Source organism: Eumetopias jubatus, unplaced genomic scaffold (assembly GCF_037043125.1).
Source record: "Eumetopias jubatus isolate StellerSeaLion01/CBP00866 unplaced genomic scaffold, mEumJub1_p1.0 scaffold_7, whole genome shotgun sequence".
NCBI classification, from domain to species: domain Eukaryota; kingdom Metazoa; phylum Chordata; class Mammalia; order Carnivora; family Otariidae; genus Eumetopias; species Eumetopias jubatus.
The window spans coordinates 84,169,577-84,413,369 of record NW_028274813.1 but is presented as its reverse complement, the minus strand read 5'-3'; the positions used below and the strand labels follow the sequence as shown (position 1 = coordinate 84,413,369).

Below are 243,793 nucleotides of genomic sequence, written 5' to 3'. Positions count from 1 at the left end.
ACCTAAGTGTCCGTCAGTGGGTGCGTGAATAAAGAAGCTATGGTGTATATGTATGGCATACTACTGAGCCATAAAAAAAGAATGAAATCTTGCTATTGGCAAGAACATAGGTGGACCTTGAGGGTATTAAGCAGTGAAATAACTCAGAAGGAGAAAAACAAATACTGTATGGTTTTGCTTGTACATGGAATCTAAAAAAACAAAGATACAGAAGACAGATCAGTGGTTACCAGAGGGGAAGAGGTTTGGGAGGGAGGTGGGTAGTAGGCACAAAAGGGGGTCGATGGTAGGGTGTTGGATAGCAAGCAGACTTTTGGGTGAGTATAGTGTCTACAGATGTCAAATCACAGTGTTGTATACCTGACACTCCTCAAAAACAAAAACCACAACTACATCTCTGTTCCATTACACTCAGGTAACTGGCCCCTCCAGTGACAGGGCTGCTCATTTATTCTTGATATTCTATACACCAACAGCTCTTCCCTTTCTTATCGATCTTGGAAAGTATCGGAGTGACTCCTGTGTTCAAGAAATACCAATAGGCACGGTTACCATGGGATCCAGGTTTTGGTTGTGTGTGCATATGTGTCTCTTGTTGTCTTCTGAAACTCGGGCTCTCTGCATGACAGTTGAGTGTAACATTGGAGGCTACTCAGCCCTGCTCTGGCTGATATTCTAAATGTGAGAAGACAAAACACAACTGAACCAGCCATACACATGCCTTTATTTAGATCAACTCTTTTTCAGAATGCAGCCAACCTTATGAGTCAGTATCCAGCCCTCTTCCACTGAGCTAGTTTATCCCAGAGCAGGCCCATCCTGAAACAATGAGAACCAAGTGCTAGTTTGGTTACCGTCCCATGGGTGACACGAAGGCGATGGAGGACACTAACACAGGAAGTGCTGAGTGCCATTGGCAAACGCTTCTGTGAACAGCCTAGGGCAAGCTAAGGAGAGCATTTACTTCAGAGCTGAGGCCGCTCAGATCCTGAGCAAACCGCTCAGCTGGACTACAACTTGCTGAGGCAGACAGACACGTGGCTCCATGTGGCGAAAGGACAAAATTATTCTCTCTCATTCCTTAACTGAAGGGTCAGTGTGGGTGTGACAGATGGACAGATGCCCTGAGGCCGAGTGGGGAGTGAAGCAGAGGAGGAACACGATGAGGTGCCTGGAGGCTTGCTGGGGGGCCGGGCGGGGCGCAGCTACAGTGTCCTTTGAGGTAAGTGGCTCTAGCTATATTGGATGAAATGGAAATCCTGAGTGATCTCTATGGCCTTGGATGAGGCCAGCTTGGTTCAGGCATACATGGTGAGCTGCAGCCACTGAAAGAGGAAGTCCCAAGATCAGAATGCAACCAAGAAAAGAGAGCCCAACCCTAAGGGTCTGATAAGGTGGGGGGAGAATGACAGCCCCAGCATGCCAGACCCTGGGAAGATTTTCTAAGAAGCAGTGGTTTAGGGCCTGCTTCTCCGATCTCTACTAGGAAGGTATGTTTTCCAGCAGAAAAGCCTTTTAGGATCTGAGTACCCTTTGGAGTCTTCCCCCAATATGCATTCCCTATGAAGTTGCCTTTCTATTCCTTTCCTAGGCCATCCCTCCCCCAGCATTTGGAAGCGAGGAGCACACAGTGCCTCCAATCACCCTCCACCTGGAATTTTAAGGTACAGGGTGAATATACTGCTTCTGTTAGGCTTTACCTCGAGAACGTTGAGTTTGATGATACCGTCTCCATCCTTGTCAAATGCATTAAAAGCTCCTGTGGGGAAGAACACACAGGCAGTTGCAGGCTCACTTCCCCTCCACTACTGTAACTTCTCTTCAGAGGACCGTCTGCTACGTACTGTCCTTCAGCACAAAAATGTGCCAGGCAGGGTAGGCACAATCACCCTCCCTTTACCAGCCCATTCTGAGCTTAAAGTGGGCCTTTGCCTTTGTTCAGCTTGGAGAGGGTAGACTGGAAGATGGTCAGGCCGAGATTCCTACCGGTGCGGCCATCCGGCCCCAGGGCGCGGAAGGGCGGCCCCCACACTTACGGAACATGCCCTCCAGCCTGACGAAGCAGCAGATGAAGCTGTCGAAGTCGATGTTCATGTGTTTGTCTGCATAGCGCATGGTAATGATGTCGTAGAGCTGGCTGTTGAGGTGAAAACCTGTGGAGGGCGGCGTGGGGAAGGAGGAAGTAGGCTGAGTCCTTGCCTGCATTATGTCCTGTTCCCTGCCTCTCAGCCACCCCGTGTCCCTCCTCTGTCCCCCCAACCCACCGACTCCGCTAGCCCTGTCCGTGTCCCCGCCCCCCACCGTCTTCCCCAGCACCTGCGTCATTGACTGCATTTCGCATCTCATAGCTGTTGATGGTACCAGATTGGTCTGTGTCATAGTGTTTGAAAATTCTCTGGCAACAGAAAATTTGCAGACAGAGGTTACACGGTAAACCCCTGAATTAGCCCCCCTCCTTCACTCGCATGCTTCCTTCTCTTCTCACCTGCCAGGCTTTAATCTTCTTCCAGAGGTGATGGAACTCTTGCAAGTTCAGCCTGCCAGAGCCATCTGTCTGGAGGAAGGAGGTCAGGGCTACAGGACACGCATAGCGAGATCCCCCTGGACCGGGAGGAGAGGGTTCTAGCGACTACAGGGAAGGTCACCTCACAGGAAGGCTCTGCCCCGGGTAGCCACCCACTGCCCTGTCCTGGTATTTAACCCTCCCTTCCACGCCTCCGCAGTCAGAGTTCGTGTCTGCTCTAAAACCCAGGGAGCCTGTCTCCTCAGGACCATGTTGGCTTAGACCAGGCCCTGGGCAGAATCCTAGGCCTGAGGTGAGGGCAGAGGTTAGGGGCTGGTTATAGCCCAATGTCCTGCCCAGCTGTGCCTCCTCCAACAGCCCCCTTCAGACCAGTAGCTCAGGACCTCAAGTCCTCCCTTAGGCACAAATTTGGGCCTCTCTTTCTGACTGGGCACCCCTTGTTGCCTTGGCCCCCGTGGGCTGCACAGGGGCTGATGACAGAGAAGTGTGGTGGGGAAGGGCAGCAGGAAGGATACATCCATGAGGGCGATCATGCTACGGCAGGACTCCAGCGTGAACCCTTGTGTCTTCAGGTCCTTATCTGGGGGGTAGGGAAGAGTGAGGAGCTTCTTTCAGGTACCTGGACACCCGCTCCTGCCTGCCCGTCCTCCACATACACTGTGAACCACTCACGTTTGTTCACAACCGTGTTAAGGATATTCTTGAGCTCATCTGCACAGACCTCCATGTCCTGAGGAGGAAGGAAGTAGAGAAGAACAGTCTGCAAAACAAGTCCCAGCTGTCCGTGCTTGTCAAGTCTCGGTCACTGCCGTGCTGTCCTGGGAAGCCGGGGCTTTTCCAAGGAAGACACGGCACCCTCCACGTCCAGACTGCAGTGGGCAGCTCAGGGCATAAAGGCCTCTGAGCCACCCAAGCGGATGATGGTCTAGGACCTGACTGGTGGGTTTTTTCTGTACTACACATACATAGCCCCTGCTTCCACCAAAAGCCTAATGACCTCTACTGAACAATAGTGAAATAACCGGTCATTTGAGCAGGAGAGGAGTCAGGGTTGGCGGTACTCACATCGCCTGCTATCTGCCTAAAAATGTTCCGGAATTGCAACTGCTCCTCACTCTCTTGGTCAGTGTTGCCAGGCCGTGGCTGTGGAAGCACAAAGGAAGACTGGTTCACAGGTCATCAGGGAGATGGGCAGACGCAGGAGGAAATTCTTTCAGGGCCGAAGGAGCCAGAGTGTCGAAACAGCCCTAGGTGGCAGCAGGAGCTGGGTACAGGACAAAAGCTTTTCTTTCTTAGTTGAGCCTAGTGAGCTGGAGTGAGACTCCTCTAGGCCCCAGTGACCCTTCATGCCAGACATCCTAGCCAGAGAGCTTACATCAGCCATGCAGACATGTGGACAGCCCCCTTGGCCCTCTCTCCCCACCCACCAGCTAGAGCCTTCCCCACTGTTTTCAACTTGACCTTCTCAACCAGATGAGAAGGACAGAGGGGGCCAGAGCATTCTGACACCTCCAGCCACCTGTGTCCACCTGTGTCTTCAAGGCTAAGTCCTCGGACGACCCCCCACTCCACTGCATGGACCCTGCAGCATAGAGGACGTGGCCCTGGCTTTGTCTGTGGGCTTTGGGTGAAAAGCCACTAAGTTTCTATGCCCCCCTCTCTCCACTTGAATAGAACACCCTTCCCTGGGCTCTGCGGGCCTCCATTTCTGAGGTCCACCCCCTTTTCTGCTACTATCCTCTATTCCTCTCACTGTCAAGAGCTCGAAGATACCAGGAAACAGGGGCTGCTCTGTCTTGGGCTCTCTCAAGCTGGTTGTGTCTCAGGCTTTGCCTCCCGTTTCCTTCACTGTCCGGGCTGGGGGCTCCAACGGGCAGGCTCAGCCCGTCCTTCCCAGGCCCAGCACTGGCGTGGTGTGGCTGCCAACCCCCAAGACATTCACCCAAGCAGCACCCCAAATTTTAGGAGAACTTGATGAGAGAAAAGGTCAGTGGGATACATCCAAACCTCCAGATGTTATAGGGACACCCCACCCTAGAGCCCCTCCAATCCAGAGGACTCCAGGGTACGCTGGCCACCCCATTCATGCCACATGCTCAAAAACCTGTGGGGATTTCTCTTGCTTATCAGGGCTTGTTTTGTCTTTGCCCTCCTCTGATTCCTGGTCCACACCCAGGTCCTTGTTGCTGTTTGCTCTGTCCGAAACGAAGATGATGGGCTGGAGAGAAGAGGGAAGTGGGGAAGGGGCAGGAAGGAAGCAGGGATTACAGGCTGAGCGGGCACGTGGATGCAGCCTCCCTCCTGGAGCAGCTTTGTCCAATGAAGAGAAGAGCAGAGTTGGGAGCTCTTGAACCTCAGTCCGAGCTCCATCCCTGCCACTAGCAAGCTGTCTGTGACTTGGGGAAAGATGCTAAGTCTTGATGGGCCTCCATTGCCCTGCCTTTCAAGCATGTTTCAAGTAAAAACATGGGCTTAGAGCAGATAGATATGGCTTCCAGTTTCCCCACTTATTAGTTGTGTGTGCTTGGGCAAGTTTCTTCACTTCTCTGAATATCTGTAAACTATAGAAACTATCTCAGTTCCTTATCTCCTGATGGTGGAGCTCTGAGGGTTAAGGTCGTCAGTACACGTGAAAATGCTAAGAGTGTTAAAAGCAGTGTGATTTATATTTTTCAAGTATTTTGGAGGCTTTTTCTTTTTAAACGGAAATACTGTTCAAATTAAATTTCCCCAGAAGCCCAGTGTATATGAAGTCATTGAAAACAAGCTTCTCTGCCCGATGAAGAGGATAGAGCTTTTTTCCCTCAGCACACCCATGTCACCCATGGTAGCTGGGAGGCACCAACAAGGAACCTCTACGACTCTGCAGAGGACAGACTGAAAAAAGGTCTCGGATTAGTGGCACAGTCAGTGGGGGAGAGGTCAGAACACAGAGCTGGAAGTCCAGCGCTGCCCTCACATACAAGCAATATCCTCTCTGGCCTCTGGTTACTCATCCATTAATGTGGATGACAAAACCTGCTTGACCTTTCCCATAGGACTCTTGGGTGGGGGTGCGCATGAGATACCAAGTATAAAATTGTACTGCAAAATATTTCAGACTCAAGACATGCTCATGCAAGTGAAGAGGACACAAAAAGAGTAGAGAGCAGTTGCCATGCTACGTGGATCCTAGGTGGAGCCATATGCCGCACAGGGAAAGTCAGAAGAAAGCTAACGCGTCAGGGTTTGTGGCTGCCGTGCAGAAAGCAATGGGGCAATCAGAGTCTCTCAGTGCAGAAAAGCAACCTGACTAGTTTCTGAATCTCTGCTTTTCCATGCTATTCATCTAGAACAGCACCAATGGGCAGACCTGTGGAAACAAGCTTCCAGAACTTTGGTTCCCAGCAGGCCCCAAAGGCCCTGGCTTGCCCTGCCTTTCAAGCAAAGGGTCTTGCTCAAGCAAGTGATTCTTGTGGGGATCCTAGAGCAGGTGTGGATCACAGTTGCAGGGGAAATGTGTGCCTATGGACATGGTGTGTCCATGGGTCACCCCTGCTAAGGCACACGTCTCTGGGCCTAAGTGTGGGTCTGGATAACACAGGTCTTGGAGTGTAAGGAGCCTGAACCAGATTGGTAAGGGCAAGAAACATGGGTTTAGAGCAGATAGATATGGCTTCCAGTTTCCCCACTCCTTAGTTGTGTGTCCTTGGGCAAGTTTCTTCACTTCTCTGAATATTTGTAAACTATCTACAGAAAGGGAATGATAATGGCACCTACGTCATAGATGCTGTTGTAACAGAAAGCAGTGTATGTTTTACCCCTAGCACAGTGCCTGATATGTGGTAGGTGCTTGATCAATGTCAGCTCTGGTCTGCACCAGCTTCAATACTCAGAGGACCTCTATGTTGGATCTTTCCAGGAACCACCATAAACACTAGCACCAAACTTTGTCTGATGGCCTATGGCAACTACCTCATGGGCTTGAAGATTCTCAAATGTCATTTCCGGATGGCACTCTGGTCAACCCAAAATTTGGAACGGGTTAGCCATCATGGTAGGCCCTGGAGACCATGGGAAGGTTATGGGGTAAACGGAACAAGGATGTAGGAGGGAGTTTGAATTGCTCAACAACTGTAATCTTGAATTCTAAAACTACACAAAGGGAACAGTGCCCCTGGTCCCAGATGAAAGCTTAGCTCGGAGGCCCCTGAGATGCTCTAAGCACACATGGTCGCCTTTAGCAATAGTGTCCTTACAGCCGAGTGGTTATAACCAGGACACATAGGAGGAGATCTTAGAGGCCCTGGTGAATCCATAGATCACCACAACCTACCAAGACCCCCAAGAGGGGAAGCTGCCCAGGTAGCTCTCATTCCCCATTAAACCAGTCAGGTTGATGAGCTCCTCTGGGGCTGTGAGATCTCTTCCCTCTTCCCCACTGCTAGCTGGACGCAGCATGCCGAGTCTGTTGGGTCCCATGGCTTAGCGGAGCCTGCGTTTGGAATGAGAGATCACTTGTCTAGAAGGGGATTTGGAACAAGAGCGTCTCCTGGAATAAGAGCCCCAGCAATGACTTAGCCTCTCTGGGCATCCTCTTTTGCCCCAACCCCAGCAGGCCAAGAAAAAAGGATGAGTGGGGAGCAGGCAGGGAAAAGAAAGGAGGGAGAAGGAGCAGTCCTGTCTACAGAGCAGGTGGCTGGTATCTTGAGACCACCTCCTTGGAAACCCTCACACACCTATCTCACTGTACCCTGAGAAACAACCAGCTGCCATTCCCTCCAAGAATCAAGCCTTGCTTAGCAGAGCCAAACCCACTTCTGAGAGAAAAGGGGTGCTCCTTCTGGTTTTTGCAAGAGGCCGTTTTCACTGGTTGGCAATCCCCTCCCTCCCTCATTGGAGAGGTGGGCATGGGGGTGCAGAGCAGACTCTGGGGCCAGACTGCCCGGCTCCCAGTGCGGGCTCTAACACTTACTGGCTCTGCAGCCTTGGACAAGTCAGTTCATCTGTCTGTACCTTGTCCTCTGAAAGTGCGGATACTAACAGTACCAGTTTCACAGGGTCGTTGTGAGGATTGAGCATATCCATGCAAAGCACCTGGAAGAGTGCCTGGCACGCAGCCTTCCCTTGGCCCGTGTAACATTGGTCCACACCCAGAGCTGCACCTCGGGCCCAGGAGGGTGGCGGGGGGGCGGGCAGTGAGGGAGGAGGCAAGTCTGGTACACATGCAGTCACACACACACATGCACAAACACCCTCTGCTGTCTACCCACTCACCCTGTTACACCCACCTTGGTTTTTTTCTTTTTCTGCATAAGGAAAGGAAACAATAAATGCAGAATGAGTGAAAGTCAAGTTTCCAGAAAACCCAGTGGCTTTTGGCTTCCCTGTGACTTGGTCCTCAGCTTGGGGTGAGGTTCCGGGGTCCAGGAATCTGGCCTACATAGAACCAAAAGAGGCCTGGAGGGTGAAGGGAGGTGAGAATTTTCTGGGCCCAGAGACCGGTGGCTGCCCTGGTGGCGGCTCTGGTTTATAATCCACTCCTATTCTGGACACCACCGAGGAAAGGGATCTTCTGGCTAATGTTTTGTATTTTTTTTTTAATTAATTTATTTGACAGAGAGACAGTGAGAGAAGGAACACAAGCAGGGGGAGTGGCAGAGGGAGAAGCAGGCTTCCCACGGAGCAGGGAGCTGATGCGGGGCTCGATCCCAGGACCCTGGGATCATGACCTATGCCGAAGGCAGACGCTTAATGACTGAGCCACCGAGGCGCCAATGTTTTGTATTTTTAATGGAAGTTAGTTACTAAAACACCAAAAGAAGTGGCTCACCCAAATTGGCCTAAAAATGAATTTTGTTTGATTTACAGAGTTTTGGGTTTTGTTTTCTTTTTTGTTTTTTTTCTGTTGTTTTTGCAAATATTTAACAGGGAGAGACTTAATATGGAAATCTAGGTTTGGGGCTTTAAAAAATAAATAAAACTAGAAGGTCTGGCAGGCTGCATGCGCCTGCGACCCACTGTGGCAAAAATGGGGAGCTGAGAGTAGCTGCTGTCGGCGCCCTCCAGATGCCACAGTCACCACCACTCCAGTTGTCCCTCCAACACTGAAGCTTAAGAGTCTGTTGAGAACTGCAGGCCATATGCCTGTGTCCAGGGACATCCAAACCCCCACACCTGCCTGCCCTGTTCAGGTGGCATGCCAGTTCCCATACTCTCCTGAGTTTGAAATTCCTGATAAATATACTACCCTGATGACTAATGTTTAAAAGATAAGAATAGAGGCGCCTGGGTGGCTCAGTGGGTTAAGCGTCTGACTTTGGCTCAGGTCGTGATCTTGGGGTCAAACCCTGCATTGGGTTCCACACTCAGCAGGGAGTCTGCTTGTCCCTCTGCCTCTGCCTCTGCCCCACCCCTTGCGTGTGCTCTCTCCTTCTCTCAAATAAATAAATAAAATCTTTAAAAATATATAAAATAAAAGATAAGAACAGAACCAAATGCACTTAATACTAAAACCAATGTCCCGTGATAATTCAGAAGGCACTTGGACAGGGTCAGGATTAGAACCGTGAGTGTGACTACCCAGAAGACAGTTCGGTGGGGCATTTGCTGTACTCTTATTGGCCAAAGTCACACAGCACAAGGGACTGGTTTACAAACCAGGGCCCCAAGGCCTAAGGCAGGCACAAGACTCCTTAATACAAGGAGACACCACATACGCCAACTCTGTGCTTGTAACTCTGGGATTCACATCCCTGGGAACAGGTCTTGGCATGTGACCAAGGAAAGAGCCTGAACCTGGGCTCCAGGAATCTAGATGTCAGTTCCAGCCCTGTCACTTATGAGCTCTGGGAACCCAAGGGAGCCATTTAACCCCACTGGGCCTCTCCTTCCTTACTTTAATGCCAGGGATAATAATAACCTTATTGCATCTCAGAAACTTTGCAAGGATCAAGTGAGGTAATGCACGGGAGAAGTACCTTGTAAGATATAAAGCCCATGACTAATAACCACCGTGTGGGAGCCCATGCTGTGCCAGACACTTCACATACATGATCTCACCAATTCCAACATCACAAAGCCTTGCAAGGCACCTCCTATTCTATTTTACAGAGGAGGAAAACTGAGGGGTTATGTAACTTGTCCAAATCACCCAGCTGGTAGGTGGAGGACCCAGGTTTTGACACTGACTCCAGAGCTAGTGTGTATATTATGTATCTGAGATTGGCCCTCATAATCCAAGCTAGTTGCTGCCCTTGGTGTCCCTTCCTATGGCTTTGACCCCTCCCTCTAGCGGTTCAAACCACTTCTCCCCTCTAGAACTCTCTTCTGCATGTCCTAGCCCCTAGGCTATGTGGCCCCAGCGCCATGAGGCCTGTTACTCTAGTCATGGCAAAGAAAAATTGCAAGAATGTGGAAGAATTGCTCTGCACGCCCCCAGACTCCCATCTTCCTCTGCCAGTACCCTCTCTCCCCTCCACCACCCTTCTCTCCCCTGCCTGGATTAGGGAAGGTGACCCTCGGGACCTTTTCACACATCAGAACCAAACCACTCACCACTGGCCGATCCACGGAGATTGTATTTTCAACTTCCCTGTGAGAAACACAAACGTGGGGGGGGGGGGGTCTCAGTGTCACCAGGAGCAAGCAGGAAGCACAGAGAGGATTTGCTCAGGTCATGCAGCTTCTCAGAGCCAGATCGGGACTGACCTCAAAGGAACGCCAGGACCTAATTCTCCCACCGCAGGAACCAGCCCCATGTTGGCACCAGCCCCAGCAGCCAAGGGCACACACATGGGTTCTTGCTGGCTTTGCCCAGAGCTCCCCAAAGTCAGGCCCAGCCACCTACCCATGGACCTTGTGTTTCTTTCAAGGGCAGAGTTCAGAGGAGTCGGGCTTATGAGCTCATCTTCAATGACCAAAAATGCAGGATATGGCCGTGCTGACTTCCCTGGCCACCTTACCTAAAAATTCCATCACCCCCAATGCCTCCTATTCCTGTTCCCTACTCTCTTTCTTTCTTCTTATCACTTATCTTCCTGTAACATATATGTGTGTGTTTTTCCCCATGCCTTGTCTCCTGTTAGAATGTTAAACTCCACGAGGGCAGGGATTTCTTTGTTTAATTCACTGCCTAGCCTCAGTGCCTATAAGAAGAGTGCTTGGAACACAGCAGGTGCTCAAGAAATATCTGTGGGATGACAGACTGACTGAATGGAGGAGGTGAGGCTAGTGGCTCAGGAGCAGGGGAAGAGGGACGACGGACAGCCTGGTCAGCCTATCCAGGACTCCTAGAGGGGACTGGTCCAGCTACCTCATGCCTCCAGTCTCTGGAATGGGCTGCATGGGCTTTTAGGGACAGGTGGGGAACAGGGGGCTGACTCACTCAGAGAGGTTCCTCTTTTCGGAGAAGACCCGGAGGATGAATTCTCCCTCCTGGTGGGGCTCATAGGTGGAGGGTACAATGACGTACTCGCTGGGAGGCAGGCGGAAGCGCTCGGACACCTCTCGCATATTGATGTAGGTTTTGCTCCTGGCCTTGGAAGCATTGTACAGGAAGAAGTCCTTCTGCAGGTGCTGTTTGTTCCCATGCATCTGATGGAGAGAAGAGCCAAGGAACTGAGCTCCTTGCGAAGGACACCCTGTCCTGCTCACAGCCCCCCGGGGGTCTCTTCCCGACTCCCTGGTCACCCAGTTCACAGTCATGACCTACCTACCTCCAACTCCCAAGGCCTCAAATAGCTCAATATCCCCGGAGCTCCCTACCCCATTTCCTCCTCCTTTTCTGTTGTGATTCAGAAGTGAAGGTCAAGTCTATCATTCCCCCACTTACCGGAACTGCTGCTGGTCAGCTCCAAATCACCTCCAGGCTGGGGAAGGACCCCAAGGAGGCAGGAGGGGCCTTGGCTGGGGTCTGAGGGAGGCGATTCCTCCATCCCAAAGAGGGCAGTCACCCTCAGAATGTGTCTGTGTGACTGTGTGTGTGTAATTGTGAGTGCAAATGTGTATGAGTATGAGCAAGTGTGTGCGCATGTGTGTGAGACATGAATATGAATGTGTGAGAGCATGTGTGTGACTGTCTCTGGTGGGAAGAAAGAAAGGGCACATCGTGACAGTGACAGTCGGGAGGCCACCCTGAGGCACCTCTCTGGAGTTCGTGACACAGGCAAGACCCTCCCCTGTCATAGTCCTGCCCTCAAACCCCACCAGGAAGCTTCCCGATGTGCCACTGACGGACACAGGACCCCCGGGCAATGCTGCACACAATTGCTGGTCACTGCCACTTCTATACCTCTTTGGGAACCTTGAGGAGAAACAGAAAAAAGAAGATGCTCAGATTCTGTGGATTTCACATCTGAATCGGGATGAAAATCACGCAGGAAGGGAATGCCAGCAACCATGCAGTGAGTGCAGAAGCCTGATTTCCCACCACCTATCGAGCCAGCCCCAGCCCCACTCCACTTCCCCCATCCCAGGTTTTTTTCCTCCTGTGACAAATATCTAAGAGCTTCTGACACAAGTGGGCCCGATACCAGGAGTTCTGGGGGTCACTGAGTACTGGGGAAGCCCCCGAAACCCTCCCCTCTGAGGAATGTAATGTGTGTCTAGGGCCGAAGCTGGTCAGGAGCTGCACACCTCGTAGATGGCAAAGCCAATGGTGAACAGGTTGGCCCCCAGCTTCCGGTCCTTCCGCCGGTTCTTCTGCATCAGGGCCACCAGGAAGCTGCAGATCACCTCGGAGTCGTCGGGGTCATCGTCCTCCTCCAGGAGCTTCAGACGGTACTGGGGGTTGGTCCAGAAAGTGTCTGTGCCCCCCAGGAAGGAAATGTACGTTCGGATCTGCCTCTCAGAGAACGGGCAGGGAGAGGAATAAGACAGAGGGGACCTGCTTATCTCCTGCCTCTAGGTGCTCAATAAATACAGAAGGAGTGATTCCGGCGTTTGTCAAATGACGTGGGGGGAGCAGTAGGTAGCCTGGACCTTTCTACAGATGGAGCCCCACTGCTTGGCTGTTTGGCTCCGCCTCCTTCTCTGAACTGTGATTCTCAGTCTCTGCTGATGGCTTCCCTTTCCTCGCCTGCCCTTGAAATGCTGTTGGTCCCTGGGATGTGGGCTCAGGCCTCTCTCCCACCCCACTGTTCTATGCCCCCAGGCCGTCTTATCCACTTTTTAACTGTCCCTGCATAATGACGATGCAGATCCCAGCCCCCATGTGCATTTGACTCCCTCCCTCCCTCCTTCCCTCCCTCCTTCTTCTCTTCTTTCCATCCTCTCTCCCACAAATATATGTTGAGTTCTAATCATACAACCAAGGACCATTCTAATCTGCGCATCCAATTCTCTGTGACACATCTTCACCTGGATATTCTACAGGGGCCTCAAACTTCCCACGTCCCCAGCTCAACTCCCCTCCCTACAAGCCCACGACCAACTCCACCAAAAAGCCAACAACACGCTGAGTTTTTTTCTCCTGTGTGTCTTATGTTGCGACACTGACACCATCCCCTCAGGCCCCCCCAAACTGGGAAACTTGAAGTCACTCTTCAGGGACTTCACCCAATATTCCGTCCCCTGAACCTGCCCCCTTCCCTCCATCTCCACTGCTTGGGACTTGCTCCGGCTCTCATCATCTCTGGCTTGCACCCTTGCCCTCGCTGCTAACTCTGGGTTCAGTCCCCATCCTCAGCATTAGGAATGCAGCATCGTTCTGACACAGTGTCCTGCTTAAAAGTTGTTACCAGCTCCCTACTGCACGCTCCTCAGCCTGGCCGTCTCCTTCTCGGTAAAATGGGGAGGGTTTCATAAGACAAGATACCCCTGGGACTCAGCTCCCCCTGGAACTGGTTCTGCGCGGCCCCTCCCCCATCCAGAGCCTCTCCCACCTGGGAAGTTGCGGCAGCCTCCGGCAGAGCAGCCCCTCACCCAGCGGCCCTCATTCACGGACACTGTCCACGTCTGCAGCTTGTCGGACTCCAGGGCATCGGCCGTGAGGTTGCAGATCTCCAGTTTTGTGAAATGGTAGATGAAATCGTCATATGACATCCTGAGGGGTTGGAAGAGAGAGACCCATGTGGGAGGCTGGGACAAGCTCTGCACGATCAGACAGTTCAGACGAACTTGGGGATGGGCCCGGAGACGACCCTGTCTCTCCTTTTTAGGGTACACACTGTTCTCATGTCTCCACCCCAAACTAGCATCTCTTCCAGGAATGACTCAAACTTCTATGTCCTTGATGGGAGAGCTTGGCAGCACTTCAGTTCTCCAATAGAACCGTGTCCCTCCGTACTGGACCCAGCCACTGTGCTGGGCTCAGCAGAAAGAGAGGCAGACAACTAAGCAAGCAATTTCGAGGGTGATGAGTCTCACTAATTAATCCCAGGCCTGGGCAAAACAGGGGGATCCTGAAGAAAGTTCCCTGGAAGCTGAGACTTGAGGGCTGAGTAGAAATGATCTGAGTGAAGGGTGAGCGTGGCATTGGGTGAGCAAAGTAGAGCTGCCTTGGCTCAGAAGACAGCTCTGCAAAGGCCAGGGAGCAAGTAGCTGGAGCCGCATGTGCCACAGAGGGGCACAGGTGAGGCAGGAGCCACATCATGCTGGCTTGGTCCCAGGCTCAGTCACCACTGTGACTTGGTCAGCTCCTCTCAGAACCCCATCCTTGCTGGGCCTTGGACTGGAGGAGGAGAACAGGGCCCAGATCTCCTGAGGGCTGGGGTCTGATGGCCTCTTTCTGGGGATTGAGGTTTGAGATTTCAGCTCCCCACCTCATCCTTTACCTTTCGGGGCCTCCTGGGTCTTGGACTCACCAGAACTCTCCATCCTCAGTGACCTGGTGCTGCAGACGAGCCTTCTCAGCTTTGTCCACAAAGCTCCAGTCCTTCCAACTGGAGGGAAAATGGAGGAATTAGGGAAGGAAGAAGAAGGGGAGGCCTGATGTAGGTTGGTGCAGGAGGTATCAAGAGAAATATGAAAAAGTTGAAAGACTAGCCCGCCTCCAAATTGCAGCAAGCATGAAGCATCAAAATGAAAATCTGATCTGACTCCCTCAGTGTAAAACCCAATAATAGCTTCTCACCATCCGCAGGAATAAGACCTTAAATGGGTTTGTAAGGGCTTGATCCCTCTCTGGCTCAGTTTGTTTGTTTGTTTGTTTGTTTTTATCCCTCCTCACACTTTAAAGGTTAAGAGCTGACCTCTGGAAATAGACTAACTGGATTCCATTTAGTTTTAGAATTTTTTTTTTTTTAAGTAGGCTTCATGCCCAGCAGGGAGCCCAACATGGGGCTTAAACTCACAACTCTGAGATTAAGACCAGAGCTGAGATCAAGAGTTGGACACTTAACAGACTGAGCTACCCGGGCGCCCCCCAGGATTCCATTTAATAATACCAGTACTAGCTGTGTAACCTTGAGCATGTCACTTAACCTCTCAGCGTCTGTTTCCCCAACTGCAAAAGGGGAATGAGTATTATCATCTACTTAGAGGGCTGCGACGAGCAATGAATGAAATGCATTCAAAATGCATGCAAAAGTTTTAGACCAGCGCCTGCCCTCTAATAAATAACTGTTTGAGTTCTAAGAAGACCAAGCATGTAAACATTTCCTTTCTCCTGCCACCTCAAGAAATAGCCTGGCTGCATGTTTCTAAAGGCTGGCTGGTTTTCTGTACTCTCCTCAGGAGGGAGGAAATGAAGCACATTTGTGTTTCAGGCACACTGAGGAGAAAAAAGCTAAACTGGGTTGTCCTTGGCAAGGGAAGGGACTGAGGAAGGGCTTGGGGTCAGGGAATGCTCGAGGGGAAACTGAGGTTCCAGAGAGCAGAAGGAGGGACCTAGAGCAGGGAGGGTGGTCTCTTTGAGTGACCCAGAGATGGGCCCCACTTGTCAGCACTCCCAGCCGGGAGGCATTGGCAGGATGTGGGTTAAGGCTGGATGCCAAACTATGGGGCTAGAGAACACAGCGAGGGTCCCGGTGGGTGACCTGGGCCAGCGAACCGCTGACGGGGCCCCGAGGGCCTTACCCAGAGCAGAGAGCCTAAGTCCTATGTGGCTCTCTCCGGCGACCTTCCTCTACTCTTCCTATCCCACCCAAACTAGGTGAGGGACTCCCTCTTTGGGACCTTCATCTTCCTTATTAGAGGTCGTTTTGTCCTTCCCACTGGAACTTAAAGTCCACAGGGGCAGGGCCTGTGTCTCCCTGTTCATTTCTAAGTCCCTAGGTAGTAGCACCTGGGCACAGAGGAAGTGACAATTTGTCTCACTGCTGAGGGAAGGAATGCCGCGAATGTCTGCAAGAGGCAGTAAAAAGACTAGAGTCAGCAGATTACCCCAGTCTCTCTGGGGAGGCTGCCTGTTCAGGGAATATCCTCAGTGCCCAGACCTGTGCCTGCTGTCCAGCAGGTGCTCAGTGATAACTAAGTGAAGGATAGAGCCGAATGAACCAGCAATGCTAGTGCCGTGGGTGGAGGTAAGCCCAGGGGCTGAAGAGTCCTCATGCAGCGACCCAGTCCTGCTATGTCCTCTCGGGAATGAAAGAGCCCGAGGGGCTACCCCCCACTTAGTGAGGCATTTGGGATCCAGTGACTGGGTGCACTCTGAAAGCTTTGTAAATATTTTCCAGCCATCATATAATTTGCCTGTGTTTGTTACTTTTGCAGCACCCAGTTCATTCCTCTGGGTGATAAGCAGCAAGATCTTTCAGGGGCAGCGAGAGAGAGGAAATCTTAGCACTGGCTAGGCACTCTCCAGCTCACCGCGTAAGTGGTAACATTGTTCCCATTTTACAAAGAAGGAAACAGAGAAGGGAAATCACTACTCTAGTCCAGACCCCTGCCTTCAAACTTTGCTTCTACCTGGACCTAGCCCATGCTTTCTAGAATCTTTCCTTTTCAGCCAATGGCCATCAGTGGGGTCTGTGGATCCCCAGCTCCCCTGGCTCCTCTGCAGGCCCTTCCCTGGAGCCCACATCCCCTCTTCCCCTCTGCGGATCATGGGTTTTGAGGGTAATTTTAGACGAGGCATTTGTAGGACTCTTATGGTGCAGTATCCAACACAGCCTGGCCCCGGGCTCTGCGGGCCCCCCTCACCTACCCATCACTCCAGGAGCCGTTCCACTCCACCTGGCCCCAGGGGTTCCGCAGCCGCACCAGCTTCACTTTCTCTCCCTTGAACAGGGCCTTGGACAAAGAGAAAAAGCTCTTTTGGTCTGGGCCTTCCTGGAAAGGGGGTTTTCGGTCTTGCCCTGAGGGCTAGGATGGGGCTAGGGAGAGAATCCTGTACTGCCTGGTCCTGGTCAAGGAGACTAATCAGAGGCTCTCTGTGGAATGGCAGAGGGAATGTCAGAACCCTAAGACTGAGTCTGCAGCGGTCCGGGCTTGACTATCTACTAAGAAGTGATTTTCCCGGCCATTATGAGCTTGAGGGGAGGAGGGAGGGTGTATTTTGTGGGGCCAGTCTAGCACACTAGGCGTCTCTGTTTGAATTAGAAAAAAAAAACCAACAACAACAAAACACCCCTGCCGGCTGAGGGACTACAGACAAATGGCCCCCATAGGTGGACCAATTAGAAAAAGGTGCCCCTTCCTCCAGTCTCTGCCCATCCCTGTGGATGGGGCCCAGCCTGCCCAGCTGTGCACAGTGGTCCTGACAAGTTTCCTGTCTCCAGCCAGACGTGCCAGGAGCAAAATATTGTAACTGTTCAACTCCCAGAGAACAGGAAACACGAGAACCCGTGAAATCAATTCCATAAAACCAAAGCGCTTTCTATCTGTTCCCTGGAAATGTTGGGGAAAACTGCCATCTTTAGCACTAAAAGCAAAGATGATCTGAGCGCCACCTTGTGGCAAGATCCACCTCTTACCCATCCCAGGGTGGGGGCGACGGGGCCCTCCAGCCACAGGCGCCGGACCCAGACCTTGAGCAGAACACCCGCCCCGCCCTCCCCCCCTGCCCCGCCCCAAGAGGAGGCAGGCTCTGCAGAGGTGAAGGGGCCCAGGAAGCTAAGTCCTGACTCCGGGAGGTGACCCAAGTGGCTCCCAAGCCCGCCCACCGCACCAGCCTCACCTCCTCCAGCCCAGTGACAGAGTAGGCATGGCCCTTGACTAGCCCGCAAGCCATTCTTGTTTCATACTGAACCGGAACAATTGTCTGTGGAGCAAAAACCAGACAGCCTGTCAGGGGTTGGGGGGGCAGAAGTTCTGTCTCCTCTGAGACAAAGTGCACATGAGGTAATTTTCCAGGTTCTGTGAGGACAAGGACTCCTCCGTGCTCTGAAAGGGGGCCTCCCGACCATGCGAGGACCACTGCCGGCCCTTTCAGAGAGGCAAGAAGGCACAGCCGAGACCAGTGGTTCCCCTCAAGCTGGTGGCCCTGAAAAGGTCTGTTCTGACCATTGGAGATCTACGTGAGGCTGGGACGATGTCGAGGTAGGCGAGAACACCCCCACCCCTCCTTTCTGGATCTCTTGCGGTCTTCAGAGGAGGAACAGGGACAGATGGCGGCTGCCCTGGGACTCAGGCTCCCCCCATCCCCTGAGCCCACCCAGAGCTGATTCCTCCCGGAAGAGAAAGGAAGTGAGAAAAGAGGTTAGATGAAATATATAGGTCTAACCTCCTTTCTGTATATCCCCTCATGTCCTCCAGACCCACCAAGAACATGATACTTGAGAAATCCAGAGTCACAGTGCCCAGGGAGGGGAATCTGGAGGAGGCCAGAGGCGAGTCCTGCTCAGACATGACTCAGCCTAAGAGGCAGGAGAAGCTTTTTCATTTGCAGAAATTCCCAAGTGGCAGCCCCAGGAGATGCTCGGCCGAGGGGTAGGATCTCCAACGCCCAGTGAGCCCTAGACCATATCTCTGTGGCTTCACGTTGCCTGGTAATGTGACAGCTTTAAGAAGAGCTTCCGGCAGCCATGCTGGGCTGTGCAGATCGTGAGCCTTTCCAAGCTCAGGGATGTGGGTGGAGCCGGGGCTTTTTGGCATCTTAGCCTCTTCCACATCTCAGTCCTTACATGACCCAGATCATGCTGAATAGAAAGGGATGGGGCAGGAGACCCACACATCCCTCAAGTCTAGACCTGGGAAACCACCTGCAACGACTCCTTTGGCATTACTTATGCACACCTAGCCAATCCTCCACTGGCAATCTGTCCCAAAGGATCATCACAACATGCACAAAGACGCATCTCTTAGGATGTTTTCATGATAGCATTTAAAAATAATAGCCAACACGAGAAAGAGAAAACAATCCAATTTTCCAATAATAGGGTATGGGGTTAATAAATTATACCTTATCTGTATGTCAGCATACTGTGCAGCCACCAAAAAAATGTTTTAGGAGACACATTAACAATATAATTCATATTGGCATATTAAGAACATAAAGCTGGCTGAGAAAAGCATAACTACAAAGAGTATGAGATTTTAAAAACAAACATTTAGATGAACTGTATGCAAAGAAAAATCCTAGATGGATGTATACTAGATCCTTAGAGTTAACTACCTTTAGATGGGAGAGAATGTAGGTTAATTTTTCCTCTGTGCTTTTCTGGATGGCTCAGGCAGTATTCTTCAGCGAACGTGCATTACTTCCGAAAGTACTAGAATATAGCTCCATGAGGGAAGAGACTATTCTAGTGAACAAAAACTATTTTGTTTGTTTACTAGAAGGAGTGTCTGGCACTCAGTAGGAGCTCAATAAATATGTGTTGAAGGAACAACTGAATGAATTAGAAGAGGAGAAGTATTTTAAAATAAGTGAAGTCTCTCTTGTATTTCCGCTTGTTAATTTGTTATCAGAGAAACTGCCAGGACCACGGGTATGAAGGAACTCCCACAGAGATTCCCTCCAGATCCGGTCTCTCCCACCTTCTTCAGGAGCCTTGGAGCGGGCAAGTTATTCCAACCCAGACCCTTGGGAGGCCCATGCAGAGGTCAGTGTGGGAGGCACTGGCTGCTAAGGGGAATCTAACACCAGGAGGCCCGGGTCATGCAGGCCAGAGGGGTAGTCAGTCCTGAAAGCTGGAGGTGTACACACCCGGGTCGGTCTGTCATCTGAGCCTCTGGGGACGAGGTCTGAGTCCCTGAGCTGCGAGTTATCCATATTCCTCACCATCCGCGCAATCAACTCCCCCATTTTCAGTCCAGAAGGTGAGGTTCCATAGGTCATGTTTGTGCCATCCTGACGCCCGATGGGAACAAGGACAGTCCAGGAGAGGGAGTGAGAGCAAACAAGGGAGGGTGATGGAAAGGGAAGGAGACAGAGAGAAGGACGGGGACAGACAAGGAAAAGAGAGAGAAACAGCATGAATGGAGACAAGATGGAGAAAAGTGATACAGAAAGAAAATGTTCATCTACGGGTGTTTAATGCTAACTGATCTTCCCATGCTTTTGGACCCATTTGGAGTACGGGCAAAGGAAGGAAATTCAGGAATTCAGCTTGGGCCCCTTCCTCAGTGATGGAAGGTGCCAAGACTGTTACACACCAAGCAGCCTCCAGGGCAGGTGTGTCTCCTGAAAGTCAGGAGGCCTGGCCAGCCTACCATCTCCTTCCCCTTGGCCCCCGTCTCGGTTCACACCACTCTGCCACACCGAGGCCGTGCCTGCTGGCCAAGCGTCTCTCAGATTACAACACAAAGTCCACGTCCTAAGAGAGACAAGACCAAAGCTCAGGGACTGGGAGGCTGTCTTGGGGAATGGCGGGCTCTGGTCCAGAACCAGATATGTGGCCAGCTTGATTGGGCCATGCTGAGGCCGAACCCCACTGACTACAGGAGGCCCGTGCTGACGCAGGCCTCTGGACCTATTTCTACCTAAAGTCCAGGGCTTGGAATGTCTTTGCCCCATCTCTTTGGTGAAAATCCCCAGGAACACTTCTTCCTTGAGAAATTTTCAAAGTTGAGAGCCAGTGCCTGCTTCCTAAAACAAAACATCCACCCTGTCCCGGAGGAAAGCCCTATGCTGCTTTTCATCACATGACAGGCTTCCTGACAGTCGGCAGCTCCCTGCCCTGCATCCCACACCCCAGACTTACATCGATGGAGCAGCCCATGAGGGAGCCTCTCTCGATGGCTTTCTTCATGATCTTGTACATGTCTCTGGGAGCATCCTTGATCTCAAAAAACTCGGTCACCCCTCCTGTGAAGTCCTCCATGGCCTCAGTAGTGTTCCCGCCTTTCAGAGCCTCGTAGGAACCATGGAGCCTTGGAGAGAGAATGAAGACCAGTCTGAGGTCACAGGGTTCCAGGAGACATGACCCGGGTGCCATGCCACCAGAATTTTACTCGCGGGTCCTGTGATGTTTTCTTATCTAATCCCCCAACAACCCTGCAAAGCTAACGGGATGGATACCATGACTCCCTTTCTTCACACTGGAAAAACTGAGCTCCAGAGGCCAACAAGTGGCTTGCCCAAGGCACCAGAGACCCAGAAGCACTGGGACTAGAACCCAGCTATTCCTACCTCCTGAGAGTTCTCTTTCCACCATACCCTAAACCCAACGGAAGGGTTCCATTAAAGCCATTAGTAGTAGCTGCGGTGAAGCTTCGAAGTTGAGAGATAACATGACCTTATTAATATACTGCAAGGTCAGGAGGTTGAGCCAAGCAAGACCCTGGGATGTGAGCTTCAGAGATAGAATGCTCAGACCCAAGACTTGCAACACCGACCTTTAATTCTAAAGGCAGAATTAGAGTGCTCACTATGGGAAACCACATCTAAAGATTTTCTACACATGTCTTCATTCTCCTCTTAAATATAGTGTTTTTAGTTTGAGCCATTGCTTCCTAGACCCGATTGTCTCTGACTTTGAGTCACAGTTGAACACACACACACACACACACACACACACACACACACACAATACCTCCTCTAGTGACAGGACTTTGACTGGATTTTGCAGCCCCCCCACCTCTAGCCCTGCCTCACAACCTAAAGTGTTGTCTTACTTAGCATAAGCCTTCTCCAGCAGAGCACTCCAGAATTCATTGCGGTGGTTGGATTTGGTGAAAACCAGTTGATTGTTGTAAGTCGGCAGGCAGTCATCAATAACCACATCCACCCAGTCTCCATAGCGCCAGAACTGCACAAAAGCAACAAGTCACATTGTCAGATCACCTTTGGGAAACGTGTCTCTACTCCACATTCCTTAGAGTCTCTTTGACAAACAGTCGCATTTCCTCCACTCTGCGCCTTGGTGCTTGCCCATGCTCTTATGGCTTGGGGGTGTGTGTATCTTTGTCTAACTGGACTGTGAGTTCCTCGGGGGCAGAAAGTGAGGTACCTACCACTTTATCTCTTCCACACAGTCCAGCCCCGTCCTGGGGATGGTAGGTGCTCCGTGCATATCTGAGGACTTGAGATTTTCATTCTCCTGATCAGTAGGTCTGGAGTGGGGTCTATGTATTGTATTTTAGGTATTTTAACTGACTCTAGTGTGCAGCCAGTGTTGAGAACTACTGGTCTAGGTGAAGGTGATGTATTGATTATAGATTTCTTGATGACAAACAAGGTAGAAATTGCTGCTGAAGAAGAAAGATTGACAGGGAAGAGGGAAGTGCCCCAGAATATACTCTGGCCATAACAGGATCATCGTCTACTAATTCCAGTTCTGGATGTTGTTCTCTCTCTCTCTCTCTCTCTCTCTCTCTCTCTCTCTTTTTAAGGTTTTATTTATTTATTTGAGCTAGAGCATGAGCTGGATGGAGAGGGAGAGAATCTGAAGCAGACTCCACACTGAGCAAAGAGACCGACATGGGGCTCAATCTCATGGCCCTGAGATCATGACCTGAGCCAAAATCAAGAGTCGGCCACTTAACCGACAGAACCACCCAGAAGCCCCTGGATGTTGTTCTTTCTTGAACAAATCAGTTTTAACTGAGGAAGGCCAAATATGGTTTAATCTCCTTCTAATGACATTTTTTCCTTTATTGAAAAGAGGGCAAAAATCTATCTGGTCTTTATATATGACCCTCGAGGCATAAGACCCTTGAAATATCAGAGGAATACTTAGCAGCTTGATGGCCCAGGAGAGAAACAAAAATGAGGACCTGGCTGCCTTACCCATGCTCAGAGGGCAGCAGGACTGTGAACCTGAACCTGATCAGGGACCTTTTCTGAGGCCTTCAGTGCTGAGGTACAAGATCAGCAGGTACACCAAGTGATGATTCAGGTCAGTTCCAGGACATTAGGAGCTTCCAGGGCTGGAAACAGATCGATGCCTCAGAACCCCAGCCTCTGCTGGATCCCCACATGTGGAACTCACTTCAGTGCTGGGCCAGCACCAGGATTTGGCTCTCTGACAGGACAATTTGGATCTAGAAAATTTCCAGTGGTTTAATTGAGTCTGGAAACCAAAGACTCATTTAGGGACCGAACCAGAAGCCTGGTCCCCAGATTGACCAGACTTTCCTTCCAGGGCCTAGAAAAGGGGAGTGCGAGAGGTCGTATAGACCCACCTTAAAGGGCAACAAGAAAAGCAGCCATAATCACGCAGGGCGCCTGTTGTTTCCTTCGTGAACCAAAGGGCCTTACGAATTCCCATTGCTAGTAGCTGGGGACCTACTTGAGAAGGGCTGTGGGTAATACCGTAGCAGCCAGCCAGCTGGAGAGGCAAAAATAGACCCACAGGCCAGCAAACAGGATGTCTTCCTGCCTTTCTGGGGCACAGCGGAAGGTGGGGGGTGGGGGGGCAGGGGAAGACAGGCTAAGGGGGCAGAGATAAACAACTGCTTCCTCGCAGGCCTGAGGCCTTAAGGGGGTCCCTGCCCACGGCCAAGGCAGGGAGGGTGTGGGTGGAACCTTTCCTGAAGCTGCTGGGAAGGCAAAGCCAGGAGACCGGGGCTGGGTGGACAGCAGCTGGGCCTCTTAACCACACTCCAGTTCCCTCACCTGGAAGTGGAAGATCCCCGCGTAGTTTTCGGTGAAACTCTGATCGTGGGGTATGACTCGGAAAAGCAGGCGCTCGTTCAGGGTCAGGCAAGCAATGGCTGCGAGAAACCAGCAGTCCCCTGCAGGCAAGTACAGGGCAGGGGTTACGTCCGGGGAGGAAAAAGGCCCCATCCCAGCTGACCCTTCTGCTGAACGAGTTCACTTAGTGTTCACTGTCCTATTTCCAGAGGTGTCGACCCAGAGCAGTTTGCTAGCGGTCCCTCGGCAATGCGGTCAGGGTAACCTACTCCCTTCTGACCGGTTTTCCTGAAGGCTGTAGGCAATTTTTCCATCTGTAATATAAGCTCACTTCCTTTTGGGGCCTCAAGGAAGACAGAGCAGTAGGTCAACACAGGTCAACATTGGGTCATTCTTCCTAACACCCGTATGAAATCTGCACTGCCCAGACCTTTGCAACGTGAGTGCATTTCTCCCCTTCGGGGGAGGCTGAGCATCTGAGAGCCATTGGCCAAGCCCATTGGTACTGGAAGGAAAGTCGGTTAGGCAGCTGCCCTGCAACCACTTTACAGGGGGCATGAAGACATTGCTCACAATGGAATGAGGTGGGGATATTTTCTTATTCCCTGAACTTCCTTTCTGGCAGAGCATGGTGTGTAGTCATTTTGCTGTGTGTGTGTGTGTGTGTGTGTGTGTGAGAGAGAGAGAGAGAGAGAGAGAGAGAGAGAGAGAATGCCTAGGGGGCATGCCTGGTACACTCGCAGTCACAGAGCTGCCCTCTAAGGAGGATGGGTTTGTTTGGATGTGCAGATGTGATGGCATCCTTGAGCCTGCATAGGGGAGACTAAGAGTGGCCAGCAGCCCTCCCCGCCGCCATCTCTCCCCGCCCCCGGAAGAAGCAAGCCTCTCCTTTGAAACAGTTTCTGTTAGAAGGTCCAGATTATGAGCTTGCCCAGGGCTCTGTAGGCAGCCTTCCCCCGGGTGCAGGAACCCAGATACTGAAAACCTCCTCAGCCTCTCTTTCTGGGGCCAAATAAGCCAAGTTCATTTCACTGGGTTTGGATGCTCTTTCCCCGCAAGTTTTAAACTATGCCTGTTGATGTTCTCTCGAACTTTGCTTCGCAGAGCTTTCCCGCAGTCCACACCGGAGAGAATACTTCCTGAGAGGAAGGTCTGGTGGAAGAGCCAAGCTGACCACCCAGACAGAACACTGGACGTGAATCCCATGGCAACTGCCATCTTTGTGGAAAGACTCCTTTCATGTGGAGTGACGCTGGGGCATTGTCAACAAGAGAGTGAGTTACAAGTGCACTTTCCATGTGCATACAGATTCCATATAGATTCCAGGGACGTGCTTGGTGCGCAGAGTTTCAGAGCTCTCTTTTAAGGGAGTGGGTACAGTTAAAAGCAAGGCTTTTATCTTGCGGAGTGGGGTGCGCAAGTGTCCTTGAGACTTTAGGGAGGATGCTGCAGAACGAGGCATAGCTCCCGTGACAGGAGGCAAAGAACTGATGAGAGATGTGGGAGGAACAGAAAGTAAATGAAGCCATCACCAGCACATACATACATGGGCATGAAGTAGTGTTAGAAAAGCCTCCTCCCCAAAACGCATTAAGACCAAAACCAGATTATTGACCCTTTACTTCCCGTAAAGGGACCACACCTTTTAATCACCCCTTGATTGTTTGGCTGGATATGATCTCAGGGGACTTGCCTACCTAGATCTCCTTGACAGATGTCCGTTCTGTTGGCTCCACCGATGATAAATCGGGGATTCTCACAAATTTCCTGTGAAACAGAAAGGAAATAATGACAGTAGTAGGAGCTATTGTTTATTGAGGCTCCTTATGTAATGTTGTGCTGACATCCCACATCAGGAGCGTTGTACACACCGCTCAGTTAAGCCCCCAAAACAGGCTGTGAATTGGATACTATCATTCTTATTTTTCAGACAAGGAAACCAGGGCTCAGAGAGGTTAAGGAATTTACCCAAGGACACACAGCTAATAAGTGGTGGAAGCCAGAAACATGCCTCCTTTTCCCATTGTTCTACATTGTTCCCACACACGGACATACTATCTATGTAAGGATATACCTTGAGAGTTAGGGCAATGTCATTACTGTCATATCTTTGGCAAGGGACAACGGCAAGCATGGCTGTTTTTTTTTTTCTATGCTGGGAAAATAAGTGCAGGAAGGAAAATAAAGATCTTTCTTGCCAAGATGTGGTAACATAGATATTTAGAGTCAGCAGGGTCTGTAGCACTTGAGAGCTGGGGAGAGCAGAGAGGAAATTTGATGTGGGCCCTGCAGGCCCCCTGGTCAGTTGAAGGTACATTTTTTTTTTTAAGTAGGCGCCACACCCAGTATGGCACCCAACTCGGGGCTTGAACTCACGACTCTAAGAGATCAAGACCTGAGCTGAGAGCTGAGATCAGGGAGCCCCAGGGCACATTTATTTCCTCAAGCTAACCCAGTACGCAACCGCCCCGGCCGGCAGTTTTCAGCTACTACAGATTATGTGCAGCCCAACAGCGGCCAACAGAGGGCGCTCTTGTTTTTTCTTTCTATGACTTACGCTTTGTTTTTTAACTCCGAAAATTTTGAAATAATTGTAGATTCTTTGTTTTGGTTTTAACACCATTCCTCAGAGCTTGAAGAAGGCTTGCTATCCCTGTGACCCAGCCCTCTCTCTCGCTCTGTATCTCCTTGTGCGTGTGCGCGTGTCTCTCTCCCCACACCAGCCCCCATGACAACTCCATATACCCGTGTGAGTAGGAGCTCCCTGCGCTCGGGGATCGCTCCCTCCTACTGGATGCAAAGTCTTGCTTAGGTCACACCGTATGCACCTCTTGTCTGAAACTCTTAATGCAATGGAAGGATAAACCCCAATCAAGAATTCATAAAAAGGTTACCTCTAGGGGGAGGGAGGGAATAACGTGGTGGGAATAGGGATGGAAGTAAAACTGAATATAAGTGAAAAGAGTTTTGACTTAGGAACCAAGTAAATTTGTACATAATTAAAAGCCAAGCGGTGCCTGGCTGGCTCAGTCCCTAGAGTGTTGCTCCTCTTGATTTCAGGGTCATGAGTTCAAGCCCCATGTTGGGCATGGAGCCCTACTTAAAAAAACTTTTTTCTTAAAGCCAAAATTAAAGGAAAGACAATTTTTTTAAAAAAAAGATTTTATTTATTTGACAGAGAGACACAGCGAGAGAGGGAACACAAGCAGGGGGAGTGGGGCGGGAGAAGCAGGCTTCCCGCTGAGCAGGGCGCCCGATGCGGGTCTCAGTTCCAGGACCCTGGGACCATGACCTGAGACGAAGGCAGACGCTTAACGACTGAGCCACCCAGGCGCCCCAAGAAAGACAATTTTTAAAAAAACAGTTTGTAAAAGCTGAAAGCAAATTGAAGCAAAGGAGCTTAACTGCGTATCAAGTTGGTGACATGACCACACACATAAAAAGAATTATTTCAAGTGACTTAAAATGTAATATTTTGACTCTTTATTCCTTTTGGGATATATCCTAAGGTCAAAAACCCAAATCATAAAGAAATATGAATCATAAATAATAATAATGTCACTATTTCAAAAGTTTGACCTGTATGCTATATGATAAATAAGAACTTATATTAATGTCATTAGGTACCAAGATTTTTTTTACCATAAGAGAAAATATGTAATATTATAAAATCAAATGATTTAAGTAACAACTCTGCAATGTTAGGGTTGAATTAGATATATAAACATAACTCATGATTTATTTTTTTCCTAAGAAAATATTTCCTATCTCTCTGCATTGAAAACAACTAAACAACCCCCACCAAAAAAATCCCCCCAAAAAACTAGAAGCACTAACAATCTGGTAATAAAGAGAACATCAACATCCAGATTGTGTTGTGTGTGGGTTTTTTTTTTAAGATTTTATTATTATTTTTTAAGTAGGCTCCTTGCCCAATATGGGGATAGAGCCCACAACCCCGAGATCAAGAGTCACATGCTCTACTGACTGAGCCAGCCAGGCGCCCCCAGATTGTGGTTTTTAAAAACCATTTCCCACAAAGGCAAGGTAAAACTCATTATTCCAGACCAAGACTCCTTCCTCTTTAATAAAATTTAAAAATTTTTTATTATTATTATTTTAGAGATTTTACTTATTTGAGTGAGAGAGAACAAGCAGTGAGGGAGGGGCCGAGGGAGAGGGAGGAGCAGACTCCCCGCTGAGCAGGGAGCCTGAGGCTGGGCTGGATCCCAGGACCCCAGGATCATGACCTGAGGCAGATACTTAACCAACTGACCCACCCAGGTGCTCCAAGACTCCTTCCTCTTAAAAAGAAGCCAAGTAAGGGATAGCGAACATGTTTTTTGGTCTCCCCAGTGTTTTGCTTCCTTGAAAAATCCCCTTCTCCCAGGGTTATACCTCACCTTTTCACTGGGGAACAGCTCCACTGTCAAATCACACCCTTCTGGTGAGCTTCCCCCTTCACCCAGCTCTAGACATATAGTAGGGGCAACTAGTGAGTGAGAGTGATTGGTTCAGGGATGGGCACATGACCAAATCTGGGTCAATGAGGTATCCACTAAGACTTTTGTTGTAACTATTGAGAAAAAATATATATAATTGGCCCTTGATCTACACTGGGATTGGAGGCATCGACCCCTGCACAATCAAAAATCCACATATCACTTTTGACTCCCTAAAAGCTTAATACCAGTAGCCTACTCTTGACTGGAAGGCTTATCGATGACCTAAACAGTCGCTTAACACATATTTTGTATGTTATATGTATCCTATGCTGTATTCTTACAATAACATTAGCTGGGGAGAAGAAAATATTATTAAGAAAATCATAAGGGAGGGCGCCTGGGTGGCTCAGTTGGTTAAGCGACTGCCTTCGGCTCAGGTCATGATCCTGGAGTCCCGGGATCGAGTCCCACATCGGGCTCCCTGCTCAGCGGGGAGTCTGCTTCTCCCTCTGACCCTCTTCCCTCTCGTGCTCTCTATCTCTCATTCTCTCTCTCAAATAAATAAATAAAATCTTTAAAAAAAAAAGAAAATCATAAGGGAGAGAAAATACATTTACAGTACTATACTGGATTTATAAAAAAAAAAAATCCACGTATAAGTGGACCCAGGCAGCTTACACGAGAGTCCACTGTACATTCTTCTGCTATGGTTGCTAAACTGGTAGAAGGTCAGCCTGAGGCTGCCAGTGACACCTTTGCCCCTTGCGAAGTTAGTCTGCTTGAGACTAAAGCCAACTCAGAGGAAACAGATGGGGCTGGGGGGAGGGAAAGGAGGTGGGGACAGATAGAGAAACAGATGATAGGTCTATAGATAGATGCTATTAGGGGCTGTGTCTTGATGACAAGGTTTGAGGGCTGGATTTAGGTGTGTCTGAATCCAACATCACCCTTGAACATTCAAATTCTATGAGGTTTTTTTTTTTTTTTTTTTTTTTGGTTTAAGCTAATTTGAGTTGGGCCTCTCCTACTTGCCCACTGAAACCCTTGACTACTGGATGTTCTGCCCCTGCTATAAGGAATATATTATATAGTGACTCAAATACCCAACTTGTAGCTACAGTTTTTAGTTGTTGCAGGTCTAGCTTCTCCTTGGGATATGCATTCAGAGGCACGCTTCATCATCCTCCTGCCCACCAGTTCCAGGCCTGGCTACGCGGAAAGGCAGCAGCAACTACTCTGATATCTCGTCCATCTATTTGGAGGTCCAGGTATTGGAATGGAGTTAGGTTTTTTGCAGTAGTAGATTCCCCAATATACCACATTTACCTTCAACACCACCTTAGCTACAGTTCACCAAACATTAATTGAGCCCCCAAGTATGTACAGAGCTGGGGGAATTAAGGGTACAATAAAAATGGGAAATCATCCCTGCCTGCCCTCCAGGAAACCCACAACCTAGAGGCTCTTAACTGTTTGTCCTCGTAAAAGATGTCTGTTTGGTGAGGATCAGTTACCAAGCTTATTGAAGGTTAATTCATAAACAAGCTCTGATTTGCCTAGATACCCCCGCCCTACCACCTACTTTTCCCTCTCTCCTTACTTAAAAACACTATGTAAATACCCCGTAGACGGTCTGAGACCTGTTTATGTTGGCTAATATGAACAAAGGGTAAATGGTCCCAGCTCTGTCATTTTAACTTGGGGACCTAAGATTTCTAGCTCTTCCTTTGGCTATAATTTAGCCTGGAGACTGGATCTGTCAATGATGGAGTCCCAGCAATGAGCAACAGATGACCATTTCCTCAGTTCTTGGGTACCATGGTTTGCACAGTGACTCCAAACTTTTATTGTTTACCTCCATCAGTAAAATATGTTGAACATGCAACCCTATGTAAATATTCTTATTGGTTTTAAATTGTATATGTGTATATTGATTGTCCTAACATATACTGTGCATTATAAAATCATAGAAACATACACTTAAAAGGATGGGCTAAAGTAGATATATGTGGAGGACTTCTGGTTCAGTTCCAACATGTGAAGAGCTTGCAAGTCATCACCCTTGTCCTTACCACAAGAAAAAGCTGAACAAACTGAAAATCAGCATCTTTGCTTGGACGCATTAGAGAACTGAGGTTGCAGGGCAATCCACCACCCTGAAATATGGACACAAGTGAAACTAGAGAGTTACAGCCGAGATGTGCTTATCTAGAACAGAAGCTGCCAAGGCCATGAAGTGGTGGGAACACTTAACTGGTAATTTTGATGAATTTCTGGAGGTTGAGTGTAGACTAGCATGAGAGTAAGAAACTTCTGGAGGCCACAGTCTTGGGATGATCCTCCCCCACTCCCACATATACTGTCATGGATTTTACCTCCAAAAATCCCACCAAGTTCTCATGGTGAAGGTCTAAGAGAGATCCCCCTCTTTTCCAGTACCTAAGTTGGGGGAAGGGCACTGTGCCCCTTCCAGCCCCCTCCAACCTTCCTTTCTCACCTAAGAAGGGGAAAAAACGCTATACCAATGGGGAAATGTGTATGAAGGTCACATAGGCCCATTAAAAGATGGAGATTTAGTCATTAGGTTATGGAACACTTCCCTTCCCACCTTAACACCCCATCAACAGGGCTTCAGTGTAATAACAGCCACTTAGAGCCAAAGAGCTTCTAGGTGCAAACCCTGAGAAGGAGTACTTAGGAAAGTCCAAAGGCAAGAGGAGGGTGGGGTGAGGGGCAAAACAAAAATACTAGAAGAATTTGAAGGCTCTGGCCCCTGCAGCTACAAGAGATATTAAACACTGCACAACTCCCAGTCAGCCTAACATAAATCCTCATGGCAAAGGCTTATCCATCTCACTTCTTATTACTGAAAACAACATGTCTGGCTTTCAGCAAAAACTACAAAGGATGCCAAAAGGCAAACAAAAATAGTGTGAAGAGAGAAAGCAGAACTAGTTTCAGATATGACACAGATGTCAAAATTATCAGGCAGGAATCGTTATTATTATAATAACCATGATGAGTACGTCAAGGAGTCTAATGGAAAAAGTAGATAATGTGCAAGAAAAGATGGGTAATATAAGCAGGGAGATGGAAACACTAAGAACGAATCAAAAGGAAATGATGTAAATAAAAAACACTATAACATATATTTGATGGGCTCATCCACAAACTGGATAAAGACAAGGGGAAAAAGCAATGAGACTGAAGGTGAGACAAGAGGAACTTCCCAAAGTGAAATGCAAAGGGAAAAATAATGAAAAAACAAAACAAACCCAAAGCCAAAAAAACCAGAGCAGAACATCCAAAAACTGTGGGATAATTTCAAAAGGTGAAACACAGGCATAACCAGAATACCAGAGGAAAAGAAAGAGCAAACAGAGGAGAAGAAATACCTGAAGTAACAATGGTCAAGAACTTTGCAAAATTCATGACAGATACCAAACCACAGATCCAGGAAGCTCAAAGAACACCAAATGGCGTAAGTACCAGCAAAATACAATGACACAAAACCATACTTAGGCATATCGTGTTCAAACTGCAGATAACCAGAGACAAAAAAAATGTTGAAAGAAGCCAAGAGGGAACAAATACCTTTCCTCTAGAGAAACAAAGATAATAATTACAGCAGACTTCTCTTCAGAAGCCATGTAAGCGAGAAAGACTGGATTGAAATTAATTAATTATTAAAAACTAATAAATAATTATTAAGTAGGCTCCATGCTGGGGCTTGAACTCATGACCCTGAGATTAAGACCTGAGTTGAGATCAAGAGTAGGATGCTTAGCTGACTGAGCCACCCAGGTGCCCCTGGATTGAAATATTTAAATTGATGAAAGAAAAACCCACCAAACTCGAATTCTATCTGCAAGAAATTATCTTTCAAAACTGAACGAGAGGGGCACCTGGGTGGCTCAATCATTAAGTGTCTGCCTTCGGCTCAGGTCATGATCCCAGGGTCCTGGGATCGAGCCCCACATTGGGCTCCCTGCTCCGTGAGAAGCCTGCTTCTCCCTCTCCCACTCCCCCTGCTTGTGCTCCCTCTCTCGCTGTGTCTCTCTCTGTCAAATAAATAAACAAAATCTTAAACAAAACAAAACAAAACAAAACTGAATGAGAAATAAAGACTTTCTCAGGCAAGTAAAACCACAGAGAATTTATTGCCCGCAGACTTGCCTTGCAAGACACGTTAAGAGAAGTGCTTCAGGGAGAGGGAAAATGGTAAGAGGTCAGAAACCTGGACCTACATAAAGAAAGGAAGAGCTTCAGAGAAGGAATAAAGGAAGGTAGAATAAAACTTGGATTTTTCTTATTCTTAATCTAAAGATAACTTTATTTAAAGTAATAATAATAACAAATGTGTTGAGTAATGCGCTTATGCACAGGTGAAATGAATGAAGGGAAGCCAGGGAGGAACTGGGCATTTCCTATTATAAAGTGTTAGACTGCATATATAATGGCATAGTGTTATTTGAAGGTGGAATTAGATTAGTTGTAAATGTATATTGGAAACTGTAGCATAACCATTAACATTAAAACAAGTATAATTGGTACACACTTAAGAGAGGAGATAAAATGGAATCATAAAGAATATTAAATTACTAGAAAAGGCAGAAGGGGGGAGAGGAGAAGCAAAGAACAATTGTTAACAAGCAGAAAACAGTTATAAACAGGGTGGATAGGAATCTAGCCGCATCATAATAACTTAAACGGGAATGGTCTAAATACGCCAATGAAAAGATAGAGATTGTGAGCGTGGATAAAAAAGGAGACCCGTCTTTATGTTGTCTACAAGAAACTCCCTTTAAACATAAAGACTCGGGTAGCTAGAGAAGGATATGCCATGCTAGCACTAATCAGAGGGAAGCTGAAGTAGTTGTATTAATTTCAGACGAAGCCGACTTCATAACAAAGAATATTAGGGATAAAGAGTTGCATCACATAATGATAAAGGAGGCAGTTCTCCGAGAAAACACATAATCCTAAATGTGGATGCACCATATTGCATTGTAAGAAGCCTGGCTGGTCAGCACGGACCTTTCTGTTTAAACAGAAGCGGCGCATCCCTAATGAGCCAGCCTTAGGCGCAAGGTTCCCAAGGCGTCTCCAGCCTCCCACAGCCGCTGTTTCTTAACTGTTCACCACCTTTCGTGGAATTCTCCTTGCAACTGTGAGCCTCAGGGCTCTTAGCCACTCCACTTTCCCATCCCCAGAATACCTGCCCTCAAGAAGACTTGATCATCAATTATGCCTTACTATTTTACTACGAATTGAAGCCAGCGCATTAGCTCTCTTAAAAACATTTACAGGCTCAGAGACCTCTAAAGGGTTATAATAACCTCTAGTTCAGGAATAGAAAATAACATATCCAGTTTCTGGGGGCACATGGGTCAGAGAACCTTGATAAGCCACTTGCTCAGGTCGTGGATTCTCAGCTTCAAGGCTCTGGACCACCTGACATCCTGTCCCCAAGAACTGAGTCCTGAAGCCCCGTCCGTCCCTCCCATCCCTACCTTCGGCCTTTTCCATGTGATGGCCTTCATCTTGGTTTTCTGGCTCAGCTCATGGGAGCCCAGGGCCTGAACACCTGCTGGGAACACACGGTCTTCAAAGAGGCACTTCTGAGCTAGGCACCGTCGTCTGAGAACAACAAAATCCTGCCCCTCAAACTTGAGGGGCTGTGTGACGGTGCCCTCTCCATTTCTCCTGTTCCGCTCCCTGATCACGCGGTCACAGAAGAATCCTGGCAGCAGGTAGGGCATGGTGACCGCTCAGGGAGAGGAGCTGGGCCTTCACTGCGGCCTCTCTCCCCCTGCGCCCTCAGTCCAGGCCTAATCCTCCCGTGAATGGGCCGGAGCCTATATAGCTCCTCCACCCTCAGCAGCGCGATGCAAATGAACACAGCCCAGAGAAAGGCCGTGGTCAGAGTCAGCAGCTTTGGCTGGAGGCCCCTGAGCCCACGGTCAAGGGGCAGCACCATGCCAGCCAGAGAGCGAGCCAGCAAGGGGAGCGAGAGAGCCAGGGACAGCTCCAGGACAGGCCACGATGGCTTGGAGACCCTTAGGGTACTTCCATCGGCCTTGCTGGGATTCTTTCTTTAAAAAGAAAAAATATAGTTACTGAGAGGCTTACCCTGCCTCAGCAAAAGGCATTCATGCCTTTGACACTGGCGGCCAGTGGGATACAGCATGGGGCCTTCGAAACATGCTGTATACACTAATCCTATACAGGCTGCTGAATGCATAGAAGGAATCTGCTCCAAGCCATTGTCTGAGGTTAATGAAGCCTTCATTCTCCTGATGTCCCTGCCCCATCCCCCCAAAGACCCTGACTGGCCATTCAGGGACTCTAATCTGTGGAGGGTGGGTAACGCAACCTCAAACGCAAGTCCCGGTTAGAGTAGGCCCTGTGGCAACAGACAGACTTCCACGGTTACAAATTCAGGAACTTTGAGGCAGAGAACGTGGGTGGGGAAGGAAGGATACATGTGTGTCAGAATTACATCCACAAGAAAGCTCAGCTTTTTCAAAGTTTCACCATGCTTCGATGGACAACTCGAATTCGAGAGCTGGGAGCCGATGCAGGTGGAGCCCGGGGCCTGGCAGCCTGCCCCCTCGGGGGATGCTGCCCCTGTCCAGTCACTGACTCCTGCCGGCCTGCACCTACTCTGGGCTCCTCCGAGTGTGCCCTTTGGACGACCCGCATCAGAATCACCTGGGATGCCAGTTTAAAAAGCAGATTCCCAGGATTCACCCTAGACCTAAGAATTCACATATTCTTGGTAGGGGTCTGGGACTCTTCAGTTTAAAGAAGCATACCAGGAGATTCTTATGTCCACTGGGGTTTGAATCCATGACATTAGCATTGCAGAGTACCGTAATAGCTCAATATAATTTTTGAGGCCAGTTCTTTTAAGAAATAAGTATATTTTTATTACATTTATACATGAGCAAAGTTTTAAAAAAATCAAACAATACAAAAGGTACATAGAGGAATAGCAGTCTCTTGCCCAGCAAATCCCTCTCCTCAGACACAGCTACTTTTAATTCTTTTTTCTTAAAGATTTTATGTATTTATTTGTTTATTTATTTAGAGAGTGAGTGGGGGGAGGGGCAGAGGGAGAGGGAGTGAGAGAATCTTAAGCAGACTCTGTGCTGAGTGTGGAGCCCGACTTGGGCCTTGATCTCATGACCCAGAGCCGAAATCAAGCGTCAGACGCTTAACCGACTGAGCCACCCAGGCGCCCCTAAATAATATCTTTCTATTATTAGTTTTTGATTTATTATTATTATTTTTTAAGAGTCCAGTCTTTTATCATGGATCTCTCTTTACTTTTTTTTGTTAAGATTTATTCATTTATTTGAGAGAGAGAGCACAGTGGGGAGGGGCTGAGGGAGACGGAAAGAGAGTCCCAAGCAGAATCCATGCTGAGTGCAGAGCCCGACATGGGGCTGGATCTCAGGACCGTGAAATCACAGCCTGAGCTGAAACCAAGAGTTGGAGACTCAACTGACTGAGCCACCCAGGTGGCCCTAATTTATTATTTTTATTATTTTTTAAAGATTTATTTATTTGACAGAGAGAGACACAGCGAGAGAGGGAACACAAGCAGGGGGAGTGGGAGAGGGAGAAGCAGGCCTCCCGCCGAGCAGGGAGCCCGATGTGGGGCTCGATCCCAGGACCCTGGGATCATGACCTAAGCCGAAGGCAGACACTCAACGAATGAGCCACCCAGGCGCCCCTTTAATTTATTATTTTTAGAAAGTATCAGCAGAGTTCCTGTTTTGACAAATGAGATTTAGACTTCTCACATTATGCTTTGCCCACCATCTTCCCCAAATAGTTATGTCACAAATTTTGGTAAAATTAAAATTCTGAATTTACTTGAGTATGATTAGGTGAATATTGTTCACTTCTTAGCTAAGTGTTATGCTGTAGAGTCCTTTCTGTAGAAATGTCTCTTTTCTCTTATTCTTTATAATTTTCTGATTTTCTATGTATCTATCAATACTTTTCCTCAGTAGCAGTTTCTCCAAATACTTAAACTCATCAGATAACCTAGTGGTTCCTTTGCTCTCCCCACAAGGCCTTCCTTTGCAGCCTCATTCTCCTTACAGACTGGACTGGCTGCCCTCCAGGTTAGAAGCTGTGGCCTGGGACTGAGTGTGCCTTTCTGGGTGGAATTCCATTTCCCAGATCTTAATTCTTCTTTCGTTTACTCCTTGACTGGACTGGCAAACAACTTGCAGCTTTGTAAGAAAGGGTGCGTGGGAGGTCAGTCCCCCTGAGTCCTTGCCCAGCTAACTCTGTTTTCTACTTTTGCCCATGATTGAGAATTTGGCTAGGTATTTTAAGTTGAAAAGCATTTTCCTTCAGAAATTTTAAGTCATGGTTTCATTGCTTCTAGCATCTGGTATTGTTGAGAAGTATGGTATAACTTGATGAACATTCCTTTGTGTGTGACCTCTTGTTTCCCTCTGAAAGCTTTTCGGGTTTTCTATCCTTCCCTCCTATTCCTCCCGTCCTCAATTCCAAAAGCCACATTTGTGTGCCTTGGTATGAGTTTATTTTTTTTAATTCTTTGCTGAGCACTTAGTGACTCCTTTCAATATAGAGATTTTGCCCTCAGTTCTGGGATATTCTTATATTATTTCTTTGACATCTCTCTCCCTTTCAATTATTTCCTTCCTTCCTCCCTTCCTTCCTTTTTCCTTTCTTTTTCTGAAACTTCTAAAAATCAGATGTTAAACCTCCTCTAGTTTTATTGTATTTTCCTATTTTTGTTTGTTCTACGTACTAGATTTCCTTGATTTTATATTTAACCCAGCTATTAAAAATTTAAATTTCTACTCTCATAGTTTTCTACTTTATATTATTTATATATTTATATTATGAAAAATTTCTGACTTACAGAAAAGTTTAAAGAATGGACATCCATAGAGCTTATGTCTTGATTCAACTATTGTTAACATTTTGCCATCTTTGTTTTACCTGTCTATATAGGTATATATAGATTTTATTTTTTTTGCTGAACCATTTGAATGAATGTTGACAGTATCATGACACTGCACACCTACATACTTAGAAGTATACTTGGGATACAGCAGGCATCTCCTAAGGACAAGGGCACTTTCCTACCTACTGTAATGCCCTTATCACTAAGAAAATTAACTATTATTCTTTAATGTTATCCAAGATCTATATCCATATGCTAATTTCTTCGGTTGTTCTCCAAATGTTTTTTATAGATGCTTTTTTAAAAAAAATTATTTATTTATTTCAGAGAGAGCAAGAGCACAGCGGGGGTGGGGGGAGGGGCAGAGGGAGAAGCAGGCTTCCTGCTGAGCAGGGAGCCCCACACAGGGCTCGATCCCAGGACCCTGGGATCATGACCTGAGCCGAAGGCAGACGCTTCACTGACTGAGCCACCCAGGCGCCCCATAGCTGCTTTTTTTGAACCAGAATCCAATTAAGTTTCACACATTGAAATTTAATAATTTAATAATTGGATTAGGTGATGTTGAAGTGAGCATTAGTTGATTAGAAGGGAGAGCAGAAGAAATCACCTAGAATATCACACAGAAAATCAAAGATATGGGAAATTTTTTAAAAAGAAAGAGAAAAACGGTTAAGAGATACTTGGGATAGAGCCAAGTAAGTTCAGCATATATCTAATTGGAGTTTCAGAAGAAGATAATAGAAAATATGAAAAGAATTAATATTCTAAGGCAATTTTTAGGATTGAGCAATGACTCCAATCCTCATATTCAGGAATTCCAGTGAATACTAAACAGGAAAGATATATAGAAATATATGTTGAGACAAATCATAGAGATATTGCAAATACCATAGAGAGGAGATCTTAAAAGCAGTCAGAGAGAAAAGGCAGATGGCCTATTAAGGGACACCAATTAGAATGACTCATTTTGGCAATAATGTAAGCCAGAAGATATTAATGAGGATCAACCTATTACTGATTACCCAGGAAAACTATGTCATGAGAGGAAATTTTATACAAATAAAAATTAAGAATGCTTACTACAAATAGACACTCACTAAAGAAACTTCTAAACAAGGTCCTTTAGGAAAAAGCAAAATTATTTTAGGAGGAAAAGTCTAAGACTCAAGAAGGAACAGTGAAAAAAGAAATTGGCGAATGTGTAAATCTGACCGAATATTGACTGTTTTAAAAACTGTAGTATTTTCTATTTTTTAAGGTTGTAAAATCAATATAGAACTAAAATTATGAGTACTTGGAGTCAAAGTGCCTTACGGTCCTCATACTGTTTATGAGGAAAATAAAGCTATTGATCAATTTCAGGCTTTGTCAAGATGAAATGTATGTTAATCATTTAGGGCAACCACTGAAAAAACAGAAATAGTCAATAACTTCCGAAATAGTGGAAAGAAAAAAAAATAAAACACTTTTTAAATTTTTTTTATGTGGGAGAGGGGCAGAGGGAGCAGGAGAGGGAGAATCTTAAGTGGGCTCCATGCCCAGCACAGAGCCTGATGTGGGGCTTGATCTCACGACCCTGAGATCATGACCTGAGCCGAAATCAAGAGTTGGACACTTAACCAACTGAGCCACCCAGACGCCCTGAGAAAACAGTTTGATTACATTTTTGAAAAGGCAGAATGAGGAAAAAAGGAACATTTAAAAAGCAATATCAACAGAAAGGTTGTGGTTAATATGATAGAAATAAATCCAATATATTTTCATAAAATATATATATAATGTTATGTATATAATAAATGTTCATAATCAGTGTAAATTGACTAAAACCTTCAGTTAAAAGACAATGGTTTTCAGAATGGGTTTTTTTTTTTTTTAAACTCTAAGCAGTTTATAAGAAACATACCCCAGACATGAGGACATAGAAATCTATAGCTAGTCTACCCAACAACGAAACACTAAGATTGAGTTCCCTTTAAAATTGGGAGCTGGACAGATTCTGTTATCTCCTTTATTATTAACATGATGCTGGAGGTTTTAGTGCAGTAAAACAGGAATTAGGTTGCTGAATACGGTTGTGCATAATGTACTGGGTGGTCCTGTCATTATTTACAAATGACCTTACTATCTATATAGAAACAGAACCTAAGACAAATAACTTGGGATCTACAGTTAAATTGTTAGAATTACTAAGTTTAGCAAATATATTGGATATAAAAGTCAAATGCATGCTTATGCCTGAGAAATTGAGTACAATTTTAAGAAAGGTGCCCTTCCTAAAAACAACAAAAACAAAAGGTGCCTAGGAAGAAATCTGACAAAGGATGTTCAAGACCTTTATGGAGAAAATTATCAAAGAACTTGATTAAAAGATACTAAAGGAGGGGTTCACGGGTGGCTCAGTCAGTTGAATGTCTATCTTCGGCTCGGGTCATGAACTTGGGGTCCTAGGATGGAGCCCTGCATCGGGCTCCCTGCTCAGTGGGGAGCCTGCTTCTCCCTCTCCCTCTGTCACTGCCCACCACTCATGCTCTGTCAAATAAATAAATAAAATCTTAAAAAAAAAAAGATACTAAAGGAGACTCGATTAAATGGAGAGATATCCCTTCTTCATGGATAGGAAGACTCAATATTGTCAAGACAGGCATTCTTCCCAGATTGATTCAATGCAATCTCAGTGAAAATCCCAAAAGGATTTTTTGGTGGAAATCAACATCCTGATTCTAAAATTTAAATGGAAAAGCAAAGAGCCAGATATAGTTAAAACAATACTGAAGAAGAAAAACAAGTTGGGAGTACTTGCTCTGCTGAATGTCAGGACTTGTCCTCACAAGGTGTGGAGTTGGCACAAAGATAGATCAATAAACACAAGTGGAACATGGTAGAGACTGCGGAAACAGAACCACACATTGGTAGACATTTGATCTGTTTAAAAAGTTACATTACAAAATAGTTGGAAAAACAACAAAATGTGATCCCAATCTTATATAAGAAAAATCATTTCTAGATGGATTATAGACCCAAATATAAAGGCAGAAAAATTAAGTTTCTAAATGATAATAAAGAAGAATGACTTTGGTTTGGGAAAAACTTTTTTTTTAATTTTAATTTTAATTTTTTTGAGAGAGAGAGAGCATGCATGAGAGCAGGGGTGGGAGGTGGAGGGTGGAGGGGGAGAGGCAGAGGGAGAGAGAGAATCTTAAGCAGGCTCCACACCCAGAGCGGAGCCCAATGTGGGGCTCGATCTCACGAACCTGAGATCATGACCTGAGCCAAAATTAAGAGTTGGAGGTTAACTGATGGAGCGACCCAGGTGCCCCTAAGGAAAACTTTCTTAACAGAACATAAAAAGCACTAACTATAAAGGAAAAAACTAGTAAATTAAGAATTAATTTAGAACTTTTAATTAAGAGATTTTAATTAAGAATTTTTAAATTTTTAAACTAAGAAAACCCTTAAGAGAGTGAAAAGGCAAGTCACAAAGTGGGAGAAAATATATTTTTTAAAGATTTTATTTATTTATTTGACAAAGAGAGCAAGGGAGAAGGAGGCTCCCCGCTGCTCAAGGAGCCCGATGTGGGGCTCGATCCCAGGACCCTGGGATCATGACCTGAGCTGAAGTAAGATACTTAAGCGACTGAGCCACCCAGGCGCCCCGAGAAGATATTTATAACACATCTAACCAAGAAAAAATCAGTATCCAAAGATGCCTACAATTCAAGTTGAACAAGACAAACTCAACAGAAAAACTAGCAAAGACAGGTATTTAATGGACAGCGAGGTAACAAATGGTCAAGAAATACATGAATGTATGAAAAGATGCTCTGCCTCATTCATAATCAGGGAAACGCATCTTTTCATACATTTCTTGGCTGTTTCTGTCCCTGCCCCTCCCATTTTCAGCATTTTACTGATGAGCTATTTCAGCTTCTTTGCTATGATGTCTAGATCTCTGTTCCTGTCAGTAGGAACTACTGTCTTGTGGAATATAAGGGGAGGCAGTCCTAATTATTTATTTATTTATCTATTTATTTTTTTTTAAAGATTTTATTCATTTATTCATGAGAGACAGAGGGAGAGAGAGGGAGAAGCAGGCTACCCGCAAAGCGGGGAGCCCGATGCGGGGCTCGATCCCAGGACCCTGGGATCATGACCTGAGCTGAAGGCAGCCGCTTAACCGACGGAGCCACCCAGGCACCCCTGAATTTAGTTTTCTTAACCACTCTGCAGGATGCCCTCAGGTCTTCCTCTTTGTAGCCAGCCCAGTGATCCCACTTCTCTCTAAAACGTCTGACAGAAGGGGACACCCTCAAACAGATTGCAAGCAGCCCTCCTCCTGAGCTGGGTTCAGGAAAGATAAGTAATATCCCTGGGAGAAGAAGCTACGTAGCCAGCGACTGGGCTCCTAGCCCTGGGAACAGAGGGTTCACTGCACACAGCCCGGGTTTTCCTATAGTCTTCTCTTTTTTTTTTTTTTAAGATTTTATTTATTTATTTGACAGACAGAGACACAGCAAGAGCAGGAACACAAGCAGGGGGAGTGGGAGAGGGAGAAGCAGGCTTCCCGCGGAGCTGGGAACCCGATGCGGGGCTCGATCCCAGGACCCTGGGATCATGACCTGAGCCGAAGGCAGATGCTTAATGACTGAGCCACCCAGGCGTCCTATAAGGAATTTTTGAGAGCAGTTTTAATACTATCTTCCTGGTGTTCTGGGGAATATAATAAAATTCTAAGAGTTGTGATGGTGATTATTTAGACTTGAAGTTGGGGTGAAAATGGTAAAGCAAGTGTCAGCTTCTCTTTTTTTTGTTTTGGCTTTTTAAATTTTTATCTTAATTCCAGTTAACATCCAATGTAATATTAGTTTCAGGTGTACAGTATAATGATTCAACAATTCCATACATCACCTGCTGCTCACCTCACAAGTGCCCCCCCTAATCCCCATCACCTATTTAACCCATCCCCCCACCCCCCTCCCCTCTGGTAACCACCAGTTTGTTTTCGATAATTAAGAATCTGTTTTTTAATTCGTCTTTCTCTTTTCCCCCATTTGCTGATTTGTTTCTCAAATTCCACATATGAGTGAAAACATGGTATTTGTCTTTCTCTGACTTATTTCGCTTAGCATCATACCCTCTGGCTCTATCCATGTCGTTGCAAATTGCAAGCTTTCTTTTTTTATGGCTGAATAAGTCATATATATATATATCTCCCACCCCTTCTTTATCCATTCATCTATGGATGGACACTTGGGCTGCTTCCATTTCTTGGCTATTGTAAATAATGCTGCTATAAACATAGGGGTGCATGTATCCCTTTGAATGAGTGTTTTTGTATTCTTTGGGTAAATATTCAGTAGTGCGATTGTTGGATCATAGGGCAGTTCTATTTTTAACTTTTTGAGTAAGTGCCATACTGTTTTGCACAGCGGCTGCACCATGTGTCAGCTTCTCTTAAGCAGGGCACTCTCCAGGTGTTGGCTGGGGCTTCACAGTTCCTCAGAGATCTGGAACTCCCCCCTCATAGCCTCTGAGAGGAGAAGCCTCCCCCCACCAGCATTCAGGGGGTTCCTGGCAGTTGCTTCTGTATGCCTCTCTCTTTCCCCACTACCATGCTTTCCACACTCTGGCCTCTGGGTGTGCTGGCTCATCCTGTCTGTGTAACTGAAGGCACTAACTTCCTCCTTTTACCAACAAGTTACTTTTTACTCACCCCAGGCATTTCACAAGTTTGTGAGTAAAGATGTTTTTGGGTGTTGGGGCGCCTGGGTGGCTCAGTAGGTTAAGCGTCTGCCTTCGGCTCAGGTCATGATCCCAGGGTCCCGGGGTCGAGCCCCGCATCGGGCTCCCTGCTCCGCGGGAAGCCTGCTGCTCCCTCTCCACCTACCCCCGTTTGTGCTTTCTCACTTGCTCTCTTTCAAATAAATAAATAAAATCTTAAAAAAGATGCTTTGGGTGTGAGGTCAAGCGGAGGGATGTCACTGGGGTGTGTGGTCTCTTGCCCTGTGGCTTTTCCCCCACCCCACTTGGGTTTCTGTTCTGGCTCCTTCCCTCTTGTAAATAAACTAGCATTTCCCCCCCACTAAACAACAATCATGTCCACCCCAGAGAGAAATTATTCTTTCTGTAATTATAAGAATCTTCCTAATTTTTCCTTACGAATTCTCCTCATGAAGAGAAAAGCTGGAGTCGGCCATACTAAGGATTCACATTTTGTTAAGCACATTTGGCTAAGTGTCTGTAAAAAAATCAAAGATAATTTTGTAGTGGTAACAAGACCTGACCTGAAAAATGTAATGATTTATTATTATCACTATTTTAAAATTTTTATTTAAGTAATCTCTACACCTAACATGACCTGGGCCTCATGACCCCGAGATCAAGAGTCGCACACTCGTCCGATGGAGCCAGCCAGGTGCCCCTATTTATGACTATTATTTTTTATTGAAGTATAATTATCATACAGGGTTATATTAGTTTCAGGTGTACAACATTCAGGTGATTCAACAATTCTATACATTACTCAGTGCTCACCTCATTAAGTAGTCACCATCTGTCACCGAACAACATTATTACAATCTTATTGACTATATTCCCTAGGTTGTACTTTTCAGTTCCATGACTTATTTTATAACTGGAAGGTTTTACCTCTTAATCCCTTTTACCTATTTCACCCATCCCACAACCCACTTCCCTCCTGGTAACCACCAGTTTGTTCAATGTATTTAAGAGCCTTTTTGTTTGTGTGTTTCCTTTGTTTCTTTATTTGTTCATTTGTTTTGTTTCTTAGATTCCACATTTGAGGGAAATCATTTGGTATTTGTCTTTCTCTGTCTGACTTATTTCACTTAGCATTATATTCTCTAGGTCCATCCATGTTGTTGCAAACGGCAAGATCTCATTCTTTTTTATGGCTGAGTAATATTCGAGTGTGTGTGTGTGTGTGTGTGTGTGTGTGTGTGTGGGCACTTGGGTTGCTTCCATATCTTGACTATTGTAAATAATACTGCAGTAAGCATAGGGGTGCATATGCTTTTTTGAATTAGTGTTTTTGTTTTCTTTGGGTAAATACCCAGGAGTGGAATTACTGGATCATAATGTATTTCTATTTTTAATTTTTTGAGGAACCTGTTTTCCACAGTGGCTGTACCAATTTACATTCTCACCAACAGTGCACAACTGTTCCTTTTTCTCCACATCCTCACCACATTTTTACTTCTATGTCTTTTGGATTCTAGCCGTTCTAACAAAGTGCTATTTCATTGCTTCTGATTTGCATTTCCCTGATGAAATTGGGCAAGAGTAATCAGTTTCTCAGAGGCCCTGTTTCTCTTCTGTTTAGGGGTTTGTTATCAAGAAAATTTGGCTCAACAATTGGGAAGTGTTGTATGGTTTGTTTGCTTTCTGATTCTAGAAATAGATCACAGAAGGAAGGGCAAAAGGAATCAGTTTGGCCTGGAGACTCAATGCATGAAACTCCCTAGTAGAGGAGGAAAAGAATGAGGTAGCACTGGTGAGTGAGTGGGAAGAGATTATGGGTGTGCCTAGACAGGGGGCCTGGCTGTCCCTTCTTTGAGGAGGGACAGGCTGAAAGTACAGCATCATCTTAACTAGAATTATAGGTGGCTTGAATAATTCTCCCCTTATCATCATCACCATCACCACCACCACCATCCAATTGAAATATGTACTACTTGATCATGAAGAAATACTCAGATTGGCTTTCAATGATTCTGTGCCTCACATAGTAAAAGCAGGAAGGGCCTCTCCTAGGACACAGTCTCCATTTCAGACTGCTCAAACCTGGTAAAGGTTACGATGTCTATGGAATGCATGGGAAACTGAGGTCTCCAAGAAGTGCTTTACACTTCAGAAAGTTCTGGAATCATTTCACTGTTCCAATGTCAATCAACTTGTGTGATTGCCCTTTCTGGACCTTTATCACTTCACCTGTACGTGAAGGGGTGTTGGTTGTGGGGGCACAGTTTGAAAGAGGTCTTCTGGTGCCCCCAATGTCACACTGAAAATGACAGTATACATTTTAGGACTGATGTAGTGCCTAGAGCATAATAGACCCTTACATTGTTCTTATTAATACGCAAGTGTAGCTTTTAAGACTAAAATCCACCAATGATTTCACTAAAAACGGCATTTGTAAGATTTTTTTTTTCACTGCAGTAGTATTAGAAAAGTCTTTTAGGGGGTGCCTGGGCGGCTCAGTCGTTTAAGTGTCTAACTCTTGATCTCAAGCTCAGGTAGTGAGTTCAAGCCCTGAGTTGGTTTCCACGCTGGGCATGGAGCCTACTTAAAAAATAAATAAATAAATAAAAAGGCTTTTAGGAACACCCCTACCTCCTTGGAGTGCTGGGCTGCCCTTAGCTCTTAATGCTCAATGCCTTCAGCTGTGGGTTTTCATTCACCACCAGCAGCTGAGTACCCACTGTGGGCCTGGTTCTTCCCTGGCTAAGAGGGTCCAGAGATGACCAGGAATGGTTCCAGTTCTCAGCAGATGGGGAACAGACGTGTGAAAGCTTGAAGGAAGTGATACCTGAGCAGTGTAGAGAGGGTGAGGGGGAGCAGATCAGATAAAAACAAGGTCATTCCAAACAGAGAGCATGAGCAAAGGCCTTGAGATACAGGATCTGGAGCAACAGAGCAGCTGAATGTGTCGGGGTCCAATGGGGGAGGGTGAAGATGAGATGGACAGGTAGGCAGGGGCCTGTGTGGGAGGGCCTGTAGCTCAGCTAAGGAGTCTGATGGCATGTGGGGAGGGGAGAACCATGTCATCGAAGATACTTCAACAGGGATGTGACATGTCCCAGTCCTCTAGCAGCAGGGCAGGGACTGGGCTGCGGAATGAAGTTCTTGCCAGTCCTTTCTTCTAAACTGAGGGTCCTCAGGGCAGTCACAGGCCTTACCACAGAACTATCAGGAGAGGAAAGGAGCCTTGGACATTGCATCTCAGGTTAGAAAGAAAAACATGGCTCATCAATGGCACTAGGTCCCAGAGTAACTTGATTAAGCTAATGAATAGCACTGGGCCTCAGGTTCAATGATCTCCTGTGTGTGTGTGTATGGGGGGGGTTCTCTCCCTGGATGGGGTTAGCTCCCCTTGCCTTGTGATCCCATAACATTTGAACGTTCTATCTTGACAGCCTTCCCTTCAGGATTCTAGATTCCAGGAGAGCAGGAAATTTTATTTTTCTTTCTTAAAAGATTTATTTACTTGGGGTGGGGAGTGAGCAGGGGGAGGGGCAGAGGGAGATTGAGAATTTCAAGCAGACTCCCTGCTGAGCGCGGAGCCCGACGACGACAATGTGGGGCTCCATCCCAGGACCCTGAGATCATGACCTGAGCTGAAATCAAGATCTGGTTGTTTAACCGACTGAGCCACCCAGGTGCCCCAATTTTTGTCTTTCTTGTTCACTGTTGTCTCCTCAATCAATTGCCCAATTTCTGGCTCTAGCAGATGACCAATAAATTCCTTGAATTAAGAATAAGAGTTATATGGGAAGTCTGATCAGAGAGGGGAGTAGGGGGTAGGATTTTTGATCTGATAGACCACTGTAAATGAAACCTGGAGGCTGGAAGAGTTACCTAAAGAGAAGGGGTTTTAATCTGGGCTGTCATGCCCTCTCTGGATGTACTTTCTCTGTGTGCCCTTCTCATTTGCGGGGTGAGGTATGTGGACAAAAATGATTGCTAGGATTTCTCCTTCTCATCCTAACATTTAATGCTAGAAAAAGTGGTCTTTGCTGGCTACTCTCCTCTTTCCAGGGCTTCTGTGTTGCAGAAAGTCATGGCTACTGACAAGCTAAGGAACAATATCATGATTTTTAGCCTGAGAAATGGAAGCACTCTTACAAAGACTTATTCTGGGAAAGGGATACTTACTTTTATAGGATGAATTAAGCTGAGTTCCCATTACTTTTATGCAAAGCAAGATGTTTTTCAGAAAAAGAGAGCAAGAGAGTGAGAATGGGCCCGGGCTCCGCTGAGGACAGAGCCCGCGGGGCTGCCAGGATCCTTCCCCCGCCTGCCCATGTACACTGTGGAGCTGCGGGGAGGTGCTGAGGGGGAGGACTTCTCGGAGGGAAAAAAAAACCCCAAGCCTGCGAGCTACTCACCGGAGGTCTCTTCCAGATGAACTGGATGGGGAACTTCTGGCTGTAAAAGAGAGAGGTCTCATCTGGTGGGAACTCCGGATCCAGATAAAGGACCTTCTTTTCTAGACATTTCTTACGAAGCTGCTCGAATGTCTTCTCTTTCACTCCAATAATGGGGAAATTGCGGCTGATGATGGCCGAATAGATGCCACTTGGGTTTGCGCCCCCAGCCTCGGTGGTCTTGCCTTCGCCCAGCTGGGGAATCGGCCCCGGGGACCTGGGCTCCGCCCCCGTCCGTGGGGCCACAGATGCGCTAATGACAGTTGGCATGGCAGGCGAATTTGGAAGGAAAAGATTTTTTAAGGAAAACAAGATCCAGCTACCTGCAAGGGAAGGAAGCAACAGCCAAGGGGAAGTTGGAGTGATTCTGTCATCTGAGAGAAAAACGTCCACATCCACACCCGAAGCTAAAGCCCATCAGAAGGTCATCCAGCTTCTGTCCATCCTAAAAGCCGAGCTGTGATCCCGAAGTCAGAGGTTTTCCTGAGGCAGGAGCCCTAGAGGGTTTCAGCGGCGGTGTTTACCTGGGGGCTCCCGCCGGCAGCTCGCACGCCAGAGCGAGAGGCAGAGGGGAGAGGGAGGATTGTGTTTCCCTGGCCTGGAGAAGCTTGAGCCAGGAAAACTAAAAATAGACATGAAGGAAGATTGTGAGTATGAGAGCCAGGGAGGCTAGTGTGGCAGCCAGACGGCATGGTGGAGCGAGAAGGACCCGGCTAGGGACGTTCCCGCGTTGTCTTGAGTGCTGGTGTCGTCAGGAGACGAAAGGGGATTATTTGAGGAGATTGGACGCTGAACATTAGCCAAGAACTGCTGATGCGTTATTGAGTCGGCACGTAGGCGGATCGTCCCCCCATTGGCCACCATGTGAATGCAGAACAATACTGAGAAAAAAGGTAGCCAGGGTGAATGTGAGATCCTGAATTCTAGGAGGGTATTCTAGACATCGTTGAGAACATACTCTTTACTTTCTAAAACTCTAGGTTATCAGAACATTATTCAGTTGGGTTTGGCATCTCTTCTAGAATGTTATGGTGTCAGCGTCCCGTGGAACTGTCTGGGTGGAAAATGCCATTCCGCAGAGTCCGCAGTTGAGAAAAATGCCTGTCTCTTTCTTGCCCACTTGACCTAGACCCCTCTTGTCTCTCCTCACCCCCCAAATAAATACTGGACCAAATTTGCTACAAAAAGTGCCCCTGAGTGACTGTGCAGGCACGCCACATTAGGCGTCTGAGTCAGAAGGTGAAATTGGTTACTGAATCGCGTTGCCTCTTGAGTCCCCAGGGGGATGTCATTCCAAAAGAGTTGGTTTCAGGGCTCTCAGATAAGAACACAAGTGGCTCTGGGGAAGGGAACTGCGTGCCTGGTGTCCACCGCCTTGCGTTGTGCCCATGGTAGCTACTACCCAGGCCGTCAGGAGGTGGCTACATTCCACGTGTGGCTCAGTGGGGGCTTGTCCTAGACTGTAGCTCTGCCGGCTCCCATGTGACCAGTCTCACCAGCCCAAGGCTAGAGGCTATGAGAGAAGGTGGGAAGTGACAGCTCAAACAGGGAGGACTACCAGGCTCATGGTCGCTGGGGCTGCAGCTTTGAGGAGCCCTGTGTCTGGAGCTGCTGCTTGTAGGGACCCTCAGCCTGTCCTCCTGTCTCCTAAGGAAATGCCCAAGGACCTTTACTCCTACTCCTAAAGGCTGACCACCTGGGTTCAAAGTCTGGGCTTGTTGCTTGCTGGCTGTGCCTGTAGAACTTTAGGTGAGTTACTTTTTCCTTTTTTCCTATGTCTCAGTTTTCTCACCTATAGAGTGGGTATGTGGATAGTCCTTCTGTTATTGAGTTATCACAAAAATTAAACAACTTAATTTATGTAAGATACTTAAAATAATGCCAGGATTGTCTTAAGCACTCAAATGTTGTTGTTAGAGGTGACCTAAATTTAACATTATTTTGGGGTTAGATCAGGTTGCATTAGAGTCACTCATTGGTGCAGATCAGCATTCGGTCTACGAGCATTTACTGAATATTTCCCATGTGTCCAACACTAGGATAGGTGTAATCTGCTCAGGATCACATGGTCACAGTGTCTCCAATCAGAGCATGCCTATCTGCCTACACTAAAAAAGCCTCTAAAAAGACTGACTTCCAGTCTCAAACTCACCAATGACAAGGAAAGCAGAGTGGGAGAAGTTTCCTTTCTCCACCCTCAAACGTTTGAATCCCAGCCCACTGCTCCATACCATCTTGAAATTTCACGGCACCCACCCACATTTTATTGTTTCTCCTCATTGAGCTTCCTGTTTGCCCTATAAGAGTGTAAGCTCTGTGAAGCTGGGCCCTGGGTCCCCATTCCACTGTCAGGGTTAAGCACATAGAAAGCTTTTAATAAATATATATTGTCTATCTGTTGAATGAAATGTCCCTATGTGAGGAGAAATTTCTTACCCTTCTTACTGCTTTGCTAATGTAATCAAAGTATCTTGGCTTATTTAACCCCGGGGGGAAGGAGCTGTCTCTGGGCCACACACCCCTTGACCTTGCTTTCCTTGGCTGTCTCACCAAGTAACTTAGTAACTAACATGAGCGTGTGTTAAAATGAGCCTATTGTCCTAGCAGGATGGGAATATCAAACACACGGAGTGCAAGGTGCTATTCATTTTGCTTTGATTGTTGTGGATAAAACCCCCTCTCAGATTAGCAGGTCTAAAAAACAAGGTTTATTCAGCTGTGTAGCTGTAGAAACTCCTGCTATCTGGGAGAAATCCAATCTGGGCCCAAGGACAAAGGGCAGGGAGCGAGCATGTGAAGAGCTGTACATTTCAATTCCCAGAAGTCTCTTCAAGGATAGAGAACTAGTTTTTATAACACATTTCAGCCAACATCATGCAATATCTGGGATTGGAATGGTTCCTCCAGCACCAAAACGGCCCGCTAATGGCTTCGTATCACTGTCTCTTCCAACAATAAATATTTCTTTGATTTAACTCTATTGGAAGCAATGCATTTGCTTATAACACCCATCATTCATTAAGTGCCTACTGTGAGTTAGCCACTGCACATAGCTTTCAAAACTTTTAATTTTAAAATCATTTTAGGGGCGCCTGGGTGGCTCAGTCGTTAAGCATCTGCCTTCGGCTCAGGTCATGATCCCAGGGTCCTGGGATCGAGCCCCACATCGGGCTCCCTGCTCGGCGGGAAGCCTGCTTCTCCCTCTCCCACTCCCCCTGCTTGTGTTCCCTCTCTTGCTGTCTCTCTCTGTCAAATAAATAAATTTAAAAATCTTAAAAAAATAAAAAAAATAAAGTCATTTTAGATTTACAAAAGAGTTGCAAGATGGTAAGAGTTTCCGTATGCCTTTCACCCAGCTTCCCCTAATGTTTACACCTTACATAACCATGGTACAATGATTCAAACTAAGAAATTAATGCTGGTAAAATACTATTAACTAAACTACAAAAGACATTATTTTGATTTCTTTAGTGTTTCCACTAATGGTTTTGTTTTTTCCTCTTCTGTTACAGGATCCAGTTCGGGGTCCTACCACTGCATTTAACTGTTATGTCTCCCCAGGATCTTCCCATCTCTAATGGTTCCACAGTCTTTGTCTCATGACTTGGGACTGGTGAAGAGTACTTGGCAGGCATGCTATACGATGTTCCTCAACTTCAGTTTGATGTTTTTCATTTGATTAGACAGGTTATGGATTTGGGGAAAGAATATCACAGTGGTCATATGCCCTTCTCATTTGGGGATACATGATAGAGATGTGTTTTATCACAGGTGATAGCAATCTTTTTTTATTTATTTATTTATTTAATTAATTAATTTATTTATTTGACAGAGAGAGAGAGAGAGAGAGAGCACAAGTAGGCAGGCAGGCAGGCAGAGGCAGAGGGAGAAGCAGGCTCCCCGCCGAGCAGGGAGCCCGACGTGGGGCTCGATCCCAGGACCCTGGGATCATGACCTGAGCCGAAGGCAGACGCTTAACCGACTGAGCCACCCAGGCGCCCCCACAGGTGACAGCAATCTTGATCAACTGGCTAAGGTGGAATCTACCAGGTTTCTGCAAAGTAAAGTTACTGTTTTTTTCCTTTCCATACACATAGCGTTACCCGATTGCAGGGTTCTTGTCTCACGGAGTCGAAGAATGAATCTCACGGACACAAGAGGGTGAAATGAAGTGAAGTGAGTTTATTAAGTGAAGGGGGGAACAGAAAGGAAAGAAAAAAGCTTTCTAGAGTGAGAGGGGTCCCGAATGGGTTGCCACTGTGAGCTTTCACTGGTAGTCTTTTATTGAGAACTGACTAAGGAACTTAAATCTTGATGTCTCTACCACTAAGACCATGATGTTTACTTTTTCTTTGAAGTTTGGTAATTTTCAGTGGTCCAGCTGTAGCTGTTACAGAGATATCTTGTCTCTGACATTTAAGACAAACAAGGTAGTCTTGTTAGTCTCATTATATTCCCTTATCTCTGGTTTTGTACGCCTTAGCATTTTCCACATCTAGGATTTCTATGAACCTGAACACATAGCCCCCTGCATGAGCCTAGTCATGTAGCCCCCTACCTATCTCTCCCTACCTAGCCCCACCTGTCCCTTACTCAATAGGATACATATTTGTTTTTCTTAAGTAGGCACCACGTCCAGTGTGGAGCCCAACATGGGGGTTGAACTCATGGTCCTGAGATCTAGACCTAAGCTGAGATCAAGAGTCGGACACTTAACCGACTGAGCCACCCAGGTCCCCCCACATAGAATATTTTAAATCTGTATGATCACCTTGTGGGTTTGATTAACCCTATTTTACATGAGGAGACTTGAGATATCTGCTGCAATTTTATAGTGAAGTCGTGGAAGGCTCACAGAATTTTAGAAATTACCTCTTTTCTTCAACAGATGAGGAAACCAAGACCTGGAAAGATTAAATGACATAGCCAAGATCACTCAGCTGCAGAACCAAAATAGACCCCAGGTTTTCAGATTTCCAGGGAGGGATTGAATGTGTAACTAGGACTCCAATAATGTGGGCTAGGTGTAAGATCGCTGGATCCTTGCATATAAATAGTGAGGGCTCCCCTTCCCTTAGCTCTGACTGGAGAGGAATTTAATACCACAGCCCTGCTAGAAACAACTGTCAAGAAGCAGCTGTCGAATTCTGGCCGGCCTTTCTGGGGCACTGCAGTCCTTTGCGAGGCTGGTCATAAGACAGGCATATCTGATATCAGATGCCATCCTTTCTTTCTCCTAGAATGCTCGTTATATGGCCTCCATTGTCTGTGGTTAATATGGTAATCTGTTTCCAGTGGAGTTGCTAGTGGCTTTCTATGTCCTGGGCCTAGAAGTTATTTTAGTCTAGGGTGATGCCCCTGGGATTTATGCAAGGCATTCAGGAGGTTTGGTAGGTGGAAATCTTAAAAGCAGAGTGGAAAGCTTGATGTTGTCATAGGAATTCCATTTCCCAGAAGGCTCTTGGGTAGGATGGTCAGTTAGATGAAAAACCATTAAGCTCCAGATATTTATGTGTTTTGACTGTGTTTCTGCTGCCTATCATTATGATACCCCGATACTGAAAGAGGTGTGAAAAATTGAAAGAACCCTGCCCACAGACTAAACTCCAGAATTGCGATTTTCTCTATGGCTATGGTGATTGGATTCACGTTTTTAAGGTTTTTATTTATTCATTTGAGAGAGAGAGAGAGAGAGGGAGAGCACATGTGCAGGAGCGAAGTGGGGAGGCAGAGAGAGAGAAGCAGACTCCTTGCTAATCAGGGAGTCTGATGCAGGCTGATCCCAGAACCGGGAGATCAGGACCTGAGCCGAAGGCAGACATTTAACAGACTGAGTCACCCAGGCACCCCCGCATTCACTGCTTTTAGTTAACCAGAATACAGGGCTCAGCACAACTTTAAGACAAACTCTTGGTGACAGACTGTGCTTTCTCCTCTAGGGAGCCTTTAGGAGAATGGCCTGATCTGGGATTGGCCCTGGTCGTGTTGACACATGGAGTTCACCTATTCTGAAGTGAGCTGTGCTCAGAACATAGTCCTATAGGTCAGTCTCAAGTGCAATCAGTCTCCTTGGACAGAGAATGTCTTGGTACCTAGTCAAACTGGAACCAAATCTTGGGATCACTTCTGTGAGGAACCAACAACCTCAGATTTCCCACAGCCAGGATCTTCTGGATAACTCAGATCTGAGAAGAGAAGGACGGTGACCAAGCTGGCCTTCCAAACGCATGAAGGACTTTCTCTGGTCCCTGCCCTAAAATAAATGCCCCCATCAACATGTAAACATGTATTCTATTTCTTTCTCTTTTTTTTTTAAAGATTTTATTTATTTGACAGAGAGAGACACAGCGAGAGAGGGAACACAAGCAGGGGGAGTGGGAGAGGGAGAAGCAGGCTTCCCGCCGAGCAGGGAGCCCGATGCGGGGCTCGATCCCAGGACCCTGGGATCATGACCTGAGCCGAAGGCAGACACTTAACGACTGAACCACCCAGGCGCCCCACATGTATTCTACTTCTTAGTGTGAGCCCTCCTGAAGGCTCTCCGGTCAGCTCCTGCCGTCAGGTTAAGACCTCTGTGGTGAAGCAACAACAAAGTGCTGCCACAGTGCGGGTGTGAAGGGACAGGGGCTGCTGGCCTGGTGCTCGGAGTATGACTGAACTCAAGGGCTTTGCCGTTTGGTGTGCATTAAATTGAACACAACCCAAGTACGTTGAAAACAAAGACCTTTTTATTACTTGTCACAAGTAAGGACGGGAAGATAGCTCTCAAAGTAGTCTTCCTGTGGGGTTAGTACAAGAAGCTTTAACTCAGTGTATTGGGGGGCAGGAGCAGGGAGCTTGTATATATATTAAGAAACTTAGAGATATTCTATGCTTAGGCACTTTGGTTCAACTGAGCATGCCTAGCATGTCAACATGCTAGTGCATATATTGTATGTTCAAAAATGGCAGAAAACTCAGCCCATGGGAGGAGATCTTAGTATTATAATGAGCTAAAGTTAACTTTAGGACAACTCTGGGGGGGCTTCTTTGGCAGGTCCTCAGCTCCAAACGAGCCTAAACTGGCTCACAGAAGAGGCTATCTGGTGAGCCGCCTGGCTGGGGAGTCTCCTCGGCTGGCTGCTGGTTCTGCAAGACGAAACACATTGCTTCCCAGCTCTTGTTCCTTCATTCCCTTCCCTTCTGCTCGTGGCTTTCAGCCCTCAGATCTGAGTAACTCCCCTTTGTGTCCTAGCCAACAAGAGGATGGGATTTGTGTCCCTGAAGTAGAGGACTTGACGTGGCCCCGTGCTTCTCAGGTGAAGAGCTGATCCGAGGAACATTCTGAAGTGGTCTGCAGCATTAGAATCGAGGTATGTTCTTGTATTAACTTGGTCTCATCCTATTTTATATGCCACAGCTTATAAGCTTTTACAATACTAGAAAGTAAACATTTTAAAGCTGTTAGATATTGTAGAGATATGGCTCAACTTTTTTTTTTAATAGTTTGAAACTTATAGGAAAGTGGAAAATACAGCATAAAGAGTTCCTATATACCCTTCACCCAGTTTCTTCAATTGTAACATTTAAACTCATTTTGCCTTTTTCTGTTTTGTCTCCTTCTCATACATACATACATTTTCTGAGCCATTTGAGAATACGTTAGAGATATGATGGCGCATTACCCTTTAATACCTTAGTATTTCCTAAAAGCAAGGAAATTCTTCTATATAATTATAGTATAACCCTCAAAATTAGGAAAATTACCATGTAATCAAAAGATCCCATTCAAATTTTGCCGGCTGTTCCAATCATTCCCTTTTAGGCCCAGATTCCAGCCCAGGATCACACACACATTTGTTTTCCTGTCTCTTTTGTACCCTCTTCAATCTAGAACATTTCCTCAGACCTGTTTTTCATGGCCTTTACATTTTGAAGAGTATAGGATGTCCCTCGATTTCAGTTTATAACTTTTACGTAAATGAAATCAAACATTTAACAAAAATGTTCCATGTTGATGTATATATTGTTATTTTAATAATTGTATAGTATTCTGCGTATGAAAGGGCTATATTTAACCAGCCCCCTGTTAAAGAACACAGCTTATTCCTAGTTTTCCACAGTGTAAATAAATCACACTGCAATTAGTAGCTCTGAGCAATTTATCTGATTTCTCTGAAGTGGAATTGCTGGGTTAGAGTATGCAGATTTAAAATTTTGACACTATTGCCAGATACTCATCCTGAGAGATTATACTTATTTATAACTCCACCAATGATGCACGAGAATGACTTCCCACATGCACGAGAATGTCCCCACACCAACATCAGCATTGGACATTTTCACTTTTTCATCTTGGCCAGTCAGGCAAAAAATAATAATAATAATGTCTTTGATTATTAATGAGGCTGAGCACCCTTCATGCTTGTTTTGTCTGTTTTACTTTATTTTACAAATGACTTTTGCCTGTTTTTCTGTTGGGCAGTTTCTGATTTTAAACTAATTTGTCAACTCATTCTTTGGCATTTAAGCCTTAAGTAGAGACACATCATGCATTTGAGAGCTTTGTTTCAATCTCTGTGGAAATTATTCTAATTATTACATGAAATCCAGTTTCCTGAGTAACATGTCAAGAATTAGCCACAACAGGGTAACCGAACACCTACAGGTCAACTCAGCCCCACACAGCGCTCTGGGGCACAGCTGCAGGAACAGGGGATGGGGGAGGGGGAGAAGCAGTAAAGGGCAGAGAACAATTAACACCCAGACTATACTTCTCTCCGCTCAATGTCTCTAGGTGAACGTTTCAGTATCATTCTGGGTCAAGGTAGAGCAGTTTCCCACAATTTACTAGTTTTTATTCATTCCTTCCCCCCAAAATACTTCACATGGAAGAATAAATGCAACAGATGTTCATCTAAAGATAGGTCTTAATTATTCAACTTCAAATGCTATTAAAAGCCATCACTTATATTAGGTAAAAGCACCCCATTTTCAGGTTCTTACTGTAGGTTGCTAAGGTAAGTCTGAAGCTGGGAAATACTGCTTCAGCTAATGTCACCTTCCTTTCTCCTGAATTTCACAACTTACAGAAATAGCAAAGAATCTGCAAATGTTTGTATGAGCCTACAAACGGTGCAAAGCCCAAATCTCAACTGATAAATGAAACGTGTCCACGAGGAAATGCACAATGTCTACTACGTCTAGAGGGAAGAGTCCTGTCAAAAAAGTAAATCAGAAACAAATACATTCAATTCTCATTTTTTTAATATTTTATTTATTTATTTGACAGAGAGAGAGAGAGCAGGAACACAAGCAGGGGGAGTGGGAGAGGGAGAAGCAGGCTTCCTGCCGAGCAGGGAGCCTGATGTGGGGCTCGATCCCAGGACCCTGGGATCATGACCTGAGCTGAAGGCAGACGCTCAACAGCTGAGCCACCCAGGCGCCCCAATTCTCATTTTTTAATCAACCAAATCCATCAGTTAACCACTTATAGCACAGTTGGTGAAAGCCAAGGATGACTGACGCTGCTCTGGCCAACAGAAGACAAATATAACGTGCTCTTAAGGAACATGCACTCTAGCCAGGGAACAAGACAGACAAGATTAAAACATTAAGGGACCATCCCTGAGAATGAGAAGTAGAACACACATTATAAGTGCAGCAACACTTCAGAGATGGGCAAAATCACTGCTCACGGGTACAGGGGCTTGGGGTCGTTAGGGTAGTTAGAAAGGCTTAATGGAACAGTGGCATTTGAGTCGGGCCTGAAGGGATGGTAAAATTTGCATTTGGGGGGGAAGGTGGTGGGTATGGCGGCCCAGGGACCACGAGGCACAGAAGTGGCAGTTGGCAAGTTGCTCGGTGAAGGACACGTGAAAATGTGCATTGGTTTAGGAGCGCTGGGGACACAAGGCTGCCCCCACAGATGCTGTGGCCGGCGGGGGGTCACTGGCGGCTCCTGAGGGACTGGTGTGTTGTAATGTTCTAGCCCATGCCAAGCCATATTGGAGCCTGAGGGAAAAGGAAACCTCAGTAATACCGATCCTGTCTTTATTTAAAATTTTGATATTTTGTGCATTATTTTTTGCATTAATTTTGATTTTTAAAAAATACTGCATTAAAATATTTATTTTGATGATTGCATTTTTTTCATAGCCCCTTAAATTTTTTGCTCAAGGCAAGTACGCTTACCTCACCCTCCTCCCAGCCCTGTGTTCTATTTCTGAAGATCAGGAGTGGGGAAATGGGTATTCATTTTATTATTATAAGCTACAGCTTACTCATGTTACAAATATTCTGTGGCTAGTAAACAGTATTTAATAAAAACAATTAAGATAAATTAGGATTTTAAGAAGATTAATTAGGAACTTTGAAGCCCAAAAAGTATGACAGGGAAAAGAATTCTCTTTTGCTTCTGAGCCAGTCTTTAGGGGTGAGTAACTCTCTGTTGTTGCGGTGTATGCAGTACAAGCAGAAAAGGGTTGTTTTGCCCACGTCTAAGTGGGTGAAAGGTAACTGGGGGGGTTACCAGAGGCTGCTGTCCACTTGGAGACAGGCCTCGAGTAACTCAGCTGCTGTAGCCGGCCTGACTCTGCTGCGTGGCCTGAGGCAAGCTTCCACAAATGGGCCACACAAGGTGCGTTTGGCCCATATCTCACATAAACAGACCCATCCAGGGGCGCCTGGCTGGCTCAGTTGGTAGAGCACGTGACTCTTAATCTCAAGGGTGTGGTTCAAGCCCCCATTGGGGGTAGAGTCTCCTAAAAACAACAACAAACAAACCAACCCATGCAGCTATGCTCAAAGAGAAGCTACTCACTGGGCTACGGGGTTTACCACAGCGCCTCTGTCCAAGAAGCAGTGGAAGATTAATGAACTCTATAAATGTCACAGGGCTACTTGCATCTAGGAGAAGTGGTGTTTGACAAAAAGAGTATGACTAGTACCTCTAAAAATGTAAAACCTGAAGTCTATTTTCATTAATAAGCTGGTGATCAATGAAGGATACTTTTTAGCCAGAGAAGTCAATTAGCATGCAGCACAGATCTCAGAAGAGGCCAAGGGCAAGGCTGAAAGGTGCAGGCTGCTTCCCGCACTCGCCCCGGGTGCACTGCACCATCATCGGACGTGGACCTCCCAGTCAGCGCTGATGTTCAGGGACAGCTTTTCTAGTCGCAGGGTGGACGTTTGGGCACAATATGTAAAAGCCACAGGCTCATCTTTACCATCTAAATATCAAGACAAGAACAGGAAAAATTTGATGAATATCTAGGAGAGAAAACTCTTTCCTTTGAATCTAAAATATTTCTGACTCGATCATAAAACCTGATACCCCACCCTGGGAGAATCCAATTTAATAGCACTTTTACCCATGGATGTCCATGAATTTTTTAAACATTAAACACTCCATCATTTTGAGTACAAGATTAGTTGAAAGGAAATTGTAAGGAATAAAGTGATTTATCCAAGAAATTCAGTAGATGAGAAAGGATATAGCTCTTTAAGAAACTCCATAAACATGGGCAGGATTCTCTGGGGCTTCAGCTATCTACAGTCAAAAATACATTCAGAGAAGCTACAGTATTATTTCAAGCCCCAAATAATTTTCCTTAGAAAAATATCAACAACTTACAGTTGGCAGAAAGCCCAGTTGATGAGGAAAAGCAGGATGGCCTTGCTCCCCCAGATACCAATATATTTGACCTCCATCAGAAAGTGCAGGGTCCACTTGGCTAAGCATGCTACATCAGTTTTAGGACTAATCATTTCTTTGCTGCAGATACTTCCATGTTTACAAAAACAAATGACCTGTTTCCTTACCAGATGAACGGGTGGTCACAGAAGATGGCTGCTTCTTGAGGCCTAGGACAAAGATCTGCTCCACCACACACTTGCTGGGATAATGACCTCTTTCGTCGGCACAACTAGAATAGATAAAAATGGTATTAGGAAAATGAGAGGAATAGGGGTTTGGGCTGGTTATTAGGTCAACATCCTAGCCTTGGGAGTTCCCCTCCCGTCTTTCCCTATGGAGGCATGAAGCATACGGTTGTCATGTTTACTAGGATGAAGAGATGGAAACGATGATTCCCTGTGCCAAGGACTGCCTAACCAGTAGACAAACCAGAATCCATTTAACAAGCCATTTGGAGAGAAATCACCTAAGGACACTGAAGTCTCAAATGTGACTTGGACACTGCAATCAGATTTTAAGAAATCAGATACTTAATGAATTGCTGAATGGGCAGATAAATGGGATTAATCAGAACTTAAGCTGAATTATTTTTTATTTTTTAGAGAGTAAAGAACAGGAAGGTGGAGACAGTAAGGAAGGAAGGTTCACAGAGTGATTGAAAAATACTTCAGAGAAACTCCAGACCAAGATGGCAACATAAGAGGCCCCTGAATTTCCTTCCTCCCACAGATGCACCAAATGTAAAGCTGTGGAGCAATTCCTTCTTAGTGATACAGAAACTAGCTGAGTGACTCTTATACGTCAGGTGACTGAGGAAACAGCCACATCAAATCAGGTAGGAAAGGCTGAAACACACTCACCGTGACCGCCACCCTGGGGACAGTGCCATACAATTAGGAGGGGAACTCCCAACTTCTCCCTGAAGAGTGAAAGGTTTGGACCACACTCCTACTGCCCCAGTGTTAAGGCCCCCACCTGAGGTATGGGCCCCCAAATCACCTATCAATAATTACTTTAAGTAATTTGAACTAAATCCTCCAATCAATAGAGACAGAGTTGCTGAATGGTTAAAAAGTCAAGACCCAACTATATGCTGCCTATAAGAGACCCACTTCAGCTTTAAGGATACATACAGACTGAAAGTGAAGGGATGGAAAATGATATTCCATGCAAATGGAGACCAAAAAAAAGCAGGGGTAGCTAATATTTATATCAGACAAAACAGACTTTATGCCAGAAACTGTAATGAGAGACAACAAAGATAGTTATATAATGGGTCAATTCACTAAGAGGTTATATAACATTTGTAAATATTTATGCACCCAATATCAGAGCACCTAAATATATAAAGCAAATATTAGCAGATCTGAAGTTTGAAATAGACGGCAACACAGTAATAGCAGGGGACTTACATACCCCATTTTCAACAATGGATAGATCATCCAAACAGAAAATCCGTAAGGAAAATGTGAACTTAAACTACATGTTAGACCAGATAAACTTAATAGATATATATAGAACATTCCATTCAACAGCAGAAAAATACATATCGTTCTCAAGCACACATGGAACTTTCTCTAGGACAGACCATACATTAGACTAAAAACAAGTCTTACCAAATTTAAAAAGACTGAAATTATATTAAGCATCTTTTATGACCATAATGGTAGGTGAGTAGATATCAATTACAAGAAGAAAACTGGAAAATTCACAAATATATGGAGATTAAATAACATGCCCCTAAATAACCAATGGGTCAAACAAAAAATTAAAAGGGAAATAAGATATCTTAGATTAAAATGGAAACATAATATACCAAAATTTACGGGATGCAGCGAAAGCAATTCTAAGAGGGGAGTTTATAGCAATAAGTACCTATATTAAGAAAAAGAAAAATCTTAAATAATCTACCTTTACACCTCGAGGAACTATAAAATGAAGAACAAACTAAGACCAAAGTTAGTAGGAGGAAGGAAATAACAAAGATCAGAGTGAAAATAAATGGAACAGAGGCTAAAAAGATCAGTAGGAAAGATCAATGAAACTAAGAGCTAGTTTAAAAAAAAAATAGACAAATCTTTAGCTAGACTCACCAACAAAAAAAGAGAGAGGACTCAAATGAAGTCAGAAACGTATCACTGTATGTTTACTATACTGGAATTTAAATAAATCAGAAATGAAAGAGGAGATGTTATATTTGATACCTCAGAAATACTAAGGATCATAGGAAACTACTATGAACAATTACACACTAATATATTGGATAAAATAGAAGAAATGGAAAAATTCCTAGAACATACAACCTACCAATGCTGAATCATGAAGAAACAGAAAATCTGAACAGACCAATTACTAGTAAGGATACTGAATCTGTAAACAAAAAACTGCCAACAAAGAAAAGTCCAGGACCAGATGGCTTCACTGTTGAATTCTATCAAACATTTAAAGAGTATCAATCCTTTTCAAATTCTTCCAAAAAATGGAAAACTTCCAAATTCATTTTATGAGGGCAGCATTATCCTGATACTAAAGCTAGCAAGGACAATACAAGAAAAGAAAATTACAGGCCAATATCCTTGAGGAACACAGATGTAGAATTCCTCAACAAAGGGCCACACACCATGATCAAGTGGGATTTATTTCTGGGATACAGAGATGTGTCAACATAGGCAAATCAATAAATGTGATACATTACATTAACAAAAAAGGATAAAAATAATACGATTATTTCAGTAGGTATAGGAAAAGCATTTGACAAAATTCAACATCCTTTCATGATAAAAACTCAAAAAACTGGGTATAGAAAGAATGTACCTCAGGGCGCCTGGATGGCTCAGTGGGTAAAGTGTCCAACTCTTGATTTTGGCTCAGGTCATGATCTCGGGGTCATGAGATGGAGCCCCATATCGGGCTCCATGCTGAGTGTGGAGCCCACTTAAGATTCTCTCTCTCCCTCTCCCTCTGCCCCTTCCCACTCCAATGCTCGTGCTCTCTCAAAAAAAAAAAAAGAAAGAAAGAATGTACCACAACTTAATAAAAGCTGTCTATGACAAGCCCACAGCTAACATACTCAATGGGGAAAAGCTGAATCAAGATCAGAAACAAGAAAAGGATGCATACTTCTCACCATTTTTGTTTAACATAGTACTGGACATCTTAGCCAGAGCAATTAGGCAAGAAAAAGAAATAAAAGGCATCTAAATTGGAAAGGAAGAAATAAAATTGTTTGTATTTGCAAATGGAAATAGGGAGAGGCTGGTAAAAGGGTACAAACTTTCTGTTATAAGATGAATACGGTCTGAGTATCTAATGTATAAGATGATGACCATAGTTGACAATACTATGTTGTATACCTGAGATTTGTCAACAGAGTAGAACTTTAATGTTCTCACACACACACAAAAGTAAATATGGAGGTGATGGATGAGTTAATTAACTTGATGGTGGGAATCCTTTTACAGTATATACATATAGTGACTCACCATGTTGTACACTTTAAATACATTAGAATTTTGCTTGTCAATTATTTAGTGAAGCTGAAAAAAATACTCCATAAATGACCATCAATAATTTCTTTAAGTAGTACCTTAAAATAATAGCTGTGTTTTTGAGGATCGCATATTTAAGAAAGCACACAGCTTTTTACCTGTTGATCAAAACATCTGACAAGAATGAAAACTTCCTGTGCAAGAACTGCTTCTGGTGGAGGTATCGGAATGAATGGCCGTCATCGAGATAGAATTCACCCATGGCAGAATCCTGGAGAGTGAAACATAGACAGAGAATGTGCTTATATAATAGCTTACTAGGAAAAGAATGTCACCCCCTAAAGGGACTAAAAAATTTGTGAAGGATTTTATTAAACAAAAACTTAATATTCAAGCTGTACAATGTAGTCATATAAATATATACATTCAATACCCATTAGTGAAATAATATGAATAAGGAAGTCACATAAGAGGAGCTCAAGAGTTAGATCTTGTTGAAAAAAATTTAAACTACAAAATATGGGCAGTGGCATAGGTGGCTTCTTTGAAAAAAGTTCACAAAATGAAACTAAAGCTAAAAAAATTTAGTATATAATGGATGAGATCAGCTATCTTTAGAAGCCGTCCACTTAAAGGATAGCATCTAGTTCCTATTTCCTTTCAGGAGGAGGACCCCTCTGGCATGTCAAACAAAGTCACAGCACTCCAATGGCCGTTTACTGTTCATTGACAATGCCTGATGTGCTATATGGATCTTGAGTCTCTTGTATTTATTCTGTGGTCTCAGGCTCGTAATTTGGCCCAATAAGAATGTCTAAGTGAAACAGATGGGAAAGCAAGCTTAATTATTTTATATTTGTCTAAGAGTATGAATTTGTGTTCAGTCCTGTAGAAGAGGAAGAGTTTGTGTTGGTACTATACGTGGGCAAATGGATAGGGAAGGAGTCTGCTATAGGTCTCATTTGGCTCAAAAGATCTTCTAAAAAGGACATACAAATTCTGGATCCTTCTGAGCTTTACCCCAGATCTTAGTTGTTTGAGCCATCTGATGAGAACAGAAGTCATTGTGTGGGGCTGGTGTTCCTGAAATGTTGCATAGATATAGGCACCTCTATATAGGAGACTGAGTTTTAGGGCTAATCCATGTGGCAGGCTGACTAGGCCCAATGGTCACTTAGTCCAGTGGTAATCAATGCCAAGCTGCAGAGCACCAAGGATCACAGTGCCCCGGAAGAAATTTTTATCATTTCTAGTTCTTAGAGTTCTCTTCAGAACAATTCCAGGAAAGGTAGGTAAGCTGGACAATGATTCAGAAACGATTCAAAACTTTGATTTCTAGAAAAACATCAGAAGCACCCATCCCATCACTGGGGCTTATCATTTTTACATAGTGTCACATACTCAAAAGGCCACTACTCCTGTAAAGAGATAAAGTAGTAACGAATGAGATGTGTAAAGGTAACATTTTCCAAATACCTTAGTGCTTAGAGCCACCCGGAGTCCATATGGGGAATCAGTCATGTAGCCTGTGGATTTTCCTACAGTCGTCTTTATTGGTACTATACTCCCACCTCGCTGAAATACTGGTATCTATAACAGAACAATACGCTCAGGGAAGGAGTATTCATAGAAAGCAATTTCAATGTAGAATCTAAAAATATTTCGTTGTACAAGACTCCCATTCTTTACAAGTAGACTCAAAGGTGAAAGAAATTTGTGAGCACACAGATGGAAAATATGGAAGCCATGGCATTAAAAGGAAAAGAGTCCCAAGACTAAAAAGTGGTCCATTTTTTAATTATCAGGGAAACTTCTCACCCTTCATCAATTTGTTATCTATTCTGCCTATCCTATCAGTAGTTCCTATTTTGTATTTTTAACTTTCTTGCCAACATAATACACGTGTTTATTTCTAGGGCCCTGCTAAGGAGTGAGTTTTTGTGCCTGTGTAAGTAGGCCCACATGTATGTATGTGTGCATATGAAATATTATAGTTTCTTGGTTTCAGGGAGATGATTCTGTCCTTACTACAGTCTACACTCTTCCTGCTCCCTGCTTCCCTGAAATACCAGGATGATGGACTCAATTCTGAGAGTAAGTTTGTGAAACTTCTGTTGTAGAGGCTGCCAAAGACACTTGAAGTGACTCTAACCACAGTGTTATAAGCATGGCCCATACCTATGGTTCTGGAATGGCATTCCCAGCAAAGAAAGCCCAGGAAATTTCCTGCGTCCCCATACAATCCTCTGTAAGGAAGCTCTTTGGATCATATGGGGGCTTGTATTTCGCTCTGAGTACAAGAGGGAAAAAAGTACAAGAATATAAGTGAAGTTGGGAGTGACGGTGGAGTAGTTAAGATGTCCACCCTCTGACTCACATTTGATAGCAAGAAGTAAAGCACATTTATCTCCCCCTCATCAACCAATCACTTCTTCTTTTCCTTTTTCCCCAAAGACCGAGGTAGTAAGTTAGTAAAGAATGGGCTCTGAAGTGGGAGTGCAGCTGACCTGGGGTCTTATCTCAGTTCTGCCACAATCTAGCCACAGCCCTAGACAAGTAATTTAACTTCTCTGAACTCAGTTTCTTCACCTGTAAGCACGAGGGATTGGAGTAGATGAATGTTAAGGTCTCTTTTAGATCTGAAAGTTGACATCTGAAATCGTTTCATTATGGAGTTCATACTACTGATAACAGCTTTTAAAAAATAACGTCAATATATCTGTATTAATCCTAACACTACTTAGGGTCTGAAGTAGTGGTTGTGATTTAGTGGCAAGAGCAAACTTCCCTTCACAAGTTCAGTCTGGATGGGTCCCCTTGACTCTACCATCGTAACTGACAGCCTTCCCTTGGGCCTAGAGGGCCAAGGTTACAACTGAAAACTCATGTTTTGTGACTTGGTCCTGTAGGAGGACATTCTGTATGGTGTGTGTGGTGACTGCCATTTTTACTCCATTTTCAGGGTTATTATTTTTCTTAGGCGTACAAATGGAAATATATGAGGAAGAGCTGTTTGTCCTTGATGTTTCATACTGTGAAATCAGGCTATATGTTGATACTTTTATCTCACGTTTTCACGGCTTTATTGGTATAATTCACATGCCATACAACTCACCCATTTAAGGTGTACAATTAAATGTTTTTAATTAGAACACTAATGTCCTTGGTTCCTTCTATGTAGGCATATGGTATGGACTGAATGTGTCCCCCTAAAATTCGTATGTTGAGCCCCAATCACCCACCAATGTGACTGTATTTGGAGACAGGGCCTTGAATGAGGTAATTAAGGTTAAATGAGGTCAGAAAGTGGGGCCTTAACTGATAGGATTAGTGTCTACAAGAAGAGACATTAAGAGAGCTCACTCTCTCCCTCTGCCACGTGAGGACACAGACAGAAGGTGGCTGCTTACATGTCAGGAAGAGAGTCCTCACTAGGAAGTAAATTGTTGGCACCTTCATCTGGGACATCTAGAACTGTGAGAAAATAAACTGGTTGGTTAAGCCACTGTGTCTGTGGTATTTTATGGTGGCAGCCCAAGCAGACAGATATAACACAACAGGTAAAAATAACAGCCTGAAAATGACTTACGGTGTCTAAGGCTACCGGGATCTTCACAGTACGTGCCCCTTCCCAATGAGCAAATGTTTTACAGTCATACCAGACCTGGAAAGGAACAGACCCTAATGAAGAAGAGTATATGAGCAAGTCTGCTCACGATCCCATTATTCAGTAAAGCATTCATTTATCTGGATTTCAAATAACCGGAAGGCTAAAATAAGTATAATTAAAAAAAAAAAAATCTTAAGTAGAAGTTAGCAAGAACATATGTTTTTAAGAAGACCCCAAAAGGACTAACCTAGTACTGTGATGGAAGTTCACTAAAAGGCCATTCATTTGTCCATCTGTCCATCCAAGTTATTTACCCAACAACCTACCACATGCCCAGCACTGCTAGGCACGCATGAGTGAACGGAAAGACAGAGTTCCTGCCCTCATGGATTTTATAGTCTGGTTGTCTTAGAAACTTAATGTGTTTATAGTAAAAAAGATGATGGAAGAAAGAAAAAGCAGTAACAAGGAAGAAAAGCACATTGTGAGCAAATCAATTACAAATGAGGCAGGAGAAAAGGGAAGTGTCAGAGAAGGACACAGATCCAGGAGAAAGACAAATGGAAACTGGGATCGCTACTATAGTATCATTTTTTAGCAGAGTACAATTCAGGGATGAGGTTCAAATTCTTAATCTGGGATCCTGGTCAAGGCGGTTTAGTTGCTGAAGTACCAAGAAGGTCCTACAGAGTAATTTGATAGGACAAATCCTTAAGGCATCACCAGCAGCAGCAGCAGCAGCATGGAAACAAAAACCTCTTTTTCTCTCTTTTAGCCCAGTATGATTTCTGGCAGCCACAGTCTATTTCACAAGGTCACCTCCTGGGATTACCACATCCTTTGTAGAGCTGCCCTGTCCTGTGGTGAAGGTGAGACGGCTGTGGCCTGACCATGGTCAGTTCCAGTAAACTCTCAATTCAACAGGATCAACCCCACATCGTCTCCATGTATTATCTTTGGCGGGATCCAATTTGCTAATGTTTTGTCAAGGATTTCTGTGTCTGTTTATGGGAGATATTGTCTTAGCTTTCTTTGACAAATTCCAGTAGCTTCAGCTAGAGTAGTGGGAGTGAAAGGTAAAAAAATAAAACAAAAAAATGGACTTAAATAAGATTTTGGGATTACCTGTCTACCATTTCCAGAACTAATTAGAATAAGAGGTATATGTATAGGGTGTGTACTCTGGTGCTATCCACAAAGGTCCCCAGCCTTGCAAGAGTAAAACTGGTATAAACTACTATGTAGATCAGACCTAGTGCTCAGTCACCAAGCTCCTCAGCAAGTACTCACTGAAGGCCTACTACCTGTCAGGTACCCTTCTAGATGCTAGGGATAGAGAGTGAACATAACAGAGGAAAATCACTGCCCTTAAGAAGCTAACATTCTAATGGGAGAGAAAGATCATCAACAAAACATATCAGTAAATATCTAGAATGTTAAAGGTGTCAGGTTCTGTGGGAAAAATGAAAGATGAAGGGGGGCTGGACAGTACCGGGGCAGTGGGAATGGTCTGTAATCTTAACTAGGTGGTCAGAGAAGGCCTCACTGAGAAAAAGCTATTTAAGCAAAGACTTCAAATAGAGGGAATGGGCCATCTAGAAATATGGGGAAGAGTGACAACAAGGGACTGTTGTCCCTTGCACAGTGTGATGTGGGACTAGCTAACTGGTGAGGTAAAAATCTGGCAAGAAATGGCTTGGCTCATCTACCTAGGGTTTTGAAGATGTAGTGAGAGAAACAATCACAGAACACTCAGGGGAATAGTGTTGAAGGAATATGTTATACAGTAATTGCAGTGTGCTTGCAATGATGATAGGTCATTAATAAAATGTTTTTATTAAACAATTAATTAAAAATTAATTTGTGGCTACGTCAGAAGGGGAGCTAGTTTCTCTTAATGGGAGCCTACTGCTTTGTTAAAATCGACTTGAGAAACTCTCAGGGAAGTGCTTGGCAGGACAATTTATTTAGCTGTTGTTGTATTTAACCTTTTTCTAGGTTTTTACTTGGCGGGGGAACCTTTATAAAGAGCCCACATCTTCAGAACTACAAATTACTGGAGAAACGAAGAGGAAAGAACATAATTGATGAACATTCTGGAGAAGAGCCTGGGTACTGTCATATCAATAAAGACAAGCGTAGTGGGCTGAAGTGGCCCCTCAAAAAGTTATATGCACATCCTAATACTGGGAAGGAGTGAATATTACTTTCTATGGTAACAAATTTGATTAAATGAAGGATCTTGAGATTAGAAGATTATCTGGGATCATCCAGGTGGGTCCTCAACGTCATTACATCACCCACAAGAGAAACAGAAGAGGAGACACAGATGCACAGAGAAGAAGATGCATGAAGACGGAGGCATACATTGGAGTGATGTGATGTGGCTGCAGAGCCAGGAACCACAAGGACCGTGGCAGCCACCAGGAGCCAGGAGAGAGGCATGGAAGAGATTCTCCTTCAGGACTGCCAGAAGGAACCAAGCCTGCCGACACCGTGATTTGGGGCTTTGAGCCTCCAGAACTGGGAAAGGATACATTTGTGTTGTTTTAAGCCACCCGGTTTGTCGTAAGTTGTGACAGTGGCCTCAGGAAACTAGCCCAACAAGCAAACACACAAAACTGGATGGACAGAGACCACTGGCACCGATGTACCACGGTATTGCCACGCCAGCACTTGACAGTCCTAAGCAGCGAGCATGGCCGGGCTCAGTGACCTCACCACCTGCCTAGACAGTCCAGGAATATATATATATATATATATATATATATATATATATATATATTTTTTTTTTTTTTTTTTTAATTTAAACTTTAGTTAACGTATAGTGTAATATTGGTTTCAGGGGTAGAATTTAGTGATTCTCCACTTACATACAACACCCAGTGCTCATCACAGCAAGTGCCCTCCTTAATGCCCATCCTCCATCTAGCCCATCCCCCACCCACGTCCCTCCATGACCCCTCAGTTTGTTCTCTGTAGTTAAGTCTCTCATGGTTTGCTTCCCTCTCCCTCTTTTCCCCATCCCATATGTTCTTCTGTTTTATTTCTTAAATTCCACATATGAGTGAAATCATTTGCTATTTGTCTTTCTCTGACTGCCTTATTTCGCTTAGCATAATACACTATAGTTCCATCCACGTCATTGAAAATGTCAAGATTTCAATTTTTTGATGGCTGAGTAATATTCCATTGTATATATATACCACATCTTCTTTATCTGTCCATCTGCCAATGGACACCTGGGCTCTTTCCATAGGGTGGCTATCATGGACATTGCTGCTATAAACATCGGGGTGCATGTGCCCCTTCAAATCACTACGTTTGTATCCTTTGGATAAATACCTAATAGTGCAGTAGGTGGGTCATAGGGTTGTTCTATTTTTAACTTTTTGAGGAGCCTCCATACTGTTTTCCAGAGTCAGTCCAGGAATATCTTGACATGGAGGTCTCACATCAGTTTGGTAACCTTCATGCCTCCTCCCCCTGCCTATAGAAGCCTGTGGTGATGCTCCAGTGCTCAAGGACTCTCTCTAGGATCTGTCTCCTCCTTGCTCCCCATTCCATACCCTCTTTTCCTGGTCTGGTGCCCCAAGTTTCTGCCCTGCCTCTTCTCCTGGCCCCTCTGCATATATCCTTGGTCTGTCCCTGGAGGCTATTGCTGTTATTCTCCATGGCCCTCTGCTCTGCAGCCCAGGGGCTAATCCTACCTCTTCCTTGGGCCCTGCCTGGGTTCAATGCCCTGGGCTCCAGCAGTGCAGGATGATATTTTATACTGTGATAATAATCAGTGACAATAACCAATAAAAGAGCTGGGAGGCTAGAGTTGCTTGAAGGAAAGTCACCACTGTTACTTTTTACCCACTTTGGTGAGTGTCTGGAGACCAGGTTTTGGTAACAAAAACTTAGAATTTAGATAGAGCCAGAAACAAAAAGCAAAGTCTTTTTTACTTATGGCTCCCCCCAGTGACTGATACTTCTTAGCAGACTAAAAATATCTTTCTGTATTTACGAGGAGTCACTTACACAAGTCCAAGTGTGAAGGTAAAGAACCATGCTGACCTTCCTTGGTGTTCTCACCTATTCATCAATTTCTCCCCACTCTTCCATTAAGGTCATGACCTACAAGAATCTTCAGTTGCTACAGGCATTTGGGCTGTCTTCACAACGGCATGATGCAGAAATCTATTTCCCAACAGGGGCTAATTCATCAGAATGAAGGGAGGAGATAGGAGACATGCAAGATACGTGGCTGTTTGTCATATATTCTTACCTCATTTGATCCTGGCAGAAACACATCAACTGTGCTGGCTTTTGGTTCTGTGACTGGATGAACCAATAAAGCACTTCCTGAAAAACAGAAAAGAAATAAAGCTATCATCCCAAGAGGTCTGAAAACATCCTTCTCCTTTCAGAGCTTCTGTGGTTTTAGAGACCACTCAACCATGAACTTGGTCAAAGTAGAGACCTTGGGTAGTTGAACCAGTGATTCATCAGAGAGACGCATTATTACAAAGAGGTCTGGTGCTCAAAACGGTGACTGTTTTATTACTTGTCATTCATCCACTTATGGCATATAAGGATAATAGGGAGGGACCCCGCCACAGTCTATCAGTTTCATTTGCACATAGCCGCTAGTGCGCTGGGAGTCTGAAAGAGCCATCGCATTTCTCCAGGTGCGTCATTGCCTGCTGTTAGTGATTTTGAAAACGGTGAGCCTACAACTCTTATCCAGAAGTGTGATCAGCATGGATAGGAGTATATCCACAGGCAGGTATCATTAGGAAGGCTGTAATTCTCTTAATTTTGACTGTGGCACCACATGTATGTAAATTTCATCCATTTATGAATTTACTCTTTAAAATTGTACAAATATTTACTGAGTTCCGGCTGAGTGCCAGGTATTATGCTAGGCTCTGGAGATAATAGTGGCAAATAAGACAGTGTGCCTGTCCTCATGGAGTTTGCAGTCAGTAAAGACAGATATTATAATTTAATTAGAGTTATGACAAATACCAAAAAGGCAAAAGCACAAAATGGAATGAGTTATGTAATAAGAGGGACTGACTTTGACTATAGTTGGGTGTAATTAGCTATTAGAAGCAATTCTGGTCAGGGAAATGTTCTCCAAGGGACTAGCTATTTAAACTGAGACCTAAGAATGAGTGGAGAGGTAGCACTAGGCTTTTTACATTTTAGGATTTCTGCTTTTAAATAGGATGCACCTTTTGGGCAACTCTCTGTTGAGCTTGGTTTCTTGAGTCCTATTCCCAAGATGATAAACCTCCATATCCTGGATTTGGTGGTCAACCCTTGTTAAAGAAGAGGCCGCCACCACCGCCGCCGCCGCCACCGCCGCCGCCACCGCCACCGCCACCGCCACCGCCACCGCCACCGCCACCACCACCACCACCACTAACTCTGTTTTGCCCATGAAGTAAGCTCTCTCAATCTTTACTGTAACCATCTGGTCTACTGTTTTCTACTTCCATTCCCTACAGGGGTATCATTAGGCTCAGGAGTGAACCTAGAACAAGAATCTCAAATTGTATCCACAAATAAGAATGGGTTTATGTGGGGCGCCTGGGTGGCTCAGTTGGTTAAGCGACTGCCTTCGGCTCAGGTCATGATCCTGGAGTCCCGGGATCGAGTTCCGCATCGGGCTCCCTGCTCAGCGGGGAGTCTGCCTCTCCCCTGACCTCTTTCCCTCTCATGCTCTGTCTCTACCATTCTCTCTCTTTCTCAATAAATAATTAAAAAAATAAATAAAATTAAAAAAAAAAAAAAAGAATGGGTTTATGTGAAGTTAACAATACGAGAAGTGCTACCTGATCACAGAAGAGAGCTATCAGTCCACTAATATACTAAAAATCTTAATGACAGAATTTTTTTTTTTGGGTTTTCTTGAGATTAGGGATTGATTTTTAGTGCTCTTACATTAGGAAATATAACAAAAACATAATTACAGTATTTATCATAATGATAATTAATCAAGAAATGCTCACCCAGCATGTATTCATCTTCTACACCAAAAGCGTCTAGTTCCTCTGGGAACTCTATCCACAGAGGTCTGGGAAAAGAAAAAAAAATTCTTATTTCAACATCATTAGATGTTTTATTACTATTAAATCACTTTTATTTTCAGTTTTATAACTATTCACAGGAAACTGGAAAAGCCAAAAAGCCAAGATTCTTTTCATGATTTAAGATTTTATAAGCAATTGCTAGGATTAGTATCTTTTTCTAATGTTTAAGAGCTATCTACTTGCTGAAATGTTCCAATGACAGATTGAGAATTCTGGTACCTACAATTTTTCCTTCTGATTGTTGAGTACTAAATACTCTGAAGGCAGAATCAGAGCTCTATACAAGTCCAAATGCCTAACACATTCAGTATGGAACAAATTAAATGCTTGTAAAACCATATTTTATAATGATATAAAATCTGTGCCATGTTTTCATGCTGTCACTGCCTTTCATTAAGGATGCATGCATCCTTAATCATTATCTATTTAAATGAAAAGAATTGGTTTTACTTGTTTTCAAGCAGGCAACATTTTTCGAGGGTTGAGAAACTGTTGTGTGGGTTTTTTCTATTATTGTTTTACACAACTATCTAGGAGGCATTTGGGTTTATGAAGATAGTAAAATCTCCATTATCTGTGCATCTGGATATCAACTTAATGGTTCTAATATTTTTTTCAACCTCATGAGTAAAGGATATTTTTAAGAGAAACTTATTTTTAGTTTATTCACTAGCCTCCGTAAAAATATATCACTTTCCTACTGAATAGTAACAAAGCAATCTGGCTGATGTCTAGAATCATCAGGGAAACTTATAACAAATCTAGATCCTGACACCTACCCAAGGAGATTCCCTAGTAGGTCTGGGCGTGTGGCCTTGGAATCTATAGTTTGAAAAAGCTCCCCAGGTGATTCTTATCTGAGCCAGGTTTAGGATCAGCTGATCTGGAAGCCTCAGTGTATTATGTGTCTCTGTATCATTCTCTAACCCAGAAAGTTGGTTTTTCACATTCTGCCTCTAAAATAGAATCAGAATATAATTTATACTATGGGAAAAATGTTCACCTCAAACTTGGAATGGTTTAGCTCTAAGGTAAGATACAGCCTAAGACTGGCAGAATAAATTGTTCTTCATGAGAGGACTCTTGTGGATTAAGTAGCGAATTCAGTTACAGTCACTTCCTTTTTCTTTGAAAAATCTGTCTCCTATCAAATATTGACACTTGAATCACAAAATAGCAGGGGATCTGGTTTTTCTGTGACCTCAACTCCTTGACCCTGCTCACAGTTGGTGCTCAGTAATCTGAGGGACATTTGACTAAAAACACATGGCTTTTCTCTTGAAATCACTATGTAATTGCTCCCTTCCCCAATGGCCGGGGATTTTCTGGTGTAGACTGGCTGCTGGGGCCTGCAACCGGTGAAGCCTGTTTACCTCATAACGGGCTGAGCAGCCACATGTGCGCGGTAGAACAGAGAATACCAATAGGGCAGGAGGGTGTAGCGCTGCCGGATGGCTTCTCGGATGAGCCGGGTGTATTCCTCCCCAAAGAGCCAGGGTTCCCGCCTCTTGGTGTTCATGGTAGCGTGGCCACGGAAGAAGGGCTGGTAGGCTCCAGCCTGGTACCATCGCACTAGCAGCTCCGCCTCTGGATTCCCAATGAAGCCGCCTACATCAGCTGATTAGAAAGACAGAGGCTGAGTGAGGTAACGGGGCTTCTAACAAATGTGGCACCCAGGTAAGATAAGGGCTTGAAGACTGTCAGGACAAACATGCTGTGTGTGCACTCAAAGTGCCAGGACAACACTGTGGCCTGAAACTAGGGAGCACATATTTCAAAACTCAGCCTGTTTGGGGATCTGACAATATTCTCTTTGAATCCTCTTTTTCTTATCAAAAGGTCCAAGGTTTTGGGGCGCCTGGGTGGCTCAGTCTGTTAAGCGTCTGCCTTTGGCTCAGGTCATGGTCCCAGGGTCCTGGGATTGAGCCCCACATCGGGCTCCCTGCTCAGCGGGAAGCCTGCTTCTCCTTCTCCCACTCCCCCTGCTTGTGTTCCCTCTCTTGCTGTGTCTTTCTGTGTCAAATAAATACAATATTCAAAAAAAAAAAAGTCACAGGCTTTACTACAAGATCAACATTTCTATATGTTCCCAAACCCAGAAATTGCAAAATGCTGACCTGATTTATTAAGTCTGTGTTTAGCCATGTGGTGGGGGTTGACAATTGATTTTTCTTTTCTTTTTTTTTTTAAGATTTTATTTACTTGACAGAGCACAAGTAGGGGGAGCGGCAGGCAGAGGGAGAGGGAGAAGCAGGCTCCCTGCTGAGCAGAGAGCTGGAGGTGGGACTCCATCCCAGGATCCCCGGACCGTGACCCGAGCCGAAGGCAGATGCTTAACGGACTGAGCCACCCAGGCGCCCCTTGATTTCTTTTCGAAAGCAGCAGCTCAAGCAAGATAAAAACTGTAGAACTAAAGAAAAACAATCAGAATTAGAGCTTTAGGTGTAATTTCATGCTTAGTCCTTAAGCAGGATACATATTCCTTGTATGTGGACCAATGCCATAAGAAACACATCTATCAAAAAGTGACATTAACTTGCTTTTTTTGACATTAACTTGCTTCTATTCCTACCGAAAACAAGGAACAGCTGGAACTAGTCATGTTGAGCAGCCTCCATATGGAGATTTCTCATCTGCAGAGAATTACTAGGATTTAGGGAAGGCAGCCCAACAGGAAATCGTATTTTAAATTTATCTTTCCCAAGAGCATATCTTTTTTTTTTTAAGTTAAAATATGTCATAGAATTTTAAACCTGCTGAGTAAAAAGCGTTTCTGTAAGGCTGATTTCTGATTTGCTAAATTCTTTGTACTCTTCATTTTTCTCACTTTGAAGAAGAAAAGGTATGTTTCAGGAAGAGAAACTCAGTTCTCAAGAGCATCTAAGGAGGAATCAGAGAAAGAGGGAAAGAAGCACTCGGGCTCTCTGATGACTTTATTTCAAGTCCGCATTTCAGACAAGACACAAACTGCTTGGAAGCGTCCCTTCACTTTCCTCATTTTCTTGTTCCCACAGTTATCCTTGCCTGAAACCGCAAATGAAAAGGCATTTATGACCAGGCTTGACGGGAAAACACCCTCGCTTTTTTTTTTCTCTCACTTCAAGCCTGTGGGTATCATCTTACCTCCGCAAAAAGAGATCCCAGTAATGCTGAGGGTGAGTAACATGGGGATAGAAATTTTCAGGTAGCTCCATTCTGCTGTGTTGTCGCCCGTCCACACAGCACCTTGGATCACCGGTAACAGTTATTAAAAAAAAATCACAAATCAGCCCATGCACTTGATTTCATAGATTCTTTATTTGAAATAGACAAGTTAATATAAAGGAAAGCATTTCTTTCTGACCTTAAAATATATGAATTCTGGTTTCAGCAATTAAAAATGTATTAATCTTTGTGAAAAAGTTCTTAAAAATCCACAAAACCTTTTGTGAAAATGTTCTGAAATGGCACTTATTTTTGAAGTATAACTCAAGCCTGATTTTAGGAGAAACATTAAAAAAATCAACTTTACTGAAATATTTACATATAATAAATACCTATTTTAAGTGAAGAGTCTGATGAGTTTTGAAACCTGTAACTGTCACCACAAGCAGGGTATAGAACCATTTCCGTAATTGTAAAAGATCACATGGGCTTTTTTTCCCCCAGAAATAATGGCTTTATTTATGCTTTGCTGATGTTGCTCAGACTAAAATTCTTTTTAAATGAATCCTCTTCATATGAATATTATTTAGTTAAAAAATCAATTTAGATTCAGAACATTCATAGGATTCTGCATGGGCTTCTTTGTAGTGAATAACCCTCCACTTTACCCAACCATTGATCTGATTATTCTTAAAGTCTTTTCTAGAATTTCATATAAACATAACATAAAACATACTATTTTGTGTTCTAGTTTTTTCACTCAGCATAATGTTGTAGCTTATTCCTTTTTATTTGATAAATAGTATTCCATAGTATGGATCGATCACAAGTTGTTTATCCACTCACCTACTGAGGGACATCTGAATTCTTTCCAAGTTTTGGCTATTTGAAGGAAGATGCTATAAACATTTCTGTACAAATATTTGCATGACATATGTTTTTCATTTCTCTTGGGTAACTACCTGGGAGTGGAACTGCGGGGTCTGTGTTCAGTGTATGTTGAACACTTTAAAAAACTCCAAACTGGGGGTGCCTGGGTGGTGCAGTCAAATAAGCATCTGGTTTTGGCTCAGATGGTGATCTCAGTATTATGAGATCAAACCCCATGTTGGGCTCCGAGCTCAATGTGGAGTCTGCTTAAGATTCTCTCTCCCCTTCTCCCACAGGCCCCCCTCCCCACCCCCCACTTGTGCTCTCTCTCAAATAAATCTTTTTTTTTTTTTAAAGAAAAATCCAAACTGTTTGGCATAGTGGCTATACTGCTTTTACAGTATCAGTACATGACAATTTCAGTCACTCTACATTCTTGGTAATACTTGGTAGTGTCAGTCTTTTTAATTCTAGCTACTGTAATGGATGTGTAGTAGTGTCTCTCTGTGGTTTTAATTTGTATTTGTATTTCCCTACAGACTAATGATGTTGAGCATCATTTCATGTATTTATTGATCATATGTCTTCTTTTGTAAGGTGTCTATTCAGATCTTTTGCTTATTTTTAAAAGTAGATGTCTATTATTTAACTGTAAAAGTTCTTCATATATTTTGGGTACAAGTCCTCTGACAGATAGATATGTATATTGAAGATATTTTCTCTCAATCTGAAGCTTGACTTTCATTTTCTTAATATCTTTGAAAGGGTAGAGATTTTTAATTTTGATGAAGTCCAAGTTAGCACTTTTTTTCCTTTTATGGTTCATGCTTTTTGTGTTCTCTCCAAGAAATCTTGTCTATCTCAAAGTCACAGAGATTTATGTTTCCTTTTAGAAGTTTTTGATTTTAGCTTTTATAGTTTAGGTCTATATTCCATTTTGAATGTTTGTGTAGTGAGAGGTAAGGTTCTTCCCCCCCCCCCCAGTCCATACTCAGGGTTCTGACACCATTTATTGAAAAACTCCTTTCTGCACTGAATTGCCTTGGTAACTCTGTTCCTAATTAATTGTTCGTATGTGTGTTGGACTCTTTCTGGGCTCTTAATTCTGTTCCATTGATTTATATGCCTATTCCTCCATCCCCTCAAAAAAAACCCCTCTATAATTTAAGAGGAGTGGTACAGACTACATAAAGGAGACATAATAATAGTAGCAAGAACAACAGTTAACATTTTTCAAGCCCTTACTGAGCCAGGTGATTCTACTTTGCTTGTAGTAGCCCACTTAATCATCACAACCCTACCAGGTAAACACTATTTTTTTTTAAGATTTTATTTATTTATTTGAGAGAGAGAATGAGATAGAGAGCGCGAGAGGGGAGAGGGTCAGAGGGAGAAGCACACTCCCCGCCGAGCAGGGAGCCCGATGTGGGACTCGATCCCGGGACTCCAGGATCATGACCTGAGCCGAAGGCAGTCGCTTAACCAACTGAGCCACCCAGCTGCCCAGGTAAACACTATTTAACTTCATTTTACAGATGACAGAAATATGGCAAACAGTGATTATTATAATATACCCTGAGTAACAGTTATTATGTGGTAGAGGCAGGACTGAGCTCAGGCAGTCTGATTCTAAAGCCACTGCTCTTGATCACTGTATAGTAGATAAGAATTTGTGAAGATAGATTATATACCACTAAAGAGATCCACAAAAGAAAAAAATCTTACTTTACTAAATCTAGATTAGTCTGGAAGCATTTTTGTCTATCTTCTACCAAAGTAGCTTTGGTAGCTATTTTTTGTATTAATCTTCCATAGAAATTTTTGGCTGTTGTATGGCCAGCAAAGAAAAATCTTTACAAGGGACTGTTTTTTGTTTTTTTTTTTTTTAAAGGTACTCTAATAATTTCGCCTTGACTTCAAATGAGATAAAATGGTTTTGAAATCGACATGGTGGCGTTTTCTTCAAGAAAGAAAGTTCTTGTAAAAGCATGCACATCTTTTCATGTCTCATATGGTTGTTCAGTCAGAAGCGCTCTTTGGTTATTGGTCTAAGCGTAAGACTTGACACAGTAGTGTTCTCTGCAATGAGTCACTTGCTACACTTTGCGGCAGGCTGATAGTTTCACACAGAGCACTGAAGGCTAGGCAGTAGGCCAATATTTAAGGGATCAGAGATTACTTAGTATGCACATCTTTTATCATCATTTTTAAACTACTTAGAAGTGTTTTTATTAAAAACACTTGACTTTTTTTAGTGATTAAAAATGACCCTTGTAGAGAATATGGAGAATAGAGATAGGTAAAAAGAAAAAAATTTTAAAAATCACTCATAATCACCGAGGTACTAAACTTACTGATTTAGATTGCCATCTATATTTTTTAAAATAAAATCGTGATAATATACTACAAAAACATTTAAGCATTCTGCTTTTTTTCCCCATTTATCATGATGTCACAAACATTTGCTCATGCAGTTAAGGCTACTATTTTAAACAGTCTTATAATTGTCATACGGATGTATCATGTTTTTATAAACCTTTATTTGGATTTTATTTCTTTTTTTGTTTCAGGAAGTAATGCTGTGATGAGCATCCCTGCACATGAATCTTTGCCTGAGATAACAATATTTTGGCCTTTTCCAGAGTGCCACAGGGGCTGGTTTTCAGGGCTGGAGGAAGAAGCCTAATAATGTCTATGATACAGGAAAGACTGGATTCTTCAAACTAGGACCTAAGCTCCCAGTTATTTAGCAAGGCCAGGGCACTTAAAATAGCCTTCCTGCTGGAAGGTGGTTAATCTGAATTAGATCTGCGTTAGCTAGTAAACTGAATCCAGTTATAGATGACCCTGACCATAAGCAACAGCCAGGCCTATTTTAAGCCATATTGCTAAGTGAAACAGGTGGTTGAAGGAATGTCTAAGAAGACATTTTTCCCTGGTTTAGATAAATCAAACAGACAGAATCAGAGATGACCATCCCAGCAAACAAACTGAGCTATTCTCCCAGCAACTAAGTGTCCATTTCTTCAATGGGAAACAAGTAACTAAACTTTATTAAAATAGATGTACTTGGGCGCCTGGGTGGCTCAGTTGGTTAAGCGTCTGCCTTCAGCTCAGGTCATGATCCTGGGGTCCTGGGATCGAGTCCCGCATCGGGCTCCCTGCTCCTTGGGAGCCTGCTTCCCCCTCTGCTTCTCTCTCTCTCTCTCTCCCCTCCTCTGTCTCTCATGAATAAATAAATAAATAAATCTTTAAAAAAAATAAAAAAAAATAAAATTGATGTACTCTGTCTCACAGGACAAAAGGCATACTTCAGGGCACATCACATGCTACAATCGAAGGCCTTCCCAACTGCCACTGAAAAGGAAGGCATCAAAACAGTAGCAACATATGCCACAAATGGTTAAAAAAAAAAAAGGCAGGTTGCTAACTTACATTTTTAATTCTGATCATGTGAGCCATTCCTTACCATACTTTTGTGATCCAGCAAAGAAAGAACGTGTAAGAACAAAGGGTCTCTCCTTCCCCTTAGATCGTTGTATCAGTCCTTCTGCGGTAGCCATTTGCTACAGAGGTAAAGGAGAAAAATTTCAAAGGGATGATTAGGGCATTGTGCAGATATCCCTAATAAGCTACTGAACATGCAAAAAGTAAATAGCTGGGAATATAAAATGGAAAATATGAAAATCCACCAAATAATTTTCATGATGTAATGAAACTAAATTCCCCTACCAAGAGTGGAAAATTTTCTTTTATTAAAAGAGAAATGAAGATACTAAATAAGCTAGCATATTCAATACTTACTATTGCTAAGCATTTTATGAGATTTTCTCTTAAAATCTATAGAACAACCTCTGAGATTGACCATTTTCATTGATGAAAAAAATTGACATTCAGAGAGGTTAAGTGACTGGCTCTGGCCTACATAAGAAAATTCTCTAAAGTAGTTTGCAGTTATAGCAAGAGGCTTTTAAGGAAGTAAAGCACAGTTAGATAGTATGTGTTTATGTAGGCAGCAACTCCCACTGGAATATATACCAGTTGGCGGGAGGGCCTTAGGAACACAGTTACAGGATGAAAATAACAAAGAACCATGGATATCAATCAGGGCAAATGACTGACAAATGTTTTGGATGTGACTGGCAAATGGAAGACAATTCTACCATCTTCTAATGAGAAGGCTAAGTAGCTTTTTTTTTAAATTTTATTTTATTATGTTAGTCACCATTCACTACATCATTAGTTTTTGATGTAGTGTTCCATGATTCATTGTTTGTGTATAACACCCTGCGCTCCATTCAGTACGTGCCCTCCTTAATACCTATTACTGGGTTAACGCATCCCCCCACCCCCTTCCCCTCTAAAACCCTCAGTTTGTTTCTCAGAGTCCATAGTCTCTCATGGTTCATCTCCCCCTCCGATTTGCCCCCCTTCATTTTTCGAGAAGGCTAAGTAGTTAATGAAGGCCTTCTAAAAAAAAAAAAAAACTTACTGAAATTCTGTATCTATGTTCTAAATCTTATCCCCCTGGTATGAATATAAGACTTGCTATATTTAGACATCTGTGAAATTTCATTTTTTTAAAAAGATTTTGAGAAAGAGTGAGAGCATGAGCAGGGGAAGGGGCAGGAGGAGAGAGAGAAACCGACTTCCTGCTGAGCAGGGAGCCTGACACGGAGCTCAATCCCAGGACCCTGGGATCATGACCTGAGCCAGAGGCAGACACTTAACCAACTGAGCCACCCAGGTGCCCCCGTTTGTGAAATTTCAAAAAATTTGTTTTAATTGCTTTTGTTTATGTATTTATACATTGCCTACTCCAATTTTGAGGTATTCAATGCCATTTATTAAAGACTCCTGTCAAGGAAGATGTTTCTATGTTACCATTAATCTCATAATATCTGTAATTCATCAAGTTCATTAGAGAAGGAAAAGGTGCAAAGAAATAGTATGTCCTTTATTGGCTACAACCTGTAACATCCATTGCAGTTGTTAGAAAAGTCACACAAAGAGAAATGAACAATATAGTATGGCTATTACAAATGACTTTCAACCCAAAAGGCAGGGCACATAAGTCCCAGTGGCTTCTTTATCGATGTCTTACCTGATAAAAACCATAGATATTGTGCAGTTCCCTGTGCTCCCAATTGCCATGATGAATGGCATTCTTCTGCATGGTTAGCTCTGGCCCTCTAAAGACAGAGGGCTCATTCATGTCGTTCCATATGTAGAGGATGTCAGTAGATCCCTAGGAAGTAAATTTCTTCTTTGGTCATGATAATACTCCTATAGTGATGATGTTAATATGATAGCCACCCTATTCCTCTTTCATAATCCATTTAATGTATTATTACTATGTTTATTATCTATGTTCTGTCTTCTGTTCCAATGCTATAATAAAAGGTCCACAGGGCAGGGAATTTTGTCCATTTTGTTCATTGATAAATCCCAAACACCTAAAACAGTAGCTGAACTACTGAAGGTTCCCAATAAGTGTTTGTCGATGAATGAAAGAATGCTGTGTGGTACTGTCTGTGAAATATACACTGCCCAGCAAGTCCACTCCAAGACCTACTCTGGAGAACCCCCATACAGGAAAGGTTGTGAATGTTCACAGTTAGATTTTATAACAACCATCATCTGCTACAACTCTTAACTAAGGGCAATTAAAGCTTTCCACGATAAGATTCTGCCTTCCCTCTAATACTCTGAAGACTTTTTATTAAAGATTTTTATTTTTACTTGTCAGACAGAGAGAGAGAGAGAGAGTGCACAAGCGGGGGATTGGCAGGGAGAGGGAGAAGCAGGCTCCCTGCTGAGCAAGGAGCCCAATGCAGGGCTGGATCCCAGGACCCTGAGATCATGACCTGAGCTGAAGGCAGATGCTTAATGGACTGAGCCACCCAAGTGTCCCTACTTTGAAAGACTTGGCAGCCAGTATACCTGTTTGTTAGCATGGTCTAGAGTTTGTATTTTACACAGGAATTGTTCAACTGAGAGTGGGAAGGGGCTGCTGAGTCAGTTAACATGGTATTGAAATCCCTTTTATAGAATCCCTGGTCTCTCAGCATTTGACTCTAGCTACAATGACAGGGAGTCCCTCAGGAAGCTCATTCCATTACTTTCTGAAAGTCCTGCCCCTTGTAACATCCTCTCAGTGGGTCTGGCTTGTCTTTTGGGATGCCACAGAATACATCTGCTGCCTCACCCACACGCCAGTCATTTAGATGCCTAGGGGAGACTTAAATGTATTCTTTTGACTCTACCTTCAACTATCTCTAAACATGTATACTTTTATGAACAAGGCTATATGGTTTCCAAATATTTAACTACCTTGACTGTCCTCCTGTAGCACTCTCCAAGCCAGGGGTTGGCAAATGTTTTCTAGAAAGGGCTGGATAATATTTCCAATTCTGCTGACCATAAGGCCTCTTTTTCAGAAACTCAACTCTGATATAGTGTGAAAACAGCCATAGACGGTAGGGAAGTGAATGAACACGGCCAGATTTCACCCGAGTGTTATTTATCCCTGCTCTAAGTTGTTTTCTGTGTCCTAATACATGATGCTCAGAAACTAGAGTTTAGTGGTTAAGACTTGGGCGTGAGAGACAAACAGACTGAGATCAAATCTTAGGTCCAGCACTTAGTAACATGGGTGAACTGAGCAGGGTTTTAAACTTGTCCATCCATCAGTTTCCTCATCTGTGGGATTAGAATTATAGTTCCAACTTCAGAGGTTTTTGTGAAGATGAAACGGTAAAATGCACATAAACTGCTTAGCACAGTGCTTGGCATACAGCAAAGAACTCAACGTGTATGAGGCATCACTATCATCCTCCTAATTGGTTGAAAACAGTTCTCTACAAGTGGCCTTTCTGGTTCTCTCTGGGATTCTTATAATATTTTAAGGATTATTTATCATTTCACTTTTTTTAATTTCAAGTTTTATTACACATTTTTTTTTAAGATTTTATTTTTTATTAGAGAGAGAGAGCAAAAGCAGGTGGAGGGGCAGAGGGAGAGGGAGAATCAGGCTCTCCACTGAGCAGGGAGCCTGATGTGGGGCTCGATCCCAGGACTCTGAGATTATGACCCCAGCCGAAGGTAGACACTTAGCTACCCAGGCACCCCTACACCTTATTTTTAATGTCACATTATACTTTGCAAGATATTCTCATATATGTCACTATCATCATTTTTAAGCTATAGAATATTTTGTGTAAAGTTTATGTAGTAATTTGAAAATATAAATCTCTATTATTAAGTACTTTGATATGTCACAGAGTCTATTATGATTGAGGTAGAAATCACAGCTTTTGTGCCTTTGATAATTTATATGGCACCTCTCCTGGCACCATTAAAGTCTGTAATGTGGTTGCTATCCTTGCATTTTCAACCAAGTAGTATTTATCAAGAGCTACTCAATGAAGCAGAGTAGTTATATCCTATCATGTTTTTCCTTCTTTCATCCTTCCAAGTAACTAGGAAAGAGCAAAAGAATAAAAACAAACCTGATAAGCAGAGAAAGTGAAAAGACCGGAATACCACTCTCTGACCTTGGGATTGGTGAAATCCAGGTAAGAGGAGAGACCTGTAGAGGCAGAAGAGTAGACTGTGAGAAACAGTGGTGTTTGTGGTAGGATATGTGGTAAAGATGTAAAAGCTGGCTGATCACTGGGCACCTTAGATGTAAGGTAGCTGAGGTAGAGGCACGGTCATGCAAGACGTGAAGGAAGGCAATGCTGGACTCCAGTGATAATCAGTAGATCTTCCAACCTGAGAAGCCCAGGGGAAGGCCAATGAAACAAGCATCCGGATGGAGCCTGTCCCTCACTGATGGCCCAAGATAGCCCAAGTAAGCATGGCAAATATCCTAGAGTGACCCTTCTGTCCTTAAAGAGAACAGAGAAGTGTTGATGAGTGGTGTAAGGGGGAAAAGGAATGCATGGGGTGTCTCTTCAGTACGTGGCTTTGTGATAGAGTGCCAGGATATGATAGAGTGGTGATTCCCCTTTGTCCTCAGGTTTCTACCATGGCTTTAAACTAATAATTTCTGAAATGAAGAATCCAGAGTTGCTGGAGGCAGCTGAGGTCACTCATGAAAGGCTGGGAAATCAAAACTATGGGCTAACAAGGCACAGAAGATTCACAGGGGAGAGACTGCAGGAACACTTTTGGCTTTTTATTTTTATTTGCTTAGAGAAATGGAGTGCTTGCTTATTTTTTATTCATTCATTGACTGATAAATGTATTCAAAGCACTCTGTACCAGGTGTTATGAAAGATACAAAAGAAGGTAATACCATCTCTTTCTTAAAGGTGCTTACACTATAGCAAGGGACATCTATAAGAAATGAGGGTGATGGCCATGCAACCTTCATTAATTGGGACTAAACAAGTGAATTAATAAGTGTATAAAGTGCTATCTTACCAGGCCAGCATACCCCTTCAAAGTCTCCTCCTTCATGATTCCTCACAAAGAAGTCCTGTTCTTTGGCCTTAACATACACTGAGTAGTTAGGATCGATCTTGATGTGGGGGTCACTGATGACCACAAGCTGTCCAGACATAAAGGTTTGAAGAGCTCATCAGTTTTATAGGAGTTATACGCTCATTTTTAGGCTTTCATCATAGTTTTGGGGTTCAAATTTTACTCAGAAATAACTACTAGTATTGAAATATTTAAGACATCAGTAAAACCCTAACACTTTTCATGCTTATGGAAATTGAACTGGTATCAAAACCAGGCCAGTGCTCTTTTATAATTACTGCTGCCTAACCAATACATGTTCTCAAAATAGCAGTTATTAAGCTTCTGTCTGAGGTGCTGGGTGCTATACATAAAGGATTAAGTCATCCTTACTCCTAGACATCTAGAAGTTAACACTGACAAAAGCAAACACTAAAGAAAATACAAAACAAACCTTCCCAACCCAATGGTACAGGTATATTTAGGAAGGAAGTTTGAGAAGAGCTGTAATCACAGCTCTGTGTCTCTACGGTCTCTACCTTTCTAATGCCATCACTTCCTAGTCCAAAGACACAAAACCCTTTATTTGGTTATAACAACCTTCTCATCATCCTTCCTCAGGTCTATTCAAATTTATTCTACATACTAAAGTTTAATTCACCATTGCTCAAAAACTTTAAAAAACTCTTAATTGTGGTAAAATATACGTAATATAAAATTTACCATCTAAACCAATTTTAAGTGTACAGTTGAGTGTTAAGCATATTCACAGTGTTGTACAATGTCCAGAACTCTTTCCATCTTGTAAAACTGAAACTCTATACCCATTAAAAGCAACTCCTCATTCCCTCCTCTGCCCATCCCTGGGCAACCACCATTGTTCTTTCTGTCTCTATGATTTTGACTACTCTAGGTATTACAGATTAGTGAAATCATATAGTATTCATCTTTTTGTGACTACCTTATTTCAATTAGCATAATGTCCTCAAGCTTCATCCATGTTGTAGCATGTATCAGAATTTCCTTCCTTTTTAAGGCTGAATAATACTCCATTGTATATATGTGTGTATTATATTTTATTTACCCAATCGTCTGCTGATGGGACACTTGGATTGCGTCTACCTTTTAGTTATTGTGACTAGTGTGGATATGAACATGGGCTTATCTGCATGGGCTTATCTGCATGAGCATATCTGCTCAAGTACCTGCTTTCAATTTCTTTGAGTATATTCCCGTAAGTGGGATTCCTGGATCATATGGTAATTTTATTTTTAATTTTTTAAGGAACCGGCATACTGTTTTCTGTAGTGGCTGCACCATTTTACATTCCCATGGTTAGTGTTCCCATTTCTCTACCTCCTCACTTGTTATTTTCTGGTTTTTCATAGTAGCCATCCTAATGGTATGAAATGGTATCTCATTATGATTTTGATTTGCATTTCCCCAAAGATTAGTGATGTTGAGCATCTTTTCATGTGCTTGTTGACTATTTGTATATCTTCTTTGAAGAAATGTCTATCAAGTCCTTTTCCCACTTTTTAATTGGGTTGTTTGCTTTTGGTTGTTGAGTTGTAGGTGTTCTTCATATATTCTGCATATTAACCCCTTATTCAAAAACTTCTAATGTCTCCAAATGTATACAAACCAGCCTATGATAAGGTCAGATTCCCTACTACTCAAACCTTGCACATGCCTTGTTTTCTTACCAAACCAACCTGTGCGCTGTTTTCCAAACACCACTGGCTGCTTCAGCCTCTGGCTACACTGTCTCCACCACCTCCCCACTTCTCAGCTAGAGACTCATCCTTCAGGGCTCATCTAAAATGCACAAAGCCCAGCGTGAGTCCAGCTGGATGCAATCTTCTTTCTCCTAGTCCACTCCTGACCCTGACCTTTCTTTGGTGTTATATTATTGCCCAGTATTGTGGTTGTTGTATACCTGCCTTTCCCGCACTCACTATAAGACCCCAAGGAGTTCATCTTTGCATTCCCTCATCTTTAGAACAGCATTTTGAACATCTGATTGATGGCTTCACTAAATAGTTGCTTATAAGAACATGGGTTCTGGAGTCAGGCAGATCAGAGTTCAGATTCTTATTCTACTACTTATTATATGCCTTTGTGCAAAATACAAAACTATTCTTAGCCTCAGTATCTTCATCTGAAAAATGGGCTAACAAGATCTACCTTTTAATTTTGTGATGACTGGCGAGAATAATGTGTTCTATCAAACTCTCTGGCCCATAGTAAGTACTTGCCAAATGGTAGCTATTAATTGAGAAATTAGGGGAATGGGAAATGAAGAATCTGTCTCCATTTCTGATTGACTGTTAAGAGCTTTCAAGCCATTCCATCCCCCCTTACCCTTCTGCCCACATGTGACGAAGAAAGCCCTAATGCTTCCTCCTTGGGTGCCAGCAGGAAGTTCAAACCACACAAGCCCCAGGAATACACAGGAATCCTCACCCCAGTGCAACCCTCTAACCACCATAAAAGCTGAGCTGTCTCCATTCCCAGATCTCTCAAGCCATCTTCAGACCAGCCTGAAAGCCAGCCCTGCTTCCCCTAGAATGCCTCACTATGTGACTAATTAACCTTTTCAGACCCTGTGGTGTCCACATGATGTCCTCAATCTCGAGACTGATGTTGACATCAGTACCACATTTTGCTTTTGGGGTATCCATCATAACCCTACAGGGTGGCCACAACAAACGGGACTGAATGCTAGGCCCCGTTATCCTGTGGGGACCCAGAGAGCTAAGGCAGGGGCGGATGGTGGGACCATCTTTCCACCACTGCTTTCCTATTATCACAGTTACGATTATATTTGATGGTATTATTTTCATGGCCATTTTTTATCAGGCGGCTCTCCTCACTAATGTGCCAAGGCAAGTTTTAAAAATTAAACAAGTGCTTTGTAATTAAGAGGTTTTGAAGGGTCGGCTTATTTTACCTTACGGTTTTTGCTTCTGAGCAGCTCTTGCATCCTTTTGGGGTTTGGGAATCTTTTCTTGTCCCAAGTGAAGTACCTTTTGCCCTCGGTATGCTCTATGTCAAGCCACATGACATCATAAGGAATGTCATGTTCATCAAATCCTGCATCCACCTCTTTTATGTCCTGCTCATCCTCATAGTTCCAGCGGCACTGATGGTACCCCAAGGAGAAGAGAGGGGGCATGGCTTGTGTGCCTGAAAGGGGAAGATGACAACTGAGCTGGCTACCATCACAATGATAATTACATACATGATAAACATTTCCTGAATGTCTACAGAGTCTAAGCACTGAGCTTGATACTTAGCATATCAAGGAGAAGAAAACATAGTCCTTACCCTGAAGAAAGTGACAATTCAGCTGGTGAGGCAGGCATGTAAATTAACTGCTCTGCTCTGAGGTATAACTGCTATGTTAAAGGTAGCAGCCTAGTGTTATGGGAATACAGAGGGGTTAATAAATTCTGCCTGCAGTAAAGTGTGGGGTCTTGGAAGGTTTCATAGAGGTAGTAACACTTGGTTTGGACCTTGAAGAATAGGAGGAATCTACCAGAGAGAATGGATAGAACACTGAGGCACAGGGCATAGAAAAGACACAGAGGCAAAGAAGTACATGATAAATTTAGGGAAAAATAAATATTCTAGGGTGGTTACATTGTGAGAGAGACCAGTAGAAGATGAAATTGGAGAGGGTCACTTTGTACGGGGCACTGTAGTTCAAGCTAGGAATGCTAAATCTTCCCTTATGGGAAGTCATCAAAAGTTTGGCAAGATGTAACCTTAGCAGACTTATGTTTTAGGAAAATTAGGAGCAGTGTTGAGACAGACTTAAAAGCAAGGAAACTAAAGACTAAAAAAACTCAAATTATTATCAAAACATTTACTGATAACATGGAGGACTTCTGGTCAACCACTTGCATTTATCTCCTTCCCCTCCTCAAGTCCCAATAAAATCAGAGTAAAGGAAAGAAAAAAAGAATAAAGCCACAAGACCAAAGAGAATGGGAGAGGAGTAATTTCAACAAAATTTTGGAAGGTGGCAGGCAGGGGATGGATGGTAACCATTGAGCAAAGTGAGGGAAGCTCTCACCAGAGTGCTTGTGAGGCGGATAAGAGAAAAGCTCACCCCTGCTCCCAGAACACTAGCAGATGGAAGACCACCTCCTCCCCCCCCCCCCACCACTTTCCAACCCGAGTACTGGAGTGCTTCCAGGCAGAATCTTATTCAAATCCTCGAATATGAGAAAGACCCACATGTAGAAATACAGTAAAAGGATCTCTGAGAAAACAGGGACAATACAAGAAAAGTAAACATCAAAACATTATCATATTTGGGGAGATGAAAAAAGATATTGCACCCATGAAAGACTAGTATAAGATATTGGGAACAAGGAACAATCAGAGGATAAGAAAAAAGTATGAAGAAATTAGACATATAGCATAAATTCCTCAGAAAAAAAAGGGAGATTATAAAATCTGTACAGTAGAAAAAGAAAAGGGAAGGGAAGAAATTATCAAAGGAATAATCAAAGATTGTTTTCCAAAACTGAGGGACACATTTCTCAAGACTGAAAGAGTCCACATCTAATAACCGACACAATAATTATTTAAAAAGATCCATATCAAGGCATTTTATTGTCAAATTTCAGAATTTCAGAATATTAGAAATTTCAGAACATATTTCAGGGAGAAAAGACAGATCATATACAAAGAAACAGAATTCAGAGTGATTCTGGAGCAAGAAGATAGAAGGTAATAGAGAAATGCCTTTGAATTCTGAGAGAAATAATTTTCAATCTAGCTAGCCAAATGATCAATCAAGGGTGAAGGCAGAAAAAGAGATGTTTTTGTACCTGCAAAGATGGAAAAAGTGTACCTCTAATGCACACTTTCTTAGGAAACTCCCAGGATGACAGCTGTGCAGGGAGCCCAGAGAGAAACAACCTCAATGGGGGCAGGACAGAGAGATCTGGGAAGGAAGTCTCTGGGGAGAAAGTTAGAATGAATAGAATATCTGACACTCTTGAGCATTTGAAAAGTATAAACACTAAATATTGACTTAAGCAAAAATGATGATATAACGATACTGGGAGAGAAGAAGGAGGGATATGATCGAGTTAAATCCTCATCAACAGATAATCTGTAAACTTAAAACTTGGATTTCTTTGGACATGGTGGCAGATCCAGTGTTTTTGAAGCATTTTCCTATAAACTAGGCTTATTCTCCATAATAACAATGTTGAAAGAGCCTGTAGGTGGACCTTTACAGTACTTTTTCCTATATGAGTGTCTTCCCATGTCCATAAATTTTTGGTTGTTTCTCCCATCAAAGTTAGAATCAAATTCCTCTTCCCCGAACATGGGCTGGATGCAAGGACTTTTAATAGAACGTAGCAGAAGTGATGCTGCATTACTTTTATTTCTAACAGCTTTATTGAGATGTAACTCACATTCATACAGTTCACCCACTTAAAGCATACAATTCAACTTTTGGGGATATATTACATTACCATTTTCTAAAAACTGTGGCAAAAAATATGTAATACATAAAATTTGCTATTTAAACCATTTTAAAGTGTACAATTCAGTGGCATTAATTACATTCAGAATGTAGTATAAGCATTACCACTAGCTATTTCCAAAACTTTAATATCACCCCAGACTGAAACTGTAACCATTAAGCCATAACTTTCCATTGCCCATCCCACCCTCCAGCCTCTGGTAACAGCTAATCCACTTTTTGTCTCTTATGAATTTGCCTATTGTAGGTACTTCATGTAAATGGAATGATATAGTATTTGTCCTTTTGTGTCTGGCTTATTTGATTTTGTATAATGCTTTTAAGGTTCATGTTGCAGCCTGTATCTGAATGTCATCCCTTGTTATAACTGAATAATATTCCATTTTATGTATTTAACACATTTTATTGATCCACTCATCTTTGATGGGCACTTGGCTTGTTTCCATCTTTTGGCTATTGTGAATAGTGCTGCAATGATCATTGGCATCCAAGTATCCAAGCATCCAATTTTAGTGGAATTGCTGGGTGTATTAGGGTTCTGCAGAGGAAAAGAGTTAATAGGATGTGTCTTTGTACGTGTATCTTTATACATAGAGAGAATGATTTTAAGAACTGGTTCATGTGATTGTTGGGGCTAGCAACTCAGTTCCACAGGGTAGGCTGGCAGACCAAAGACCCAGGGAAGGTGCAGCTTGAGTATGAAGGCAGTCTGGAGACAGATTCCTTTCTCTTCAGAGGACCTCAGTCCTTTTCTCTTAACGTTTTTCAACTGACTGGATGAAGCCCACCCACAGTATGGAGTGTAATCTGCTTTACTCAAAGTCTACTGGTGTACTAATAGTACTGACAGTATAATGTCATCTTAAAAAATAACTTCACAGTGACACCTAGACTAGTGTTTAACCAGATATCTGGATACCATGACCTAGGCAAGCTGACACATAAAATCCTATGCTTAGCTTTTTGATGAAATGCCAAACTGTTTCCAGAGCAGCTCAACTACTTTATGTTCCCACCAGCAGGTAATGAGGTTCCAATTTCTCCACATCCTCACCAACCTTTATTATTTTCTATTTTTTTAAAAAAAATTTAGCTGTCCTAATGGGTATCTCATGTGGTTTTAATTTTCCTTTTCCTAACATGATGTTGAACTTTTCATGTGCTTATTAATCCATTCGTATATCTTTAGAGAACTGTCTATTCAACTTCTGACCATTTTAGAATTATTTTTTTGTTGTAGAGTTGTATGGGTTCTTATTTATTCTGGATACTAGGCCCTCATCAAATGCATGATTTGCAAATATTTTCTCCCATTCTCTTTATTGCCTTTTCACATTCTTGATAATATTCTTTGATGCACAAAAATTTTTAATTTTAATGAAGCTGAACTTATTTATTTTTTCTTTTGCTCATGATTTTGGTGACTTTTCTAAGTATCTGTTGCCAAATCCAAGGTCATGATGATTTACCCGTTTTCTTCTAAGAGTTTCATGGCTTTAGCTCTTATATTTATGTTGCTGATCCATTTTGAATTTTTCTTATATGGTGTTAGGTAGGGTTCCAACTTCATTTTTTGCTGGTGGCTATCCAGTTGTCCCAATACCATGTGTTTAAGAGACTATTCTTTCCCCATTAAATGGTCTTGAAGCTTTGTTGAAATCAATTGGCCGGGGATGTACAGGTTTATTTTTGGACTCTCAATTCTTTTCCTTTGGTCTACATGTCTATCCTTATGCCAGTACCACACTGTTTGGATTACTTTAACTTTATAATAAGTTCTGAAATTGGGAAGTATGAGTCTTCCAACCTTTTTTTTCCCAGGATTGTTTGGCTATTCAGGCCCCTTGCAATTCCACACGAATTTGAAGATCAGCTCTTTCACTTCTTCAAAAAATGACCACTGGAATTTTGGTAAGGATTGCAGTGAATCTATAGATTGCTTTTGGTAGTACTGTCATCTTGACAATATTATGACTTCTAATCCATGAACATGGGATGTCTTTCCATTTATTTAGGACTTCTTTAATTTCTTTCAGCAATGTTTTATAGTTTTTAGTGTATAAGTCTTTCACCTCCTTGGTTAAATATATTCCTAGGTAGTTTATTTATTTATTATTAGTTTTTAAAGATTTTATTTATTTTTTTGATAGAGACACAGCGAGAGAGGGAACACAAGCAGGGAGAGTGGGAGAGGGAGAAGCAGGCTTCCCGCAGAGCAGGGAGCCTGATGTGGGGTTCGATCCCAGGACCCTAGGATCATGACCTGAGCTGAAGACAGATGCTTAGCGACGGAGCCACCCAGGTGCCCCCTCCTAGGTAGTTTATTCTTTTGGATGTTATTATAAATGGAATTGTTTTCTCAATATTTTTTAGATTGTTCATTGCTGGTTTATAGAAACACAACTGATTTTGTGTTTATATATCCTGCAACTTTGGTGAATTTATTTATTAGCTCTGGTAGTTTTTTGTGGATCCTTTGGGATTTTCTAACATGTTGGATCACATCATCTGTGAATAGAAATAATTTTACTTCTTCCTTTCCAATTTGGAGGCCTTTTATTTCTTTTTCTTGCCTAACTTCTCTGGCTGGAACTTCCAGTACAGTGTTCAATAGGAGTGGTGAAAGTGGGCAGACTTGTCTTGTTTCTGATCTTAAGGGAAAGCTTGCAGTCTTTCACTCCTGAATAGGGTAACTGTGGATTTTTCATAAATGCCTTTTATCATACTGAGGAAGCTTCCTTTTATTCCTAGCCTTCTGAGAGTTTTTATCATGAAATAGTGTTGGATTTTGTCAAATGCTTTTTCTGCATCAACAGAGATGATATTTCACATCTTTTAAAGATAAAATACTTTAGTGCTAATGGCAGTGGTATATTTTAATGGAGAAGAGAACATAGAAAAGTTCAGGTTGGGACACTGATTATCTGAGATAAACGCACAGAAAGCCCAGGGCTTAAAGGCTCCAAGGAAAGCAGATGGAGAATATTAGGGATTAGAGAGTGGAGAGTTCTAGGCCCAGTACAATATTTTACCAAGCTGAATGGGATGAAGGTGGGAGGAGAATGCCTGCTTCTTGAAAAGCATATAAATTCTATATGGTGTACAACAAATATTAACTTACAGTGATGATACATGCAATAGAGGAAATATAATAGAAGAGGCTGACACTTCCACAAGTACCTGTAAGGTATGAGTACTGCTTGAAGACATCAGAAGGCGTAGGTCCTGTCAGCAGAAAAACATCAATGATTCCACTCTCTGACATCCAGTGCACATCAGTTCGACATCTGACCTTTTGTTTAGCTGCAACAGGGCCCATCTGGGTCAGTGTGTACTAGAAAAAAGAATGGAATGAAGTTCTGAAAAATTTCCCTCTAATCTACAGTATATAAGTATCATCCATATGTAACTAACAGGTACATATTATTAACTTTCACTGATTATACTGCAAAGACTTTGGTGGCAAAGAATTGTCACTACAACGCCCAGAGCTATGACTACATTGGTTTTCTTTCTTATGTACATATGACATGCAGCCATGATCCATAAGCTCACCTTTACTGCAGGCTCTGTATTGATCTCCACCAGTGTTTCGGAGGCATTGAGCCAAAAAATGCCTAGAGTCCTGCCGAGTTTATGGGCCAGGAGATAAGGCACTGAACCATAAATGCCCATTTTGTCATGTATTTTATATCCATAGACATCCAGGTTATAAAGACGGTAAGCATCGCCATCACTGAGACACACAAAGATGGACTATCAGTTAGAATCACAAATATATTATTAATGAATAGTATAGCTCCATTCTCCCCTGCAAACACTTGAGTCCTATGCATCTTTCAAGGCTCAACTCTCACCACTTCCCTAATCCAACCACAGTTAATATGATTCTCCTCCTTTGATTCCTTTGGCATCCCCTCCTGTGACAACTGGCATGCATGGTCTCGTATCTTAGATATCTTTTCTGAGGATCTCTTGTGAGGTGAGGACTGTTTCCTGTGAATTCTCCACAATAACAACTGCACAGTAGATATAACTGGCAAACTTTGTATTTCTCTGCTGCTAAAACAAAATCACCGATAGTGTCCTAACGCTTCCACAGTGCTGAGTAGGGAAAGATGGGGAACTGAATTGGGGTGGGGAGCCCAAAGCTTGGCTTGGTGTGTGAGCAGCAATTTCTGATTCACTTGTTACTACACCCCCCTGTTGACCTGTTGTGTAAACAGCATCTGAACCCAGCAAATTGATCAGACTCTGTTTCTCTTTGGTTTGGCTTCCTCTTAGTCTGATGCCTCTGGCATTTACTTGTCAATAGTGTTAGTTTGAAATGATCTCTCTGAAAGAATCAAAGGTGACATGAGATGCCACACTTTTCCATTCTCTGAATCACTGTCCTTTTTTGGTAAAAGTCTTTTTCTAGGTCAGTGATTTTCACAGGAACTCCCAGGTTCCACAGAGAGGCCTTGAGGGGTGAAAGCAAAAGCCGGGGAGGTGGTGTGATGAAGCTCTTTCCCCTACTTCAACCATAATAGTTCCATATTTTTACTTCCTCTGTAGATTTTAGGTTCAGCATTACAGTTTTATAATTCTCAACTTTTTGCCAAAAAAAAAAAAGAGATAAAAATTGAAAACCACTGCTCTTAAAGTTCTTAAAGATCTACAAGCATTATCAAGGAGGAAGAGCCTAGGCACATACTGGCCCAGGCTCGGAAAGCTCACATATTTTCCCTTCAAAGTTTTCCAGTCCAGAAACCAGAGCATCCTATAAGAATTTTTGTTTTCACTTTACCTCGTATTTTTAAGTTGGTGTGATTCTGCATGTTGCGGGATCCCGTAGAGATGCTCAAATCCATGCAAGGAGAAATCCAAACCAACGGAGGCAGGACCTGAAGGGATGAGGGTACTGAGTTTTGCTTCTCCGTGGGACAATCAATTAAGGAGACCTACTTACCTATGAGTGTAGCACGATGACTAGACTGGGGATCTAGAGACCTGAACTTGCCCTGATCAGTCAGTAAATCACGTGTGTGCCTTTTCTGTAAGATGTTACATTCCGGTACTGTGGGGATACAAACATGCTCAAGGCAAAGTTCTGGTCACTTATTAGTGTTTCCTTATCTATGTGCTGAAGCTCTCTGTGTCATTTATGGTAAATCTCCTTTTCTATCTGTAAAATATGCCTATGAAGCTTTAGATTTTTTTTCTAATCTAAATTTTCCTAAAATGTATCACATGCTTCTTCACATTAGGAAACAAAGGATATTGAGCAATTTTAATTTTCACTAGATAGAAGACTGGGTGTCTTCTTATGATCATTTATTCTTACTGCATTCAGGAACTATAATGCCAAGGGCATCAGAAAGATCTTTCCTGGCTCCTCAAAATACCCCTTCCCCGTGATTGTAGATATGTAAGTTTTTTAAAACTAGAGACAAAGTCCTTTAACCATTATTTTAGATATGGGAAAAATGCAAGTAACTAGGAGAAATAACAGACTTAAATTCACTCTTAGGTAAAAGTATTTGACATGAAATGGTCCTTATTTAAAGGAATTTATGGAAAGGGGGTGCTATAGAGAAGGTCAAATAGATTATGATATTACAGAAAGGAAAGCCTGATGGCCCCCCTACTTATACATTTTGGACATGTTGTCAGTCCTGATCATTATGCTAGGCTATAGATATAGATGCTAGAACAGAAATTCTCAAGGTGTTAGGGAAGACCTGTTATCCTACTGGTAGGAGGGAGGAGGAAAGTATTTTTTCCAACTCTATAAGCCCCAAGTATCTGAACTGTATATCCTAAAGAGACAAACTCCACCCCCGACACCCACTATCACTAAGTCTAGTGAGAAATGTCACAGATGGGCATGTGATACTCATGTGAATGATGGGGAGGCCTGGAAAAGGTTGAGAACCAATGGCTTGCAATGTTGGAGCTAATGAGCTCTAGAACTTCACTTCTCATCACCTGACTCTCATAAGAATAGAATGTGGAATTTGTGGCTGTCTGATATACTGAGTAGTACCAGCAGTGTGCTGACCTAGGCCCCTAACATGAGACCATCAACTCCATGAGGACTGTATTTCTCTTACATACCCCACAAAAGGTACACATTCACTATTTCTCTGTTGCAGTGCATTAGAGAAGAATAGAAGACCCAAATCTGAGATTTCTGTTCCCCTTACAGAAATCACTTGTTTGGGTGGAAGGTTCAAGAGATTTTAGGTAGCGATATTTAGCCATTTTGGCAGGTTCTCCTTTAATACTACACCAATTTCAATTTTACCATTAACTTTGACATCCACAAATTTTCCGAATTTCTCCTCCCACAGGCCCAGATCCTCTTGGTCTTCCTGATGGCATAAAAAAAAGGAGCAAATTGAGTTTATACACTGCAACAAATGTGGTTACCACAATAGCATATTTGGATTGTTAAAAGATCAGACCGAGAAAGTATCTTTTAAAAGACCTGTTTGTGATGTCAGTATATGTAACAAATTTGATGTGTTTTATATAAACGCTAGTAGTCATCCTCCTTATGAACTGCAGCTGACATGAATATAATTTTTTATTGTGGTAGAATAGACATACAATTTACAATTTTAACTATTTTCCACTTTAACGATTTTATTTATTTTTTTATTTTAAATAATCTCTATACCCAACGTGGGGCTTGAACTCATGACCCTGAGATGAGGAGTCACATACTCTACAGAGCCAGCCAGGGGCCCCACCACCATTTTTTTTCATTTTTACCATGTTAAAGTGACATTAAGTACATTCACATTGTTGTGCAACTATCATCCATCTCCAGAACTTTTATATCTTCCCAAACTGAATCTCCATACCCATTAAACAATAATTCCCCATACCGTCCTTCCCCAGCTTGTGACAACAACCATTCTACTTCCTGTATGAATCTGACTACTGCAAATATCGCATATAACTAGAATCATGTAGTACCTGTCCTTTTGTAACTGGCTTATTTCACCTAGTATAATATCTTCAAGATTCATCCATTTTGTAGCATGTGTCAGAATTTCCTTCCTTTTTAAGGTCGAATGATAGTCCACTGTATGTATATACCACATTTTATGTGTGCATTCATTTGTCAGTGACTCTTGGGTTCTGGACTGCTTTCATGTTTTGGCAACTGTGAATGATGCTGCTAAGAACACAAGCATACACATATTTGTTTGAGTTCCTGCTTTCCCTTTCAGATATATATCCATAAGTGAAACTGCTGGACCATATTGTAATTCTATGTTGAATTTTCTGAGGAACTGCCTCACTACTTGATATAAGTATCTTTACATAGTCCAAAATGATGTGAAAAAACTGAAAAATGCAGTCTTCACAGAAGTCAGATTTTTAAAAAAATTTTTTTTCTTGTAAACATGTAAGGCAAAATAATTAGAATCAAATAATTTGGGTCAAAAAGCAAACATTTTGGATGAGATGGGTACTTCTCCACCCTGCTCAGTTAGCCAAATTACATGAGAAGTCAAGACTGCTCAGGTTCACAATCTTTTGATGTAGAGCTAATGAATTTTCTTGGCTTTATAAGTTTCATTCTTCCTCTCTGGTAGAATGAAAAAGTTTTCTAGAAATTGTGTGTGTGTGTGTGTGTGTGTGTGTGTGTGTGTGTGTGTGTGTGTGAGTGAAATGCATGTTTCTTTTAAAAAATGAGCCCCATGCCCATTTCTAGGTGGTCTCTTCATAATTATAAGCTTCTGTAAAGTGAGCCTCTATGTGCATGTGTGTTTAAATCGCATTCTTAATGTAGGGACTATTATCCTTGGGTCTGTGGATGGGCTTTAGAGTATGTGAACTCCCTCAAACAGTATGGAAATTTTATTGTACAGAGATGGTTCATAGCTTTCATCAGATTCTTGCAAGGACATCTATGACCCAAAACCACTATCTAAGCTATCTAAATCTTTTTTTTTTTTTTTAAGATCTTATTTATTTATTTGACAGAGAGAGACACAGCGAGAGAGGGAACACAAGCAGGGGGAGTGGGAGAGGGAGAAGCAGGCTTCCCGCTGAGCAGGGAACCCAATGCGGGGCTCGATCCCAGGACCTGGGATCATGACCTGAACCGAAGGGAGACGCCTAAAAACTGAGCCACCCAGGTGCCCCCTCTCTAAGCTATCTAATTAGAGGTCTCCCCAAAGCTGATTGGACATGTTGTCACAAAACTGTGTGAAGCTATGCCTTAGTTGTCCTTCTCGATTTGAAAATGGAAGAAATATTCTCATATTCATCAGCATGGGTCAGTTTTCAAGAGGAACAAGCATGTCCTTACTGCACTGGAAATATTTTTCACCATTCCTGGTGGCCATACCTACTGTCAGGGATCCTTCAAAGATGCATGTCGCTTTGGATGAAGAGAAGATTTCTGGAATGCCCATTTTCCATAATTCAGCTAAAATAATCTTTTAAAAACAGACAGCAGACCACATATCTCTGCTGCTTACAACCTTTCTAGGGCTTTCCTTTGCCCTTAAAGTCCAAAAAGGTTAACAAGACATAGAAGAATGCCAGCTCCACGGTAATGAGGGACTTTGATTTATTCAACGATACATCACCATTTCCTCGAACCGTGCCTGGCATATAGGAAATACTCAACAAATCTTTGTTGAATGCAAGAATTATTACAAGACTTTCCACAGAATTGCCCTGCCTATCTCTCTGGCCTTGTTATACAGCACCTTTACCTTTGTTTTTCTTTATCCTACTAAAAAGTATATATATTTTTAAAATGTCTTCAAATGTGCTCCTTCCTACCTCAAGGTCTTTGAATATGAAATTCCCTCTATCGGAATATTCTTTTCCCACCTTCTGACTAGCTAATGTATCCCTGTGCATCAGTTTCTGTTGGAAAATCATTTCCTTCAGGAGGTCTATCTTGACCCTCATCTTGGTCAAGTTCCTTGTTATATTCTCCTATGGCACTCTTTTTAACACTCCTCATGCTTGTACTTGGTCAGTGTCCATCTTTCCTATTAGATTCTAAGATTCATGAGGATAGGCTGGGATTTGTTTTACTCACTGCTGATTCTCCTTGCCTAGCATAATTTTTTGAGCTGGCACAAAAGCAGGCACTCAGGAATTACCTGTTTTATGAATGAATGAATGAATGAATACATGAATAGACAAATGAATGAAAGAATGAGATGACAAGGTGAGCAAAAGAGATAGGTAGTCCCATTTATATGCAGTAGAGTATTTATCAAGTACCCATCTGTGAGAGGAAGGGAAGAACAGAACCATTACATTCCACATCATGGTAATGATGGTGAAAGAGATTTAAAAAAAGCTAAATTGCTCAATCTTGATTACCTGAGAAGCATCAACTGATGTGTCCTCCTTATTTTCTTTGGCAGCTCTGTTTTAATATAAATAAAATTGTTTCACTCATGGGAAGACTGACAGAATTTTGTTCAATGATAAAGATTTTAATTTCCAAATTTTGAGACCCCATAAATTATATCTTTTAACTTACTAAAAATAATGTCATTACAAAAATAAGTTTATGAAATTGAACATTTATGATGAACATTAATCCAACAGCTTGAATTATTAAAATGTAAATATATTTGAATTTTCTTGTTTACCCTTAAATAATTTTATCAGTTTTTTTTATTATACATGTAATACATAATCCATCAATGAAACAAACATAAGCAAGCAAGGTAGAACACAGCTGCCCTCACCCAATTTTACCTTAGTACAGAGCAACATAATGCACTGTCTTCCAAAATGATTGTGACAACTTATTCTATCATATACAGTTGGATTTGAGGGCTCATTTCTCCCCATTCTTAACAATACTGGATGTTATACACTTCTAAAATCTTTGCCAATCTAAAATTTTAGAAAAGACTTTCCTGCCTCCTGACAGTGTTCTGATGGAGTCTCAAAGTTTTTACTTTAGCTGCCCTATCAATGCATTGATTAGCATGGATTTTGTAAAATAGGATTTTAAAAACTGGAATGTAATTTGTTAAAGAGAAAAAACTCATTTTCTTGAACAAAAAATTTTTTTAGAAAAGACAATACATTTTCAATTTGAATTTCTTTCATTAAAGCTGTAAACTACCTTTTTATACATTAAATGGTACTTCTATTTCTTCTGTGAATTGTCTATTCTCATTATACATTAATTTTTTAGTGTAAAATAAAGTATGAATATGGAAGGGTATAATGTAAGTTCAGAGGTTAAAGAATAATATAAAGTGAACTGTGAACCCACATAAGCCACAGAGATGACTTGTTCCTTGGGAGTTCCTGTGTGCCTCTCTTCAAATGCATCATCTACCTCCTCCCCTGACCCTTCAGAGGTAACCACTTTACTCAATTTTGTGTGAAACCATTCCCTTGCTGTTCTATATAGCATTCCCACAAGTGTATGAGTCCTCAAACATATATTTGGTTTTGCCTTTAAAATTCTTTTTATACAAATAGAGATGTACTGTAACATACTTTTTTCACTTTTATTTTTTTATTTTTTGGGGGGAATCTTGTTTTAATTTGCAATTTCCTAACGATATATGTTGAACATCTTTTCATGTGCTTACTTGCCATCTGTATATCTTTTTTGGTAAGGTGTCTGTTCAGCTTTTTGGCACACTTTAAAGTTTGGTGTTCATTTTCTTATTCTTGAATTTTAAGAGTTCTTTGTATATTTTGGGTAGCAGTCCTTTATCTGATGCATCTTTTGCAAATATTTCTTCCAAGTCTGTGGCTTGTCTTCTCATTTTCTTGACATTGTTTTCCACAAAGCATTAGTTTTTAATTTTAGTGAAGCCCAATTTATCAGTTATTTCTTTCATGGATCATGCCTTTGGTGCTATATTAAAAAATCATCACCATACCCAAGGTCATCTAGATTTTCTTCTATGTTATCTTCTAGGAATTTTATAGTTGTGTATTTTACATTTAGATCTATGATCCCTTTTGAGTTCATTTTTGTGAAGGGTATAAGGTCTATGCCTAGATTCATTTTTGAAATATATTTTTTATTCAGGTAAAATTTACAATGTCATATTAGTTTCAGGTGTGCAGTGTAACATTTCAACACTTCTATACATTACTCAGTGCTCATCATGGTAAGTGTGCTCCTAATCCCTTTCACCTATTTTACCCATCCCCATTCCGACCTCTCTTCTGGCAACCACGAGCTTACTCTCTGTATTTAAGAGTCTGGGGTTTTTTTTTGTTTGTTTTTTCTTTTAATTTGTTCATTTGTTTTGTTTCTTATATTCCACATATGAGCGAAATTATTAGGTATTTGTCTTTCTCACACTGACTTATTTCACTTAGCATTATACCTTCTAGATCCATCCATATTGCTGCAAATGGCAAGATTTCATTCTTTTTTTACAGCTGAGTAATATTCCAGTGTGTGTGTGTGTGTGTGTGTGTGTACATACATACACATACCACCCACCACACACATATATACCACATCTTTATCCATTCATCTATGGATGGACACTTGGGTTGCTTTCATATCTTGGCTATTGTAAATAATGCTGCAGTAAACATAGGGGTGCACATATCTTTCTGAAATAGTATTTTGTTTTCTTTAGGTAAATACCTGTAGCCAACACTACTTATTGAAGATACTGTCTTTTCAGGAACTGTATGCTCCTGTTTCCCTTGTTGAAGATTACCCGTATATGCATGGATTTATTTCTGGACTCTATTTTGTTTCACTGATCTATGTTTTTGTTTTTGTGCCAATACCATACTGTTTTGATTACTATAGCTTTGTAGTATACTTTGAAATCAAGGGACATGATACCTCTAGCTTTATTCTTTCTCAAGATTGCTTTGGCCATTTGGAGTCTTTTGTGGTTCTATACATATTTTAAGATTATTTGTTCTATTTCTGAGAAAAATTTCATTGGTATCTTGATAGCGATAGCATTCAATCTACAGACTACTTTGGGTAGTACGGATGTTTTAACAATATTAATTCTTCCAATTCATGAGCACAGTGTATCTTTCCATTTATTTGTGCTGTCTTCGGTTTCTTTCATCATTGTCTTACAGATTTTAGAGTTCAGGTCTTTCATCTCCTTGGTTACATTTTATTCCTAGGTATTTTATTCTTTTTGATGCAATTGTAAAATGGGATTTTTTTTTTTTGAAGATTTTATTTATTTATTTGACAGAGAGAGACACAGTGAGAGAGGGAACACAAGCAGGGGGAGAGGGAGAAGCAGACTCCCCACAGAGCAGGGAGCCCGATGCGGGGCTCGATCCCAGGACCCTGGGATCATGACCTGAGCCAAAGGCAGACGCTTAACTGTCTCAGCCACCCAGGCGCCCCAATGGGATTGTTTTCTTAATTACTCTTTCTGATAGTTCATTATTAGTATACAGAAATGCAACAAGTTTCTGTATATTAATTTTGCATCCTGCAACTTTAGTTAATTTATTAATTCTAGTAGTTTTTTTGGTGGAACCTAGCATTTTCTATATACAGCATCATGTAGTCTGCAAATAGTCACAGTCTTACTTCTTTTCCTATTTGGATGACTTTTTTTTTTTTTTTTTTGGTCTTATTGCTGTGGCTACGATTTCCAGTACTGTTGAATAAAAGTGGGAAGAGTTGGCATCCTTGTCTTGTTCCTGTTCTAAGAGAAAAAGCTTTTAGCTTTTCACTCTTGAGTATGATCTTAGCTATGGGTTGCCATATATGGCATTTATTATGCTGTAGTATGTTCCTTTTGTACCAAGTTTGTTGTAAGTTTTTATAATGAATGGATGTTGAATTTTATTGAATTCCTTTTCTGCATCTATTGAGATGATCATATGATTTTTCTTATTTTTGTTAATGCAGTGTATCATGTATCATATTGATTAATTTGTGGATACTGAACCATCCTTTCACCCCTGGAATAAGTCCCATTTGATCATAACGTTTGATTCTTTTAAAGTATTGTTGAATTTGGTTGGCTAATATGTTGTATAGGATTTTTATAACAATGTTCATCATGAACATTAGCCTGTAATTTTCTTTTTTAATGATAGGTAATGCTGGCCTTATATAATGTGTTTGGAAGCATTCATTCCTCTTCAATTTTTGTAATACTTTGAGAAGAATAGGTATTAACTTTTCTTTAAATGTTTTGTAGAATTTGCTTGTGAAGTCATTTAGTCCTGGACTTTTGTTTGCTGGAAGTTTTTGGATTACCGATTTAATTTCATTACTAGTAATTAGTTCAAATTTTCTATTTCTTCTTGGTGTAGTCTTGGAAGACTGTATATTTTAGGAATTTATGCATTTCTTCTAGATTCTATTTGCTGGCATGTAATTGTTTATTGGGGTCTCTTATAACCCTTTGTATTTCTGTAGTATCAATTGTAATTTCTTCTCTTTAACTTGATTTTATTTGTGCCCTCTCTTTTTATTGATGAGTCTGGATAAAGACATCAATTTTATTTATCTTTTCAAAGAACCAGCTCTTCATTTCACTCATCTTTTCTATTGTTTTAAAATCTATTTCATTTATTTCCACTCTGATCTTTATTATATCCTTCCTTCTATGAATTTAGGGCTTTGTTTTGTTTTTCTTAGTTCCTGTAGGTATAAGATCACAATGTTCATTTGAGATTTTTGTTTCTTGAGGTAGGCCCCTTTTGCGATAAACTTCCCTGTTAAAACTACTTTTGTTGCAACCCATAGATTTTGGACTACGGTGTTTCCACTTCCATTTGTTTCTAGGTATTTTTTTACTTCCTCTTTAGATATTAGTTGTTTAGTAGTATGTTGTTTAGCCTCCATGTTTGTGGGTTTTTTCCCCAGTTTTCTTCCTGTACTTGATTTCTAGTTTCTTAACATTGTAGTTGAAAAATATGCTTGATAATGATTTCAACCTTCTTAAATTTATTGACACTTTTGTGGCTTAGTAAGTGGTCTAATCTGGAGAATGTTCCATGTGCCCTTGAAAAGAATGTATATTCTGTTTTTGCATGGAATGTCTGTACGTGCATGTATGTGTGTATAAAGTTCATCTGGTCTAATGTGTCATTTCTTGCTGGATCTTTCCCTTTATCATTATCGTGTGATGGCCTTGTCCCTTGTTACAGTCTTTGTTTTAAAGTCTGTTTGGCCACTTAAGTTCAAGCATATTCTAAATTCACTACATTTTTACTCCTCCCACACCATGTTCTATGTTTTTGAAGTCATATTTTACATCTTACTATTTTGTGTATCCCTTGACTAATTATTCTAGGTCTAGATGGTTTTATTACTTTTGTCTTTTAACCTTATACAAGCTACGCAGGTGGCTGAACCACTACCTTTATTATATGTTTATCTTTACCAATGAGATTTTTTCTTCTATAATATTATTTCTAGTTATAGACTTTTCTTTTCCATTTCTTTTCCATTTCCATTTTCTTTTCCAAATGTTAAAGTCCCTTTAACATTTCTTGGAAGGCTGGTTTCATGTTGATAAACTCCTTTAGCTTTTGCGTATTTGGGAAACCCCTTATTTCTCCTTCAATTCTGAGGAATAACCTTGCCAAGTATTCTTAGTTGTAAGTTTTTCTCCTATCAGCACTTTGAATACAGAATATAAAGGTTACTCCCTTCTGGCCTATCAAGTTTAGGGGTTTCCCTTGTATGCAACTAGTTTTTCTCTTGCTGCTTTTAAGATTCCCTCATCTTTAACTATTGATACTTCCACTGTAATGTGTCTTGGGGTGGGTCTCTTTGGGTTCATCTTATTTGGGTCTCTCTGTGCTTTCTGGACTTGGATGTCTATTTCTTTCACCAGATTAGAGAAGTTTTTTGCCGTTATTTCTTTTTTTAAAAAATTATTTGAGAGAAAGAGAGAACTAGTGGGGAGAGGGGCAGAGGGAGAGGAAGAAGCAGACTTCCTGCTGAGCACAGAGCCCAACACAGGGCTCGACCCCAGCACCCTGAGATCATGAACCGAGCTGAAGTCAGATGCCTAACCAACTGAGCCACCCAAGTACCCCCATTATTTCTTTAAATAGGGTTCCTGTCCCTTTTTCTCTCTTCTCCTTCTGGGACCCCCTAAAATGTGAATGTTAGTATGCTTGATGTCCTAGTGGTCCCTTAAACTGTCCTCATTTTAAAAAAAAATTCTTTTTTCTTTTTGCTGCTCTGATTGGGTGATTTACAATAGCCTGTCTTCAGATTGCTGATCTGTTCTTCTACATCATTTAATCTGCTGTTGATTCCCTCTTGTGTATTTTTCACTTCCGTTATTGTAACCTTCAGTTGATGGGTTCTTTTTGTATTTTCTACTTCCATGTTGAAGTTTTCACTGTGTTCATGTTCATCCATTCATCTCCCGAGTTTGGTGAGCATCTTTATAACCATTAAATTCTTTATCTGGTAGATTGCTTATCTCTGTTTCTTTAGTTTTTTTCCTGAAGTTTTGCCTTGTTCTTTCATTTGGAACATATTCTTCTGTCTCCTCATTACCTGAGTCTCTGTTTGTTTCTATGTATTAGGTAGATCAGTTACATCTGATCTCGAAGGAGTGGCTTTATGCAGAAGGTGTCCTGTGGGTCCAGTAGCGTAAACCCCCAGCCACCCCAGTCAGGTGCCCCAAGAGTGTTCCCTATGTGGGCGGCATGCACCTTCCTGTAGTGACTGGGTTGCAGTTGGTGCAGACTCACAGGTGTGTAGGGCTGTCCTCCAGCATGACCGTCTGTGAGGTCTGACTGTGACTGCTACGGTCATGCTGGTTAGTGGGGCTAGCCCCTGGCCCATCTGACTGAAAGGCCTGGTTGTGACTGCTGTGGATATGCTGTTGTGTGGGGTTGGTCCCTGGCATGGCTGGCTGTGAGGCCTGGCTATGACAGCTGTGGGTGCACTGGTGGGTGGGGCATATCTCCTTCTTGGCAGGCTGAGGGGTCCAGCTGTGACTGCTGTAGGTGTTCTAGTCTGTACGGCTGGCCACCCAGGGGGGAGGTGCTTAGGAGCAGTTCTGGTCTTAGCTGAGGCTGCCCGCTGCAAATGCTGGGGTTGAAGGCTGCTTAGGAGGAGCTCTGATGCTAGCCAAAGGCATCCCACCAGGAATGCTAGCATGCAGAGACACCTGGGGAAGGGGGTCCAGGCTGGGAGATGGCTTGGGTGGAACAAGTCTGCAGGGGAACACTGGACAGCATGAGTGGCACTAGCACAGTAGATACGGAGTACCGGAAATGACACCCACCAACGCTGGGCCAGCTAGGTAGAAGAATGGTACCCACCAGTGCATCTGTCCCTGGCGGACATTCCAACAGATTCCTGCCATTCTAGCCATGCCCTAAAATTAGTCAATGGATCTCCTTCCCATGTCACCCAGGCATTTTTCAAGTGGTTGCCTCTGTGCTGGGACTCAAAACCAAGTGTGATTGTGCACATGCCATTTAAGAGCAGAGTCTCAAGTTTTCTCCTGCCCTCTGACTCTCTTGGACATAAGAACTGTTGGTTTTCATAGGCAGACATTATGGGAGCTCATCTTCCTGGTGGAGGTTCCTGGGACATGGAGCCTGATGTGGGGCTCAGACCCCTTGTTTCTAAGGGCAGGACTTTACAGTTGTGATAGCCTTCCCAGTTGTGGGTTGCTGCACTGGGGGTGTGGGACCTGACTAAATCATGTTTCTGCTCCTCCAACCCATCTTGATGTGTTTTTTTCTTTATATCCTTAGTTGTATATGATCTGTTCTGCTAGTCTCTAGTTCCTTCTCAGAGACTGGGTTTTTTTTTGTTTTTTGTTTTTTTTTTTAAGTAGGTTCCACACCCAGTGTGGAGCCCAACGTGGGGCTTGAACTCACAACTCTGAGACCAGGACCTGAGCTGAAATCAAGAGTCAGACACTAAATCTACTGAGCCACCCAGGCGCTCCTCAGAGACAGTTTTCTATATGTAGTTGTAGATTTTGATGTGTGTATGGGAGGAGGTAAGCTCAAGATCTTCTTACATCACCATCTTGATTTTGCCTCTTTTATGTTTTTTTATGTGCAATTTTTTCCATCTGGGATTCATTTTTGCTAATGTTGTGAGGTTTGGACCTAACTTAAATTTTTTTCCAGGTGGAGAATCTGATTTTCCTAACACAAATGTAAATGCTGGAAATATGAACTAGTACACAACCTCCATGGAAGGTAATTTGGCAGCATCAGTCAGAATTACAAATTCTGTTTGATCAGCAATTGTACTTCTATGACTCTAGTCTATGGATGGACTTGCATGTATGCAAAATGACACATATACAAAGTTATCCATGAAGTCAGTAGTTGTAAAACAAGATTAGAAACAATTTTAAAGTCCATCAAGAGGGAATTTACTAAATGAATCATGGTGTAACCATACAATAGAAACTATATAGCTGCTTTAAAGAAATTAGGAACTACCACATTGGTAAAGGAAAAACAGCAAAGTGCAGAATAATGTGTAAAGGTGGTATCATACGTGTCGAGAAAGGAAAAAGCAAAGCACGTATGTATCTTACTGTATAAACATAAATTATATCTGGAAGGATACCTAAAAAACTAGAAATATTGATTACTATCAAGGATGGAATGGGTAGCTCAAGGATAAATGGTGAGGGAGACTTTTCAATATATACCCCTTTGTAGCATATGCTTATCTAAAAAATAAATGAAAATATTAAGGCCCAACTTAGATATCACCTTTAAAACAAAAATATGGGAGTTTATTAAAAGAAAAAAAATTTTAAATATAAATAACCCAGGTACTGGGTACACAGGTATTTGTTATGTTATCAGTATTTTTCTTTTTTTTTTTCACTTTTTATTTCATTATAATGGTAAAATGCTCATAGTAAAAATCTCCAGCTGTTCAGAGGGTAAAAAGCAAAAATCAAAAGCCCCTTCTACCCAAAACAACCCTGCAGTTTTACTCTACAGAGGTATATCAGTATTTTTCAATTAAAAAAATTGAATATTCATAAAGTAATAAGTGGCAGAATTACAGGTATTTAAATTTTTCTTTTCAATATTTTCTATTTTTCCTACAATGAACAGATATTATTCTCTGTAATAAGAAAATAAGACTTTTATATATAAAAATACAAGTAAGTTGAAATCCAGAAAAAAATCACTATGTGGGAATAATGAATATTGAATGTTTTCTACAGATTACATAAAATGTTCATTATTAGGCTAAAAGTAGAACTACAGACTGGAGGATTTAAAAACAATAGTGGTAAAAACGGAAGAAGAATCTCCCCCTATTACATAACCTCCCAGTTCACGTCACCCCCACACAAACAGCTTTGATCAAGTGATTGTTTCCTGAAAATTCTTGGACAACTATTCAAGTGTCAGATAACTCAAGTTATTGTAAGGGGATAAAGTGAAATTTTGAAGACATCAGTTCACATTAACATTTATCAAGTCTCAACAGTGTTTTTTAGGGGTGTGGAGGGTAGAGAATGCCATCAGTTAAACACACAGGATATGTTAAGAGTATCAATCTGCAAAAGTCTGGGAATCATTCTTGTCATCAAGCCCGCATTTACTTGCACAGGTGAAAAGATGAAATTTCTCAGAACAATATTCCAGCAAATAAGGCGAACAAATTTTCCACGGTGATATATCAACTATTTAGGCAATTAGTAATCACAATCAGGTTTTCTAAAGTTCTTTGTATGTCAAGTAATGTGCAAAAATACCTTTGCTTGAGAGGAATCTGCAGATGCTCGAAGTACAACTGGCCCAGGGAGTTTATGCTCATCACCACCTCTTCTTGAGACACCAAATCTATTTTGAATGGGTTTGCTGTGATATTACACTTCAGATCTCCTTTTCCATCTGTCAATACCAGACTATCTGCATCCCCTGAACATGAAATCAGCCTAGAAAACAAAACAAGAAGAGAAAAACAGGTTACATGGCTCAATGTGATTGTGATTCTCAATTCAAATTAATGTGTAAATGGGGTGCCTGGGTGGTTCAGTCAGTTAAGCACCTGGCTCTTGATTTCAGCTCAGGGCATGATCTCAGGGTTGTGAGATGGGAGTGCTACACTGAGCTCCGTGCTGGGTGAGGAGTCTGCTTGAGATTCTCTCTCCTTCGTCCTCTGTCCCTCCTCACCCCACGCCCCGCCCTGCATGAGCTCTCTCACTCTCTAAAAAAAAAAAAAAAAAAGAATTTGTAAATCAATATTCATGTAACATAGCATAGATAAGGCAGTGGAAAGTGGTAATTGAGAGCATGGATTTTGGTGTCAGAAAGGCTGGACTGAACATTGCTCTATCATGCACTAGGTGCATAACTTTGGACAAATTAATCAGTCTATCCAGTTCTGTTTCCTCATCTGTAAAGCAGAATTAACAAAAGCAAGAACAAATAGAGCTTTCAGGGAGAATTAAATGAGATCACGCATGCAAAGCACTTGGCAGTGCCTGGCACATAATAAGCACTCAATAAATGTTAGCTATCATCATCATTACTTTGGTCTGGACAGTCTAGTAACACTTTGGTGCACTAAACACTTCGTTTTTCTCTCTCATGCCAACCATACACTCAGAAACTAAGGAAACAACCTAGATTGGATTTTGACCCACTGAGTCCATAGTGAGACGGATTCTCTCCTGACTTCCATCAGTCCCTAATTTGACAGGTAGACTATTAGGATATTCTGGTTTCCCAGGAATATGTAAGCTCAGAGGCAGCACTTAAAATACCTTAGAGGTCTAGATATTCCTTTCTCTGGTGCATAGTCACCCTGGTAAATGGTCACATGCCTCTTCAGGGAAGGTGAGGAGGGATATTTTATGTTCTTATTATATCCTTATCAAGTCCTTCTCCATGGATTCTAGGCCTCCTTCTCAAGCAGGATGCCTGGGTTCTGGAAACTGTCTGGAGTTGGGTGAGAGGTTGTATCTCACTGTTCATCAAACCTAAGTGGAGTTCTTTTGGTTTTTGCACTTTAGTGCATCTATTTCAGTCCGATGGACCCTTTGATATATTGTTCATTGCCCCAAGGGTTAAACCATTTTGGGTACCATACACACAGGGCTACACATTATGGAAATATGTTCACCATGTCTCTATCAACTAAATGCTTCTGCTTTCATTCTGCCACCTGGAGTCTCACCATTTTCACTAAAATCAGGGAGCCCATTTTTTCTTTAAAAAGATTTATTTGAGAGAGCGAGAGAGAACAGCAGGGGGAAGGGAAATGGGAGGGGGTGGGGCAGAGGGAGAAGCAGACTCCCTGCTCAGCAGGGAGCCCGATGTGACACAGGGCTCTATCCCAGGACCCTGAGATCATGACCTGAGCCGAAGGTAGACACTTAACCACCCAGATGCCCCTCAGGGAGCCCATTTTGATGGCGTCATTTCCCACCATTATGTCTACCTCACAAAAGACATTCACTCACTACCATGCTTTCCAAGTCTTCCCTTACCAATTTATTTCTCAGTGAAGGGAGTATCTTTTGGATCCTCTTGGAAAACAAAATTAGGGGCTAGATGAGCTGTTGTATATGATATATCCACTTCAACATCCTTACCTAAGTCTATGGGTCATTTCTTCTACTCTGTGCCAAGGAATTTCTAGTAGCTCAGCTTCATTCAGCAGAGTCCATAGCTGAATACAGATTATAATTAACCAACCAAGCAAATAATTAGATCCACCCCCCCAGTGTCCAAGCTAGCATGTCAAATCTAGATTCTCTGGTACATGTACTCATGTCAATAAATTTAATGTGGTCCTAAAATTATGTTCCTTCCTTCAGTTTAGGAGCCCCTCAGAAATCATTTCCATCCATATCCCAGGTTTTTGCCAAGAGAAAATCTTGTAATTCCAAAGGTGCTGGGTTTGACTGTAATTAGCTCCTTAGGCATGTTGGGCTCTGATAGTGATTTTAAAGGCAGCGAAGGGAGGTAGGGATGAGGCACAAGGAGCACTGGAATCCCCCTGCACAATATATCTTAGGTGAGGTCAACACAGGGTGTCCAAGTAAGGTAGGATCAGCTTTGTTAGAGGAAAAAGAGCTGCTTCTGCTGAAACAGGAGGCTTGATGGAATCTGAGGTTTGGGTACTCAGTTATTCAAATCTTCCCAAATGTTGCTATTTAATTTTCCCTTTTCCCAGTTAGTGCCCTAAATTCACAGAACTGATGAGGCTGTGAATTAAACTCATGGTCTAATTCAGCGAACCACAGAATCGAACTCTCAGCTATAAGGACTTGGTAGCTACAACAGATATGAGAGACTTTTAGGACTGTCACAAAAACTTATTTGGTTTCTGACAAATGCCTGAGCTAAGAATTTAAAACCTGAGACTGTATTTTCTTTAAGTTCTTCAGTTAATAGCAGGCCACTTCAGAGTTTTGAGTTCTTTATCACAATTGTGCTATGTCCCTATTGCTTGGTTTGCAAGGGCCATACTTTCAATATGCACTTTATTTCAGTTTACCATGGGTAGTAATTTAAGTAACTCTGCCATGGAATGCTGTGGTTTACTGCTAGTTGTATTAGTTTGCTAGGCCTGCCACAACAAATGCCACACTGGGTAGGTAGCTTAAACTACAGAAATTAATTCTCTCAAAATTCTAGAGGCTAGAAGTCCAAGATCAAAGCGTCAGTGGGTTTGGTTTCTTCTGAGACCTTTCTCCTTGGCTTTCAGATAGCCATCGTCTTGCTATAACCTCACCCAGTCACCCCTCCGTCTGTGTTACTTGTGTCCTAATAGCCTCTTCGTATGGGACACAAGTCCTATTGTATTAAAGTCTACTCTGATGACCCCATTTTAACTTAGTTACCTCTTTAAAGGCCGTACCTCTAAATATAGTCACATTTAGAGGTATAGGAGGTTAGGGTTTCAACAAATGAGCTTGGGGGGGCACAAGTCAGTCCATAACATTAAAATCTCATCCTTTAATGATAACCAGGTCCTTACTATTTTCAAATCCAGCCAAATCTGCTAACCAATCTCATGTTCCCCTCCTGGAGGGTTTGTTGCCTATACTCACTTCTGATACTAAAGTCTATTATCAACTAAGAGTCAACTGTAGATTAAAGAAAACACTCTGGTTATTTTAAGTAGAAAATAAGTGACTTAATATGTGGGAATTAGGAGTTTACAACATCATGGGAAGTGTTGAGGTAATAGAAATGACCCATAGAACAATACTGCATAACTGTATGGTCAATGGAACTTCTGTTGCAGCTAGAATCAGGAAGTTGGATAATCAGAAGTCACTATGGCAACTGCTGGGCTCCAAGATCATGCCATGTCAGCTCCAGAAATCAGGAAATGACTGCCCTCACTAATGAACCTCTAGAGACATTCTATGGCTGCCAAATACACACTAGCAAAATGGGAAGCTCAGTTCTGAAATCAAGATCCCTGTAAGTGCATATGATTGGGAGAACCTGAATTATACCAGAAACTAGCTGCATGGGAATATAGAAGATGGAAGAATGTAGTTTTTAGCTTTCTAGTTACTGCAGTAGTCAAAGGCCCTCTAGAAAGAGGTTGGAACAGAAGAATATGCCATATTTACTACACAAAGCTAGTTATCGCCCTGACCCCAAAACATGGCAACAATAACACAGAAAAAGAAAAGTACAGATGAATTTTGCTTATGAACATAGTTGTAAAAATGTTAAAGGATGTACCAGTAAAGTGAATCCTCCAGGATAGTAAAAAATAATATACTGTGACTAAGTATACACCCACATCCTTATACATATAAACACAAGTATGCACGCAAATTGCAAAGTCTTACGAACAGTCTCTTTTTAATTCCTGTTTCATAAGTTCTTGGCATATAGTAGCAGCTCAATGAATAGACAGACCTATTTTGAATTTATGATGATTCTACTATAATTCAAATAATTTCTCCTTATAATTTACAGACTTTATTAAATTTTTATGGAAAAATAATCTACATAAAACTATGAGAATATAGTGAAAATTAAAGCATCTGACATAATCTTCTATTCTCTTGGTGAAATAATATGAAAAAATTACAGGAATCAACAGGCAGAACCAAGTTGAAATATCACTGGAAGGTGTGCAGAGAACTGAAGAAGATGCCGCAGGGATACGGAAAATGCTTTTTAATCCCCAAAGATTTTTTTTTTCACCCAGACACTGATTATTAATTTATCTCTGACTCTCAATTAAATTACATGTTAGACTTCTGAGACTACCTTTAATTAAAAGTGAGTCACCCTAACTGTATAAATTACGGCAAGCGAGTTTGGCTAGTGTATTAGATCTCTGGAGCCCTGCTGCTAATCTGAGGAAATTAAATAGCTCTGCTTCTACTAGTCCCCAAAGTCAGGCTGATGAATCCTTTTCTTTGTGAAAAAGGACAGCAGGGGTCAAAAGCTCTGCCTCTCCCCATTTATAAGTGCTGATAAATCACATCGTGGAGGAAGAGAAAACAGAATGGATAACATACAAAATGGATAAATTTATCCCCAAATAACTTGAAAACAAACTTGGCAAATGATGGTAGCTTTGAACAGAGAAAACAGGAGGCACATACAAAAGCCCATATTGAGGGTGTATCCAAGATCTCTTGTTCCTTGGCTTACCTTACAGTGCTGGGCTTGCTTGTGAGGACATCGGGAACTTCATACCTGGGTTTCAGGGGAGTTTCTTCATTGATTTTAAGCCTGAAAATATTTCCCTCTATACCATAAACTTCAGCCAGCAGAGAAACCTGGGAACAGACACGAGATTAGTTTCAGTAGGTTACTGCCCCACTGATGGTCGGTTCTACAGTCAAATGGCAGTAATTAGAAACTATGTTTGGGGTGCCCGGGTGGCTCAGTCGGTTAAGCATCTGCCTTTGGCTCAGTTCATGATCCCAGGGGCCTTGCTGGGAGGGAGTCTGTTTCTCCCTCTGCCCCTCCCCCTGCTTGTGCTCCCTCTCCCTTTCTCTCTCTCAAATAAATAAAAATCTTTTTTAAAAAAAGAAGCTATGTTTGAATTATTATAGGCCAAATAAACTGGAGAACAATGGGAATTATGAAGGAAAAAGCTCCCCAAACTTTGTATGTACTTGTTTCGCTATACCTGACAGTAGAGCAAGAAATACCTTCTATGTGTTCTATGGCTAGGCAAACATATAATTGTCCATACCAGGACCTTTAAGGATGAAAGAGGTCTCTATTAATAATTATACTGAATGATGGGCATAAACTGAAACTGCTTTTGGAAAGCTGGGACGTATAGCCCTGTATCCATGACAAACTGCAGACATCTTAAGAACTTGGTGTTAAAACTAGGGCAACTGGATTCCAGCTGAATGAAAGATGAAGGATAACAAGCCACAGAATGGAAAGGAATAAAGAATAAAATAGTGGTCACTGGGGTTCCCTAGGATAGATGATTAAGCCTTGCTGTACTAAAATTAAGGCATTTCCTATATACCTGGGAATAAGGTCTGGGGAACTTTCTCAGGAGGTTGGGATACTCTCAGCTTTTTTAAGAGGCTGAGGAATTTAGGTAAAATTCTGCCTACAGTGGGACATGGAAGCAACACAGAATTATAGAGAATATAGGATTTAAGAAATAAAACACAAGACAACAAACCTCAAGAGAACAGAAGTGGCTAGCTATAGGTTACAAGATGAGGCATCTAGATCAGAGAAATATGTATTTTTTAATATGCAGTCATCTTTATTATAATTCATATATACATTAAAATCAGACATGAATCTCTAATAAACATCCAAGATCTCATGGGCTTTTGTTTTCTGTTCATTTATGTAGTTTGAAAATCCAGTTTACTTGAGAATGGTGGAAAAGGCCAAGTAGTGTCTTAGTTTCATATGACAAGTTTTCTCCTCGTAGGTATGCTGGAGTCTTTGAGCATTTTATTTTTATTTTTTTAAAGATTTTACTTATTTATTTAACAGAGAGACACAGCGAGAGAGGAAACACAAGCAGGGGGAGTGGTGGAGGGAGAAAAAGGGTTCCCACTGAGCAGGGAGCCTGATGCAGGCCTTGATCCCAGGACCCTGGGATCATGACCTGATCTGAAGGCAGACGCTTAATGACTGAGCCATCCAGGCACCCCTCTTTGGGCATTTTAATGAACCTGCCCATTTTTCAGTGCCTTCTTCAATTCCTTAGAGATTTCAATGGGCACCTGGCCTATGGAACATTTTATTACTCTACTGACTCTTAAGGTATGGTTCTGGGGCTACGCCTGAGAATTTGCTTTTCTAACCTATTGTTCCCTTTTGATTTACTCTAACAGGCAGTTTTAAAAGGGGGTCAAATGTGCCAAAGCTTCCAAACCTCCATGCTTCTTTTACAAAAATATCATTTACCTTATCATTCACTTTACCAACTCTCCCTTCCAAATAAAGGACCCCAAAATATAAAGTATCACCTGCCAGTGTTAGAGGAGGCTCCTTTCCTCTCCCCAAATCACATTATTTAGGATTCTGAGTGATAGCAAGCCCCTCCAACACAGAGCTACAGTCTTTATCAAAAAAGCTTGATCAGAGAAATATTTTGAGTTTTCAACTGCACTGCCGTACAGCAGTGACTGACAGCAAATCCTTCATTAAATCCTTCATGTGATGCCAAATTCTCGTTACACTTGGGTACATGTATTGTTACTGTAACAGCTGTTCAATGAAAGGCTAAGCTGGGCAGGCTGTGTGTCCACAACAGGTACAATGTGGTGCGAGTAAGATAGCAAGCAGGGAGACTATCACAGCACTAAAAAAAGAAAAAAATGATTTCGCTGGAACTCTGCCTCTTGAAAATATAGGAAAGTAGGGCACTTAAGCAGTGACGTGACACTTGAGAGTGACCAGGTGAAGAGTGCAGTGGCTATGGCTGCTTTTACAGATAATTCTTAAGGTAGGGTTATAGTAGAGTAGTAGTGAGCACAGTGTAATTACTTTTTCTAGTTTTATTGAGATAAAGACATATAATGTACAAACTTAAGGTGTACATTGTGTTGATTTGATACTTACATATTGCAAGATGATTACCACTATAGCATTAGCTAACAATTGCATTATATCACATAATTACCATTTCCTTTTTGTGATGAGAACATTTAAGATCTACTCTTTTAGCAACTTTCAAGTACAGAATAGAGTATTATTAGTTATAATCACTATGCTGTACAGGAGAATCCCCAGAACTTATTTTATGTACAGCTGGAAGTTGATACTCTTTGACCAGCATCCTTCCCCCACCCCAATCATACTGTAATTATTCCTTTCACGTCTCATGTTCTTTTGTAAATTTAATTACTTCAAGTGTGTCATCAGAATTCTAAGATTTAAAAATGTGCTCAAATACAAATAAAGCTGAAATTCTGTCAGATTATGTTTTCTCCTAAGTGAGACCTATTATTTCCATTGCTCTCTCAAATTCAACTAACAGTTACTTAGCATCTAATATTGGGATGTGCTGTGAAAAAGATGACCAAACTCTTAGAGGGAAATTGCAATCTAGAGACGAAACATGGTAAACATAAAGCATGCTCTAAGTGCTGAGGGAGAAGGACAAGCACAGTGCTGTGGGAGAAGAGAGGGAATATTAATGATGACTTGTAAGGAGAGGGGTTCTGGGCTGTCTCTGGAGGAGCAGGACCTTCAGGGACTAGCAGGACTCTGGGTAGGCAAAACGAGCAAGAACATCCTAAGCAGAGGGCACACAGGCTACCTACATATGATGAACAAATTGCACCTAGTTTCTGTACTCAGAGATCCTCCCAGTTTTAAGAAAATAGCTCTCTTTAAGAACAATATTTTTTAAAATGAAAGATTGGTCTGTCTTGTTCTTGAGGCTGCAGTCAGGAAAGAATCCTAATTCTATGAGGAGGCAGTTAATAACCCTGCTTTTCCTTTTAACATAATGATCTTTTACAACCAAACACATAAATCAGAGTCAAAGCTCCATTTTGTTTTCATTTTAGCTCAATTAAGCAAATGATTTTTTTTCCAACAGGCAATCCTTTTCAAGGTCGATATTCAGATTCATTCATATCTCCTACTATTACCTACATAGCTTTCATGTTCCAAGCATATAATCTCCTTAGATATTCGTATGCTTTGTTTCTATGATCTGGCTCATGCTGTTTTTATTGACTTAAAAACATTGTTTTTAAACAGCAACAGATTTTCAGAAGTCCAATAAACAAAGCTATGTGGGTTAAAGACAGTGGGGAGTGGCTCGGAGCCCCTACCTGTGAGCCCCTCCCTGAACTGAGCTCTGAGACACCTCCATGGAGACCTGGGCTCTGTGGCTGACAGTTTAGAAACCACTTCTCTAGGTTCCTCAATTGCCAGTTATTGCTCACTTCTTCCACCAAAACCTTGCTTGTGTCAAAAAGCCTGGACATGAATGTTACATTCTTCTATCTAACACATTAAGAATTTCTCTATTTTCCTTTTCTTTTCCTGTCTGGACATTTATGAAAAAGTAATATACAAACAAATGATGGAATCTCTTCTTCCTGTTAGTGATGATTGGAGATGACAATGAAAAGACATGTTAACTTACAGAAGCCAGACTGCGTAAACTAGGAGTTAGTGTGAGTACTTAGATCATAGTAGCAGTTACATTTAAATTGCAGCAAGATGGATTTACGTAAAACAAGTGAAGAAACATGTAACTGAGCATCTTAAATATTTAAAAATATTAAAAATATTTAAAATCTGTAAACGTCCACCTACACAGAGAAAATGAGATAAATCCTCAGAGAAAGGAATCCATTTTAGAGGTTCCTTTTAAAACTACAAGTCTCCATTTGGTTTTTCATAAAGCTTTATTCAGAGGCTCACTTCTCACAGTCTGGGAAAGAATATTAATTCTCTTTTCCTATCTGATTTCTCTTATACTTAATAAAAACAAAACCTGTAGTCTGTCATCCATAAATCTAGTTTATTGTTGTTGTTTTTGGCCACATGGGCAAAAATATCAGGTTGTAAAAACTATGGTGGTAGAGACAGACTTGTCTTTGTATTCAAGTAGTGGACTGATCACAATTATATTAAAACAAAACCTGTTATTTACCCAGAACTGGGAATCACAACCAGTAGAGACTGTGATGGAGTTTTACCACAACAGCCCTAGAGCACATATTAAAATGGCAGTGGGTATTAGGAATGGAAATTATGACCCCGTCAACTTCTCCTTGATGGATACAGATCTTGCCTTTCCTCTGGCACCAGGTGTCTTCACTATACTCAAAGGAACAGTTCATCTAAAAGGCTTACAAGAGTGAGCAAGTTGTTGCTCAAGATCTCCCAGGATTCAGAGGACTGTCTAAGAGTTCATTAAATTGCCACAGGACACTAATTGCCCCTTCCACTGTTGCAGCCAGTTGGTTTATTGCAAGCACCGATTCTCCACAGAGAACGCTGGCAAGTTCACGCTGGGTACTAGCCCGTTCCCCAAGGACAATCAGCCTGTCCAGGTGTGCTTCTGGTTGTTTGGCTAGTTCCCGAATTAGCTGCCTGTTCATGGCCACTTCTGCAGAAACACTACTGGCTAACAAGTGGTAGTTCTTCCTCATCTGCTGAGGAGGTGGCGGGTTGGGCAAAATCCCATTTTCATCAGGTTTAAAGGCAAAGGCAGGGGTAACTTAATGGAGGTGCTCTGAGATACCCCTGCATCCTTGGAGAGGCTGCCAGAAGTGGAGTCTCTGGTGAAAACTTGAAGACAGGCTGCAAAGGAAAGTAAATATGTTGCTAAAAGGTCATCCATGTTATGAGAAAGCCTCAAAATTGGCAATATAAAGCAGGTCAAAGACCTAGGTCTATTCCAGATAGCCTTGCTAGCAGTGCTTTGTGCTAGACTCAGAGGGCAGAATAAATTGCTCTGCTCCGAAGTCACAAGACTGACCTCACCATGTTTCTCAATCCAGGTCAAATTTTCACTGAAGGTAAAAAAAATTGGTAAAAAACCCAACAAAACAAAACTCTAAAAAGCAGTCAACATTTTACTGTTAGCTTTCTTTTTAGATGTTCTCTTGGAAGTCTCTTTACCAAATATCTACCTGATTAATTTTTCATCAGGAATAGGTAACATACTATAACGGGACCCTGTATGAGAAAACTTACGCAGTTTAACCTACAACTGGCTTTCCTCCAAAGCCTAGATGTTCTGAGCTGGAGACAACACACAGGGCCACACTTCAGTTTGTTCTCTAACATGACCATGTCCCAAGAACATCATGTTTGAGCTGAATTGTGTCTCCCCCAAACTCTAAATCCGTATTTTGAAGCACTGCCCCTCAGTATGATGGTATCTGGAGACGGGGCCTTTGGGAAGTGATTACGTTTAGATAAGGTCATGAGGGTGGGGTTATGATGGGATTAGTGCCCTTAGAAAAAGAAACCAGAGATTTAGCTCTCTCTCCACTGTCTGAAAATATAATAAAATGGTAGTCTATAAGCCAGGAAAAGGGTCCCCAAAGACACCTTGATTTTGGATTTCCCAGACTCTACAACTATGGTAAATCAGTATCTGTTGTTTAAGATACCCAGTCTATGGTATTTTGTTATGGGAACCTGAGCTAAGACAATGTTGAATGAAGCTTGGTTCTGTTTCCTGGTTACTTATATTGGGGGAAGGGGACTGAGAAGAAGATTTAAAAAATTAACAACAGATCTTGAGAACAAAGTTACTGCTTTAAGAGATGTAATGGTGTGGGGGCAGGCAGAGACACTAAGAATGCTGGGTTTGTCAAAATCTGAATCAGTGAAATCTGAGAACTGCAGCTGTGAGCTGAATATGATCCTCTTAGACTTTGGACTCTTACCTCTCTGAACCTGAAGTAAAAAGCTATCATTCTGAATAAGTAGATACGTGCAGCTTGTTTTAAATCTCCAGATCACACCTATACCATGTCCTAATATGAAATATCCCATGAAACACCCATTTCGTCCCAGAAACCACCCCAAATGGAGGCTGCTTGTCTCTACAGTGAGCCGGATACAAGTTCAGACAACTTTAGAGATTACTGTCTGGGTCCTCGTTGTCTCTACCAGACTGACAGAGGACATAAAATCCTGAGTCCCTCTTAGTCATCTCAACTCCAAGTGATAAGAAAAACATTTCAGCCCAGAATTTCAGGGTGACCCCCTAAACATATACATTTGCCTGAGATCAGAGCATGCAGATTCTCTATGCAGCCCAAATATTTCTAATACCTGAACATGAAGTCTGTTCCAAGGGGTCCTCAAAGTTCTCAATCCTGGGAGCCATGCGGCTTGACATCCTGGATAACCTGCCCTTGCTTGTTGGGCTTCTCAACTCCCTTCTGACCCATGTGCTATCTTGTACTGAGATTCTGTGGGTCCTCCTGGACTGTGGCTTCTTTTCCTTAGGAGGCGTCTAGATCTGGTGGACTCTGGTTCTGGCACCTGACCTGAACAGCATTGTCTCTCACGTTTTCAGGCTCCAAAGAGGGATGTGTATAGAGAACTGACCTACAGTTTTGTAAAAGGTTGTGTGTGGGGATCCACCACTAACTGTACTGCTATCAAGGTGCATGGACATTTGCATTCTGGTCCACAGAGTGCTTTTGCCTCATTTACTTCGCGTCACCATGCGTCTTCATGCGTCTTCATGACAGTGGATATTCAGATGCTCAATATACTGAGGCTCCCCAAGGATGGAAAATGATTCTTGCCCTGACTGTGGGATAGCTACAACTCTCTGGGTTTAGACACACTGGAGACAGGAATGAAAATGAGCAAATGACAAAAACAAAAACAACCCCCAAAACAAAAAAACATAAAACAAAAAAATAAAGGAAAAAGAAAGGAAGGTACCTGACATCTGGTGGCAGGCTTAATGACTATGACTCTTAGAAGGTTCCTAGTGGACTCCTTGCATTTCCTGGAGCCAACTGCTTCTGTTGACTATGAATACAGAGGTTTGGCTGGGTGTCAGGCTATTAGACCACATGCAAATGGCCGGTGGCTCCCCAAGAAGGAAATCAGTGCCATTCCATGTTTTCCCATGAATAGCTATCAAACTATGCTAAAAAAAAATGATTAGTATAGACGTGGATCAGTTGTAGAGGACCTATGACTTTGGGCGGGGGGGGGGGAGTACCATGAACTAAGAACTCAGAGGCATCAAAGATGCCAAGCAAGGGGGAAAATGCCTCCAGAAAAAAAAAAAAGTGGTATAAAAGCAGCACTACGTTTCAGAGAAAGGTTAACCATCCCATCTGTGTAGTTAAGAGACATGAACTAAGTATACTGCTACCACAATACACCCTTAAGTAACCAGAAGTTGGGGACAAGGGATAGGACAGAGAACACAGAACTGTTGACAGGATTTTAGCCCTTATTTTGAATTTGGGCAAGAAAAGTATGTTAGAAAACTCCACATCTATGAAATAGCTAAATTTTCTAAAATTTGTAAGGAAGGTAGCCTTCCTCGGTGTGCAATTGATCCTCCTGTCTGGGAATAAAGTTGGAACCCTCTGCTAAATTAAAGGTCTTACAAATGTTATAGAGAACCCCCTGCTGTGGGGAAGTTTTTATTGTCTTCCCTGAAGTGTTTCCTCAGCGCAGCACCATGGGGTGAGAGCTATGCCACAGGGAGATCTCTCGCACCTTTGCAGGAAAAGAGGGGATTTCTTCTCAGTCACCTGTTAGGGAACCTAGACTGCATGGCTTTAAGTATGTCTTTTAGTTACATGAACTATCAATTAGGTCATACTGGTTTGAGAGGCCTTAGAAGCACCTGAAGCTTCTAAGAAGACAGGGAGGATCTGGAAGTGAGGGTCAGGCTGGGAGCATGGGTACTTGTGCATGGTCACACTTCCTGGCTCAGCCCATATAGCACTTCCTCCCACATGCACTTCCATCCGAAGTAGCATGATGACTTGACAAGTGAGAAAAAGTAAATATACTGCTCTAATCCTTTCAGTATGTAATAACTAGGGTGATCTGCTAGTGAAGCAGTTCAGGAGATGGAACATTTGTGACTTAGGTTTTCAACTATATAGTCCCTTGCTCCCCTGGCCCACCCACATTTTGAGGTTTGGACAGTCACTGAATCTGTACCTTGCTCAGTCTGCATGCTCAAGTGCACACTGTCTAATAGTAACAGAACATGGGTACTTGATAGAGTTGACAGATGCAGGTGAAAACTCTGATTACCAGCTGCATGACTTTAAGCAGGTGACTTTCTAGTCACTTTTCTGTATTATGAGGACGAATTAAAAGGAAATAACATTTGTAAAACATCGAGGAAAGCATGTGATACATAGGCAATCTCTAAGTTAACACTCACATTACCGTTAAAGTGGTATTCATGTAGATAACATTGCTTTATCTACATCAGTGTAGATAACGTTACATTATTACTGTAGATGACATTACTTCCCTAACAATGTTTATTTTTGAAGCATACGTAGTTTTAATTAGCCTTTGTGGAAATTTACTTCATTCAAACCCAACTTAATATAGAAACAAATAATTCTTTGTAGGAAATACTTCTCTCTCACCTTGGTTGTTTCACTGATGATTTGGAACTTGGTGCTGTCTTTGCCTATTGTGGCTGAGTCTAGTGATGCCTGATAGGTGGCTCTCCTGGAGAGCTGTTTCTGACGCCTGCCGATATACAGAATATAAACACCTGAGAATTATTTGTGACTGTCAGCATCCAACAGACTATATTATCATGTGGAAGTCATTAAACTTCACTATGATGGTAAATGAACTGGGTCCAGGCAGTATTAGTACTCTAATAAAGTACTAACAGGAGTACTTTGTTATTAGAGTGCCAATAAAATTAGTACTAATTAAGAATAATACGAATGAAATTGTTCAACATAGCACTGCCCAAGGATGGCATTTTGTCCCCTTTATTGAGAAGGTGGGGCAGTTTTCACAGACGACATTTATTAGCTTGTTAATTTTCCTTCCTCCTTCCATGAAATGTACACTTTAATAGAAACTCAATAAATTATGGAAATCCAACATAATCCAGTAACTTAACAAAATGACCAAGAGTTCCCTATAGAATTCCCTCTAAGGTACCTATTCAGAATTTAGGTGATCTGATTTTCTTCCTTTAGAGCAGTGTGAATAAATTAGAAAGTTGTAACATAGGATACAATTTTTGGTGCTTTCAGGTTTAGGATCACAGAAAGACACTCAACAGAAAGATTTTAAAGAAATGTTTTTTGAAGCTCTGGGGAAATAGGTCATCTTACATAGTGGTGATGGGAGTACAAAACGGTACAATCCCTATGGGGGAGGGGGCCTCTGGTAATAGGTACAATTTTAAATGTATCTATTCTTTGATGCAGTAATACCATTTCTGGAAATTAATCCTATAAATACACGTGTAGGTGTAGGAAATGACATATGTATAGCTTTTCATTATGGCCTGATTTTATAGCTCAAAGATTAAAAGCTCAAGGATCTAGCAATAGGAAGGAGACTGAATAAATCATAGTACATACTACACAGCTATAAATAGAGAGGACAATCTCTATATACTCATGCAGAGCTCTTGAGAATAGACTATAAAGCAGGAAAAAAAGTACACAACAGCATATATAGGAAGCTACTTGGTATAAGAAAGGCAGTGATATAAGAATATATGTATTTACAAAAAGAAATACTGGGAGGATAAATAAGGAACTAATAAATCTGGTTACTTAGAGGGACAAGATGTGGAATGGGGTGATAGGGGACAGGCATGGGAGTAACACTTTTCAAAGTATATCTTTTTATATTATTTGACTTCTGAAACCTGTAAAAGTATTATCTATTCAAATACATAAACACTTTTAAAATAAAATATGTATTTATTGAGAAATTTAAATAAGACAATAATAAGTGTATAAAGGTGAATGTCTCCTGTCTGATGAATTTCTTAATGATTACATTTCCTAATTGACCCTTTCCTTAAAAAGCCTATAAACATTGCAATATTGAAATGTTTTGATCTAGGTAATACATTTCCTCTCCTTACCTGTAGAAAGCAATCTTGCTGCAATCTTTGAAAATGTTTTTATCCACAGCTTCATCTTCAACACTAAATAAAAAGACATTTTAAGAAACATATTTTCTACAAGGTTTGTGAATCCAATTTTTGTTCCTGCTCTAACTATAGCATGAACACAGGTAATAAACTTCTGCAATGCAAAACTGTGTCATGGCCATAACATAACACGATAGATGCTGTGCTGTAGAATAACATCCTTTTGTAAATCACACAAGATAAACAACAAAACATCAAGTTCTGGGATTACCCCGAAAGCACTGGAAAAAGAGTCTTGTCACTTATAAGGAAGAGTTCTTTTAAAATGATGGCTGAAGGCTATGACTACAACAATAAAATCAGAAGCAAAAACACACAAAAAACCCAAACGAAAAAAAACCAATCTACCCACTTATTTATTCAATAAAATATTTTCAGAATATTCCTACTGAGTGCTGGGCTCTAAGGAAGATATGAAGAGATGTGTCTGAGCTTTCTACGAGAGCCTAACCAACAAGCACAAATCAACCTGACAAATGCTTTAACAGAGGTATATGCAAGGAGTAGAATAATAGAAACAGATGTAGAAGGAAAATTTTTTGCTTTTTAAGATGATGCTGACAATTAGGAGCCAATGCTTTTTAAAATCAAGTTCCCAGAACAGCTGTTTCTAGAATAGAATATGAATAAGATACAAGCATATTGCTACTAGAGAACATGTATTTAAATTAGCGTCCAGTGGCACCTGGCTGGATTAGTCAGTCCATGCAGATCTCGGGGTTCTGAGTTCGAGAGCCCCGTGTTGGGTATAGAAATTTCTTAAAAATAAAATCTTTAAAAAATAAATTAGCCTCCGTATGATTAAAACCATAGGCTGTAAGGAGGGGGAAATTTACACTGGCCTTCAAGCAGACATGTTGCTGAATACAGCTGTAGTCAGCATGTCTGTGAATATGTAGGAAACTATGATTGAACACAAATTTCAAGATATTAAGAAAACAAGCCCACACAGATACACTTGGCTGTACTAAATTATTTTCTTGGAAGTCATCAAATCCTTCACTGATGCAGTCTTTGTCACTGTTTCTTTTAATTAAGTGTGCAAAGATTAGAGAAATTTGCAGTCTTTGCTTTCCAGCTTTCAAGAATGAGCTAACAATTTAGGAAGATGGGGGTACAGTTGAACATGGAAAGCAACATGCTTGAAATTCACTTGTTATAGTTCTGATCACCACTCTTCCACTGTTTTGTAAACCATCCTGAAAATATTTTATGAGGGGCTACTAATATCAACTAATTCCCTGGGGAATTGAGAAAAAAATGATAAAGATTAAGTACAAAAATATGAAACATGCAAATAAAAGGCCTTCAAAGAATCAGTAAAACCTTCAAAACCAGAATGTTGCTTTCAGGTGTTATCTATCCCCTGCTGACTGGATTCAGTCCCTGCAGGACCACCACTGGGCCTTTACCTGATTTCCTCTTTCCCAGCAGCTTCCATGGCGTCCCAGTCAATCCGACTGACTTTCAGCGCTCAGGGCAAGGCCAAAGGCAGTCTTTTTAAAACGCCGATGGGACGTTTTTCTAAGTTACAACCAGGACTTCACCACTGTCAGGTCCTGGGAAATGGGAGTCCTCTCCAGGTCGTTAAGGAGTAGCAAATCTGCATTTACTCCTGGGTTTTCCAGGCCCAAACTTGCGTTTCTAGGGATTTAGTTGGTCACATTTTCTTGGTTACGAGCGCCCGACGAAGAACTGCTTTCATTAGGAACCAACACTGTCTTTCCAGTGTAGGGGGCGTGTACTCAAAAAGCCCTAGAGGATAAAAGTCAAGAGCGTGAGAACCAGGAAGTACCGAGACCGCTTGTCTGACCCAGGCCAAATTTCTGCAGGTTTATCTCAGTGACCGTGACGCCACAGATACTGAAAACTGACCCACTCTTTCAGTTTTTAATAGAAAGTGCTGGCCGGCTCTGTGAAGGTTGATGTTCCCCGGTCAAATTCTGCAGCATCATACTTTTCAGGGCTAGAACGGTCTTTATAAAGGTCATATCTACTACAGTCGATACAGTTCAGTAAGTGCTTATACTCTACCACTGCCAAATTCCAGTCTTTGCTTAAATATCTCCAGAAAACCGAGAACTCACTACTACACACGAAACAGGCTGACTTACGGCTTCCCAGACTTCTGGCCCCAGCGACTGACTTTGGTCTAGAAGGGATGAGAGGCTGGGGCGAACGAGAGGAGGAGAGAACCAAACGCTACACTGGGTGCTTGCTTGGTCCCCAGACCCTTTAAGGGCCGGGAGAGAGAAGCGCCGACCGAAGCGGATGCGGCTTTTGGTGAACATCCTAATGCTCCAGGGTGACCGAGTTACCACGGGACTACGCCTGCGCCGTACGGTCTAAAACTCACACGAGGCCGTGACGGCTGCCTTAGGGAGGGGCTGCTGGGTGGCAAAACAAACAAGCACCGCGAGGTTTCGAGGACCCGGATGATCCCGCCCCCAGAGCAGAGCCGGAAGAGGGCGGGGCAAACCGGAAGAAGGTGAAATGCTTTCGGTAGGCGCTCCACGGCTGTGAAGATGGCGGCGGCTGCGTGGCTTCAGGTGCTGCCTGTCATTCTTCTTCTTCTGGGGACTCAGCCGTCCCCATTGTCGCTCCTCGGTGTAGGACCGGCACCTGTTGCCGCTGCCGACCGATCCAAGTGGCACATTCCGATACCGTCGGTGAGTGTTCACTTCAGAAGCAACTGAGCCTGGAGGAGCAAGGGGTGGGGCTACGGCGGCCCTAGGGGTCCATGAAGGTTTCGCAAAAGTCCGCTTCCGAAGGGGTGGAATTACCTGGAGCGTCTCTGTCGCTGGTTAGCAGGGACCCACCTCCCTGGAGCGGAAAGCCGTGCACTTCTGTGGGTAGGTTAGCGGGAGTGCCAGGGCCACTTCAGGACCGGAGAAGAATGGTGGGGCGGTTTCTTACCAGCTAAGTCAGAACTTTGAATGCTTTATTTGAGACGGGAAAGTTGATGAATAGGTAGAGAACGGTTTCCCTTTCAGCCGAAGTTTCACAGAATCCAGTGACCCCGAGTTGGATGAGAGAGATCTGGAAATAGGTGTTTTTCTTTTTTTGCTCTGCACTTTTTTTATTACTGGATGATTCTACTTACGAAGTTGTTTGATTTCATTGGAACTTTGCAGTGGTTATTCTAAGCTTTGCTGTGTGATTAGGAAGCCTAGGCATTATAAAAAATGTATTCTAACATGAGAATGGCTGAAATGGAAGAAATTGTATTCTAAAATTTGATATGGGAAAGGTAGTCTTTCTTTTGGACAATTTACTAGATAGGTTGACCCTTTCTGTCCCCCCACCCCCCTCCTTTAAACCTCATTTGAGTAAGAGCTATAGTCCTGCGAGCCAGCAAATCAGATGCACCCAGGAAATGCCAAAAAGCATTTTGTCCTTTTGAAACCACGGTGGCCTTTTTGTTTCATTCTGCTCTGCTCACTGGTTGTAATGTCCAAATCTTATTTGAGCTTTTACATAGCAAGCATTATAGCTTTTGTTCATTTGGTGAAGATCTTCAGGTTCTTATTTTTAGGTGTTGTTGCTAAAATGGTTACTAGTTAAATTCGTCTTGACTGCTCATACAGTAGTTTATTTGAAGAAATGATTGGATAATTCTGAACAGTGATTAGTGGGTAAAGGGAATAAACTAATTAAGGAGCACCTCCCATGAAGATTTAAGTTGGGATTTCTATCAGCTTCTCTCCTAGAGTCCTTGCTTCATGGCCTGTGGGGGAAAAGATTGTGTCTGCACCAAGCTGCAAAACTGCAGTTTGGATATGGTTGAATTTTACTAAAAGGAAGGATATTGATTTATTTTTTGTTAAGAAAACTAACTTAAACACTTTATAAATTTAGGTTTTTATAACAATTATATTCTGCCTTGGGAATTAAAGTGAGCTGATGCTAATTATCTTTCTCTCCTTTATCTTTGCAGGGGAAAAATTATTTTAGTTTTGGAAAGATCCTGTTCAAAAATACCACTATCTTTCTGAAATGTGAGTTTTTGCATTTCATGAAGTTTTTATTCGAGTTTTTAAGTGATCTTTAAACTTTTTAAATTACCTAGTTTCTATCTCTGACCTACTCTAAACATGAGCTTTAAAATTTAATAGTCTGGCACTATCTAGGCATAAACATTGTAGTGTAATTAAGGTCTTTTCAGTGAGTAATTTTCAGAATACTTGTGTGAACTTTATTTTCTTCTGTTTCTCTGGTGTTTACTATACACAGTTAGACAAATTATGTTGTTTGATTGTCTGCCTGGTGTTTTAATCTGTCCTGTGTTAGAGAGATACCACTGACTTTGCTTTTGTGTGCTTGTTAGATGTTTACTGAACACATGACTTAGGTTTATCAGACCTTTGGCTCTGAATGAATATGTTCAGTAAACCTTTGTTTACAGAAGGAGTATTTTACTGTTTGGATCTTTGGAAGAGGAAGCTCCAAGATATTACCGGGGTATAGGGATTATATAGAACAAAACCAGTCTGTCCAGTGAGAAAACCACTGTATCTGAATCCAGAATATCCTGTTGCATATTTAAAAACGGCTTCCTTTTATTTTTGAAACTGGTTTTATTTTAGGGAATAAATGATCATGGATAGCTCTGTTTCGGGATCAGGGATAAAAGTTCAGATCATCCATGTGTGCTTCTTTGCATGTCTTTATCCATGAAAGTGCAAAATTGTAAGTTGTAGTTGGATGATTTTGTTTTAATCATTTAGTAAGTAGTTATTAAAAACCTACTATGTGCCAGGCATTGTTTTAAACAGCAGGGAAGTGATAGAAAAGGCCCTCTCTCTTACTGAGCTTACAGTCTAACAGGAGTGAAGGGGGCCAGTAAAATTTCTATAAAGAATAGACTATGTCTACGAAAATACAATCTCTTGACTAATGACTTAAATTTGGTTTAAATCAGATTCCTGAAATAAACTGGTCTGTCTTGTGAGGTTGATGTGCCACATAAGAGTAACTTTTAGGGCGCCTGGGTGGCTCAGTCGTTAAGCGTCTGCCTTCGGCTCAGGTCATGATCCCAGGGTCCTGGGATCAAGTCCCGCATTGGGCTCCCTGCTCAGCGGGAAGCCTGCTTCTCCCTCTCCCGCTCCCCCTGCTTGTGTTCCCTCTCTCGCTGTGTCGCTCTCTGTCAAATAAATAAATAAAATCCTAAAAAAAAAAAAAAAAAGAGTAACTTTTAGGGATAACAGTATTTGGTTTTTTGGAATAGCCTGACAGCCTGCATGCTCTTCTACCTTTTTATCATGTATAGTTTTTTCTTACCTGTATTTTGATCAACTGGTGCTTAGCCACCTTACACAAGCTGCATTATTTTGCAGTGTTTACATTTTATTTTTTGGGAGAATTTGAGGCTCCTAAAAAATTACATTGTCTTTCATTTTGTTACTTGTCTGCTTTCTCACATTTACCTTGTCTCTGATTGTATACTTTAGGGCTGTGGTATATAGCTTTCCATGAAATTGCCAGGACCATTTTCGTCTCTTAATGCCATCCATTCAAAGTTCTGAATGGTGTCTTTTAACATATATAGTATTATTTTTTCAGCCAAGTCTTTCTGCAGATCTTTTGTTTAGGGGATTTTCTTATTGGCTCTGTTGAGTTAATCCCATCTTTGTATGGTTCTTCTGAATAGTTAACAGTGAGATCACAAATATCCTTTTTATCATTTCCATAAATTCTATTTAGCACATCAGAGTTTTGTGTATTTTAATTGACCCTCGTAAAAGTATGTCACTCGAAAATTAATTTGAGAAAACAATTCAAAACAAAGAAAAGGGAAAGGTAATAATTTTAGGTGTGGACCTTTTGTTAAGAACCAAAAATAGATTCATAGATGCAGTCATGTTTATCTTTGTCACATTTGTATAAAGCAGGTATCTTCTAGTATATTTTCCATAATGCAGCTGGAATCAAAGATAAACTGACTTCCAGGTGGGACAGCTGATCAGTGATACGGTCAGATTTGTGCTCTCAAATTTTCAGACTAATGCCTTGGTCCACTACAGTAATTTGTTCCAAACTATGTTTAATTAGTTATGAGGCTCTGACTTCATGAGGTTCCTTGAGGCCTCTCTTAAGGGTTTTGGGAAGAGTCTTTCATTTTTGCTTTTGGTCTTCCTACCTTCCCCAGCCAGGTTTGCTTTTTTTCCTTTTTTCTTTCTGTCTAGTTTTGGTATCTTTCAAGGTCTAAGCCATTAATTTTTCCCTCAGTGGAACTATTTTGAATACTGCCCTATGATGTCCTTAATGTTATTCCTTGTTTCTCCAACTAGAATGTAGCCTCCTACAGAGTCCTGTTCTCTAGCCTAACGCAGTGTCATGTAACTTTGTATACTTAAGTGCTCTGCTCAGTAAATAATTTGAATGATAATAGAAGACTGGTTTTAACTTAGGACTGCTATATCACTTCCAGGTTTTTTTCCAGCAGAGAACCAGAAGCAGGTTTTAAGGCATAAAAGTAGATATACTTAAGCAGGTCAGAAACTTCTTTTGTGAACAACAGTACTTTTATCTGAAGAATATCCACTTCTTTTTACGTATATTCAGTACCTTGTGTTCAGAGAAGAGATGGTCTTTGAGTATCTAAATTTAGCAGGAAAAATAGAATGTGGGGTAACAGTTTAGGAAAAATGCTTTGGGAATCATCTTTATTCACAAAGTTTTCTTCTTTTATAGTTGACGGAGAACCTTGTGATGCATCTTTGAATATAACCTGGTATCTGAAAAGTGCTGATTGTTACAATGAAATATACAACTTCAAGGTAAGGAATATAAAATTAACAGACTTTCTTGGACTTTAAATATCATCGTGTCCTACCGTATAGAGGAAGGAGTGTCATGTAGCTAGCAGGAGAGCTGAAATTAGAATCTTCTGTGCTTCCCAGTTTGCAGACCTACCATGCTAGCAATTCTCAAACTTTCTGGTCTCAACCCTTAAAAATTACTGCAGATTCCTGCTCACTTTGGCAGCACTGTAGGAATGCTGACAGTACTGAATCCCATCTTTGGCCCTCCATTTTGTTTATGTTTGTTTAGTTACTTCTCTTGTGGGGCTATGTGTTTCAGGCCCCTTGGAGATTATTATAACATAATCTTAGAAATATCCAAAAATCTATTATCAAGCTCAACACCCAGAGAACAAATAATCCAATCAAGAAATGGACAGAACACATGAACAGACATTTCTCCAAAGAAGACATACAAGTGGCCAACAGACTCATGGAAAAATGCTCAACATACTCAGCATCAGGGAAATACAAATCAAAACCATGAGATACCACTTTACACCAGTCAGAATGGCTAAAATGAACAAGTCAGGAAATGACAGATGTTGGTGAGGATAAGGAGAAAGGGGAGCCCTCCTACACTGTTGGTGGGAATGCAAGCTGGTGCAGCACTCTGGAAAACAGTATGGAGATTCCTCAAAAGGTTGAAAATAGAGCTACCCTACAACCCAGCAATTGTACTACTAGGTATTTATCCAAAGGATATAAATATAGTGATTCGAAGGGGCACATGCACCCCAATGTTTATAGCAGCAATGTCCACAATAGCCAAACGAAGGAAAGAGCCCAGATGTCCATCAATAGATGAATGGATAAAGAAGATGTGGTGTGTATATATATATATATATATATATATACACATATATATATACACACACACATACATACACACACACACACACACACACACACACACACACACACACACACACAATGGAATATTACTCAGCCATCAAAAAAGGGAAATCTTGACATTTGCAACAATGTGGATGGAACTAGAGGGTATTTTTTTTTAAAGATTTTATTTATTTATTAGAGAGAGAATGAGAGCGAGCACGAGAGGGAAGAGGGTCAGAGGGAGAAGCAGACACCCTGCTGAGCAGGGAGCCCTATGTGGGACTCGATCCCGGGACTCCAGGATCATGACCTGAGCCGAAGGCAGTCACTTAACCAACTGAGCCACCCAGGCGCCCGGAACTAGAGGGTATTATGCTAAGTGAAATAAGTCAGTCAGAGAAACAGTTAATATGATCTCACTCATATGTGGAATTCAAGAAGCAAAATAGAGGATCATAGGGGAAGGGAGGGAAAAATAAAACAAGGTGAAATCAGAGAGGGAGGCAAACCATAAGAGACTATTTTGCTTAAAGATTTTATTTTTATTATTTGAGAGAGTGGGAGAGAGCATGAGCGGGGTGAAGGGTAGAGGGAGAAGCAGACTCCCCGCTGAGCAGGGGGCCCAATGCGGGACTTGATCCCAGGACTCCAGGATCATAACCTGAGCCGAAGACAGACACTTAACCAGCTGAACCACCCAGGCTCCCAACCATAAATGACTCTTAACTCTAGGAAACAAACTGAGGGTTGCTGGAGGGGAAGGGGGTGGGGGGCTAGGGAAACTGGGTGATGGGCATTAAGAAGGGCATGTGATGTATGAGTACTGGTATTATATAAGACTGATGAATCACTGAACTCTATCTCTGAAACCAATAATACATTATATGTTAATTAATTGAATTTAATAAATAAAAAATTTAAAAAAGTGGGGGGAATGCCTACCAAAGCCAGGATTGGGGGAGGCTTGTTTTGGCCTTCCATGAATCTGTTAGAGATAACATAGTCTTAACCTTTCCTGATGCACAGGTGGTGCCACAAGATCTAATTAATGATTAGCTGTTAATTAGGTGCATGCAAGCTCTTTTCAGGTGCATGGGAATCCTTTGATCTCACTACAGTGCCCTCCTGTGTGTCCGCTCACTGTATAATATCTATGGACTAAGGTCTGGATTTTGCAGAGAATAACTCTGCAACTGCTGTGAATTGTCCTCTGCCCATTTTCCTCCCCCTGTCAGTAAGTTACCCTGAATAAAACTCTGCGTAAACTATAGAGAGCTGCCTGCTTCGTTTTCTTGTCTCAAAATACTTTCTCAGTTTATGGAATACTTTATTGTTCCTCCTCCACCTTCTAACAAGCACATATACTAAAATTGGAACAATACAGAGAAGATTAGCATGGCCTCTGCCCAGGATGACACCCAATTCATGAAGCATTCCTTAAAAAAAATTACTGCAGTTTCCAAAAAGTCTTTTGTTCTCGTGGGTTACTGTATTAGAAATTAAAACAGAAAATACAGATATATGTATTAATTTGTTTTAAGATAGCAGTAACAAGCCATTGCATGTTAATACAAAAAACATTTTTTTAATGAAAAATAATTTCCAAAAAAACACAGAAGAGGTATTGTTTTGTATTTTTGCAAAGCCCTTCATTTAATGTTGGATATAATAGAAGACAGCTGAATTCTTCTATCTTCTTCACTCAGTTTATTGTGATACATTATTTTGGTTGAAGTATATGTACAAAATGTGGCCTCATACAGATACATAGTTGGAAAAGGGAATGATATTTTAATAGTGTTTTCAGATAATTGTGAATAGTGTTCTTTGATTTCTATACCAAAACATAACAAGTAGAGTTTCTTAAAGGTTGGTGGCAATGTGGAATCTGAAACCATATCAGTGAATTTTATTCCTACTCTTTTGTATTTAAATAAGTTGGTGTGTCATGCACTTTGGTCTTTTACCTATGTCTGATTTTGGTTATTTCAAAAATACTGCTTGACTGAATTTTATAAATCTTTAAAATACTAACTCATTCTACAATTAAGTTGAAATTATATTTGTTTTTTTAAAGATTTTATTTGTCAGAAAGAGAGCGAGCGTGCACAAGCAGGGGGAGCGGCAGGCTCCCTGCTGAGCAGGGAGCCCTATGTGGGGCTCAGTCCCAGGACCCTCGGTTCATGACCTGAGCCGAAGGCAGATGCTTAACCGACTGAGCCACCGAGGCATCCCGAAGTCATATTTGCTAATATTACCCTCTTGTCACATCAGAAACTCCCTCTTAAGTATTGGACACTGTTAAGCTCATTGTGAGGAAGAACAATTTGAAAGCTCAAATTTTATCATTGGCAAAGAGTACTCTCAGTTGTCTTCCTTGAAGTAACAGCCTCCCTTTGCCCATTTTCAAGAAAGTATCTCCCAGATAACCAAATCTGAATTACTGTAGTTTGTCAGTTATTCTTTTTTTTTTTTGTAAGATTTTATTTGACAAAGAGAGGGCCAGAGAAGGAACACAAGCAAGGGGAGTGGGAAAGGGAGAAGCAGGCTTCCCGCTGAGCAGGGAGCCTGATGCGGGCTCAATCCCAGGACCCTGGGATCATGACCCGAGCCGAAGCCAGACGCTTAATGACTGAGCCACCCAGGTGCCCCTTGTCAGTTATTCTTTCAGGCAAATGAAGAAAGTGGATAGTTCAGGTTATAAGTCAAAACAGTTGTAAAGTGTTTTATCTCATTTATAATATTTTGCATATTGCCCATTTTGTCTCATAGAATATTAAAAAAATGCACAAACTCAAAAGTCCAGATTTAATAATGTTAATAGTTTTTACTGTTTCATTAAGGACATTCTTATGTAAAACTGGCATTTTATTTATTTATTTTTTTTAAGCCATATGTGATCGATTGTGATGACTACTGGTACAATTAGATGCCACTGCCTTGGTTCCTGATATGGGGCAGCAATTTTACCTATCATTACTTTTGCATTATCAGTACAAGGCAAATAGCATATTATTTTTTTATTAGTAGTATGGAAATAGTTTTAGACCTCATTTCAGAGTTGACATAGTACACTGTACTTGGGCACTGAAGATATATGGCTCCAAGATGGATATTTCAAGGCCTTTTCCGTTCTGTTTCTCGTCTCCATTTATTTCTTTTTTCCTTTCCAAAGATATTTTAACTAGTCTTTAAAAAATGTCCACCATCCAGTTGTTTTTTCAAACCTTAAGCTTTTTGATTTCTGCCTTCTGTTAGGGTTTTACATTACCTTTTTTGTGGTGGTGGTGATTATTTTTTGCTTTTGTTGTACAACATTGGATAGGAGTGGTAGGGCGAGGAAGACTAAAAGGACTGAAGAATTTAGAGAGAAATGATAATATGTCCAGAGTATAGTTTGAAGCATTATTGATCTTTTTCTCTTAATCACTAATTGAATTTACAGTTAAAAACTTGATACATTTGGGGCATCTGGGTGGCTCAGTTGTTGGGCATCTGTCTTCGGCTCGAGCCCAGCATCTGGCTCCTGCTCAGTGGGAAGCCTGCTTCTCCCTCTCCCACTCCCCCTGCTTGTGTTCCCTCTCTTGCTGTCTCTGTCTCTGTCAAATAAATAAATAAAATCTGAAAAAAAAAATTATGTTCTTAAAAAAAACCTTCATACATTTGATACTTGGAATGAACTGGTCAAGAGCTTAGCAGATCTGGTCTTTATAGGTAAGATAAGTTAAGAATGTAAAAATTATGTTGGGTTGCCACAGGACAGAATTATAGAAATGACATGCAGATAGTTGGAGATGTAAAACTGGAGCGTAGGAAAAAAAGGGGAAGATTAGGGATATAGGTATAGGAGGAAAATCACAGAACTGATAGATGCAGCCACAGAAATGATGAGTTTTTTCAGAATATCAACAGTGGGCTATGAATAGCTACAGTAGTTTTGTGCTCTAAGCTTATGAGCACAAGTATATCTTTTTGTTGGTGTTGGCAGTTTAGTTTATTAACTTTTGTAAATATATTTTCTTGTGACAAAACCTTCTGGACTGACATTTTCCAGGTCTTCCTAGAATTTTTAGAAGAACTCTTTGTGAGCAATGGACTAGAATTCTGTACTTTAGAGTCTAAAACTGAGATTCTTGGATACTATTACACAGTTTTTATCTGATGCTGTTAACTTTTAAAATAGCAAATCCAAGCATGTATCTGTCCTATAGGCTATCTATTTGTTATCTTCTAAATACCTTACTTGTGAAAAGTATGTTGTATACTTTGTATTTTCTCTGTTTTTATAGGCAGAAGAAGTGGAGACATATTTGGAAAACCTTAAGGAAAAAAAAGGTTTGTCTGGGAAATACCAAACGTCATCAAAGTTGTTCCACAACTGCAGTGAACTCTTTAAAACACAGGTAATGTTTGATAGTGGTTGGAGGGAAATAGAAGAGGTGAAATGTGTAATATGTGTAATTTTGATGATTCCCCATTTCCCACTTCCCAATTCTTTGTTTTGATAGAACTAACTTAGAAGCGTGTTCCAAAGGTGCATAGTCAGCCACTTAGTGTTTATCTCATTAAAAAGAGGATGTGCTTTCCTTTGTGTGTAAAAAGCAAATCCCCATTTTTTTTATGGTAGAAAAAAAAATTTGCCACCATCTTAACCATTCTTAAGTACGCCATTCAGGGGCATTAAGTACGTTTGCATTATTGGGCAACTATCAGTAGCCATCTCCAGAATTTTCATCATCCCAAACTGATACTTCATAACCTTTAAACAATAACACTCCCCTCCCCCATCCCTGGTAACAACTATTCTACTTTGTCTCCATGAATTTCAGTATTTTAGATACTTCAAAGAAGTGGAATCATACAATATCTGTTTGGCTTCTTTCCCTTGGTGAATTGTGAAATGTTTTCAAGGTTCATCCATATGTATCAGAATTTAATTCTTTTTAAGGACGAATTGTATATATATGTATGTGTGTGTGTGTGTGTATACACACACACACCACATTTTGTTGTTTATTCATCCACTGATGGGCATTTGAAACATCCAATTTTCAGTTCTCTTGTCATCTCATCTAACTGATACGTTCTCAGAAAAATCAGTGTTTCTAGATTTTATTGCTACAGACCTGAACTCAAAGAGTTGAATTTTACACCTTTTTTTTTTTAAAGATTTTATTTATTTATTTGAGAGAGAGAGAATGAGAGAGAGTGCACAAGAAGGGGTAGGGTCAGAGGGAGAAGCAGACTCCCCACTGAGCAGGGAGCCTGATGTGGAACTCGATCCTGGGACTCCAGGATCATGACCTCAGCCCAAGGCAGTTGCTTAACCAACTGAGCCACCCAGGCATCCCCGCACCTTTTCTTGAGTAAAGGAGAAGAGGTGAATAATGTGTGTTTTTAATGCTTACAGGTACGTAATCATGTAAGTGGAATTTATATTCTAAAATTTTTTCATAGAAATAGGATCTAGCATCATTTTTTTGATAGAAAAGTTATATATTTTATGGGTGTTGAAAAGTTATTGTTAACTGTAGCCTTTTTGTCCTTACTGTGTTTATTGCTTTTGAATATTTACCAAATTACCTTGTAGAGGCAGAGTTCACCAAAAGCTAGGTTTTCTGTCCAGTTACTAGAAGTAAAGTTGATTTATAAGAAGGCCTTAACTTAATAATTAGTGATTGATAAGCAAATGAAGTAATTGATAATTGAACTATAACAACTGATAATTGAGTTCTTGTTATAGCTTAGATTTTATGGGTTTGGAGGAAAAAGAAGATATCTTTAAAATGGTGAAAGAATAAGAAATCTAGAAACAGTGGAATGTTGAGTAAGCAGCTTTCTGTTAGTTTTCTAGCCTGGGAGGATTGATTGGCCTTTCTTGGATTTGATCATGGAAAGCTACCTGTTGTATGCTGTTGCCCAAGGTTCACTTTGAGATCTGCTATAATCTTTCCAGGGTCTTGGCATATACCCCTATTGCTAAGCTTACTTCTCCTCCTCCAGTCTAATGTAACAGGGTTGAAATACGTGTTCTAATTACTCAGGAGGGAGAATGCCTCATCTGCTGATAACTGATAAGAAAGGTAATTAGTGTAGTTTTTTTTAGGCATGAGTGTGTGGTGGTGGAAGGAGCACAAGAGTTAAAAATCCTACTTTCAAATCCCATTTCTGCATCTAAAGCTTTATAATGTTGAGCCATATTTTTCTCATCTGTAGCAAGAGGGGAACCATAAGATCTCTCCATCCTAAGCATTAAGGTTTTTTTTAATTCTTAAAAATCTTTAATTCTTAATAGAAAAATTGAGTGGCCAGTTTAGTCTGATACTATTTTTAGTTCTCTGCATGGGTTTATTCGCTTATTTATGGTTAATTGGAAATCTTTTGTCTGTCAGTGCCATATTATTTATTGTTACAGTAAGTTTTGCTTTAACCATTTCTGTGGATTTTGAACTATGCTTTTACTATTATACTTCTTTAACTTTAATGTTATGTTTCTTTCATAGAGCTTTTCTGGGGATTTTGTGCGATTGCCTCTCTTAGGAGAAAAACAGGAGGTAATTGTTTTCATTGTTATATATTTCTGAGAGTAAAGTAAAAATTCTGAATTAATTTTCTTTTCCTTTTTTAATGTTTAAAGGCTAAGGAGAATGGAACAAATCTTACCCTTACTGGAGACAAAACTGTAAGTATAGTAGGGAATTTGGGGCATTGAGCCCATATTTCAGTTTTCTTAGGTTTATGTGTTTTGAATTACCTTGGTATCGTACCATTTAAAAAAGAAACTTAAGAATGGAAGTTTAAACCCCAAAATGTTGGGGTGCCTGCCTGGCTTAGTCAGTAGAGCATGTGACTCTTAATTCTTGGGTTTGTCAGTTTGTATCCCACCTTGGGTGTAGAGATTACTAAAAAAAAAAATAAATAAACTTTAAACACCAAAATGTTAATAATGGTTTTTGTGGATAATATGAGCCATTTTTATTTTATGTGTTTCCTGCATTTTCCCTATTTGCTACAATCTATTGTTTTTGTAATTATCACCCGATAAATATGACTCATAAATAGGAGAACCTTTTAAGAAAGAACCTTAAACTCCATCTAAAATTACCTTTGGATAGAATATAACTGGAAGACAGTTTGGAAAATTGAAAAAAGATTGAAAATGATAAATATGCCTTTATTTTCATAATATACTTTCTAATTCATGATAACTAATTCCTCAAAACTTTACCTCTTAAAAATGTAGAGGAAATAAGACTGTTAACCATGTTGGGTCATGCTTTTTACAAAACTGATTAAAGTTTTAAGTTTTATAATGACTTTATTCAGACATACTCATCTCAGAATTCAGCCTTTTAAAACCTGTAATTCAGTGTTTTGTATAGTATATTCACAAGTTGTGCAACCACCAATCAGGATCTAATTCCATCACTCAGAAAGTCACTGTTTGAATATGGCAAAGCCATTAGCGGTCACTTTTCTTTCCACCCTTGTCCCAGCCCCAGGCAACCACTATTCTGTCTATGAATTTGCCTGTTCTATTCATTTTTATATAAATCTAATCATGCAGTTTGTGGTCTTGTGTCTGGCTTCTTTCACAATTTAAAACTGTCTTAACTTTCACTTCCTTCTTGTGCAGAACCTTAAGATCAGTCAGAGGTGAGTGATTAGGGCCTTCTCAGGCCTCTCTTAGGTATATGTGTATAGCCCCATATATATGTGCACAAATCTGCATGTACTTGTAGCCTTGTAGATTTTCAGGAATATTTTGGAGCTTTTCAAAGCCCCTATGGTCATCTCATTTCCAGTTTTTCCTTTTAAGTTTTTAGTCAGCCTTTTGATAGCCCAGCCTACTAACATCAGCTGAGGGGACAGTTGTGATCTATCACAGTTGCTGCTGAGTGCCTTTGACAGGGTCCTGAGTATAGGATCCTTTCCACTGAATGAGGCTGGATTAGGTCATATAAAAGATAAGACCTGGGAAAGGAGCTTTTCAGCACCTGCCAGACAGTTTTAGGGTATCTCCAAACTTGTTCTGTCTTTTTTCCGGTGCCTGCCAAACTGCTGTTTTTCACAGCCATTAGAGTTGTGAGAACTTTGGTTTTAAGGTGCTTGGAAGAGGGAGATGGGATTAGGATGAACAAAAACACCACAGGCTTGCTTTTCTTAATGAGACCCAACTGTTTTTCTTAAGGAAACACATTTAGGGTTGGCGCAAGTCTTTAGCTAATTTCTGGACTTGCAGAAATGTTGATTTAGATAATTTTTGCCCATGTTCTTGTTGCTTTTAGGGATGAGTGTATTTTCAGAGGTCTTCATTCTGCCATTCTGGAAGTATCCCCACTTTCCCTGCCCTGATTTACAGTTTATAGAATTTTAACCTAAAGATGAGTTTGGCACTGCAGAACTCACTAAATTTTTTTTTTTAAACAATGTTGGTTTTTTTCTTATTGCTAATCTGTTCAAAAATTTAGAAAACATACATAAATGCAAAGAAGAAAATAATTATCTGTAATACTACCACACACCGATAGAGTTTAAATATATTTACTTTATAGTCTTTTGTCTCTGAGCATGCTTATATTTATTTAATAATGGGAATCCTACAATATATATTATGTTGTAACTTTTTTTTTAGCTTGGCAGTGTAACATGGACATCCTTCCAGTTTAGTAAATATCGTTATGACATCATAATTTAAGTCACTGCAGAGTATTTTGTATGAATACATTGCAGTTTGTTAGCAAACTATCTGTTGTTAGACATTTATGTTTCATTATTTTGCAATTTTAAAGAGCACTTCAGTGATTAATTTTGAAGATTAAAAAAATTTTTATATTCTGGTTTCAAAAGACTTCATGTTGGCAAACATGTTGCTTGTATAACGTAAAAGTAAAAATCCCTTGTAATTTTATTTTGTAGCAGTTCAGTGTGATTACACAGAACACATGCATATTGACCAAAGTGAGATCATATTATATATACTGCTATATAATTTTTTGTTTTCACTTAATAGATTGGTACATTGAGTGCTATTTTACTTTTTTCATGGTTGCATACTATTTCATTTTACGATGTATATTGTTTTGTTTCCAAATTTTCACTATTATAGCTAAGGTCCCATTCATAATGTGTAGCTGTATCTTTGTGCACTTTTTTTTTTTTTTAAGTAGGCTTCACACTGGGGCTTGAACTCAGGACCCTGAGATCAAGACCTAAGTTGAGATCAAGAGTTGAACATGCTTAACTGACTGAGCCACCCAGGCACCCCGTGCACTTTTATAATATTTTCTTAGCCTTAATTCCTAGAGGTGGAATTGCTAGGTCCAGGTGTATGCACAATTTATAAGTTTTTTTTATATTTTGTCAGTGTGCTCTAGAGAAAAATTATAGCAATTTATTGTCCTAAGAAAATTGGATTGAGTTTCCCTCTTTGCTCACAAACAGTGGCTATTATAATTTAAAACAGGTTTTATGCAGTTTGTCAGGTTAAATTGTTGTAAATTGTATTTTTAAAAAATTATTGTTGAGGCCAAACATTTATTTTGTGTATAGCATACTTTTATTTTTTTTAAAGATTTTGTATTTATTTTTAAATAATCTCGACACCCAACAATGGGCTCAAACTCACAACCCCAAGATCAAGAGTCACATGCTCCCCGACTGAGTCAGCCAGGCTCCCCCTGTGCATAGCATACTTTTAAATTCTACTCAAGGCTTGAGCCCTGTTCCTAGGGATTAAAGCTGGCCGAAAGATGACCCTGTTGAATATCACAAGTAATATTTAATGATATTTAGTCAGATTATAATAAAAAGTCAGAGATTTATCTGTCCTTTGATCATTCTTCCTGAAAATTGGGCCCGAGAGAATACTTTAATAATCCTTTATTTATTCATTCATTCATTCATTTATTTATTTATTTAAAAAGATCTTATTTATTGGAGATTGAGCACAAGCAGGGGGAGAGGAAGAAGCAGGTTCAGGGAGACCGACATGGGGCTTGATCCCAGCAGGCTGGGATCATGGCCTGAGCTGAAGGCAGATGCTTAACCAACTAAGCCCCCCAGGCGGCCCTGATAATCCTATTTAAAGGGTAATCACAAGTTCAGCACTACCCCCTTTTATTAAAGCTCTCAGAAAACATGTTTTTCAGACAAAGGGGCCTTTCTCTGTCCTTTTTTTCCTAAGAAGATGTAATGTCTTTATTAATTCAGTTTTATGGTTTGATTTAAGCAGTAATGTGATATATTTACCACTGTAATGTTTTTTAAATTAGTATATTTTCTTTTTTAGAGCAGCTTTATATTCATAACAAAATAGAGCAAAAGGCAGGGTTTCCACATAACTCCTCCACAAACGCACTCAGAGTCCCCCACCATCATGGTCTTGCACCAGCCAGTGTGGCACATTTGTTACAATTGATGAATCAGCACTGACACATTGTTATCAACCAAAGTCCATAGTTAACATTAGTGTTAGTTCCTTTTGTTGTATAGTATTTGGTTTTTAATAAAATGTAAAATGACAGATAAACACCATTATGAGAATAGTTTCATTGCCCTAAAAATCCTCAGTGCTCCCTCCACCTAGTCATCTCTCCCTTCAAGCCCCTGGCATTGATTTTTTTCTTTAAAGATTTATTTATTTGAGAGAGTGGGTTGGGGGGGGGGGACAGAGAAAGGGTGAGAATCTCAAGCTCACTTCCCGCTGAGTGTGGAGCCCCACATGGGGCTCAATCTCATGACCCTGAGATCATGACCTGAGCTGAAATCAAGAGTCAGATGCTTAACTGACTGAGTCACCCAGGTGCCCCTGATTGTTTTTTGTTGTTGTTGTTGTTGTTTTCTTTTACTGTCTACATAGTTTTGCATTTTCCAGGATGTCTTATAGTTGGAATTATGTGATATATAGCCTTTTCAGACTGGCTTCTTTCACTTAGTATTTTGAGTTTAAGGTTTCTCCATGCGTTCTCATGGCTTGATAATTCATTTCTTTTTAGTGCTAAATAATATTCCACTACTTGAATGTACCACAGTTTATTTTATCCATTCACGTCTTAAAGGACAATTATGAAGGAGCCAATAATAGTACCTATCATATGTGGTTGTTGTGAGAATTAAGGACTATAGTAAATGTTAAACCTCTGGCAAGAGTGCCTGGCATATCTTTTAAGATTTTTAATTGGTATTATGTTCTCAGTATTCTGAACTAGACTTGTTAAAGCTTGGTTACCAAGACAAAACTTGGCATATCGTTATTTTTACAGGCTCAAAATATGTATATCCCAGAGTTAGATGGAAACTTTGTCAGATGCTGGAATATGAGAATTAATGAGTCCCTTTTGAAATTTGTAAGAGGTAGTTTTAAGGTGTATAAAATTAGTACCAGAGCAGCTTATTACGCCAAATTAAATTTTATTGGTTAATGCACATGTAAGTTCAGGAAAGGTTCAGTTAATTATGGGTGAAGGACATGATGTACCTATAACTTTAAAGCTTTAACTTTTTCTCATAAATTGCTCCTTAATTTTGTCGGAAAGGGGCCTTTAGGCAGAGATAAATCAATATGTGATTCAGCATGGAATTTATGTTCTTAAGTTACTAAGATAACCTAGTAAATGTATTATAGCTGTAGAATCATTAAATCTACTTTGACACTTTGGATTTGTATCGTGGAATATAATTTTTGAACTCTTGTTTTGGCCTTTCTTGGGTTATAGGATAATTTGAACATTTGAGAAAACCTGTGGCTCCACAGGAAAACACATAAATATGTAAAATCTGTTATCCATGTTGAGGGGTTTTATAGATCAATGAAGCTTACCCAGAGGTGTCTGGGTAAAAGTTTCTTTTAATTTTAAGACCAGAAGGTAATAAATTGTAAGTCTAAGTAGCAATACCTTTTTTCACACAAGGAAGAGGCCAATAATTTTCTGTGTTTATCTCCTTAATCTGTGTTTTAGTCTTGTGGTTGTGGGAAGGTCCATAGTCCATCTAACAAGTATGGCAACAAATCTTTTGAAGGCTTTTTGCTTGGGCTATGTATAAACTGACTGGCCTTGGAACGGATTCTTCCCAAGTGACTAGTTTTGTAAACATGGAGGCTGTTCCCTCCACTTCCTTTACTATGAGGGACAGTAATTCCATGTAGACTAGCCATGATTAAATTTTTTTCTTTAAGATTTTTTATTTATTTTTGGCAGAGAGAGTGTACAAGCAGGGGAAGCAGCAGGCAGAGGGAGAGGGAGAAGCAGGCTCCCTGCTTAGCAGGGAGCTCGGCAGGGAGCCCGATGTGGGACCCTGGGATCATGACCTGAGCCAAAGGCAGACGCTTAACCATCTGAGCCACCCAGGTGCCCCAATGATTAAATTTTTGATAAAAATGTGAGTCCTTTTCAGTAGAAATTCTGGTAGTCTTAAGAATGACGTTGAACAAAGGGAATTAAATTCAGGAGTTAGTGTTTATAATATAATTCACTGTCAACATCATGGGTGTTTTTGTTTTGAGGTGATTTAAATCTGCTTACTTTATCTGTGTAAAATATAACCAAGTATCCTAGCATGGCTTAATGAAATAGATTCAATTTAGTAATTTTTAGCTGAGGTTTTCCTTGTAAAAAAAATATGTTTATACATGATTTTTGTGCATAACAAGATATAAAATGTCCTGTCCTTCAGTAATTTATAGTCTAACATACTTTATTGTATGCACTGTAGGCCTGTTTGTTTTGTTGTGCCTACTCTTTTAATGAATGAAAGTGAAGAACTCAGCTGTGTTTCTGGGCACATTCTAGAAGACAATTTTCATATTAACATGTGCTCTTAGTTCTTAAGACTTGTAGATTGATGTCTTTTTTTTTCTCCAGGCAATGCATGATCCACTGAAAACTTGGCAAGATGCACCATACATTTTTATTGTACATATTGGCATTTCCTCCTCAAAGGAATCCTCAAAAGAAAATTCACTTAGTAATCTTTTTACCAGTAAGTACATTTTGTTCCTTTTTACCATTCATCTTATCCAGTTGTGTCATGCATGATGGGTAGTGTAAAATTGCTTTAATGGAGGGAATAATTAAGAATGTTTGTTGTGAGGGTGCCTGGGTAGCTCAGTCCTTTAAGGGCCCTGGGATCGAGCACCCTGTCGGGCTCCTTGCTCGGCAGGGAGCCTGCTTCTCCCTCTGCCTGCTGCTCCCCCTGCTATTTTTATCCCAGTGAACCAACTTTTGTTAGTTTTCCCAACTGTATCTTTCTTTTCTATTTCATTATTTCTTTTGTTTGACTTAATTAAAAAAATATTTTTTATACATTGTTGCATTGAGTGCTTTTAATTCCCAATCCAGAAATGGGTTTTATGCTTTATAGTTCTATGGGATATAGCAGTTCTAGGTAAACCAGCGGGTGGCCCTGCACAGTTGCCGGACCCAAGATGTATGTGTATCCTGTATTTCTAGGCCCATAGCTTTCTAAAGAGTAATAGTCTAACGCAGTAGTTGCCAACATTTACTTTCAACCTTCTTTCTTTGAAAAGGATGGAAAAGAAGCCCTGTTCCATTCCACCTTAGCCTCTTCATGCATCAAATCTGGCTCTGCTCCTCCTTTTCCTTAGAATCCTGCTAGTTTTGGTGATCCCATAGGAAATGCACTCCCAACTGCCATAGCTTGCTTTTCAGGCCCAGAGTCAAACATGACCATAGCTTCAGCCTCTTACACTGTTCTGAGTTTTTGTTCAGTTTTGATATTTGGAGATGTTTATCTTGTTTTTGAGCTTATGCCCTTATTTTGTTTTGTTTTATCCATCTGTTGTTTGGAGCTAAGAAGAAGGTACTTTATTTTTATTTGTTTTTTTAAAAAATTTTATTTGAGAGAGAGCAAGCACGAGAGAGAAAGCAGGAGTTGGGGGGGTGGAGGGGAGAGGCAGAAGCAGACTCCCCACTGAGCAGGGAGCCCGTTGCAGGACTCGATCCCAGGATCCAGGGATCATAACCTGAGCCAAAGGCAGACGCTTAACCGACTGAGCCACCCAGGTGCCCCAAGAAGAAGGTACTTTAAAGCATGGACTTAACTATGCCATGTGAAATTCCCAGAATTCTCTGGAACAGTTTTATCGTCTTTTTTGCCTTCATTAAGTCCTTGATGTCTCCCCATTGCCTGTAAAATGTCCACCTTGTACAGCAAGGCTTATAAAACTCTGCAGCTTGTCCCAGTTTACCTTTTGCTATTGGGTGCGGTCTCAGACTACATGTTCTTTAAATATATATCATGCATTTTCACACTTGTCTTTGTTCATGTTATTTCTCCTGCCCAGATGGCTTTTTACTTTGTTCTGGGAAATACACACTCATCCTTCTAGGTCTGGCTCAGAGGGGTAGTTCTCTGTCTTGCTTTCCTACTTTCTCTCCCTTCTAGCGGCTAATCCACTAGATGGTGGAAGACAGCTTCATCTTTTTATCTCCTCTGTTTTCTGTAGTGTGTGTCACATAGTAAGTGCTTAGTAAATGTATTTTATATTTTAACATAGAGCTAGGGTTATCCAAATTTTCTTAAAGAGCCCGATAATAAATGTCTCTAATACAGCTACCCAACTCTGCCATTTTTGTGTGAATGCAACCATAGATAATATGTAAGTGAATGGATGTGGCTGTTTACCAATGAAACTTTATTTATAAAAAGTAGGTGACCAAATTTGCCCATGTGCTGTATTTTGCTCACGCCTGACGTAGAGTAAGCAAAGGATATATAAATATTCACTAATTATTTGATTTGCTGTTTTATTAAATTAAGAAGGTATAGGTTTAGTAACCAGTGTGCTTAAAGTTTTTATGATTGCTATTATGGGGTGCTCCTTTTGTTCATATGAATGTTGGACCTGGTTTACTTTTTTTTTGTTGGCTTACTTTTAATAATGGCATGTCTTTTTTGCTTGGTAAAAACTAGGAAATTTTTGTAGAATAGGCAATTGTTAGTCTGTCTTCACAGACTAACACTTCTCACATAAGTATCAAATCAGACCTAAAATAGCTTTATCAATTACCAATTTTAAAAGTCATAGTTTTGCTTCAGTAAGGCAAATCTATCTTTTAGATTCTTGTTATTAAATACTTTATAAAAATAAACCACTTTGTTATTAAGTATTTTCTGAAAATGAGGGGTGCCTGGGTGGCTGGCTCAGATGGTTAAGCGTCTGCCTTCGGCTCAGGTTATGATCCAAGGGTCCTGGGATCTAACCCCAACCCCACGTCGGGCTCCCTGCTCAGTGGGGAGCCTGCTTCTCCCTCTCCCACTCCTCCTGCTTGTGCTCTCTCTCTCTCTGTCAAATAAATAAAAATCTTAAAGTATTTTCTGAAAATGATACATTAATGAAGCAAAGTCACATTAAATTGAAGTAGGTAAAAAAAGTAGTAAACAGGAAAATATAGGTAAGGATAGTTAGAAGACAAGAGGACAGCAGAATGAAGGACTGTAATCCTTTATTTTTCAAAGCACATTAATGATGTGTTGTAAGAAAAAGTTTATACGAAATGTGTTTGGAATTTAGAGGAGCTGGGCTGTGGTTCCAGTTGGGGTTTGTGGAGGAAATACCTTCAATCTAGTCTTTACAGGATGTGTGTCTGGGAACTGGGGGCTTTTCCACTGCTGGGAGCAGAGGCCTGTGCAGGACACAGCATGAACCATGAGAACACCTCAGGAATTTCAGAGTGCTCTATAAATGTATTAATCACCAGAATTGAAATGGTTAAAAGTAAATAACCCGATGGACTTTTCATTAATTTCATCAGACAAATTTTATGCAATGTTTTTGTTTAATTTCTGCATCCTTTACATTAATTCTGAGGACTGTGTTTTGGCAGTGACTGTTGAAGTGAAGGGTCCCTATGAATACCTCACGCTTGAAGAATATCCCTTGATGATTGTAAGTGAACTTATATTCTTAACATTACATGAGTTTAGCTTGAAAGATTGTCCATGTTTTATGGCAATATTCTTCTTTAAAGAATTGTTCCTGAACAGTTCAGAAACACTGCTTTGTAGTTTTGTACTTCTTTCTAAAATATGACCTTGAGAGTGTCAGTGAATCACTCTGTGCCTCATCTGTAGAATGAAGAGGTTGATGACTTGAGGAATTTCAGAATTGGAAAGTACCTCAAAGATAATTTCAGATCACACATTCTTTCTAGAATCTAGAGTGGGGCACTTCTTACCGCCCTGTAGATCACATTTAAAGTAACTAAATGATGACACTTAGGTCGTGTGTATGTCAGTGTCCGTGGGAATAGTCTTACTCTGTTTTCAGATTTCCTTTGTTCATTTCTCTTCTTTTGACTTTGATAGTTTTCCCACACTGCGTTTCATTGCCTTCAGATGTATCCTAACCCTGCCATATCTTTCTTTCCTCTTTAGTGTTCTCTTCATTTATGTAATGAAAAGGCACTTTTAATGCAGAAGAACGGTTACTTTTAATGATAGGTCCTTAGGTAGTTTCTCTCTGTGCAAGAGGAGATAATTTTTTTGTGGTAGTATTGAACTTCAAAGAAATAAAATAATTATTCTTAAAGTAGGAGGTAAAATGTTATTAAGGTAAATTATTATTAAGGTAAATAAATTAAGGTAAATTTTCTTCTTAAACTATATATATATATATATATATATATATAGTTTAAGACTACGTATTAATTCTAAATTGGCTCTTGACCCTAATTCTCCTTTTTATTTCTTACCCATTTGGATGACAGTTTTTCATGGTGATGTGTATTGTATATGTCCTGTTTGGTGTTCTGTGGCTGGCGTGGTCTGCCTGCTATTGGAGAGATCTCCTAAGAATTCAGTTTTGGATTGGTGCTGTCATCTTCCTGGGAATGCTTGAGAAAGCTGTCTTCTATGCAGAATTTCAGAACATCCGATACAAAGGAGAATCAGGTATGTAACCAAAAAAATGTTTACCCGTCTGTGAACGATTGGCAGGTAAGACGTGAGTTTTCCTCGGGTCAACAGTCATTATTAAGTGGATTTAACTTTTCAGTTACTTAATTATTATTAAGTAATAATAACCTAAACATAATCACTATGATTGTAACTTTTGTTTTTAATCTCATAACTTAACGGGTTCAGTGATTTAAGAGTGATTGTACTGAAATACATACACACAAGTTATAACAGTAGTGGCCATATTGGGTAAGATTATCACCATCATTGAATCTCAATTGCCATTGATTTTTAAGGCACCATTATTATATTATACATCTAAGGAGGGAAATAAATACTACCAACTTAATAGTAAGATGCCATTGGTGATAAGACCTACTTTGATTTCAGATAAAATATGAGGGAGAAGTGCCTCTAAGAATTGCTAAAATATAGTAATACCAAGAAAATAGGAGGGTGCTTATGGTTCACTAAAGTAAACAGGTAATGACAGAAATTATTTTGTACTGAAGTTTTTTGTGATTAGCTTTGGCACTCTCTCATCAGACCATTTAATTATTAATGATTATTGTTGTAAGATTACTAATTAGAGCTTTCCCTATCTTTGAAAAGGCTTGAAAATAGTAGATGTGAGAATAATTTGAAAACTGCATGTGTTTGTGTTTCGTGCTTTTCAGTGTATGTATATTTTTTCAATGTGTATTCCCCAGTTTTTAAAAATGGGGGAAAAGTTCTGTAGGTGTTATAAACTGTCCATGTAGGTGAGGTATTCTGTTGAGGTTTTAGTGAAGCAGGGTTGGGAGGGAAGGTGATTTGAGTGCACCCAGATTGCTCTTCACATGAGCAAGGTAAGTGAAATCAGCTTGTGTACTTACAAGAATTGCAGGAGAGGTATTTTTCTTTGAACAGGACTAATTCCAATGGTTATTCTGAAGAGCATTAGTTATCTAGATCCACATTCTGGTTCTGGAGTCAAGCCTTTTCCCAAACCTAGATTATAGCACTCTTTATCTCTTCTTTCTCAGTCCAAGGTGCCCTGATCCTTGCAGAGCTGCTTTCAGCAGTTAAACGCTCACTGGCTCGAACCCTGGTCATCATAGTCAGCCTGGGATATGGCATAGTTAAGTAAGTATTAACTTTTTATATGGAGAGGACATATTAAAACACTGATTAAATTGAAACAGTATTGCAGGATCCCATTGTAATTCTGAAAGAATTGGTATAAGAAATAATTCTGCAGTAAGACAGGTATCGAAAATTTTGTAGATTTGCAAAAGCTAGAAAATGTGTTTTATTTCACTTCTGAGAACTCGAGCATTTGCAGCAAAGTCTGCAATGTAGTGAATGACATTAAAACATCAAACTTGTAGAGTGAACTTAGTTACTTTTAGTCTTCCCAAATGTTTTTGAAATCACATTTTTTATGAGAGTGTTACTCTGAAAAAAGTCTGAAAATTGTTATTCAAAAAATATTATCGAGTGCCTTCTACATACTAGACGTTCTAGGCGCTGGGTATACAGCAAGTAAACAAAAGACTTGGAGTTTACATTTGTGGAGGGAGGGGACAAAGATACAAGTAAGTAAATATCTAATATGTCAGTGATAAGTGCTATGGAGCAGATAAAGCAGAGGAAGGGTGTAGAAAGTGCTAGGCAAGAAGTGAAGCTTGCAGTTATAAATAGGGTGGCCAAGGAAGTCTTCACTAAGTGACATTTAAGCAGAGATCTCAAGGTGGTGCGGGAACTATATGTTTACCTAGAGGAAGAGATGCTAAGATGTGGTTAGACTCTGTATATATTTTGAAGGTAGAGTCAATGGGATTTTCTGGTGGATCAGCTGTGTGATGTGAACGAGAAGAGGAATCAAGGATGATGCTGACTGTTTTGGTCTGACCAATGAAAGGATGGAATTTATATATATATATGTTAAAGATTTTATTTATTTGACAGAGAGAGACACAGCGATAGAGGGAACACAAGGGGGGAGTGGGAGAGGGAGAAGCAGGCTTCCCGCTGAGCAGGGAGCCCGATGCGGGGCTCGATCCCAGGACCCTGGGATCATGACCTGAGCCGAAGGCAGACGCTTAACGACTGAGCCACCCAGGCGCCCCGAAAGGATGGAATTTATGAGTTCAGGAGCATCTTAGGTGGAATAAGTTTGGAGTAGAGGCAAGATTAGGAGTTCAGTTAGATAACCAAATGGGGCAGTAAAGGGAAGAGTGTAGGATAGAGATATGAATTTGGGAGTCATCAGAATATAGCTGTTTACTTAAAGCCATTAGAGTGGGATGCAATCACTGAGGAAGTAAATGTATATAGACAAGAGGTCAAAGGGCAAGAGGTCCTTGAACATTTTCAGTTATTTAGAATTCAATGAGATGAAATAGAATTAGAGGAATTTGAGAAGGACCATTGTGGTGAGAGGTAAACCCGAAGACTTTCACGGAGGGAGTGATTGTGTCAAGAGGGTTAAATGATGACTATTGGGTTGAACTACATGGAAGATATAAGTGACCTTAATAAGATGGTGTTGATGAAGTGCTAGGATAAAAGCTTGACTCGAGTGATTTCAAGAAAGACTAGAAGTGGAGGAATTGAAACTAGCCAGGTATAGACAATTATTTCAAGGAGTCTTTAAGTGGTATTAAAGAAATGGGTTTTAATTTTTTAAATTTATTCATTTAAAGGAGTTTTGTTTTCAGTGGGATTAGGGGGATGGGGTGGGTTTCATTTTTTAAATTATTTAATTCGTTTAACAAATATTTGAATGCCTCCTATATGCCAGGGCGTGGCCTAGATTTCTAAGGTAACCAGTGGGGAGAAAAATCCTTGCCCATATGGAGCTTTACTAGCATATGACAAAAAATACAAGAACAAATACTACTTAGATGTAAGTACACATGATTTATGGCAGTGCATCTCAGACTTACAGTGCACTAATGAATCACCTGGAGATCTTGTTAAAATGCAGGTTCTGATTGAATGGCATTTTGAATGTTAAGAATTCAAGACTTTTTCTTCTTCAAGCAGAAGCTGCTTGAAGACTTCATATTTTGTTGGATTCTGAGCTTAAAAATGTACAGTTTATCTAATGAGTTGCAATAGGGTATTTGGTTATATTGTTAAAACTTTTAGATTTGATAATAGTATTGTGGTTATGTTTTTAAAAAGTCCTTATTGGTTAAAAACACATGCTGAAATATATACAAATAAAAGATATACTATCTAGGATTTGCTTGAAGATAATATGGGAGGATAGGAAGTGGATGGGGTTTGCATGGGGCACAGTTGGCTATTATTGGAACTGGATGATGGGTATAGAGGGGTTCATTATACCATTGAATGTTTCAGAATTCTCTATTAAAGAGTTTTTTGTTTGTTTTTAGATTTTTTATTCATTCATTTGACAGAGAGAGAGAGAGACACAGCGAGAGAGGGAACACAAGCAGGGGGAGTGGGAGAGGGAGAAGCAGGCTTCCCACTGAGCAGGGAGCCCGATGCGGGGCTCGATCCCAGGACCTCGGGATCACGACCTGAGCCAAAGGCAGACGCCCAATGACTGAGCCACCCAGGCGCCCCCCCCTTTTTTTTAAATACCGTAACCAGGGACCAGATGTAAAGTTCTAGTATTAGCTTGGTTTCAGACCATATGTTCTTCTGAGTTTGTTTTCCTCATGTGGATCAAGTATGTCTGACTTATCTCTGTTAAGTTGTTGGCCTGTATTTTAATTAACATGAGTTGCTATTACTTATTTTGGAGTTTGTGGCATTGGTACTCAACTCTTTCTTTGCTTCCTGTTTAGGCCTCGCCTTGGAGTCACTCTTCACAAAGTTGTGGTAGCAGGAGCCCTCTATCTTTTGTTCTCTGGCATGGAAGGGGTCCTCAGAGTTACTGGGGTCAGTACTACTCAATCTAAGTGTTGTATATGGTCAGTTCAGATACATTGTTTTTGTCTTGAGAGGGTGAATTGGAAATGTCTGTGGGCTTCTTTACTCTTTCTTCTAAATCACCTTTAACTCTGATTTTCAAAATGTATATATAATTCAAATTTTCTCTTTAATCTATTAGAACTTTGTAAGTTTAATGTGTGACCAGGAATGAATGCTTTCCCACCTGTCCCCAAATTGCTACTTACTCATTTCCTTCTCCCAGAAAGTGGGCTCTCATTCTTGTATTAAGTGGCAAAGATTGTAATCTTGCTCAATACTACTTTTTTTAAGACTTACTTGTTTATTTGAGAGAGAGTGCATGCGTGCACACTTTTGGGGGGGGCAGACGGAGAGGGAGAGAGAATCCCATGCAGACTCAATGCTGAGCTTGGAGCCTGATATGGGGCTCCATCTCACAACCCTGAGATTGGGACCTGAGCCAAAACCAAGTGTCAGATGCTCAACCGACTGCACCACCCAGGCGCCCTCTATTTTTTGTTTTAAAGTGATAGTGCTGGGACACCTGGGTGGCTCAGTTGGTTAAGCAACTGCCTTCGGCTCAGGTCATGATCCTGGAGTCCCAGGATCGAGTCCCACATCGGGCTCCCTGCTTAGCAGGGAGTCTGCTTCTCCCTCTGCCCCTCCCCCCCCTCATGGGCGCGCTCTCTCTCTCTCTCATTCTCTCTCTCAAATAAATAAATAAATAATCTTTAAAAAAATTTTTTTTTAAGTGATAGTGCTCTTTGCTTAACCAGCACTTGGGTTTCAAAGGGTTTTCTAAAATGCAGCGAATTGTTTCACATCATTCTTGAGAATTATAAAATCATGCCCTTTGTCAGGGAGGGAAACCAAAGCACTAAATAAAAATGATAAAGAAATTTATCTTAAAGCTGGATTAATGTGAAGAACTGGTCATTCCAGTAGTTATTTATTTAAAAATCACTCTCAGCAATCACCCATTAGATTCAAGGTGGTAAATGCTGTAAACTTGACTTACTGAGCTCAATAACTTTTGTAATAAATTGCCCCTTAAATAAAACATTTTATGGATACATATTTGTTTTTCAGATCACACTGTCCTCTATGTAATTTCCTTCAACTTTTAGCAACTTTAACCCTCTGTCAATTTCGTTTTCTTTCTGCTGCTGTAGTATTTTTCTTATCCCTTGGCTCTGTTAGTAAACCTGGCCCTCTCAGCAATTGATGCCTGTATTATTTTATGGATATCCTTTCAATAATGCCCTGGTGTTTGGAGGGGTAATCAGGGTTATATAAATAGCACCTTATATATATAAACTCGTGAAACAAGCAGCATAGTTTTTGGGACAGATATTTGCCTTACATTTTATTTTGGGGTGTGCTTTTATTTGTAGAATTATATTGTATTACAATTCTGGAAATTAAAATTGTGTATTAATGCTGCAGGACTTTGAAATATGAGAAGGGTTTTTTTAGACTTATAGCCAAAATCACAGTGATGGGAGATGATAGGATGGGATGGGGGCTTGTAACACCACGACTTTTCAGTGTGGTCACTTCTTAACATGGACGACCTTACTTATCATGCTAGGAGCTCTGTGGTGGTTGCCTTGTATTAGTTAGCAGCATGTTTTCTTATATTGAGATTGTGATCAGTAGTTTGTATGAAATGCTTATAGCTGTGTATTCTATGTGATTGATTGTCAGAAGGGAAGAATGATGTAGGTACAAAGTATTATTCCTTATTTTCTTTCAGTTGGAATGCAGAATCATTCTAGATGATTATGTAAATGCAGAGTCATTTGCTGGTTTCTTCTCTGTGCTCTCTAGACAGCTCTTTTTCACCACCTCTTTTTCTTTGTCTGCAGGCCCAGACTGATCTTGCTTCCTTGGCCTTTATCCCCTTGGCTTTCCTAGACACTGCCCTGTGCTGGTGGATATCCTTCTCATTGGCTTGTTTGATGGCGGTCCGTTTTCTCCTTGGAGTTGGGTTTCCATTGATCTTTCTGCAAATGGTTTTTGCCAGTTTTGTTGATTACTCCTTACTTTGGGGAATAGGGTATTTTCAGTCTAACAACCTGGGGGCTCAGGTAAGCAGTTATTTTGTTTTTAATTTAAAAAATTTCATCAAGAGTTGGTGACTGCAGACTGAGAACAAGATAAAAGCTTTTGGCCTTTGTTTAAATGAGCATTTCACTTCGATTTTGGATTTATTTGTGTACCTCACTTAGTGGTAGAATCACTGGCTGCTGTGGTCCTACTGTTTCTTTCAGCTTTGGCAGTTCTTAAATGCTTTGAAAATTATGTAAATATTTTGATTCTTAAAATATGGTTTCAGGAACTATACTGTATGAGGTTGTTTGACTTTCTTATAATTCTAAGTAGATTTAGCAGATTTTAACCCTTACAGGATAAGTGTTTTATACCCTCATTCAAAAGCTGACTTGGAATTATTTGAAGACTTAACTCTTTGAAAATCTTATTTCATTTACAGGAAAAGTCAACCAGCAGATAACAAACAAGTTTCTATTTGAATAATCTTTTCTTCCTGCTTTTCAAGAGTAAACATTTGTTTATTAGGGACTTGGCCTGTTGGATGAAGGATTCAGGTTTTTGGACTTTTATCTTTTGGGGATTTTTAAAAATCTTTTTTGGTTTTTGTGTTATTTGGTCCTATGTACAATTGTGCAGTATTATTGTCCTGATGAACTGTGACTATTATAAAAGGCTGAGTGTAAATAAAATTGTAATTTTGTGAATTTAAGGGGATTTTCATGTATCAAAAATGTTTGAAATTGAAATGTCCTCTGTCCAAATGGCCAAAGCTTTTCTAGGTCTCTATTTTTGTGAATCTCTACTGTGCATATTGAGAGGAGTAGGGAGAGAGACTGGACCATACAAGAAGATGACCCAATAATTAGGTAGCAGTGAGGGCTCTGTTAAAGGGAATGAGTGAGCTCCAGCTCACTTGCTTTCATATCTGTCCCTCCTTCTGAAAGTTGAACCTAAGAGCAGATAATTGCCTATAGTAGTCATTAGTTCTCCCCTATCTTTGTGCAGCAGCTTATACTTGAGATAATGACTTGAAAGTAGAGAGTTGTTGCTTTTAGAGCCTGACTGCCTGGGATTCTTAGGCAGTTGTAATTGTCTGGTCCTTTTAATTCAGGATAGCTCAGTGATGGCAGGTTCCTCCTTAGCATGGCACAAAGGGACTGAGTGTAGAACTTTGGGAGGTTGTAGGCATGAATGTAAGACTCTAGACTGGATTAGCTAGGACAGTGAGAACAGAGCCACTGCCTTACAAGAAGAAAGGAGATGATGCTAACTCCTGTTGTTTTGCCTCTTACTCATTTTTATTTCATTTTCTTCCATTTGCTTCTTTTTCTTTGTTTCTCTAGAAAGTTTCCTATCTTTATTTCTCCTTTATATTTTTCCTCTCTTCTTTTTTCTTGTCTTTTGCATTCTCATTTTATCCTGGTTCTGTCTTCTCTTTAAGTGTCATTGAAAATGAAGACTTTCTTACTAATCATGGTGGGCCTGGAGTGTTTGTAAAGTTGAGAGTGAGAGCTGTAAGGCCTGGTGTCCATGGCTCTGTCAGTATGACCCCAGATCCTTAAAGAAATGTGTAAGGATTAATTTACTAGCTTACTGTTTTTTCTGAATGTTGATTTCCTTGACCTGCAAACACATATTTATTAGCTTGACTCAAACAATGAAGCTGTTAAAACTTCGGAGGAACATTGTAAAACTCTCTTTGTACCGACATTTTACCAACACGCTTATCTTGGCAGTGGCAGGTAAGTCGGGGACTTTCTTCCTGCTGTTTAAAATGCATTTCCTTTAGAACAAAGATTCTTAACATGAGAGGCCAGAGATGGGCTTTCTAAAATTATATAGAAAGTTTTGTGTATTTCACTTAGGGAAGGGGTCTTTCACTTTTGTCAAATTCTCAAAGGGGTCTTTGGTTCAAAAAAGTGTGACAACCGCTTATTTTAATAGCTGACAATTACATATAATTTTAACTCTTGGTATATCCCTTTCCTATCTCCATTCTTTTTCTGAGACTTTTTTTTTTTGAGGCAAGTTAGCATTAGTGTCATATAGCATTTAGATTTCTTTTAGAAGACATTAATATTTGCTTATTTGGTTTTATTGAAATAAATACAGAATTTTATATAGATTTTAGATCAGTGTATGTTGCAATTGTATTGCCTTTACATAATGTCATTAAACATGCATAACATATATGTTATGCATATACATTAGGATAGACTATAGCCCACATAGGCTAATTTCCCTGCCTTTTGGCTTGTGTACCAGGATTAGGGAGGTCTAGCCTATGTTTGGGACCAATAATTCTGTTTGTCTTACAGTCATTTTATCAACCTTTTTTTCCATCTGACCAGGCAAAGAAAAATTAATGTTATACTAAAGATGAAGAAAGGGAAAACAATCATATTATTGATAATGCTGGAAAAAGCCATGTTTCTAATACCTTCTTTTCCACTTCTGAGGGTTGCTAAAGTAGCCAGATGATAAATAAAACTATTCTTTAAGTACAGAAAGGGTTGGCAAGAGTACGCATTGTGCGCCTTGCTTATAGCTGTTAAGTAAATTTGTGTTGAATAAACGTGTTAAGTGAGAGAGAATGATTGTGATATATTGGGAGTTAGGGATGTGTGGGATTCCACTTGATGAGAATCAGATAATGTAATTGGACTAACATTCATACTCTGACCAGGTTTTTCATTTCTTGTTAGCATCTATTGTGTTTATCATCTGGACAACCATGAAGTTCAGGATAGTGACTTGTCAGTCGGTGAGTTATAAGCACATGCATTTATGAATAGTGTACTGTTTTATACATACACAGTGATAATGACAGTGGTAAGGTTCACACCTTTTAAGAAATTAGGGCTAGCTCTCCACTGTGAGGGTTAGAAGTGCTTTCGTCCTCTGAAGTATTCTCTATTATCACAGAGCTTGGTATGGTAGGTTTGTTTTGTGGGCTTTTTGGCAGACAGTGGGAGAGAAAGGACTGACTATATATCCCAGTATTGGGGAGAACATTATAAAGGATATCACGGTTTTTCATAACCCAGTCTTGCCTTAACTAAAAGTTATTAACAAGAAATCCAGAGTCCTAAATGTTAAGTATGTATGAACAATGCTAATCTGAGCAGAAGCCATGTACTTAAGATAGGAGCACAGAGACTGCCAGGTAGCATTTCTTTGGAAGCTAGAGCTAAGCTATTAAAAATAAAAAAAAATGGAAACTATAAAAAGTAACAACATGTTACTTTCTCTTACCTTGTATAAAAATTCTTCTCTAAAGATTCTCAGAGCTATAATGAAGTATTAATGAAGTGCTCCATTCAGTTGTGCTTTTTCTTTAGCAACAATAAACACTACCAGGGAAGAAACAGTGTTCATTTATTTTTTATTCCTAGCACTTAGCACAGTGCCTAGCACATAGGAGGCTCCTAGTAAATGTAAGTTGAAGGAATAAATAATTGATTCTTGTTCTATGCCAAGGGCTTTGTGAAGAGTTAAGATTATGTATAAAAATGTACTTCTCCCCCTTTTGGTAGGATTGGCGGGAGCTTTGGGTAGATGACGCCATCTGGCGGTTGCTGTTCTCCATGATCCTCTTCGTCATCATGGTTCTCTGGCGACCATCTGCAAACAACCAGAGGTTCTTGGACACTTCTTATTTGTATTGCTAACCATTGAATGGCCATATCATCTGTTAGGGATGATTGAATGGGTGACAGTGTCATGGCTGTGTCATACAGTGTAAAGAATGTTCACTGGGTCTGGAATCCAGTGAATGGGTTCCTGTCCAGCTCTCCTATTTGCATTGTGAGTTTTGTCATGGTGCCTCTTTTCACTAGCCTGAGCCTTAGTTTCCTCTTCATATAATGAGAGGGAATTGAACCACCTGATATGAGGTATTTTTAAGTTCTGACATCTGATAATATGTATGTATATCAATAAAGAAGGGAAGTAGTTAGATAGTGATACTTGTAATGAGAGTCTCACCTGTCCAGTGTCAGGAAGGAAAGAACAATTTTTATAGCCAGTAGCCCAGCTCACTTCATAACAATAGGGTAAAACGAAAACTTATGTGACAGACTTTAGAATTAAAAATTTATACGTGAATTTGCTTTGTTCAGCTATTGGCAAATCTCAGTTATTTAGGAATTGGCTGTCTTTCTTCTGTGAATATCCATGTCTTTGGCACGCCCTCCCCTTTGTGTTTAGACAGTTAATAGCTTATATTACTCAACTGTATTACCAAGGAGGAAAAGGATGAGGCAGCATAACTGAACAGCTAATTTTATAATCAGACATACCAATAAAAGACTTAGAAAATAAGTGATATCTTTTTATCCCATGAAAATAGCCTTTTTATTATACATTTAATGTTTGTGTTCTTTAAAAAAAAAAGCTAAAAAAAAATAGAGTAGGCTTGGGACTGTTGGGGTGAAGGGTATGCGCATTCGTAATTTTTAAAGTATTAAAGTCAGATTGCATTAAAAAAAAACCTGAAACAAATTGCATATGTACTAATGGTTGTACGAGAGGAGTTCTCTCCTCTTCCCTCCTATATCCCCATTTTTTTTTTAAGATTTTATTTATTTATTTGAGAGAGAGAATGAGAGATAGCACAAGAGGGAAGAGGGTCAGAGGGAGAAGCAGACTCCCTGCTGAGCAGGGAGCCCGATGTGGGACTCGATCCCGGGTCTCCAGGATCATGACCTGAGCCGAAGGCAGTCGCTTAACCAGCTGAGCCACCCAGGCGCCTGTATATCCCCATTATTTAATTTTTGCACATCTGGTAGAGGAGATAGTCACTGTTATTTTTAAAATGTTGCATTTAAGGCTGAATTACTTTTTATGGCTTTTATGTGTTTACTGGTCATTTAGTTCTCCTGTCAGTCGGTTTTTTATATCTGAATTTTTTTATCAGCTTATTGATCATTTTTGTATTGATTTGTAGGAATTCCTTACATATTTTAGATTCCAGTATTTTGTTCTGAGCATTCCAGGTATTTTCTTCTAGTTGTTGATTATCTTTGGACATTTTAATGGTGTTTTTGGTCATAGAAAAACTTGAAAGTATGGAGTCAAATTTGTTGTTTCTTTTCCTTTTTTTTTTTTTGGTTTTGTTTTTCCCTTCATGTATGTGTATTTTGTGTCTGTTTAAGAAACTTTTCCCTGATTTGAGGTGAAGTCTAAAGTTATTCTATAATTTTTTCAAAATTTCACAGTTGAACTTTTATTCATCAAGAATTGTTTGACTGTGGGTTCTCTGTTTTTCTTCTATCCTTCTGATCCTGCATCAGTAGTATGCTTATCTTAGTTTCCTGTTAAGTCTTCGTATGTGCCCTCCCCCGTTAATCTTCTTTTTAAAAAAAATATCCATGTTATTGGGTCTTTGCTCTTTAATGAAATGTTTAGCTTGTTTGTTTAATTCTAGGAAAACCTTTATTGGGTTTTGATTGGAATTAATAGGTTAAGTAGGGAAATTATACATATTTTTTCCATCCTTGAATATGGTATTGCTCTCCCAATTTTAGTCCTGTGCTTTAGTTATGTTTTATAACTTTTATTGATTTAAAAAATGTTATGGCTCTTATGAATGTACCCCCCCTTTTTTTAAAAGATTTTATTTATTTGTCAGTGAGAGAGAGCACAAAGCAGGGAGAGCAGCAGGCAGAGGAAGAAGCAGGCTCCCCTCTGAGCAAGGAGCCAGATGAGGGACTCGATCCCAGGACCCTGGGATCATTGACCTGAGCTGAAGGCAGATGCTTAACCAATTGAGCAACCCAGGCGTCCCTGGATGCACCCTTTTAAAATAATACATGTAGCTTTGGCAAAAATGTAGGAATGCTATTGGGTTTTTTTTTTGTTTTTATTTTAAGTAGGTTCCATGCCTGATGTGGGACTTGAACTCATGACCCTGAGATCAAGAGTCACATGCTCTATGGACTGAGCCAGCCAGGAGCCTTTGAATGCTATTGATTTTTATATATTTATCATACCCATCAACCCTCTTACACTGTCTTCTTAGTTCTTTTTTTTAAGATTTTATTTATTTGTCAGAGAGAGAAAGAGAGAGTGAGCAAGAGAGTGCAACGATAAGCAGGGGGAGCAGCAGGCAGAGGGAGAAGCAGGTTTCCTGCTGAGCAAGGAGTCTGATGCGGGACTCGATCCCAGGACCCTGGGATCATGACCCCAGCTGAAGGTAGACGCCCAACTGATGAGCCACCCAGGCGTCTCTGTCTTCTTCTGATAATTTCTTGGTTTTCCAAGTAGATTGATTGTTAGCAAAAGTAGTAACAATGTTATTCCTTCTTTTCCAAATAATACTGCTGCCTCATTGCTGTTTCTTCTGTTGGCTAGGCCCTCCTGTATAATATTGAATTGAGGCATTGAGAGTGGGCCTCCTCATCTTATTCTGACTTTAAAATAAGTGCTTCTCAGGTATCAATAACTTTGGCATCTACTGTTAATTTTTGCTAGTCATTCTTTAATAGGTTATGGGTGTGTTCCCTGTTATTCCTAGCTTTTTTTTTTTTTTTTAAGATTTTATTTGAGAGAAAGAGTACAAGCAGGGGAGGGGCAGAGGGAGAAGCAGGCTCCCCACTGAACAAGGAGCCTGATGCGGGGCTCGATCCCAGGATCCTGGGATCATGACCTGAGCCAAAGGCAGATGCTTAACCAACTGAGGCACCCAGGCGTCTCTATTCCTAGCTTTTAAAGAGTTTTGTTTTGTTTTTTTAATTCATGAAAGGGAGGTTTAAAAACCAGGTAGAAGAAGATAATAGGCAACAGTAAGTACAGAGTGAGTTCAAAGCTAAAGCTTTCTAAGAATTATCTATGTGGGGGTGCCTGGGTGGCTCATTCGGTTGACTGTCCCGACTCTTGGTTTTGGCTTAGGTTGTGATCTCAGGGTCGTGGGATTAGCCCCACGTATGGGCTCCATGCTCAGTGGGGAGTCTGCTTGAAAGATTCTCTCCCTCTGCCCCTCCCCCTGCTTTCTTTCTCTCTCTCAAATAAATAAAAATTTAAAAAAATAAGTAAATTACCTGTCTGGCAGCTGAATCTCTTCAAAGTTGTAAAGGAGAGGTATTTTAAGATGAGGCCTTCATCTTCTTAGCTCCCCACTTGGAAACAGATTTTTAAATTACCTGGTACATACAAGGTCAGGACTTCTGTCTCTTAACTACGAATTCAAAGTCTGAGATTTTAAATTACGTATTTACTTCCCTCTGTGTGATTTTATATGCTTATAAATGTTTACTATGTGTGAGGTATTCTAAACATTTTTTGAAATGATTTGTTTACTTTTTTCAAAACACCTCTGTGAGTAGTGTTTCATTATCCCCATTTTCAGATGAGAAAACTGAGGCACGAGAGTAAGTACCTTGTCTCAAGTCATAAGTAGTACGCGGCTGAGCCTGCACTCGTCAGTGTGACGCTGTCCTGCTTCTCTTGCTCGTTTAGGCAATCAAGAGCTTTCTGAAGGGGAGGAATTATTTTGCTTTCACTGAAATAATTTTATGAATGACTCATTGCAGTTTCAGTAGTAAGGCCTGTAAAATCTAGTTAGTGGAGCATGTTTTGTAGTTTTCTAAGTTCTTTCCTTCTGTTCTTTGTTCGGTCAGGTTTGCCTTTTCACCGTTGTCTGAGGAAGAGGAAGAGGATGAACAAAAAGAACCTATGCTAAAAGAAAGCTTTGGTAGTGATAAAATTTTATTTGTGCTTTAAATATTATTTTCTGTGTTTTAGAAATAGAGTAGAGCAAGTATAACGGTTTGTGAGTATCCAAATCAGGATACTGGGATATAGTTTATTATTTTACAGTCGTTTTACAGTTGTGTCTCAGTTTAGTCTGTGGTGTATTAGGGGACAGCAAATATAAAGGTATAAATTTTCAGGTGAAGCTGTGGTAACTTCAGTAAGTAATTGCACATTAAATGTCCAGTTTGCTTACCATAGGAGCTGAAAATCTGGCTTTGAACTTCCTAGCATAAAGATGGAGAAACATTGTTACATAATTCAGTTTCAGTAAACTTAAAGTTCTGAATTCATGTTTGAAATCATTGCTGGTCTATTAATATACTTAACCCATCTACTTTGTTTTCCCTTTACAGAAGGAATGAAAATGAGAAGTACTAAACAAGAACCAAATGGAAATAGTAAAGTAAACAAAGCGGTAAGTAATTATGTACAGGCCTTAATGATTTTTTAAATCTGTGCTCTAAGCTTGCTTTATAAAAAGACCTTTTGATATATATTACATTTACATTTTTAAAAACAGCAAGTGATTCTAAGACCTAGTAATCTTTAACTAGATGGTTTGCTACTGTGTCCTGAAAAGGTACCAGACTAGTCTGATGGTTCTTTTTTTTTTTTAAGATTTTATTTATTTGTCAGAGAGCACAAGCAGGGGGAGCAGCAGGCAGAGGTAGAAGCAGGCTCCCTGCTGAGCAAGGAGCCCGATGTGGGACTCGATCCCAGGACCCTGGGATCATGACCTGAGCCAAAGGCAGACGCTTCTCTGACTGAGCCACCCAGGCAGGCATCCTTAGTGTGATGGTTCTATTTAATTGTTTTCATTAGTGCAAGTTCTAGCCCTTTTAATAACCTAAGGTGTTTTTTGTAGTAAAGATCAAGATTTTTTTTTTTTTGAAGATTTTATTTATTTATTTGACAGAGAAAGACCCAGTGAGAGAGGGAACACAGGCAGGGGTAGTAGGAGAGGGAGAAGCAGGCTTCCCGCAGAGCAGGGAGCCCTATGCAGGACTTGATCCCAGGACCCTGGAATCATGACCTGAGCCAAAGGCAGACGCTTAACGACTGACCACCCAGGCACCCCCAAGATTTTTTTTTTCATTCAGCAGTTTTTTGTTTTGTTTTGTTTTAAAAACATTACATGCAGTCTACATTAAGGGCTTTAGAATTAAACTCACTTTTAAGGAGTAAAAGTTATATGAGGCAAATTCTTATGTATTAGACCATTGAGAAGAAAGCATTTAAAGATATCATTTTAGGGGCACCTGGGTGGCTCAGATGGTTAAGCGTCTGACTTCAGCTCAGGTCATGATCCCAGGGTCCTGGGATCGAGCCCTGCACGGGGCTCCCTGCTCAGCGGGGGGCCTGCTTCTCCCCTTCCCTCTGCTTCTCCCTCTGCTCATATTCTCTCTCTCTCTCTGTATCTCTGTGTCTCGAATGAATAAAAAAAAACTTAATAAAAATAAATAAAGATCATTTTATATTTCACTGACATAGTTTTTTAACATATTGGATTATATAGTTTTTAAAATTATTAGCAGTCCCATTTGTTGTGTGAATAGACTCCTTCAGAATGCCCAAAAGATTAAATTTAAAAATTTTGAGACCTCTGTATATCCTCACTTGACATGTATTATTTGGGGCATTTTAGTAACAACTGGTATTTGTACGTTCCCAGCAGGAAGATGATTTGAAGTGGGTAGAAGAGAATGTTCCTTCTTCTGTGACAGATGTGTAAGTTTTTGAATCATTACTATGAGAATCCTATTTCAGTTAGTCTTGCTATTATTATTTTAAGTGAATGAGCTGAAGAACATGCTAATGAGAATGCTTATAGATTAAATTATTTAAAGAATATTAAAAATGTTAAAAAGATGTTAAATAAAAGTTACAAATGATATACAGTCAAAAGTAATCAGGATTGTTTAGATGACATTTCTGCTTAGAAAGATTTAGCTGTACATTTTCCCAAAATCATTGGGAGAATTCTTTGGAATTTTTTAGTTCCTTCCCATGACTGTATTTTTAATTAAACATTGGCCCTGTCACAATGCAGAACATGTTTGTTTTCTATACAATTCCAATAATCTTCTGTTTTTGTATATGCTTTTATTCCCCTGAAATGGCCATTAGTAAGATGCAGATCCTAGATAATTATAAAAAAGGCTTTAAATTGTATTCATAATTCTTTCCTTTATGAACTATTTATGACTTTATGTTGTTGATTTTGGTGTTTTTCTCTCTGCAGAGCACTTCCAGCCCTTTTGGATTCAGATGAGGTTAGTAATCAGATCATGTGCATAAACTGTGGGTCTGATGATTTAATAGGGAATCATAGGTCCTTTGTTCAGGGGAATTTTATTTGACTCAGTAGTGCCCTGAAGAACTGTAGTTGGTATAGTTGAAAAAGGATGAGAATAGAAATACTAAGATGAGAACTCAAATATTCAAGAATGTTTCCTTTCTATACACGTCCCCTATTTCTTTTCCTAAGTTATATGATCAGACTGGAGGACATGTCTTTCGTTCTGAATATTAGGTTATTCTAGACTCTCTTGATTTTAGGAAGCCCTTTGAAAGCATCTGCCTGATTTTAACTCATTGTTTTTGATTGGCTGCTAAAAAATGATTGTTCATTTCCCACTGACCTGCTGTGTGATGTAGCACACAATGTCAAATTCCTTAGCAGTTCTGTGCATTGAAATAACTGAGAACTCTATCATGCGGAATTAAACTTACCTTTCTTTGTAACACTTTGCTTTCTATGGTGTATTCTGCAGTTCCCAAATCTCCCTCTTGAGGGCATCTGCTAATAGTTTGCCCTCGGGACTTCCCTGTGACTTAGCTCTCCAGCCACCGCTATATTTCAGGCAGAGAAGGCTGAGTATGTAAAACCCCGTTGGGCCGTTCATGGCAATACAGGATTGTTATAGTATTTTTGGTGGTATTGACTTCACCCATCTGTTCATATTTCCCTGTGCAAAAACCTTTCAAGAACTGAATGAGAACTTAAATGAATTATAAGAGAAACAAGTTTTAAAGGACCAGGAATCAAAATGGCATCAGACTCTCCAGCCTCAACTTTGCAATTTAGAACATAATAGAACAATGTCTTTGATTTGTAAGGAAAATTATTTTCAACCTAGAATTGTATATTCAACTAAACTGTTGATATGAGGATAAAATAAAGATGTTTTTAGTCATGCAGGAAATAAAATAACATACTATGTGTGCATTCTCAGAAAAGTAGTAGAAAGTGTTCTTTACAAAATGAGAGAACTAAAAAGAAAAAGACTTGGGATCCAGGAAATAAGGGTCCAACCGAGAGGCAAGGATAAATTCCCAGGATGATGATGTAAGAAACTCCAAGAGTGATAGCTGGGCAGCAGTCTTGGAGGGCATCCAGTCCACAATGGAGCAGACCAGAGAGCTTCAGGAGGAGTAGTTCTAAGAAAAAAAGTGAAAAGGATAGATTAGCTGATGTAATTGATCATTTTGAAAATATATTTACAGTTCTGTCAGAGTTCAGTATAAATTTGTGATAAGTACTTTTAGCAAATGAAGCAAAACAAAAATGAAAAATATTAACTCTTAAGATTAAAAAAATTACATAAGGAAAGAAATTTAATGATAGTACATTATTTTTCTTAATTGAAATGGCATACTATAAATACTATTTTAAGATTTTATTTGAGAGAATGAGAATGAGTGCACTCGTGAGCATGAGTGGGGGGGCACGGGCAGAGGGAGAGAGAGAAGCAGACTCCCCACTGAGCAGGGAGCCCAACATAGGGCTCAATTCCAGGACCCTGGGATCGTGACCTGATCCGAAGGCAGATGCTTAACCGGCTGAACCACCCAGGGACCCCTAAGTACTATTTTCTAATCAGACATAATTTTTAACCTGCTTTTTATTTTTTAATTTTTTTAGATTTGTTTATTTTTAGAGCATGAGTTGAGGGAGGGCCTGAGGGAGAGGGAGAGAGAATCTCAAGCAGATTGCCCATTGAGCGCGGAACCTGACATGGGGCTCAGTCTCATGACCCAGAGATCATGACCTAAGCCAAAACCAAGATTTGGATGCTCAACAGACTGAGCCACCCAGATGCCTCTTAACATGCTTTTTATTTTTGGGGCACCTGGGTGGTATTTTTAAGATTTTATTCATTTATTTGACAGAGACACAGCGAGAGAGGGAACACAAGCAGGGGCAGTGGGAGAGGGAGAAGCAGGGAGCCCGATGTGGGATTCGATCCCAGGACCCCGGGATCATGACCTGAGCCTAAGGCAGATGCTTAACTACTGAGCCACCCAGGCTCCGCCTTAACATGCTTTTTAAAAAAAACTATGAAAATACGTAAAATCTACCATCCTTATTATTCTCAAGTGCAAAGTGTTAACTATATGCACACTGTTGTACAACAGATTTCTAGAACTTTTTTTTAATCAAATGTAATTTTAATGAATATGTAATATTTCATTATAAGGATATACCATAATTTTGTTTATGCAGTCCTATATTTTTGGACATTTAATTCTTTCTACTATTTTGTCATAATTTTGAGTTTTGCAGTAGAAATGTTTCCAGATAAATCTTTGTCCACATCCTTGACTTTTTCTTCAAGTTAAATTAGTGAATCAGGAGGTACACATTTTCATTTAAGTTTAATCTTAAGTAGATATTTATTTATTCATTTTCTTTGACTCAAATACATAGTTCCTTTTGATCTGTGATTTAATTTCCAGAAACCTAGAGATTTTGATTCATTTAATCTTGGGTGGGGCCTGGACATCTATGTTCCAAATCTTCACAGATAGTTAGGAACCTTTTCTTTTCTTTTCTCTTTTCTTTTCTTTTTTCTTCTCTTCTCTTCTCTCCTTCCTTCTTTTCTTTTCTTTTCTTCTCTTCTTCTTTCTTTATTTCGACAGTGCAAGCAGGGTGGGGTGGCGAGGGGGTGGGGGGAGAGAATCCTAAGCAGGCTCCACGCCCAGTACGGAGCCTGAAGCAGGGCTTGATCTTACAGCCCTGAGATCATGACCTGAGCCGAAATTAAGAGTTGGATGCTTAACCAACTGAGCCACCCAGGCACCCCAGTTAGGAACCGTTTCTGTTTAATGGACATAAGCAAAAGTACCTGTGGGAAATGTGTGTGTGTGTCATCTTTGCAGAAGATATTTGGAATGTAGACCATTTAAAATGCTTAGAAAAAACTTTTTCTTTTTTCCTTAGGAACGAATGATCACACACTTTGAAAGGTCCAAAATGGAGTAAAAAAAATGGGAAGATGTGCAGTTGAAGATGGGCAATATCTGGGAAGAGATCAGCTTCTGTGTTAATCTTCTACACTCCATGGGATTAAAGGAGGCAGTGAAACCTGATCTGTTCCTTGACCTTTGTGCATTGGAGCTGGTGAGAGGTGTCAGAACAAGGAGAACATCTTACTGAAAACAAGTTCATAGGATGAGAAAAATCTACAAGTGTTTTATTTACAACATTGATGCCCCTTTTCTTCCCACACCCAGACATGGATGTTTATGCAACTTATGTGTGTTGTTCCTGAGCCTTCTATAATGTTTAAATTGTTTAATCTATCAAACTAAAAAGTTTAACATCTTCTAAAGAACTATGACAACAATGCCATAATATGTAATCTCCAGGAGCAACTTCCTATAATTTTAATTTATTTAGGGAGCTACACAGGCTATGGGGAAATTGTTAATTATTTTTCCGTTTCCTGAGAAGCCACGGTTACGTCTTGCAGAGGTAGCTTGAAGACAAAAAGAATCCTGAGTTAAGGAGCCATGTTTCTATCGATGATTTAAAACAAAAAGAAGAGTGTGCAAGAAAGAAACCTGTTACAGTATGATTCAGATCATTTAAAAAAAAATCAAGTGCAATTTTGTTTACAAATGGTGTATATTAAAGATTTTTCTATTTCAGATGTACTTTAGAGAGAAATATTAGCTTAACTCTTGACATCTGCTATTGTGACACATCCCATTGCTGGCAATGCGGTGCACACTCCAGAACTTTTAACTACTGTTTCGTAAGCTTCCAAGGGCAGCGGCATTGCAGAATCCTAGGCAATGCTTTGTTTGCCTTCATGCCATTCACTGGGTGTTGCACTAGATGCAAAGAGGCACTCCATCTAAGTGCTTATGAGTGAGCGCCCTGCTAAAGGAACTGTAATGCTTAAAGCAGGAGCTAATACAAAGGAAACAGGTCCTTCTGGCTTAATTGAAACAGTTTTTCCTGCATGAAGTAGTGTGGAGGCCCTGGACTGCTGCTCATTCTTTAGGATTGACTGTTCTTATACCTGGTGTTGGTTTAGAGACTGTTTATAAGAGACATCACAAGGTGATGGGATTCATTTGAAGCACTATATTTGTTTTAATGGTTTTGTCCAATTTTGCCTTCCCAAGATTTTTGTTCTACGTAGAAAGTTCATGCCACTTTTTAATATAAAAAAGTCTTAACAAAATTAATATATTTTCCTCATTTTTTTTCGGACTTGCCTCTAAAGACCCTTCTTCCTTCTAAACTCTTGTGGGAATTTTCCTTCCATGGTTTTTGTTCTGCATCGTCTTACTGTGAAACCAGGGACCACATGACCGCAATCTTTACTAACTCATAAAATAGTGAAAGTGTTTACATTTATTTAACATCTCTCTATAGCTGTTTGTTGTGGTGATTTAAAAAAAAATCACTAAGGAACAATATGAAGAACTGACTCTATTCTCAGGTTAACCCACTAGCAAAAGGCTATTGGTACTATTGTGTGCTTCTGTTCTTCCATACTGAAACTTAGCAAGTGAAAAAGAGTTAACAATGCAGCAAGACAGTTGGTCAAATATTTTCTGATGGTGGTTAGATGTTGACTTAAGGCTAGGGAAAAAAATCATTGTCTAAGCAGGAGTGTATAGTAAATTATGTAGGCTGGGACTTGATAATTCTGTTTTCTCTTAATGGGTTATGTCACTGTGATTAGATATAGTGTATTATTTCTTAAAACTGGTTCTGAAGTAATTTATAGTATTATATTGATCTATTTAGTTCTTAGTTCTTGGGCCTGAAACTATTAGGTATTAGTCCTTCTTCGAGGACAGCAGCTGGCAATTCTAAATTTTCAAGGTGTTCAATTTTCTGTGGTGAAAATCACCCACAACACTTGATTTATTTAGCAATTTTTGTGTTAGTATTAACACCTTGAAAATATTTCACCAGATTATCAGACATAGCATTTGGTAAAGATGGGACAACTATCCTAATTTACAAGTGAAGAAACTGCCATTGTATAAAAATGAAGTGAAGGAGGGGAGAATAAACTGACCAAGGCCATTTTTTTTTTTTTTTGCTTATCATAGACTCACCCCTTTTTTCATTAACATTTTTGCTTTAGATCCAAATGCTTACTTTTATGACCTACCTCCTATTTCCTGTGGGGGCGGGGAGGAGGATTTGGGGGGCGTGGAGTTGCTATATTCACCTCATTGCGGTGGTTTTCAAATTTTAAAGTGCATGGACTCACTTTGGGGACTTACTAAAACAGACTGCTGAACCCTCCCAACTCCAGATATTCTGATTCAAGTAGGGCAGGAATGAGGCATTTCTAATAAGTTCCCAGGTGGTGGTGATGCTACTGGTCTAGGGATCACACTTTGAGAATTACTGTCCTAGAACAACCTTTAAAAAAGGGTAAGATACTTGAACTGGTTGAGATTATAATGGTAATGCAAAAACCACCATTTACTGGGTGTTTAGAGTGGGTCAGGAATTGCTAAGCGGCCACAACGCTAGGTTAGCGCGGAACACTACCATCTTTTTGCAGATAAGAAAAAGCCTCTGGAGGTTGATTAAACGTCACAGCTAACTTCCTAAACGGCGGCTCTCCATCCTGGCTAGCAAGCCGAAGCCCGAATTCGCTGCCTGAGACAGTTACAAGATTTTTTACCCCCTTTTTTGTTAAATCCCATATCGCTAGTCGGCTCCATGACTTGGGTCCCGGGGGAAGGCGGAGACCCAAGCGCCGGCGCCTTCCTCCAAGGCGCTGGGGCGGAAAGGGCGGGGCTTCTGCGGAAGAGGCGGGCTTAGCCCGGCAGGAAGTCCGGTGTTGATGGCTGTGTTGTCGTACGGCCTGTAGCTGGGGTCTCGGTCCAGCCTCACGGTTGGCCCTTTGGCTCCCGAGCCAGGCCCAACCTGGCCCATTCCGGGTGAGACTGCTGTGGTGACTGCTCGCCGCCATGCACGACGCCTTCGAGCCAGTGCCAATACTAGAAAAGCTGCCTCTGCAGATCGACTGTCTGGCTGCCTGGGGTGAGCTGAGGGCCCGAGGGGCCGAGGCGGGGTCAGCGCAGAAGCTGTTCGGACCTTTCACAAGGCTGGGAAAGTGGACAGGCATCTGGATGTATGAACTGCGGTCGGACTCTGTCCGAAAGAAACCTGGGATGAGGGAAGGCATAGTATTGTATGTAGACAGCGCAGTGGGACTGTTTGGGCAATCCTCAGGGACCCAGTCATTTTAGGTGCGACTCTTGCTTTCGGTACAGAGTTGAAGGTTGGGCTTTTCTTATTGACTGCTCAGCTTTGGCTCCTTTCGATTCCCAGTAAGTCTTCAGTTTGGAGGGGCAGGCACTGGGGAGTTTTCAACTTGCCCGGGGCCTGACTTGTCCAGATGATTCTGTTGTTTTCTAGATGAAAAACAACACTATTTGGGGGGCACTAAATGCGTTAACACCATATGCCTTTTTTCCCTTAGTGATCACTCATTGTTCACTTCTCATTACTGTAGGTAACTCACGTTGTTGTTCTAAACTCAGTCTAGCCAAGTGGTTGATTGCCTTATATTCAAAGTGCCCAAGCTACCTAACTGTGTAGGTAGAAGAGCATCGTTTGAGGCTGTCATGAAACCTAACCTATTAAAAATTTGTGTAATCCTCTTGGGATTGGCCAGTACAGAAAGCAGGGTCCGGCATCTCTTGTATGCTCTAGAATACGAATGGTTTCAGGGCTCTAAACCTTGACTCTTAATTGTGAACATTATGCTCTTAGAGTGGTTGTGTCTGATAACAGTCACGAAAGACCAAACAAATAATTTCAGTTTTTCTTGTTAATGTCCAGTTGCTAGAAATCAAGGGCCATAAAAAGGTGGTTCAGAACTCTTAATCAGATCTTATACTGAGTTAGGTACCCAAGATGGGCCTGGTGGAATCTGGTGGTGGCTGGCATCTTCTGCATCAGTTACGGACATTGCCACCCAGGCAGTCTTGCAGACTTCCTCACAGCCTTTTCAGTAGGGTGCTTTCACTACAGCTCTTCATGCTAATGTGCACAATCTTGCCTCTAGCAACCCCGGGCTTCTTTAACATCACACCCCCACAGTAAGCTGTCCTAGTCCCTTGGGTTAAGGAGAGAACCTTGCTTCCTCCAGATATCTCAAGAAAACCTCCATTTTCTGTTATTAAATGCTCAGCAAAAATTAAAAATAGAGGAGAAAAGAAATCTAAAAAATGAAAGACTTGACACTGCACAAAGGGACACATTTCCCGAATTCTTCATCAAATATGTATTAAATGCCTATATGGACCAGGTTCTCTGCTAAAGACAAGGATAAAAGGGTGAATAAGAAACAGTGCCTGTGCTCCTAGGACACACAGTGAGGGACAAAGTCGTAGGAACAGATTATGATACAAGATAAATGATACTGGAGGCATATGCTGCCTATGATAGAAACATGGAGGAGGGGTACCCACCTCAGCCTAGGACATAATGCTTCTGGAGAGGGTGAATGCAGCTGCTTACCATGCTTTACGTAGCTTGCCAGAATCCTTGACTGATACCCTGTGGAACTAATAGTACATGTATCGCAGCCTCTCACCAATCCACTTTGTCACAGTAAAGATTCCCTGTACTTGAGCTTTTCAGAAAGATAGTTTGGAAATGCTAGGTAGCTCTATCTCCCACCCTACATGAGAAATGCTTATTATCTTCTAGGGTGCTATGGTAGGTATTGGGCTACAAGAGGCTATTTACCACCTCTTGACTCAAAACTGTTTCCGGACTTAAGCAGCAGTGAATGTTGCTATATCCAATTGTTACCCCTTTTACCTGAAATTCATCCAGGAACCTTCCAAAGCCAGATCATGCAGGGCTAGACAATATTCGAGAGATACCATAATCCATCTCTTGGGAAATGGAAATGAGGATACTGATGATGATGACTTCTCCCTAAACTCCAGAGTTGTAGAATCCAGCTGCCTTTTCTGCACCTTCATATGGGTGTCTAATAGCATGGCCTTAATGGTTCTTGATTCCACTCTCCCAAAACATGCTTGTCCCCCTGTATCCCACATCTCAGCAAATGACATTTCTGTTTACCCATTTTGCTGATGATTTTGGAATCATTCTTCATTTCTCTTGTACACCACATCCAGTCCATATACAAATCTTGTCTGCTCCACCTCCAGGATAAGTCTAGCATCCAGTCACTTCTCTCCATCTGCACTATTTCTGTTCTGATGAAAGCACCACCTCTCTCATCTGAATTACTGTAGTAGTCCTCTGACTGATCACCCTTTGTTTGCCATTGTGCCACTTTCAATCTTTTATCCACACAGAGGAAGGGTGATCCCTTGAACACTTAATCTGATCACATCTCTCCTCTACTCAGAACCCTTCAGTAGCTTCCTGTCACAACTAGAATAAGTTCCAGAGTCCTTGCTGTGCTTTCCGCACCTGACATAATCAGGCCTATGGTTCCTTCCCCTTATCTACCCCACCTGTGCTCTTACCCCTTGCCCCATTCTCCTACTAGTCACAGTGTTCCTTGTTCCATAACACACAAAGCACGTACCTACCTCGGGGCTTCTGCACTTGTTCTTTTCCTCTGCCTGGCGCTCTCTTGCTCTAAATACTACATGCCTCATTCCTCATTTCCTTCAGATGTCTGCTGAAATGTCACATAAATGAACAAGACCTTCTCTAACGATGCTATATAAAAGACAAGGTGCTATTTTCTTCCTCAGCCTTATCTTTCTTTTCATGGATTGCTCCCTAGTGCTATTTTATGTTATATTATTGTCTCCATATTAGAAAATAAATTCCTTCAGAGCAGGAGCTTTGTTTTGTACATTGCTTTATTTGTAGTTCCTAGAATAGTTCCCTATAATGGGTATTCATTAAGTCTTTCAGTTGAATGAATGAATAAATAAATGATGATATTAATAGTAATGGCTTCCATTTATTGAGCACTACTCTTTATTAAACTTTTATGAAATAATAACTCCATTTTGCAGAGGAATAACCTGAGAATTTAAGTCATTTTTCCAAGGTCACATATCCAGTAAATCATGTCTGATTCTGGACCCTGGTTCCCAAACTTTAGTATATATTCAGAACCTGTAAAAAAAAAAAATGCACATGTTTGTATGTATGTGTATTTGTATGTGTGTCTACACAATCATTCTATTTTCCAAAGAAACAGTAGGCTAAAAAGGACTAAGATGGTTGCCTATAGCAGAGGGAGAAAACAGGGAGAGTGGACAAGGATGGAAGCTAGACTTCTCACAGTTTTAGCATTGAAACTACATAAATCCATCATATAATTAAAAAATTGAATTTAAAAAATGCAGATTTCAGGTCACCACTGCAGAATTATTGTGTCAGAATCTCTGGGAACAGCACTCAGGAATGTGCATTTTTAATAAGTTCACATGATTCAGTTGCAGCTAAAAAGGCTTATGCTTTAAGGAACACTGTTCTTTGCCCTATGACCCAGAAAAGGGAGGTGACCACTACCTTTTTCATTTCTGTATTCCCTGCAGTGACCAGCATTGGGCCAGGAATGGAATTGTTCATCACATGAGCTTGGACTAGGTTGTACTGTTCGACAGAGCTTCATTAGGGTAATTATGAGCAAGATGGCCCAGCACCTGCTCACGTTGCAGGAGGAATAAAGGCCAACCTTGTGGCTCAGGATTAGGCTGTCAGGAATTTTCTAGGGCTGATTCACATTTGTTTATATATATGTTACCCACAGACTACACTGTTTTTGTAGTGTGTCCCACTTCTGATTTGCTGTGTTGAATCTCAGAAGGGACTGTCTACCCCATTCTGTGTCTGCTCTGCAAGTCTCTCATTCTCTGTGTTTTGTATCCATGATTGTATTATATGATGACATGTCATAGAATGGGGAGACCCAACATGGGTCAGGTCCTCGGTCACCCGAGCCCCCCCCCCACTGACTTTTTTTTTAATTAATTTTTTTTTTTCTCAAAGATTTTATGTATTTATTTCAGAGAGAGAGCAGGAGTAGGTGGGTGAGGGGCAGATGGAGAAGCAGGATCTCTAGTAAGCAGGGAGCCCATGCGGAGCTTGATCCCGGGACTTGAGCCGAAGGCAGACACTTAATCGGCTGAGCCACCCAGGCACCGCACCCCTCACCCCCGCCCCTGACTTCTCTAACCACATCAAGTCTCTTCAAGGTTGTGTGCTATTAGTGCATCTGGGGTGATGCGCTGTTTTCCTTTACAAGTGTGAGGATTAGGAACGTGTGTGTGGTGCTTTTACTGTTTAAAGGAAAGTTGTTACAATACTTTACATGTCTGATAAATGCATTTTTTCCTCAGCACCTTGAAATGAAAATGTGAAAAGGGTTAAATAAACCTCAATTGAAATTTTTTTTAATTTTAATGAATTTGTCTGATTCTGTTTTCGGACCAATAGACATTTGATAAGAAATATCTATTGGCAAGTAAACATTTCAATAAAAATGGAAACACCCTTGAATGTCATGCTTATGAGTTTGACTTCATATTTTGGTAGTGCAGCTTAATGAGGATTTAAGCCCCAGTGTGACAGAATCACAGATGTGCTCTAAGTAACGTACAGCAAACATGGAAGAACACGTATAGTGAGAGCAGTTGAGGCCATCACAGGGGTCCCTGGAGGGACTGGGATATGGCTGTTGTGAGGTACCCTGTAGAGGTAAAATTGATAGGCCTTGCAGACCTGAGTGTTAAGATGAGGCTGTTAAAAGAGAGAAAAACAGAAACTGGTAGGGATTTGGGGAGCAGAGTAGGGAGGAAAGAATGGGGAAGATGGTGAGTATTCTTCTGGCCTTTTGGTTATAAATTTTTATGTATGTTACAAGCGAGTTAAAAAAATTTCTACCTCATTTTATTTATATTTGAAATAGCAATGGGTGTCCTGAAAATCAACTTCAGTATTCCCAGTTGCTCAATACAGTGATATCTATATAAGTAGAACTTTAAGCACAGTATCTTTTACAAAGCAAGCATTGTGAACTTGCTTCTTTTGTTTTCTGTGTTCTCCAACATAAATCTCCAACCTTCTTTTATTTATTTATTTATTTATTATTACATTAATCACCATACATTACATCATTAGTTTTTGATGTAGTCTTCCAACCTTCCTTTAGAGCTAGTGTTATTTCTCATTTCTCTTATGTCATTAAGAGCACACACTGTCTTACTTTCTATGTCCTGCCTTTGCTTTAAAACACAAAAGGAGTGAGAATCACTATATTTTTCTAGAAGACTAAGGACAGCAACCTGGAAAAATGTTCCTGATGTGGCTTCTGACCTGTTTTTATAAATACAACCAGTGCCTTTCAGACAGCCTCTGGCCAACACCCATTCTTTTGACATAGGATGCCTTCATAATTGCATCACAGCTTGTGGTTACATCCTGACGCTTCTACACACATCTTCCTCCATGTATGACTCTGGACAAATTACTTATCCCCTAGGCCTCAACTTCCTCATCTATGAAATGGGTATTTATAAGAAGAACATACCTCAAAGGATAGTTGTGAGGATTAATGAAGTAACATATGATATGTGCTTTGCATTTCCTGGAGCACAATGCATGCTCAATAAAGTTAAGAGTTTGTACCATTATCCAGTATTTTATCTTATAGACGATCAAGAGAGTTTATGCAAGGGATGAATGACCTTTTACAGTATCCAGAAGCTCAGAAGTGTCTGTACATGCTTAAATTTCCTTAGTGAGTTAATATAGATCTATCAGGGTAATTATTTAAACCCTTTTTGGAGCCTCTTTTAGCATAGACCAGTGTCTCCCAAAATGCAGTCCTGGAAACAGCATTAGCATCACCCGGGAACTTGTTAGAAATGGACGTTTTCAGGCCCACTGCGAGACCCACTGAATCAGAAACTGAGGGCAGGGCCCAGCAATCTGTTTTAACAAATCCTCAAATAATTCTGATACATACCAAAGGACCGCTGGCCTAGACCATCTCTCTCTCTTTTTTTTATAAGAGCTTTATTGAGATGTAATTCACCTATCATGCAGTTCACCCAGTTAAAGTGTACCGTTAAGTGGTTTTTAGTACATTCACAGAGTTGTCCAAGTATTGCCACAATTTTAGAACATTTTCATCACCCTAAAAAAAACCCCATACCCGTTAGTATTTATTCCCCCATTTTCCTGTAAACCCACCAACCTTAGGCAGCCACTAATCTTTTTGGCTCTATGGATTTGACTATTCTGATATTTCATATAAATAGAGTCATAAAATATGTAGCCTTTTTTGTCTGGCTTCTTTCATTTAGCATAATGTCAGGTTCGTCCCTATTATAGCATGTATTAGCACTTCGTTCCTTTTAATGGCTGGCTAATATTCCATTGTATGGATTTGCCACATTTTGTTTATCCATTCATCAGCTGATGGACATTTGGGTTGTTTCTGCCTTTTGGCTGTTACAGATGCTGCCGCCCTGAACATTTGTATACAAGTTTTTGTGTGGGCATATGTTTTCATTTCTTTTGTGTGTATGCCCAGGGGTAGAATTGCTGGGTCATATGACGACTCTGTATAATCTTTTGAGGAACAACCAGATGGTTTTCCAGAGTGACCGCACCATTTTATATTCCTGCCAACAACGTGTGAGGGTTCCAATTTGCTCACTTCTTTGTCAATACTTGTTTTTATCTGCTAGACCATCTTTTAAGATAATGAATTCTTGGCACTTGTTATTTTCCCTAAAGTAAAAGCATTAAACCTTTAAAGGATGCCGTTAGTTTTGTTTCTGATACTAGTTTCCTAGTTTCATGTTTATACTATCCATCTTATAATTTTATAAATTTTCATCCTATTTTTGGTCAGTTTAATTTTGAAACACTGAAGGCAGGGACATTTTCTGTCTGTAATGGGTCAGTGATGATACTTTTTTGATGGGTTGGTTCTCAAACATTTCTTGAATATAAATATTCCTTAGCTTTGCAAAACACCAGCTATCAAAAGCAACTCATTTTCTTGACCCTTTGATTTCTGACCCCCAGCTCAAGAAATAGGGTTTTAACTAAAGCTGATTGACCTTTCTCATCACTCTTTTCTCTTCCAGAGGAATGGCTTCTTGTTGGCACCAAACAAGGACACCTTCTTCTCTATAGGATCCGGAAGGACGTTGGTAAGTGGCAGCTCTCCAGCATTGAGAGAGGTGACTTATTACTCATGCAAAATTGTGATAGTCAGCTAGTATACAACTGTGAAATCAGTGATTCCTGGGCCATTAAAAATGATTGGGGTTGAAAGTAGTACAGTGGGAAAGTGGGGAGAAGCATTAGAAAATCTCTAGGGTTTTTGTTTTGTTTTTCAGACTCTATTCCCCTACCCTGATCTGGAAGGTGAGGTTGAGTGTTCCTCCCCTCCTTACTTCTAGGAGACTCACTGTCAGAAATAAGACATATTAGTGATGCGAATAAGATTTTTGTGTGAATGATGTGGTAGTAGGAAACAAAATTAGGAACCATTGATTTAACAACTTTTGTTAACTTGTGAGGGGTGGACTGGGAGAGAGGAGGCCTGGGTTTGAGCCCAGCTTTCCTTCTCCTTGGCCGAATGACTGAGCAGGTCCTTTCCAATGTCATTTTCCTCTTCTATAGACTGTCTCACAAAATTGTTGGGGTCAGACTTTGAAAAGTAAAGCTCCAATCAAATGTGACTTCATCAGTAAAAATGTAGAATAATAACTAAAGTATTTGAAATTTATTTTGTTAGGGTTTCCTCTGTTGGGGGAGAAAAAGCACCTCACTTCCTTTTCGTGATTTTATTTCTATGTTCTCTTTATGGAAAATTGATGTGTTTGGATAATATACCTTGGAGCTCCAGTCTGTAGAAATCTGCTGTTAATGCCAGAGTGTGTTAAACCATATGAAATTGTCATTATTTGACTGTATTAGAAAAAGCTAAATTTCATAACTTTCAACCCAGCAAACTTTCTGTAGTAAATAGCTTAAGGAAAGAGTGGAGCCTGGAGCAAGGGTAACATGGGAAAAAAGGACATCTTTCTAGGGCATGTGGGGACAGTTTCCTTCTGCCCATTTTAGGTTCCTTGGGTGGGAACATGTAAATAAATTGGGCTGACAAAAGACAGACTAACAGGGGAAAACCAAACAAGTGTATTAACATGTGTATTTACACGTACATGTGGGCACACTCAGTGATGGGTTACTCAAAGGGGTGGTTGGAATTTGGGCTTATATAACATCTTAACAAATGAACAACAAATTTTTAGAGAAAGGATAAGACAAAGGAAAAGGACTCTGAGTTTCTAGGATGGCAAATTGTTAGAAGGCAGACACATGGAGGAACTAGTGGAGTAAGGATGAGTAAGTGAAGTGTGTTAATAGATTGCCCTGGTGTCCTCTCTGGGCTGATGAGGGTCTAGAGCTGTCTCCGCTGATTAAATTCTGTCCTCGGTAGAGAGGGGAGGAGGGACACCTTTGTAAATCTTTGTTCTGTTTTTAGGCAAATTAGAGGTAGGGAGAGAGCCTTTCTGCTTCTCAGTTGCCTTCAGCTCAAAATAATCCTTATCCCAAAGTGGCATATTTTGGGGGCACCTATTCTACTACCCATCACCGGTGGAATAGGGAAAGAGGAAGGCACCTGGTCAGAAAGAGAAACCAGAAGTCAAAGCAGAGGGTGTATTTCATTTCTGAGTTTTTCAACTTTCCTTTAAATCAGGGGTCGGTAAACTTGTTCCCAAAAGGGCCAAAAAATAAATAGTTTAGGCTTTGTAAGCTCTGAGATCTCTGTTGTGACTACCAACTTTGCTATTTTAGCAAAAAGCAGCCATAGACCGTGTGCAAAGGAGTGGCGTGGCTGTGTTCCAGCAAAACTTTATTTCTAAAGACATGTCAAGGGCTGGATTTGGCCCCGGGGCAGTACTTTGCTTGCCCTTGCTGTAAATTCTTAGTTCTCAGGGCCAGAATATTTCCATTCTGTGACACCTATTAGACTATAATTTAAAAATTAAGCTTGCCTTGGATTTTATTCAGCATTTGACAACCATGATTTGACTGTCCACCATAGGCTCAGATACTGTGCAGGGCAGGGAGATAAGAGAGTTTAATATTCTTTACTCCAGTAGATAAGCAGTTCTTCGTAGCATCAAATACTAAATACCGAGATAAAGTGATTTGTTTGATAGGTCATTGCTGTATAAGTGGTAGGGAATTGAAAACTAGACTGTAAGAGTAAATCTCAACACAGTGTAGACTCAAACTGGTAATATTAGTGCTAATCTGACTTGGAACTTTAGTGGTGATTATTCCATGCCCTGTGATGAGTTTACCATGTGAGTTTTGAGACCTTAATTCCTGGGGCTCAATTTCTGCATAGGTAATTTGAGTAGCAGTGCCACCTGCCTTAGACAGTTGGGAATCAAGCTCTGATTAGAAACTTGACTTCTCCCTATACCCTTAGAGAACAGTTCAGTTCTGGCTCAACTCTTGCCTATTTATGGCCCGAAATAGAAATAGATTTGGGCCTCCATGAATCAGCCAAAGAACTAACTTGGTTTCTAAGTTTGAGATATTCCAAACCTAAATAGGGCTGCAACCAGACTGTCTTTCTGAGGAAAGAGAGAGGATGATAAGATGTCAGGGAGAGGCTGGAATTAAGGGGACTTGGGATCAGATGTGAGTCATCTTCTTTGAGCTCGGAAATGCCTCTAGGCCTCATTTTACTCCTCTCTTAAACAGAGGTGTTAGATTAGCTCACATCAGATGTCTTAACAGCTTCAGGTTTACTTCAGTGGTGCCGTCACCTTAGAGCAGTTGTTCTCAAAATGTGGTCTGTAGACCCCAAGGGGTCCCTGGGATCCTTTCAGAAGGTTTACCAGGTCAAAACTAAGTTCACGGTCCCACTAAACCTTTTTTTCACTGACATTTATTGATAACTGCCCTGGTGGTAGCTAGAACTGCTGGCCCTTAGCGTAAGTTCTGGGTGGTGGTTAGTGAGCTTGTTGGCACGTAACTGTTCTAGCAGTCGTTGTGTTGTTCTCTGGCTCGCTCTCACTGTGGTTTCTGTTTTTTTAAACCAAGTTTCACCTAAGGATGTTCTTCGTGCGGCAATAAAAATTATTTTATTATATCCTGATCTTTGAAAACACTTCTTTTTAATAATGGATGTAGTGAGAAGTGCTGTGTGCCAAGGTATGAAGCACAGTGGCTGTTTTGGGAAGAAGTACTTGTTTGAGCTGGGAGCTGAACTGGCCGCTTTTTACATGGAGCATCTGTTTTGCTTAAAAGAATGACTGACAAGAATATGGTTTTGCACACCATTTGGGTGTTTGGTACATGTTTTCTTAAAAAACGAACAAAGGAATCTGTCATGTCAAAGAAAACAAATGGAAATATTTGTGGCTGACAGGCTGGGGCTTTCAGTAGAAAATTAGAATTGTGGAAAAATTATATCCACCCCCATGAGCTCGATAGCTTCTCAGTACTTTGCTGATGACATTGGGGGTGATAATGAGTATGATTTCATACATATATGTCCATATATCTGTGTCTTATAACAAAATTTGTCAACATTTGGAAAAATCTGTGTAACTCTGAACAATATTTTCCAGTGCTTGTAGTTTCTAAATCATGCATGAGTAAAAAATCCATGTAAAGTGTAAGACAGGGGTTACTTGGGTGGCTTAGTCAGTTAAGTGTCTGACTCTTGATGTCAGCTCAGGTCTTCATCCCCGGGTCATGAGTTCAAGCCCCATGTTAGGCTCCATGCTGGGCATGGAGCCTACTTTAAATAAATAAATAAATAAATAAAGTGTAAGATAGACTAATAGACTTTAATTTGACAGAAATTTTCATTAATAGGTTTCAGACTCCATTTGTCAAGTTTTCATATGGTATCGAAGATGGACAGTTATCTGAAAAAGCTCTAAAATATTCCTCCATTGTCTAACTCTGTGTCCATGTGAGGACAGATGTTTGTCATATCCTTTAATGGAAACAGTGTATCAAAATATTGAGTGCAGAAGCAGATGTGAAAGTCCACCATCTTCGATTAAGCCAGGCATTAGAGAGAATTACAAAAATGGAAAGCAATGCATTTTTTTAATTTGGAAAAATAGTTATTCATTAAAATGTTATTTATGCTGACATGTAATGGGCTACTACTAATATTAAAAAATGAGTTAATAAATACACATTTTTAAAATTTCTCAGTCTTAATTTCTACTGTGGTATACATTGATAACTACAACCCATGTTAGAGTTTTGGGATTCTCAATAATTTTTTTTTAATTTTTTTTATTTATTTGACAGAGAAAGAGAGACAGCGAGAGAGGGAACACAAGCAGGGGGAGTGGGAGAGGGAGAAGCAGGCTTCCGGCAGAGCAGGGAGCCCGACGCGGGGCTTGATCCCAGGACCTGGAGATCGTGACCTGAGCCGAAGGCAGACGCTTAACGACTGAGCCACCCAGGCGCCCCGGGATTCTCAATAATTTTTAAGGCTGTGAAGGAGTCCTGACACCACAAAGTTTGAGAATCTCAGTCCTAGATAATTCTGCTTATGAAGAGAACTGTTAGAAGTAATAATAAAGCCCTTTTCGGATAGAGAACTGTTTATCAAGCAGGAAGTGGCTGAATTTTTTTTTCTTGTGAAATATAATGGCAGAATACAGGGCACGTTTCTGAATTTCCCGCAACTCCAGAGCCCCTTCATCTCTTCTGCTGAGGGACATGTGGAAGAAGTAAGACCAGCTTTGGTGGCATGGGCCCTTGTGGTTGCCTCGGAGACACTCCACAGACTTCTGGGCCATGGACCACACTAGCTGTGGGGAGCAACTCGGGGTCAGCAATGTGAACAGTCTCTTCACAAGCTGGGAGGCAGGTGGCAGGGTGTCAGCTCAGCACATGGGCTTTACGGTCGGCTCCAAGTTTGCTTCTGGGCTGTCTCTCCCTGACGGCTACCTGACTACTTGACCTGTCAGGTCCCTCACATACGAAATTGGAATAATAATAATACCAACTTCTTGGGGGTAGTTGTGAGGTTTTAGGAAATATATATAAATTTTTAAACCCAGAACGTGGCACTTAGTTATTGGTTAGTTTGTGATAACTGCTGTAATTATTATGATAATTATTCTCTTTTTGACCTTTTGGTGACTTTTGAGGCTGAATGTTTTTTTCATCTCCACAAGGCGGGTATCACATGTTTTTATGGTATGTCACTTTCTTCCCTTTTTGTAACAGTGCCAACTGATGTAGCATCTCCTGAGAGCAGCAGTAAGTGTAGATGCATTAAATCGCTTTAGCTGAGGGGATAGTGTTTGCTCTGTCCCATGATGCAGGACATAGGGTAGCTGCTGGGCTTTAGTTGGTCTAGATCTAAGGATGCTCCAGGCTGGGTTTCATTGCTTGGGCTCTGGTATTTGACTGTTACTTTTTATAGACACTTAGCCAAGGTACTGTTTTGTAGGATAAGACCTTCAGACTCACAAGTACCTTGGCAGCTTCAGTGAATTTCTGTGGTATGATTCTTTCTGCTAATGCCAAGTGAAGGTACATGAAACCCTCTGTTCTAAAATTGGAGTTGAAAGCAGCTTCCTGTACTCAGTGAAGACAGCTGTCTAGTGTAGATCTCCAGCTTCCAGTCTTTAGGAATTTTTAGATTCCTGCAGGAATGTGGAGCAGCATTTTTTGTTGTGGTTATTTTTACATATTTGGAACTATGAATGTTTGTTTCTTTTCCATAGGTTGCAACAGGTTTGAAGTGACATTAGAGAAATCCAATAAAAACTTCTCCAAAAAGATTCAGCAGGTAGGCAGTGATAGTGGTAACTACAAGAATATTTGATTTCCATGAGACCCTGTCAAAGCTAGAACTTTGATAATATTATTTATTAACTCTGAATCTTCTGCTGTCTGTTCTCCCATTTATTCAGGGATCTGGGTTCATCCATCATGTGCCTCAGATCCTCTATAATGAGCAGAAATTGCTATTGCACATAAATAATCAGTCAGATCCCTGTCATTGGCATAGACTCTTTAGTCCCTTTTTAGTACTGTACTTAAATGAACATTTGTTAAGCCTTGTTGGAAATGTTTAATTGAGTCTCATGATTTGTTCTTTTCCAGATCCACGTGGTTTCCCAGTTTAAGATTCTGGTCAGCTTGTTAGGTAAGAAAAGGGGTTGCAGTTGTATCTCCTGTGTCGAAAAACAAAAGCTGTGACCTGATTAATCACACTTTCATGGTTAATTTGATAGACATTGAAACTGACCTGTTCCAAACCAGACACAGCAGGGTACACAGGTATTAAAGGCAACAGCATCCCTCATAAACTTGAGCTCTGGTCTCCATGGAGTGTCATTCATTCATTCATTCATTTATTCAGATATTTATTGAGCTCTGCTCTAGGCACTGGGGATACCAAGTTGAATGAGACATGGTTTCTGTCTTTGAGATTTATGTTCTGATTGTGAAGACTGAAATGACAGAAAGTAATCATGATACAGTGTGATAAATTACAGTGGAAATTTATAAAAAATGTTATGGATCTTAGTAATGGGAAAGACAACATCATCTAGTGGATGGTTAGGATTTTGACAGGAAGAGAGAGGAAGGCAGAGCATTTTAAGCAGAGGCTCTGGATTCTGGCCAGACCTAGGAAGTGTGGTGGAGAGTGGCAGAGTGGCAAGAGATAAGGGAGAGACACATCAAGGCCAGACTATTCAGGCCTCATTTGAAAAGCCATAGATTCAATTGAAGGCAGCCAGCAAGTCCTTTTCTTAACAGAGGACTAGAAACTTGCCTCATGCTTTCTACTGTTCAGCCCAGGGCTCACATGGTAGAATCATTTTAAACTAAGTTTCTAGGTGGAGAGAGAAACATTTAAAGTAACTAAATCTTCAGGAGTAAAACTAGGTAGGAGGCCCGAGTGAAATTATTTTGCTTGCTTTGCCAGAAAAGAAATCCTTGCCATGAGATTGTACCAAATCCACAGAGGATTTCCTTTCTTCCGCTGAGGCCTCCTAATGGAAGTAGCTTTGAGAGTCTGTTCTTGTACAAATAATGCATCACAAATTTCCAGACTTGAGAAAGACAGAGTGTAAGATTGCTTTGGTAGCGAGAGAGCTGTCTTCAGCCAGCCCGAATTTAAAGGAACAAAAGTTACCTCTAACATTTTGTAATGTAATTCTGATAACAGGCCAGAATAAATCATTGTTAGTGAAACCGAAGATACATCTTCAACCAACACTTGCCATTTGGTTCTTCTCATCATTAGTTATTTTTGTGTGTGTAGAGAATTGTGATAATTTATACTTGTTATACCTCCTTCCAAACAGAAAATAACATTTATGTCCATGACTTACTGACATTTCAACAAATCACTACGGTTTCAAAGGCAAAGGGAGCTTCACTGTTCACATGTGACCTCCAGGTAAGTGTAGGCAAGGTGAAATTTGACTTCATGTTTTAATAAATAGGGTCTTTCTTACATTATTCCTACCATTAGGTGGGAAGAATAACATTTATATGCGAACCCAGCAGAGACTCGAGAGAAAGTGTTTGATTTTGGATTGTATTAGAGAAATTTCCCCCTTTGTATGTGGTCCGAAGGGGAAACATTTGGGCTCCCCGTGTTTGTGCTAATTAGAGCACCAGACCAACTAACCCATGATAAAAGCCTTTGCCATGGACAAACCATTAGTGGGGAAATCCAAACTTAACCAGTATCACGAACATAGCAATGGGACATTAAGTTCTGAACATATTATTGTATTCTTTGTCTATAGGGGTTTTTTGGTCATTTGAGAAAGACATTTCTTTTTATTTGTGCCAATTCATCATCCTTACATTATTCAAAATCTGCCTTACCAACTTCTACTCAGCTTAGATCACTTTTTAGCCTTTTGTGGTCTCCATCAACAATGCATTGTTTTATGTTTGGACCTTTCTTTTCTCCCCCCTCCTTAAAGGATTGAAAGTGGCCACTGACACATGCTGATCTCTGACCAGCATGTATTGACAGCCATGAGTGAGAAACATTTAAGAAAAAAAAGGAGTAAGCAGTTACATAGGAGAAGGCCTGCCCTGGGATTTTCCTGTGTGAATTATGAATGTCCTAGAGATTTGCTGTGGTTGGGGTCTTTGGCTGGCAGCCCTTGGGGAGGAAGTGCTCCTCAGCCTATTGTTTCTAAGAATGTCTTAGAAAAATGGTGTTCTTCCACTCTGTTTGTCTGGCAAGGGTGACTTTGTATTACAGGGGATTTTCAGATTAGTAGCCATTTCAAGGTAGAAAATCTCGAATTTAGCTGTCACTCAGTTATGGAGTCATCGCATACATATCCTCATTTCCTCTGGGTGTCTCTTCCCAGCACACAGAGACCGGTGAGGAGGTGCTGCGGATGTGTGTGGCCGTCAAAAAGAAGCTGCAGCTCTACTTCTGGAAGGACAGGGAATTCCATGAATTGCAGGTGAAGTCCATGTTACCTGGTCCGTGTTGATTCACAGCTTGAAAGGCTTCCTCTTCAGTAATACTGAAGGTCAGGGCCTCCGTCTAAGAGCTCTCTCGGATGAACACTCTGCCGTGAGTACAGGGGAGCCTATTCACGGCCACTCGTCAGTCTCCTGGTCTTCAGAGGCAGTGGTAATCCAGTTCTGCAATGTTTATACAGACTGGTTTATTTCAAAATGGGTTTCACCTTTTCTAAAGGCATCTAGTCATCCAGTTCATGGGTGACATAAATTTTTGTTACAGGTGGTTTCCTGGCCTTGCACTTATAGACTTGTATTTAGATGAGAGTGAGGGTGATTTTGCAGAGTGGAGGTAGAATAACAGGAAAGTCATAGTTTGTTTTTTGTTTTTTTTCTTTTCTTTTAACGTCTTTCCATTTGAACTCTTGCTTTCTTTCTTCAGGGGGACTTTAGTGTACCAGATGTGCCCAAGTCCATGGCCTGGTGCGAAAATTCTATCTGTGTGGGTTTCAAGAGAGACTACTACCTAATAAGGGTAAAACTTATTCTTTTGCATATATCATCTATTTACCTGGGGGAGAGGATCATGTGATTTGAACTACAGGTCAAGAGACTGCCTTAAGTAGTGTTTTGGCATAACAGGGTTTGTGTTTGTATGTTTGGTTATTTTTTTTTATGCTTCTCAGCATCTCTACAAATAGATGTCTGATGCCAGTCAGCATCAACTCTCAATTCTCTACATAATGAATTATCCACATCCTGTATCTAATTATTGGGACAGATAATTAGGGCTGCTTGCCTCCATTCAACAGCATTACCATGGACTGTCATCTTAAGGTTTCAGTGCTCAGGAATTATAAACTAATTTTAGTATTAACTTAAGTATTATATTTTTAAGGATTTTGTTTATTTATTTGTCAGAGAGAGAGCACAAGCAGAGGGAGAGGCAGGCAGAGGGAGAAGGAGAAGCAGGCTCCCCACTGAGCAGGGAGCCCAAAGCGGAACTCGATCCCAAGACTCCGGGATCATGACCTGAGCTGAAGGCAGACGCTTAACCAACTGAGCCACCCAGGCGCCCTGAGTATTAACTTAAGTATTTTTAAGACTTTGAGTTTCCTGCAACCCAAAATCTTTTAGTATATTTATTTTAAAAATTATTTTTACTTCTTTTTTAAATTTCAAAAGCCACATATGTTAATATAAAAAATTAGGAAATATAGATAAGCAAGATAAAGAAAGTACAAATCACCCATAATCCCTTCACTCAGAAATAATCACTGTTAAACTTTCAGTAGATGAGCTTCCACCTATTTACAAAAAGAGCATGTTATACACATTGTTTTATAACCTCTTTTTCTTAACCTAAGTGGTAAATATCCATTACATTGGTTTTTCTCCTCCATTATGCATACTGTATGTAGAATAGGTTGATATACCATGCATTTCGTAGAATAATCCAAATTCCTTAGCTTTATACCCCTCTTGTATTCCAGACTTGGCAATTCTAGAAGCCTTTCTCCCCCATCTCCATTTCTCCCCACTTCCCTACTCCCCACCGTGTTAGCTCTTCATTATTTATCTAGTTAATATATTTGTTCTATATTTACATTGTTGGAATGTCCTGATTTTATCAGCATCAGAGTTGCAAACTCTTAGAGGAGTCACTCCTCTCCAGCTGACTGATGAGCAGAGTAGCAGTGAGGCCTATAGGTGCTGAAAGAAGTCTGTGAGGGCTGGGGATACAGAGCCAGAAGCTGGAGAGTAGGCTCTCTTTCCTCTGACTACCTCGAATGCTGCCATCCTCTTCTTGAGGGTACAGTCTTTTGAGGGTGGGAAATCTTGGTTTAGGCCCGAGCTATTCAAAAATTAGATCAGACAGTAAAATTCATTCTTTTTGATGTACAGTTCTAACAGATGCTTAGAGTCACATAAGGACCACCACAATCAAGATTCAGAGCAGTTCCATCACCCAAAAAATGCCCTCTTGCTGCCCCTTTGAAGTCAACCTCTTTTCCTATGCCCCAACTTCTAGTAATCACTGATCTGTTCTTCATCTCTTATAGTTTTGCCTTTTCCAGAATGTCATATAAATGGAATCCTACAGTATGTAGCCTTTTGAATATGGCTTCTTTCACTTAGCATAATGCATTTGACATCCATCTGCATTGTGTGTGTCATTATATTCTTTATGGCTGAGTAGTGGTCCATGGTATGGATGTACTGTGGTTTGTTAATCCATTCATCAGTTGAAGGACAAAGTTTCCAGTTTTTAGCCATTATGAATAAAGCTGCTATAAACATTTGCATATAGGTTTTGATGTAAACATAAGTTTTCATTTCTTTTGAGCAAGTGCCTAAGGAATGGGATTATTGGGTTGTATGGTAAGTATATATTTAACTTTAGAAGAAGCCAACAAACAAAATGGCTGTACCATTTTGCATTCTCACCAGCAGCGAATGAGAGTTCCAGTTGCTCTGCATCCTCACCAGCACTTGACATTGTTAGTTGCCAGGTTAGATGCTTGTCTCTGTGTTAGAAAAAAAGAGAACTTGTTCTATGTTGTGATGACAAAATTTGTCATAACAAACTCCATAATATTTCCTTATGCCAAACAAGGAATATTATTGGCTTCTGTAGGTTCGGGGTTTTATTTGGATTTTTCAGGCCGTGTTCATGCCTCTAGCAAGAGAACGCTGGTTGACTCACTTTGTGTCTTCCTATAGGTGGATGGAAAAGGGTCCATCAAAGAGCTCTTTCCAACAGGAAAACAGCTGGAGCCATTAGTTGCACCTCTGGCAGATGGAAAAGTGGCTGTGGGTCAGGATGATCTCACCGTGGTGCTCAATGAGGAGGGGATCTGCACACAGAAATGTGCCTTGAACTGGACAGACATACCAATGGCCATGGGTGAGACCACCATAGCGGCCATTTCCCACTGTGGGCCGGGGTTGTGTGTCATCCTTGCAGAATGGAATTCCATTTATGGGCTTTCACAGACTGTGGTTTATAATGTCATTTACTCTCAGTTCCCCTTCTTAGAAGTAGACAAATGTTTAAAGTTATTAAAAATGGGATATCCTGATTTTTGTAGAAAGCCAGGTTTTGCCCCAGAGGGGGAAAAATATAAACAGTTATATGTTTTAGGAAGTGATTGTCTATTGCCATATAGTTTTACTTCTGAGTCCTTTTTGTTTTACCTTCTTTGTAATGGTTTTATTGTGTCCTCTGCCAGATAGACTACATTTGGAAATTAGTGGCAATTCTTTATTTATTCCTGTAATACATGTAACTCAGTATTGAAGTGCTTTTGACGTGGTGGTTATTGCTTCTGTTGTTTTGTAGCTTGGAGGTGCAGATTGCATTTAGATGTAAGTCTTTGGCCTGCACATTAGGTGTTTCTGCTCCCACCCTGCCTCAGGCTCTCAGCAGTGGAATTGCCTGGAAGTGTGTGACCACCCTCGTAGCAATTCATTTTCAGTCAGAAGAGTGAGCATTTTAAAAATAGTTACTGCTGTGGAGTGGGGCATACAGACATGCCATCTTTAAGGACTCTAGCTGGGGAGGTAAGGATAACATCTTGGATAAAGAGAGAAAACAAGTCAGTGCTTAAGGTGGTCAGTTGGATGAGTTGAGATTCAGTCGTTCAGAAAGTTCAACTTGCCAGTAAGAAGTTTCATTACATAGGTAAGATTGGACTAGACCAGGCAGGGAGTTTATGACTTGGCTTGAAGAAAAATTCCTTTCATTCTAGGTAGAAAAAAATAGTTCGAAAAATGATTGGAAAAAAAAAGAAGAAGATAGCAGGAGGAGAAGAATGAAGGGGAGTAAATCGGAGGGGGAGACGAACCATGAGAGACGATGGACTCTGAAAAACAAACTGAGGGTTCTAGAGGGGAGGGGGTGGGGGGATGGGTTAGCCTGGTGATGGGTATTAAAGAGGGCACGTTCTGAGTGGAGCACTGGGTGTTATGCACAATGACTCATGGAACACTACATCAAAAACTAATGATGTAATGTATGGTGATTAACAACAATAAAAATTTAAAGAAAAAATAATTACATAAAAAATAAAAAATGATTGGAAATGCTCATTTGTGACGGAGCATTACAGAGACTGACCTGGTTAAAACAGGTGGTGTGAATTACGGAGGAATAAGGGTAGGGCCGCTTGTTAGAGGCCCATGCAAAGGTCTGAGACGCCCGTAGATTCCCAACTGGTAGAATGTTTTGGTAAAACCACATGTTCTAGGGTAATTATTCTGGTGGTGGTTAGAGATGAACAGATCAGAAGGAAGAGAAGTCAAAAGGACAATATTTTGTAAGGCCCAAGATTATGTATTAACAAGTTGGAGGGGCTAAGAGCTTCATGAAAAGCTTCATGGTGTTCTGGGGGGCGCTTGTGTTCCCTTCAGGAGAGGAGCTGCGGTAGAATTGATGAAGATGTGTGTAATATGCTTGAAGTATGCTCCCTACTCCCTAGTGTGAGAGTTCCTGTTTTAAAACCTTTGTTAGTGCCCCGTGCCTTTGGCAGTGTTTCTCAAAAACGTTTCTGTGCCTTAACATACCGAGGGAGGGAGAAGGCATTCTTTCTAGGTAGGGTGGGAGAACCACCATCTGACAGGACGAAGACTAAACTTCTTCAGTGGTGTGCATTTGAAACTTCATTTATACTTATGCTCCTGCCTTTACCACTTCACCCAGACTACAGGCATCTTGGACTCCCCTCACCGAGCCGTCATCACCTGTGCTCTTGCCTCTTTTCTTCTCTGCCCAGCACTGTCCTGCTCACGTGACAAGGCCCTGTTCAGTGGCACTTCCTCCATGAAGTCTTCTCTGACTCGCAGGCAGAATGAATCACTTCCCCCTTGGTGCTTCCAAAGCCCTTTCAGGTTTCTCTGTCATGGCGCCCACACTGTCCCCCTGGATGCAGTGAGTCATCTGTCTCCTCTGTGTAGGAGCTCTGTGAGCTCTGGACTTATGTCTTGATCCACTTGGAGTAGGGCCCGAAACATAGCCTTTTAGGAAATGCTTGCTGAATAGATGAATCACGGTCGTTGTCGGCCATTTATTAGACGTCTGCCGTATACCTGCCACTCTGCCAAGTTTGGAGATACAGAGATCCAGACCAACTCTGTTGTCAAAGAGTTGGGGAGACCAGACCATGATACAATATGACAACCAAAAGCCTTTCTATTATAGATTACCTTTTTTTATTAAATTAGACCTTATTAAAGTGGGCCAGATTAAAGGAGAGAAATTTTACATATTTATACAAATTAACAATAAAGGGGATTATCCTAGTTTTTAAGAATGAGGCCAGCATAAAAAGAGAACTAAAAAATCCAATACCAAACAACATGTTTTTTAATTTAATTTTTTTATAAGATGAAAAATACTAGCATAGTAACAGCAATAGCATTCAAAGTGATGGAAATATTAGGCCAGTTCCCTTCTGGCTTTTAAAATTTTTACTGTATAAACTGCATATATACAATGAAAAATTTTTTGTCAGAAAATAAATGACAAAAATAAATCCATAGCAAATTAGCCACACTAAGAAACTATGAATATAGTCTTTGAGGTTAAGTTTCTATATGATAATTATGCCATCTAGTGGTTCATTTCTTACTTTTTTTTTCCCTTTAAAAATTTTTCTATTTTAATTGTGGTAAAAAAAAAAAACATAAAATCTATCATCTTTACCATTATATTCTATTACAGTTCAGTAGTTTTGCATATTCACATTGTCCATGCAACAGATTTCAAAACTTTCTCATCTTGCAACAGTAAAACTCCGTATCTATTAACAAGCCTTTTCTCCCTCCCCCGACCCTTCTACTTTCTCTTTCCATGATTGGACCTCATATAAGTGGTAGAAAACTGCCACACTGAGAATGCCAACCAGCTGCTTTCTCTGTGACCCATTAAGCCGTCAGGTGGAGTTTTGCATCTTTTCCCTGTGAAAATCTCAAGCAGAAACAACCTTTGCCAGAAATGTGGAACTCTCTTTAGCCTCATTTTAGGGAAAAAAGAAGTTGCCTTCCTCTTGCCCTTCCCAAGAGAATGAAAGAAGAGGTCATGTAACCTCCCACTGATGCGTTGTTAGGGGCAGCTGCAGCTGCCCTTTCTCTGCCTTGGTTTTGTGACTGATGAGAAAGGGAGCAGGTGAAGCTTTCACCTGATGGTAGGAGTGGGATCAGGTCACTCTCAGCAAAGCTGGATGCATCCTTCTTGTGCACGAGATTTCTCTTAGCGTCACTTGGACAAAACAATTTTTTTTTTCCCTTTGGATATCACAGCGTAGGATCCTCGCTTGGTATTTGAGTAGTGGACTATTTGGAGATCCCATCTGAATGCAGCTTAGAAATGGGAAATTGAAGCAATCCCTAAACCTAAAGCCTTAGACCAGGTCTACAGCTCAAAGTGTTCTTTCTTGTACAGAGCACCAGCCTCCCTACATCGTTGCAGTTTTGCCTCGATATGTGGAGATCCGAACATTTGAACCAAGGCTTCTGGTCCAGAGCATTGAATTGCAAAGGCCCCGCTTCATTACCTCAGGAGGGTAAGGAATTTCTTTTTTTACTATAGCTGCCATATTATGGCAAAGCTTTTAAAATCACCTGTGTCATCATAAAGCCTATGCTCTTTTGCTAATATTCTTATTCCTGCCTCCAGATCAAACATTATCTATGTGGCCAGCAATCATTTTGTTTGGAGACTCATTCCTGTCCCCATGGCAACCCAAATCCAACAGCTTCTCCAGGACAAGCAGTTTGAATTGGCTCTACAGCTCGCAGTAAGTACTATTTCTGAGATTTGGATGTGAGTCTGCCTTCCTCATTGTTCTCCAAAGCAAGTGATTTTGGTTTAGATGTTTATGTTTAGTTTGGGCTGGTAGAATAAGCACAGAGCTGCAAGTTTAAGGGACTTGGATTCAGGGTCTGACTCTGCCATAAAGTATCTATATAACTAAATAATTTCACTTTTTCAGATGGCTTATCTGTCAAATGTAGAATGAATGCCAATTATAATAATAGTATCTCCTAGAATTTAGAAGACAATAAAATAATTTAATAGATACGATGTAGCCTTGATAATTTAATAGCCTTGAAAAATAAGACAATGTAAGCATTAAAATAACAATCATAAAAAAATGAAATAAAATAACAATCATAATGTAAGATTATAGTCTGATTGAATGCAACAACTAGAGGGCTTTTCAGAATTCCTTCCAACAGTAGATCCCTGTCTTTGGATAAGCAGGCCTTCTTCAGGTTTCTGAAACCACCTCGAGTTGCTGCATTGGGGGGCTGCACTCTTATATTTATGGCTGCCACTCTCCTTAAATGTTAGGATGGAATGTTGTTCACAGCCAAGTAGTGCCCATGCTTTTGCTTTGGCAGTTCTCTCATTGCCAACACACTTCTTGGAGACTGACTTCTGAGACTTGTCTTGTTCTTTTAAATATCCCCAGTGGTGATTATTGTCTGTAGAGAGTGGATTTGATTTTAGGAAACAACCAAAGGTCATTCTGATCCTAGACCTTAAACTAGACAGTGCTAATTTAGTAAAAGAGAAGAGATTTTTATGAATATTTAAAAAGCTTAGTTTTTAGAGTATTTTGTAAATTATTTCTGAGAGGAAAGCAGTGGTCACAAATTTTGGAATTTATGTTTATAGTCACGTGACAGATGCTTTTGTTTTTTGTTTTTGTTTTTTTTTAAGATTTTATTTATTTGACAGAGACACAGCGAGAGAGGGGGGGTGGGAGAGGGAGAAGCAGGCTTCCCGCCAAGCAGGGAGCCTGATGCAAGGCTCAATCCCAGGACCCTGGGATCATAACCTGAGCTGAAGGCAGACACTTAATGACTGAGCCACCCAGGTGCCCCTGATAGATACTTTTGAAGGGTGGTATTTATCTTGGATATATACATTTTGGATTTAAAACAAAAATCCAGTCTTAATCGTTAGAAATATTTACTATCCCATAAAGATTGTGTTTTTCTTGGGGCATTTAATTTCAGCATCTTACTACTTTATTTGTATTTTTTTGTCACTCATGCATTGCCCTAATATTTTTTCATTTTTAAAATAATAAATACCCATGAACCCACCATCCTACCCAAGAAAAACAGCTTACATAACCTATATGTTCCTCTCCATCTCATTCTTCTGCCTCCCCTCCAGACAAGCCATTATCCTAAATTTGTGTTTATTGTGCTCTTTAAAAATGTATTTCTTATTGAAAAATCTCAAATCAACAACCTAACCTTACACCTAAAAGAGCTAGAAAAACAACAATCAAAACTCCAAACCAGCAGAAGGAAGGAAATAATAAAGATCAGAGCAGAAATAAGTGAAATAGAAACAAAACAATACAGTAGAACAAATTAATGAAACCAGGAGCTAATTCTTTGAAAAGATCAACAAAATTGGTAATAGCCAATTTAGCCAGACTCATCAAAAAAGAGAGGACTCAAACAACATTAGAAATGAAAGAGGAGAAGTTGACACTACAGAAATACAAAGAGGATTATGAGATTATGAAAAATTATATACCAACAAATTGGACAACCTAGAAGATATAAATAAATTCCTAGAAACATATAACCTCCCAAAACTGAATCAATAAGAAATAGAAAATTTGAACAGACTGATTACCAGCAATGAAATTGAATCAGTAATCAAAAAACTCCCAAAAAACAAAAGACCGGGACCAGATGGCTTCACAGGTGAACTCTACCAAACATTTAAAGAAGAGTTAATGCCTATTCTTCTCAAACTATTCCAAAAAACAGAAGAGGAAGGAAAGCTTCCAAATTCCTTCTATGAGGTCAGCATTACCCAGATACCAAAACCAGTTAAAGATACTACAAAAAAAGGAGAACTACAGTATCCCTGGGTCAGTATCCCTGATGAACACAGATGCAAAAATCCTCAATAAAATACTTCCTAACTGAATCCAACAGTACATTAAAAAATCATTCACCACATCAGGTGGGATTTCTTCCTGGGTTGCAAGGGTGGTTCAGTATTTGCACATCAGTCAGCCTGATACATCACATCAATAAGAGAAAGGATAAGAACCATAATGATCATTTCAGTAGACCCAGAAAAAGCATTTGACAAAGTACAACATCTATTCATGATAAAACCCTCAACAAAGTAGGTTTAGAGGGAATATACCTCAACATAATAAAGGCCATATATGAAAAACCTACAGCTAATATCATCCTAAATGGGGAAAACTGAGAACCTTTCCCCTAAGGTCAGGAAAAAGATAAAGATGTCCACTTTCACCACTTTTATTCAACATAGTACTGGAAGTGTTAGCCACAGCAGTTGGACAACAAAAAGAAATAAAAGGCATCCAAATCAGTAAGGAAGAAGTAAAACTATCCCTATTTGCAGATGGCATGATACTATATATAGAAAACCCAAAAGACTCCACCAAAAAACTGCTGGAACTCATAAATGAATTCAGTAAAGTCACAGGGTACAAAATCAATCTACAGAAATCTGTGGCATTTCTATACACTAACAATGAAATAGTGGAAAGAGAAATTAAGAAAACTATCCCATTTACAATTGCACCAAAAAGAATAAAATACTTAGGAATAAACCTTACCCAAGGAGGTGAAAGACCTGTACTCTGAAAACACTGATGAAAAATTGAAGATGACACAAATGGAAAGATAGCCCATGCCAATGAATGGAAGAATTAATATTGTTCAAATCTCCATACTACCAAAAGCAATCTATAGATTCAGTGCAATCCCTATCAAAATGCCAAGAGCATTTTTCACAAAACTATAACAGTACTAAAATTTGTATGTAACCCACAGAAGACCCCAAATACCCAAAACAATCTTGAGAAAGGAAAACAAAGTTGGAGGGGAGGTATCACAATGCCAGATTTCAAGATACACTGTAAAGCTGTAGGAATCAAAACAGTATGGTACTGGCAGAAAAATGGACACAAAGATCAATGAAACAGAATAGCTCAGAAATAAACCCATGATTATATGGTTAATTAATCTGCAACAAAGGAGGCAAGAATATACAATGGATAAAAAAATCTCTTCAAAAATGGTGCTGGGAAAACTGGACAGCAGTATGCAAAAGAATGAAACTGGATCACTTTTTTGCACCATACACAAAAATAAACTCAGAATAGATTAAAGACCTAAATGTGAGACCTGAAACCGTCAAAATCATAGAAGATAACACAGGCAGTACGTTCTCTGATATAGGCGATAGCAGCATTTTTCTAGATACATCTCCTCAGGCAAGGGAAACAAAAGCAAAAATAAAATATTGGGACTACATCAAAATGAAAAGCTTCTGCACAGCAAAGGAAACCATCAACAAAACTAAAAGACAACCTGTGGAATGGTAGAAGATATTTACAAATGACGTATTCAATAAAGGGTTAGTATCCAAAATACATAAAGAACTTGTACAACTGCACATTCAGAAAGCAAATAATCCAATTACAAAATGGGCAGAAGACATGAACAGAGATTTCTCCAAAGAAAGCCATACAGATAGCCAACAGACACATGAAAAAATGCTCAACATCACTCATCATCAGGGAAATGCAAATCAAAACCACAATGAAAAGTGGAGGCAAGATGGCAGAGGAGGGGACTCCGTTTCAACTGGTCCCCAGAATTTAGCTGGATATCTATCAAACCATTTTGAACACCCATGAAAAATCAGCCTGAGATGTAAGAATATATATTTGGATCTCTACAAGCAGAAAAGCTACTGCCTTTGGCAAGGTAAACCGTAGGCAGTCGTGAAACTGTGGGGAGATATCAGAAGAGAAACAGAAGGCGGAGGGAGCTGCCAAAACCACAATGAGATACACCTCACGCCCGTCAGAATGGCTAAAATAAAAAACACAAGGAACAGCAAGGGTTGGTGAGGATGTGAAGAAAGAAAAACCCTTACGAACTGTGGGCAGGAATGCAAACTGGTGCAGCTGCTATGGAAAACAATATGGAGGTTCCTTAAAAAATTAAAAAAAGAATTACCATATGATCCCGTAATTCCACCGCTGGGTATTTACCCAAAGAATACAAAAACACTAATTCGAAAAGATATATGCGCCCCTAAGTTTATTGCAGCATTATTTACAATAGCCAAGATATGGAAGCAACGTAAGTATCCATCAATAGATGAATGGATAAAGAAGAGCTGAGATAGATATTTATATATATCTATATATCTCGCATCGGTAATATGGAATATTACTCAGCCATCAAAAAGAATGAAATCCTGCCATTTGCAACAACGTGAATGGAGCTAGAGCGTGTAATGCTAAGTGAAATCAGTCAGAGAAAGGCAAATACCATATGATTTCACTCATGTGGAATTTAAGAAACAAAAGGGATGAAAAAGACAAACCACAAAAGCAGACTTTTAACTTACCAGAGGGGGAGGTGGTGGGGGATGGGGGAAGTCGGTGCTGGGGATTACGGCGTGCCCCTGTGACGATGTATGCAAGTGTGGAGTCACTGCTGTGTACACCTGAAACTGATATAACACTATGTTCGTTATACTGGGATTAATAAATTTTAAAAGGTTGTTTTTTGTTAACCATTTACATATATATGTGTGCTTGAATAATTTAGTTTTTGAACTTTAAAGGGTGTCATGCAGCACATAGCTTTTTTAGTATCTGTTTTTCTTCACAGGAGGGTCTTGGGTCTTTTCAGTGATCTTCCTGCTGCAGGTTATGTGTTTAATCTTCGGTAGAGAAGGTGGAAGTGGGTTTCCATTTTTCCCTTCTCTTTTCTAGACTTGCACTTACTAGGTGTTGTACTATGAGGAAAGAAGGTTGGTTGATACCATCTTAGCTCTTTGGGAACCTGTCTTTTATTTAAATAAATCAAAGAATATACATGAAACTTTCAGAGGGCGAGTACATGTTAAACTTCGCTATTGACAAAATGTGGAGCAGAATTTTAGCCAGAGGACAGTTCCCTGTGGGCTGGACAGGACATCCCAGGGTTGGACCCTTTGTGAATAGGAGAGATCAGGATCAGGTGGGGAAAGAGGGAGCAGTAAGAGCCTAAGGAAGTTAAGAGAAAACAAGTGGAGAAATGGCTTGGAGCTCATCCTGACTGGAGTGGAGGGTGATGCTTGAGCGTCTGGGAATAAGCTAGAGAAGAAGGCTGTGCCAGGTTCTGAAAACCTGTAAAGCACCAAGAGGGCTTAGACGGGGTGTGGCCCTGTGGTGATGGTGGTCTGGAGTGGGGTGATGGCAACAGAATAGGAAAGGAAAAGAAGGGAAGAAATGGAAAGAAATTTTGAAGGAAGAAATTAAATGTGGTAAAGATTGGTTAAAAAGAATATAAGGGGAATAAAAGTTATAAGGAAGAAACAAAGATAATAAATAGCTGCATTAATTTAGCTCTTAACCTTGTCCAGCTGTGCCAGTGACATTAAATGCCCTGCATTCTGTCCTCACTCACCCTGTTTTTAGTTTTGATTTTTTTGTGTTTTTAAACTAAACTCTAGACTTTATTCAGATTTCACCAGTTTTTCCATTAGTTAATGCCCTTTTTCTGTTCCAGTTTCAAATCCAGAAATTACATTGTATTTAGTTGTTCTGTGTCCTTAGTGCCCTCTGATGTATGACAGTTTCTTTTTTTTAATTTGTTTTAGTATTTTTTATTTATTTATTTGACAGAGACACAGCGAGAGAGGGAGCACAAACAGGGGGAGTGGGAGAGGGAGAAGCAGGCTTCCCGCCGAGCAGGGAGCCCGATGCGGGGCTCGATCCTAGGACCCTGGGATCATGACCCGAGCTAAAGGCAGACGCTTAATGACTGAGCCATCCAGGCGCCCCATATGACAGTTTCTTACAGTTTCCTTGTTTTTCATGACCTTGACCGTTTTCAGGGGTACTGCTCAGGTATTTTGTAGAAACACTGTTGCATTTTAATTGCAGAGTTTCTTCTCAGTCTTGTGGTTAGATTGTCAGGACAGTCTTTGAGGGCAGGTGCCATGTGGCTTGTCTTGTACACTTTGGCATGCGGACCTCCTATGATGTTGTCTGATCCGTAGTATATACTGAATAAATATTTGTTGAATGAATGCGCTCTTACCTGTTCTACTCTCTTACTAGGAGATGAAAGATGATTCTGACAGCGAAAAGCAGCAACAGATCCATCACATCAAGAACTTGTATGCCTTCAACCTCTTCTGCCAGAAACGTTTTGATGAGTCCATGCAGGTCTTTGCTAAGCTTGGCACAGGTAACACATGGGTTTGGCCTTGGATGGACCTCATGGAGGGAGGGGAAACTGGAAAGGATGGGAGAAATGGTGCTAGACATCTGAAACTGGGGCTAGTTTCTGCTCATTTCAGTTGATCCTCGTGCCTCACAGGATCTTGTGGGTGGCCACAGTGTTATATATTTGCAGTCCTTATCTTGTGTACCTGGTCTCACCCATAAACACAGACTTCCACTATCCCTTTATTTACTTAGAGTAGAGAGGTGAGATCTCTTTCCAGTGGCTAGAATATTCATACATGGCACCCAAGGCACTCTTTTTTACGTATATCAAGGTGCAGGCATTTTTGCTATGAGGGCTTTAATATGGTCCTGCAAATCCTTATATTCTATAATAAAATACTCTTGGGAAATAACAGGGCTTATGGGAGAAATGAGGTTGGGGCAGACCACTCAAGACATAGGCAGCTTGGTCAGTGGAATACGAAAACAATAGCTGTCCTACTAACATTAAATGCCCACTGTTGTTGGTACTCAGCATGGTGGTGCTTTGCAGTCTTGAACCTTGAGGCTATGCTTTCTCCTTTGAGATACAAATCTTTGAGAATATTTGCTTCTAACAGAAACTAGTTTCATCAAAATAAAAAGTGTGATCCTGGGTATAGACTTCTTTATGAGATCCCCCAAAAAAATGAACGTGGGGGGAACATCTTTGCTTTATTTTTACTCTCAGCTTTTCCAGCTGGTTTAACTTAATAGAAAGTATAGTGGATTTTGAAGCTACTAACCAGCCAGCCACTCCTTGCACTAAAAGAGGTCACTTCTGTTTCAGTTCTTTTCTTTAGGTCTCCCTGTATAGGTAAGGCTTTTTCTTTAATTGTGAGGAAGCTTGGGCACCTGGGTGGCTCAGTCGTTAAGCGTCTGCCTTCGGCTCAGGTCATGATCCCGGGGTCCTGGGATCGAGTCCCACATCAGGCTCCCTGCTTCTCCCTCTCCCACTCCCCCTGCTTGTGTTCCCTCTCTCGCTATCTCTCTCTCTGTCAAATAAAGGGATAAAATCTTTAAAAAAAAAAAAAATTGTGAGTAAGCTTACCTGGTCACTTTAAAACATTAACAAGCTGGAAATTTGCATACAAATCAACACAACTTTTTTTAATATAAGATTTTATTTATTGGAGAGAGAGAGAGCACAGAGGGAGAGGGAGAAGCAGGCTCCCCACTGAGCAGGGAGCCCGGTGCGGGGCTCAGTCCCAGGACCCTGGGGTCATGACCTGAGCCGAAGGCAGACGCTTAAACAACTGAGCCACCCAGGTGCCCCCCAACACAACTTTTGCCTCATAATGATAATATTCCACTTACGAACTGTGTTAACTAATTCATATTAAAGAAACTCAGGTTGTAGAGTATACCTGGGATGCCAAGTCGGAGGACTGCTTTCAGGGGCGTGGAATAGGAGCAGGAGGAAACTTTGTAGAGGGATGTCTCTTCGGAGCCAGAGGGAGGCCAGGCTTCAGAGAACAGTCTCAGACGGCTGGAAGGTCATACTACCAGGCCTAGTGTCCTTTGATGCCCCTAGTGTAGGATGGACTGGGCCTAGGTTTGCTTTTCCTGCCTCTCACTTTACTGTGTTCCACAGATAGGTTTCTTATAAGGGTGGCCTATTTCTACCCCTTGTGAGTGAGAAAGAAGCTCTGTCTGCTCCCACTGGGGACATAGGGCCTGTGAGTGGACTTTATCAAGTTTGTGAACCACCCTAGACTTGATGTAAAAATTTTTTTCATATGTGGGTTTTTCTGGAGAGAGGATTAGAATGTTTGATCATACCCTCTGATGTCTTAGATCCTAAAAATGTTTAAGAACCAATATTTTAGATTATTTCCTTATGGCAACCTACAACTTGTACATAAAAAGCTCTAAGGCAAGATAGAAAGGTAAGTACTATAGGTATTTGCACAGGAGCTTGGTAAAAAGACACACTGCATTGAGACCATGGAGTTTTGGAGTCTTGGTGGTTGAGCATGATGCGCGGAATGGCAAGAATGTGAATAAGATAGTTTTTATATTTCTTTTTTTTTTATATTTTATTTATTTATTTGAGAGAGAGAGAGCACAAGCCAGGGGGTGGGTGCAGAGGGAGAGGGGGAGGAAGACTCCCCGCTGAAGAGGGGGCCCCACTTGGGGCTGGATCCCAGGACCCTGGGATCATGACCTGAGCCGAAGGCAGATGCTTAACTGACTGAGCCACCCAGCTGCCCCAGTTTTTATATTTCTTGAAACCCATATTTAGATCTTGAAGTTGAGCCTTAGACTATTGAATTTGTTCAGATACTATATTCATTACTTATTTAGTCAATAAAAATTTTATCAAGCTTCTACCGTGCGTTGGAGATTATGCTGGATACCAGGTAGTGGGGCTTATATTCTGTTGGAGAGGGGGCAGACACCCAAATAAATAAGCAAATTTATAATATATTGGGAAGTGGTAAATCCTAAGAAAAATAAAGCAGGGGAATGGGGATAAGGAGTACTGAAGATGGGAATTAGGATTACAATTTAAGATAAAATGGTCAGGGAAGGCATCTCTGAGAAGTTAGGGCCTGAAGGAAGCTATTTAATGAACCGGGCAGGTATCTGGGCAGGTGCACTGCAGGCCAAGGGAATGGCTGGTACCAAGGTGGTGAGGTTGGAATGCTCCTAGTGTGTTCCAGGAGCAGCCAGATCCATGTGGCTAGAGCAGAGCTGATCTGTATCCTTTGTTCTGCATAAGGACTATAATCCCATTGTGAATTACCTGTCTATATTACTGGGGATTCAATGTGTGGCATAATCCTGGACTCGGTGAACATGTGGGCCAAAGGCGAATCAGATAAGCGATGTCAGTACCAGCTCTACCTCTGATCTTGGGCTTCGTGGATAAGTAAGACCTGTTATACGATCACAAAGTTCTTACATGTAAAACTATCGGTGAAATGTTGGAATAAGTGTCTCCAGGGTTGTGGAGAAGTAAGTCAGGAGTCTCAAGAGGAGGTGACTGGGCTCTGGAAGATAGAAGGAAAAGCAGAGTGTAAAGGAAGGGTGGGTGGCAGGAGGACTCAGTGGTGGCTGAGGGTCTGTGAGCCCCAGCCCACTGTGATGTTGGTGGTGCTTGATAGGTCATATGAGAAAGAGATGTTGGGTCTAAATCTTAGAGGCCCTTGAGTGCTGCAGGGGACTTTGGACTTTGGACTTTGTATTGTAGGCTTCAGGTGACATCACAAGGTTTTAAGTAGAGCGATGTGATTAGAGCCACATCTGTAGACACACACCGTAGTGCCGGAGGCTGGCAAAGCCTAGGCGAGGGTGGTGGATTCACTCCGGGCCCCCAGCGGTTGTCTGCGTTCCTCAGACTGTGCTTCTCTGTGGCAGCCACACAGATCCGCCTGCTGTCCCTTTCAGCTTCCCAGGAGTGTCTGTTTCACATTATCATAATTCTCAGGTTTTGAGGAACACAGTCTTCCTAGCTTGGCAGAAATACTGGGGTCAGACAAAGGTTTCTTGGGGATGATGTGGGTTCTGGAGGCTTCAAGGCAAGGCTGGGTAACATTTCTCTTCTGGTCTGCTTGCCTGGAGCTCAGCTCCTTCTAGAAGGGACATGGCCTTCTCCTGGTCCTCCAACTTTTTTTTTTTTAATTTTAATGAAAATAAAGTAATGCTAGGACAAAACATTTATTAAAGTGTTAAAGGAAAAAAAAATTTACTCTAGATCTAGCCTTGACTCTCATTTTGTCTCTTTTTCATCCAAGCTTTTTCCACATGTGTACATCTCAGTGTAATGATAATCATAACAGTATATGCTTTTATAGTTTTTGTTACTTAAAAATGTTAAAAATGTACCGTTTCCATGTTGCTGTGTGCCCTTCATAATTATAATTTGTAATGATTGCCTTATAGTCTCTTAGTTGAATAGACTATAGTTCTGCTGCTGAAGGAATTCCACATTGTTTCCAGAATTGCATTGTTACAAATAATGTTCATTACATGACCTGTTCATTCAGATGTGTCTTCCTCCCCCCCACCCCCGCCTTTAGACTGTTTTCTTAGGGTAAACTCCTAGAAGTGGGATTAGTGGGTCCAAGTGCCTCTTTCCTTCTTGAGGTAGAGTATTTTTGCCTTGGCAGTGTAAGAGTTATTCAGTCTCATAATACTGCAAGCATTGGGTAGTATCATGTAAAAATTTTTTTTACTAATTTTACTAATTAAATGTACTGCTTTGATTCTTAATGTAGCAGAACGTTTTCCCACTTATTTATATTATTTTCTTGTCAGTTGTTCATGTCTTTTGCCTGTTTATCAGATGAGATCTTTTTTTTTACCAATTTATGTTTTATATAATTAACTTATTAGCCTCTTGCCATATATGCTGCGAATATATGCCTTAGCCTATTGTCTGGCTTTGTTTTAGTAATAGTAATTTGTTTTGGTAATAATTCTTTTTTTGACATACAATTCTTTTATTTTTTAAGGCTATTGATTTTTTTCAACTTTAATATCTTAAACTTGTTCTTAGCCAAAAGGCCGAGAAGCGATCAATTTTAGTATCTTAGCAATTTTTTCTTGGAATATGTTTTCTTCTCCACTTTCAGAGAATTCATAAATTTTCCATTCTAGTTCTGCATATGTGTATTTGTATATGGCTTGGCAGATAGAGTCAAGCCATTTTTGTAATGGTTTAGTGAAATATACATATAAATAGTGCTCAGATTATAGAAGTGTAGAGCTAATTGAGTTTTTATGAACTTGGAGTCATTCTTTTTAAAAAAATCAGTCTGAGGGTGCCTGGCTGGCTCATTCGGTAGAGCATGCAACTCTTGATGTTGGGTATAGAGATTATGTAAAATATAAAAAAACTTAAAAATCAGTCTGGAACTTATTTTGCTGTAGTAATGGTCTTGTTTTATCTGATCCCTAAATTGCTGTGCTCCTTTCTGGGGAATCATGTTTACCTTCCATGTAGATCCTACCCATGTGATGGGCCTGTACCCGGACCTGCTGCCCACAGACTACAGGAAGCAGCTGCAGTATCCTAACCCGCTGCCTGTGCTCTCGGGGGCTGAATTGGAGAAGGCACACTTAGCTCTGATTGACTACCTGACACAGGTAGGTATGATACAGAGGTGTGTGGAAGAGTTTACCTGGGAGTTGCAGTACCTCTTTTCTGTGGCAGAGAAGGGCAGGCCTTCTCAAATTCCATAGACATTCCATAAATGAATGCCATAGAAGTCATGGTGGGCTGGGCACATTTCTTTCTCTTCCATCTCCCTGCTCAGTCATACCATTGAGCTGTTTGATGCCAAATCTTGATAGCAGGAAATGTACTTGATTTCTGGTAAATTTACACTAAGCTCTTCTGGGAACTAAAAAGAATAAATCTTAGTTGATAGAAAATAGTAAGTTTTTTGAAACACTCTTTTGGAACATACATACTTTTGGGAAAATACATGCTCTATGCAGGAAACTGGGCAAACACAGAAAAGTATAAAGCAAAAGTACGAATCACCCATAACCCTACCACCCAGAGAAAAGTAATGAACATTATAGTGTTGTCCTTCTAGACCTTTAGAGGCACACCTCCTTTATTTTGCTTCACAGATGCTGCTTTTTTTTTTTTTTAACAAATTGAAGATTTGCACCAACTCTGCATTGAGCAAGTCTGTTGGCACCATTTTTCCAACAGCATTTACTCACTTTGTGTCTGTGTCACATTTTGGTAATTCTCACATTTCAAGTTTTTTCATTATTATTATATTTTTGTGATCTGTGATCATTGATCTTTGATGTCACTGTTGTAATTGTTTTGGCATGCCACCAGCTGTGCCCATATAAGATGGCAAACTTAATAAATGTCTGTGTGTTCTGACTACTCGACCAACTGGCTGTTCCTGCCTCTTCTACTTTTTGGGTCTCCCTATTCCCTGAGACACAACAATTTTGAAATTAAGTCAATTATTAACCCTACAATGGCCTCTAAGTGTTCAAGTAAAAGGAAGAATTGCTAATCAAAAGTAAAGATAATTAAGCTTAGTGAGAAAAGCATGTCAAAAGCCAAGATAGGCCAAACTCTAGGCCTCTTGTGCCACTTAGCCAAGTTGTGAGTACAGAAGAAAAATTCTTAAAGGAAATTAAAACTGCTACATCAGTAACATGAATAAGAAAAGGAAACAGCCTTATTGCTGATTTGGAGAAAGTTTTAGTGGTTTGGGTAGAAATCAAACCAGCCACAGCATTCCCTTTCGTCAAAGCCTAATCCAGAGCAAGGCCCTAACTCTCTTCAAATCTATGAAGGCTGAGAGGGGTGAGGAAGCTAGATGAAAAGTTGGAAGCTAGCAGAGGTTGGTTCATGAGGTTTAAGAAGGAAGGCGTTTCCATGACATAAAGTTCGAGGTGAAGCAGCAAGTGCTGATGTAGAAGCTGCAGCAAGTTCTCCAGAAGATCTAGGTGAGATCATTAATGAAGGTGGCTCCACTTAACAACAGATCTTCAGTGTATGAAACAGCCTTCTGTTGGAAGGAAATGCCAACTAGGACTTTCATAGCTAAAGAAGAGAAGTCAGTGCTTGGGTTCAAAGCTTCTAAGGACAGGTTGACTCTCCTGTTAGGGGCTAATGCAGCTGGTGACTTGAAGTTGGAGCCAGTGCTCTTTGACCATTTTGAAAATCTTAGGGCCCTTAAAAATGATGCTACATCTGCTCTGCCTGTGCTCTATAAATGGAACAACAAAAGCCTGGATGACAGCACGTCTGTTTATAATATGGTTTACTGAATATTTTACGCCCACTGTTCAGACCTGCAGCTCAGAAAGAAAGATTCCTTTCAAAATGTGACTGCTTATTTGAAATGCACCTGGTCACCCAAGGGCTCTGATGGAGATGTACAGTAAGATTAATGTTTTCATCCTAACACAGCATCCATTGTGCAGCCATGGATCAAGAAGTAATTTTAACTTTCCAGTCTTCTTTAAGAAATAACATTTCACAAGCCTATAGTTGCTATAGATAATGATTCCTCTGTATCTGGGCCAAATAAATAAAAAACCTGGGAAGGATACACTATTCTACATCCCATAAGAACACTCATGATTACCCCAAATAGCCAAAGGAGTGTTGAAAAAGAAAACCAAAACCGACAGCATCACAATTCCAGACTTCAGGCTCTATTACAAAGCTATAATCATCAAGACAGTACGGTACTGGCACAAAAACAGACACATAGATCTGTGGAACAGAGTAGAGAACCAGAAATGGATCCTCAACTCTATGGTCAACTAATCTTCCACAAAGCAGGAAAGAATATCCAAGGGAAAAAGTCTCTTCAACAAATGGTGTTGGGAAAATTGGACAGCCACATGCAGAAGAATGAAACTGGACCATTTCCTTACACCACTCACAAAAATAGACTCAAAATTGATGAAAGACCTAAATGTGAGACAGGAATCCATCAAAATCCTTGAGGAGAACACAGGCAGCAACCTCTTTGACCTTAGCTGCAGCAACTTCTTGCTAGACATGTCTCCAAAGGCAAGGGAAGCAAAGGCAAAAATGAACTATTGGGACTTCATCAAGATAAAAAGCTTTTGCACAGCAAAGGAAACAGTCGACAAAACCAAAAGACAGCTGACAGAATGGGAGAAGATATTTGCAAATGACATATCAGATAAAGGTCTAATATCCAAAATCTATAAAGAATTTATCAAACTCAACACCCAAAGAACAAATAATCCAATCAAGAAATGGGCAGAAGACATGAACAGACATTTCTGCAAAGAAGACATCCAAATGGCCAACAGACACATGGAAAAGCGCTTAACATCACTCAGCATCAGGGAAATACAAATCAAAACCTCAATGAGATACCACCTCATGCCAGTCAGAATGGCTAAAATTAAGTCAGGAAACGACAGATGTTGGCGGGGATGTGGAGAAAGGGGAACCCTCCTACACTGTTGGTGGGATACAAATTGGTGTAGCCACTCTGGAAAGCAGTGTGGAGGTTCTCAAAAAGTTGAAAATAGAGCTACCCTACGACCCCGCAATTGCACTATTGGATATTTACCGCGAAGATACAGATATAATTGATCCGAAGGGGCACCTGCACCCCAATGTTTACGGCAGAAATGTCCCCAATAGCCAAATGATGGAAAGAGCCCAGATGTCCATCAACAGATGAATGGATAAAGAAGATGTGGCATACACACACACACACACACACACACACACACACACTGGAATATTACGCAGCCATCAAAAAATGAAATGTTGACATTTGCAACAACGTGGATGAAACTAGAGGGTATTATGCTAAGCGAAATAAGTCAATCAGAAAGACAATTATCATATGATCTTACTGATATGTGGAATTTAAGAAACAAGGCAGAGGATTGTAGAGGAAGAGGAAAAAATGAAACGATGAAACCAGAGAGGGAGACAAACCATAAGAGACTCTTAATCATAGGAAACAAACTGAGGGTTGCTGGAGGGGAGGGGGATGGAGGGATGGAGTAACGGGATGATGGACATTGGGGAGGTATGTGGTGTAATGAGCACTGGGTATTATATAAGGACTGATGAATCACAGACCTGTACCCCTGAAACAAATAATACATTATATGTTAATTAATCAAATTTAAATTTAAAAAAAACACTCATGATTCATGGGAAGAGGTCAGAATATCAACATGAACAGGAGTTAGGAAGAAGCTGATTCCAGCCCTCAACGGTGGCTTTGAGGGGTGCAAGACTTCAGTGGAGGAAGTGACTGCAGATGTGGTAGGAATAGCAAGAGAACTAGAATGAGAAGTGGGGCCTGAAGTCGTGACTGACTTGCTGCAATCTCAGGATAAAACTGTACTGGATGATGAGTTGCTTCTTACAGATGAGCAAAGAAAGTGGTTTCTTGAGATGGAATCTAGTTCTGGTGAAGATGCTGTGAAGACTGTTGAAATGACAACAAAGGATTTAAAATTACCCATAAACATAGTTAATAAAGCAGTGGCAGGGTTTGAGAGGGTAGACTCCAGTTTTGAAAGAAGTTCTGTGGGTAAAATGCTATCAAACAGCATCACATGCTATAGAGAAATCATTCTTGAAGAGTCAATTGATGTGGCAAACTTCCTTGTCTTATTTTGAGAAATTACCACAGCCACCCTAACCCTGAGTCATCAACATCAAGGCAGAACCCTCCACCAGCCAAAAGATTATAACTCACTGAAAGCTCAGATGATGGTTAGCCTTCTTTAGCAATAAAGTATTTTTAAATTAAGGTATATACATTATTTTGTTAGACATAATACTACCATAAGCATACTTACACATAAGCATAACTTTTGTATGCACTGTGAAACCAGGAAATGAATTTAACTCACTTTATTGAGATACTAGCTTTATCGAAGTGGTCTGGAACCAGACTCACAATGTCTCTGAGGTATGCTTGGATATGTATTCGTGAATTCGGTTTTTTAAAAATTTATTGGGGCCCTTGGGTGGCTCAGTTGGTTGAGCGGCTGACTCTTCGTTTTGGTTCAGGTCATGATCTCGGGGTCCTGTGTTTGAGCCCTGCATTGGGCTTTGAGGTCAGCTGGGAGTCTGTGTGAGGATTCTTTCTCCCTCTCCCTTTGCCCCTCCCCCTGCTCCCGCACACTTGGTCTCTCAATCTCTCTCTCAAATAAATAAATCTTTAAAAAATAAAAAAATAAAATTTATGGGGTTATTATTGCTAATGGATATCAAACTAAAGTTGTTCTGTAGCTTACTTTTTAAAAATTTAGCTGTATATTGAGAAAGTCCTCTGTCAATAAATATTCTTCTCTAACATGGTTTTTTTTTAAGAGGGAGTATTTAGATTTTTTTTTTTTTTTCCAATTTACTGTTATGGAGAGATAAGTGAAATTTGCAAGGGAACACTAAAATTAATGTCTCCATTAAAGACTGTTCACCACAAACTTCTGTCACAAAGGGCTGTTATTTATTTTCTGGGCACTCACCCAAAGTCCGAGAACTTAGTAAATTTTTTTCCCCATAGGTGTTGTGAAGACCTCTGTGGGGGTCCCCTGGGCAGGCACTGAGAAAGACTGCCGGGAAATTGTAAGCCAGCTACCTGCCGCCTGCTTCTGGGTTAGTGAAGGTCCCATAGGTCTGGTCAGGCATGTGTAGCTTTGGCACTTCCTTGACATTGGGCTCCAGGGGTACCCAGACATGCCTCTGTCTGCACCCTGCACAGCTCATGTGGCTGTGTCAAGTGAAGAAGGTTCCTGGGGCAGAATATCTCCTAAGCCTGTGGCATTGAAGAAAACCCTCTGTTGCCAGTGTCTTTGCTTCAGGACTCCGAGCACACGTTTTTCCCAGGACTTCTCCACTGACATTTGGAATGTGTGGGTTAGCTGACCCTGATACTGTGCCAGAGAGATGGTAGAGCATATAAGACGAAGGGCATTGCCAGACACAGTATAGTACAACTTGGGTGATTATATTTATGTGAAGTTCTAGAATAGGTAAAAACTAATCTCTAGTGATCGAAATCAGATCCGTGGTGTCAGAGGTGGGTGGGATTCTTTGAGAAAAGCCCGAGGGAACTTTCTGGGGTGATAGAAAATGTTCTGTTCCTTGATTGGGGTCGTGGTTATATGCATGTACATATGTGTCAAAATGGATTCATACTTTAAAAGGGTACATTTTATTGTATGTTACACCTCAAGAAAGTTGATTTTTTTTTTTTAATAAAAGAACATGGGCTTTGGAATTAGATCCTAATTTGAAACTTGCCTCAGCTGCTTGTGAGAGATCTAATTATCTGTGCCTTGGCTTCTTCGCTTGTAAAGCAGGGATGATAATAATGTCTGCATTTGTTGTAGTTTTAAAATAGGATGACATAAAGTTCTTGGCATGGTGCCCGGTGTGTAGTAACTACCCTATAAATAATTGTTGCTGGATCTGTGGCAATTTGGCATTCATTTCTTTTGATCCCCACTAAAGATTATATGCTAATGTGAGATCAGGGTGGATAAGTGTGAGCTGTGTTGGCTGTATGTGGAATTACAGTAGCTCAGGTGATAAGGATGATTTACTCCTGGCCTTAACCCCACATTTTCGGGCCTTGGCAGAAACGAAGCCAGTTGGTAAAGAAGCTGAATGACTCTGATCACCAGTCTAGCACCTCCCCGCTTATGGAAGGCACTCCCACCATCAAATCCAAGAAGAAGCTGTTGCAAATCATTGACACCACCCTGCTCAAGTGCTACCTCCATGTGAGTTCTCCAAGCACTTAGTACCCACAATTCCCCAGTCCCCTGAAGCTGGGAAAGGGCTACCTTGGGGTAATTGCCATCAGTAAGAGTGAAGTATCTTTGATGATGGGTACCACCTAGCCTTGACCTGACACCTCTGAGTTTCTGGGAATTAGGAGGGTAAGGCAAGACACTGCTCCAGAATTTGCAGTGGGCTGGTCTTCTCTGGTAAGACTGGGGTTGGTGCTACAGGGCAAACAGGGACAGTGTTTCCTGAATGTATCCCCTCCTGCCCCCCACTCCCCTCCAGCACATGAAAACCTGCTGTGTGAAAGAGCATAATGCTGTGAAAGCCATTCCCGGTAGTCCTGATAAAGGGCGGTTGGCCTTCTCTGGCTTGGGTTCCATCCCTGGCCTTGCGGCCTGAAGCAGGCCTGGGCTAGGAGGGGGACGGGTGGGGGTGCCCCTTCACAACGCGGCTGCCACGGAAGTCCTACTTCCTCCACAGACGAACGTGGCCCTAGTGGCCCCTCTGCTGCGCCTGGAGAACAACCACTGCCACATCGAGGAGAGCGAGCACGTGCTGAAGAAGGCGCACAAGTACAGTGAGCTGATCATCCTCTACGAGAAGAAGGGGCTCCATGAGAAAGGTGGCCGGAGCAGGGGCTTCTCGAATCTGGGAGGGTCTCTTGTCTGGGGAGAGGGGAAACCCACTGAAGTACAGTAACTCTCCCGTGGGCATGTGCCTCCTGGAAGAGGCTAATGACCTTTTTTGGGGTGGCACTTCATGGCCAGCTCTGCAGGTGCTGGTGGACCAGTCCAAGAAGGCCAACTCGCCTCTGAAAGGCCACGAGAGGACAGTGCAGTATCTGCAGCATTTGGGTAAGTCCAACTTTTGAAAGGGAAGTGGGGAAGGATTGTGTTCAGATGGACCTGATCTCCGTCCATTTCTGATGCCGTCAGGTCAGTCCCCTCCCTGCCTTGTGCTCACCCAACTTTGTTTCTCCAGTTGGGGTCAGAGTAACCCCTCGGTGGAACTGTGACAACCCTTTGGCATGTAGCCAGCCCAGTAGGGCCAAGCAGCCCTGAGTGACTGGTGCTTGGACAGAACTATCTTCCCTGGAAAGTAAATTCGGGGGCAACCTGTGCACCCACCTTCCCAGTCCTGTGGCCAGGGTGGGCTTCACCTGTCGACAAATCTTTTCCTTCCCAGGCACAGAAAACCTGCATTTGATTTTTTCCTACTCCGTGTGGGTGCTGCGAGACTTCCCAGAGGATGGCCTGAAGGTAGGTCACAGAGGTCTTTTGGATTTATCTAGTCCCATGCTGGGTCCTGATTCTACTAAGGACAATGGGGTTGGGGAGGTAGGATTCATGCAGTTTCTCTGGTGTTCAGAGGAGTAGTCTGGGAAAGAGACAACAGTGTAATAATGTGGAGAGAGCCTTGTCCAGACGTCAGGAGATTGGCGCCCGTGACCTAGTCTGTCACACGCGCTACAGGTGCCATCTGGTAGACCCTTCCCCCTTCAGAAGTCCACTTGACCCTCCACTGTGTGTGTGTGTGTGTGTGTGTGTGCGCGCGCGCGCATGCACGCGCACGTGTATGGTTGGCAGCACTGCAGTCAGATGGTTCTGCTGCTGGAACTCGGGTTTGTTCTCACAGATCTTTACCGAAGACCTCCCGGAGGTGGAGTCTTTGCCACGTGACCGAGTGCTCGGCTTCTTAGTGGAGAATTTTAAGGGTCTGGCTATTCCTTATCTGGTAAGATCTTTTTTTGGTCTGAACTAAAAACCTTTAAATGCGGGATCCAGGGCCACATGGGGCAGTTATCGGGCAATTCAGATTGGGGTTTATGTCACTTGGGGATTGGTAGTAATGTAAGGAAGAAGATTATTTCTGCCTCCTCTGAAGAAAGATCTTGGTAGATCAAGCTGGAAATGTTACCTTTGATGAATGCCTTCTAAATCGAGGTAAAGTACAGAGGGATAAAAGAGAATGATGTTCAAGAAAAACATCTCAAAGCCACATTTGTATGGCCATTCAGATTCAGCCGTAACCATAGGACAACCAAATTGGTTTTAAGTACCAGAATGCAACTATGTAACCATAACTACGTGGGCTGATGTGAGAGTTTAGAGGATTATGGGACAAAATTAATGAATGAGCTTAGAGTGCAAATCAAGAAAATAATCCCTGATATTGCTGGGTTGTGAGCTATTTTAGGAGACAATCTCAATGGGACCTGTTGGGCCTTAAAAATATGAGGGAGACGGGGTGACAGAGCTGGGCCACAGCATAGAGGGTACCAGGTAGACCCATGTCTTGCCTCAGGAACATGTCATCCACGTTTGGGAGGAGACAGGCTCTCGGTTCCACAACTGCCTGATCCAGCTGTACTGTGAGAAGGTGCAAGGTCTGATGAAGGAGTATCTCCTGTCCTTCCCTGCAGGTACCAGTTCTAATAGAAAGCCAGGTGGCCCTGGGCGTTAGAGGTGACCTGGGACCCAAGGGTGCCATGTGGCACAGGGAAGCAGACCTTATTCTTCTCTGCGGGCCCAGGTGGGTGGGAAGTTCCTCAGAAGAGCCGGGGCAGCTAAGTGAGCCAGCACGGGAGACTCAAGAGCTCGTGTCTGGATCTGGGCATCGCTGAGCATTGCCCATATGGGAGGGGGAAGGAACAGATTTGTCTGCAAGACGACAGCTGTGCTGATAAGAAACAGATTTGCTTACAAGAGCGCTTGTCTGTGCAGCTTGATTTTCTTTGTATCTCAAGCTGATGTTTTGGGGTCGTGTAGAGACCATAAACTAAGAAAACTCCAGCTGGAACCCACTGTGGAGGCCCTTTCTGATCATTGTGGTGATACCATTGAACCCCATCCCCTTCGTTTTTCTTGATGATCCCACATTGCTGCCCCACAGCATTGTTTCATTTTGAGCTTGGTTTCCGTTGAAGGCAAAACTCCAGTTCCTGCTGGAGAGGAGGAGGGTGAGCTGGGAGAGTACCGACGGAAGCTCCTTACGTTCTTGGAAATTTCTGGCTACTATGATCCAGGCCGGCTGATCTGTGACTTTCCTTTTGACGGTGAGTGTCTGGCTCATGGCCAGAAGCCACTTCAGTGGAAGGTAATGGAAAAACTCATCCTTCTCTTTTCCCCAGTTCCCTATTCTTCCCAAAAGTTGGGGCTGGAAAAAGCCCCGTGTTTCAGGCCAGGGCTGCTGTTCTGTCCCATCTGAAGATTCGCTTTTGTACCGTGACTGAGAGGAGTCTGTTTTGGGTGTGAACCACCAGGCAGTTGATGGCCAGGTTGAAACCTGTTTACTGCATCAGTACATGTTCTTGGGCAAGTTCATTATTTGGCAGTATTTGTAATCTGGCATAATCTGTCTGAAAAAGACGCATGTTTGTTTGATGTATAAGCTCCGGGGGAGCAGAGACCAAGTGTTTCCTTAGCTGGAGTGCTTGGCACATTGTGGGCGCTTATTATGCACTTGGTTGTTGGATGAGCGTTCTTTCCCGGTTTAGAAGTGGTCACAAAAAAGATGGGATAAAGTACTTCCTAAAATAGCTCCCTTCGCCCTTTTTAAAATTTTAGCAATTTTCTCCTTGAAAAAATCCCAAGTAATACAAATAGTTTCACCCAGTTGTGTAACAGCTTAGCCCCTGGCCTGTGCTTACTCAGTGGTGGTGAGGGTTACTCAAACTTCTTCTTCCTCGCAGGCCTCTTAGAAGAGCGCGCACTGCTGCTGGGCCGCATGGGGAAGCACGAGCAAGCGCTCTTCATCTACGTGCACATCCTGAAGGACACAAAGATGGCCGAGGAGTACGTTCACCCTGCCACCGCACCGCCCAACGAGTCCGACAGCAGGCCCCGAAGAGAGAGGAGAGGCAGAGGAGAGGCGGGAGAGGTTCAGAAAGCCGCCTCCCCTCCGCTCTGCCTCCCGTGCTGGCCCCCGATTGTGGCGCCCTCATGAGGCTGTTCCTGCAGGCAGAATTGATGACCTCTCTCTTGACATGGCTGCCCTGGCCTAGTCTCACCACTTTCTCCCTTGCAGGTACTGCCACAAGCATTACGACCAAAACAGAGATGGCAGCAAAGACGTAAGTAGTGACACCGGCCCCAGGGTACGTGTGCTTTTCACTGTCCCTCACAGCACTCCTCACCCCCTTGGGGGTGGCCACAGGTGACACTGGTAGAAGTTGCTGAGATTACTGATTTTGCGCATGTGTACTGAGGAGAGACAGGGTGATTGTACATCCTGGTTTGCTTGGGATGGTTCTGGCTTATTGTCATCCTTGTGATGATGAGTAGCACCCTGCCCCTTTACTTAAAAGAGTCCCAGCTTGTTTAAGTTCTGTGGTCAGCCTGTTGAGGAGGAACATCTAATGGTTGCAGTGAGGTGCACTTATGTCCCCTGTCTAGAATGCACATGGATTTGTCTGTGTCTGGACACTTTCGATTGTCATGCCTGAGGGTGTGGGGCCAACTGGAATCTAGGCGGTAGAGGCCAGAGTCGCTGCTAAACAGTGCACAGGATAGCCTCAACAAAGAATTAGCCAGCCCAGAATGTTGAGTGCTAAGGTTGAGAAGCCCTCTGTTACTGGTACCAGTAGGAAAGGTGGTGTCTCAGCTCAGGTTAATCCTCATTTGCCAGAATGTGACAGGGTTACAGCGTCAAATCCAGATTCCTGGGAGGGATCTTTTTGAGTCATTTTGCAGTGTTAGCATTTTGTCGACAGTATAATGCTTAACAGACACAATGCATTTGATTTTTTTTTCTCTCAGGAAAAACATCCCTTAATTTTTAACATCTTCAGTTGGCTGACTTTACCAAAATCTTTTAAAATGTGAAAAATGATGAATTTTATGCGTTCCAGGGCAGCTCTTACTAGAGACCAACCCCTCTTATTTTTAGGTGTGGTAATGCTGGGGGATTCTGGGAGGCTTACTGCCAGCCTGACGTGTGTGACTTGTATGAGACAGGTGTATCTGTCCCTGCTCCGGATGTACCTGTCGCCCCCCAGTGTTCACTGCCTGGGACCAATCAAGCTGGAACTGCTGGAACCACAAGCCAACCTCCAGGCCGCCCTGCAGGTCCTTGAGCTGCACCATAGCAAGCTGGACACCACCAAGGTCAGGAGCTCTTCTGGGGAGATGGGAGGCGCTCAGGGGTGTACTGAGTGAGAGGAGTGAGAGGCGGGGACAGAGGAAGGGACTGGGGTTCGAGAGCTGTGTGGCTTCAGACTTTTCCTCAGGCTCACTCCCAATCTGTCTCACCCCGTTCCCATCTCTGTTCCTGTCCCTAGGCCATCAACCTTCTACCAGCAAACACTCAGATTAACGATATACGCATCTTTCTGGAAAAGGTCTTGGAAGAAAATGCACAAAAAAAACGGTTCAATCAAGTGCTCAAGAACCTTCTCCATGCAGAATTTCTGAGGGTATGAACCTTCCAAACCCTAGGATGGGGTTGTACTTCTTAGTATGAGACGGTTAACCACATATTCCCCATAGACAAAAGCAGAGCTTTGTGTTCCTTGAACACTATTGCTCAAACTGATGTCATAACCATCTCGACAGTGGGTTGCAAGGGTTTCCATTAGAGGCATCTGTGGGGGCTGGGCGGGGGAGACAGCTCCAGCCTCTGCCTTCGGTTCTGTGTGCCGGACTCTGAGGCTTCCGTCCCAGTTGCTGTCCTCTCGCAGGTCCAGGAAGAGCGGATTTTACACCAGCAGGTGAAGTGCATCATCACAGAGGAGAAGGTCTGCATGGTGTGTAAGAAGAAGATTGGGAACAGGTGAGCCTCCTCCACGGCTCTGCAGCCTCAGCTGTGATGTGGGTCATGCTCAGGATGGATTTCTGCCCTTTAGCTGAAGGGGAAAGCATGGCTGCTGACTGTCTCGGCCACTGTTACTTCTTGAGCTTCCAGAGAGCAGTCCGTGTTGTCTGTTGTGGCTTAGCTTTGAGGATTTAAAGACTTGCAGTGTGTGGCATGGAGCTCTTGACTTTGTGCCTGTAGAGCCCTTCCCTTCTGGCAGCTAGACGTTGTGATGTAGCCAGTGGGTGTGTATGAGTTGTATGTGGGAGAAAGTTCTCTTTTAGGGTGTGCCAGTGAAGGAAGAAAAAGATCTTTCCATCTGCTACCTCATGACTTGAGTAAAATCCTGAGCCAACATCATTCTGTTTAAAGCATATGCTCTAGTCTATCCCCTTGCCTGCAAAGCAGGGTGCTTTGTCCTTTTTCTTATGTGAGTGGAAGAATCCTTTTCTTTAGAAAGACGTTGTTAGAATTAGCTTAAAAACTTGTCCTGATGAGCAGAACCATCTGCTCCATCTGCCCTGTATTTCACATTGATGACTTAATAAGAAATATCCCCATGCCTTCAAACTTCACGGAACTCATGCTCTGTTTGGTTATTTGACAGAGATGGTGGCTGTGTAAATCCAGAAGACCCTAGGGGCGGGCCGTTCCTTGTGGTTAGGGTGGGTCGCTTCTGGGATGGCACCTGGGTAAGGCACCTTTTCTAGGAAGTGGTTTTCTCTCCTGAGCCGTTTTCCTTCTCTGCAGTGCATTTGCAAGATACCCCAACGGAGTGGTCGTGCACTACTTCTGTTCCAAAGAGGTCAACCCGGCTGACACCTGAGCCCAGCATGCCAGAGACTCTTCTCATGGACAGTCGGCTATCCCAGAGAGGGGAAGGAGCACCGGCCTTAGGAATGGGGGGCTGCTTCCACCACCAGGTGTCTCCCCATTTGGACACTCCGAGCTACCTTGAGCCCTGGAACCTCTCTGAATTTATCAGACTTGCGGTCTGGTGTTACCAGCTTTTTGATAGAAAAAAGAGATTAGCTATACCTTATATACCATTGTGTTGCAGGCAATTTCGGAGAATTTACTACCTGCTTGGACGGGAGGAGGTGGGGAAGGCCATTGTCCTGCCTTTGCACACCAATCACCTGATCAAGGAAAGTGTCTCAAGTGTCTGTAACCCTGATATTGTTTATGCAGAATTTTCTTTTAAGACACGTGCAGAACTTGGCGTGGAGCCCCCTGTGCGGTGGCCTGGAGCCTGGGAGGAGAGCTGTCCTAGAGCTCCTCTCGCCATGTGGGCCGGCCCTGGCCCTCTAGGTGATGACAGTCATTTCTCCGTAGTTGCCATGGCCCCTGTCCCCCGGGTTCTGCCTGTTCATCGTGTCCTGTTTCAGTCTCCATTTCGTCCTCACTATTGATATTCCTTTATCTCTCCCCTCACTGCTCCCCCCCACACTTTGTCTCCCGTTTTCCCCACACCGGGGATAACTGATATTTAAACAAGGTAAAATGAGAAGCAAGAGGAAGTCTCAGTTTCCAGGGTATACTGATAACTGATTGTCAGGTATGTTGTAAATAGGTCCTCCTTGGACTGAGAGCTCTGTGCCTAGAAGCTTACGGGAGTGTCGTCCCCCTTCCCCCGGGGCCAAGTGTGACGGCTCTCAGGACAGCCTGCACTAGGGCATATGACCTCTTAGGCAGACACCTGCGGAGGCGCCCGCGCCTGGTCACCCACCAGCCACCCAGGACAGGTTTGCTTGGTCTCTGTGAGCCGAGTGCTTTGTGCTTTGGCACTTTTCTCCTTAGCCAGTGTCGTCCGCTTACCTCGCGGTTGGCCTGGCCATCCTTCTCCAGCTTTGTTGTGCAGGGGTTGGAGGACTGTGCCAGCCTGTTGTAGGTAGGTGGGTCTCTGTTACACACAGGACCGATCAGATCAGGAGCTGATGGGGATGGGAGGTCGGGCATGCTTGTGAGGTGCCCGGGGACAGCTGAGAGCACTGCAGGAGGTGGCCATGGCAGCCACACACGGGTTTATGAAGGAACGCACCGCCAGATCCCCGGAGCACTTGCAGGGGGCAGGGAGACACCCCCCCACCCCCACCCAGGGCACTGGAGGCACACAGGAGGAATGTCTAGCATGGCAGGCCACAGACCTACGGGGAGAGCGGCCCTGCATCCTATTGTCCCTGGGGTCTTTCAGACTCAGTCTTGATGCTGCTGTGTTTTTAACGGTGGGAAGGGTGGGTGATGGTGCCCGGCCCTGACAGTGTTTTAGTAGCCTGGCCTTGACAGGTCATGGTTCTTTTTAAACCACAGCACCGCGCCATGTGGGGTCTGTGTCGTAGGCCGCCTTGTGGGTGTTGCAGACTAGGCGCCTCCCAGGCACACCACCCACAGAGGGTTCAGAAGTACAGAGTGCATGCCCTCAGCATCACACACACACACAGGGACTCTGCTCAGGTCTGGAAGGCAGAACAGCGCTTCGGAAGAGCCGTGTCCCACCTGGCCATACCAACCCACAAGAAGCCATGCTGCCCTTGGACCTGTTTGCACCAGCTTGAAGGAGCTTCCCCTGGGAGCAGCAGTAAAGTCAGGCCAGCCCCCTGTGCAGCGGAAGCCCCGCCCTGCGAACCCTGTCTTCCTGGCTTGCTGTGTTTGTATCTTCCATTCCCACAACCTGTGTGGCACATCTGTTTGAAGCAATAGAATAAAGAACGTGTGTTTTCTTCCTTCTGGAATACATCCACGACCCAGTTTTCCCGGACTCCATTCTCCCTTCCCTAGGCTCTCTTTGCCCTCTCTGGAGGTATGGAGAAGGCTAGAGATGAAAGCTCTGTAATGACTCATGAGGATCTCTCATAATAAACATCAGAAAGCAAGAAACCAGCCTATTTGAGTCTTTCTCCCCCCCTTTCCTGTGAAGTTACATGGAAATAACAGGAGATCATGATTTAGCTAAGAATTGAGAATAAGCCAATTAACGATAAAAAAAGTCGGTATGACACCTCTGTCCTGTCTTGATCTGTGCCATCCAGCACAGCTAGTGTGGCTGGCGGCTGATGGTTGGACGGTGGGCGTGTAGAACATTTCCAGCCTCACCCAGTTCCGTTGGACACACCAGAACTCCAGCTAAGCCCGATTGTTTCCCCCCTGCACTTCACATAGTAGGGCCTCATGCCTCTTCCTGCAGCTCCTAATGACTGGGAGAGTCATGAAATGTGTGGAATTGGTGGGATTGAAGGGCCCAAGGATGTTTGAGAAAGATTGGTCCAGCTCCAAAAAGGCAGTTTGGTCCTGTGTCCCTGTCTTTAGCCATCTGTGGTCATCCTGAGTTCTCTTTATTGTGGCGTAGGGCACGTGACTTCCAGGAGAGGGTGTTGTACAGCCCAGACCACGGGACGCCAGACTGCTCTGTGCCCCAGCTAACTCCGTGCCCCCACTTGGGCCGCCCTGGGGCGGATCTTCCACACACCGTGCCTAGAAACCACCAGCAGGGGGGTAGACTCTGGCAATCTCGAGACCCCAGCACAGGTCTTGGCTCTGTGTTCCAAATTAAGCAGAAATAGGCCCTCCCTTTGGGGCCTGGCCAATGGCAGTCATCCCCTTCTTTTCTAGGAGGTTCTGGTCTAAACTTGATTACAGGGTTCATTTTGGAGTTGAATCACCTCTTTTTTGGATGTTGTTTTTCTTCAGTCTCCACCTCATGGCCTGGGGGAGGAGAGTGGAGATGACTAAGTTTCGGTTAACGAACAGAAATTATCTGCCAACAGGTCACTGCCCCAGAGATCCTTTCTTCAGGAAACTGCCTTTTCCGCCATCCAGACGGCTGTGGTCCACAGATTGTCACGTACCATCTATAGCCTAAGGCTTATGATGATCAAAAGAGGACTCTTTAAAGCCTTATCTCCAGTAGCTTAAGGATAGGCAGGCCTGCTTTTTAGCTGCCCGTACTGATACCACCTGATGGTATCCCTACCCGTTTACCTGGATCATCCAGGTATATCCACCGATCCAGGAAGAGGGCCCCGGGCAAAAGTCACACAGCATCAGGATGCCATGAATTTCCTCAGGATACTGATGGATGCTCCTCACCTTTGGTTGTAAGGCCTAGTGTAAGTCTGGTATGTAGCAGACTGTAAGTGTTTGATGAATAAATGAGGGATGTCACAAGAGATGGGAAACACATTTGGGTCCAGAGATTTCCATGTTTCTGCTTAAGAGTTGTGGGCAAGGTGGGACTTGAAGGGCAGACGGTTTTAGGACTTTTTTCTAGCTGGAGGAGACAAGGCCCTGATGTAGCACTTCCTGCCTTCCATCCCCAGCACCTGCTGTGTCAGCATTGTCTAGAAGGCTTGTTGGAAATAGGAACACCTGGGTTCTACCCACGCCCACGAAATCAAATCATCTAGGGAGTGAGGCTCAGGTATTTATTTTCCATAAGCAGCCCGATGATAACCAGGGGCCGGGTTTGGGAACCAGAGTACCAGTTCCTCATCCTCTTGGAGAGGGACTGAAGTGTCTCCTGCGTGAGGGAATTGGACTCCAGTCACTTCCTGGAGCACATCAAACCCCACCTCCAGCCCCAGCAGGCCACCCAACCCTGAGTCCTCAGGAGAGTGGCCAACTCCACCCTCAACGTTTCCTGTCAGACCTGAGCTAGCAGTGAGTGGAGCCAGAGGAGAGCAGGGCGGCTCTGGAAAGCAGGCTTCCAGCTGAGAACCGTGCTGCCTGGCCATGCACTGGCTGCTCTGGCCAAGGTCGCTGGCAGGCAAGGGGCTACCCCTCCTGGGGGCAGTGCTGCTGCGTAAGAGAGAGAAGAGGGGACCTCAGTGGAGGCAATCGCGGGTAAAGTACCTGGTCTTCCCTGGGAAGTGTGGACTGCAGGAGCCTTGGGAGCACCGGGCCCTGTGAAGACTGAGGCCAGCCGGGATTGGGTTCTGATCTAGGCTGGGACCAATTTGCTCTAGCCAACCTGGTGGAGCTTAAATTAAAGAGGTTGGCCAAGACCTTGGCTTTTGGAAATAATCCCCCTCCCCCCCCATTAGGAATGAAAGGTGAGGTCATGTGATACTTGCAGCTGTTGGCTTTGCCCAGAATGCCCCAGCTTGGCTGTAGAGTGCCCCAGGGGGTAAGGAGGAAGGTGCTTGCTGGGCTTTTGAGGGGATGGCCTCACTCCCAGGAGAGTGCAATCTGTTGTTACCTCTCTTGGGCCCAAGATGTTGTCTTCTTAGGGACTCATTGGACCGGAACAAGCTGGGTGACACCTGGTTTCCCTTCGCCTGCTGCCTCCTGGGGGTGTGGCCTTCGTCAGTGAGCTGGCTGGTGGGGTCGATCATGGCTTTCGCTTCTGATCTTCAATCTCCTGGGTGCATTCCTCCAGCTCTCACTTAGGCTCCCAAGCTCTTAGCAGCAGCACGGAGGTGAGGGGAGCTGCCCATTTGCGGTGCAACACAACCGTAATTAGTAACAATGGCTACATATATGAAGCACTAATACCAGTCACTTTATAGAACTTCTCATTTAAAAATCACCATAACCCTATGGGATTGTAAACCCCCATTTATAGATGGGGAAAATGAGGCATGGGGAAATCAAGTAATCTGCCCAAGGCCATTCAGCTAGTCCATGGTGGAGCTTAGATTTGAACCCAGTGTGACTTGACTCCAAAGTCCAGGATCATCACTGACATGCTGAACTCCCAGTGTCCCAGTGCCCCAAGGCCTCTCAGGTCCCAGGCACAGCGACTTCAGTGACCCTGGACCAGGCTGCTGCTCTGTGAGGGAACGAGGGAAGCCTGAGCTAGGCACCACCGCAGAGGGGAGACCAGGCCCCCTACCCAGCTTCCAGGAGCTGAGTTCCAGAGTTCTATTGTTTCAGCGGGAAACCCACCCATACTATGACCTCCAGGTGAAGGTGCTGAGGGCCAGAAATATCCAGCACACAGATCTGCGTGAGTGACCCCCATTTCCACCCTTTCTCCCCTTCCTTTCCCAGGGGCCTCTCCAGAGTTCAGCAGGAACTGGCTTGAAGTGTGTGTGTGTGTGTGTGTGTGTGTGTGTGTGTGTGTGTGTGTGTGTGTGTGTTTGGAGTGGAGCAGAGGGGTAGTGCTGACTGTGGAGGGAGTCCTCACCAGTGAGGAAGCTCTGGGGCAGGCAGGCAGGGGCTGGAGGGGGTCCTGTGCAGACCTCAGACTCCTCCCTGAGTCTAGCAAGTGGGGCAGTGCCAGCCTGAGTGAGCATGTGAGACCCGCTGTCGCCAGAAATCAACATCTGTTCTCCAGCCGCTTTCCACACCAATGGTTACCATGGAAGGGGACATCGTTGCCCGCATCAGGTCCTTTCAGGGGATTACTCAACGGTCTGTGCGGCCATGTGGTCTTTTCAACTGGCCACTACAGGATTCAGTTGAAAGGGAGGTGTAACCAGTGCAGATGGAGTTAAGGACATTGGCTCTCCTCACATCTCCTTGTCCCCACCTCGGCTCCTTCCGCTCCTGCCCCAGCCTTCTCTGGGGAACCTTTCCAGCAATAAGAGCTAGATGATGAAAACCCCTCCCCCATCCCACCTGCAGTGTCCAGAGCCGATTGCTACGTGCAGCTGTGCCTGCCCACTGCATCCTCCAGCCCCACCCGGACAAGGATGGTGGCCAACTGCAGTGACCCCAAGTGGAACGAGACCTTCCACTACCAGATCCACGGTGCTGTGAAAGTGAGGGCCAGCAAAGGGCCCGGGCAGTGGAGGGAGAGGGCTGTCTGCCACCCTGCCCTGCCTCAGGCTCCCTTCTCTCACCTGCCATTCCCAGAATGTTCTGGAGCTCACTCTCTATGATAAGGACATCTTGGACAGTGACCAGCTCTCCCTGCTACTGTTTGACCTGAGGAGCCTCAAGCCTGGCCAACCCTACAGACACACCTTCCTACTCAACCACCAGGTGAGCCACCCTACCTGTGCCAGCAATGAACTGAACTCCAGGAGAGGAAGTCTGGCACAGGGCACTGAGGTCAGCACAGGCCAGGCCTCCAAGACAGACCCTCCTCTATCCTACACCACTGACCCTACAAAGGTTTCCCCTCAAATATTTCTTCCCTGAGTGGAGCCAAAATGTGAGCTCCTTGAGGGCAGAGCGCTTTGTCTGGCTGGGTCACCGCCAAACTCTCAGTGTCAGACACAGGGCCCGGCAGACAGTCTTGAATGCATGAAGCTCCTCATGAAGATGCTCCCCGTCCTTTGCCCATGAGAAGCCACAACAACAGTCACCTCTTCTAGTCCCTGGAGCTGAGCAGGGTAGGGGGCAGGGACAGTCTCTGATGCTTTCTGAGCTCTTTGAAAATGAACACTTCCTTGCTTCATTCATGTAGGACTCACAAGAGTTGCAGGTGGAATTTGTTCTCGAGAAGAGGTGAGTCCAGGTGGTGCCCATGCTCTCTCATTTACACCAAGAATCATGGACAGCTCCGGCTGTCAGTCACCAGGTTCTGCCCTGGCCTGACCTGAGAGGGAAGGTCCTAGTCCAGACACCCATTTGAGTGTTGGTGACAGGCCCACTCCTACCCCCAAACCTGGCCATGCTCCCCAGGCTCTTCCAGCTGCTTTAGTCACATTATTAGAATAACAGCTCTCTCGAAGGGAGCCAGATGTCCCATGAGCCCGTCATCTTTTGCAGCCAGGTGCCCGCATCTGAAGTCATCACCAATGGGGTCCTGGTGGTGAGTAGGGAAGGCAAGCTTGGGGCTGTCTGGGACTGGGAGTCCGTGATTGGGCCTACCATGCCCCCTTGCCTCTGAAGGACACTCAAACCCTCCTGAGAGGGGAAATGTGCTAGGGGGCCATCTCCGGGGGTCAGGGCAAGAAGCTCCCTCAAGTCAGAGTGGCCAGCTCAGAAGCTCCTTCCTCCCCTGTGCACTGGGGCCCCTGGCTGCTGGGACTGCTGAAGACGCCGCTATCAGAGACCCTCTCCTCCTTCCCCTTTCCCACCAGGGCCACTTCTTCTGAGTCCTGGGGGCAGGGGGGCGGCTGCTAAAGAAGACTCCTACCCACAAGGCACAGGCCCTGGCAAAGTTGTTACGTGGGCCCCACCCCAGATACCCTTCCTTCCGCCCTGGTCTGGGCCCTGTGCAGGGAGGGCCCTGTGAACTGTTGGCTCCCAGCGGCCTCTGCTTTCCTCAGGCTCACCCCTGTCTGAGAATCCAGGGCACCCTCGGGGAAGATGGCACAGCCCCACATCGAGAGTATGGTGAGTCTGGCCCATGGCCTTGGGTCTTACCTTCTCTTCTGGGGGTTGGGGGCTGCTGATTTCTAGAAGGTGGGTCCAAGGCAGGCAGTTCTTAAATGTTTTACCACTCAAAGCGGACCAAGGATGGAACGGATTGCCTCTGAAGGTAGTGCATTTCCTGTCCCTAGAAGTGTTCAAGCATAGAGTTTTATCAGTCCAGCCACTGCTCTGCAAAAAGCAACCCTAAGTCTCAGGGACAGACAACAGGGAGCATTTATTTAGTTCACGCATCGGATGGTCAGCTGACGCTTGGCTGATCTGGGCTAGGCTTGGCAGGAGGGACCTGTCCTTGTGCCATAGGTCCCTCATCCACCTTCTGTGACCCGCGGACCGGTCGTGTTCTGAAGGTGTCAGCAGAGGCGCCAGAGCGAGCCAAAATGAGCAGGTGGTTTTCAAGCCTTTGGTCACATCACAGCCACTAACTGACATTTTGCTAGCCAAGACATGTCCCAAGGCTGACCCTAAAGTTGGAGGGGCAGCAATCCAGCTGGCCTCTCAGCGGGAGGAGCTGAAGTCACATGGCAAAGCTTGGGCATTCCAGGAGCGAAGGACTAGGGCCACCGATGAAGTGAGTCGCAGGGGGCAGCCACTCAGGATGGGGATGGGAGGGGTCCAGATGCTGGAGCAAAGCAGAAGCTGTGGGACAGCTAAGGTCCCCTCTGACGCTGAGAGTCTGAGCCCACAGGATGAGTCCACGTAACGTTCCGGCACTCACTGTGAGCCAGGCGCTATGCTCAGCATCTCACATCTTTTATCTTTAATTCTCAAAACAACCCCATAAAGTACAACTATTATCCTCTTAACTTACGAAACCGTGGCTCAAGCAAGAAACTCACTTGAGGTCCAACAGCCTGAAAGTGGGAGAGCCAGGACCAGACCCAGGTCTGTGGCACTCGGGGGCCTGTCTGCTCTCTCCACCACAGATCCTATGGTCTCTGCCTCGGAATAGCACATAGCAATCTCCAGCCATAAACCACCGTTTCCTTATTTTCTCTAATCCCCACCCATTCGGGGTCATGTCATGTCTCCAGGTCTCATTTAGTGCCAAGGAGGGTGTGTTGGGGGAGAGATTCCATGTGGACCTCTGTTCCCGAAGCATCTGTCATCCTGGACTCTCTGGGTGTCTCTTGCTCCCAAGTCATGTTTAAGGTCTGGGGTCCCCTCTGAGTGTCATACACATTTCTCTTGGGGGTTTTGCCTTCTCCCCAGAAAGCTGTTCGGAACAGGGTGAGCCCACAGGCCTCCCTCCAGCCTGGGCTGGCTCTCCCTGCTTCTCCAAGTCTCTACCCACCCACTTCTTCCTCTCACCTCCTCTGCACACCCTCTGTTCTTGCAAGGTCGTACAATTTGGAAATAAAGAACTGGACAACTTGCTGCCTATTTGTTTTCTCCCTGGCTACAAACCTTCCCCAAAGTGGTGAGCCCAGAGCTTGAGCGGAGGCAAGAGATGGGGCAACTACCAGTTGAAAGACTGCTAATTAATGTAATAATGTGTGATAATTATAACATTGTAATTATTGTGGAATTATATTTTATATACTTAATATAATAATCTCAAAATCATCAGCCCCATAAAGTCTGGGCGAGGAACCCTCTCCCTCCCTGCCCTTCCCCCTTCCCTAGGCACTGTGTGTTTCCCACCCTCCCCCAGGACCCCAGTTCTGACCAGGTTAAAGGACCCCAAGGGTCCTTCCTGATGTCTTTGCTATGGGGCACGGAGCCAGAGAGTGAGCGGAGCGATGAGTTGGCATTTCTAAGGGGAAAGAAAGGGGAGTTGCTGTTCAGGGTGCTACCATCTTGTGCCACACTCCCCCCAATTCTCACCCCCTCACCTAGGCCTTCACCTGGGCCCTCTTTCCCAGGCTCTAGGCAGATTCAGCTGACAGTGCCTGGGGCCTACGAGAAGCCACAGTTCTTGCCCCTGCAACCCCCCAAAGAAGGAGGCCTCCCAGCCACCTTCACCTTTCACGTGAATCCAGTGATCAGCTCCAGGCTGGATGTGGAGCTGAGGGAGAAGCTCACAGTCCTGCAGGTGAGTGAGCCCATAGTCTGGGAAGGCATGGATGAGAGAATCAGTCCAGCCGGGAGGGGCGTCCCAGGGCCACCATGGAGGCACGTTTTCCTTCACCATGAAGGGTCATGAAGGGTGTTTTCTTCTCTGCAGGGTGACCCAAGTGCTGAGCTAGAGACCCAGACCAGCAAGCTGGGTGACGGGGGCATCCTGCTGTCTTCTTTGGCCTTGGGCCAGGAGGAGAGGCATTTTGTGGACCTGGGGGAGGTAAGGCTCTCTCTGGGTGCCTGAGGGACCCCTGCCTGCTCTGTGACCACCAAAAGGGGGCTGGGGGAGGGGCCTGCGAGGAAGGTCAAGGGGCCTGAGAGGGCGGGGGTCAAGATCAGGCCAGCCTGGACTTCAGCCATGATGTTCACATCGGGGCCAGAGCCACCAGAGCAACAGGGGCTGCAGGTGGGAGAACCCCACTCAGGACACTCAGGGATGGGTCTCTTGTCTCTTTCAGGACCAGGAGGTGGTTCTGAGTATGAAAGCAGAAATGAGGTGAGGAAGGCTGACTTCAGGAGGAAGGCTCTTGGGCTAGGCTGGAAGCGTAGGGGTTCTTCTGCCCCCTCGGCTCAGCCTGGGTGGTGGAGGGCATGTCTGGTTCCGGTGAGGTCTTTCTAAGGGGTTCTACGGGATGTGGGTCTGCTACTGTGAAAAATGGGCTGGGTCCGAGGCTATCCTCCAGTGAACAGTCACCCAGTATTCCACCCCCACCCCCACCCCCATCTGAGGCAGCTCTGGAGACCTTGACCTGCGCCTTGGCTTTGGCCTGTGTGATGGGGAACAGGAGTTTCTGGACAAGAGGAAGCAGATTGTGTCCAAGGCCCTGCAGCGGGTGCTGGGATTGAGCCAGGCTCCTGACAGTAGTCAGGTATGCAATGGAGGAGGTGGCCCCCAGGGTCACCAGGGGTCCACCCTCTCCCCTTGACAGGGCTGTGTGGCCAAGAGGTGACAGGAAGCCTTGAGGAAGGGCAGGGAACAGAGGAGGAAGGGGCAGGCCTGTACGCCGGAGCCAATAGGCAAAATCAGGAGAATCAGGGCCCCGTGTGTAACGAGGGATGAGCAGCCCTGGCCAAGCGAGGTGTGTTAGTCCCCTCGGGCTGCCGTAACAGAACACCACAGACTGGGCGGCTTAGATAACAAACATTTATTTTCTCCCCTGGAGGCTAAAAGTTCAAGATTAAGAGGCCATCAGGGTTGGTTTCTGGTGAGGCGTCTCTTCCTGACGTGCAGATAGCCACCTTCTTGCTGTGTCCTCACATAGCCCTTCCTCTGAGCAGGTACAGAGTGTAAGGGGCAATTTCTCTCTTCCTCTTCTTACAAGGACTCCAGTACCATTAGATAAAAGCCCCACTGTTGTGACCTTACATAACCTATATAACGGCCTTATAGGCCCTTTCTACAAATGTAGTCACACTGGGGCTTCGACATATGCATTTGCACGGGCGGGGCACAATTCGGTCCATAACCGTGGACAAAAGGGTTTGGAAGTGGAGGGTTCCGTGGGAGCCTATGGCCGGGAGGCAGGCAGGAAGGCAGTACCAAGGGAGAGAGCTATGGTAAATCAGGAGCAAGTTGGTGGCTTCCTCCTCGCTGCAAGTGTGCTTGGGAGTTGCAGCCCGTTCCGGGCACTGACAAGGTGAGCAAGCCCAGGCCGTTCCTTTGGTCTTGTCTGCCTTGTGCCAGCTCTCCACTCTGCAGGGCGAGGGCAGAGAAGGCACAGACCTGGCTTTTGGGGAGTTCTGTGTCCTCCAGCCCTCTGGAGGGACAGTGCCCTTGCTGAGTGCTGGCCAGGGAGCATTTCTTTCAAGACAGAAGAAAGGAGGGCAGGGAAGGGAACCAAAAGTCCGGGGCCAGAATGAGCCAAAGCCTCATGGAAAAGCTGATCAGCCAAAAAGCTTCTAGTCGGATCCCACCAGGCACCTCTGATCCTGAAGAGACATCTGGGTGCCTCTCATGTCTGGGGCAGGTCCAGGCTGCTTGGTGGTCTTTGCCACTTTAGCCCAGTGGTTCTCGACTGGACACTTGTCACTGCCTAGAGACATGCTTTATAGCCACCACTAGGGGCAGGGGAGAGGGATGCTACCAGCATCTAGTGGGTAAAGGCCGGGAATGCTGCTAAACATCCTACAACATACAGGACAGCCCCTCGTGACAAAGAATTGCCCAGTCCCAAATGATCATTAGTGCCAAGACTGAGAAACCCTGCTCTAAGGGATTTGGGTGAAATCCAGTCTACCTTCCAGTTACTCTCTTTCCTGGTGCGATGGTTAGGAGCCATCTCCGAAGTCATACCGCCTTGGTTTCACAGCCCGTCACTTACCACCTGTAAGACTGTGGGCACATTATCCAACCTTCCTGTGCCTCAGTTTCCTACTCTGTAAAATGGGGATCCCATGGGTTGCTGTGAGGATTCAATGAGATAAGACGCATAAGGCCCTTAGACCAGGGTCTGACGTTGTAAGCGATAGTACCTAAACGACAGTGGTGGTCAGCGTTGTGGTATTGTTGCGCTCAGGTGCCGGTGGTGGCTGTGCTGGGTTCGGGAGGTGGGACCCGAGCAATGTCTTCCCTGTATGGCAGCCTGGCAGGGCTGCAGGAACTTGGCCTCCTGGACACCGTGACCTACCTGAGTGGGGTCTCTGGGTCTACCTGGTACGTGCAGTGCGGGCAGGGGGCAGAGTAAAGGAGGGCCCTGAAGGCGCAGGAGTGTGACCGGTGGTCTGGTGGATTCCCTGAGAGGGTGCTGGGATCCTCCCTCCAAGGGGGTTCGGAGGGGCAGGAAGGCACCGTGTTCCTTGAGTGGGTGGGACAGGGCAGTGGGTACAAGGGATGGAGAGGTGGGGCACGCGCAGACACTTGCATCCCTCTCTCCCCTTGCTGCGCTCCCTGCGCCACTGCCCCAATGCTCTCTATGCCTAGGTGCATCTCCACCCTCTACCGAGACCCAGCCTGGTCCCAGGTGGCCCTGCAGGGCCCCATTGAACATGCCCAGGCTCGGGTCTGCAGCAGTAAGTTGGGGGCCATGTCCCCGGAGCGCCTACAGTACTACGCCCAGGAACTGGGGAGCCTGGAAAGCAGCGGCCACAGTGTTTCCCTCATCGACCTCTGGGGTCTCCTCATCGAGTATTTCCTCTACCAGGAGGTAAGAGAAGAGCACATAATAAACAAACCTGGCTCCTTTCCACCCCTGACTCACCAGCACGTGCTTCTGCCTTCATGGCTAGGCTAAGATGGAAGATTTGCAAAGCTATCCTTTAGGTCTGAGCTCTCTGAGGACAAGAGGTGAGACCCCTGGGTGGGCTGATCTCGCTCCCTCTTTCCTGGCCCCTAACCCCTGAAGGGAGAAGCGGGTCTGCAGTTCTCGGGTCGGTGTGCATATTAGAATCACCTGCGCCAGGGCGCCTGGGTGGCTCAGTCGTTAGGCGTCTGCCTTCGGCTCAGGTCATGGTCCCAGGGTCCTGGGATCGAGCCCCACATCGGACTCCCTGCTCAGCGGGAAGCCTGCTTCTCCCTCTCCCACTCCCCCTGCTTGTGTTCCCTCTCTCGCTGTGTCTCTCTCTGTCAAATAAATAAATACAATCTTCAAAAAAAAAAAAAAAAATCACCTGTATCGCCTTTCAGAAACACCCAGGCCTGGGCCCCACTTCTGGAGATACTGATTGGGGTTGGTCTGGGTTCGAGCACTAACACTCGTGTGTTTTGAAAGTGTTCTAAGGGTTCCAACCTGCAGCCTTGGCCGAACGCCTCTCCTGCCCGCCTGCCAAGCTGCCCCGTGCTCCTAGGGCTGCAGGCCCTGCACGAGCTGGGAGATGAGAGGAGTCAGAGCTGAGTGAGGGTCTCAGGCCTGGGGGCCTGGCCCACCAGGGTGTGGATGTAAATCACAAGTGATTTCTCATGTCTAAGAAAAGAATCCATAGTTTTGAATGATTTATTTTTTAAAGAACATAAACTGGATTTTTTTTTTTTTTTTTCAGTTTTCCCTTTAAAAAAGGTCACTGACTCCCTTGGGCTCTAATATGCTTTCTTGAATAGGAAAGAAGTGGGGAGAGTGTTCCCAATGCCCCAGGAATTGCACAAAACTCACCGTTTTTAAAAACAATCTTTAAAAAAATATATTAAAAAAAAAGCCAGTGGGAGTTGTGAGTGCTCTATGATAAGGCCACAGCTTGAATTACCTGGGCTGCAGCCGAAAGCCTGGCCCTTAGAGAACTATTTCTAGAGCACCAGCCTTGGCAGCCCCAGTCTCTGGTGGGCAAGCCATCCCCTGAAGGGTATCGGGCCTCACACCCTGGGGATGGGCGAAGGGAGCTCCCCAAAAGCCAAGTGCCTCCCTTCCTACCTGCCAGGAAAACCCCGCCAGGCTGTCTGACCAGCAGGAGGCCGTCAGCCAGGGCCAGAACCCTTACCCTATCTACGCCAGCATCAATGTCCGCACCCACATCAGCGGGGAAGACTTCTCAGGTACCTGGCTGTGGGGACCTGGGAAGCAGGTGGAGGCAGTGGTCGGTAGGAGGGTGTGAGAGGCCAGTGCTGGCAGCGAACAGACGTGAGCCTTGGCGCACAGTAGGCTTGCTGCCTCCTGCTTATGGCAAGTCTGATTCCTGCTTAGGCACTCGAGTGTGAGGGGAAACCCTGGGGTCCTGGCGAAAGGCCCTGGGTAACATTCCCTTCACTCTGGGCCTCCAGAGTGGTGCGAGTTCACCCCCCACGAGGTCGGCTTCCCCAAGTATGGGGCTTACGTCCCCACTGAGCTCTTTGGCTCTGAGTTCTTCATGGGGCATCTGCTGCAGCCACGGCCCGAGCCCCGGATCTGCTACCTGCAGGGTGAGTCCGGGCTGGAGGGCTGGGGTTGGGGCAGGGGCGGGGCCAGGCCCTGAGATGGGGGGCAGTTGTGAGGGCCCAGGGCCTTGCCTTTCTCCTTAGGTATGTGGGGCAGTGCCTTTGCAGCCAGCATGGATGAGATCTTCCTGAAGACTGTGGGCTCGGGCCTCAGCTTCTTGGACAGGCACAGAGAGAAAGTAAACATCACAGGTGAGGGTAGACACCTTGACCTCCCCACACCCCTCTTTTCAGGGCCCTGGCTGAGGCATGAAGGATGAGGGAAGGGATGGTGCAAGACTTGGCTGTCCCGCTGGGTTCAGAGAAGTCCTGAGGAAATGACTTCTAGCTTAGGGTCTCCAGCTACCCAGAGGCCTGTGGAGACAGTGTGCCTGGGGGGCCGGGGGAAGGCCCATGTCAGAACAGCCAGTGTGGGAGAGGCGTCTGGGTGGCTCAGTCGTTAAGTATCTGCCTTAGGCTCAGGTCATGATCCCAGGGTCCTGGGATCGAGCCCCACATCGGGCTCCCTGCTCAGCGGGAAGCCTGCTTCTCCCTCTCCCACTCCCCCTGCTTGTGTTCCCTCTCTCGCTGTCAAATAAATAAAAAACAATCTTTAAAAAAATATATTAAAAAAAAAAGCCAGTGGGAGTTGTGAGTGCTCTATGATAAGGCCACAGCTTGAATTCTCTGCTCGGGTTCAAGTATGTCGACCCAGGACCACTGCACATCTGGTGGCTGTCCATACCCCTCGGGGCTCCTCTTGGGGCTGCTCTTTAAGTGGCCTGTGAGCTCCCTGATGCACAGAATACCTTTTCCACTTTTCTTCCCTGGATAACATCTGCTCATCTCTTAAGATTCAGCTCAGACATCATTTTGTCAGGGGGCTTCTCTGTTCTACTCCATCCCTGCAGGCTGAGAGAGGGTCTTACCACCAAAGTCCTGCAGCACTGTGCAAACCCTCCATTACTGTCCTTACCTCGAGGCATTGTTATGATTTATGATCTCTTTATGTGACTCTCCCAGGGCCAGGCCCTATTCACCTTCACACCCCTTGCATCTGGCACAGTGCCCAGCACGCAGTGCTCCTCAGTGGGTGTTTACTGGATGAAATTTTGTATATACAACTTTATCTTCAAAAGGGGGAAATAAATGAGCACTTAATAAACACAACGCCATAAGCAACTTTCAAAATATAGGCAACCTGAAACAAAAGGTCATTTAAAAGAGGTTCTGGGAAGCAGTGGTCTGAGGCTTGGGAGCTGGGGGGGAAGAAGGGGTAAATGTGGGGAGGAGATAAAGGGAGTCCCCTGAGCCATGAGGGCCACTGGACAAAGGAGGGCCCCACTTCTCACTATTTTTAACCCTCCCACCCCCATCTAGATGACTGCCAGAAGCTCCAGCTGCATGACCCCACATGTCTGCGGACCAGGCTCTTCACCCCCCAGGGCCCCTTCTCCCAGGCTTTGCTGGACATATTCACCTCCCGCTTTACCTCCGCGGAGAACTTTAATTTCACCAGGGGCCTCTGCCTACACAAAGACTATGTAGCTGGCCAGGAGTTCATGGCCTGGAAAGGTGGGTGCTGCTCTGGGTGGGGATCCCCTGCGGCCTGCACCTCTGGCTCACTGGGGCCCCGCGCTGCCTTTTCCCCTGGGGGCTGGGTTGTGGACTCCTGCTGCCCCGGGGGCGCTGAGGGCGAGGGATTGGGATGTCTGCTAGGAGGCAGGGCCAGGGGCTGGGGTGGGAGACTCTGTTGCCATCAGAAGCAGGGGAGGAGAGATCTCTACAGAGAGGGGCATTCCCAATGCAAAGAAAAGAGCAAGCATCGTCCCTGTTGCAGCTACGCACCCTGATGCCTTCCCCAACCAGCTCACTCCCATGAGGGACTGCCTGTGCCTGGTGGATGGGGGCTTTGCCATCAACTCTCCATTCCCACTGACCCTGCTGCCCCAGAGAGCGGTGGACCTCATTTTGTCCTTTGACTACTCCCTGGAGGCCCCTTTTGAGGTAAGGTGTGCGGTGGGGAGGAATTGAGGTTGTCTGTTGAGGCGGCCTGGCTGGGCATTTGGGGATTGCCCTTCATGCAGGACCTGAGTTCTAATGTGCGGGCGGGTACCTCGTGAAGACTTTTAGTGGCACTGGTCTCCCCAGCTGGAGGAGGGGGATTGCTGAGGCTATGGGATGGAGCGGGAGTCGGGAGAAGAGGCCAAAGATGGTCGTCAGGAGTCTTCCATCCTGGTGAAGAGAAGGCTCCTGTTCTGGCCCCTGCCTGTTTCTGAAAGCCTTCTTGGCTCCTGTCTGCACCTGTGTCTGGGTCTGCTGTCCCTTAGGTACTGCGGTAACAACAGAGCCATCAGCTCCCCCTGGGGCATCTCCAGCGGCAGCTCCACCAAGCCCTGCGGGGTAGAGGACAGGTTCCACCATCTGGAGGAGGGTTCTGGTCGAGCTGCTGGCTTCCTCCTCCTCCTTACCCTCCTGGGTCTAAGGAGAGCCTGGGATTAGATGACGGGTACAGCCTCTTCCCATTTGACCTTCTGTAATCATGTTGTCTCCACCTGGTGACATTGAAATCAGCCCCTAAGAGGGAGGATGAGAAGGGAAGCAGGGGGTGGTTATGGGAGGAATGACCGTGAGAACGCTGGTGACTGTCGTTCATCTACACAACCACCCCACTAGAGTTTTTCCCGTTTTTATTTTGTAAGTAAAGAGACGGGCTCAGAAAGGCTATGTCACCTGCCTGTAGTCGCTCAGCCAGTGGTGGGGCGGTGGGGGTGGGGGGGCGCGCTGTGTGAGCGCAGTTGGTAGGAGGCAGGGTCAGAAGCTGGCCTCCCTGCCCAGGTCCTACAGATGACAGAGAAGTACTGCCTGGACCGAGGCATCCCCTTCCCAAGGATTGAGGTGCTCCCTGAGGACTTGAAGGAGCCCCGCGAGTGCTACGTGTTCACCAAGGCCGAGGACGCCCGCTCACCCATCGTGCTGCACTTCCCCCTTGTCAACCATACCTTCCGCACACACCTGGCCCCAGGTGAGGGATGGCCCTGGGCCGGGGTCTGGTGGTGGGGTGCTGTGCCAAGCGTGGACTCCCACATACTGAAGCATGCTTCCCGGAGGGCCCAAGCCGGCCACTGCTGCCCTCTGCTTCCAGGGCCTCAGTGTTCACACTGGTCCAGCTCATCCTGATGGTCAAGAGAGAGGAAATGTGGGTCCAGCCAGATACCCTAGGGCCTTGGGGCAGAGGGCTGGGCCTTCTGACCTGGCAGCTCCTAGCCCTGGAGTGCCCCCAGCTGGGCCTTCTTTCCACTTCCCACCCACAGGTGTGGAGCGACAAACAGCTGAGGAGAAGGCCTGCGGGGACTTCGTCGTCAACGGGTCCAACACTCCCTATGGCATGATGAACTTCACCTATGAGCCTGAGGAGTTTGAGCGGCTGGTGGCTCTGAGTCGATACAATGTTCTGAACAACGCGGAGACTGTGAGACACGCCCTCCGGCTGGCTCTGGAGCAGCGACAGGCTGGGGACAGGGCTGGAGCTGACCGGGCTGGAAGGGAGGACCGTGAGGGAGGGGAGCCACCGTTGGCTCCAGACAGGGGCTTGAGGGAAGAGGAGTGGTAGACGCTGAGGGGCTCCTGCTTCCCATGTTACAGGGACCTGCTTTAGGTCTTCCAGGCCCCAGAAAGCCCCTGCAGAATGGTAGCTGGGTTTGGGGCTGGGCCCTTCTCATAGGTGTTTCTGGGATATGATGGGGCAGTATGTCTCTCTGGGGCTCTTGGGGATGGGGGGCAGAGATGAACGGTGCTCATTTTACATTGGAGTGTAGAGGGGACCAGGCAACAGTCTAGCCCCAGGGTCTGCCCCAAACCCAGAAGGACCTTAGAGGGCCCAGGTCTTCAGACCCTCACCAGACTGGGAGTTGTGAGAGCTGAGGCACAGGTTTCTCTCCTTAAGCTGAGGCCAAAAGCAAAGATTCCTCCAACTAATCTACACTTTTGTAAATGGCCGGGTTCCTGGATGCAGTGTTCAGTGCTGTCATGAATAAAGGGGGGGCCTCCCCGGCTGCCAGTTTGGATCACTAACTCTGTCCTTCAGCCTGCTGACTCTCCTTCGCCTCTGGCCTCCCCTGGGCCCCTCACTGCTCGCCATCCTCTGCTTAGCCTCCTGAAGGCTGTGGGATGGTACCCCCCCCATCCTGGTGGGGCTCCCGCTGATGGGTGTGCTCATGTCTCCCTGTTAATTACTGATGCTTCGCTCTTTAAACTCAGGCCACGCACTCTCCTCATGTGCTACCACCTCCTGCAGATAGGCTCGCCATTCCCAGAAGCTCAATGGGTGTGTCTAGAGGGTGTGTTTGTTTATCGGGGAGCACAGAAAGTGTGTGCCTGCAAATGTGTGCGTGTTCCTAGTGAGGGTGGGGCAGGTGCGCACCTGTCTGTTGGCCAGGGATGGCAGTGGAAGAGGGCGCCTGGCTGGGAACTCGGAGGCCTGGGTTCCTGCCCCTTTCACAGACACATGCTATGATCTGGGCAATCTGCCCCTGTCTCCCCCTGTCTTTCATCTCTCCTGACCCACATGGGATCCTCTGAATAGCAGGAGCCTCTCTAGCATGGCCAGATTTTAAGTCTGTAGAGAGGAGATCCACTCTGACCAGGTGTGATCTGGGGGCCCTCAGGCCATAAGTATCTGCAGGCTTCTTCTCCCTACCTCCATCCTGCCCAGTGCGGAGCTGCCTGGGGCCCTTCAATGGCCCGGATGCCATACTCTCTTGAACCCTTGTTTCTACTGCCCTCTCCTCCAGAGTGCTCTCTCGGGCTGCAGCCTTCCCCCTCCATCCTCTCTAGGACCAAAGTCACAATTGCTCTTTCAGTCAGGCACACCTATTAGAGGAAGCCTCACCCGTCCCGACTCTGGGAAGAAAGATCCCAGAATCGTTAGATCCCAGCCTGTGCCCCCAGCCTGGCCTGACCTGCAACCCCCAGGCTTCCAGCTGGACATGCGCAGGAGGGCTGAAGGAGCCAGGCTTCAGAAGGCCCAGTGCTTTGGGCTGGCATGGGGAGGGGGGCCAGTTTGGTTCTCTCCTGCCTCCTCACCATTGCTGCCCATCATAGACCACCAGCCCTGTCTTGGCTAAGCAATGAGAGGTTTCCTTTGGGGTAGCCCCAGGCTGGCCCTTGAGCTCCCACTATGGCCACTGTCATCACCCCTGCTGTGATGACATCATCAGTAACTTATTAAGACCCCCATAGAGTTCATAATTTAGAACTTTGTAGAGTTCTTAGATCTTCGTGGATCTCAAAACTTAGAATCTTCAGTCAGTCTGTCTTTAATGCCTCAGATAGCCCCAGGCTTTCTCTGGTTCCCAGAGGGTAGAGATTTCTGTCTGTTTTGTTTGCTGCTGTATCTTCAGTGTTTAGAGCCGTGCCTAGCAGATAGTAGATGCTCCAAAAATATTTGACAAATAAATGAATGGGATCCTACATTCTAAAGAGATGGATCATTACCCCCCAACCACGTAAGATGTACACCACTGTCCTCCAGTGGTTCTTAACCCATTTGGACCTTTTTGAAAAGCTGATGAAAGCCATGGACACTCTCCCAAGGATAATGCACACATATATGCAAAATTGCCTTACAACAAGAGCTCTATTTCACTCTGTGATCACCACCCCGGGGTGTGGGTGCTGGTGTTTGCTCTCCAGGCCAGCAGGTTTAAAGCAGGCACATGGGATTGTGCAGAGCTGGGAGGTACCTTGATTCACACAAAAGTGTAGGAAATGCCAGATTGGCTCAGATTAGGTTCGGGAAAATGTAATGAGACAAGGGTGGGAGAGCTAGAAAGGGGAGGCTGGTCTCCCTAGCCAAGAAACTGGTCAGCAGGTGCAGGGGTGAGCTCAGCCAGGGCATGAGGAACCATCACCAGGATTGAATCTGGGAGCCAACCAGAGGGAGGAGTTGGGGGTCAAGGATGACCTGGCCAGTTTGGCTCCTCCTCCTCTGTGAGGAGGGATCTGAGGTTATTTCTACTACATTTCTGCCCCATTTCCAACCCTGGCCCAAGATGGCCAGAAACATGTTTCAAGGTCCCGAGGGTGACCAGGTTGGAGGGATTTGGCCCCAAGAACACAGCTTGATTCACTCTGAGGCTGGGCAGAAACACAGGAGCAGGGATGTCATTCCTTAACTTGTCAGACCCCCTCATCAGGCAAAGGAAGAAAAGGGTGGCCACCAAGGCTGCCATGCATGGCTGCCCACGTTGCATACTACACAATTGCAGGAGGTGCCATTCATATGAAGTGACGATATGAACTTGCTCCATGAGGTTGTACCACATGGCAGCCGTGGGCCCACAGTCTTAGCTCAAGGTGTTGAGAACAGACACTGGTTCAAATATTAGGCCTCCTGGCTTCTTTAGATATATCTCCGGGCATTCACAAGAGTCTCCTGCAGAAAAAAGAAAGAGGTGCAGGGCAGATGTGGGGGTGGAGGGAGGGGAAGGAAGAAAGGAAGGAAAGGAGAGACAGAAAGAAGAAAGAGAAGCATTTTCTTCTTTCATTGGCTGGCACAGCACCGGGAGGGGGGCCTCTGGTGTTGGCAGGGGGCAGGTTGGCGTAAGTGCCCTCTCACCCTCTCCAGAGTTCAGTCCCTGCAGCTAATTGGCTCACTGCTGCTCCATTCTTTTGCTCAGAGTTTACATGAAAGCTCCCTCATTTCAGATGGAGTCATTCTTGGAGAGGAGGAAAGGAGGATTACCTACATTACTCTGCATGCCTCCGTTTTCCCCCCAGTCCCCACTCTATAGCGGTTGAAAATCCACAGGAACACAGAACAGGGTAGGGAGTCCAGGACTCTTCCCCATGCAGGAGAGAGGGGTCTACACTGGGGCTGTCCTGCGAGTCAGGGAGGTTGGTCACTAGAGTTCAGGGTGAGAATTAATTTTTTTCTATTAGGCCAAGTGAGGCACAGGAAATATTAAGCAAGTAGGAGCCCACACATATTTTAAAACTTTTATTTTATGGGGCGCCTGGATGGCTCAGTTGGTTGAGTGTCTGACTCTTGGTTTTGGCTTAGGTCATGATCTTGGGGTTGTGGGATCAAGCCCTACTTTGGGCTCCGCACTCAGTGGGGAGCCTGCTGGAGATTCTCCCTCTCCCTCTGCCCCCCACCACACGCACACTCTCTCTCTAAAATAAATAAATAAATCTTAAAAAAGCTTTTTTTACTTTAGTCAGATTTTGATTTTGAAAAAATATATATGTAATAGAAGGCCATTTAATGAGAATTTCTAAAAGTCTAATTACTAACGCTAGGTGGCAAGCTTTGGAAAAGTAAGTGATAAAAGGAGGCAAAGTTGGGAGAAAAGTCAGAGAAAGACAGAGGAAAATATGAGTAAGGCAGAGGGGCAATCGGGTGGGGAGGGTGTGAGTAGGTGGCGGAAGGGAGGTGAGGCAATTGCTTTGGAGACAGGCTCTGGCTGCTTGGCTGGTGGTTTGCAAGATTTCTGTGCGTCTTTATCCTTCGGCTCAGAGTAGTGCTCTACTCCGTAATGTAGCCACACAGTGGAATCACCCGGGGAGTTTAAACAGTACAAATGTCTAAGCTGGGTCTTCTCTGGTCTCCTGCAGGCCATATGCCCTGTTCTGGCCACCCCCACTCAGTCCTCTGGACCTGGGCTGAGGGCTCTACAATAAGGCCCAGGTACCCCTTGATCTCTGGTTCAGGCAGGTACCACCTAAGCCTCCTGTTTCTTGCTTTCTGATTTAATTCTCTTTCTTCCACTCTCCCCCTCTGCTAGTATGAAAGTTCTACTTTCTATTTCTAGAATGCTGATGGTTTCCCTTGTCAATTTTATTGAATTTTATAAATTCAATAAATTTTATATTTTATAAATAATATAATGCACCCATTCTAAGTATACAGTAAATGTTTAAGATTAAAAGTACAGTTTGGGGCACCTGGGTGGCTCGGTCAGTAGGGTGACTGACTCTTGATTTTGGCTTGGGTCATGATCTCAGGGTCATGAGATCGAGCCCCGTGTCAGGCTCCATGCTCAGTAGGAGTCTGCTTAAGATTCTCTCCCTCTTCCCTTTCTCTCCTCCTCTGTCCCCCCCACTTGTGTGCGTGTGTTCTCTCTCTCAAATAAATAAATCTTAAAAAAAAAAGATTAAATGCAAAGTTCAATGAATTTTAGCAAATTTACGTACACATGTAACCATCACCACAATGAAGATATGGAACATTTCAATCACCCCAAAATGTTCTCTTGGGTTCCATCCCAATCAGTCTCCCACCCTTGGTCCCAGTGCCCACTGATCTGCTTATTGTCATTATAGACCAGCTTTGTCCTTTCCTGAGTTTTATATAAATGGAATTATATAGTGTGTACTCTTTTGGGTCTGGTTTCTTCCACTCAGCATAATGCTTTTGAGAATTATCCATGCTATTGTGTGTATCAGCGGTTTGTTTCTTCTTATTGCTAAGTTGGAATTTTGTGGATATACCACAGACTGCTTATCCATTCACCTGCTGATGGAAATTTGGGTTATTTCCAGTTTGGGGTTCTCATAAAGCTTTTAAACTTTTATTTTTAAAAAGCCAGTCAGTCTCCATTTTCTCTCCCCAAATAAGACAAGAACCTGTGACACATTTTCTAGTTTCTGCCCTACATCTGGCTTCCCAGCCACCCAGACCTTCCACAAACTACCTTGGGGCTCTTGCCTGAATTTTATTTCCAATGTTTTAAAAACTTCAAAACAGATGGGGCACCTGGATGGCTCAGTTGGTTAGGTGTCCGACTCTTGGTTTCGGCTCAGGTCATGATCTGAGCTTTGTGATGGAGCCCTGAGTTGGGCTCTGCACTCAGTGGGGAGTCTGCTTCCTCTCTACCTCTACCCTTTCCCCTGCTCATGCACTTTCTCTCTCCCCTTCTCTCTCTCAAATAAACAAATAAGTCTTAAAACAAAAACAAAACTTTAAAATAGAAATATTTATTTCAACTTTACAATATATTTTACTGATTTACTTGCTCATTATTGCTTCTTATAACTCCTTTCTTCCTTTTGGGTTTATTTTTATTTCTGTTGATTTCAAAGCTGAACAGGTATTTAAAGGAGGGTCTATGGGTAGTAAACTTTCTGAGTTCTTGTATGTCTGGAATTATCTTTTCTTGCCCTGACTTATGAATAATAGTCTGGATGACTATAAAACTCTTGACTTAAACTTACATTTAGTCAGATTTTAATGCCTTCTTGATTCAATATCACTGATGGACAATCTGATGTCAGTCTAATTCTCATCCCACTGTAGGTAATTGGTCTTTAACTTTTAGGGCTTCCTCTTTGTCTTTGGGTTGCAAAAATTTCCCTAAGATTTTTCTAAAGTGTGACCTTAAAAAAAATACCAGTGAACTCTTTCAATTTCTGGACTCCTATCTTTTTGAAGTTCTGAGAAATAGTCTACCAGTTTTATCAAAACACTACTCTTCTTCATTCTCTCTGAAATTCCTTTCAAACGGATATCAAAGTCTCTGTATTGAGTTTCTATATCCCTCAACTTTCTTTTTACACATTCTGTCTTTCCATTTGCACTTTGTTCTTGGGGAATTTTCCTTGCATGCTTCCCAGTTCACGAATACAATCTTTTTCTGTATCCAGTCTGCTCCTTATCCATCTGTCGGGGATTTTTGCTTAACTTTTGACGATCACATTTTTCAATTTAAGTTCTCTAACAGGATCTTCAAAACTACCTGTTTTCACTGCATTGATGTGCTTCGTTCCTTTACCTCAGATGGTGTTAACATAGGAATTTTTAAACACTTTCCTGAATGTTCTGTGAACTATTTCCTTGGGGTAAGTTCTTTGTTGCCCCTCCTTCATAGACTTTGCCTGCTTTATGTATTTGGTAATTCTTGGTTGTAATCTCCTCTATGAGAGCATTCTTCTACACAAGCTCTCTGCCGGAATGGCTCCTGCTCATCATTGGCCATGCAATTGGTAATGGTGGCCTCCAGGTGGCAGTGTGGGGCTAGGGGAGGAGGTGGAAGGGGTGGAAAGGGTGGAAGGGCTGGGAGGGCTGGGAGGGGTGGTTGTGTGAGGGCCTTGAGGCCCCGCCGTAGCCCTTGGCTGGATTGTTCAGCCGTGGCAAGGAGGGCGCCCCATACTGCTAAGGCTCCGACTTGCCCTCTTATTTAGGGTTGTCTCAGGGTTTCTGATTCTTAAACAGAATCAAAGTTCCGATTCTGATTCTTTCTTGTTTTGAATCATGGCTTCTGAATTTATTAATCTATTTCTATCTTTTCCATCGTGAATCTGATGGGTTTAGTTCTGGTGGTAAGTAAAATATTGAGAAGGAGAATTTCCAATTTCCCTTCCTAACATTAAAAATAAATTTAATGATTTTTAATTACACAGTAGATTTTATGAACTTGTCTTTTAAAGAAACCATTTATTTATTTATTTATTTTAAAGATTTTATTTATTTATTTGAGACAGAATGAGAGGGAGGGGCGTCAGAGGGAGAAGCAGACTCCCCGCCGAGCAGGGAGCCCGATGTGGGCCTCGATCCCGGGACTCCAGGATCATGACCTGAGCCGAAGGCAGTCACTTAACCAACTGAGCCACCCAGGCGCCCCTAAAGAAACAATTTAGATTAAATTAACTGTTGTTAATCCTAAATAATGAAGAAATTTTAGGCATTATTATTACATAGAATTTTATTCTGTTAACAATATCTGAGGGTTTTTTTGATCCCCAATGTATTTTTTAGTCCCCAAAGGAACCATCAGTCTGAACTAATGTCCCCTCTTCTGAGGGATCAGTTGGATCTGACACATGAAAGGGTAAGGAGACTTTTGGTCTGAGAGCCGCCAGTCGGCCTCCCTAGGGCTGTCAGAGGCCACTTGCTGGGCACCGTGAGGGTGGGACGAATCAGCGTGTGACATGCTGCAACTGTGGCTGGCCTGCTGCGTGTCCTCAGCACATGCTCATTACTCTTACATGGGGTGCTGAGTGCTCTGAGCTGCTGAGAGTGGCCTCTGGGCTTGTCCTAAATGATGCGGTCCCCGCTGCTCCCCCACACTCTCAGGTACAAACAGGCAGCCTGGCTCAGACCTGGGCTTGTTGCTGCCACACTCCTGGGGTGGGGATGGCTGGTTAAGCGGGGCAGAGTGACCGAACTTCCGGTCCCAACCCTCCCCGGGGCCAGGGGAAGGACCTGGTCTTCTGGGATGTTTCACAGGACTTGCTCCTTGTCTTTGCCCCATGGACGTGCTCTATTTCCCTCTCTCCTCCTGGCCTGGGAGAAGGTGTCCCACCGTCGTGTGCCCCTGTGTGCACACGTATGTACTTTCTCTTTCTTTTATTAGTTGTACCAGAGGTTCTTGGCAGTGCTGGTTGACCTCCAAGAGGTGAGGAAAAAGCCCTTGGCATGGGAGCCACCCAGAAGGTGGAGCACCAAGCTCACAAATCCGTGACTTGCTGAGCTGTGAAGATTCACTGCCACCACCCAGGGCGCAGGGATCTTTGTCAAGAGATGGGCTTGGAAGGGAGCCAGAACCAGGGCAGGAGGGACTGACAGGGTGAGCCAGGAGCCTAGGACTGAGGGCCAGGCTTCCCAGCTGCTGGCTGCTATTCTCTGACATTCCTGAATGGAGACATGGAGCCCCTCAGCCCTCTAGGTGGCTGGAAGGCCCTGGGTGTCCGGAGCCCTCTCAGCCATTCTCCTCCAGCTTCCTGCAGACGTGCCCACTTACCCTAGAGTGCCCAGTCAGCGACCGTGCTGGATAGGAGGGCCATAGATGGAAGGAATTGCAAGTACAGACCAAAGGCACCACCTGGCCTTCCTCAGTCATAACATTCTTGAACTACTTGCTCGGATCAAGAGCTGAGGCCAGAGCCTTTACACAGGTTCCCTGCCCTGCCCCTACCAGGCTACCAAGGGGCTCCCAGCTGCACCTATAGATTTTCATGCTCAATAAAGCCCTGGTGGACCCCTCTCTGGATCTGTGCCTTCCTCTGAGCAAGAACTACTGCAGGCTGGCTGCCTTCTCAAGTCTTCTGGTGTCCCATACACTGGCCTATATGTGACCAGGGCCACTATCCTGAGGCTCCTTGTCCCATTCACAGACTCTGCCTGGCTTCTGGAGCCCTGACTCTGGACTCTAGGTCTGACCCGGGTCTAGACAAGCGGCTTCCGAGTGGAACTCCCAGAGAAGGCTTGCTTGTGAGGTCGGGCTGACCCTGGGGGAATCCAGGATGAGAGGCAGTTTGGAGTCCCAGGGCCAGAGATCCCCTTTCTTTGAGGGACAGTGTGGCCAGGGGCTTGCCCCCACAGCCTGCAACAGCCTGAAGTTCTTGTGTTTCCCAGAGAACATGGTCCATTAACAGGTAAATGTGCTCTCTGTGGTCTGGAGATAGAAATTTGGAAATCACCAAAGCCAAGAGACTTTGGTGCCCTCAGAGCCTTTG

General features: G+C 42.7%; 5 protein-coding genes, 1 long non-coding RNA gene and 1 pseudogene across 19 annotated transcripts; 5 read left to right on the top strand and 2 right to left on the bottom strand.

Annotated features, from left to right (window-relative positions):
- Positions 1 to 703: 703 nt before the first annotated feature.
- Positions 704 to 47,239, bottom strand: CAPN3 (calpain 3). 6 transcript variants are annotated; one of them, XM_028094486.2, is made up of 24 exons: positions 46,931 to 47,239; positions 25,100 to 25,169; positions 23,385 to 23,503; positions 21,443 to 21,576; positions 20,530 to 20,698; positions 19,533 to 19,676; positions 17,562 to 17,645; positions 16,590 to 16,675; positions 14,308 to 14,385; positions 13,387 to 13,547; positions 12,140 to 12,309; positions 11,796 to 11,807; positions 10,890 to 11,098; positions 10,061 to 10,097; positions 7,795 to 7,812; positions 4,629 to 4,742; positions 3,590 to 3,667; positions 3,197 to 3,254; positions 3,040 to 3,104; positions 2,486 to 2,554; positions 2,317 to 2,395; positions 2,037 to 2,153; positions 1,701 to 1,759; positions 704 to 1,325 (listed from the first exon to the last, which is right to left on the bottom strand). In XM_028094486.2, the coding sequence occupies exons 1-24, from the start codon at positions 47,237 to 47,239 to the stop codon at positions 1,299 to 1,301; spliced, it is 2,466 nt and encodes an 821-aa protein (XP_027950287.1). In that variant the 3' UTR covers positions 704 to 1,298. The 6 variants fall into 6 exon arrangements, with proteins under 6 accessions (XP_027950287.1, XP_027950286.1, XP_027950288.1 ...); XM_028094485.2 differs by lacking the exons at positions 4,629 to 4,742; positions 7,795 to 7,812; positions 46,931 to 47,239 and adding an exon at positions 33,361 to 34,064; XM_028094487.2 differs by lacking the exons at positions 4,629 to 4,742; positions 7,795 to 7,812; positions 19,533 to 19,676.
- A 3,757-nt stretch (positions 47,240 to 50,996) lies between these two features.
- On the top strand, positions 50,997 to 68,479 carry LOC114201675 (uncharacterized). 2 transcript variants are annotated; one of them, XR_003607683.2, is made up of 6 exons: positions 50,997 to 51,145; positions 52,909 to 53,012; positions 54,204 to 54,321; positions 64,143 to 64,228; positions 66,520 to 66,613; positions 67,743 to 68,479. It is a non-coding gene; the product is annotated as an uncharacterized LOC114201675 (long non-coding RNA). The 2 variants fall into 2 exon arrangements; XR_003607682.2 differs by lacking the exon at positions 50,997 to 51,145 and having other exon boundaries at positions 52,304 to 53,012.
- On the bottom strand, positions 56,203 to 126,164 carry GANC (glucosidase alpha, neutral C). 5 transcript variants are annotated; one of them, XR_003607678.2, is made up of 25 exons: positions 125,262 to 125,549; positions 123,781 to 123,843; positions 122,303 to 122,408; positions 113,391 to 113,518; positions 108,506 to 108,688; positions 99,174 to 99,219; positions 96,115 to 96,181; positions 94,615 to 94,711; positions 93,381 to 93,561; positions 93,006 to 93,159; positions 87,267 to 87,502; positions 84,275 to 84,401; positions 83,356 to 83,435; positions 80,949 to 81,092; positions 79,314 to 79,410; positions 74,954 to 75,055; positions 73,204 to 73,447; positions 71,750 to 71,814; positions 70,018 to 70,094; positions 65,724 to 65,798; positions 63,611 to 63,724; positions 62,293 to 62,405; positions 58,772 to 58,875; positions 57,898 to 58,179; positions 56,203 to 56,962 (listed from the first exon to the last, which is right to left on the bottom strand). XR_003607678.2 is itself a non-coding variant. In XM_088024736.1 (25 exons), the coding sequence occupies exons 1-25, from the start codon at positions 126,138 to 126,140 to the stop codon at positions 58,070 to 58,072; spliced, it is 2,964 nt and encodes a 987-aa protein (XP_087880862.1). In that variant the 5' UTR covers positions 126,141 to 126,164; the 3' UTR covers positions 56,203 to 58,069. The 5 variants fall into 5 exon arrangements, 2 of the variants coding, with proteins under 2 accessions (XP_087880862.1, XP_087880860.1); XM_088024736.1 differs by lacking the exon at positions 125,262 to 125,549 and adding exons at positions 123,093 to 123,145; positions 125,945 to 126,164 and having other exon boundaries at positions 56,203 to 58,179; positions 122,303 to 122,410; XM_088024734.1 differs by having other exon boundaries at positions 56,203 to 58,179.
- A 162-nt stretch (positions 126,165 to 126,326) lies between these two features.
- On the top strand, positions 126,327 to 168,608 carry TMEM87A (transmembrane protein 87A). Of its 4 annotated transcripts, none has more exons than XM_088024738.1 (20): positions 126,327 to 126,518; positions 127,787 to 127,847; positions 130,543 to 130,628; positions 135,779 to 135,892; positions 137,993 to 138,043; positions 138,127 to 138,171; positions 144,353 to 144,470; positions 147,338 to 147,399; positions 148,220 to 148,403; positions 149,435 to 149,534; positions 152,213 to 152,306; positions 154,187 to 154,259; positions 156,011 to 156,115; positions 157,079 to 157,137; positions 157,910 to 158,013; positions 161,993 to 162,066; positions 162,482 to 162,543; positions 163,801 to 163,856; positions 164,371 to 164,401; positions 167,353 to 168,608. In XM_088024738.1, exons 1-20 carry the CDS (start codon positions 126,375 to 126,377, stop codon positions 167,392 to 167,394), a joined length of 1,665 nt encoding a protein of 554 aa, XP_087880864.1. In that variant the 5' UTR covers positions 126,327 to 126,374; the 3' UTR covers positions 167,395 to 168,608. The 4 variants fall into 4 exon arrangements, with proteins under 4 accessions (XP_087880864.1, XP_087880865.1, XP_087880863.1 ...); XM_088024739.1 differs by lacking the exon at positions 154,187 to 154,259 and adding an exon at positions 153,491 to 153,566 and having other exon boundaries at positions 163,804 to 163,856; XM_088024737.1 differs by lacking the exon at positions 154,187 to 154,259 and adding an exon at positions 153,491 to 153,566.
- Positions 132,835 to 132,934, top strand: LOC114201680 (U6 spliceosomal RNA; annotated as a pseudogene).
- Positions 168,609 to 170,191: 1,583 nt separating the features above from the next.
- Positions 170,192 to 219,072, top strand: VPS39 (VPS39 subunit of HOPS complex). The gene is made up of 25 exons (XM_028094439.2): positions 170,192 to 170,436; positions 177,507 to 177,572; positions 183,153 to 183,217; positions 183,535 to 183,577; positions 184,746 to 184,840; positions 185,778 to 185,876; positions 186,320 to 186,412; positions 188,602 to 188,785; positions 192,320 to 192,440; positions 192,554 to 192,674; positions 199,017 to 199,146; positions 204,118 to 204,260; positions 210,255 to 210,398; positions 210,886 to 211,027; positions 211,173 to 211,259; positions 211,591 to 211,664; positions 212,041 to 212,139; positions 212,710 to 212,827; positions 213,332 to 213,460; positions 214,097 to 214,199; positions 214,432 to 214,477; positions 215,361 to 215,510; positions 215,684 to 215,818; positions 216,083 to 216,174; positions 216,946 to 219,072. The coding sequence occupies exons 1-25, from the start codon at positions 170,364 to 170,366 to the stop codon at positions 217,019 to 217,021; spliced, it is 2,628 nt and encodes an 875-aa protein (XP_027950240.1). The 5' UTR covers positions 170,192 to 170,363; the 3' UTR covers positions 217,022 to 219,072.
- Positions 219,073 to 220,923: 1,851 nt separating this feature from the next.
- PLA2G4F (phospholipase A2 group IVF) lies at positions 220,924 to 235,104 on the top strand. The gene is made up of 20 exons (XM_028094493.2): positions 220,924 to 221,034; positions 222,067 to 222,139; positions 222,760 to 222,896; positions 222,991 to 223,119; positions 223,547 to 223,587; positions 223,852 to 223,894; positions 224,355 to 224,421; positions 226,323 to 226,492; positions 226,625 to 226,738; positions 226,977 to 227,014; positions 227,252 to 227,387; positions 229,035 to 229,171; positions 229,439 to 229,661; positions 230,866 to 230,980; positions 231,206 to 231,343; positions 231,443 to 231,550; positions 232,718 to 232,912; positions 233,178 to 233,344; positions 234,176 to 234,362; positions 234,652 to 235,104. Exons 1-20 carry the CDS (start codon positions 220,924 to 220,926, stop codon positions 234,948 to 234,950), a joined length of 2,628 nt encoding a protein of 875 aa, XP_027950294.1. The 3' UTR covers positions 234,951 to 235,104.
- Positions 235,105 to 243,793: the final 8,689 nt, after the last annotated feature.

Coding starts and splice junctions, on each gene's coding strand:
- CAPN3 (XM_028094486.2), bottom strand. CDS start 47,239: ATGCCAACTGTCATTAGCGCATCTGTGGCCCCACGGACGGGGGCGGAG. Junction 13,548..14,307: donor ACTGAGGATGGAGAGTTCTG/GTGAGTCCAAGA, acceptor CCAACCCCTCAG/GATGTCATATGACGATTTCA. Junction 3,668..4,628: donor AGCAAGAGAAATCCCCACAG/GTTTTTGAGCAT, acceptor GTGCTTCCACAG/CCACGGCCTGGCAACACTGA.
- GANC (XM_088024736.1), bottom strand. CDS start 126,140: ATGTTCACCAAAAGCCGCATCCGCTTCGGTCGGCGCTTCTCTCTCCCG. Junction 87,503..93,005: donor GCAGTACTCATACCTTACAG/GTACTTGTGGAA, acceptor TTCCCCTTTCAG/GCACACAAGCCATGCCCCCT. Junction 58,180..58,771: donor TGTGACCACCCGTTCATCTG/GTAAGGAAACAG, acceptor CTTGATATTTAG/ATGGTAAAGATGAGCCTGTG.
- TMEM87A (XM_088024737.1), top strand. CDS start 126,375: ATGGCGGCGGCTGCGTGGCTTCAGGTGCTGCCTGTCATTCTTCTTCTT. Junction 127,848..130,542: donor TACCACTATCTTTCTGAAAT/GTGAGTTTTTGC, acceptor CTTCTTTTATAG/TTGACGGAGAACCTTGTGAT. Junction 138,044..138,126: donor TCTTAGGAGAAAAACAGGAG/GTAATTGTTTTC, acceptor TAATGTTTAAAG/GCTAAGGAGAATGGAACAAA.
- VPS39 (XM_028094439.2), top strand. CDS start 170,364: ATGCACGACGCCTTCGAGCCAGTGCCAATACTAGAAAAGCTGCCTCTG. Junction 192,441..192,553: donor CGCTTCATTACCTCAGGAGG/GTAAGGAATTTC, acceptor TCCTGCCTCCAG/ATCAAACATTATCTATGTGG. Junction 215,819..216,082: donor TCCATGCAGAATTTCTGAGG/GTATGAACCTTC, acceptor GTCCTCTCGCAG/GTCCAGGAAGAGCGGATTTT.
- PLA2G4F (XM_028094493.2), top strand. CDS start 220,924: ATGCACTGGCTGCTCTGGCCAAGGTCGCTGGCAGGCAAGGGGCTACCC. Junction 223,120..223,546: donor CCTTCCTACTCAACCACCAG/GTGAGCCACCCT, acceptor TCATTCATGTAG/GACTCACAAGAGTTGCAGGT. Junction 223,588..223,851: donor GAATTTGTTCTCGAGAAGAG/GTGAGTCCAGGT, acceptor CATCTTTTGCAG/CCAGGTGCCCGCATCTGAAG.